Here is a 241,743-nt window from a genome sequence, read left to right on the forward strand (position 1 = left end):
CAAACTCAAATTCAAACTCGTTAGGTGAGCGTTTCTTTTATTTTTTTGCCATTTTATATATTGTGACCTTTTTTGCCACTTTTGTGATATTTCTAGTCAAGATCGCGAGCCCTTTTCATCCTTATAGGAGAAAAAATGTGTCCTAAGATTTCCATACATTTTTCAAACTTTCCTTTTTGTTACCGCCATACAAAGTGTATGGGGAAATGGTAACACAATAGGAAAAAACCTGGGACATTTTTTTATCCCATTAGGATCGAAAGAACTCGTGATTCTAAGTAGAAATAACACAAAAGTGGCAAAAAAGGTCACAATATATAAAAATGGCAAAAAATAAAAGAAACCTTCAGGTAATATATAGTTGGTTTTTGTGATCAAATTTACCTACTGCTTCAAAACGGACAATGATAACCATTGCAATGTGCTATAGTCCGTTTTTTTTAGCATTAGAAAGAACTTCGCAGAAGTAAGCTTGTGGTTCCAAATCCGGCACTTTTAGCGGTAATAATTTGAAGTAAATTATATATATTGACCATGCTACATTAGATAATTCAATAATTATTAACAATTAAAGAGCCTGATAAAAACTGCACGCTTGCTTCTGTGGAGTTCTTTCTAATGCTAAAAAAAACGAACTATAATGCTAATTTTGTGTGATTCAGTGTCATTAGCGAGATGGACGGTGTTGGTTGCCTGTGCAACTATGACGTTAAATAAATGGTGCTAAATTATTTTTCTGTTTTTTTGTTGCCTTACTTCATAATAACTTTCTGTGGTCATTTAAATTGCTACGACAACCATCTCGACAGAGTGGTTGTGTTTTAATGACGGCTGCCCCAAATTCGTTTGGAGCGACGACGTGTCTAATCTAAATTGCTAGTGCAAGTCTGATAATAAATTTTAAAAATATAATCTAATCTTGTGTCCTTTTTATTTTGAATTCTCTTACTTATAAGTAATTGATACCTATAATATATTAATATCTCTGGTCTACTACTCGTACATACGTAGGTACAGACTTAGACTGTAAGGTACAGTACCTACAGTACTGTACCAATGGGTAAGTCACTATATCTTGTAGGTAAAAAAAAACCAATATTAACCTACTATTTACAGTTTGATCATATTTCTGCGAATAGGCTAGTTCGTCCACAACACTTGATAAACTTATTACATGGTCTTAAAAGATGACTAGACTGAGTATTGGTTTATTTGTAAGTCTATCTCGAGTTTATCACCACGTATAACATAAATTAATAATAAACCGTCGCATAATAAAGTGAATTCTGCTTATAGAAAATTATGAAGTTTTTCATTCAAGTGGCACTGGTGGTGGTGTTAGCTGGCGTTCAGTTTGGTAAGTTTATATCAAGTCTTGTAAGTTTTACAACAGTCTGTTTGATACTATAATTAATGAGATAATTAATGAGCCAAGCAATTACAAAACCAAGCTTAAACATCATACCTAACTTGAGCTCAGATAAGAGTTATAAATAAATTAAATATTGGTGGACATCTTACACAGATCAACCAAGCCTCAAACTAAGCAAAGCTTGTACTATGGGTGCTAGGCGACGATATACATACTTAATAGATACATATACATACTTATATACATAGAAAACAACCATGACTCAGGAACAAGTATTAATAGTTTTAAACCTTTCTCTTAAAAACCAATGTACGAGTATATATTGATAGGATGTCGAGTGTGTTATCTCTATTCGTGTTTTGAAACGTGTTGCCAATGCTCGTCTGATAATTCTGCGGACCTGCCGCGAACCACGTTCGACGTGTTGCCTCTCTGTTGCACTTGTAAATTCGTACGTAAGTGTGACAGGAAAGCATCACGTCGAACGTGGTTTGCGGTAGGCCCTCTGACCCGACCTTCATTAACCCGGCTTTATGATACAGTCGTTTTCAAAGACATTGTAGACTATGCAGCATAGTCTACGTCAAAGATATGTTTACGTTTTTCGCCTTATTACAAACCAGTAAGGAGCAAAAGTGTTAACATAATTATGTTTGACGTTGACTGCACAGTCAGCATTAGAGATAGTTTTATCAAGACAACCCCAGAAACCAGATGTTTTTGAGTTAAGTATATAAACTGGTTCTTAAATTTCGAAAAATGATATGTCGATATGGTGTAGCTGATTGTTTTCACGATTTTGGGGGTTAGCCAGATGGCTAATATATGGATAATTGGACCTTGAAACTGAGTATTTAATGAGGACAAGGGTTTAATCGTAAAATTACATTTAGTTAGACTAGGCTATAGCTATAGCCTTTAATTAACATTGGGTAAATATACAAACACCATCACTCTTAACTGTCCATAGATGGGCCTTATGCCCTTTGTAATAAGGTTTACAAAATGTCAGTTAATAGTGTGGGCTGGTACAGTCAGCCAAGAAAGTGGTCAACCACTTTTCGATTTTATCATGATTGATAGAGTCGAAAAGTGGTAGACGACTTTCTAGGCTGACCGTACATCAGCATAGCCTCCAAAGTCCTGAGTTCCTTTAAAAAGAACAAAATTAAAATCAAATTCTGAACTATAATGGAATAAAAGAGGGTTTCAAATTCAAAACTGCAAATATGACTGGGTCTTAGTGTAAGGCCTGAGTGGACGCTCGAAGCGGAGCGTTCAGTGAGGCGTGCAGCGTGGCGTCGGGCTCACAAGTGATTTGAGCAGCGTGCACTAAGGCCGCTCCTATACGTTTGCATTTGTTTAACATGCACGCCGCACGCCCCGCCCCGCTGCACGCTCCATCGAGCGTCCACTCAGGCCTCACACTTAGGGTCTCCCCTGATATATTGACGCGCATTCGGCAAAAGCCGATAGGAAAAAGCTTTATGTCCACGCAATAAGAGCGAAAAAGTCGTCGTTCGGCTCGGCTCGCATCGGCCGGCGCCTGCCGACGCGTCGACGGCTTTTTCGCTCTTATTGCGTGGACATAAAGCTTTTTATTTCTTCGCGCGTCGATATATCAGGGGAGACCCTTAGAAGGATAATTGCTGTTTATGTCTGTTAGCCACAGCCATCCGCTGCTACGACTGCACCAGCGTGAACAACACCATGTGCCTGGACCCGAGCAGCTACGACCAGGAGACTCTCCGCCGGTTCCTGGTCTTCGCGGAGTGTGGGCAGGGCGTCATAGTGCCGCAGAACTACTTTTGCAGGAAGATTGTACAGACTAGTAAGTGATAACTGCCATAGGCGTACGCACGGTGGGGCAAGTGGGGCAACTTGCCCCACCCTGGTCTGTGGTCTGACGAGAAGCTAAAATATTTAGGAACAATTAAGTCACGTAACCATACTTCTGCCCCACCCTTTAAAAAATGCTGGGTACGCCTATCAATCAATCAATCAATCAATCAATCAATTTATTTAATTCAGACCATGTCCATAGTGTTAGTATATACATTCCCTTAATATTATGTTAGTACTTAAACCTATACAAAATTATAACAAAATTAATAAATTATAACAACTTATATACTAACCCCCTTATTCATAAACGTTTACTAAAGTTAACAAGCCGATAATAATCGTTTGTCCCTTTCCGACGTATTGGTATGATGGAAAGGGACAAACGATTATTTTCGGCTTGTCAACTTTAGTAAACGTTTATGAATAAGGGGGTAAGCCTATGATAACTGCAGATACCTAGCAGTTTAACTCTAAAGGACGACTCATCACGTTAGACCGAGCTGTGTCCGGGCCGGAGCTTCCGGCGCTTACTTTTCTATGACATGACAGGTGATCCTGGATGTGATGCATTCCATAGAAAACGATGCGCTTGAAGTTTTGGCCCGGACAAGGTCCGGTCTAACGTGGGTCATCCTTTAATCTCAATATAATCACCATTTACGGTCATCACCGACGAACAAAAACTGTTTCGTCAGTAGCCTTTAATTCTCTTCACTTTGTGATGTTGTCTACAGGAAAAACGCAAACGAGTTAAGTAAAGCATCCAATAAAATGTGTATGACCTTATGTGTCTGCCGGAGATTTGTCCGTAGACACGTAATCGTATAGCTATGCGTATGATGCGAATCCTCCACCATACATTATTTATTTATTGACAGGTTGGTCAGCCAGACTCTAAAATTTAGAGTCATTTTGTTATAACAGTTAGGCGATCGCCTAGATCTAGATAAGATCATTCATAATTCAAATTATCTTTTTAATGTACGTAACCTGAAGTACTATACCCAACTGTACCTATATCAGAAAGAGTTTAATTATCTGAAGGTAAATAGGTAAATGGCACTTGGAACCAAACAAGATTCGGTATCTAGTTAATGTTTCATTGTTTGTGCATTCTAAAGACATCTTTTTTTAAACAATTCCAGGGTAACCTCAGTCACCTCAGTGCTTTAAGTTTTGCGCGTTTATCCACAACAAAATACCTATTTGTAAATGTTTTCAGTCTACCACACAAACCGCGAGTCTGAGTTCCGCATAACGCGCGGCTGCGGCTGGGTGCGCGCTCCGCAAAACCTCGACTGCTATAAGGCCGACAACCACGATCATCTGGAGACGGTCTGTCAGTGCTTTGAAGATGGGTGCAATGGGGCAACGCCTATGGTGCCAGGGTGGGCAATGTTCGTTGCTAGCGTTGTTCTCATGTTAATTAAATTGTGTTAAATTTATTTTGTGTTTTCTTTTTCATTCGGTGTATGTTTGGTATCGTCTTGGGTCGTCCCATTATAGTTCGTTTTTTTTAGCATTAGAAAGAACTCCACAGAAGCAAGCGTGCAGTTATTAACAGGCTCTTTAATTATTAATAATTACCTATTGAATTATCTAATGTAACATGGTCAATACATATAATTTACTTCAAATTATTACCGCTAAAAACGCGGATTTGGAACCACACGCTTACTTCTGCGAAGTTCTTTCTAATGCTTAAAAACGGACTATAGTTTTCCGTCAAGTTCTTAAATTAGTCCTATTCTGCTTTCGTCACTCATTCTATATATTATTCGTCACAATCGTTGGTCGCTTTCAATGTAGAATGAGTGACGAAAACAGAATAGGACTAATTTAAGAACTTGACGAAAAACGAATGGGACGACCCAAGATACCGTATGTTTTGACGTAAAATGTACAGCAAACTGCTAAAGTGCCGTAACCTTACGAATGAATTCTATTCATACAGTGGGTGGGCACTTTTGCAGCCGTGTGTACAAGTGATAACCACGATAATCTAGAAACGGTTTGCCAATGTTTCGAAGATGCATGTAATGGGGCAACCTCTGTTGTGTCCAGGTGGACGCTTGTGGTTGCCTAATGTGTCTACTACTTCTAGCGTCGGTATCATGCTAAATAAATTGAGCTAATAGTATCACTTTTATCAGCGATATTATTTATTATATGCTCCATTCTAGTACACACAGCAGTCACAGCACACACAAACATAAATATTCGGTTCGGATGTACCTAGAGTATTGGCAAGGCTAAGTCGGTGGAGGAAGAACTGGTGCTGATTGTCACAAACTCACGTAAGTAATCTTATGGAATGCCCCACGTCACTGCTAGCGGCAGCCGTTGCAACTAATTGTGGCTTTCCACAAGAGAAGGTTCTGATGCGCATGAAGCTTATGGACCCTTCAATGTTATGAAGACGGGTAAAATGTTACTTACTAATAGGTAAGCAGTTGTTCAGAATATGAGCATTTTCCTTCAGATATATCAAAGCGACCAAGGTGCTCAAAAATACCTGAACATGAACTTCAATGTCTTCATAATAGAGGCTTTGTTTATGAGCACCCGCCGCCCCGACGTATCTGATGGAGACTGTAGGTAACCTGCTAAATAAACTCTAAACGAAGCTATTATATTCATAGGCAATTATTCAAAACCCTAAAAAATATTACATGTTATTTTTTGGCAAGTTATGGTGTTATAATGATTTCGTCAGATTTTGATTTCATTTTGCCACTGGAGCAAGATAGGCAGATGGCGCCACCGTCTTCAGAAAAATTATACCGCGCATTGGAACTATAGGGTATTCAACACATTTACTATTGAGTCACGAATGGCAGCCAATACACATCTAAATCATTACAATCATTCGACAATACGACATGTTGTGTCCATTCCATACAAAAAGACGGAAACGCGGCCGGCATTGTAAATTATGTGCGTAGGGCAATGTACCCCGCGCAAAGTTACACGGTCACTAGCTCAGTGGAAAATCAGTCTTAGGTCGTTGAGATAAAGATGTTGCGAAGTGAATGTGAGTGGGTGTGTTGGGTGTGAATTTTGCGAATTTGTGCCATGGACGAAGTTGCTACTAAAGGGGTATCCAGACGGGACTGATGAAATGTTGATATGTTCAGGAAAATAATTGGTCAATCTCATCTAGCGTCCACATTGTACACAAATTAAATTACCAATTTGCATTCTACTATGAAAGTTGGCATTTTTGTGTCCGCACCTGCTGATGTGATCGGGGAATCAAATTGGTATTTGCCTCCGGACGGCCCTGTTCGATCGGAGAAGTTCATCAGATTGGCGAAAAATTATTTTGTCTGGATACTGGATGGCTTAATAGTGTCTGTGCCAGGAAAAAACAAGTAAATAATTACAATTATTGTACAATGTACAAGACTGATCAATATGTATACATTTTATACTATAAATAGTATACATTATAATAGTTGTGTTTGCTCAGAGCAAAAAAAGGTCAACCACGGCGTTGCATGAACAAGCCGGCTGGAGGACTCCCGCGCTGCAAGCTGTCACTGTCATTACACTGTATATATAAAGTTAGCGTTGTGCATTAAAATGTTAATACATTACAATAAAGCAATACTTAGTTATTCAATTAGCATTATTATTTAATGTTACAACCTCAAACGTCGCAGACGCTTAAACCCCCCCACCCCCCACCCCCCACCTGCATCAAAAATCTCGGTGGCTCCACTTCTTGAATCCATCCCTGGGTCCTAAGGACCAATCCTGCCAAAGGAAATCTCTTGTTCATGGAACGCCGTATATTAGCTCCAGCGCCATCCACTATAACTGATTATAACCATATTAACCATTTTTCGTCTTTATTGTAGATGGCGCCACAACGTAAGTCTGCTACCTAATTTGGTTGGATCACTAAAATTATATTTACTACCTGTTACATTTTATAAAAAAAATATTTTGTGGTATTCATTTATGTAATAAAACATAGTTAAACTGAATTTATCTGTAGGTACAGCTCCTATCTCGGTACTATAAATATATTAAGTAATTTAAAATTAATTTAGCACATTAATTGTTGTTTAGATACTAGATTCACATTAACATTACTAATGAATTAATATAAAATTAATTGTTAGCACCAAGAAAGCGAATAAGAAAATTAACAATTTTAAGCACAAATACAGGTTTTGATTTTGACGCCATCTACCCAAGCGCCACTGAACCACCGCAGGTTACCACCATACGCCGAGGAACAAGTCACCCGCTTGTACACGAATATCATAGATGGCGTCATAATCGTCAAGTTAACAAAAAAAATCTGTTCTAATAATTATATATTAGTTTTTATTTGAATGGACCTATAGAATCAGCCGTATTTTAATTATAAATTGTCATATGAAGACTTAAAAACTATGAACAACGTTAAATGATCATGTTGTTTTAATAGTTTATCGCTAATCATGAGCTAACAGCCGTAAAGTTTAAAAAATAAATCAAAATTCGATACAGCACTAGTAATAAAATTAAAAAGTTAGTTATCGTGTAAACTCGTCAAAGGCGTTCGTATTTTTGGCCGCTCCCAACAAGTCAGGTTGGCCGAGTGGTCTAAGGCGCCAGATTTAAGCTCTGGTTCCCGAGAGGGAGCGTGGGTTCGAACCCCACACCTGACAAATCTTATTGCCACGTTTTGGTTTTTTTATTTTTTATTGATTTTATATATTTTTAATTTATTTTATGATTTCAACACAAAATGTTCTTAAAGCGATTGATATTTTTCAAATATATTTTATGTTTGTTAATGGTCTCGCGAATAGAACTCCTAATTCTTTTTGTAGTAATATTTAGAAAATAATATTTTTTATTTAGAAAGATAAAGTTTCAGATGACGTGTTGCCTCTCTGTCGTACTTGTAGAATCGTGCGCAAGTGTGACAGAGAGGCAACACGTTGAACATGGTTCGCGTCGCAGTAGGCTCTCTGTATCGGTAGGTATGTCTGTATGTTCGCGATAAACTGAAAAACTACTGAACGGATTTCATGATTCCTGAGAAAGGTTTAGGTTTATAATTGGGGCATTATCTATGAAAAGGGACCTTATTGTCGATGGCGCTTACGCCATTATTAACGATGCTTCGATATAATTTCAATGCCGCGCGAAGCTGTGCGGCGTAAGCGCCATCGACAATAAGGTCCCTTTTCATAGATAATGCCCCAATTTGTTTCTAGGTACCCGTGCGAAGCGGGGGCGGGTCGCTAGTAATATAGGTATCTTACAGGCATAGACATTCTACCGATTCATTCAATTCAGTAGTTTAGCAATCTAAATTATTAACTATAAATAAATAAATAAAAATGCTTTATAATAGGTATCGCGCTCGAGAGGAGGCCTGTGCCCAGCAGTGGGACGTATATAGGCTGAGATGATGATGATGATAATAGGTATACCGTCTTTACAATAAGGCACACGGGGCCAGTGCTCAAGGCCCCTAGGCCTCAGGGGGCCCCCGAAGGTCAGACAGTAGCAGTACATTTGATTACCCATAACCCGCGCCTCACAGTTTGGTGATTTGCGTCGCGAAGAAAATGGCCAATATTAGGTTTCTATAGGCGGTTTTCTGTGCCCATAATAAATAGAAGATCATAGTAGAAAATTGTTAATTTAGCAGAAGGTCTAAGGTCCTGTTTTCTAAGGGGACCTTGCATTTTGGAGACAAAGCAAACCGCTTGGAACAGGTGTTTCTGGGGGTGATCTGAGCCGATTAAGCCCGGTTGCCAAGAGGTTCCACCCAGCAGGTGGGCAGGGGAGGGGGGGCAAAAGTGGCTCCGGCGCGCCTCACTCTAAGCTATATATCTGCATACATCTAGCAACTATATCAAGTTTGGTGTCTTTTTCGTGTAATTCGAGGATGAAGAATTCATTTCTGTGACTAAATTTTCACTCTTCCATACAAAAAAATCGAGAAATTAAAAATTCCAAAAAAATCTTTTCACTTCTTTTTTCGAAAATCTTCTACAAAATTAAAACTATGAGGATTTGCTCTAGAAAAAAAATACCTGTGAATAGCCCAGTTATCCTACTATATAGAATAGTAAACTTGTTAAACATTTTTTTTTCATAACTCTGATAAAAAAAATGTTTTGTGTCGCGCGGCGTACCTGCATTGTAAGAGCGGTATGCAGCGTTTAGGATTTTTAAGTATGTTTCGATGGTTTCTGATAAGTTGTTATTCTTCTGGTTGTAGAAAATTACTTCTGGACGTGATATATATACAAATATAAATTAAACGTATAAATATAGATGTTGGGAAAACTTTCGCCAATAGAGTTATTATAAATGTGATAAAATTAACAAAGCAGATGTTTGATTAAAATGCGGGTTAAAATACGAGTAAGATATATATTGTTCGCAATTGCCACTACATGCCCATGGGTCCGTGCATTTTAGTTTTTTCTTAACGCAGTTGCACCTCCCTGCGCATTTTGTTTTGCAGCGGCAACGAATAAGCTCTAAACAAGCAGCAGCCGCCGCAGGTAGGCTTGTACATATGGGCTCCCAATAACCATTTTGTTTGGACCAGCTCCAGTCAGCAGGACATGGAAGCTGTTGCTGAGGGGCTATAATCTGTCCCCAAACATAGCCTCCTTGGTAAACTGCACGGAGAAATATGTTTACGTGGGTAGGGCATCTTTCATTGGATGCAGATTCTCTAACTGAAGATTTTTTTTTATAAAAAGTACTTTTCGGCACTCTTTTGCACTCGTACTTGTACCTGATGTACTCGTAAAATCAGTAACAAAATACTATGCATTTTGTTAAAATAACGTCTAGGGGCCAATTCACACCTCGTAATTCAAATCTGTCCATACTTACTATTGTAAGACTCTTACTTGCCATACAAGACAATAACAATTTTTATCAATATTGGCAATGCCTGCTCAATATTGCCTTGTTTGCCGTATTTAAACCCCTCCGTTACGGCAGGATATGCGCTCCAAGCTTGAAATACGCTTTTTTCCCTGTCCATACAAAAAAGAAACAGTGTCGCAACCTGAAAAGGTGTGGAAGAATGACAAGACTTCTGACCTTTCTGGTCCTGTAAAATAAATTATATATCTATGCGTTACAAATAAAATCATATATTTAAAGAAAGTTTGCAGCACTTGACCAATTGCCCTGGTGAGCTGTCTCGTATACTGCGGTGACATATTTATTTTATTTACAATTAATGGAGGATTGGCACAGGAAAGAATCACCTGTTCCTCTCGTGCCATGCTATTGCATTTTCTTAAGCTAACGTTTGTAGTTCTTCCATTAATTGTAAATAAAATAAATAAATATGTCACCGCAATAAGAGACAGGTCAACTGGGCTAATGGTCACGTGCTGCAAACTTTCTTTAAATATATGATTTTATTTGTAACTCATAGATATATGATTTATTTTACAGGACCAGAAAGGATAGTAGTCTTGCCATTCTTCCACGCCTTTTCAGGTTACAACACAGTTTCTTTTGTGTGTGGAAAGGGAAAAAAAGCGTATTTCAGCTTAAAGCGCATATCCTGCTGTAACGGAGGGCCTTCTTCTTCGTTACACTCTTGATAGAGTGGTCGTGGCCATTATGAAAACTTTTGAGCGACTCATTTAACGACACGTCGCCATTCCTCCCGTAGAGCTGCTTTCCGTAAGCATTCGCTTACTGTGACCGACACACTGATTTGGTTTGGTCAGTACATCTCATTAGAGATCTTCCCCTAGCCCTGTCACCTCCTACTCTTTCTTGCACAACTAGACGTTCTGTAGATGTTCCGTCTCGACGAGACACGTGTCGAAAGAAGTTGAGTACCGAGTTTTGCCCGTAGAAAGCAACCGCTCTTTAATGCCAAGCTCCTCAATAATTGATGCTCAGTCCATGATATGCCCAGCATTCGTCTCCAGCACCACATCTCTAGTGCATTCACTTTCTGTTTTTCGGATGCCCTTAGTGTCCATGTGAGACATACAGCATACAGAAAAGTGGGAAATATGAGGGATCTGACAATCCTGGTTTTAGTGGTCCTTGTAATGTTCCGGAGGGATTTAAATACGGTAAACAAAACAACATTGAGCAGCCAATTTTGGAAAAAAATGTTATTGTCTTGTATGACAAGTAAGAGTCTTACAATATTAAATCTGAACAGATTTGAATTACGAGATGTGAATTGGTCCTTAGACATTATTTTGATACTATGCATTGTGTTACAGTGTTCGGATCAGGTACAAGTACAAGTGTAAAAGAGTGCCGAAAAGTACTTTTTACAAAAAATAATCTTCAGTTAGAGAATCTGCCTCCAATGGAAGATGCGCTACCTACGTAAACATATTCTCCGTGCAGTTTACCAAGGAGGCTATGTTTGGGGACAGATTATAGCCCCTCAGCAACAGCTTCCATGTCCTGCTGACTGGAGCTGGTCCAAACAAAATGGTTATTGGGAGCCCATATGTACAAGCCTACCTGTTGTTTAGAGCTTATTCGTTGCCACTGCAAAACAAAATGCGCAGGGAGGTGCAACTGCGTTAAGAAAAAACTAAAATGCACGGACCCATGGGCATATAGTGGCAATTGCGAACAATATATATCTTACTCGTATTTTAACCCGCATTTTAATCAAACATCTGCTTTGTTAATTTTATCACATTTATAATAACTCTATTGGCGAAAGTTTTCCCAACATTTATATTTATACATTTAATTTATATTTGTATATATATCACGTCCAGAAGTAATTTTCTACAACCAGAAGAATAACAACTTATCAGAAACCATCGAAACATACTTAAAAATCCTAAACGCTGCATACCGCTCTTACAATGCAGGTACGCCGCGCGACACAAAACATTTTTTTTATCAGAGTTATGAAAAAAAAAATGTTTAACAAGTTTACTATTCTATATAGTAGGATAACTGGGCTATTCACAGGTATTTTTTTTCTAGAGCAAATCCTCATAGTTTTAATTTTGTAGAGGATTTTCGAAAAAAAAAGTGAAAAGATTTTTTTGGAATTTTTAATTTCTCGATTTTTTTGTATGGAAGAGTGAAAATTTAGTCACAGAAATGAATTTTTCATCCTCGAATTACACGAAAAAGACACCAAACTTGATATACTTGCTAGATGTATGCAGATATATAGCTTAGAGTGAGGCGCGCCGGAGCCACTTTTGCCCCCCCTCCCCTGCCCACCTGCTGGGTGGAACCTCTTGGCAACCGGGCTTAATCGGCTCAGATCATCCCCAGGAACACCTGTTCCAAGCGGTTTGCTTTGTCTCCAAAATGCAAGGTGGTGGACCTTAGAACCCCAGCTAATTCTAATTCTCTTTTATTCCTTTCCAAAAGGGCCCCAAATTTTTGTGTGCCCCAGGGCCCCAGCATAATTCAGACGGCCTTGGGTAGATGGATAGTATAGGCAAGGACGATACAGTAGGATTATTATTGGTATTACCCTGACGCATTGATGACGTATTTCCCCAAGGACTTGGAGTAATGTGCAAATTGTGTAACGGTATATGTGACGTCATAAACATCATGTTACGCAATCTGCATTAACTTAACACGCATGCACAGGCCACAGACTAACCCGTTTGAATTTGGAACTTATTACAAGTGGATACGATACGTAATTGAATGAGATTTCTAATGGCTGTTACGACTTTTAGGCAGAGGGCTGGTGGGGCATAACATGTTTCAATGAAATGACTCAGAGTTCTTGGGATTTGGATTTGGAGTACGGTTTGTTTGCAACGAATCTGAGGCATTATCGTCCCGTCCTAAGTAAGTATGTTACATTTTTAGAATATTACAGCGAAAGTAATTCAAATGATTTATAGATATATATGTAGTGTAGGTACCTACTTCTCTTTCTGCACCAATATGCTAGTTAACCAATTTTTATTAGGTTTCTTATCGCTGTGACACATCTTATTATAAGTACCTACTTATTGTTCGAATTGGGCCGAAAAGAATGGAACTGGAAGGTATGACGAAGTTTTAACTTTTCTTCGTACCTATAGACATATTTAAGAGCGTGTCACATATTTTTGCAGCCTTCGGAGAGTAACATATTATTGCAGGTGACTGTACCTACCAAATTAATTCAATTACGTGAAAATAATCAATGAAGGGTAAGTACCTATATAATATTGCATATCTATATCAATGTAAAGCCTATAGATAACTAAAATGGATTATACCTACACATTTAAATAAAATTTCTAATAAATAATAGGTAGGTACTTAAGATACTTACAGAAATAAGATACGAACAAATAAAAAAGTCTATTTTTGCGATTATCAGATAACTTTGACAGCAAACCAATGTCCAAATCATCATAATCGATCAGAAAATGTCAATAAAATCGGTAACATTATCGAGGAATCACTTCATCAGAATCAACTGCGCAATTTCTGTATACAAACATAAATAATACTTATTGGAAAAGTACCAGATCGCGTGCCTAGTTATCTTCTTAACTCGACCAAATTTTATTTACTATCAAAACAACCCTATTTTCTAAATCATAAAGTCGAAATCACCGTGTACATTAGCTAAATCGTAATAATAACTGTATCAGTCGTACACGCACACATGTATAATAAATGTTGAATGAAGTGCGTGTACGCATACGTTACGCACACACGCGCACTTTCAAATATAGAATTTAATTCATAATGTTTAGAACGATAAATCAACAGACAAACATGTTTGTTGTGACGCAGTATTTTTTTCAGATCTGGATTTTTCGGTTACGAGATTTTTTCAGGTTGATTCTTCTTCTTCTTTTTATCGTGTGAAGGGATCATAACTAGATAATATTTTGCCAATATCTTGCCACCTCTAACCCCCGAGGGGTAGCTCTAAAGAGGTCTTCTGTAGTGCACATAACTAGTTGGACACAGGGAACACTGCATCATATGTTGTGTTGTTTGTAGATCGCCACATTCGCATAGTGCATCACTCTGTCCCGGGTTGATTCCCCATTTCAAGAGGTTGTCTTTGGATCGGCCAACTCCCGATCTTAATCTATTCAGAGACTTCCAGGTCACCCATTTTTCTCTTGCGCTAGGTGGTAAGCGCTCGTTAGGTGTTATGTTTAGCGAGTCTTCATTGAGCTGAGATTCAGGTTGATTGAAATTGAATTGATTTTTTTGTTCGGCAAGAAGGGCTCGTAGATAGGTACTGTATCTAGACATAAATATACATGTAGTAATACAATACCTACCTAGTAGTATGTAGTATGTAGGTATAATAAGTATATACCTACCTAAATAAGAACTATTATATAATCTGTGCCTAAATACTAATACACGGACACTACGGACAGACAGACATGACGAATCCATAAGGGATCCGTTTTTCGCCATTTGACTATGGAACCCTAAAAATGGGTGTAGAATTATAACTTACTCGAAAATATGTCCCATAGCTCTTAATTCGCTGACATAAGAGCTATGGGACATATTTTTGAGTATGATGAGTACACATCGGTAACTCGTGGCATTTAGGTAGCACTTAAGGCACTTGTCCCACCGCCGGCGGTGAGCGATAAGCGAGTAGAACGATAAACTAGAAACGAGTGGGCGAGCGGCGAGAAGCGAGTGTTAGCTCCAATAGTTTTGTCGCTCGGCTATAGGCGAGTGTTCGAGTGCGACGGGCTATTACTCGCGTCACTCGCTCAGGCGGTGCAGCGTAGCCCAACACGCAGAGTGATTGGTCTCGCAGCTTGAGTTCTAACTTCTAACTACGAAGCGAGCATCGCCGAGCGAGTACCGCTGAGCTAGTTTTATCTTATCGCGGCGACAAACTAGTAGAGCGAGTGTTCTCGCCGGCAGTGTGAACAGCCAGCGATGAACTATTAATATATGTGTCTCTTTTACTAACACAGGATCCTAATCTTTTGTTCGTTTCTTGGGCGAGAATATCGCCGATAGTTAATCGCTTGTTAAACGCTCTTGGTGGGACAAGTGCCTAAAGATTTATTCTTAATTATTATTTGGGTTAATTAGTTAATATATAATATGAAACAAAGTTAAAAATTAATAAACAACACTAATTCCTATACGAGTCGAGAAAAAGAAACCACTAAAAAAAGGAATTAATTAAACTAATCTTTTAACTTTAAGTGCTACCTAAATTCCACGAGTTACCGATGTGTAATGATGAGTGTACCCATATGTTTACACTTGACTGTACGAACTATTAAATAAATCAACACAATGCAATCTAATCATCCCACAAAGTCATGACAACTCGGTACCAATGATAGATTGATAAGGGTATTCCACCTCTCCAACGTGTATTTTGTCTCACATTTTGCTTAATGAGAGAGTGAGACACAAAGACATTGGATCTAGAAAAAAAACCCGGCAACCTTCAAATCAAGAGTGAACAGGCACCTTCTGGGCGAGCTCGCTCCATCGTAGGCCACGTCTACGCCTCGGCTAGTCTGTGGCCATGAGTAAGCCCATTCATAATAAAAAATAAAATAAAAAGATTTTGGAAAGATGGAATACCACCCTTAAGTACGAGTATCATCTTCAAACAATACAATTCTAAGAAGACATATTGAACAAATGAATTGCACCACATTATAGCATGGCGTTACGTAACTACCTATGTGTACCTATGTGTACCTGCTAATTTCTTTCACATGAGCTTGCTATACATAGGTATATATAGCTACTTGCTAATTGTATACCGACATGACTCACTAATTCTCCGAATATGGTGTTCGCGAAAGAAACATAATATATCATTCATATACTTACATACTTCATTAGAGCTATATTACCGACATACACCGTACTGGTACATGGTACCTTCTACGTCTCTCTCGAAAAACGAAAGTGCTCTACATTTTAGCAGCTCTACCTATAGTACTATAGAGACCTATAGGTATCTTAGACAAAAGATAATGGTGCCACCAAGGCCGTGTGCCTGGGGGGGTTTCATTTGCTCTGGGTGCGACGAGCCCCACCCTGGTGACGTCAATTGGTTCTGGGTATGACCTTAAGTGACCCCTAGCCTGTCTTTTTATACCTGTATTGGAGAATTAATGAATAGAAGAAGGTTATTGTCGGTTTGAAGCTCCGTCTGATATTTTTTTATGCGAAACCATTAATTTCGTTTATATATATTATGTGTTTCTATCGCTTAACATAAAAATAGCTTGAAAATACTTCTATTATTTACCTGATCCGTATTCAGGCCCCAGTCGAACCAGTACAAAAGGCCATTTTTAATATTTCTCATGCTCAATGTGCAGAAATTGATACGTTTCTGCCCTAGAGCATTAAACTTTACAAATAAATATATACGATTTTTTAATTTTTTTTACGATAAGCAATTGAAATTTGGTTTTAAATGGATTTGTTATACAATTTTCATTCTATCGATACTTTACCTAAATGGTTAATTGAAAGTACCCTTAAAGTCATGCTCAAAAAAATAATTTTACTTTCGTCGTTTTTGAATGAAAAGTAGACTGTTCAGTGTTCAACTCGGGTGAAAGGCATCATTTCATTTCAAACAAGCGCGGCAGAAATGAGTGCCAAGTAAAATAGTTTCAGGGCCCACTCAATCAACATTCGCTCGCGATCCACCAATGAGTCGCGACCTATAGTTTAGGAAATGCTGTTTGTAGTATCAAAGGCTCGCTTGAAAACTCGTGCTCGGGCATTCGACATGAATTACATCCAGGAGCCTTACTATAATGTCCTTATTTCGATTCTGTTTAGGACCTACACTGAATTGGACGGAGCTATATTAACTTATTAAGTCGCATAACTCCATCCCTCATCATGGTAAGGCCCCTGAAACTGATATGATACTGATAAGACAACGTGTTATCGACGCACGTGTTATGTACGGATGTGTGTTATCACTACAGACACTGGAGCTGAAACCTATTGTCAATAGCTAATCTCCACGTAGGCCATATCTAATAACAGTAATAACAATTCACAAAGAGAATTAGGGAGATCGAATAATGAAAAACTTTAAACAAAAAACAATTTCACAAATCAGTATTGCAGTTAAGTATATTATATGACTTTCCAGTAGTTCAGCATGTGTCATTATGTCTTAACTTGTAGGTAGTGACACTGGAGAGGTTTAAATAGCGTCTCATAGAGGCTTCCGGTGACCAGAGGGCTGGCCAATATTTTGCCCAACGGATCAGCATGGCAATGCAGTAGGGCGCCGAGCACCCTACCGAGCGATTACGACTTAGGTCAAACTTTTTATTTATAAGTTATAAAAATGTTAATAAAGCTTATTCAATAGGTAACTAAATATCCAGCTATTTTAAAGTAAAATTATTAGTTATTCTGTGGTAAAATGACAGAAACCAAACTGAAATCGAATTGAACTACACTCGGCGTCAAAAAAATCGCACCTCGCCGAAAATTCGTTTCAAGCAAATATAGCTCTTATCTAATGCATTGTACCCTGTCAATATTGGTATCATTTGAAAGCGCAATTAATGAACTTTAAAAAAATAAATCGTAATTTTCCGTGAAAACAACCATTGCGAACATAGGCGTTTTGTTTAAAAAAGGGCTGAAATCCAATTTTAATCGGTCCATTGTTGTGCAATCCGGGACGGGTATAAAATGGAGGGTAAAGGTTAGTTATGGTTTATTCCCTCTTCAGAGGTCACTGAGGTTACTAATGAACCGTTACAACAAGAAAACACCCTTGGACATGGATACCAGGCCAGAAGGAGCAGCTCAAGAGGTAGCACTGCTGCAAACAAGACTATGGCAGTAAGAAGTTGCTGAAAGATTTAACATAAGCGGTTTCTGAGTGCGTCGAGTCTTGCTGGGGTTCCAGGTGACTGGTGGTTACATCAGGAGGCCTGGACCTGGAAGACAACGCTGCTCTTCTGCTAGAGACAACCGGTACATTGTATCGAACTCTTTGCAGAACCGTTATTCCGAGGCTGTTGAGCTGCAGCAGCAGCTTCAAACAGCTCAAAAAACAACAGTAAGCATCTCTACGGTCGGAAGAAAGCCGGAAGAGAAGAGGATGTTGCCCCGTAGAGCTGCTACAAGCCCCCAATTAAAGCAATAGCATCGAATAGCCAGGAGGAAATTTTGCCGACTGCACGAAGATTGGACGTTTGAACAATAGAGGAATATCATCTTTTCCGACGAGACGAGGGTGTGCCCTTACACCAACGACAGGTGCAGGGGGGAGTATAGGAGGCAGGGAGACCAATTTACGCAAGCCTGCACTGAAGAAACCGTCTGCTTAGGGGACGAATCTCGCATGTTCTGGGGCGGCATTTCGATCGACGAGTAAACTGATCTCCTGTGCATTTCCCGCACTGAAGGTGGTCACAGCCAGGGATCCCTGACTGCTCGGCGTTCCATAACGGTGTTCTTGGAGGAGCATGTGATCCCATATGATGGTTTTGTTGGACCCAACTTCCAGTTTATGCATGACAACGCCCGCTGTCACACTGCGTTGTTTGTGTGAGACTAACTGTGGGAGGTTGGGATCACCGTTATGGAGTGGCCAGCAAGGAGCCCTGACCTGAACCCAATCGAACATCACTAGGATCAGCTAAACCGGCGGGTTCGGTCGTCTGATCCTGCTCCTGCCACTCTCGACAGGCTTCAAAACGCCATTATTGAAGTGTGGAACAACTTTTCTCAAAAACGCATCGTGGCACTCATGACAGTCATGACTGATCACATGGAAGCTACTCGGAGGGCAAGAGGAGGCAGCACTAGGTTTTAAGTTTAGTTTTAGGTTTGTTTTTTCTGAAACTTTTGATTTTGTAGTGTTTATATTCTTTGCAAATTTTAACCTGAATACACGTCGATTCGTTTTTCCTGAAAATTTTCTTTTTGTATGGGGTAGATCGTCCATTTTACGACATTTTCCAATAGAGAGTTTCATAACCTTTTAAATAAGGCCCCATAGTCTTATCTTGTCTTATATAATATAAGGTTTAAAACCGCTTGAAAGAAAAATGTTAAGATGTGCGATTTTTTTGACGCTGAGTGTACTTAACGTTACTAGGGTATGAGTAAAGGTGAAAAGGAACATTATGATTTGACTCTTTTGTTCACTTTTATGAGGAACATCCAGTCAAAATGTTTCAAAACGACTATCATTATATTCATTATAGTCTTTTTAAGTGTTCAATAGTGTTTCTATACCTGAAATACGTATAGCTGAAATACACAGAAAGGTTCTACGAATAGAGTTCAATCACCTCGTCTAATGATTATTAGGTTCTTTTCAGGCGTTAATTTTAGCTACGACGTCATTTGGTAGTCACGCTTTTCAACCAAATTGCTTCAAAGTATAGTTTACGAAAAAAAATGTTGAAGATTTTTGTCTGAAATCGTTAACTTTTAAATTGTTTTTTGTAGTGATTAATTGATTATACTTATTTTAATTTCATGTAAAAATGAAAAGGTTATATTTAGAATATTTTAAACAATGCTAATTAAAAAACTTTTGGTAGTTTGGAAAAAAGGCCAAGACATTTGAAAATTTAGGAAACGGATGGATATTCCACGGGATATTCAAAGAAAATGGAAGCCAATATCTGATTATTCGGGCTTCTTTGCATGAAATGGAAATTTCCACATACACTACCGTAATAACTCCTGAATGAACATCGGAAATAAACAATACCAAACTCTATTCAACTGTACATAAACAAAAACATCACCCATGTGTGCGTGCACACATCCACCAAGCTAGTGTGCGGTGACGCACGCCAGTCCGCCATCTTTAAATACCCCGCGCACGCCCTCCGCCGCCAGTTTCACACAAGTGCGGAACGAGAACACAAACTCTTAGAGTACAAGCGAGGATCATCGTCGGCGTACGCCATGGGTACGTTGCACTTGTGTTTGTAAACAAGGATTTTATCCTTGACCTGTTTATGTAGCTGATAAGTGATAATTATTAATTTACTGTAGATAGAGTTTTTTTTATTTATTTGGTAATTTTCAGGATTTTTCGTGAAATTTCAGTATTTTACTTATATATTTTTTTGATTATTTATTAGTGCATACGTACTTAATATACATACTTAAAAAAACACATTAAATGACTAACCTACAAAACTTAAACTATATCTAAAAATAAATAAAACTAAACTTAAAATAAATTATTACAAAATATCCACCTGCGGCATGGTGCCTTTTTTGATAATATTTAAATTAACCTCCTAAGTCCCGGCGTAAAATTTTCTGTACATATTCCAAAATCTATTTTGAACTTTTATTGTGTAATTAAGGGTTAGAATTTCAAAAACAAAACAATTTCTTCTGGGTCTCAGGAGGTTAAACTCCGTGTATCCGGTAACCACGATTACTGAAAATGTATTTAAAAACGTTCGCATGAATATTTTTCGCGACATAGGTATGACGCAGTTATAACTATTTTTGTGTCGATCTTTATTAAATTTAGTTAGTATTAACAACACTTTTAACTGACCATTTCTGGATATTCTGTCTGCATAATAAGGTTCATTTTCAGTTAAACTGTTTCTCCTTTTAAACCCTTGAGGGTTGATCTTACCCTAGAGAAATTTTCAGATGCGTCATATTAATAAACTCCCCCTATAACGTTTGTGACCTTACCGTACATTTGAGTGATTAGTTGACCGGTAAGGTCACGTCATTGCGTCACGTTCTTTCACCTCCAGTCAATTCAATTACTGCGCAGTCAGATCCAATTTGCACTGATTTCTTGTAATTTTATAGAGTAACATGAGCCATAGTAACAAGGTGTTTCTAGAAACTAAATGGATACTTGGATAGGTTTCCCGACCGCGGTGACCTAAAGTCGCTTAAGATAATTTGCTAAGTGGTTACTCGGGGTCGAAGGTATGCGTGACACGAACATATGAGTAGGAACATATACATATACTAAAAATCCTTCATTATAAGTATTATTAGTTTAGTTTAGTTTTATTCATCTCTTTTACAAATTTCACATAGCTATAATAATTATATTACATAAGTGTGTACACCCTTAAAAAATTGTTTACTTTGTAAATATAAGCCAGTTCGAACCGAACTATTTGGCCGAATACGATTATTATACGAACATTGAAAAATATGCCGAATACCGAATAATTACGGAATATTCGGCTCATTTCTATAGTCTCGATAAAATACCTAAGGTACGTAAAAATCTAAATCGGGCTCTACTCCCAACCAAATTCTGAATGACGAATATCAAATATCAAATATCAACATTTATTCAGCAAATAGGCCACAAGGGCACTTTTACACGTCAACATTGAATTTACATAAAAGCAAAAATAATAACATCAACAATTTTATAAATTAAAACTAACAATTCAATCTAACGTATTACAATTACTAAGAGATGTATATGGTCTGCGTACGTGGACGTACGCGATATCCTAAATAAAACAAACTGTTTATTCGTGCGTGCGTCACGCGTGCCGCGTGCCATGTCTGGCGACGGGCAAACACGTGTGTGCATAAATTGATAACTTGTCACTAACCGCCATGGCTCACGTGTCGACTAATGTGACTAGTTGACTACATGTGACGTTATCAGACAAATAACAGTCGAAATATATAATGTGACGTTATCTATGAAAAGGGACCTTATTGTCGATGGCGTTTACGCCATTATTAACGATGTTCCGATATAAATACAATACCGCGCGACGCTGTGCGACATAAGCGCCATCGACAATAAGGTCCCTTTTCATAGAGAATGCCCCAAATGTATAGGGATATCAGATTTAACGAAAAATGATGGGTCTTAATAACAAACGGTTGTCACTTATTGGCCCCGAGATATATATCGAGAAGTCACGTGATAATTCCCACACATTATTAAAGTTTCGAATTTTCGATTGAAGACTTTATCACTCAGTATCTATTTCGTCACGAGTTAATTGATAAAGCTTATTAATTAGCCGTAATTTTCTTCCGTGCTAATAAACTGTTTTTCTTTCCAGAAACATTAAATTTAAAACCGTTAAGTAAGTGTCAAGAGTGGTCTCCGGATGCGCAGGGAGCGGAGACCACCGAGGCCCGCGAGGCGGGCCTCGTCGCGTCCACCTCGTCCGAGGAGCGCCTCCTGCGCCGCGTCGTGGGCCGCTGGGGCGCCGAGTGGTTGAGCTGACTCGGCACAGGGCCCAGGCACGCCGGCCTGCAGTGGCCGGCCGACCACCCCCTGCCGCCGCCGCGCTGGGGGGCCACGCGCCCGGCGCTCCACCTCACCCTCCATCAGTACGAGGACCTGGTGGCGAAGGCCGAGGCGCTGATAAGCCGAATCGTCGTCTCAGAAAACTATGACTCCGTTAATAATTTCCTGTCTCTTTACGACGCCTATATGGCCGCTCCGGATCAATATCTTGAAGAGTTCTTCCCGAAGTACAATCCTCCGATCAGGGCGCATAAGCATACTTGTGTCGGTCTCGGAATGGAAGTCATCAAGCGCTTGAAAGTTTTAGAGAAGGACTTCCCCGGTATCAGCAAGTCTATGATGCTGGTATCTTGCGATGAGAATATCCAGGACTTGGTAGACTATACCACCTCGTTCCCTGGACCTCAAGGGTTCCTGATCGAGACGGAGAAGGACCACGTGATGGCCGCTATCCACGTGAAGATCGACGGCAGACCGGGCATATTCCTGTCCGATCTGGGATACCACATCTCCCGTGTCGTCACTGCTATGGCTGATCGTTGCTATCCACATACTGGTAAGTGTATAATTACTGTTTTTCTTGTATTTTCGTCTATTAAAAATTTCTATAAGCTCGTAATAAAGTCTATAGTGAGCCACACTTCTTTAAAAACGTCATCATAAATGTTTCGTAAACTCTCTCCTGTATCTTCAATCTGCTAATGCTAAGTACCTAAACTACGTCATTGCCCGGTATCCTGTGTGAGACAACAGTTGCTTAAAGTAATATTACCTATACCTGAGTGTCTTTCTCACTCTTGCAGTGTATCATTAAGTATTAGGTACATGTTTTCAGGACTGAAAAAGGTTATTTCTACAATCATTCTGTTCTTCTTTCCAGGCTGGTTCACGCAGTCTGACGAGCCGCACTGCCGCAAGGACTACAACTACCAGTTCAACCTGCAGAACCCGAACTACGTGGAGTGGCACGAGCGGGAGACCAGGGGCGACAAGACCAAGGCCCAGGTGTCCCTCATGTACGTCGCCAAGCCGTATCTGACCGCTGTTGAGGTCACCGAGAAGAGGAACTTGGTGTGGGATCTTAGGTAAGAGGAAGTGATCAAGCTCATCATTTGATTTAAGGCATTTAATATCCCTATACTTATATACTTGGCCAATAGCCCTAAGGGATCAACAATTTTAATCGACTCAAAATTTATTCACTACGTTAATGAACCAAATTAAATAAAACTTACCTACACGAAAAAGCTAGAATTTCCCAAGAGCCTCGACGTTTTTAAAATTAATCCACTCTACGCGTTATATCGTTATCTCCTATCAAATAACCGTAAAAAACCAATTACGGTGTTTTTTCCTGATTATAAAACCTGAATTTTTACATTTCAGGAGTCTTCTAGCCAGGGACCCCAAGGGCCGCCTGACCGCCGGTATCTACTTCCCTCTGAAGCCGAAGACCCAGGAGTTTACCATGTTCTTCGACAGCAACAATGGCAAGCAGAGGAAGAAGCTCAAGTTCCAAACCTTCTTGGAGCTTCAGAAGGTAACCATCATTAATTACTCTCTCTCTCTCTCTCTCTCTGTGGTCGCTCCCTCATGACTGAGGATCGTGGTCATCGGTGGATATGGATGCTCCACACCTGGCCTTTATGATCTGCCTTAATTACAAGCTTATATTTAGTTTCACCTGTCCCGTTGTCTGTAATCAAGTCTTGCAAGTTTGAAATTTTCGCAAATAACTTATTTTTACTTAAATTTAAACATCGAGAGTTTCATCATTTTTACTAGTCATCTGGGTAAAAATATATTAGGTATCTGACACGCTCTAAAGGATCTACAAATAGAAATGTATCAAATGTCATTTCTAAATTTTCTAAACGCCTTGACAATGTAAGTAACATTCAATAACATGATATGTGATCTTTGCAATCAAATGTATCATAGACACAGCCAGAAAGATTATACGCGTATTGAAGACAAGCTACAGATATGAGATAAAAAATAATTTAGATAAAAAGCCACAATTTCTAAGTTAAGGTTTGACAGCCTTACTCCAATAGTTGACAGCTTTGCAAGGCGTAAGGTTGGACATAGGTACAATTAGTGCAATGGGCTGAAAATTTTACGTTACCTATAGTTCGTTTTTTTTAGCATTAGAAAGAACTTCGCAGAAGTAAGCTTGTGGTTCCAAATCCGGCACTTTTAGCGGTAATCATTTGAAGTAAATTATATGTATTGACCGTGCTACATTAGATAATTCAATAATTATTAACAATTAAATAGCCTGATAAAAACTGTACGCTTACTTCTGTGGAGTTCTTTCTAATGCTAAAAAAAACGAACTATAGCGGATAGCAGCAGGATTAGAACTGTAAATCATGAAAAACATCAACATCTGGAATGGGATTATTATAAATTACGATAAATCTTTGGCGCACATCCAAAACGGATGGAATCCCAATTCGGGTGGTATGACGTCAATACCTTCTGGACTATCTTTGTATAATCTGGTATTAATCGGTTTGATACACGGTCTCACAAAAATAATATCATGTCACGAGCTTATTATAAAAATAACCATACAACTACATATCTCTCAACATTTGGAAATTTAATACTAAGTAGGTACCCTTATATGTATTATTTATGATGTCAACACCTTTTCTTACCTGCACTTCGGATTTACATAAAAAAAAGAATGCATCCGAAAGGCCTCAAAAAACACAATGCTGCGCCCGAATCCCTTCCACGATACCGGTATCACAATTGGATCGAAATCACACAAAGCTTTTTTCGGGTATATAATTATATCTATATGACATGACATGACAAACATGTTTATAGTATTATCACTTATCGCACAGACGATAGGGTCACAAGTCACGTTTTTGTCTTATGAACACAATACATGTGTTTTATTTATGTAGAGTCTAAAGTACCCGCCGGATACGTTTATCAAACTCAGCATAGTACGAGTATTCAGGACAAAGCTTTCGTTATTATTCCATTGTCCAATCATATATTTTAAATATTTATCCAAAAATACAAGCAAATTGCTTAGTTAAAGCAAGTAAACTCAAGATTTCATAAAAAAAAATGTTTATTTCAACATAATTTAATACTTATTCGATACAATCCATTGCGCCAAGATATATCCGGTCCTAATTGCTTACATTTGTAACATTTGAACCCCGCTCAAGCCCCTTTATAAACAAACCACTAACATCTCCATTCCTCCCCAGATCCCTGACGAAGTGGTAGAAGAAGTAGACCAGTGCAACGAGCAGCTCCGTCTCAAGGACGGCGAGCTCCTCTCCATCCTCAAACGACTTGCCACCGTCGTCACCGACGAGGAGTACATGGCTGAAGTCCTGGCTGTTAACAACAAGATCGTGCAGCTATCCGCTGGACAGTAAACACACTGGCCGTTTAGAAAAAAAACATCTGGTCACAAGTCTCAACACGCTGGCCATCAAGAAAAAAGAACATCTTGTCACAAGTCTCAACACTCTGGCCGTCAAGAAAAAAAAAACAACCGACTACAAGTAGGAAAAGATCAGTAAACAAAACGTACTGGCCGTCAAGCAAAAAATAATTACAAGTCGGAAAATTAAGTACGCGCTGTATTACCAACATGACGCCGTAAGGCTGCGTTTTGTTTTTCTTCGATCGTTGTTTGCAATATTCAGAACAACAAGTCAGCCCCATCAAGAAGATTGAAATCTGCACCGTCCGGAAATGGCTTCCATTTTACTATTAAAATTGTCGAATATTCTTCTAAACTGCTAACGTTTGAAAAAAAAGTATTTTGTCAATTAATTGTGGCCTTTATAGCAATACCAATATTGTAAAGAGATTCCCTAAATTCATTATTTTTATTAGATATGTACTAATGTTCATTAGTTTCATTATAGTTTCTTATTATTTCATGTAGAGACCATTTTAGGGGTTATGTAGTTGCTAGTGTTTAGTACTGAGACGTGTAAAACGATAAGGCTTATCGGGAAATAAAATGATTATAAAAAAGTAATATCTGTTTTGTTTTATTTTACATATTTATTTTTTTATTACAGAAACAATTAAGTAGTAAAATTTAAAGGTGTGCTTTATAATCTTTTGTATCACAAATAAATAATTCAGCTTTTGTACAACTGCTGTAAAAGATCAGTTAATGGCTCCTCTACACGATGGGCCAACGCCGGCCACTCCAAGAGACGCAGCCATGCGGTAGAATGAGATAGCAATATCACTTGCTCCCTCTAACGCATAAATGCGTCCCTTGGAGTGGCCGGCGTTGGCCCATCGTGTAGAGGAGCCATAATAAATTGAGGCAATTGAACTGCCGTTTTATTATCTGAGATATAAATCTTTAAAAAATATACAACCGTATGGATAATATATTTCAATTAGAATTCATTCCTCAGAGCCCTATTCTTGGGTCTAATTTGATTGCCATAACAAGTATTTGAGAGTGTAGGCCCCAAAATACAGCGTTGGTTGAACAAAAGATTACCTTTGGTAGGATGGGTCCTTAGGACCCAAGGATGGATTTAAGAAGTGGAGCCACCAATATTTTTGATGTAAAGGCCCTGCCAGGATAAGCTAAGTGAGTCTGCCCCCAGCGAGTTTTGGCTTGTAATTTTTTTTAAGTATGCCTAATTTCAGCTCCCCAAACTTTATAGTTAAATTTTCAATATTTTATTTTCTAGTCAACCTATTTTAACGAGCTTGGCATATATTGTACATTTAATAAAGATGATTAAATGACCATAATTATATTTTCATTATGTCATAGAAAAAAAAATAAAAAAATCCAATTAAACTTTTCAGATTTTTTTTTCTTTTACTTTCACGTTAGAGACCGCTCCAATTTTTTCACTGGTAATACTCCCATCGACGTCCTATAATATGTATTTTTTTCAAAATTTTGGCTGAGGGAGAACATGGAGATATCTTTACATGAAATGCTTTGTGGGGTGAAGGGTGTGAAGAGGGAGATAAATTTGTATGGGAATTCTATAACCGCTGAACCGATTTAGATAAAACATTTTAAGAACACAATTTGCCAAAGGAAATATTTTATTCAAAGAACCCCATAGTTTACCTTTTATGGCCCGAGCACACTCGACTAAAGAAATACAGTCGAATTATATTTTTCCACGATGAAACTCTATGCCGGGTACGCATAGGGTTGCCAGATGGTCGGGAATTGGCGGGATTTTCCCGATTTTTAGTATGTGTTCCCGATTCCCGACAAAGTGTAAACTGTCCCGAAAAACAGCTTTACGTTTTAAAACAATAATTTCAACATCTGAACTGTCGTCGAGAGAGCGAGCTGACGTAGTGCCAATAATGTAAAATAGTATTTAATACAATTACTTTAATTTGAATGGTTTTTTTCCCGACTTAAGTCCCAAAATCCCGAAAAATTTCTATTGTTTCCCGATAATAGCGCCTTTCGATCTGGCAACCCTAGGTACGCAAGACACCCGAAGAACGAAGAAAAGAAGATATTTAAACTGTTGAATAACTATTTTATTATCGGTTCCATGTTATGCGTGACTATTCACGGTTTCAGGCTAATTAATAACAAACTTTATCGATACACGTGTCACGTCATACCTAAACACTATACTAACAATGGTCTTTGTTTACCTTATCATACAATACCTCGATACCTACTAGAGTCTATTCGGAAAGAGAAGAGTCGCAAAGAGTATTAAATCACTATGAAGAGTCGTGGAAATCGTGGAATGTATGGGGACCAAAAACGTCACTTTTGACACTGACACTCTAATCCATATCGTTTCTAGATCCAATAATTGACGGATCTTAAAGTTCGAATCGGGCAGATGTCTATTGTTAAGTAAAACCGCACGTGCTGAATTTATTATATTTTTAGTGTTCCGTACAAAACTTTGTTTACGGAACACTTATGGGATCACTTCGGTCTTGCAAATCAGTTAAATGTGTTTTTCTCAGAGACCGTTTGAGGTAGATACCTAAAATTTGGAACAGTTATAGCAATTACCACCACTCATATTGTAAAGAAGTCAAAACTGCTTATTTCTTATTTAAGGGTGAAAATTAGGGGGTTGAGAGGGGTAGGCTGAATTTTTTTTTATGTTCATTTTAGTTTAGACCTATGCTCGTGTTTCCGACCTACCTTCTGTAGGTAGGTACCTGAAGTTCATTAGAGGTAGTTATGGTGTTTCTTTTTGGCGTGTTTTTTGTTAACAGTGTTCTTATTAAATACAAAACTACGTCATTCAACAAGCGCTGAGCAAGCAACCACTCGGGAAAACACATAATCATGTATTGTGTCGTGATATAAGTGATTGACGTCATTCCAATTCCATAACCACAAATTACATTTTCCGGCTAAAATAATAAAATGATACATAATCAACTTACAATCAACGATCAATTATTCTTTTAGTTTATGCTTCGAGTCTGCATTTCTTACCGAACAATACTATGTATGTTAAATACATAGTATTCTAGGTGTGATTTATACCAAACCTACCTATTGGCTGAAGTTATGCTTAACAAATAAATTCTAATTATTTTTATTTTAAATGTCCACTTATGTACACTTATTTCTGAAGATATAAGAAGCGGCTTTATAGGGCCGATATGTACAAATGTAACATAAAGGTGATATGAAATAATAAATTAAAAAAAAAACCTACCGACTACTTTGTTGCTGGTAACAAAGTAGTCGGTAGGTTTGGTATGAATAATCACACCTAGAATTATAATTCTATTCTCATATCATATTATTTTCTATAGAGCAAGATAAGTCTGCAACGATTTTGATGGCACACGTGGTGCAAGTGTTATTTATACGTCATAATGTTCATAGAAGTTTGACATTTAAAATAACACTTGCACTGCGTGTGATCAAAATCGTTTCAGACTTTCCTTGGTCTAAGCACCTTGCTCTAGCATACCTACGCACTTCAGTGCATGAGACTTAGAATAACATTCTAGTCGGTTATTATGAGGAAAATTTAATTGGACTGGTACCCCCTAGGGCAGAGGCTATTTCGCGGTACATTTAATACGACAGCTATTACATCATGTTTTTCCCAGTATCACCCACGCACACATATACAGGGTGCTAAAAAATAAGTGAGCAAATTTTACTATTATGGGACCAACCCCGAAATCGCCAAAAAAAATTGGCTGTCTCATACATTTTGGCTGGTCCATTTTCTATGGGAGAGTAATTTTTTTTCTGGTGCCATAGTAAAAGTTGCTCAGTATAATCCCAAAACCTCCCTGGCAGCAACGGGAATGCACTTATTTTTTTAGCAATCCTGTATAAGTGAAGCCTCTAAATAGCACTTTATACAGGGTGAAATTTAAATCACTGGCCATATTAATTCCCGGCACTAGGTTACACTTAAGGAATCTATTTAGCGAAAAAAAAAGAGTACACTTTTTTTTAATTTTCATTTTTCAATTTTTAAATATTTTCCACGAGTCATGGTCACCCTATTACCACAAATGTAAACAAACCTAATAGTAGGTTTTAACAACAACATCAGCAAAACCCTTATCTGACCTTCACTAAACCTTATAATCGTTGCAATAGGGTCCACCCAGTTACTGTTGGCGATGGTAAGCAGGTTTATCAATTTCGAGGGTAGTCTAAACTAAACCATTCCGCGCTAGCGGTAAACATAACGGTAAGCATAAATGATTAGTCACTCGTCACTCGCCAACCTTAAAATAATAATCGCGCGCGTACTAAGGTTAAAAAAAATATTTTCGAACCGGGAATATTACGAAGTGGTACGGTGTTATTTATTAAGTGGTGAGTGTTTACGTGGTGCACAAAGATTATACGAAATGGAATCCGTTCCACGCCTTCGCAGACAAGGATTGAATCCAAGAGTACCATCTCGTGACACTTTCGTTAATTGCGTCGATTTTTAATCAAATGTACGTAAGTTGATTCAATTTCTTAAATACGCCTGAATGCAAAGATTCCTGACCTAGTTTTTACTCATTGTTTTTAAGCCACGGACGTTTTGTTAATAATCATTGGTCAGAAATAACATTTTAGATTAAAAATGGGTTGCCTTTGCATTTTGACGGTTCTAAGCCCGTTAATATGAAAGGAAAAATTAGCAACTTATGTAGGTCATCTCGCTGCAATAGGGTTCATAATTGGTGACGCGATTGCAAACAGCGGGAGGGGCGGGGTGTCAATGACCTTAACTGATAAGAGAGAAGCGGGTGTAGTGGGTAGTTGTCGGTTCACCATAACGTACGAGGTTTTTAGGACAACTTGATGATGAGTTATTTCGAAAAAAATGTACTGAGCGGTATTAAAAGAAAAAACACGTGTTTAATATTTTTTCGAGTTCTTTCGGTTGTTTCAATTTGGCCAGTGAATTAAATTTCACCCTGTATACAATTGTGGGGTGACATTGACAAGTTTGCAGCACTTATTCGCGTAGGTGGACACAGTGGATGTGTGGCTGTATCGGCTATTCTCAACGGAAATAGTTTCAGGAATAGGGTCATCATCAGAGCTCGGATAGGGTGAGCTATTTGCCTTATATATGACATAAGACATGTCAAATTATAAGGCAAATAGCTCACCCTATCCGAGCTCTGGTCATCATCATCATCATCTCAGCCATAAGACGTCCACTGCTGAACATAGGCCTCCCCCTTGGACCTCCATTCGTACCGGTTGGAAGCGACCCGCAACTAGCGTCTTCCGGCGGCCTTAACAAGGAATAGGGTAGGGTAGGGTTGGATAGGGTAGGGGGGTAGGGTAGGAATAGGGGTAAGGTTAGGAATCATAATCATCATCATCATTTCAGCCTATATACGTCCCACTGCTGAGCACAGGCCTCCTCTCATGGGCGAGAGGGCTTGGGCTATAGTCCCCACGCTAGCCCAATGCGGATTGGGGACTTCACATACACCTTTGAATTTCTTCGCAGATGTATGCAGGTTTCCTCACGATGTTTTCCTTCACCGAAAAGCTAGTGGTAAATATCAAATGATATTTCGTACATAAGTTCCGAAAAACTCATTGGTAAGGTTAGGAATAGGGTGGATTAATTGTATTTATATTAAAGCAATTGCTGGGTTAAATGCGTCGAGATAGAGGATCCCTCTATCTGCTGCACTACTGCATTGTTGTACAGCATTGGTTTGTCAGAATGACCCAGCATATCTCTGACCTACTTATTACATATAGTTACTTTGACAGGTACGTATCTTGTTGTCTATGAGAGTGTATGTAATTCTTAATTGTTGGCTAGGCCCCCTGATCTAGCCCCTAGCCGACCACAAAATGCAATTTTGATTTGTCAAAACAAAGATTAAAATTAGAATGGAACAGGATACCTTTTTATAGGTCTCTGGGCGGCTAGGGCTACAAGCATCATACAAACATCAGACAGAAAGCCAATAAAGTAAAATTTGGTAAAAAGCTGTGTAGTTCCCTCGTAAATCGCGTATAGTAATTGTTGAGCATAATTAGTAATGATATATGTAAACTTTTGTAGAGAGTAGAGACTGCACGATCCCACAGTCAAACCGTGTAAACTGTTTTGTGGGACACTGTAATTGTATAAGATGTATATTTTTATGTTAATAAATAAAAAAAGCTAGCGAAAGCGTAGGTACCTCTACGAAGTCTACGAAATGAAGCGCGCGTGTAGTGCGCGAAAAGTTCGCGAATGTTGTTCTAGCGGCCAGCGGCACAACATTCGTCAGATTGGGGGGGAGGGGCTACTGCGAACATCGAAAATGGAACCGTCTATTTTGCCACTTTGTCGCTCTTGCTATAGCTATAGAGAGGGAGGAAGACAGAAATTCGCAAATTGCGGGGATCTTTCTCTTTTACTCCAACGAAGGCGTAATTAGAGTGATAGAGAAAAATCCCCGCAATTTGCGAACTTCGATTTTCGCGGTTATAGTCCTGTTCTAGCGTCCAGCGGCATATTCGCTAGAAGGGGGCTACTGCGAACATCGAAAATGGGACCGTCTAATTGCCACTTTGTCGCTCTTGCTATAGAGTATATTCGAGCTATAGAGAGGGAGGATTGGAGACAAAACGTCGGTTATCGACGAGCCCTGAATACCTAGTTTTTCCGCTACATTGTACTCTGTACTGTAGGGTAAACGTGAACTCGTGAATACCCTATGCGGATATATGTGTCGTGCCACTGACCTAATCAGTATCACCATCGACAACACTTATTGAACATTCTTAAACTTTATTGCAACGAGATAAGACTTATTATGGATCATATATGCGCGCTGCTTGTACTTTAGTAGTGCGTGATTCACTGCCACAGATAAAAAAAAATCTAGTGTCACATTATTCAGTTATTCCGAACGTTTGAAGACCACAAGCGAGCTAAAACCAGTCTAAGCAAGATACCACAAGAAGCTTTAGGAACAATCGCAATATGATAGTTAGCTTTACTGGTTTTTTTAGTGCGGCAAACGCTCGCCACGCTATTTCAACATGGCGTACGCGTCAGCTGATTGTACAGTTCAAATAAGATCGACGTAAGTGCTAAGAAGTTGTGTACGCGGTTAATCCGTTTTGTTTTAGCACTAAAATGGCGGTGGTGGAGAGGGGACGACGCGGGCTTCTGTCATGCGCACAAGGTATGACGCCATGTCGATAACGAAACGATAACGGGACGGTAACGTTATTGGTAGTGCGAAATAGTACATTTCGATGCTAGTGCGGAAGGTATGTCATTGAAGAATGACATTTCCGCACGTGTATCGAACGACGTTTTTTAATACAGTTGCGAAAAAATAAGAAAAACATTGTTAATCGTACACTAAACAAAAGTGGTAACAGTGACAGCTCGGTTAGACGTCGTCTTTAAGTATATTATATCTATGGGCGTTTGGCAGCTATTCCGTTCCATTCAGTCAACTTATTAAGAACGGAATTTTTATTATTGAATATTAAAAAATAAACGTGTTATAATGATGAAGAGGTAAGTAATTAAATATGAAATATGTAATATTTTTCGTATTCTTACATTAACGGTAGGTTTTTATGCTGATTACGACGTTTAAAGGAAACTAATATTAACACTCATCAATAAGTAGTCGTGAATTGGAACAAGTATAATTTTAAAAAAATTGGAAAAGTAAAAAGCACTAGTTCGAGATAACCAACTTTCCGCACGCTAAACAGCTACGTAAAGTAGCACTTTTTGAGCAACTGTATTAAAAATAACGTTTCATGGTAACTATTCACGCATTTCAGACTCGTTTAATTCGAATTGGAGTATCAATATTAAAACGTGACTGTATGTTTTACTTATGGATAATTTAATAAATCTGCCCGTACGGCGATATCATTGATTAATATTTAAAAACATCCATAATTTGTACGTTAGCGGGTCATGGATAAAAACATTGTTTTTATTAACAGAGATATACCTTACATACAACTACCATAGTATTTTTCAAATAGCTTGAGTACGGTGACAAATGTCATCTACTTACATACAATTTATAATTAAGTATAAACGCAAAATTGCATAGATATGGCATATGGTAAATTATATTAGAGACAATAATATTATAACGTTATAATAAATATTTAAGATATTACTTGTCTTATAGTTTTATAATTTAAATCTCCTACGTAAATCTGGTTAAACGCAATTTAATATAATTTTGCCAATTGTACATCTCAATCTTGCGTAAGAATAATGGTCAATATTTTAAATTGATTTAACGGTTACAATTAACGACGTTATCAAATAATTAGTAACGACCTCGTTATCGGCAGCCCTAGCGCGCCGCAAATATAAACGCACGTGCACAACGCCGAACAACGATCAGTTTGTATCTGAGTCGGGCTAGAGCACAGACGCTTCGGATAGCGAACGACAGCGCAGTCGATCTATTTTTCTTTTTTATTTGGCTTCTAGCCGTTGTATGGGTAAGTCTTACTCATTTATACTCAGTATTACACGTGTAAATTAATATTAACCCATGTTTTTGTTAATAAATGAAGTGTACGTGCGTAATGATCAGTAAAACGAAATGTTTGGCTCGACTTGACACGTAAACAAAGCCATGTTCTTTGTGAAAATGTTAGTCATATGTTGCGGATTCCTCCCTTAACGATGCAAATACATTTGCAATAAGCACATTAACCTTTACTCAGTGCATTCTTGGATTGTTCGAGTATCGTTCGCGATAATTTTGAGCACGGTACGATGCGGCTGTGCGTGTTTTTCGTGCGTATATTATCTTGATGGTGGTGGTTAGGGGACGATTTCCAAATTTCCATTGCCAGATTAGGAAAAGTAAAACCTAAAGTAGATACATATTGATTAATTTTACTACGTTCATCGGCGAATTATTTACTATTTATTTATTTTAGTGCTAATTAATTCGTTTTCCTAATAGTTAAGATGTATTACCACTATTCAATATTACATATGTATAAGTCATTTTAACGAATCATAATGATACTCAATAACGTAATAATTAACAAATGTGTTATGTTATGAATAAATTGTTCAATACGCGTTATCATTTCTAATTACAACTACGCATAAATTTAATTTATCTCATTTACTCTCCTTTGGAACTCGTTAACGTTAAAAAACGTTTTTCATATTTAAACCGATAAGGATAAATATATTAACAATAAATAGAATAGACATTTTTACATAATTAGGTATGAAATGGGTATGAATACCTTCATCTCTTGTATTATTCAATAAAAAAAAAATTAGAGCGTAATTTAATTACACAAGGGTTACCTAAATTATTTCGCTTGGCAAACATATTATAAATAATATTAATATGCTCTAATTTTTAAGTATGTAGTAGGAAACGTAACTATGTAACTTAAGTTATTATAGGTATACCTAAATTATTTTTTAAATATAACATATTGCCCAATATATTATCCCACCTGGCCACCTCCTTGAGAGCTCTACTCTTTCAAAATGTTCCCCTCTCAAAATATGTATAGGTATACAAAAAAAATCCTTTAGTTTTCTCAAAGCGCCCCACACAGCTTTGACATCAAAAAGCCAACTAAGGCCATTGTGACGTGTAGTGACGTTGCCAGCTTAGATGTGGGTGCAAAGGTCATACGCCCACTTGCCCACTGGGAAAAGTGGGTGAGTGTGACGCGTGGGCGACTCCATTTATTGGGGATGATCCGGGACCGTATTGGGAAAGAAAAATGTTATGCATACCTATTGTTTCAATATAATTTTAATATGTCAGTGAACATTTTGAGAATTAAGTTATTCTTTAGTAGGAATCCCCGCTAGATTGTTTATATTCTTCCTCGCCCTTATCTCATTAACCTATTGTCCATGCATGCTTTGCCACCGAAGTGCCTTTTCAGTATGAGATTTGCCTTGAGCTGGTATCCAGGGCATAAAATTCAATTTAAAAAAAAAAATTTCGTCATAATTCTAGGAATTCACAGGGCAAGCTATGCTGGCGCCATCCGTTAAATATTTCGACCAGCCAACCCCATTCTGTGTTTTGTCAGGCGTGGCTCACTCCGGGATTTCGTCGCTTTGCTACAGGTAGCTAAAAGTACATCCGTTCGGCCCCAATTTTGGGGTTTGCAATAAGCCGCGCGTGGCGCTGTCGCCACCTAGCGGCCATATCTGTGCTGATCGTGACAGACGCGTTTTGTTAGAGAGTGAGTCTTCTGTATCTAGTACTATTGTTTATTCTGTGGTTTTGTTCTTACATAAACAGAACGTTAAGATCAAATTAACATCTAAAATCACACCCGTTGCCAATTATCGTCATGGAAATCGATCCGCCGCGAAACAATGGTCTCATACCGGCACGAGCCGACGTATTCTGAAACTAAAAGATAGTTTTTTGTAAGAAATTCGACTGGAGTTATGACCTTTTGGTTCAGGTGATGTTTCACATACCTACGCAAATAGAACAGCTACAGTGCGAACCCTTCCACGGCATATTACTTTCTATCTATAGGTAGCTTTCAATTTTAATTGTGGTACTATTATTTAACTATACGGGTCACTCACGAGTTTCGCTTCTTGAACGTGAGTGACTCGTTTTAAATTGTTTTAAAATACCTATTAAATATGTTATAGTCTCACGAAAGATGTAAATTGTTATTTATGTAATTTAATTTTAGTTTTGTGTTATTAGTTAGTTATTATTTGTGCTAATAAACATTTCTTATTCTTATTCTAATTCTTGTAATATATTTTTAAAATATTTCTGCTAGCAATCTTTTTGTGAGCACGATTTTTTCAGAGACTAAACAGTTTTTCCTCCTAAATCCCAAGTTCCTTTTAAAAGGACAAAATGTAATCGAATTTTGACCTATAATCCAAGACATTAAAAATGACCCTGGGTCTTAGGAGGAACGGTTACACTATCAATGGATGTTATGTTGGTTGTTATTCTGAGTCTGATTAAACTGGTTTTAGTAGGACAACAGCTGTTCACAAAAACGCGTGTCGCGTATGCGTATGACCCACAGCAGTCACGTGCGTGGCCTTAAAGTCACGTTCCATGGTTTCGTCCGGAAACGAGAGCTATGTACTTACCTACATTAGAACGGTCATTGAAGGGCAGTTGGTTTGGTTAGGCAAACGGCTTTTTAATCGTTATACTGGAATCAGTTATGTAACGCTGCCATACATGACCCAAAAATTTTTTATTAAGCTATGAGCTTCATCACATCTGATATTTGAGTAATTCTAAGCATTTCTAGCCTGGGAGGCCAAAAGAAGCGTGCGTCTAGTCGGGGAGGGTGGGGGATCTTTAAGAAAAATCTATTCTGATCCTGGTAGCTACAAGGGCAAGTTTGGTATCATTTTCGTATAAACCAAAGACGTATAATTCATTGCTGATATTTGGTTTTTTCAGTTTCATAGTAATTTTACAAGAAAAACGTAAAAAGGTGAAAAATTTGGTTGGAGATTTTTGCTACGCGGAGCCGAAACTACAAAAGATAGAAAGTTGAAATTTGCACACTAGATTACATTTATAAAGTGTACAAGAGATAAGAAGCGATTTTGAGAAATTCAACCCCTAAGGGGGTTAAAAAGGGGATGAAAGTTTGTATGGGGTTCAAGTTTTATTTTAAGCTAGGAATTTGAAACTTCGTAAAGCGATATATTATTAAAATACAAGTAAACTAATTTCAGCGTTTTTGAAAATTCATCCCCTAAGGTGGTGAAAAAGGGGTTGAAAGTTTGTATGGATATCAAAAAAAAATTCGAACGCGGGACTTGAATCTTTGTATTTGGGGATATTATTAAAAGACAGGAAAAGTAATTTCAGCGTTTTGTAAAATTCATCCCCTAACAGGGTTAAAAAGGGGTTGAAAGTTTGAATCCATTACAAATCCGAGTAGACGCACATTTCTTAATGCCTCCCAGGCTTGAAATGCTTAGAATTACTCAAGGAACATATGTGATGAAGCTCATAGCTTAATAAATTTTTTTTGGGTCAACTTCATAACTGCCTCCGCTATTACGTGACTAATGACGTAAGTAATTGACAGATATATTGTTAACAGAGTTCTAAAATTTCCCAATAGTTTATTTTAGACGAAAAGTATTTTGGAATTTCTAATCGTTTTAAAATCACATCTGCACTGTCTCAACTCTCAAGTTCCATATCAACAAGTTTTGCAAAACAATGTTGTAAAAAATAATAGTCGGTTAAAGTACTTTTTGATACATAAAAGTATTAGGTAGAAATAGGGACCGATAATAATGATAAATACTAGTTAAATGAAAGTCAGACTCAGAAAGGGGCGAGGCACAGCGACTGCCCTGCTGGATGTCACTGACAATATCTTGTGTTCCCAGGATAAAGGGATGTGCACATTGATAGTACTGCTAGATTTTTCCCGGGCTTTTGACTGTTTAAATATTAATCTGCTCTTATCTAAGCTTACTTACTATGGATTCGAAAATAATGCTGTAAAGTGGTTTGACAGCTATCTTAATAATCGCTCTCAATGTGTTAAACTAACTCAGAGCAACGGCACTATAAAGACCTCGGTTCAGGCTAGCCTTAAGAGAGGTGTTCCGCAGGGATCGGTTATCGGTCCAATCCTATTTATTCTATACTCTGCTGATATAGGGACGCAGATCACGCACTGTAAGTACCACATTTATGCGGATGATATTCAAGTGTACATTTCTTGTAAGCCAGATGAAGCAGATAGTGCAATTGAAAAACTTTACCATGATCTTAGCAAAATTGCATGCTGGGCCAAAAATAACTGCCTAATGCTCAACCCCAGCAAGACCAAATATTTAGTCTTTGGCAGCAAACAACAACTAGCGAGGTTTAACCCCACGGCCAATGTGTTATTGATGGGGCAATCCATTGAGCGGGTTCAGGAGGCTCGTAATCTCGGGCTCCTCATGGATAGTTGCCTTCGGTTTGAGCGCCACACTGTTAATGTTATCAGAAGCTGTTTTTATAAACTTAAAATTCTTTATAAGATAAGGCCATATATAAATGAAAATGTGCGTATAAGATTAGTCGAGTCTCTTGTTCTTTCTAAATTAAATTATGTTGACAGTGTATATGGTCCCCGACTTCTTGCCAAGACAAAGAAGCTTATTCAACGCGTCCAAAATGCCTGCGCACGTTTTTGTTTCAGCATTCCCTCAAGGTCACATGTCACTCCATTCCTCAACAAACACAATATGCTAAAAATGCAGCATCGACGCAAACTCCATTTAGCTTGTCTTCTTTTTGGTGTCTTGATGTTCAGTGCTCCGCGATATCTTTACGATAAGCTGACGATCAATAGGACGCGTGAACGCCGGCAGTGTGCGATACACCTACTTCCACCTCGACATGCTACATCAGCGTTCCGTGGTAGTTTCCGATATGCAGCAGCAAAAATTTGGAATAATATTCCTCCGCCAATAAGGAACCTGCAAAATGTTAACACTTTTAGATGCAAACTCAAACAGTTTATGTATTTACACCAAAAATCACAGGAAACTTTGAGACATGACACTAGTTGCATATAACTTGTTTTGTCTCTCGTATTTATATAGACTTACCGTTCGTTTTTGTCCCTTTTGCTTTGCCATATTGCTTCTTTTTTAACTTCTTTATAATTTTAAGTTACGCTTACTTAATATTGTCCATCTTCTTTATGGAAGGTAGAGATGAGGAAAACAATCTTCATGTATTAAAAAGTGTCCCTCAAAAACATTAAATAGGCCGCGCCGCGGCGCCACTGTGCATCGCGAACCAATTTTTGACGGTCTTTTAGCCTTGTCGGTAGTGACCCCGCTTATGAAGCAGGAGGTCCCGGGTTCGAATCCCGATAAGAGTATTTATTAGCTTTTTATTATTTGTATTTGTAGGTATTTAATACTAATATATAAATTAATATTGATATACATATGTAAGTTGAAAAAGATAGAGAACAGAAATTGTGATGACCAGCATCACTGGAGGAGGCCTTCACCCTCACAGGAGGGGTTGTTGCAGAATAAATTACAAGAAAAAAATATAATTACTTACTACTTATTACATAACCAAGCATAATAGAACATTGATTTGAGGAATATTAAATATTATTGTAATACTAAACCTAATGTAAATTTAAGTTTATAATATTGTGTTTGTTTTACCGGCGAGAAATAAAAGGCTCTTTTTTGTTTTTCGTTTTTAATATTAATATAAAAGTAAAATATAAAAACACTTACAAAACAAACAAAAAAACACCCGAACACATTTTTATATATGTATAATGTAGTGGCGGATTTGCAGTCTTTGCCGCCCTAGGCCCCAGGCCCTGTAGCCGCCCCTTTCTCAGCACCCATCATATTGACTACATTTTGAGTTATTTCTTGTTAACATCAGCGAATGTTTTGTCACAATTTGCCTGCATCTGACCCTTGATCCAGTCTCTAGGTGTTGGTCGAGACTCTTCGCTATGAGACCGTCCGCTGAGACGACTATCGCAACAATGATCGTCGAGTCAACATCCCACATGGCGGTAATCTCGTAATTGAGTTGGAAATCAAAACCTGAGTGTGCGCGCTGCGCGGTAGTTTTCAGCGAATGCGAGTTCTTAGTTCGGGGCGAACTATTAGTAATTAAGACAATAACTTGGCATTTTTCCTATTCATTTTAGTTTTGGTTTTGGCTGCGGCGTAACGTTTATTTTTATATTTTGCCAGAAAGTGGGCTCGCATAACTACGTACATATCGATAACATTTTTTAATATATGTTTGAAATGGTCGACACATCCAACTTTTATCAATGCTCCTTTTAGTCATTCTTGCGTAATTTCACTGATCGTCTCCATATTGGTTAAAGCTTTGCTTATTACTCTTAACATACATTTCTCTATCATTTTGGTCAGATTGAATAGATCGTCACTAGCATAAATTAACCCGCCGTATAAATCCATTTTATCGATTACGTCGTTTCTCACTAACAGTTTTCCCTCATTAGGACTGATTTGTATGAGTTTTAAACAATTATTGCATTTTACGATTTTTCGCAATTTGCGGACGATGTACCCAGCAATGTAAGACTGAACCGCGTCACTGGTTTATAGCCTCGTTGTAATCATGGTCTTCATAACCATGAATCAATGGTTACCAGATCCTTCGCTCCTAGTAAGTTCTTCAGCAAATCCTTGCCGGAAACATTACAACCGGGCGTATTAGGGAAAAACGAGACGCGAATCGGTAAACTTGTGCAAACATTTTGGGATCAGGGTGATCGTTTCCTCCACACGAATATCTCATGACGGAAAAAAATCCGAGACGACTATCGCAACAATGATCGTCGAGTCAACATCCCACGTGGCGGTAATCTCGTATATAAAGTATTAGTAGGTATCACTAGTGAGATTGAGTTGGAAATCAAAACCTGAGTGTGCGCAGTAGTTTTCAGCGAATACGAGTTCTTAGTTCGGGGCGAACTACTAGTAATTAAGACAATAACTTGGCATTTTTCCTGTTCATTTTAGTTTTGGTTTTGGCTGCGTCGTAACGTTTATTTTCATATTTTGCCAGAAAGTGGGCTCGCATAACTACGTACATATCGATAATTTTTTTTGATACTTGTTTGGAATGGTCGGCACATCCAACTTTTATCAATGTTTCTTTTTGTAATTCTTGCGTAATTTCACTGATCGTCTCCATATTGGTTAAAGCTTTGCTTATTGCTCTTAACACACATTTCTCTATCATTTTGGTCAGATTGAATAGATCGTCACTAGCATAAATTAACCCGCCGTATAAATCCATTTTATCGATTACGTCGTTTCTCATTAACATTTTTCCCTCATTGGGACTCATTTGTATGAGTTTCAAACAATTATTGCATTTTACGATTTTTCGCAATTTGCGGACGATGTACCCAGCAATGTAAGACTGCACCGCGTCACTGGTGACAGCCTCGTTGTAGTCATGGTCTTCATAACCATCAATCAATGGTTCACCATTATCTAGTATATGGTCGAGGCTTTCCAGCCATGCTTGCTTAGCCTCGTTTGAACCAGTTACCATATCCTTTGCTCCTAGTAAGTTCTTCAGCAAATCTTTGCCGGAAACGTTACAACCTTTCGGAGGGCGTATTAGGGAAAAACAAGACGCCAATCGGTAAACTTGTGCAAACATTTTGGGATCAGGGTGATCGTTTCCTCCACACGAATATCTCATGACGGAGAAAAATCTCTGAAAACAAGTCAAAATTATTATTCAATAAAAAATATAGGACCTCGGGTCTCAAACTATCTCCATAATTTTATCTAAATTGGTTCAGCGGTTTAAGCGTGAAGAGGTAACAGACACACTTTTGCATTTATAATAGTACTAATATTTGTATGGCTATGTTCGTTTTTTTAGCATTAGAAAGAAGGTAAGCGATAAAAAACGTCCACAGCCCAAAGTTACGCCTCATTTCAAAAGAATTAAACCCAAAAACACCAGGCAGAAATATATTGATGGGTACATTAAGTATATGGACTAGGTAGGAACTGTATCCTAAAAAAATATGTGCCACCTGTCATGCTTAACGGAGCTCTCTTAGACAGAATACAGAGTTTCAAGTACCTAGGGCATATTGTTACTGCGGACCTCAAGGATGATGTGGATATGGAGCGGGAGCGGAGGGCGTTGTGCGTAAGGGCGAACATGTTGGCTCGCAGGTTTGCTCGTTGTAGTAGTGACGTGAAGATAACGCTTTTCAAAGCGTACTGCACGTCGCTGTACACGTGTGGCCTGTGGGCGGACTACACGCAAAGAGCGTACAACGCGCTCCGCGTCCAGTACAATAACGCATTCAGGGCGGTGTTGGGGCTGCCCCGCTACTGTAGCGCTTCGGGCATGTTCGCGGGGGCCCACACGGCCTGTTTCCACGCCACCATGCGCGTGCGCGCAGCTGCGCTGGTGCGGCGCGTGCGGGCCAGCGCCAACACTGTCCTGGCGATGATCGCAGATCGGCTTGACTGTCCTTATTAGGGATGTAACGATACCGATACCGATACGATATATCGGCCGATATAATCGGCAGACCGATATATCGGCATCGCCGATTTAAATTCAGCCAATGTTACAGTTTGAAAAGCGCGCAAAACGAATGACGCTGCTAATAATTTGAATACACTTTGTTTTCATAACAAATAACCCTCCTTTTGCGTTGACGTAGTCGGGTAAAAACTACCTAAAGTGAACTATAATTACTGATTTGGATTTACTTTTGCATTAATTGCTTGGTGGTTACCCCTAAATAAATGTTTTCTTTGATTTTGATTTGGCATTTTTCTTTATTAGTTTTACAGTTTTTCACACTTCACAAATTCGAGTGTCTATTAATACATATGTATGTTTTATGCATAATAAGTATATAATTCCTTATTTGTTATATCTATTAGCTAACTACTATGCCATTGATATCGGTATCTGTATCGGTATCGCCGATTATTTACTTGAAAAATCGGTATCGGTATCGTATCGGCAAAATCATGTATCGTTACATCCCTAGTCCTTATATTGTGCACTGTTGCAACAGGCATGTAAGGACAGGTGTAGGTTAGTTTTGTATGTATTGTTGTGTTTTTGTGTATATATTGTATATCATTATTCTTTAATGTGATTTGTAAATTTTTTAATTTTATTGTTAATTTTAGTAGATTATATTTAAATGTAATGTTATTAATGTTGTGTAATCAAAATGTAAATAATGTAAAAATATGAGTATAATTAGCTTGAATTAATGAATTTTAATTTATTTTTTATTTTTAAAAAGGCTTTCTGGACTTTCTCCAAAAGTAAGGCAGCATACATGATGCAGATTCCATACAAGCAGATTCATATTCATTGGATTACATAATTAGTAATTATTAATTACCTCCAACGGATCTTGAGATAGGGTTGCTGTCATCAAATACTTGTAATCACATGCAACATTCAGCATATCCAAAATTTCAAGTGTTGCCCGTAAAGTTACTTTTAATCCAGTTAACGTGCTCCTTGACACAGGTATTTTTTTTTCGAGCTTTTCCCAGTCTGCAAGGAATTCTAAAAATTCCTGGATCGCCTGAAAAAAGTATTTCTTCATTAAGTAAACAAGATTCAAAGCTATACAATGAAATATTAAGAGGAAAGGGGACGGCCGCTTCTCTACACAAAAGTATAGTCAGTAGTAGACATTTACAGATATTAGTAAGGAGCAAAAAATATATTCCATACAAATTTTTAAATGTTCCTAATTTTTATATTAAACTAAAAATTACAGTATAGGCTGTATAGGTGCCAAGGGATATATTCAGGTTGCGAGGCGGCGGCGGTTCCGGCATATTAACATTAACACATAATATTCACTACCAGCAACGCATAATTATATTAATTCTAATTATAATCGGCATAAAATATTCTTCACTATAAGAGGTATCTACTAACAAAAATACATTAAAAGGTTGGCTACTTCTGGTTTAAGGCACCGTCCGGCCGGTCTTTCTTTATGACGGTCTTCCCTTAAATGTTATAGTGAGTAGACGGACTTAGCTGATAGACGGTCTTCTCCGCATTGACCTTAATTTTAATCGCCAACTATTTCTTACCTTTCTTCGTCTGCAATTTTCATTCACGTACAGAGCATCTCTTGGTATACGCGAAGACATAGCTTGTATCAAATTGAATACGAGATCAATAAATTTTTGTGTTGCAGTTGAATCCTTCAATTCCTCGCAATAGGGTTGATAGTGAGCCATGGCGACCGAAATTTCGTGACCAAACACCTGTTTTTATAAGATTAATAATATTAGTTTTGATGAGCCGAAAGTCCTACGAAATAAATCCGGACAATCAATGAAAATTATTGATTATATTTATAGGTACATACTTCAGTTGCAAGAGGAACATTCATTACTTGAAAACCTTTCGGTTTCAAATGCGCTGGTGTTAACTTGTAAGCGATTTTTAAGTTAGGCTGACGATAATTCTCTTCCTCTAATACCGCTTCCCAATGTCTTTTTTTCACAGTTCCGTAAGGGGTCTGAAAAAAGAATATTACATTAGTTTGACTTCGTATTATCATTTTATACAAGGCGAAATTGTTATCTCTGACCAAACTCTGAGGGGTGAATATATATAGGTCATACTTAACAACTTATACTATGGGACCAGCCCCGAAATCGTGAAAAAAAATCTGCTGTCTCATACATATTGCGGTGAATCAGTAGAGTCAATGTTTTCTATTAAACAGGCGATTTCTTTTTCGTGATTTCAGGGTTGGCTATACACCTTGTATATTTTTAAAATTATCATTACTCATGCATTACTCTTAATTAACCTTGAACTCTTGTAGCTTATCATCCAAAGTAGATGTTCGAAAACATTTCACTAAATGATTAAAATCTGAAATCATCCATAACCGTCGTGAGCAGTCACAAGGGTGTTCACAGCTAACAGTGTCTTCATTTACACCGAATATTTTCCATACTCCTCGGTTCCAAGGTGCACCGTCCATCACGACAGCATCAACACAAATTCCGCTGTTTTCCATTAAAACAATACACTCTAAAACTAGTTTATGTAGCGGTTCGCTTTTGCATGAATTTTTCGATAAAAAGCAACCTAAGGCTTGAACCCATCTACCTCGAAAAGGCACAAACTTGAACACCAAAGCATGGTCCGCTGTTGTATTTTTTAAATTATCTGGAGTGTGTTGCCCCAGGTCAACAAAACCATTAAATTTCATGGTTTGAGAATCAAAATAAACGCCTTCACTTAATTTCATTTCATCCACTAAAATAACTCCTCGTTTCTCCTCCTTCTTCATCGCCTCACATCTTTCTTTTAAACTAAAGAAAGTAGAGGATTGGAATCCATATGCAGAACAGCTGATTTTGCTGAGATACTTATTTAAAGTTTGTACAGAAGGAAGGGGTAAAATATTTCTTTTACGTATAAATTCATACGTATTCCTGCTTTTTATACGTATCAACATGCACTCATAAATCCATTCTAACGTATATCGACGACCTTTTGTATTATTTTTTTTCGCGGCTTCAAAACATGATCTCACGGCATTTTGAAATTCTTCAGGTAGTTTTGAAATAGATGCTTGTACTACGGTATCCGATTTCTTTGCACACTGCGCCTTAGCCAAGGAAATTTTCTCTCTTAATTGGATATTCTGCAATTATATGAACGGTCGATATGAAATTCGTTACTCAAGTAGGTACAATGTATAAAGTTATAAGCCGACAAGATATTGTAGTAATTAAAATGTGGCAACATCGTAGTGTCGTCCCGTTTTCTTAGATTGATTTGAAAGGGACGACACTACGATGTTGCCACTTTTTAATTTCTACAATTTCTTGTTGGTCTATAAGCGGGTGTGCGAATAAAAAACAACAGCTAAGTAAAGTGGTATCCAGACGGGACTGATCAAATCGGTTGATTTTATCAGAAATGAAATTGGCGTCAATCTCTAATTTTAGATTTATGGTGATATTAGAGCCCTCTACATTGAAAAAATCCAGAAATGGTATCCAGACTGGCCTCACAAATTGGTATTCTTGCATCTGCACTTCATTTTATCGGTAATATCGGTCATTATCGGCGGTTGAATTCGGCGAGCCAAATTGGTATTTGCATCCGCACTTCGATCCTGATTCGATCGGGCAATTGAATCAGATTGGCGAAAAATTTACTAATCTGGATACGCCTTAAGGGACTTCGAAATGATTTCGAAAAATATGTATGAAAACTTCTTGCTCAAGTTTCTTTTTGTATTATTTTACGTCTTCAATTATACAAATACAGTATATTATAGCGTCGCCTAGTACCCATAGTACAACTTTTGCTTAGTTTGGGGCTAGGTTGACCTGTGTAAAGGCCAGTACACAATGGGCCAGCGTGGGCCAGTCTGGGGGACGCATTTATGCGTTAGAGGGAGCAAGTGATATTGCTACCTCATTCTACCGCATGGCAGCGTCCCTTGGCCTGGCCGGCGCTGGCCCATTATGTACAGGGGCCTTTAGATGTTCCCTATTATTTATTTATTTAATATGTTTTTGATAAAAAGCCGTAACAGACTACCGCACCATACCGCGACTTTAGTGCGGTGCGGCGCACGTATCGATAGTCGTAAGGTGGTCGCCGTACGTGCGTTAAGAGCCCCCTCCAGACTATGCGCGTGAATCGCGGGCGAAGCCGCGAACGCGAGTGTGGAGTCCAGAACGCAGACCTGCGAAATCGACTCCACACTCGCGTTCGCGGCTTCGCCCGCGATTCACGCGCATAGTCTGGAGGGGGCTAAGGATGTAGCTATAATTTGGAGTGTGAAAGAGATATTTTAACCGAACCATCAAGGTCGTGGCACGGTGCGGTAGTCTGTTACGGCTTTAATGCCGGCTACATACGTAACGATAAATCGTTGCGATAAAACTGTGCAGTCCGATTGTCCGATTGTCGATTATCGTAACGATTTGTCATACACACGGTTCGATTTATCTGCACACTCGGACTGCACAGTCTTATCGCAACGATTTATCGTACGTATGTAGCCGGCATAAGACTTACCGTCCTCTTCAGGCGCTTGCATTTATGTACAAGATTTGAAGCGCGCCGTTTTGCTTCTGCCATTTTTTGTAATAGAGTTGAAGTGGAATTACGGTTCTGCAAACGATTTCGTAATATTCGACAAGATTTACATCTTGGGTACTGTTGATTTCTTTCGTAAGTATCATCACCAATAATCACACCTTTACAAAATCTGAAAATTGATGTAATTATATATTAGATAAATTCGTTTTTATCTTTTATTATTCTCCTGTACCATTGTTTATGTATAAATAGTGCTTTAATCTACAGGTACCTACATAATAAGGGTTCTTAAAATACACATAAAAGTCGAGTTTTAATAGGATAGGTTCAAGAATTAAGACCTATTTAATGTACCGTTACATACAATATTTTGAATGACAAAAATGTTAAATAAAATCAAAGTTAGGCTTACGAGTTATCCTTTTATTTTAAATACAACTGTTACATTATGGTATATATATTCATAAGACAACTGCAAACAGTTGTATTATCGCCTACACCCATAGTACAAGCTTTGGGGCTAGGTTCCTCGTATTCGAAATGAAAAGTAGAGTGTTTAACTCGGGTGAATGGCATCATTTTAGCCTCGGACTATACTCTCACTGCGTTCATCCCTTGGTTAACAATCTACCAAAACTTACTTATTGTCGTCAATCTGAGTACCAACGCACAAAGGCCATCTTTCAACCGATTTTAAGTAATCGTAGGTGTTGTCATATGAATTAATTTTCTCCTTTAGTGGCAATTGTTCATTATTGGGAAAAATTACCTGCAATTAAATAGCAATTATGTTTCGTTACAAATTCAAATCATGCCAACCGAATTTTATTGTTACATTAATAAACACTTACAGTGACAGTTAGATCATCGTTTAAACGTATATGATGTTTAATCTTCTGAGTTTTTGGATCCATTCGCATAAATACCAGCCCATTAGGATTTTCTGCATGTAGCCAAAAAGGCAGCAACAACGAAAATGCCCGAAACTTACTTTTAAAATTCTCTATTGGATTTATTGTTACATTAGTATCCTGATATTGACTAAACAATGGTTCCGCAAAGTCCTGTTGTATCATTTCATAATCCATTAAATTATTAGAATCATTTTGATCTTCTGATAATTCCTGTTGCTCGGCATTGATTTGTTGTTGCTGCTCGTCCTTAGGTTGATTGGGGTATGGTTCGAAAGATTCCTCTATGTGAATAGTATTGGCTTGGAGTTCATGTTCGGGAATGGGAATAAACTGATGCTCAATCGTGGGCACAGCTTCTTCCTTAAGCGTTTTTCTTTGTGTAGGAATATATTTGAGCTCTCCTTTAATAGTTAACTTTTCGTACATATTTATATTTTCTTCTTTAAAATGAAGATGGCAAATATAATAATTTGCTTTTAATGCAATTCCTAACGACTTTTTCCAACTTTCTAACCGTGCCGGAGTCTGAGAATTAATAGAAAAATGAAGAATTGTTGAAGTGAAATTGTGAATTTTATAAGAAAAATATAAAAATCACAATATAATATTTTATTAAATAACTAGCGACCGGCTTCGCACTATAGTTCGTTTTTTTTAGCATTAGAAATTAGGTAAACAATCATGATGTGTCTTTTAATTGAAAAACACATTTTAAAAATAAGTTACGGCAAATATGTAACAATTATGAATCTAATACGATCATTTATATTCTTCTGCTTTCATCAGTAATAGTTTTTGAATTTTAAAATGCGTTTTTCAATTAAGACATGTCAAAATCGCTTACCTTCTTGCAAGTTCTTTCTAATGCTAAAAAAAACGAACTATAGTCAACAAATTATATACGTAAACCTTCCTCAAGAATCACTCTATTGATAGGTGAAAACCGCATGAAAATCGAACTGAAACCGTCCAGTAGTTTGTTTATCGCAAAGATACATTCAAACCCACGAACAGACAGTCGCGGCGGAGGACTTTGTTTTATAAGGTGTAGTGAAAATTACATACTTACCGTTGGTTGGAAAAAAGATACGGATTTCGTAACATTTTTCTGTTTTTTCCTCTTACGCCCACTTTGGCAACTGTTTACGATGCAAACTTTTCCCATTTTTACTATAGAAAATATATCCTATAGCGGTGGATTTGCCCTAAAGCCCCACATTCACACTCCTACCTTGTAGGCCGCCTCGTAGTCGATAATACGATAATACGAGCCGTCCTACCGTTTAGCCGTTTGTAGGACGGCTCGTAGTCCGCAACCCCCATACACAATCCTACCCAACGAGGCGGACTACGAGGCGGCCTACAAGGTAGGAGTGTGAATGTGGGGCTTAAGGCCTGGTAAGCCCAGGCCCGAGGTGGCTAGATAACAGAGGTGGCAGTCTATATGATGCGTACTGAGACAGGGGCGGCTAGTTTTACTGCACAAGGAAATCCTAAATTAAATAAATCACTTTATGAAAATTTTTAATAAAATTTCAAAAAACTGACAGCGCACTTCACTCAGTCAATAAGGTCTAAATTCATGTTAGTTCCCGGTACTACCTACTAGCGCCACCGGAGAGATTTCGAACTATTCTTTAAGCTGACAGCTGGACACTTTTACAACCGTCTTATCATAAAAGATAGCTCTCCTTTACTTCTACACTCCATAATCTTCTTATAGTTTTAATTTTTTCCATGGTGCGACCATGCCATGCCATGCTTGTAGATAGTTTTAGTTACGCAGGTTTGAGGTTATGCAAGTCGCCGCTGGCGCTAGCAGCTGCAGGCAAGCGTTGACGCATGGTATGGTCGCGTTCATAATTTTACGTCTACCATAAATTTTTGTCTATGTTTATGCTTTTCTTTTCATTTTGTTTTGTTTCTTTTCTTAATTATTTTTCTTGTATTTTGTAATTTCTGTTTTCTTAATTATTTTTTCTGTGTATCTTTTGCAATGTTTTAAATATGTATCTTTTTGTGTTATCTGTCGTGGCATCACCGAATGGGCCCTACGGAAGACCAGCGCTGGCTTTATAGCTAGCATTATGCTGATTTGGGTCCATTTCGTGATGCACACTTATTGTTCTTTTCTGTTCTTGCTGTTGTTGTCTGTACATGTTCGTACATGTTTTGTGATCGTCACGAATAAAAATCTTTTATCTTTATCTAAATGGATAAGTTAATTCGAAAAATGCCAAAAAAATTAATTCCTATATAAATTTGTCGAAGAATTCTATGTAGTTTCGTAATATCATATTATATGTTTACCTCTTTGTCATTCGGTACATCGAGTTAAAATTACTGGGAATGCCCGACAAAAGAACTGTAGCAAAAATATCTGAAATTTGAGGAAGTCATAAAATGTGACGGATCTCGACTTGTCACTTGGCAGATTGACAAGAATTTCCGGATCAAAAAAGCGTTTTATCGTTATCGCTATTGCTAATCTTAACTGCCGCGCTTACACGCTTGACGGGTGATTTATAATTTTATCGACGGATATAATAAAGATCACGATAAGATGCAATCATAAAACAAGGCAAGATGATTGATGACATTTGAAAATGATTCTTCGAAAAGTTATTATAAATCACTATCACTGCATCTATTTTAGGATAATTATGTAGTATTTTGGCAATCGCACATTATACCTAATCATATTTTTATTAGACTCGGCCGTCAAAAGGAATATGCAATCAGATGCAATCAATGTTTTGAGTTCATTGCACTATAAAAATAATGCTACAATTGTCACAACTTTGGACATGTTACTATATAATCCTAACTACAAAACGCAAGAAGTGGTTATCACTAATAACGTGACACTAATGTGTGTAATATAGGCAAAAGAATGTTAGGGATGAATGTTGATGGACGGAGAGCGTATGGTAGACCCAAAAAACGATGGATGGATTGTGTGAAAGAGGATATGAGAAAGAAAGGAGTGAGTGCTGAGGACATGCACGAAAGACAGAGGAGAATGGAAGAGAAAAACATGTTGTGCCGACCCCACAGGACGTGGGATAAGGGCAGGGGAAAGAAGACTAATGTGTGTAATGATATTATAATAATGTATAATGTTATATAATTTACGTAGTGGTCCTAATAATCGTATTTTTAGAAAATGGGTTATCATTTTTTCTTCATGTATGGTTTATTTACTCCTTCCAATTTTAGCAAGGCTCAATATCGCCTGCCTCGGTTGCCTCATAATTCTCATAAATGTAATATAAATCATCAGGTAACCTAGTATAGAGACAAGGCCCTCACTTGATTGAAACAGTTCCAATGACTCCATGAGTCAGTTTAGAGGAAACGGCTCGTACGCATGACGACAGCCGCTGTACTTGTAGAGTGAATCATGGAATGAACGTACAGGTTATAATTCACTAGATCTGATTACAGCTCTGTTTATCGCTATGTTCCGGCTTCTGTTATTCCGCATTTTATATTGTGCCGCTACAAAACACGTCATCTAATTAGTTAAGGTCTCACATTCCCTTGTCAGGGGCCAAGTTGACAGTCGCAGAAGGACAAACGTAAAACGAAAAGAAAACCTACATCGCGATATATGACAGATGCTACGAATTCTTTGCTTTCTTTAAGTTTAGATTGTCATTTTTTTATCAACCTAGGTTTCTATCATTTATTTTTTAGTGCGTAGTACAGTCAGCATCAAAATAGTAGTGGAAGAAACAATGCACCAAAAGTATCTGCCACCCGGGAATACTTTTCCAAGTAGAGACATATCTACAGCTCGCGTCCGTATTTGTCACAGTCTAATTGTTCTACATATAGAAACATATCTCTTTTTGTTCAGTTATTAGAGAGAGCAATGGGCTATACTACGCAATAACTATTTCCTTTGTTTTGTTCTCAATAAACTATAAACTTATGCGTAAACTGCCAGACGTCACTTGCACGTATCAATACATATGTATGTGTCATAAACTCATACATATGTTCCTATTATAAATTCCTTGTTGTTTATTATTCTTGAGATCTCTAGGTAGGTATTCTACAACGTATGATTCTACACTGTACTAACGGACAATAGGTATGTTATAAGTATTGTGTAGATTTTCATTCAAATTCCTCTTATAGGCCAAGCAATAAGAAGTTATAGAGGGAAATGCTAGGAACACAATTTTTGACTCCGTAGCTTTGTTTGGACTAGTTAGGAGGTGAACATATCAAAAGTCCCCGGCCGTAGCCCCGGTGCTGGGGGGTAGAGGGGGGAAAGAAGGTCTCATTTTTCGGTTTTTCACTTATATCTTGGAAACTTTGCGTCTTAACGACATGACTACTAAGACAAACCAAAAGCTGATAAAATTTGTTACAAGTTTTATTCAGTCAAGTTTTTCGATATCTTGAATAGTTCCTAGCATTTCCCTCTACAACGTTTTTTGAGCATTCATTTCCTGACCTATTAGTCTAATATCTACTGTGTTTCTTCGCATGTGATTCGGGTTCGGATTTAACCCCAGTGAAGGCATTATTAAAAAAATTCATTCTATTATGTATTTATAAATATGTTATTCGAAAACTCCATATAGAATACTGCAATCGCTATTGTGGGAGTGGACATAGGCCTAATCTATATATGTAGATACATATTTACTTAATTATGATAGCATTGTAAAAGGGCGTTATTTTAAAAAACATCTATTAATGAAAGGTATTAAAAATATGACTTGTATGACCGATAAGATAAAAATACTAAATGAAACTCGATTCAATTGACGACAACCAAGGTCTTTCATCGAAAGGTTATTAAAAAGATAAGATAGGTTTAATATTGAAAGTGAATTGACAGCGAATAGCACTTGAAGTAATTACAAGGTCACCTACCTTACTAGTTATTAGGTATATGATACGATATTCAAGGCGTTCATAAAAATAAATGAACCATATTAAACAAGAAAATAAAATGACAAAAAAATCTTGGTTGATAAATATATTAATACGGGTCACTCACTGGTTCCACTTGACAACTTTTTTTTTTATTATGAATGGGCTTACTCATGGCCACAGACTAGCCGAGGCGTAGACGTGGCCTACGATGGAGCGAGCTCGCCCAGAAGGTGCCTGTTCACTCTTGATTTGAAGGTTGCCGGGTTATAAGAACACGGAAATATAGACGCCGGCAAGGAATTCCATTCCTTGGCAGTGCGCATAAGGAAAGTAGAAGCAAAGCGCTTCGTGCGAATTGGTGGAATATCTACCAAGTAAGGATGGAAACCGGCCGTGCGTCTAAAAGTCCGATGGTAGAATGGGGACGGTGGAATAAGCTCGTGTAGCTCTTGGGCACACTCCCCGAAGTGCAACCTGTAGAATACCGACAGGCTGGCGACTTTCCGCCGATGGGCCAAAGGCTGAAGCTTAGCCGTTAGCTTCTTGTCGCCAATCATCATACAACGTGAGTGACCCGTTATATATTTGGCCGTATGTATCCAAAAAGGAAAATTTGTCATTGAAATAAATTATTGTTTGATAGGGGTGTATACTGACAGCTTTTTTGTGGAATGGATCCTTTCCCCTAATTTACGTTAGTTTGATAATTTTTGACTCGCACTATTTGTAATGTGAGAAACTTGAACACGGTTTCGTTTTTTTTTTCTTGTTCAGTATTGCCTTACCTCCCTTTTTAGGAGCCGGTTAAAAGGGCGTTTTCTAAAATAAATATCGAAAACCTGATTCTTTCAAATCTGGACATTCGTGGGCTCATTCTACTCAGAATCGACAGCATTCTCCATCCTTCCATTAAACTACGAAACCCTAAAACAGATGTCCCAAAATGTCCATTCCATTACGTCACGTTTTATTATGAGAAAATTTTTCACTTGTATGGATGTGACGTAGTGGAATGTACAATTTTCATAAAAAAATTTGGGACAAGGTTTTTTTATCGTCAGGATTGAATATGCTAGTGATTCTGAGTTGAAAGAACCCAAAAACACCAGGATCTGTGAGAATTGGATTTTCAATATTTATTTTAGAAAACGCCCAAAAATGAGCAAAAATGTATAACCAAGTCTACATAATTTTAGCTGTGAGTGGGCAGTACAGTAATTGGGACAGTAACATTTGGTCTCAATTATTTTAGACACGGATAGATACAGTCAGCAGCAAAAGTTGCTAAGCGGGCCAGGTGTTCAAATTGAACTTGACGCGACTTTATTGTTAAGAGAATAAGAGCGTGTGAAGGTAATTTTGAACACCACGCCCGCTTAGCAACTTCTGCTGCTGGCTGTACCTAAGGAGGGTCCAGTCGGAGGGTGAGGGATGCTGGGGCTGATCCCTACTCGTTAAACATGGCGGCGATGCGACAAACGCCGCACTGCAGTTGATTTTGGTAATGTAGTAAACGTTTAATATTTTGTAAGATAAACTAGGTACCTATTAAAATAACTCGCCATTTAACCATTCTACAGTTGTAGTGCATAATTATTTTCGATCGTACTTGCACAGAAACCTACGAACGTGTCTTGCTTTGCTAATTTCAGTCAGTTTCGGTACAGAAAGTACTGAGGCATACGAACGTTTCCGAGAAATTACAATAAAAAAAAACAATTATGCAATTATGCACGGTTAAAAGAGTTCGTCGGATCCTGTAAAATGTTATTGAATAGATACCCATCTATAGATAGATAGGTACCTACAGGTTTACGAAATGGTTCTCGTGATTTACCTATTTACTTAGGTTTATCAAAAAATTTATGTGTACAAAGACTACAAAGGTAATAATTCGTTCATTTAATTTTTTGAGAATATCGTTCGAAACAAATCCCGTGATTTTATACAGTAATAAACGTCTAAAATAAAACAAGTAATTTATGTGCAAAGCTTGGTCCCCAGACATTATCGTTACGACTCAAACTATGGTTCTGAACAACTCTTGCTACTTGTTCTTTTTTCCAGCTTCACAAAAGTACAGAATAATTATCAACTTAAGGTATAACAATGAAAGCTGACTGTACAAGCTAAAGATCTCAAGGCACGGGTCGTCGGGTCGAGTATCCCTTGAAACAATGCTTTGAAAGCTTAGGCTTTGTTCCAAGTTTTATCTAGACTACTCGCGAGTCGCATTATATTCCTCGATTATTGCAAGAGCAATAGAGGTGATCATAGTTGTGTTGTGTTTAGGGTTTATAACAAGAAAAAAAAATCACTTTTTGTGTAATATCTACATATTTGAAACAATTTTACCTAGGTATTCTTATTAAAAAACCGGGCAAGTGCGAGTCGGACTCGCGCACGAAGGGTTCCGTACCATAATGCAAAAAAAAAAGCAAAAAACAAAAACGGTCACCCATCCAAGTACTGACCACTCCCGACGTTGCTTAACTTTGGTCAAAAATGACGTTTGTTGTATGGGAGCCCCATTTAAATCTTTATTTTATTCTGTTTTTAGTATTTGTTGTTATAGCGGCAACAGAAATACATCATCTGTGAAAATTTCAACTGTCTAGCTATCACGGTTCGTGAGATACAGCCTGGTGACAGACGGACGGACGGACGGACGGATGGACGGACAGCAAAGTCTTAGTAATAGGGTCCCGTTTTACCCTTTGGGTACGGAACCCTAATTATAAACCATTTGTAGAGAATCTCTAATTATTCAGTTTCTTAAATATTATTTAATATGTCTGTGTCTCACGGAAGCTTTGTTATTAAAACTTCATCAATCTTAGTCGGTTCAACCGATAGATTAGTAATCTTATACAATACAATCGTTTTTCCACTTAAACAATGTTCGATTCAACCGCTCGTGCGTGCCATTTGATTAGCATAAACGTGTCGGATGCATACATTAATCAATCTACGTAACTGCGATAAAATACAATATTAATTATAATAACATTGTGTGTCGATACTTCAGATACTTGTCCGCTATTGAATAAAGAACGTAGGGCATGTGGATTTACAATTAGACTAAAGTCTAAACCATATGCACGGTAATGATTTGAATTCAATGTCGGTTCTGCGCACTTCCCAGAAGCAAAACAAAAGATCGTTTCCATAATAGGTCACGTAATACTACCAACCTCAAGGGATTCTAATTAATTTAAAAGAGTTGAGAAGGTCTGACGGAGTTTAAAGAAAGGTTCGCATCTCTGTGCTTATATGAAATCCACCAAACTGTAGGATTCACCAGACCCAAAATTTTCGATATGATAGAAAGATAGTTCGAACTAGTATTAGATAACCAACTATCGTTTTAACCGATTTCAAAGATAATTCCGATCCGCCGTCCCACGCCAGCACGTGTTGAACTCACGTGGCATTATCATTTCTCTGGGGTTTAAACGTATAATTCCGCAGCCTTGCCTTTCTAACCGCGCCCTGTAATGATAGTTATGGTAGCCTTGCTGCGTTGCCAACATAATTTTAATTAGGTCTACGAATGTAGACGGTTCGCTTTACCTTGCATATTCGCAACGCAACATAATTACTGTGCAGTTTACCTTAATGTAAAAAATTGTGCTACAGTTAGACGCGTAAATTTTAACTTGTGGTACAGGGAATGGGAAAAATTTGAATTAAATTTATACTATACAATTATACATGATTAAGAAAGAAGAAATGCTCTCTCACGTGAGGTAAGTTCTAAATATTAATATAACTTTAAAAATTGAAACTTGAATCTAAATAACTATGTCGGTTTTCCGAACCCGAAGCGAAGCAGCCAAACCTCAACGTAACTGGCTCGCATCAGTGCGAGGCACCTCGAGTTAACATTGGCCCAGTCTCGCATGAAATCACTCTGATAAATAGACTATTTGTCTGAGTATATTATTGGGTGTATAATAACGCGATTCGTATGACTGGCACATCTGCTTATCCAAATCGAATGGAAAACGATATCTCCTAAATCAGTCTGCTATTCAGGAACTCGGCCAATTTTAACACCTTTTTCAATAATTCGGCTTTAGTTACGTATGTTTTATTTATTACTCTTTATCTTAATATGTAAACATATATTTCTTCGAAAACATAGCGCATAAGGTTACTTTGTTCACCCATGAAAACCTATTTTATTGAATAGATAAATTCTTAAAAAATACATTATAGTGATATTACCTAATCTGTTTTTGTGTAAGCGTTTAGTGGCGTTTTTAAGAATTTATTATTTCATTAAATGGGTTTTCATGGGTGGACAAAGTAACCTTGTAAGGGTTAAAGTACCCCGACCTCACGGTAACACAAGAGTTTAATGCTCTCCGCCTGCAAGGGCATTAGTATCTGAAAACCTTAGAAATTAAGTATAATACCTAGAAAACTTGGCAGGCGATTACACAGCGCCTACGTGATACGGCAATTTTTCAGCCGTAAAACCTGTCCAGGGTTAAGCCATCACACCACCCACAAACCCAGTGACCTGACCCACTTACTGCTTATCGGTAAATTACTGCGTTAGAATGGCTGCATTTCCGTTAAGACTATTCGAAGTATTATATTTATTAACGTGCTAAAGGACTATATAGCTTAGGAAGTCGATTCCGAACAATTTGTTATGGTTTTGAGTTTGTTTTGATACGACCTTGATTGTATGGCGATTGTAGCGCACCTCACGTACGACTTTCACTTCATTTTGCATGCACCATCACCGGGCGCGATATCCAAGGTCGTATCAAAATAAGATCAAAATTGTAACATTTTTTTTTGTCACGAATAAATGCTTTCTATTCTATTTTGTTAAATCTGTAATGGAGATAAAGATAATTTATTTGTCAAACATGAGTAAAGTAATATAGAGATGTTACTGTACAAAGTTGTCCTTCATGCTTTGCCTCGCGGCGTCTCCATTACTTGTTTTACTGGGGATAATCCCTGTAGCACATAATATTCCCGATCAACTGTGTTCTAGGGAAACAGTGCTATTTCGGAATTTATTCAAGTAGGTACCTATTTTAAACAATTCCAATAAATTCTTACATAACATATAATTTATGTTGTCTATTTAAAGATCATGCCAGACAATAAAACAATTGCAAAACTAAACTACCTGTAGGTATGTGGTAAAAATTACCTAAAATCCACCGTCTCGGAAATAAAAACATATTTATTGGCCAACAATAACCTAACCTTTTCCTTCGCTCTCTTGACTCAATTGCATTGACCTAGAATCCATAAAAATAGTTCGTCTGTCCGTCCGGCCGCATGCCAAACTCAAACCAATTCGTCTACTCATCATTATTTTAAACGTCAGCTTCGAATCCAGCGAGATGAGACTTCGACACGCCTTAGTTATTTTGATGGTGTGGGATCAAAGAAACGATTTACATACATAGCTGAGTGCTTTCTGCTGATGCCAAATGGATAATTGGAATGCACAAGTTACTTGTTGATTATTTTAACGCAACGACATGATATATTTTGGATTTACGTGTTCATTTCAATGAAAATTGCAATTTATGAGTTCTTGAAACTCTTAATAATGGTTACAGCTATAGTCTTATCTATCTGCAGAACTCTCGTACACTCAAACATATCAAGATAATTTTACGATCATAATCGATTCAAATTACGTGAGTGACTCGTGTTGAAATAATTTTCTAATTCTTTTTATCAGATGATCTACTTGACTTAATAGAACGACAGGTAATTTACCTACTCTAGACAAAGTACCTATCCTTTAGAGTACCTACCTAGATCAAAGCCGTAGAGGCCAAAGAGTATAATATGTAATATATCAAATACATATATATATGTATAGTAAGTAGAGCCCTACGAGTATGTAATGTACACGTCACTGCCACTAACAAATCGAATAGATCTCCCAGTCCCAGGTAACCTAGTATTACCCTCTCCATAAAAAACCTTTCCAAGTGCAATCCATCCTCGAGGTAGTACGGCTATAAATTCTATTTGCCATTCGTGTCGAAGATGTAGGTACTTTACGGTACCGGTGTTCCTGAAGTGAATATAAAATGTTTGAAAGTAGAACACGGTTTAACGTACCTACGAGAAGCTTTACAAGCTAATGGCTAATTTGATGAAATGCGTTAGTTAATATTGGTTTTCCATTATCCTAGAAAAATTACGCATTAACTAAGAGGCTTCACAGAAAAACATTCAAATTGAACTGTAACTTTAATTTAAAAGAACTTCTGTGAGACACAAGGCATATTAGAGAATTAAAACGGGTCACTCACGTATTTTAAGTCGACTTAAAACGTGAGTGACCTGTTTTAATGTACGTACATACATAATTCGCTAGCCCAATTTGGTCTACGTGTGAAAGTGTTGCAAAAATGTTAAATTATAATCATGGAAACTTACTTCCACGTTTTTAATTCGTCCCAAATCCTAATATCAGGCCTAATTTTTCTAAAGTAGATAAAGTAATCGGGGCTAAACACGTTTTACTCTAAAATACGGTTGTGTAAACATGAGTAAGTAAAGAAAAGCCTTGAAACGTCTTCCTGAAGATACGAGCTGATAGCGTCGGCTGAAATTCTGCGCAAATATCTTTGAAGTGAGATCATTAGAGTATTTTAGCAGTAAAACGACGTATCGTCTTTAAAATCGGCCTTTTACTTTTATGCACTTACTACCTTTTTAGTTATTAGTTAAATAGATAGGTACAGCGAAGCGTTGTAAAATGTAAATATTGCCTAATTTACTTTGAACGCATTGAACGTAACTTCTTAGAACAAACCTAGTTTGAAGCGGTTTAGTTTAGAATTAGTTAATTAGCGAGTTAAGTAATGTTTGTTATCGACTTAACTTCTCATTAATACGCGTGTACACTGATTGTTACTGCACTTTACACTAAGTTCATCTATTATTAAACTAATTAAGTAGATAACGTAGATACCTACGTACCTATATAACATAATATCTCCCTTTGGTGAACTCCATCTAACCATTGTTATATTATAACATTTAAAATATCCTCATATACTTAAAGAGTCACCTACAATAATATGTTACTCTTCGAAGGCCGCAAAAATATGTGACACGCTCTTATGGCTCTACAAATACACACACACACACACACACACATCGATCGTGTCACATATTTTTGCGGCCTTTGTTGTGTAACATTTTTGCAGGTGACTGTACCTAGGTTGACTAGGTATTCAACTATGTCCCTTCTTAGGTATCTATTAGGTGTATGATGACCATACCTAAATACAATACGTAGGTATTTCGTAAGAGCATCATTATTGTTTCTTGTACTTACCGCGTTTTAAATCGTAGAAGAACGAGACAAGTGGTGCTAACAAGACATTCTTTTTTCCAGAGCTTGAACAATTATCATCATTCGTGCTAGAGAGGCAGCGTGAGGCGCTCGCGCACGCACAGAGCGTCGATGGCTTCTCTGTGCGGCGCGATGAGGAGCACGGCGCGGAGGCCGAGCCCGCCGAGCCGGCCGTGGGCCGCTGGGGCGCCGAGTGGCCGAGTTGACTCGCTTCGGAGCCGCGGACCCCGGACCGCGATGTGACCCGCCTGCCCCTGCCGCCCGCGCGGTGGGGCCTCCAGCGGAGCCCGCTGGAGCTAACCTCCTCGACTCATGAGGAGCTAGTCACGCTCGCCGAAGCCGAGCTCCGCCGGCTGCTCGTCACGGACAACTACGACTCCGTCAACAACTTCATCTCGCTGTTCGACGCGTTTGAGAAGCGGAAGGAACCGCTGTACGCAGTCTATGAGAGCTACAAGCCGCCGATAAGAGCGAAGAAACACACATGCGTCGGCTTAGGCTTCGAGTTGATCAGGCGTTGGCGCGCTATGGACCCTGAATTCCCTGGCTTGGCTAAAGCGACCGCTCTACTTTCCTGCGAAGAGGCAGTAGTGGACGTCCGGGGTTATGTCACCAGTGGAGACTGCCCGACGGCGGTGGCGGAGGCCGAGAAGGAACACGTGATGGTGGGAGTCCAGATCAGGGTGGATGGAAGACCGGGGCTGCTGCTGGCGGATCCGGGGTACCACGTGCCGAGGGTCGTCACTGTCATGCAGGATGGGCTTTATCCTCACACCGGTAAGTCTACTCACTACTCACCAGCTACTCGCAGGTAGCCACTGACCAATAACTACTGAAACATATTTATCGGTAGTTCTTTTACCTACTATATAAATCACAAAAGAAAGTCTTGTCTTATGGAACAAAAAAAGTGGCAGTACTCACCTTCTAGGTATTCTTGATCGCTTCCATAGTAGCTTGCTCTTTCTCTGAAGCCGAAATGCCGCAACATTTCGTCTTCTGTAATAATATTGGTTATTATTGTATTTGGGATTTAATTAGAATTAAAACACTCGGATAGCAACGTAACGGTCATGTATTTCACGGCAAACTGACATATGACATATTTTTACGAGCTACCTACATTACCAAAATACTACAATCCCTCCACCAATATTTATCCAAACAATGTAGTTATTTAGATTTTAAAATAAAATAATAAGCAATAATAAATCATTGCCAAAGAAGCTAACAAATAATAAGAACATATCGCCTTCTACACCCTCCCCCATCAATTATGACACTAGTCTTAAGTTTTCAATTTTATGCAATTTTCAACCCAATTGAAAGACATAATGGTACAGTTTCGGTTGGCAGGATTCAAGCGAAAAGTTACAAAAAAAAATCCAAAACAAAAACAGTTAGTACTTAATCACTAGAGAATACATTAATAACCTACTTAGTACAATCGTTTTATAATTTTAAGGTCCATTAAATTTTATAATTAACGTCCTTGTTCCTAGTACTCCTTATTGGCCGTTGTCGCCTGTTGTCAAGGTCGATTAGGCCATGACTTTCAGCCGGAGCGTCAGGCTCAACACCGTTGTCGTCCGCCTCCATAACCTCCAACGGACAATCTGACGACATTATTGTATCTGTGTTCTCTTGCACTGATTGTCTCTGCGGAGAGCTGACAGATGAAACGACACTCTCGAAAGACGTGTCCGGAGACGTGTCGTGGGGATTCGCCACTCCGCCCTCCGCCAGCTCGACAGCTTCTTGCTCTTCAGGCAGAGGTGCGTCGGTTTGCGCGTCTTCGGCGTTGTCGTCCTGGGCGTCGTCGTCGTTTTGTAATGTCGGAACATCGCCTTCGGAATCGGACTCGTTGGTGTCGTCACAGCCTTTGTAATGTAACAATTGGTCGACGTGTTTCTTTACTTTTATTTTCAAGTCCGTTATATTTACGATATACATTCTGGATCCCACTTTATTCTCAATAGTACCTCTTTTCCATGTATACTTAGTACCATTCTTAAAAAATGATTTTACTAAAACATTATCACCCCGTTTAAAATTACATTTTCTCTGCCCGCCGTATTGTTTACATTGTGAGATCTGTTTGGAGATAACATTTTGATTAGCCGAGGAAGCCAATGACAACGGAAGGCGAGGAGCTTGGGTGTCGGCGTCGGCGCCGGCGCCGGCGTGAGTACTAGCGTCGGCGTCGGTACCGCGCGGCGCACGCAGCAAGTCGTGTCGAGAGCGTAACGATCGGCCTAGCAACAGCTGAGCCGGTGAGAATCCAGTAGTACAATGAGCCGAGTTCCTATAGTCGAACAATAATTTACTTAATTTAATATTAAAACTAGACTGGGACGGATTTTGCGCAAGTATTGCCTTTATGCCTTTTTTTACGAATTTTACACTATTTTCGGCTTGGCCGTTCGAATTCGGGTGATAAGGTGCAATAGTTAAATGTTTAATTTCATTTAACGTACAAAACTCTGTAAACAACGTAGAACAAAAATTTGAGGCATTATCTGTAACCAGGGTGCGAACAAGTCCAAATCTACTAAACATGTCTGCTAATTTCATAATTACACTAGCGGTGTCTGTTTGTGTCATTACATAACACTCGACCCACTTGGAATGCGCATCTACGGCGATAAGGAACTGCCGACTCTGCACCGCGCACATGTCCAGGTGCACGCGCTCCCAGCGTGCCGGGTACGGCCACGAAACTAGCGGAGACCGCGCCGGGGCGTTTCTTAGTGTAATGCACACGCTACATGACCCAATTTTTTGTTCAATGTGCTGGTCTATATTAGGCCACCACATTCGTTTCCTTGCTTCCGATTTAGTTTTTACCACACCAAGATGAGAATCATGCAACTCATTCAAAAGTTGCTCCCGGAAAATGGAAGGTATGACAACTTTATGGCCGCGCAAAATACAGCCTTCTTCTAAAGTCAACTCTGTACGACAGTTAAAAAACATTTTTAAGTCATTATCCTTCAATATTCGTGGCCACCCATTTTCTATATAAGACTTAACGCGCAACAATACCGCATCTTTTTTTGTTGCTAAACAAATATCTTTCGCCGTAACTGGTTTCAATGAATCAGATATAAAATTTATATATGTTGCCCTATCAACTATATCTCCTTCGGGACACCATTGCGTTTCATCCAGTGTGGCCCTAGACAAGTAATCTGCAACGTTATGCTCGCTTTTTACATATTCGATCTCATAGTTATAAGCCGACAGAAATATAGCATAACGCTGCAACCGATTTGCTGCTAATTCGGGGACACCTTTTTTGGATCCGAAAATTGATACTAAGGGTTTGTGGTCCGTTCTTAAAACAAAAGGCACCGATCTGCCGTACAAATAATAATGGAATTTCTTTATTCCAAAAATTAATGATGCCGCTTCTTTTTGTATCTGAGCATAGTTTTTTTCGCTGGGCGTGAGCGAGCGGGAGGCATAAGCGACAACGCGCTCGGAGCCGTCCGGCTGTTTTTGAGCTAAAATAGCCCCTAAAGCCGCCGGTCCGGCATCCGTGGTCAAAATCGTGACGTAATCCGGGTTGTAGTGTGCTAACATTCGCTCACTCGCTAACTCCTTTTTTATTTGCACAAATGACTCCTCTTGCTCGACGCCCCAATACCATTTACAATCTTTTTTTAGTAACGCATACAACGGGTTTAAAATACCCGAAGCATTAGGTACGAATGCCCGATAGTAATTTAACAAACCTAGAAATGATTGAAGCTCAGATACATTTTTCGGACTTTTAGCATTAAGAATGGCTTGAACTTTATTTTTGGATTTATGTAATCCATGTTTATCGATAACTATCCATTACCGCGTATCGAAGACCTATTTTCTAGGTTGCACGGGGGGGAAGAATTCTCGAAATTGGATTTATCTAGGGCATATAACCAGTGTGAGCTCGATGAGGCATCAAAGAAATTGACGTGTATAAACACACACAAAGGACTTTATTGTTACACACGCCTCGTTTTTGGCTTATCCTCTGCGCCGTGTATTTTTCAGCAAATTATCGAAAAATTACTTTCGGGAATCGACGGAATTTGCATTTTTCTCGACGATGTACTTATAACTGGACCGACCCGAAAAATACACGTCGAGAGGCTCGAGCAAGTCCTTAGTCGACTTAATGACGCCGGTTTGTGCTTAAAACAGGATAAATGCGAGTTATTTAGGAGTTCTGTAGAATACTAATTCTACAGAACTCCTAAATAACTCGCATTTATCCTGTTTTAAGCACAAACCGGCGTCATTAAGTCGACTAAGGACTTGCTCGAGCCTCTCGACGTGTATTTTTCGGGTCGGTCCAGTTATAAGTACATCGTCGAGAAAAATGCAAATTCCGTCGATTCCCGAAAGTAATTTTTCGATAATTTGCTGAAAAATACACGGCGCAGAGGATAAGCCAAAAACGAGGCGTGTGTAACAATAAAGTCCTTTGTGTGTGTTTATACACGTCAATTTCTTTGATGCCTCATCGAGCTCACACTGGTTATATGCCCTAGATAAATCCAATTTCGAGAATTCTTCCCCCCCGTGCAACCTAGAAAATAGGTCTTCGATACGCGGTAATGGATAGTTATCGATAAACAATGATTTATTCAAGGTCACGGAATAGTCGCCGCAAATTCGTATATTACCGTCGGGGCGTAAAACAGGGACAATGGGTGTGGCCATATCGGAATGACTAACCTTTTCCAAAATACCTAAATCAACCAATCTGTTCAGTTCCTCCTCGACTTTAGGTTTCAAAGCCAAGGGCACGGTTCGAGGTTTAAAAAATTTAAATTGCGCATCCTCTTTTAGTTTTAGATTTATTTTATATTTATTAAACCTGCCCAACTCGTTAGAAAAAACTTTCGAATACTTATTCTTTAATGACCGGATGACGTCATCCTCGCTATTCAAATGATTACAATTCTTACTGCACAGATGTAAATCAAACTTGCTAATGAAATCTCTTCCTAACAAAATTGGCTGATCCTCTGTATCCTCGATAATAAACATGTCAATTTCCTCCGTTCTAGTTTCAAAGGTAATCGGTAATAAAACTCGGCCTAAAGGAAATATTTTGCTACCATTATAACAGTTTAATCGTACGTTGGATCTCTTTAAGGCATATTTTCCTTTAAATAATGAGTCATAAACACTAACAGGTAGCACTGAGACAGCGCTTCCGCTGTCTACCTCGCATACTACGTTCTCGCTAGCCATCGACACCACCTGCTGCATAGGCTCCCCGTTATCACATCTGATACTATATAAATAAACATCTACGATACCTTCATGTATGTCATCGGTTTCCTCGGCAATGAAGTTAAACTTTTTATCACTCATTTTACACATCCTACTTAGGTGTCCTTTAGTGTTGCACTTTTTACACGAGTAATTAATGTAACGGCACTTGTCCTTGGTATGGTTTTTGTATCCGCATACTGCACAGGCTCGTCTTGTATTATTCGAGTTGTTTGGTTGGGAGGGCGCGGCGGCCGCGCGCACCGCGAACACCTCGCCGCCGCTGGCTCCCGCCGCCTGCCTGGCCGAGCCGGTCGCTTGCAGGCCCTGCCGGGCGCTGCGAGTAGCCTGCGCCAGATGTAACGCCTTGCTAAAAGTCAGCTTGTCCACGCTCTCCGCAAACAACTTCTCTCGTTCTTTAGCGTTCTCGAGCCCGAGAACGAAACGATCCCGCAGCGCTGTGTCTAGCTCCGTCGTAAACCCGCAGAACTGTGCCAAACTTCGCACTCGCGCTGCCCACTCCCCCAGATCTTCGCCGGTCCGTTGCTCCGCTTTATAAAATTTATATCGTTCAGCAAACGAACACCTAGGTGACTCAAAATGAGCATCCAGCTTTTCAAGGAGGGTAGAATATTCAATGGTGTTCAACGTTTTTGGATACACCAAATCTTTGGCAACGCGGTAAGTTTCTTCCACAAACGTCGTAAGGAGTATGGAACGCCGCTTTGTGCCCGCTTTGTCGGTGGTGTCCGTCAAATCATTTGCAAAACACATCGCTTCAAACCGCTCCTTAAAAATCCTCCATTCTTGCGCGTTGTGGTCGAACGTGAGATTGCCGCCATAAATCACGTTAGCGCTCGCCGCCATCGTTTTTAACTATTATTCCACTAGTTTATCACTTATTATAACGCGTTAGGTACTTCTCGTCGCCAATTATTGTATTTGGGATTTAATTAGAATTAAAACACTCGGATAGCAACGTAACGGTCATGTATTTCACGGCAAACTGACATATGACATATTTTTACGAGCTACCTACATTACCAAAATACTACAATCATGTATGTATTCGCCAAAATCAACAGCCCTCCTGAAATAGACGAAAGAAAATTGTTGTCCGTCCTCTCGCAAGCCCTTTGAGCATCAAAGCCTTTACCTAACTGACGCGTGCTGCTACAGCCCAATATCATCACCTTCGTGCATTACTGCAAGGTTTACGCGTGGGTTACGCTCGACAGACATGGCGATCAAAGATGTGCCATCTCTACTGCCGTTTATATAACTCAAAATTTCATTTTAACCCACAGGCTGGTTCACCCAAACCGACGATCAGTTCCTCAAGGAGTACAGCTACGCCTTCAGCCCCCACAACTCCAACTACGTCGAATGGCGGGAGCGGACCACCCGAGACGGCACTGTGAAACGGCAGACCTCGCTCGTTTACACCGCGAGGCCGTATCTGGATGGTGTCAATGTTACCGAGAGGAGGAACCTTGTCTACAACTTTAGGTAAGTTCAGTTAACTACAACTACGTCGAATGGCGGGAGCGGACCACCCGGGACGGCACTGAAGCGCCAGACCTCGCTCGTTTACACCGCGAGGCCGTATCTGGACGGCGTCAACGTTACCGAGAGGAGGAACCTTGTCTACAACTTTAGTAAGTTCAGTTAACTACAACTACGTAGAATGGCGGGAGCGGACCACCCGGGACGGCACTGTGAAACGGCAGACCTCGCTCGTTTACACCGCGAGGCCGTATCTGGATGGTGTCAATGTTACCGAGAGGAGGAACCTTGTCTACAACTTTAGGTAAGTTCAGTTAACTACAACTACGTCGAATGGCGGGAGCGGACCACCCGGGACGGCACTGTGAAACGCCAGACCTCGCTCGTTTACACCGCGAGGCCGTATCTGGACGGCGTCAACGTTACCGAGAGGAGGAACCTGGTCTACAACTTTAGGTAAGTTCAGTTAACTACAACTACGTCGAATGGCGGGAGCGGACCACCCGGGACGGCACTGTGAAACGCCAGACCTCGCTCGTTTACACCGCGAGGCCGTATCTGGACGGCGTCAATGTTACCGAGAGGAGGAACCTTGTCTACAACTTTAGGTAAGTTCAGTTAACTACAACTACGTCACTGTGAAGCGCCGGACCTCGCTCGTTTACACCGCTAGACCGTATCTGGATGGCGTCGATGTTACTGAGAGGAGGAACCTGGTCTACAACTTCAGGACTAACAAACAAATAAAATGGTATTAGTAACAACGCTTCATGTGGTTTAATCACAATTATTTTTAAATCTATCCAGTCTTCTAGCTAAACCTATGGGTTTCTATGAGATAGGTTCTAAGTTTATGAACCACAAGTTCTCTCTTAGTATATTATTCTAAGCTTGTAATCTTAACATCTTAGGAAAATATTCGTCAGTTGCTGGACATAAATTTTCCTGTTTCTAAAGATCATCAGTTCTCGCAACCATTACGACGCACCAGCATTCATAATCAAATCGCAATATAAAATAATCCTTCAGACCTACTATAACTGAGTTAAGTTACCTCTGTACATTCCAAGTAAATCGTCATTTACCTAGATGTCTAGTTAGCCCTAAAATGGCCCTTAAGGGATTTGCAGAATTCAGTCAGTGACATCAGTAGCTACCTGGGATATTCAATATCAAGCAAGACATGTGTTTGACATTCTCGTAATCTATTCTTTCTAGGAGCCTCCTAGCCCGCGACCAGAAAGGCCAGCTCGTAGCCGGCCTGTACTTTCCCGTGGGCGCGCGCGGCAAAGACGCTTCCTTCACTCTGTTCTTCGACACCGGGGCCGAGAAGCGAAAGACTAAACACAAGTTCAGCGTGTTCACGGACGATATTGAGGTGAGACAGAGACAGCTAGTTAGGTATAGTCTTTATCAACGTGAAAGAGAATGTAAGTCTGCTGAGTTGGATGCGTTCATAATCCAAACGGCATCACCTCAAAACAAGCCTCTGGGCGGAACGGCGAATGCTAGTGGGAACCTCATAGCAGATGTAAGCTCTCGGAAAGGACCCCTCACAAACAAGCCCTTAAAACCCACCGTTTGAGGCTTATAAGACATTACTCAAAATGTTTCCCCCATGAGGTACTTAAAACTATCCACATTCCACCCCAAACTTTTGTTTAACACCAAAGGTTTATACCTACCTACTATGACTGTACCATGACTTAGCAAGAAATCGTAAACGTTAGCACGATTCGCCACAATTACTATCTAGTCAAAATTATTAGTAATTTCCGCTAACAAACCTAGTAGCAAGCATACCTTATAACTAACTCATTTCAAAATTAACGGACAATGGGCGCAAATAATATAGCGGCAAACGAAATATCCATTTGAAACCGTTAATTTATTCATTAGTATTTAAAGTCAACCTGTATTTCGTGAATATTTGAATAAACGATCCCCTACATTTTACCGTCCATTACTATCAATTTACCTAAACATGGTTATTTAATTTGACATAGCCATGAGTGGCCATGACGGGTTCAAAGCAGTTCAAAGTGAACAGAATAATTGATAATCTGAATTTTAAATTGTACTGTCTATTCAGTACATAATTTGTCCTTCGTGCCTAAATTACACAAATAACGTACGCAGAGTTGAATAAATAATCGTTAAGAGCGCTCTTACAAGAAAAGTCGAAATAATGCAAAATTGATGATACTAGTCGACGAAATTCAGGACTTGGTGCTCATTATTAGAAACAATGAGTACTTGTTCCAGTAAAAGCGTCTTCTTATCTTTTTAAATATCGTTGTAAATATTAGAAAAAGGCCTTATTAAATTAGTAATGAATTTTTTTCTGATGGTCGTTTCCGAAAAACCCCGTAAAGCACTGAACGGCAAGCTCTTATTTGGAAATGTTGAGAAGTTTACTCTGCTAAACCTGGCTATTTTGTATTACTAATACCCTGTACTTTAGGCATATCAAACGATATTTTTCCTACATACCTTTGAGAAAGAGAAAATCAAAGTAAAACGAACTCAATTTTCTCTCCGAAACAAGTGTCAATTTCTACGAAAATCTACTTAATATCGAAGTCATTTTCATACTCAAGCAATCTGCAACGTTTGCTTATACTGTTGGTATACATTAGTGTTTATGAAATTCTACTATAATTTTTTGGCAATTTTTTGAAAACTACTCTATATTACCGATGACGCGCGCTCGCCAGCTCAGTGCCGCGGCAGAGCTTGTACAGGCAGGACGTGTGTCGGTCGGCTCCGCACATTTTCAACGGCGACGACGAGGTTTTTTATCATTGTGTGCGGCGGGCGCCGTGTAAAACGCTATAACTGTGTGCGTGTAAACCGCAACGAGAGACTTTGATCCTAGCACTGTTTTTATAGTATTATAATTTATAATGGTACAGTTTAATAAACTACCGGACAGGATTAAAAATATTTGAAACGACCTGACATTCTATATGTATTTATTTGACTCAAGACTCAAGACTCAGGGTCTGATGATGGAGCCGGAAGGTGGTCACCGGTACCAATCAACCATGCAACTAAACCACTTTGTATTTAGGCTCGTTTTATTCATCTCAACAAGATCTTTGACACAAGATAGTACTCAGGGTCTGATGATGGAGCCGGAAGGTGGTCACTGGTACCAATCAACCATGCAACTAAACCACTTCGTGTTTGGGCACGTTTGATTCGGCTCAACAAGATCTTTGACTTAAGATAGTACTCAGGGTCTGATGATGGAGCCGGAAGTTGGTCACCAGTACCAGTCAACCATGCAACTAAACCACTTCGTGTTTAGGCTCGTTTTATTCGTCTCAACAAGATCTTTGACACAAGATAGTACTCAGGGTCTGATGATGGAGCCGGAAGGTGGTCACCGGTTCCAATCAACCATGCAACTAAACCACTTCGTGTTTGGGCTCGTTTGATTCGTCTCAACAAGATCTTTGACACAAGATAGTACTCAGGGTCTGATGATGGAGCCGGAAGGTGGTCACCGGTACCAATCAACCATGCAACTAAACCACTTCGTGTTTGGGCTCGTTTGATTCGTCTCAACAAGATCTTTGACACAAGATAGTACTCAGGGTCTGATGATGGAGCCGGAAGGTGGTCACCGGTACCAATCAACCATGCAACTAAACCACTTCGTGTTTAGGCTCGTTTTATTCGTCTTAACAAGATCTTTGACACTAGGTGATACTCAGGGTCTGATGATGGAGCCGGAAGGTGGTCACCGGTACCAATCAACCATGCAACTAAACCACTTCGTGTTTGGGCTCGTTTGATTCGGCTCAACAAGATCTTTGACACAAGATAGTACTCAGGGTCTGATGATGGAGCCGGAAGGTGGTCACCGGTACCAATCAACCATGCAACTAAACCACTTCGTGTTTGGGCTCGTTTGATTCGTCTCAACAAGATCTTTGACACAAGATAGTACTCAGGGTCTGATGATGGAGCCGGAAGGTGGTCACCGGTACCAATCAATCATGCAACTAAACCACTTCGTGTTTGGGCTCGTTTGATTCGTCTCAACAAGATCTTTGACACAAGATAGTACTCAGGGTCTGATGATGGAGCCGGAAGGTGGTCACCGGTACCAATCAACCATGAAACTAAACCACTTCGTGTTTGGGCTCGTTTGATTCGTCTCAACAAGATCTTTGACACAAGATAGTACTCAGGGTCTGATGATGGAGCCGGAAGGTGGTCACCGGTACCAATCAACCATGCAACTAAACCACTTCGTGTTTAGGCTCGTTTTATTCGTCTTAACAAGATCTTTGACACAAAATAGTACTCAGGGTCTGATGATGGAGCCGGAAGGTGGTCACCGGTACCAATAAACCATGCAACTAAACCACTTCGTGTTTGGGCTTGTTTGATTCGGCTCAACAAGATCTTTGACTTAAGATAGTACTCAGGGTCTGATGATGGAGCCGGAAGGTGGTCACCAGTACCAATCAACCATGCAACTAAACCACTTCGTGTTTAGGCTCGTTTTATTCGTCTCAACAAGATCTTTGACACAAGATAGTACTCAGGGTCTGATGATGGAGCCGGAAGGTGGTCACCGGTACCAATCAACCATGCAACTAAACCACTTCGTGTTTGGGCTCGTTTGATTAGTCTCAACAAGATCTTTGACACTGAAGATACACAAGGTTTGATTATGGAGCTGAAAAGTGGCCACGGGTACCAGTCTATCATGTAACTGAACCACTTCGTGTTTAGGCACGTTTTATTCATCTCGACAAGATCTTTGACACAAGATAGTACTCAGGATCTGATGATGGAGCTCGAAGGTGGCGACGGGTACCTGTCTATCATGCAGTGTTGGCATCAATCTGAACTAAATCAATCCGGATTGATCAATCGAATTGACGCGTCAATCCGAATTGATAAATCCGAATTGATCAATTCGAATTGATTTAATTCTGATTGACGCGTCAATCCGATTGAATCAATTGGAATTAACGCATCAATCCTCAATTCGGATTAAATCAATTCTCAATCTAGATTAACCTAGGGTCCCTTTCCCTTCCCTAAGATTAGTTTTCAAAGGTGTCCTTTTTAAGCACTTACTTACTGGACTTAAAGTCGATATCTGAGGTTCCCAGAGGTTCGAAAACATGTTCCTGATGTCAGTATTGACTGATGTCCCTTTTAGGGACATTTTTCGAAATTAGCCAATTACGTTCATATTCGTAATCGATGTCGACCATAGGTCCCGAAAAATGTTTCGCGCGTCAGTATTGAAGGATGTCCCTTCCATTTCGGGACATTTTTTTAAATTGATCGTTGGCACTTTAAAACGATATCTGAGATTTCCAAAGGTTCCGTAACATGTTTCCGACGGCAATACAGACGGAGTTTCCTTTTTTTTCTGGACATTTATGGGACATTTCTTCCAATTAACCGATTGCGTTCAAAATCGATATCTGAGGTGCCCAAAGGTTTCGAGACATGTTTCTGACGGCAATACCGAGAAATGACCTTTTTTCAGCAGGGTGGTGTAATGCAGGTAGTAAAGTAAGTACGCGGCTAAAGTGTAGAATCTAAATATTGCCGTTGAAATCATATTTTGCACCTCAGATATCGATTTTGAATGCAATCAGTCACTTTCAAAGAATGTCACTAAAATGTCCCAAAACAGGACATCTTTCAATATTGCAGTTGAAAAAATGTTTAGAAACGTCTGTTTACCTCAAATATCGATTTTAAACGCAATCGGGTAATTTCTAGAAATGTCTCAAAAAAGGACATCTCTCAATATTTCCCTCGGAAACAAGTTTCGAAACCTTTGGGCACCTCAGATATCGATTTTGAACGCTATCGGTTAATTTTAAGGAAAGTCCCGAAAATGTTCCAAAAAGGACATCCTTCATATAGCCGTCGGAAACATGTTTCGGAACCTTTGGTAAACTCAGACACCGCTTTTGAACGCATTTGGTCAGTTTCACAAAAATGGCCTAAATAAAAAGGACATTAGGTAGGTACATACAAAGTAATCGTCAATCCGAATTGACGATTGAGGATTGACCGATCAATTTGAATTAACGATTAGTAATCGTCAATCTTCAATCAGTAGATTTAGAATTAGTTTCGTCAATCGTCAATTCGAATTGATCGGTCAATTCTCAATCGTCAATTCGAATGGATTTTTTGCCAACACTGCTATCATGTAACTGAACCACTTCATATTTGCGCTCGTTTGATTCGTCTCAACAAGACCTTGGACACAAGTTAGTACTCAGGGTCTGATGATGGAGCTGGACTGTGGCCACGGGTACCAGTCTACCATGTAACTGAACCACTTCGTGTTTGGGCTCGTTTGATTCGTCGCAACAAGATCTTTGACACAAGATACTACTCAGGGTCTGATGATGGAGCTCGAAGGTGGCGACGGGTATCAGTCTATCACATAACTGAACCACTTCGTGTTTGGGCTTCGTGTTTGGTTTATCACCTAGTGTCAAACATCTTGTTGAGACGAATCAAACGAGCCTAAACACGAAGTGGTTTAGTTGCATGGTTGATTGGTACCGGTGACCACCTTCCAGCTCCATCATCAGACTCTGAGTATCACCTAGTGTCAAAGAACTTGTTGAGACTAATCAAACGAGCCTAAACATGAAGTGGTTTAGTTACATGGTTGATTGGTACCGGTGACCACCTTCCGGCTCCATCATCAGACTCTGCTGAGTATCACCTAGTGTCAAAGATCTTGTTGAGACTAGTCAAACGAGCTTAAACATGAAGTGGTTTAGTTGCATGGTTGATTGGTACCGGTAACCAACTTCCAGCTCCATCATCAGACTCTGAGTATCACCTAGTGTCAAAGATCTTGTTGAGATAAATAAAACGAGCCTAAACACGATGTGGTTTAGTTGTATGGTTGATTGGTAATGGTGACCACCTTCCAGCTCCATCATCAGACCCTGAGTACTGTCTTGTGTCAAAGATCTTGTTGAGACGAATTAAACGAGCCCAAACACGAAATTGTTTAGTTACATGATAGACTGGTACCCGTGGCCACCTTCCAGCTCCATCATCAGACCCTGTGTATCTTCAGTGTCAAAGATCTTGTTGAGACGAATCAAACGAGCCCAAACACGAAGTGGTTTAGTTACATGATAGACTGGTACCCGTGGCCACCTTCCAGCTCCATCATCAGACCCTGTGTATCTTCAGTTTCTTGTAACTTGTTTCTTGTAAATAAGCGAGTACCTATAATTTCTTTCGAGTAATATACGTTCATAAGTACGAGTATGGGGCTATTCATAAATTACGTCGTTTCAAATGGGAGGAGGGGGGGGGGCTCTGGACATCGGATGATGGTAGCATGACGTAGGAGGAAACAGAGTCATCCGAAGCATGATTTTTAGATGATTTGAGGGATGGGGGGGGGGGGGTCAAAAATAGATGACGTAATTTATGAACAGCCCCTATGTACATTTGCACTGCATTTAGTATTTTCGTACTTACCAAATAACAGTTTTAGGACTTTATAAGTTAAGTACAGTTAGTGTTGTTATGGTTGATTTCAATATGCTTCGCGATGGATCAAGAATGTTTAATCCATAATTGTAGTGCGAGTGTGGTAGAAGGGATCGGAATACTGAGCTCGCACGGCCTGCCGCAGCGCGTAAAATACCTAAACTCGCTCAACCCCGAAATGTAATAGCACTCTTAAGGCATTGTAAGTTTTACTTAAATTCCCCACTGACAAGACAAAATCATATATAATTACAGTCATTAGTTATTTTAATTAGTTTCAAGGTATAGCCTTCTTACCTCTCTTTGCTCATTATAGGAATTCCATATATTTATTAAGGCGACAAACTTACTTACGTTTGAAGAAAGCTAGTCTGTGTTTTATAACCGAATACTAAACGTTCCATTCTATTGTAGATGGACAAGATCCATAGGCCAGTTTCTAAATATACGAATACAATCAAATACAGAAACAAATCAACAGAAGTTTAACTCTAATACCCATTATTACAGATCCCGAAATCCCTGTCTGACGAGATCGAGCTCTGCAACAGCCAGATGAACTACCCGCAAGGCGAACTCCGTCGCATCCTCACCAAGCTCGCCAAGGTCGTCTCCCACCAGCCCTTCATAGAACAGATGCTCGAAATCAACGAGGACATCTGCCGCATCAGTCTCTGACGGCAACATGGCGTCCGCAAAATGGCCGACGCCACAGACTAAATATCCAGCCAACATGGCGTCCGCAAGATGGCTGACGCCACAGACTAATATATCCCCCGCTTCTTTTTAGATTAGTTCCTCTATAATTATAGGTATATTTTATTATTGTATTTTAAAGATTCATTTAAATTAAATGTAGAATTTTGGTGATGGGGTTATTTTACAATTTTAAATTTTTACTTATACTTTGTAGATTAAAATTTATATCATTTATTGGGATTGGTGAATATTTTACTTGCTTTAGCAATACAGTTTATTTGACGGGAATATTTTTGTTTCATTTGACGCTTACCTATATAATCGCATAAATAAAAGACACTATTTATGGTATATAATTTACTATTTAATCCTAATGATCACACAAAGATGAAAATTAAACCTAACATCAATAATACATCTAAAAATATTTTTACCATTCCTGTATTACACTAAATGGAATTTTTATAATAAGAGCTGAATAAACAACTATTAAATAAATTAAAGTACTTTATTGAACAAGTCAATACGATCGGTTTTGTGCGAAAATAACGTTTTAAAATCAGAAGATAAAGAAAAAACGAAATCAATCAATATACTTAAATAATCTAGTCTTAAGTATTTCTAATTACTTAACTTATACTTATTTGTGAACTTACACATGAGATTGGGTTAGTTTACCCGTTTTAGGTCAGTTGGGATAAAACAAACTTGGGGCAAAACCGTCTAAAGTAACATTCCTGACAAGGGGCAAAATGAACCGTGTTTTCACGCCCAACCAACTTTACCTAATATATCAATATTAATCGTGATCTATAGGAGAAAATAACATCTACCTTGTAACTGCCGTTAAAATAAGCAGTCAGTTTTTGTTTCTCATTAGAAACCGTCTTTTTTTAGATTATAAGCTCATTTAGACGGTGCGAGAACTCGCATGCGAGTTTCATTACATTGCGGTATTTGATTGGTCGGCTCAATTGGACGTAACCAATAGTTCTCGATGTAACCAAAATCGCATACGAGTTCGCGGCCGTCTAAATCAGCCCTTAAGAAAATAAATGCCAAGAACATGAACTGGGGCGTAAAAAGATTAGTGGTCTAAGGGTGCAATTATAGGTAATCGTTCACCTAATGCGATCGCCGAAAGTATGGGGTTGCCAGGCAACAGACAATAATACGTTAAACGACACGACCCCGACGCAGTATAATTTAGTCATAGGTCTGCTGTGAAATAAACTTAGTAATACAACCTGTACATCTCATCCTATACCGGGTGTGGCCTGTAATACGAGCAAAAAATTTAATTGTACGCAGTACTCCTCATACTGATCAACATTTGTTCAGCAACTTTTAAAAATAACTTTTGGTTTGATTTTTAACCTTTTAACCGCCGGCAATTTATGATCGAGCGTGCTCGTGTCGCCACCGACAGTAATTGTACCACGCAGAGTAAGGTTGGCATAGTTACGGGAGTTATAAATGTGCTGTAAAAACCAAATCAGATCTTTGTCTTATTTATCAGACTGTGGCGAAATGAGCTGGATATGTAATGTCTTATATATCAGACTCTGGCGGTTAAAGGGTTAATACACTTTAAAGTCTATTCTAAGACGCAATGTATTGCGAATTTTATTATGATTAAGGCGTGACAAGCAACGTCAATCACAAATGATATGGCATGGCGATGGCGTCCATTGAAGATAATATTTATTTTGTATGAAAAATAGGGAGTCTAAATACTTCATAATTTTTTAAAGTTGCTGAACTGAAATGTCACAGTTTGAGGAGTACAATCTATGTTTTAATTATTTGCGCGTGTTACAGGCCACACGCGGTATAGTCAGTAGTCACCTCTCTACTTCCCCAAAATACGTCACCATATACGTTACTCGAAATGAAGTAGCCGTAATTCTGATGTCAACATCAAATAAAATTGAGATTTATGGTGGTCTTCAAATATATTTCACCGAGACTTGTGTGTAGTTAGCAATTGTCCCATTTTTGAGGATCCACATTGCCCCAGATCACATTTTGGTCATTAATTACTCTCATAAGTCAAACTAAAGTCGCAGATGGCAATAATTTATTCATATCACACCACAGCATCAGAATACGCCATTTCCCGTGGTATACAGTTAAGGAAATTAAATTAGGTGACCTCTTAGGTTTTCTAAGCTCAAACCAACTTTTTCGAGCAATAAAGAAAAAGTTACAGGAAAATAACATTATGAAATTAGAGACATACAATTCTACCCAAGACCAGCGTGGGTAAAATGGCGCTCATACAGTTCAAATGATGTCTCACAGTCATACACTTTTGGAAATTAGAACGTGAATGTGTCGTTGTGTTTTCCCGAATATAAAAAGATATACCCCTTAACTAACAAAGACAGTTGGAAATATTTTTTTTTAAAAGACGTTAAGAAGTTACTTTGCATTTTTTTAAGCGCCACCTAACTAAGAGGGTCGCAAACATTTATAACTTCACATGAGATGTAAAAATACATGTCAAGTGTCAACAACACACTTATGGTCATGTCATGAAATCTAATCGTCCATCATACTCATATTCTATAAATTACACCGAATCCATACAAAAATAACGATTCATGACATGGAATAACTAACCTAACTGTATTATGGATAACACTTCTAATGGTCAGATATGTACAGTCGACGTCAAAGATATGTTTACACTTTTGCACCTTATGCCTTTGTAATAAGGCGAAAAATGTAAACATATCTTTGACGTCGACTGTAACACAGCATAAGTAGCTAAGCGGGTGAAGTATCCAAAATTATCTGAACAAAACATAATCGTTAAGAGAGCAAGAATGTGCTTAGAATTTTTTGTGCAACTTACCCGTTTAGCTACATATACTGCTAACAGTCGATACGAGTATTGGACACTAGAATACTAAATATACTCAATAGCAATAAAAAGGGTCACTCTGAGTGGAATATATAATACAAAATGACCCATTTTATTACTCTCCGATTGTACAACAGAAGCGCGACTTGAGCAGCTACGATAAAGTTGGTCTTATCGTTTAGAAGTAATCTATTACCGGATGAAAAAGATGACATAAAATTTTTGAACAGAGAAGTAATTGTCCTCAAATATGTATTTATATTATGCATGTCGCTTCGCTTCTATTATACATAAATAATCGACAAAATAAGAACATATTGAAATTCTAGACAAGCAACTATTTAATTCTAGGGAAATATCATTAATTGGGAATTTTTGTCTTATTTTGAATTGAACACAGATTATAACTATATCCAATTTTTACATGGTCTCTTATATTTTGGCTTATTATTTTTACGCCAAAGAACACAAAAGTGACCACTATGAATGTCATTGTCGTAAATATTTTTTTTTGTGATAATTATAACGGCGCGCATTGCATACATTTATTGGTGGTTTTGTTAGATTGCCAAATAAAGAGGGAGATAATAGCCAGATAAATCGTCTTTATCTAATACTTCATTAGTATCTCGTAATCTATCGGTCTTCAGACGTATCTATCTTTCCCCAAAAGATAGAGCCATATACGTTATTCAAAGTGACGTTAGCATAATATTGATGTTACCGCCTATTGTTCCCGGCATTATATCGCTGTGGGAGCTATTATTATCAAGTAACGTATAAGATCTAACCAAAACTTTTCCCAAAATACTGCGCCATATATATTATTCTCATAAGAATGATTTTGCGGTCGCTTGTTGGTTCCGGCATACTACTTTAACTGTTGTTATGCATATGCCTCACTAAAGGAAGATTAGAAGAAATTATGTGTCGAAGTCTAGTCAAAGGTCCCGCTATGTCGCTTACCATAAGGACGAGATTTGCTTGTCTTTATATATTTGATCTTTATACTAATAACCTGTCAAAGCGTCCTCATGGCAGACAAAGTGGGACTTTTTGCTTAGAAACGGCACACGAACTTTTCCCCATAAACCCGCGCCATATGCGTTATTCAAAGTGACGTTAGCATAATACCAGATGTTACCGCCTGTCAGTTCCTGTGGTTAGCGGTGGCGGCTAGTGCTCGGCGGGGGAGTGTCGCTTGTTGCGGGGGCGGTCGTGCCGGTGCCGTTGCGGGTGCGAGCCGCCGTACACGGAGCGCACGGACGAACTGGAATAGAAAACAAGTTTGTCATAATAAGCTTAATATCGTCGGGTGACAAGTAAAAGTCACTAAGTACCACCACAAGTTCATAGCTATAGTGAACCATATTAGTACTAAAAGAAGGTCAATTTTTGTTTAATTTTTTTTTAGTAATTAGTGACTTTTGCTTGTCACCTGACGATATATTGCTATGCCAGGGATACAGATTGAGGAAACCCCTGAATTTGGGAAAACATAATCAAGGCGATAAGCCTTCCTAAGATTACATACGAGTTTGTTATGGTGTCATCAAAATCTGAAGACGCTATTTCAAATTAAAAAAAAAACATATGGAGTTGTGGTTTTCAAGAAACAGCCATGGATACAAAATAAATATGTAGTTAATCCTCATGCCATGAAGCTTAAACTAACTACAAATATAAAGCGTAACTACATATATATAACTATAAAATCGTCGGGTGACAAGCAAAAGTCACTAACTAACACCATTGAAATTATTGGACAATAAACCGTGTTATAAGTGTAATAAAGTGCATTGTTTCTTTAATTTTTTGATAGTACTTAGTGACTTTTGCTTGTCACCCGACGAAATAGTAATATGAAATTGCGTGCAAATATTATTTTAGCATTATGATAACATGGACACATGCTAGTACAAATAATTATAATTTCGGTTGCTATTTTTTTAAATTACTTCGGTTGATGTTTTTTCTGATTTTTGTAAGTCGTTTCAACTCTATGTACAAAAAATATAAAACTAACATAGCAAACGTATGTACAACGTAATAAAATAAAATAATATTTATTACGATACATCTAATAGTGACGTCTCATTTGGTATCTGAAAGTGAAAGAGAAATGATATAAAGGTTTCAATAAAAACTGTTTCTGGGGTATCGTTTCTGCTAAAATTAAAATAGTATTAGTAAAATTAAAATTAAATATGTAAAGTCATTTATAATTTTATTATATATTTTAATAAATTGTTAAGGATGGTTTGAACTTGGTTAGTAACTTTAGTGAATAATTTTTAATTCAACAAAAATCTTATGCCTTCGTTTGATTGTTTTAAGTATTTTTTTGCATCTGTGGTAGCAATTAATTAACTAAATAATTGCATAAAAAGGATTCAAACGGTGATTATATTATTTTAGGAAGTTAGGATTTTTAGTAGACGATGTTTTAGATTTTTTAGATGATGCCAATTAGTGTCGAAGGTGTGTTATTATCACAGAACACTAGAGTTTTATTAAAGTTGTGAATCAAGGAAAATTTCGAGGATGTCACTTTGTCAGGTCAACTAAAGATGGCCGCCGTACGGCGTCAGGAAATGGGGTTGGCAACTGTCAAAGGTTTGCATAGATGGCGCCGTCATAGCTTGCCCCTTTTTCTATGAGATTTGTCTTAAAAGGCTGGTATCCATGGGATAAAATTTAATTAAAAAACAAAAATTGTAGTAGTTTTTGCAATGACATTGAAAAAAGTTGCCACGGTATATAGTGCTGGGTTCTTAATTTCAACCTGCGCCTTACTCTATCTATTATAATATAAATTTTATAATACGCTGCTTAAACACCAAACGTGTCGCGCGATACAGCGCCATCTAACGTCAACCTGTCAAAGTTATCTCATTGAATTGTCCTTGAATCTTCTAAACAACCCAGGGTCCAAGTCGCTATCATGTCGTCTCGCTCTGGCTCACCTGTTGGCGCCCTGTGCGAGCGGGCTGGCAGTAGTTCTCAGCGGGCGGCGCGGCGCGGGCCGAATGGCTCGTCTTTCTCGTTCGCTATTCGAACTGAAATACATGCGCTAGCTACAGATAGGGCCGCCATCTTGGATTTTAAGAATTTACTAAGACGTGAAATATGTTTTTTTTTAATTCCATGCAAAGTAATCAATCTTAATCGCTTCTTAAAGTAATTAAATTAAGTTTTCTAAGTATGTATTTGATATGTTCTAACGATGGTTTTGAATGAAACGGAATATTTACAGGACAGTTAGTCTTATAACATCTGTTTTGTCCATTTGTCCTACTTTATTTTACAAGATGGCGACTCTAACAGCTTAGAACAAGCTTGCATCCATTAAGATTGAAAAATCAACCTTAAATTCAAGGGGTTAAGGTTGTGTTTAAATTGATACAAACTTGTTTAATAGCTGATGTGTTTATAACATAAAGCATTTGGGACGTGAAAGGCACCTCAAACTCTGTTGTCAATAAGGTCGGTATTATCAACAAATAATACAAAAGGTCACAAATTTGGACTTATTACAACCCTTAAGAGTGCTATTACATTTCGGGGTTGAGCGAGTTTAGGTATTTTACGCGCTGCGGCAGGCCGTGCGAGCTCAGTATTCCGATCCCTTCTACCACACTCGCACTACAATGATGGATTAAACATTCTTGATCCTTCGCGAAGCATATTGAAATCAACCATAACAACACTAACTGTACTTAACTTATAAAGTCCTAAAACTGTTATTTGGTAAGTACGAAAATACTAAATGCAGTGCAAATGTACATAGGGGCTGTTCATAAATTACGTCGTCTATTTTTGACCCCCCCATCCCTCAAATCATCCAAAAATCATGCTTCGGATGACTCTGTTTCCTCCTACGTCATGCTACCATCATCCGATGTCCATGACCCCCTCCCCCCCTCCTCCCATTTGAAACGACGTAATTTATGAATAGCCCCATACTCGTACTTATGAACGTATATTACTCGAAAGAAATTATAGGTACTCGCTTATTTACAAGAAACAAGTTACAAGAAACTGAAGATACACAGGGTCTGATGATGGAGCTGGAAGGTGGCCACGGGTACCAGTCTATCATGTAACTAAACCACTTCGTGTTTGGGCTCGTTTGATTCGTCTAAACAAGATCTTTGACACTGAAGATACACAGGGTCTGATGATGGAGCTGGAAGGTGGTCACGGGTACCAGTCTCTCATGTAACTAAACAATTTCGTGTTTGGGCTCGTTTGATTCGTCTCAACAAGATCTTTGACACAAGACAGTACTCAGGGTCTGATGATGGAGCTGGAAGGTGGTCACCATTACCAATCAACCATACAACTAAACCACATCGTGTTTAGGCTCGTTTTATTCATCTCAACAAGATCTTTGACACTATATAGGTGATACTCAGAGTCTGATGATGGAGCTGGAAGTTGGTTACCGGTACCAATCAACCATGCAACTAAACCACTTCATGTTTAGGCTCGTTTGACTAGTCTCAACAAGATCTTTGACACTAGGTGATACTCAGAGTCTGATGATGGAGCCGGAAGGTGGTCACCGGTACCAATCAACCCTGCAACTAAACCACTTCATGTTTAGGCTCGTTTGATTAGTCTCAACAAGATCTTTGACACAAGATAGTACTATCTTGTGTCAAAGATCTTGTTGAGACGAATCAAACGAGCCCAAACACGAAGTGGTTTTGTTGCATGGTTGATTGGTACCGGTGACCACCTTCCGGCTCCATCATCAGACCCTGAGTACTATCTTGTGTCAAAGATCTTGTTGAGACGAATCAAACGAGCCCAAACACGAAATGGTTTAGTTGCATGGTTGATTAGTACCAGTGACCAAATTCCGGCTCCATCATCAGACCCTGAGTACTATCTTGTGTCAAAGATCTTGTTAAGACGAATAAAACGAGCCTAAACACGAAGTGGTTTAGTTGCATGGTTGATTGGTACCGGTGACCACCTTCCGGCTCCATCATCAGACCCTGAGTACTATCTTGTGTCAAAGATCTTGTTGAGACGAATAAAACGAGCCTAAACACGAAGTGGTTTAGTTGCATGGTTGATTGGTACCGGTGACCACCTTCCAGCTCCATCATCAGACCCTGAGTACTATCTTGTGTCAAAGATCTTGTTGAGACGAATCAAACGAGCCCAAACACGAATTGGTTTAGTTGCATGGTTGATTAGTACCGGTGACCACATTCCGGCTCCATCATCAGACCCTGAGTACTATCTTGTGTCAAAGATCTTGTTGAGACGAATAAAACGAGCCTAAACACGAAGTGGTTTAGTTGCATGGTTGATTGGTACTGGTGACCACCTTCCGGCTCCATCATCAGACCCTGAGTACTATCTTAAGTCAAAGATCTTGTTGAGCCGAATAAAACGAGCCTAAACACGAAGTGGTTTAGTTGCATGGTTGATTGGTACCGGTGACCACCTTCCAGCTCCATCATCAGACCCTGAGTACTATCTTGTGTCAAAGATCTTATTGAGACGAATCAAACGAGCCCAAACACGAATTGGTTTAGTTGCATGGTTGATTAGTACCGGTGACCACATTCCGGCTCCATCATCAGACCCTGAGTACTATCTTGTGTCAAAGATCTTGTTGAGACGAATCAAACGAGCCCAAACACGAAGTGGTTTTGTTGCATGGTTGATTGGTACCGGTGACCACCTTCCGGCTCCATCATCAGACCCTGAGTACCATCTTGTGTCAAAGATCTTGTTGAGACGAATCAAACGAGCCCAAACACGAAATGGTTTAGTTGCATGGTTGATTAGTACCGGTGACCAAATTCCGGCTCCATCATCAGACCCTGAGTACTATCTTGTGTCAAAGATCTTGTTAAGACGAATAAAACGAGCCTAAACACGAAGTGGTTTAGTTGCATGGTTGATTGGTACCGGTGACCACCTTCCGGCTCCATCATCAGACCCTGAGTACTATCTTGTGTCAAAGATCTTGTTGAGACGAATAAAACGAGCCTAAACACGAAGTGGTTTAGTTGCATGGTTGATTGGTACCGGTGACCACCTTCCAGCTCCATCATCAGACCCTGAGTACTATCTTGTGTCAAAGATCTTGTTGAGATGAATCAAACGAGCCCAAACACGAATTGGTTTAGTTGCATGGTTGATTAGTACCGGTGACCACATTCCGGCTCCATCATCAGACCCTGAGTACTATCTTGTGTCAAAGATCTTGTTGAGACGAATAAAACGAGCCTAAACACGAAGTGGTTTAGTTGCATGGTTGATTGGTACTGGTGACCACCTTCCGGCTCCATCATCAGACCCTGAGTACTATCTTAAGTCAAAGATCTTGTTGAGCCGAATCAAACGAGCCCAAACACGAAGTGGTTTAGTTGCATGGTTGATTGGCACCGGTGACCACCTTTCGGCTCCATCATCAGACCCTGAGTACTATCTTGTGTCAAAGATCTTGTTGTGACGAATCAAACGAGCCCAAACACGAAGTGGTTTAGTTGCATGGTTGACTGGTACTGGTGACCACCTTCCGGCTCCATCATCAGACCCTGAGTCAAAGATCTTGTTGAGCCGAATCAAACGTGCCCAAACACGAAGTGGTTTAGTTGCATGGTTGATTGGTACCGGTGACCACCTTCCGGCTCCATCATCAGACCCTGAGTACTATCTTGAGTCAAATAAATACATATAGAATGTCAGGTCGTTTCAAATATTTTTAATCCTGTCCGGTAGTTTATTAAACTGTACCATTATAAATTATAATACTATAAAAACAGTGCTAGGATCAAAGTCTCTCGTTGCGGTTTACACGCACACAGTATAGCGTTTTACACGGCGCCCGCCGCACACAATGATAAAAAACCTCGTCGTCGCCGTTGAAAATGTGCGGAGCCGACCGACACACGTCCTGCCTGTACAAGCTCTGCCGCGGCACTGAGCTGGTGAGCGCGCGTCATTGGTAATATAGAGTAGTTTTCAAAAAATTGCCAAAAAATTATAGTAGAATTTCATAAACACTAATGTATACCAACAGTATAAGCAAACGTTGCAGATTGCTTGAGTATGAAAATGACTTCGATATTAAGTAGATTTTCGTAGAAATTGACACTTGTTTCGGAGAGAAAATTGAGTTCGTTTTACTTTGATTTTCTCTTTCTCAAAGGTATGTAGGAAAAATATCGTTTGATATGCTTAAAGTACAGGGTATTAGTAATACAAAATAGCCAGGTTTAGCAGAGAAAACTTCTCAACATTTCCAAATAAAAGCTTGCCGTTCAGTGCTTCACGCGGTTTTTCGGAAACGACCATCAGAAAAAAATTCATTACTTATTTAATAAGTCCTTTTTCTAATATTTACAACGATATTTAAAAAGATAAGAAGACGCTTTTACTGGAACAAGTACTCATTGTTTCTAATAAGGAGCACAAAGTCCTGAATTTCGTCGACTAGTATCATAAATTTTGCATTATTTCGACTTTTCTTGTAAGAGCGCTCTTAATAAAGAATATATCTATCCACATAAAAATATATTTCGCAAGAAGCAAACTAAAAATAAAATATATTATTTGCTATAAGTAGTTCGTTTTTTTTATCATTAGAACAAAGGTAAACAATCTTGATGTGTCTTTTAATTGAAAAACAAGTTTTATTAAAATTGTATAGTTTTATGTAACAATTATGAATCTAATACGATAGTTTATATTCTTCTGCTTTCATAAGTAATAGTTACTGATTTTTAAAAAGCGCTTTTCAATTAAAAAATATGTCAATATCGCTTATCTTCTTTCTAATGACGAAATCAAGTGGACGAAAACTAGCCCAATTACCATACTCGTTTTGTTAAAAACGACACCTTTGGTTCGTTGTAAAATGCCTTAAGCCCGATTTAGACGATACGAGAACTCGCATGCGAGTTTCATACCATTGCGGATTATGATTGGTCGGTTGAATTGGACGTAATCCACAGTCCGCAATGTAACTAAAATCGCAAGCGAGTTCGCGCGCCGTCTAATTCAGCCCTTATGTTAAAAACATACTGCTAAACATAGGTATATAAACAGAAAATATAAAATCAGTGTAGATTGTGCTAAAATAAATATACAGTAATAAGTGCAAAAGAAAAGAATCAACATGCCAGCTACTTTCTATAACTTGATTAGAAACTCATACAATAGCTAAAAAAATATAATATTTGTTAATATATATTAATTTTGGAATTGATTTTATTTCGACTTTTATAATGAAGTACTTACAACTTGATACGTTTAAAATTTGCTTTGGCTTATTAAGCTTTGGTTTCCTAGGATAGCGGTGCTGCCATATAGCGGCCGTCTCCATACAAAATACGATTCCATTCATATTTAGCCGTATTATTTTGTATGGAGACGGCCGCTATATGGCACACCACTATCCTAGGAAACCAGAGGTTTGAATTTTTAATCAAGATAGACCCTTTTGTAAACAAGATGGGTGCATATTTACATGAATATATTTTTTCTAAAGAATTATTTGGTCAATTGATTACTTATATTTAATTAATTTAATAATGATTTGCCTGCAAAAGGTCATAGAGATCCAAAATCTACAAAGCTTTATAACAATTATAAAATAGCAATTACATAATTGTACATGATATAGAGAGAGGGAAAATAGAGCAAAATTCCATACTCGTAGGATTCTTTAAAGGGTTTATTTTTAATAAAATTGATATTCGACTACCGGTTGTTTTCTTACACCATTTTTGAGGATAGCACTACAGTATATGACTCTGCCGCAAGGCTAACTGCTGGCTTTGGCTTCAATTAAATTAATTGTTAGCCTGCATAAGTAGCAACCTCCGGGGCTCAACAATAATGTAGTAAAGTACTAACTTGGGTGGTGGCACGGCGGCGGCGCCGGCGCCGGCGTGCTCGTGCGCATGCGCGGCGTGCGCGGGCGCAGCCTCGATGGCGAGGCGCGGCGCGCGCGCGGGCGGGGCGGCGAGCGCGGCGCGGCCGTTGTGCGTGTAGGCGCCGGCTTTCACCTGGAACTCTCTGCCCAAATATGAACAAATACTTCAGTTGACCGTATCTTTCTATTGGAAAACGATATTTAGTATGTATAAACGGCGACACCGTCCATCGGTGGACCTTCTGCCTTTTGTAATAAGGTCCGACACTTAACGGGCGATGATACATAGTCTAATCTAAATAGTGATCCGCGGAAATCTAATTAGAAAACTCTTCAACACCGAGAAATTATTACGTATAAAATCTAAGAAAAAAACGTGGCTACTTTAATAAAAAAACCGGATGGCACTATAACTAAAAACAATATTCTAAATAGAAACAAAAACAATTGGCATAAAAAATCTCAAATCTCATCTCAAAATGTCAATGAAATCTATATAAACCATTTAAGCCTGGCAGCATAAGATCTAATAATATGTGCCCTCAATGTCAATCCACACTGTATAACAAAACTCCGTTACCACCCCTGACGCAAAACCCTAAAAAATAAGTCACCTGTCAAAGTCCTCAGCCTCGTCCTCATCCAGATTGATAAATTCCTGTCTCTCCTCCTGGTCGCCTGAATACACGTTCTGCTCTTTTTCCACCACGTGAGCTCGCTCGCCAATGTGGTGGCCTGTAAAGACAAACGACATATTCTATTACTAAATAGTATTTTAGAACGAGTGAGGAATGTTGAGAACCGACGCCGCACCATACATAAACGGAGCTGGGCGGGACTGTTGGAATTCAACGTACGCTAACCTCCTTACACTATTCTGGTTAGTTACCATGGTTGTTTTTATAAACAAATATGTCAGCATAAAAATAAACATACAACTGACGTTACGTGTTTTTATCTAACAGGAACATGATGCCTTCCGTCAACAAAAAAAAATTATGATGGCAGGTGGGTCAAAATGTCGACGGTGGCCGCTTTCAAACGAAAGGAGTATCTGGCGTCCGTCGGCTCGTTAGGTGGACGATTGCGAATCACTGCTGGATGAGATAGGCTCAGGTTTGGGATAAGTGGAGTACTCGAGTACCGGCTGATACGATGATGATATTTTAACTTGATGTGATAGTCAAGTTTTATAAGTGAGAACCTGTAATTGGCTCTTTAATTTTATTGTAGTTTATATAAATGTATGATTTCAAAATAAAATAAAACTTACCGATTGACATTTTCTTTGTCCCGGTGCGCGAGTCCTGGAGGGTCTTCCGGGTCTCCTTAATGCCATTGGGGCCGATCTTTGTGCTGCTGGTCGAGCTGAATACCTGAAGGCAAACGTTGTATATTTTATTTCATTAAATCTACTACTACTTAATCGCGCAGCGACCCAAAATGAGTCTTGGCCTCCGACACGAGCAAACGCCAGTTGTCTCGATCCAGCGCAATCTCCCGCCGGTTATCGGCTTGAAGAGGCAAGTCCGCTTCAACCTCATCGCCCCAGCGATACATACACAACATACTTACATTAAATCTACGACTGCTATTATTTTTTTATTGACCGAGAGAAAACGAAGTTCAGCTTCGGAAAAATTATTTCGCATGGCCGGATGTACTCGTCTACAGGTCGCATTTTTCAACCGATTCTCGTGAAATTTGGCGAGTAGGTATATAATTATTTTGCGGAGTTGTAAATTTTTCAAAATGGCGGAACCATAAGGGTTCGTGAGGTCTACAACACACAGAGCCATTAGTTTATTATTTACAATGACAAAAAGAATATGTGAACAAATTTTATTCTAGCCTCCTATTAAGACTCTGCGTATATTTTTTTGTACATATTCTACAATCTATTTTGAACTTTTATTGTGTAACTAAGGATTTAAAATTCAAGGATAAAATAATTGCTTCTGGGTTTCAGGAGGCTAGACCAACATAATTAGGTTAATTTAGTTTGAGTAGTTTTTTTAAAAACGGGGCACAGTTTGCACTACGATAATAATTGTTCGCGCGGTGAACCGCATCCAATTGATTAGATTGAGTTGGCCTTTTAGAGATTGTTTGACTTGTTAATTATATAAAATAATCAATGTACAGCTAACTAAGCCTTTTTCGCTTAATATAGGGTAAACCGAAATCTTTCGGTAGTGTGCGGTTTTTTGCGACTTATTGCAATCATATTATATGATAGTTGCAACACTATTGGTCCTTATATATGTTATACTTTTGAATAAACATCGTAGCAAACTGTGTACCATAGCAACTTGAATGAAAGAACCCATCGTTCTTAAACTTTAAATCAACAAAACGTCATTTATCATTAGAATCAGATTCAAACACAAGTCATTGGCAAACTGCCTACGCGGCTGACCGGCCGTGACCCTGGTTCAAGTCCATACGTATGACACCACCCATTAACACAACTACATAATTCATATTAGACATGCCTAATGCTTGGTTTTTGCGGATCTCAAATCGCTATTTTGTACCCGGGCATTTTCGCAAGAAGAGATACAATAAACTTTTTTTCTAAAATAGGTAAATTTAATGTTTTTTTTCAACTCATAATCACGAGCTCTCTCGATCCTATTAGAAGAAAAAAAAAGCGTCCCAAATTGTGTCCCAATCCGTAACCATTTTTAGGGTTCCGTACCCAAAGGGTAAAACGGGACTCTATTACTAAGACTTCGCTGTCCGTCCGTCCGTCCGTCCGTCTGTCACCAGGCTGTATCTCACGAACAGTTGAAATTTTCACAGATTATGTATTTCTGTTGCCGCTATAACAACAAATACTAAAAACAGAATAAAATAAAGATTTAAATGGGGCTCCCATACAACAAACGTGATTTTTGACCAAAGTTAAGCAACGTCGGGAGTGGTCAGTACTTGGATGGGTGACCGTTTTTTTTTTTTTGCTTTTTTTTGTTTTTTTTTTGCATTGTGGTACGGAACCCTTCGTGCGCGAGTCCGACTCGCACTTGCCCGGTTTTTCAAACTAGGTACTGAAAATCTTGGGCAATTTTTTTCTCCTACCTTCTTTCCCCTAGATCTAAAAAGCTTATTCTGAGTAGGAAAAATGTTAAATTACCTACCTTAGAAAAAAAAGTTGATTGGATCTCTTTTCGCTAAAATGCCCACCCGCGACTAAGGTACGAAACAGCCAAAAACCTTATTTTTTTACAAGCTTTTATTTAACTTGCCCTGTTAGTTTCACCCTGGTAGTTTAAATTTTGCATACAAATGTAAATCGGATGCAACATTATGATGACATGGAGCTGATCTGATGATAGAGACCTGATGTATGCAAATTTTCAGCTTCATTGGAAGACGGGAAAGTGGGTAAAATTTAACTTGCAAGATTTGACCCGTACATAGATACAATACATACGTACTTAGATACATAGGTACATTGCAAGTTAATAAAAAGCTTGTAAAAACCGGGGAACCAAATAAGCGTTTCCAAGGTCACAAATTATATTTAAAAGATTCGTAAGTCAGTAAGAAACCAAACAATTTCAGAAGAAATAATTGACGCCCCATTTCGAAACTTTGCGCGGCGCGTGGTGGGGCTGCCAAGCCATAAAATATAAAAAAAAATTGCTCCAAGTTATACCTATTGTCTAAATTGTATTGTAAGCAAGGCAGGTTTTCCGCAACTCTACGACTGGCGTCTATTTTGCGTTTCAAGTTAAAGCTAAATGTTGTAAATGTTGGATATTTTTCCAACCATATTAGACGAGAATCAATATAAAAATAAGTACCTACGTATGTTACTAAAACAACTGTACATATTGATAATTTTATTATATTCGGGATATATACAGAAATAACTATTAAATAAAAAAAACCGTTTTAAGCCAACAAAATCCATTTTATGCCAAAAATGCCTTACAATTTACATCATTTTGGAAAACTCTTCTCGGCTGATACCCTATAAACTGCTAGATCGATTTCTATGAAATGCTAAGAACCAGCGCAACCGCAAGAAAACTCGCTTTCAATTAAAAGTAAACCGCATCGAAACCGGCGCATCCGTTCGAGAGCTACGATGCATCAGACAGACAGATATTGGGGTCAAACATTAAACACCCCTCTTTTTTCGTCGGAAGTTCAAAAGAATCACGAAATCTTTGCAGATACAACTCTTTGTCTATTCTCATGTCTCAAGTGTTTTGATTTTCCTAAGAATACTAATAACTAGCGACCCGCCCCGGCTTCGCACGGGTTACACAAAGCCTTAACAGATTATACACCTAAACCTTCCTCAGGAATCACTCTATGAAAACCGCATGGAAATCCGTTCAGTAGTTTTTGAGTTTATCGCGAACATACATACACACAGACAAACTTGACGGGGGACTTTGTTACCAGTAACCAGTACCAATACTGTACTTACCTGAGGTTTTCCGTTGGGTCCACCAGAAGACATGACGACTGTGCTGCTACTGAAGGAGCTGCCGGCAGTCATCGGCCCGTCCAGATCTGCTGTGATATACAAAAACATAATATAAGAAATATTGACTATTGCACTCAAAACACCTATACAGGGTGTCCAAGAACTACCACGTCACAGTGACTCCGGAGGTAGGTCAACTCAAGAGGAACCTAACCAGCCTAATATGACCCCAGTAAAAGAAACACGGTTTTCGAAAAATAAATGAATTTTCCCCTTTGCACTAACAATGTTAAAATGAAGGGGAAAATTCTCTAATAACTCAACCCCCCCTCCCATGCAATTTTTACTAGGGTCATGTTAGCCTGGTTAAGGCTCCGTCACACAGGCGCCGGAAAACGCGCCTGTGTGACGGAACGTTTAGGTTCCTCTTGAGTAGACCTACTACCGGTGTCACTGTGACGTGGTAGTTCTGGGACATCATGTATAATATCCTCCTGAGTCCGAAAAGCAACATTTTTGTATCTGATATACATATATCCCATTGCTGGGCACAGGCCTCCTCTCATGCGTGAGTGTTCGGCCTATATTAAGTCCTAAGGCACAGAATAAATAATAGTACTAGGTACAGAAGACTCACTCTCTAACAAAACGCGTCTGTTACGATCAGGACAGATATGGCCGCTAGGTGGCGACAGCGCCACGCGCGGCTTATGGCAAACCCCAAAATTGGGGTCGAGCGGATGTACTTTTAGCTACCTGTAGCAAAGCGACGAAATCGCGGAGTGAGACACGCCTGCCTAAGGTTTCTTAGGCCCACTTGCACCATTCCACTAACTCGGGGTTAACTGGTGGTTAACCCCGAGTTAGTGGAATGGTGCAAGTGGGCCTTAGTGACTCAGTAATAAATAATAATTTTGCAATAGATACTAAAATAATGTATGCGCACGGTCTCAAGATGATTGTAGTCTCTTTATACAAAGTCCTTTGTAGTGGCTCTTAAACTATATTCCGTTAACTTTAACGACGCATAATAAAGACTGAAAGACGCATAATAGCTGCTTGGCTATTATGCGTCTTTCAAGAATAGAAATAACTCTTATAATAAGTGCCTGACGTCATAGTCATAAATTGCGTGTTAGTAAAATAAAACATTGTTAGGCACTGATCCCACCGCGAGCTAGTAAGCTAAGAGCTATCGGCTATAAACACGAACAAAAGATAAGCACTCCCGTGTAAATAAAAGAGACACGGCGATGTTTATAGTTACTCGCCCAGCGGTGAGCTCATAGCTTACTAGCTCGCGGTGGGACCAGTGCCTTAGGATATCTGCATTCACCAGTCCATAATTTGCATGCCTCTGTAGTATGATTAACATTTTTTTTATCTGATTTTTATCGAGGCTTTGTAGTAGTAGTAGTAGTAAACTCTTTATTGTACAAAAAGACATATTAAAAATAACATACAATTAGCAAGAAGTACAAAGGCGAACTTATCGCTTTGGACACTAGGACCTACGTAAACATGTCAGCCTCATGATTAGGGTTGCCATACGTCCCGTATATACGGGACTGTCACCGTATTTAAGTATCACGTCCCGTATTTTTACTGGTCCCGTTTTTGTCCCGTATTTTGTCGACCGGTCTGGCCAAGTGGTTCGAATCCTGGTAAGGGCATTTATTTGTATGGTGATGCAGACATTTGTTACTGCGTTGTTTTCTATGTACCTATTTAAGTGTTTATTTATACAGTGCCAGCCACTTGAATAGCCTCACTCACCAAAATTAATATATCTCATAGTAATATAAAAAGGAGATATACATTAAACATTAAATATGAAATAAAACAAGAAGCCTTGTAATAGTAAATAAAATATTTATTGTTATCTAATCAAAGTTTTAAGAAATAACGTCAAACAAATAATTGGCCCTTCCACTTGAATAGCCTCACATGCTAAAGGATACTTTTTAGTTATTAAAACTCTTTCGTTTAATATTTTGTATACCTTCCATTACACCTTATTAATTCGAAAATATGATTAGGTAGTGATTCATATAAAGAATCTGTGTAATTAACGTCCACAGAATCCCAAAAAGTGTAAATAGCTTGAATCAGTTCTTCTTTATTACTAAACTGTCTTCCGTTGTAATAAACTTGCCGAGATAGCCAACCCCAGGCATTCTCCATGATGTTCAGATCAGGAGACAAGGTTGGCCAATCTAGAACTTCAATCTGGTTTTCATCAAACGACTTTGTAATTATGGCTGACGTGTGTATGGGAGCATTATCATGCTGAAAAAACATTTTTTTTTCTACTTATTACTTTTCTGATCTTACTTTTTATTTCTTTTAATAAATTTAAATACTTTTCAGCATTTAGTATGGGATCCCTTTGTTTCCCATAAACTTATTGTGTCGAATTTCGATAGTCAGAAATTGATATCCATATAATTTATGGACATAAACATCAATAGTCATAATTTTTGTTAAGTATAACGTTTCATAGTTCTAATGTTAAACATCTATAATATTGAACACTATAATCACAAAAGTTATAAAATTGATGAGTATAACATTCAAAGGTATATCAATAATTATTCAGAAATATTTTAAGGCATATATTTTATCGGACTAATGGTCGTTATTCATATAGTTTTAATATCATCCCTTTGTTTCCCATAAACTTACTGTTCCGAATTTCGATAGTCAGAAAATGATATCCATTATGATTAATGGACATAAACATCAATAACATAATTTTTGGCAAATAAAACGTTTAATGTTTCTAATATTTAGGAGCTATTACTATGAAACATTATTGTTTATATTTAAACATTATGACTTTCAATAATTATGTCAAACAAAGGGACCCCCATTTTTTATGATTAAAGTGAATTACGTCTAAGAAACCAAACCAATAACATCCTCCTTCATATAAAGAAAAAAAGAAACCTGTTTCCTCAGGTAGGTTTGTTAGTTACCTTGTGTCCCTCAGAGCGGAAATAGGAGCCCCGCGAAGCGGGGCTCCGTCGACTCGTTGGTGGGACAAAATGGCTTAATAAGCTACATGAAAAATAAGAAATAGCGGGGAAATCAGTAAGTCAAACAAAAGAAATCTGTTTCATCAGGTAGGTTCGTTAGTTACCTTGTGTCCCTGAGAGAGGAAATAGGAGCCCCGCTAAGCGGGGCTCCGTCGACTCATTGGCGGGACGAAATGGCTTAATAAGCTACATGAAAAATAAGAAATGGCGGGGAAATCAGTAAGGCAAACAATAAAAAATCTATTTCCTCAGGTAGGTTCGTTAGTTACCTTGTGTCCCTCAGAGCGGAAATAGGAGCCCCGCAAAGCGGGGCTCCGTCGACTCGTTGGCGGGACGAAATGGCTTAAAATGAAAAATAAGAAATGGAGGGGAAATCAGTAAGCCAAATAAAAAATAATCCCCAGGTAGGTAGGCAAGCATGCAATTTGTATTGTTTAATTTTATAACTATTGACAATATGACTAATAAAAATTATGATCGGAAACGTAATGGTCTAAAAAAATCGGAACTTAAAATTTAGGGAATGCAATAGAGACCCCGACTTATCATTATAACCTGCGATAAAAGACCTTACAACGATTATTATAAGCGAGTTTATTGCCTTCAACATTATGTAGTGGTGTACCTTCTGGACTATGAATATTATGAGTAACAAATTTTATACCTAACAATAATAATGACCTGCAAAAATCGGAATTACAATTTATGTTGTTAAATTTTATGACTATTGACAATATGACTAGTAAAAATTATGATGGAAAACGTTATGAACTGAAAAAATCGGAACAAAAAATTTATGGGAACCAATAGAGACCCATTTAGTATTCCATCTACCATATTTAAATCAACAGTACCATAGTAAGAAATTGCTCCCCAAACCATCACCGATCCGAGAGTTGAGTGATCACGTGATAGTTCTTTCAGATCTTTCCTTAGGTCATGAAAATAATATTTAAATCCATCTGGACCATCTAGATTAAACTTTTTCTCATCACTAAAAATCACATTTCGCCACTCGGTTTTCCAGCACATGTACTTTTTGGCAAAAGACAGTCGATCCGCCACATGTTGTTCGCGCAAAGGAGGTTTACTCATGATATTTCTCGTTTGAGGTGGAATGATGTTCTAATAATTCGTCGAACTGTAGAGAGAGATACTCTAGTATTTATTTCACTAGCTATCTGCCTGGCGGTCTTGGTGGAATTTGAAGCAGAGCGTAAAATTAGTCGACGTTCACGATCCATAGTGGCAAATTTTGTGCGTCCTTTATACTGGTGGCCGTAATTTTCCTTATTTTTAACATAATTATTAATAACTTTAGGGCTGCGACCAATTTTTTTTAGCTATCTCACGATGGGATAATTTATGAGTTAAATAAAAATTAACCTTTTCAATTTCTAAACTTGTACGTTTTTGCCACGTCCTATAGTCACAAAAACATTGTGTTTATCGCGTTACTGCAGGTACTTAATAGAATGCCTTCTGTATTATCTAATCATAATAAAATAAATTTGAAAGCGAAACATAAATGCACGGTTTGGACAATTATGTTACACTGAGGCTATTCATGTGGACGACCCGTATTAGCTCTTGCGTCCACGACGTTTCGCGCGCAGACAAGTTCGGACTTGTGAATGTGTCGTTCGATAAACGTCAGGCCGTACAATTCAAATTTAAGATATATTGATAAAAATTATCACGTATAATTATAATACTCACAATATATAGGTGAGGCTATTTAAGTGGTTGGCACTGTATATCGTTGTCCACCCCACCCATCGGTGGCCCGCGCGAAAGTTTCTGAGGCGCACTATGGCCCTCAGGTAAAAAAAGTCCCTTATCAGTTCAGACTAATTATGGCAACCCTACTCATGGGTGCTTTCATTTTCATAGTTCTCTTCTCTACTCGAGGGAGATATCAAAAATGTGGTAGCTTTGTCCGATAAAGGCTCTGCCAACCAACAATTGATGAACCATTGTGCTCCATTGCCATTGCCCAAACTACCAAAAATTCTTTTTCTCAAATCCGAATTCCGGACGCAGTCCAACAACACGTGAGACAAGTCATCAGTCTTCTGACAAGTCTATGCCAGGGATATTGCGGATGCAGAATTTTTGACATCCACGGGATTCGGATATTTAAAGGCTCACATCCGCGGATGCGGATTTCAAGATTAGGTACTTAAAAAACGTCATATACCTATTACATTTTAGTTGTTTTTATTTTAAAGAAACCAAACGGTTAGTATTTGAGCAATAAATATAGGTGCGTTATATTTAACAAACAGTAACTTGGCCGACTTTTCTGGATCTAGACGATTTCGTTATAGGTAATGACGAAATTACGTAGCACTAACGTCGTCGCTAATACGTTCCTGCACAGACTTGTTCGATATCCAGATCCGCATTAAGCTCCTCGATTTTATGCGGATTTTGAAAATAATGCGGAAGTTCCGCAGTTGCGGATGCGGATATTGGCAACGTCCCTGGACCCCTGGACTCCTGGTCTAGACACAGTGGAGACGGAGGGTTATTGGTATCGTCTTGGGTCGTCCCATTCGTTTTTTGTCAAGTTCTTAAATTAGTCCTATTCTGCTTTCGTCACTCATTCTACATTGAAAGCCACCGACGATTGTGACGTATGTAGAATGGGTGACGAAAGCAGAATAGGACTAATTTAAGAACTTGACGAAAAACGAATGGGACGACTCAAGACGATACCGGATTATTAACTTACCAGAGAACAATCTCTTCATCTGAGGCATCTGCGGCATGAACGGCATCAAGCTCATGCCGCCCATGCCCATGCCCATGTTGGACCGCGGCATGAGGGACAGCGGGCCGCCCAGCATGCCGAATGGGTCAGAGAAGAGAGAAATACAATGGCAAACAATTATGCACATCTGTAGTAGGATTATTAACTTACCAGAGAACAATCTGTTCATCTGAGGCATCTGCGGCATGAACGGCATCAAGCTCATGCCGCCCATGCCCATGCCCATGTTGGACCGCGGCATGAGGGACAGCGGGCCGCCCAGCATGCCGAATGGGTCAGAAAAGAGTGAAATACAATGGCAAACAATTATGCACATCTGTAGTAGGATTATTAACTTACCAGAGAACAATCTGTTCATCTGAGGCATCTGCGGCATGAACGGCATCATGCTCATGCCGCCCATGCCCATGCCCATGTTGGACCGCGGCATGAGGGACAGCGGGCCGCCCAGCATGCCGAACGGGTCCGAGAAGAGAGAGTTCATCATGTTGTTCATTTGACGCATGTGACGCATGTGCGAGCTGTAGAAACAAAACACAATATTTCCAAAACATTATTTGATATTTATACAGGGATAATTTTACAGCATTGTAACAGCAAGGGTGCCAATGCGCTGTAAAATTAAGTAATGTTATATAGTACTTATAGGAAAGCCATAGTATTATAAATCCATACATGAATGCGAATGTGTGTCAGTCTGTTACCACTTCATGCTTAAACTACTGCCTTGATTTAGTGGAAATTTGGCAGAAATTGTCCTATTGACAGTAAAAATTTTCCTACAATACAATATAAAATAATTAATCGTAGAATATATTTTTTAATTGGATCACTGAAATTTCTAACAAAAGCCTGTTTATAGAAATAAGCTTAAATCCTGGCAATTTGCTGACTAAGGCCCATTGCACACCATGTTTTTCATTCCACAAAGCAATTTACATTTTGCAGCAACTGGCAGAAGCATGTACCAAACTGTGATGAGTGGTGGAAGAACGGGAAGGCCTTTGCCCAGCATTGGATACTGCTATTTAAAAAAATCAACCATTCATTGTCAGTATAGTGTCTATATGGCCAGTAACCAATTCTCTAATAAAGTACAGAAAAATTCCCCACCCTAATACTATTTCATAGTAGGTTGCTATAACAGTAACAAATTATATGCTGCAAACAGTGTAGGGGTAGAATCATAAAATAAGATAAAAAATAACACAATTATTTGAGACCAATATAAGAATTAGAAGAAAAATGATTGGAATCAGAACTGGAAAACTACAATTATTTCAATATCCTCTTACTCTCTATTTATTCACGAGTTATGTTTTGATAACATGCTTTCGAAAAGATTGCTTCATCCCTGACACAAAAAAACGTATGTCACGTCAGCCTATATGCAAAAAAGCGCAAAAAACAGCACATTCAGTTAGTGACGATTACGTGGTTCCAATCCTCGACTTAATAAATTTAATAGAGGATTAAATGAATAGCTATTTAGATAGCCAAATTGTGGAAAATTCCATTAACAAAATTATCAACTTACCCGAAAAACGGATCATCTTCAACATCCCCCATCAAAGACCCAAAGAGAGACATGTTTCTAATTCTTCAAGACAGTAATAATCTTAATTTCTTAAAACACTTCCAACGTGGTATTTACCAGGTGATCACGCCAAATTCACGTCTCAATTTGCTTTCAGAAAATCGAAATCTCTGGTAATTCGCGAGTCTACAAACACGCACGAATAAATGTCAAACTCGAATAGTGTTGGGATTTGGGATCTTTGGTATTGCCAGGTATTGCTATGCTTCGATTGTGCACGATTACAAAATCGATTCTAACTTGTATCGATATGGAAAATTCCAAACTTGATCCAAACATTGGTACATATATGGAGTTAGAAAACTCTGCAAAGCACAGAGTCCGAAGCGTGTTGCTCGAAGCACGAATTAATCTAGTTATCTTCTTCCTCGCGTTATCTCGCCATTTTTGCCACGGCTCATGGGAGCCTGGGGTCCGTTTTACAACTAATCCCAAGAATTGACGTATGCAGTAGGCACTAGTATCTAAACTAGTTATTGTATTATAAATAAATGTTTAATTCAGATTATTATGCTTAAGTACTACTTAATGCGATCACATTTAATTTTAGAAGGATAAACTATAGGGATGTTTCCTGTACTTAAAATAAATTATTTCAAACCGTGCACGAAATAAAGCACCAGATAATTATTAGAAAAACATAGATAGCAGCTATTTTTAAACACAATTTGTATTTAATAAATCGAATTGAATATAAAAAGTAGGTGAGTTTACCGTGACGTCACTATATTAGTTTTCATATAAATTCCATATTAGCAAATCGTTTTGACAGTTCTAAAAAAGAAGCTGATTTCACTAGTAGGAATGTAGCCTATTGTAGTATTTAGATTGCTGCGCCCTTGCAGGGTCCATAAATTATAATAGAGTGGGATCAAGAAAAGTCTGCAGCGTTTTTGATAGCCCACGCAGTGCAAGTGTTATGTATACGTCATAATTGCATAGAAGTTGACGTTTAAAATAACCCTTGCACTGCGTGGACTATCAAAATCGCTGCAGACTTTTCTTGCTGTAACTCTAACACCATGTACCTATGTTACACATCTCATGTATTCAATAAATAACACACACATACGACGACGATTACTTTATTTATGAGATTTTAAATTATTATTTAGACAATGCGTTTTTTTTGATATTTTCAGTCCACAAAATTCACAAAATAAATATACCAGAATTGGCCACCAGTTCACCATTTAACATCAACAATAACTTTCACAATCGACGCGCACTAGCACATTAAGTCTGAGCGCCTGCCGCAAAAATCGGAACTTCGCTAATTTTGCCTCTCTATTACTCTTACATATCGAGTGAGAAAGGCAAATAGACGATAGAACAAACTAAGTGGTTAGCGGTCGGTAGGCCCTCTAGGATGGGGACCTAAGCTCTCAGAGGTTATCTCTGCGCAGGAAGCTGGTCGCTGCGTCCGTGGAACGACCAAGCAGTAGAATGAGGGTATGAAGTGAACACCATGTCTTGGAGCCCGTTCCTCAATTTGCCGCTCTTCGTCGGTACCTGTAAATTATCAACAGTTCATTTGACCGCTATTGATCTTATATACAAAAATGTCACGTACACGCCAACATGAAGTTACTAAAGGTAAATCTTTGTAAGCGTATAAAAGTTACTGTGACAGAGTATGCCATAATATTTATTCTTGACACTGATCTAATTTAAAAATTATATATACAATTTTTATTTTAAATGTTCACCCAGCTACATGTGATCTAAAAGCTTAAGGCCCATTTCATAAATCCACCCTGTTTAGACTATGAAACAAGTAGGTGCAAGCGAATTTAGTACAAAAAACATACATACACACTTAACACACTAATCAATTTGACTGTTAATAGTAGAATTTATATTTACCAAGTCAACATTGCTTGAACCTGGAGCAGGCTTATTAGAAACGTCTCCAACTTGACCAACGACATGACCTTTTACAGTCTCGTTGTAAGCTTGATTGTTCGCAATCGTGTCTCCTCCGACTCTCTCTACGGGGATCTGACTCCTCTCCACTGGCGGCGCGCCTGTGACGCCTGTCAACCGGCCATCCGAGGTCGTCTGTCCTCTAGGATCCCTGTTCGGAATGTTCTGATTAGTGTAAGACTGGGATCCCTTATACTGGTTGTATACTTGCTGCAACTGAGCCCTGCTTGGAGTTCTTTGTCCTGCTTGCCTTGCATAGAGTGAAGTTTTACTAATGGTCGATTTCACGTTATTATTCATTCTTAATTTTGAAGAAACTTTTTGAGGAGACAAGGTTTGCGGTAAATTAGTTTCAGGCATGCGGTAGTTCTTCGTCGGTAACAGTTGTACTGGCTGCCCTAATGTGTTATATCTCGAATTATCTGCAGGAAGTATCGGTTCCCTTTCATATACTCTGCCTCCAGGTGCCTGGTTAGGATATCCTTGAGACATTGGTTCTGGCGTTTCTATTCCTTGGTAATTCTGAGTATCTTGCTGTGGCACTTGCTGGTAACCTTGATTGTCTGTATGGGCGGTGTATACCTGTTGCGGCGGTTGCAGCTGGTTTGGTTGATTGATAGAGGCTGGATTATCAGCATACTGTTGGTTCGGTGGTACTTGATTAGTAGAGTATTGCTGTTGATTAGGTGGTACTTGATCTGTAGTATACTGTTGCTGGGTTACGTGTTGTCCACTGTACTGTTGTTGTTCTGGTGGTACTTGACCTGTTGCTTGGTCTGGTTGGAGCTGCGCCGGAGTGCCTGGCGCTGCCTGGTTTGGAGCTAAGTTAGCATTAACTGCATTCATACCAGCCATGACTGGCTTCATAACAGCCGAATTAGGCTCAAGAGGCTTGGCAGACATAAGTTTTTGCATGGAACTCATAGCAGCCGCTTGTTTATTAGCTGGATTCATTTGAATAGCAATCTCCATGGGGTCAAAGTTGACATCGCCATCCATAACGCCGGGAAACATTTCTTTAAACTTGGTGATGCCTTGTGTATGCTGACCGTAGCTACCTCGTTGGCCTCCTTGATTTGCATTCATTCTTCCCATGTGTGCGTTTTGATTCATACCCTGGGGTGGGAAGTTTGGAGGTAGCTGATTCTGTGCGGCGTAAACTTGCTGTGGCTGTTGAGCGCCGGCTGCTAAATTCGGATATTGTTGGTTTGACATTGCTTGATTGGGAAGATTTGATTGAGCTTGATAGCCTTGCGCTGCCTGGCCCTGAGCAAAGTTTGTAGCGTTCATTCCAGGTTGCATCACACTCGCTGACTGATTCATTTCACCACCTGTGCCTGGCATAGGACTCTGCGCGTTCATACCGGGCTGTTGCTTGGCTAGTGCCGGATTCATCTGCATGGCTATTTCCATTGGATTAAAGCCCAGACCGCCTCCTTCACCTTGCGTTATTCCAGGGAACATTTTATTGAAATTTGCCAAGCCCTGGGCATTTCCGGGCATTGGCTGGCCACCGGACATTTGCTGGTCACTGACCATTTGTTGGCCTCCTGCCATTTGATGGCCCCCTGCCATTTGATGAGCACCTGCCATTTGATGACCACCTGCCATTTGATGACCACCAGACATTTGGTAATCTTGCATATGCTGCATCATCGGGTGACCATGGGCCATATTTTGACCTCCGGAATTTGCGTTCATATTTGCCATCTGTGGGCTTGCCATATTACCTGCAATAAAAAGCAGAATACTAAAATAATTACAACAGAAATTTTCAGACTCTTATATGGCAAAGAAATATTCGTGAATAATTTATCCTGGCTAGGATTTTAAACTAAAGTAGGTAAATATTACACAAAAAAAGCGACTCAGTGAGAAGCAAGTGAATAAATGTTAAGTTGTTGAAGTGCGTAGAGGAAAACGTCTTATTGTTTAATGAGTTCTGAAATAACTTATTATTTAACTAACCATCGGCAGGAAGCGATGGGACACCCGGCGGCAGGCCCATCTGAGTTCCTAGGGGATTATTTGTGACGGTATTGCCCGAATTCAGACTTTTAAGGTCATCATACACCTCCTTGATGACGGGCTGCATTACACTTTGATTCAAAAAATTATAGCCATCGGCGTAAAGTTTCGGGGCGTTGCAATAGCTCATGCACGGCCTGCCATGAGCCGGCATACCTTCGCCCATGGTGTAGGGTTCCCCGCAGCATGGATGCCCGTAGCCACGGCGGCAGCAGCAGCCTCCGTAGCCTTGAGATGGCATGCATTGTCTATGCCCTTGCCCTTGACCTTGGTTGAATAATTTGCCCATGCAACCACTGAAATAGAATAACAAATACATATTCATCAAAATGCTCTGGGCTATAACCGCGAAAATCGAAGTTCGCAAATTGCGGGCATCTTTCTCTGTCACCCTTATTACGCCTTCATTGGAGTAAAAGAGAAAGATCCCCGCAATTTGCGAATTTCGGTTTTCGCGGTAGCCCCTCTGGTAAGATGGACGTCTAGATGGATATTATAGGATAAGTCTGACCTTCCGACGAGATAATAATGTCACAATTGATATTGAACTCACCAATCTGCACTTTGCAGTTGATTCACAACATTCCCTAAATCACTCAATATCTTCTGCTTATCCAAAGCCATTGCTAACGTTTATGGTAAACCGGCGGTGAAAATTTAAAAACAAGATAAATTTTTGTTACAACCAAAATTTAGAGTTTGATCTGAAGTCTGAAGCGTCAAGGATAGTATTTTGTTATTATTCAAAAATATTTTTTTATATCCTTCATAATGTGTTCATCATATTAACATTTGCCAGTATTCAAGCAATCCTCAATTTTCTCAAATCTCTTTTGTAGCAGGTACATAAACATATGAGTTATTTATAGGTAAATGCATTATTATAACATCATCTCTTCCTCAAAATAATATGATATCAAAAGTTACTAAAATTGCAGAATGATTGTAAAAAAATATTTTTAACGATAAAAAAAGTTTTTATATAAACTCGACCTACTTCATGATTTTTATGTCGTTGTACATCACTAGTGTACGTTCAAATACTATATGTTGTTATATGAGAAAGTGCAATAATGTAATGTATTTCTAATTTCTAAGTTTCACAATAATCTACATTACTGAATATCAATTAGGTGCCAGTCAAGCTTATCAGCCCTAAAAATTGTCGTTTCACACTGTGTTAGTTTTGTAGGTAACTAACCGCAATTATTTTTTGCTATCCGAACACTCTTTGGTAGCTACGTCATGTCAGTGACACGACATGGCAAATTTTTGATCTGCGATGCGTTTGTATATTAGAAGTTCTTAAGCTTAGGAGTCTGGGTTTAATTTTGCGTGATTGTCATTTTGCCACATGAAAAAGCTTTATGGAAATTGTGTCAAAGACGTCATGCAAAGTGAACTTCGACTTAATTTATCGTATAAATTCAATTCACTACAGTCTTTCTCTTTTGTAGAGACACACGTACGGCTTTTTAGTTGCTAATAGAAATACTAAATCGTTTGTGTCGCCGCAAACCGCACATTGACCTAGCGATAATAGATTAGGACTGTTGGTGGTACCCTGCATTAGATAAGTATTATCTTCGCCGAGTTATCAGTGAACGAAGGAATTAAAGAGATTTTGTGAGCTCGTACTCGTTCTTTGTGCGCGGCCCAGCAAACTCCGCAGTTCGCAGTCATCGCTTGAGGTAAATATAAGCTTTTAAAATGGGTAGAAAAGTTTTTGTTGTCGGCGTAGGCATGACGAAGTTCGTCAAGCCGAGCCCAGACCGCGATTATCCCGAGATGGGGAAGGAAGCGGTGGAGGCTGCGCTGGCGGACGCTGGGATCAAGTACGAGAAGATTCAGCAAGCCGTGTGCGGGTACGTTTTCGGAGACTCGACTTGCGGGCAGCGTGTGTTGTATCAGGTCGGAATGACGGGTATCCCGATCTACAATGTGAATAACAACTGCTCGACCGGCTCGAACGCGCTATTTCTCGCTAAACAGCTTATTGAGGGTGGTATTTCCGACATAATCCTGGCTGTAGGTTTTGAGAAGATGGCCGCTGGCGCACTTGGCGCTGGCGCATACACTGATCGCACGAACCCCATGGATCGCCACACGCTCAAAATGGCCGAGATAGCCGACTTAGCCGCTGCCCCCATGACACCGCAGTACTTCGGTAATGCTGCTATGGAACACATGAAAAAGTATGGCACAACAGAAGTTCATTTAGCCAAAATAGCAGCTAAGAACCACAGACACGGTGTCAAAAATCCACGAGCACAGAGCGCAAGGGAGTATACTGTAGAAGAGGTTTTGAATTCTAGAAAGATCTATGGTCCATTGACCAAATTGGAGTGCTGTCCGACTAGTGACGGAGCGGGCGCTGCTGTACTCATGTCAGAAGAAGCTGTCATCCGCCACGGTCTGCAAAACAAGGCTGTTGAGATCATAGGTATGGAAATGGCTACTGACACAGAAGCTGTGTTCACCGAGAACAGTCTAATGAAAATAGCCGGCTACGACATGACAGGGCTCGCTGCTAAGCGCCTTTATGAAAAGACTGGTATTTCACCAAAGCAAGTAGATGTTGTTGAGCTTCATGATTGCTTTGCTGCGAATGAACTGATCACATATGAAGGTCTGCAGCTATGTGGGGAAGGTGAAGCTGGCAAGTTTGTAGATGCCGGGGACAACACATATGGAGGACAAGTAGTTGTGAACCCGAGTGGAGGACTGATAGCCAAGGGACACCCGCTGGGAGCCACGGGACTGGCGCAGTGCGCAGAGCTGGTCTGGCAGCTGAGAGGCGAGGCTGGAGACAGACAGGTTGGTTACATTCTAAGGTGATTTTTCACCGGCAAGTAAGAGAAACATTTCACAATACTAGATAAAACCAGCTTTTTCGTTTTTACTTGCTGGGGAAAAATCACCATTACCCCTGTCTGTCTTAATACTCCCTGGTTACTGGTTATACACTTTTAACTATTAGTGATTGATTACTATACATACTATACATCCTTTAGATTTTAAGATACCAATACATATAATTTATAAATCAAATTATTTTATGACTTAAATGTGATACGAGTAATAACGTCAGTAATTTATTCTCTTGTCGAACAAATAAGAAAAGTTTTAGCACCTTACAGCAAAGGTTTAAAGTCATTGCAAAAACATTGTTGCCAATGCACTTATGGACTTTGGTCCTCAGATATAACATCCGATTAGATTACAATATTGCATATACTGTATGGTAATAAAAAAAACACTACTTTTCACTACATAATTCTTAAAGGACAGGTCTTTAAAAGAAAGATTGATGCCTTAGAAAGCATATTATTGTTGTATTGTTGTCTTTGGTGCTCTTACACAAAAATACTATTAATCACACTTAACTAAAGGGATAGATAAATCTTATTGCATTGAAATAAGGTTTACATTTCCTCACTTCTTCTTCTCGTGTCGATGGTTTCGTATTTCATATTAAGCGGCGCCAGAAGGTAGCGACGCTTAAGGCCCTGTCTGTTGCGTCCCGTAGATCTTCCACGGACGTGTGCGCGGGTTCGCTGGGCAGGACAGCATGTGTAGCATCGTTTCGGGAGCCGTTCCACATACGCATAGACAGTGGCGTAGCTAGCATGGGTGGCACCCGGTGCGGAAATTATGGGTGTCACCCCAAAATAGGTTTTTATTGTTACATAGTGTAAAAGGCCTTTTTGATGGTGATGTTGCTGCTATGGGACGTAGTCTAAATATCCTTATTGATAGATGTCAAAAAGTGACAAGTAACACTTTGCAAAAAGTAGGTTCTACGAAAAAAAATGTAAAAAATCAATTTTAAGTGACAAATTTACCAATAAAATTTATTTTTTATGTACAAATTCAAAAAGTTGAAAAAAGAAAACAAAAAAAATTTTTTTTTGGCGAAATTGACCTAAACTCATATTACATTTTTTACTTCTTTTGACCTCAGATATGCGTGGTTAAAATTATTCGGTTTCCTCATGTTACACCGTGTATTTGACCAGGAACTAAAGTGTCTTTTTCAATCATTATTATTTATCCAAAGTTCAAGAGTCTAAGTAGATAATTTGGGTTGTTATCAAAGATATCTGAATATGGCGTGATTAATCACTTTGATTGAGTTAGAAAAAGAATATGTTTATAAAATCACTATACCAATTATCTTATCAATTATCATAGTTAAGCCTATTAGCTTACACGCAATTCTTATTATTTAATAATTATTCCTAGAATTGGACAATGAAACAATATTTAAGTTAAGACAATAATATCTACAAACTGAAGACAATGGTTAAAAATATGCATTATGCATTTTTTTACATTACATTACATATTATTATTCAATTTTTTATTATCATACGAGAAAATTTTGCATAAGCAAAAGCATAGTTCATATAAGTTACAAGTCCTTTACAGTTTGTGCTAGTGCTGCCTCTGGCGGCAGAACGTTGCAGTATTACTCCCTATTGGAAACATCAGTGACATCAATGTGTTTTATTTTAATACAGAATTCAGACAAGTTCTGAAAGTCTTACAATCTAGGTTTCCAAGTGAAAGTAAACAGTACAAGTTTGATCGTAACTTGACCGACTTCAGAGGGCTTACGATCCACGTTCGACATGTTGCCTCTCTGTCGCACTTGTAAATTCGTACGTAAGTGTGACAGGGCGGCAACACATCAACGTGGTTCGCGGTAGGCCCTCTGATAAGGTTATCAAGTTCGCCATTTATTTCTGTTGTTATTTTGCAATATGTCTGCCGTCGTGAATGGATGTTTTTAGGGTTCCGTACCCAAAGGGTAAAACGGGACCCTATTACTAAGACTTCTAAGGCTGTATCTCACGAACCGTTGACAGACCTAGACAGTTGAAATTTTCACAGATGATGTATTTCCGTTGCCGCTATAACAACAAATACTAAAAACAGAATAAAATAAAGATTTAAATGGGGCTCCCATACAACAAACGTGATTTTTGATCAAAGTTAAGCAACGTCGGGAGTGGTCAGTACTTGGATGGGTGACCGTTCTTTTTTTTGCTTTTTTTTCGTTTTTTTTTTCATTATGGTACGGAACCCTTCGTGCGCGAGTCCGACTCGCACTTGCCCGGTTTTTTCTTATCGTTTAATATTATATATTTCATATCAACAACGTTTATAAAGACAAATAAATAAAATCTTGTAGAGCCTCCTTTGCCCGTTTTATCCGGGATCTATAGCTCGGTCGGGAGCAAAATGGCTCAGTTTTTTTTATGCTACCGTTAAATTCGTAAACTGCTAAAATATATAACTCATAACTTTTTCGTATCTTTCCAACTAGCCTCTGCAACTTCCAAGTAGTATTACCAAACCGCTGCCATAGTAATTTCCACTATTCCACCCCTCCCTACCCAACCAACCTTAAGGGATGATATAGGATAAAAATTAACCTATTTAATATAATAACTCGATACTAAAAACTCAACCTATCTACTACCCTATAAGGGGGAGGCCTATGTTCAGCAGTGGACGTCTTATGGCTGAGATGATGATGATGATGATGAAAAACTCAACCTAACTATATATAGAAACTTCATTAATATTCTAAACATTCAAATAAATTAATAAACTATAATCAACTAATTATGATTTAGCTTGGAATGAAATTATCTGCCATTTACAAGTTTTTACGTAGAAAATTTGGGTCATGGTTGACCGCGACGACGTCAAATCCAGCTTTATATATTCATCATCATCTCAGCCATAAGACGTCCACTGCTGAACCTAGGCCTCCCCCTTACTGAACATAGGCCTCCCCTTTATTATATATTACTATTATGAATATAATAGCGACCCGCCCGGCTTCGCACGGATAGTTCAACCGATTTACACAAAACCTTTACAAATATTCCTAAACCTAAACCTTGCTCATGAATCACGCTATTGATAGGTGAAAACTGCATGAAAATCCGTTCAGTAGTTTTTGAGTTTATCGCGAACATACATGTACACACAAACAGAGAGACGACGGCAGGGGACTTTGTATTATTAATATGTATTGCAGTTAGGGTTGCCAGATCGAAAGGCGCTATTATCGGGAAAAAATATCAATTTTTCGGGATTTTGGGACTTGAGTCGGGAAAAAAATACTTTCAAATTAAAGTAATTTTATTAAAAACAACGATATTTTACATTATTGGCACTACGTTAGCTACGCGCTCGACGCCGGTCGCTCGCTCGCTCGACGACAGTTCGGAACATGAAATTATTATTTTATAACGTGAAGCTGTTTTTCGGGACAATTTTCACTTCGTCGGGAATCGGGAACACGTGCTAAAAATCGGGAGAATCCCGCCAAATCCCGACCATCTGGCAACCCTAATTGCAGTGGTATTGAAGTATGCATTCGGGTAAAAATTGTAGTCACACCCAAGCACGCAGCGCATCGTTTTTGCCAGCGAATGTAGTGACAGGTAATTTGTGTGGAAACCGGTATTTACGTAATCCGTGGCTACACGTAGTTTTATACCTCCGACGGTTGGAGGTGGTTGTGCGCTGTCATTCATTCGCAGGTAGAGTTATGTGTCTACCTAATTACTAAGGTGTACAGATTTATGCAGTGTTACTTAGTACCGTCGAGTACATACATCTTTACAAGCTAACGCACCAAAAATACTTATATTAATACGACCTTATTACCAGTGTTTTAGAGGCGTGTATATATTGTGGAACATTGGCTTGTAAAAGTGTTTTGAGAACTCGACTATACGTACGGTGTGCGGATAAAATATAACTTTCTCATACAATTCCTTGCTTAAACTTAAGTGTCACTTACTTTCTTGGTGGAAAATTTATTTAGTGCGTTGTGTATTGATTTCTAACTTGTGATTGTGTTGTGAAAAATGATAGACTTTAAAACTTAATACAAACATAATATAATACATTTCTTTGAAAGTTTTGCATTGTAGACAAAGGCAATATTACTTTTTAGTTGCCGGTTAGCTTCCGTTTAAAAGTTACCAAAAATCATAAAACAATACATCATATAACATAGAACTCGGTTCCCACCGCCTTGTCTTTTGCTTGACTTGATAGCACGCCAAATAAGCTCAAACTTTGAAACAAACACGTAGCTAAGTATTCATTCAACTTTATAACTAACTGTCTCATTAATAATTATTATAGATATTAGCAGCCACAAAAATCTGAAATTTATTGCCACAAAAGCACCCGTAAAATCGACTTTGTATATTACAAGATAGAGTTCAAAATCTAATATCACATGCTGTCTTTAAAGTTTCAGTTAGCTTCTATTAAAGGAAGGCTATGCAAATTAACGACTGTTAATCGAAATTGAACCTTAATTTGAGAGCAATATGAGCTATTTGGATCCTGAGTGAAAGACTCATACCGTAAGAGTATTTTATGTTGTTATTGCTAATAGCTGGTAACAGGTTTCGACGGAGCTAAATGAAGTCTAGAATGTTTATCACCAAAAGTGCAATGTTACTGAACTCAAATGGGTTAGAATGTAAAGCCACGGACCTGTTTAGGGACAAACAAATACATACAAGACTTGTTTTAGGTAGGTACCTACCTATTTCTCTAGATTACAGTAGGAATTTTATACTGATTGAAAACAAAGGATAACGCTATATGGATTACCGCCAACATCTAAAATTGGGGTGTCAACAATTTGCCTCTGTCGTTCTGGCATATATGTTATGTGTATTCAAGTGAGAAATAAAGGAAACTAATATTTTCAACGTTATAGCTCAAAGTAGCAATACATTATAAATAAAGTATAATTCTTTCTATTATCATTTCTTATAGGTGACATTGACATTGTAAATTAGGTATCTTCTGTACTTATGTATGTATATGGAAGCTTGGGCTACAGGAAAAGGTTAAAGGACCCAAGTGTCTTTTGAATCGCTCGAAAGTCCCTTTTTTCTGAGAACTCCACTATATATCTCGTATAAACGTCTTAATTAAAAGAAACAAGTAATTGAAGGTATTTTTTATTCTTCCAGGTCCCTCGCGCCCGCATCGCTCTTCAGCACAACTTGGGACTCGGAGGAGCTGTGGTCATCACCATGTACCGCAAGGGATTCACCAATGCCGCTCCCAACGCGGTTGCCGCCTCCTCAAACCCCGAGGAGTTCGAGGTTTGTCCTTATTTCTTTACTACTTGGGGTCTGGGGTTCGTCACTATGTAGCGCAAGATCACTAACGCCGCCCCCAACGCGGTTGCCGCCTCCTCAAACCCTGAGGAGTTCGAGGTTGGTCCTTATTTACAATTTGGGTCTAGAGGAAGCAGAAGTCATCACCATAGCAAGGGTTTCACCAATACCGCTCCCAACGCGGTTGCCGCCGCATCAAACCCTGACTGACGAGTTTGAGGTTTGTTTTTATAATAAAAATATATATTCATTCATTCTATTCATTCCTAGCAATATCGCATGTTCCCTCTAACAACTACATTAGAGACTCTAAAATTGGCGCAATTTGGCCTAATGGCTATTTTGGGCTGTGGTTAATCTGCCTATAATATAGGTACCTGATTTGAATTAACTTTAAATTGATTTGAGTTAGACCTGAGGCTCGTGTCTCAAAAGCTTGTAACTTGTAATACAAACGGATTTCACTTTTTGACAGCTTTTGTTAGAAAGGGACTTCCACTTTTATTACAAGATACAAGCTTTTGAGGGAGTGGCCCCAGTAATCAAAGTAGGTATCTTCTTATTTGTACTTAACAACTTTATAAGTTACATTAATCATCATGGATGCAGGATTGAATTATTGAAAAGTGGAATTTATCGAAGAATCATTGAAAAAATCGTTGGATGTTGCATTGGTAGAAGTAATAAATGGTGGAGATCATTTAGTATTGTATAATAATTACATATGACATATGAATTCATGTGTTTACGTAGGTACTGATCTAACAAAATCTTTTAAAATTTCCAGGTCTACAAATACATGAAGATCCTCGAGGATGCCATGGAGACTGACACAGAAAACCTCATCGAGAAGGTCCGAGGCATCTACGGCTTCAAGGTCAAGGGCGCCAACGGCGAAGGCTACTGGGTCATCAACGCCAAGGAGGGCAAGGGCAAGGTCACGTACAACGGCAAGGACAAACCTGATGTGACCTTCACAGTTAATGACAAAGATGTCGTGGACCTAATTTCAGGAAAGTTGAATCCTCAAAAAGCTTTCTTCCAAGGGAAAATTAAGATCCAAGGAAATATGGGACTCGCGATGAAGCTTACAGACCTTCAGAGGCAGGCGGCAGGCAGAATAGAGCAAATCCGCTCGAAACTGTAAATTAAAAAAAACTGACTTTTTTTTACATATTTCTTGGTTATGGATCTTGGTCTAGGGCATTTATTTTTTAAATAGCTGGTTCCATGACAATTAAGTCACATGAAATTAAACGGTTAGAATGATAGATTTAATCTACTATTTATAACCTTAATATCTACCGTTCTTGTTTAGAGAAATCGAAAGATGTTAGGTGCAATGTATTTTTATAGTTAGCAATAATGTTCAATGTTATCTTATCATTCCTTGGATATTTTATAAATGGTACTATTTTGTTAATAAAAGTTTTATATTTAACGTTGTTTGTGAATTTATCTGTGTGTTGTTTTGTAAGCGGTAAAACTGCAATAATACAATGCAGAAAATATCGATATTCAAAGATAGGTACTTATACAAAAACATTAGGTCCAAATAAAAAAAAGGCTTAATCTTTTGACAGATAATGGCATACTTTATTACCGATAAGTATTATATCGACACAATACCTAACTATGATATAATACCTATATGTACCTACATAATATCAAATAATAAGCAGTATTTATACAATTTATATTTTTATTTTTACTTGTCATTCCTAACTTTGAAGGTCAACTAAAAAAGGTCAAGAACAAAGAATTCTTTATTTAAATGCTTACTAATTTATTAAATATTCATGAAACGACCTAAAATACTCTTGGTGACAGAGCGAATGGAGGTATTGAGAAATTAAATACAATACATACTTAAACTGGAAACATGCAGTCCTTATAAATACATCATGTGAAAATTTCAACTGTCTAGCTATTACGGTTCGTGAGTTACAGCTAAGGAATGCAAATCGGTTATTTTTTGTATGGAAATAACCGCGGTTTCGGTTAAAAACCGATTATTTCCATACAAAAAATAAACGATTTGCATTCCCTAGTTACAGCCTGGTGACAGACCGATGGACAGTGGAGTCTTAGTAATAGGGTTCCGTTTTTACCCTTTGGATACGGAGCCCTAAAAATGTAGGAAATGAACGAAAGTAGATTTGATTGCCATCTTACGAAAAAACATGCATGAAGCCAATGCTCCGGTCTGTAACCAATTCGCCTTACCAAGGCTACGAATATACCTATTGGCGGTCAATCTACATCTACATATTATTAAAATAATGTGAATGAACCCATTAGCATGAAACCACAAGCAAAGGTTATCAGTATTGCTTCGAGACATTGTTATTGTTCACGAGGCACAATACTGCGCCTGGTTTTCTTGCTAATTTTATCAATCGAGTACCTCATATCATCCTAACATAGGTAAGTGCAAAGCGAAATAAAAGAAGCGTTTAAGAAGTGTAACGCTCTTACTGTATAGATGTCGCTAGGGTCCCCTAGACCCAAATGGTGGAAAAATTTGCTGAGGATGAGGTCTTGGTGGCTCAGATGGCAGAGCGCTGTAGTATCGATCCAGAAGCCGGGAGTTCCAAGTCTCACCCAAGAAAGTATTTTTTCCATTTCCACTTTTAAATTTTATGTTTATAAAAAAATTACTCTTTAAAATAAATGACATCTAGAAACTTTTACGTCTCTCTCTCTCTTCAATCGGTCCCTCGTTGCTGATCTCAAGGGTCGTGACTCCGTTTGATTCCGTCAACTAGTTGTCTCCATCGGTCCCGTTCTGTAGCTTGGTGGAGTGCGTCGCTGACAGGTATTTTTAGTTCGTCCGCTATTTTGGTCCGACCATCATTTGGGACTTCTAATCCTAGGCCTTTTTCCCTCTATTTTACCAGTCACCATAAGACGTTTCAAATTGCTGGTAGGTACCTATATGTACACTTTATAATTTTCTAAGTATTAAATAAATCTATCGTTTTTTTCAATAATTTTTACTTTTCTTTCAAAACTTTTGAAAAAAGGGCATCGCTTCGAAACCATCAAGTTAAAGACCGACCAAAAATTCTTAGTAAGCAGTAGTAAAGTACGTAATGATCGAATGGAGGTTGATGATTTATTTATGGTTAACATATTATTTAATATAGGTAGGTAATTATATGCAAAAACATCCTTATTTCCAAACCACGCCCTTTTCATTGTCTAAGTTAAAAGCAACAATATACCTTGATACCTACCGCCTAGAATCTCGAATTATTTATGAGTCAATAAAAGTAGACTTCGCACCACCCGTCGAGCGGGTTATTTACTAAGTCATTACGCGATAACGCTGCTGTAGATACCAGTTATATCACTCGTAAACAACTATGTTTATACGTAGCTTGCGATCAGTATTGTTCAAGTGTTCAAACGTTTTCGTACGCGAATTACATTTAAAAATGCCGCAAAAAGTTTACATTGTCGGAGTTGGGATGACGAAGTTCACAAAACCGAGTCCAGACCGTGATTATCCAGAGATGGGAAAAGAGGCCGTAGAAGCGGCACTGACTGATGCCGGTATAAAATATGATAAAATACAGCAGGCGGTTTGTGGATATGCTAAAGGAGACTCTACATGCGGACAGCGAGTGTTATATCAAGTCGGAATGACAGGCATACCCATCTACAACGTCAATAACAACTGCTCCACAGGCTCAACTGCTTTGTTCCTCGCTAAACAGCTTATAGAAGGAGGCGACAATGTTATTCTAGCTCTTGGTTTTGAAAAAATGGCGCCAGGAGCTTTAGGTGCTAGCGCCTATGAAGACCGCACGTCACCTCTTGACAAACACATCGCAAAGATGGCCGATCTAGCAGGCTTGACTAAGGCACCAAGAACAGCGCAATTCTTCGGAAATGCTGGACTAGAGTACATGAAGAAATACGGAGCAACGGAAGAGCATGTTGCGAAAATAGCTGCAAAGAATCATAGACATGGAGCGAAGAATCCACGCGCTCAGGTCGCTAGAGAATATACTGTAGAAGAAGTTCTGAACTCTAGAAAGATTTTTGGTCCTTTGACCAAACTATCTTGTTGTCCTACTAGCGACGGCGCTGGAGCCGCCGTCCTAATGTCGGAAAAAGCTGTTATCCAAAACGGACTTCAAAAGAAGGCCGTAGAAATTCTTGGCATGGAAATGGCTACAGATACTAATGAAACCTTGACTGGGAAAAGTTTCTTGAGTCTCGTTGGTTATGATATGACTACTTTAGCTGCTAAGCGTCTATATCAAAAGACTGGAATATCTCCTAAAGATGTGAATGTGGTCGAGCTTCATGACTGCTTCGCTACGAATGAGATGATCACGTACGAAGGGCTGCAGCTGTGTGAAGTGGGGAAAGCTGGGAAGTTCGTAGACGACGGGGACAACACGTACGGAGGGCGAGTGGTGGTGAACCCGAGCGGTGGACTGATAGCGAAGGGACATCCTCTCGGAGCCACTGGACTGGCGCAGTGCGCGGAGCTGATCTGGCAGCTACGGGGAGAGGCTGGGGATAGACAGGTTGGTATTTTTTCTCTTAAGACAAACATAAGAAACGAAGATGTTGTAGGTAATATCAGAGATATATATAACTCCGTATAAGATAAATAAAGTCTAAGAAAAAAACGTGCCTCGGACGGCCAAAGAAAAGTCATTCTCGAATAGATGGCGCCATTACCTTTGGCCTATTCTCGGCTAGATGGCGTTAACGACACCGTTTGGTATTTAACAATTTTAACACATATCAGTGAAAGAACATGGGTCTGTATGGAACAATAAAAATTAAGAATCATTTATCCGTAAACATATTTTGATTATTTTATACATTTTCAATTTTATTTTAAGTTTTAATCGTGTGTCGATAGATGTCAGTAAATGTACAGTGACTACAAAATTTACTATGACAGGACGTTACCCCTCTATATTATCTATTCTCTTTGGTAATATATTAGGGATGTGTCCCTTACATCTCGATTTGGATATTTTCGATTATTGAATCTCGTGAGTGATAATACTTATTTCGATATAGGTATCTATTAGGTAGTCTACTTTCGGAATAAAATCATCATTGCCAAAAAATGTGTCCTCCCCCTATAAGTTTTGAACCATGGGTTCAAAAATATGAGAAAATTCACAAAAACTACTATATAAACAATGAAAAAAAAATCATCGCTCCGATATTCCAAAAAATATATGTCCTCTATAAGTTTTGAACCTTTTGTATGCAAATGTGTGCTTGACGCCAGAAAACCTAATTAAAATATTAATGTAAGTATTATATAGGTATTGAAGCAGTAAGTTTCATCTTAGTCTTAGTTTTGTAGCTTATTTTCCAACAGATATGACTAGGGTCAATCGCTAATAATTACTTAAAACAGACTATTTCAAAAATTGCCATTAATCGGATTGCCATAAAATTAACCGGTTCGCAAAATTTTCGGATATTATCCAGTTGGGAATCCCTAATTACTCAATAGATAACCGGTTCGCAGCGCTCAAGGGATAAACAGTTTTAAGAATGCCGCAAAAAGTATACGTTGTTGGCGTCGGAATGACGAAGCTTACAAAACCAAGCCCAGAGCGAGATTACCCCGAGATGGGAAAGGAGGCTGTGGATGCAGCTTTAGCTGATTCCGGTATCCAATATGACACAATACAGCAGGCGGTGTGTGGATACGTAATCGGAGATTCTACCTGTGGACAGCGGGTGTTATACCAAGTCGGCATGACAGGTATACCCATCTTCAACGTCAATAACAACGGTGCCACGGGCGGCACTGCTCTCTTCCTGGCTAAGCAGCTTGTAGAAGCTGGTTCTGATGTGGTGCTAGCTCTTGGCTTCGAGAAAATGGCCCCAGGGCCTTTAAGCATAAGCGCTTATGAAGATCGTACGCATCCTGCTGACAAGCTTGTGGCAAAGTTAGCTGAATTAGCAGAACTAAAAACGGCGCCAGGCGCAGCACAATTCTTTGGAAACGCTGGATTAGAGTATATGAAGAAATACGGAGCTACTGAAGAGCATGTAGCGAAGATAGCTGCTAAAAACCACAGGCATGGTGCTAAGAATCCATGAGCACAGATTGCCAAGGCATATACTGTGGAGGAAGTCCTGAATTCAAGAAATATTTTCGGTCCTTTGACCAAACTGTCCTGCTGTTTTAATAGCGACGGGGCTGGAGCGGTCGTTCTAATGTCTGAAAAAGCTGTTATTCAGAATGGACTTCAGAAGAAAGCCGTTGAGATTATTGGTATGGAAATGGCTACAGATACTCCAGAAGTTTTCACTGGGAATAGTCTTTTGAGCGTTGCGGGTTATGATATGACTACGCTAGCCGCTACGCGCCTATATAAAAAGACTGGAATATCTCCTAAATATGTGAATGTGGTCGAGCTTCACGACTGCTTCGCTACGAATGAAATGATCACGTACGAAGGGCTGCAGCTGTGTGAAGTGGGGAAAGCTGGGAAGTTCGTAGACGATGGAGACAATACATACGGAGGAAGAGTTGTGGTGAATCCGAGCGGTGGTTTGATCGGAAAGGGGAGTCCTTTAGGAGCCACGGGACTAGCGCAGTGTACCGAGTTGGTGTGGCAGCTACGAGGCGAAGCTGGGGATACGCAGGTTGGTATTTTATCGTAAGTTATGTATTAGCATATACATATACAACATACAAAATTTTCAAAGTGGTTGAGCACCCCCTTGTAGTTGAGATAAAATTACGAAACTTGGTGTATTTTATCAGCATAATAAGTGTAACAAATTAAGGGGGTGGGCCCGTCGGAAAATAAAAAAAAAATGTTTTTTGAACTACCCTAATGGATATGGAATTTGGAGGACTCCTGATGGTGAATCCGAGCGGAGCGGAGACTGACTTCGTCTAGGAGCCACAGGACTGGCACAGTGCTCAGTTAATAATATGCCCGCTGAGAAGAGAAGCTAACCTAAAGCGCGACATAAAATAGTAGAAATTAATTAAAATGGAACTAAAAAAAAATACCCTACTATTATAAATTGTTGCCATGTTTAAACATTTTTCGTCAAAAATGGGACAGTTACGCAGGAAGGGGTACCCTCAATTATTTTCTACTACGTATACCTATTTCTTGTCGGACAGTTCAGAATCATAAATCATGAAATGTTTGTAGGGTCATTGAATTTTCTCTCCTCGATTGTCAAAGCTATAAAACCTGTAACAATTTGACTATTGTATTTGTGGAATCTGCATCTATATTATGTATACGTTATATATCTGCGTTATTTTATGTTTGGATCCGTTATGATTATAGCCAATAAATAGTGCTGGCGCATCAGATTTATTATTTGCTCTTGTTTGAAAGACTTAAATGTACTTACTTTTTTTCCAGGTCCCCAACGCTCGCATAGCCCTGCAACACAACCTGGGTCTAGGTGGCGCTGTGGTCGTCACTCTGTACAGGAAAGGTTTCCAGAACGTCAGCTCCAAGCTTTAACTTATAATGTATAAGTATTATATTTAACTTTTATACATATATTATATCAGATAAAATTATTTTGTACAGATTTAATCATTTAAAAAATTAAGTTTTGAAATAGGGAATATTACTGCAATGCTGCCGCCAGAGTGCAGCACTCAGACTCTAGTAAATTAATAGACTAACTTATTGACTAGTAAACTGATTATTGACTAGTTTTCACAGACAATAATATATGACATTGATGCATCAAGGCGGTTTGTTAACAAGGCCCTACCGGTAAACGCGAAAATCGAAATTTAGTTATTTGCCTCTTTATCGCTCAAATATGCAAGAGTGATAGAGAGATTAGAAAACGAAATTTCGATTTTCTTGTTTCGGGGTAGGCCATGTGATTGAGGTGATGTGTCAATGTAGTTTATTTGGTGTATATGCCACCAAGGTGCCATCTACGCAGAGCTTTGCCTAATATTCCCTATTGAAACATACCTAATCTACTCTGTACACAAAACCTATACATATATATGCTAGGAACAATCTATGTTATCTGGTATTTGAATACTCATTGCGCCATCTAGGATTATGAAATCACAACTAAGCTTTGAGGCATAATGTAAAGATGGCGCTAATTGTTTCAACATTAAGAAATAATAAGTAAGTTCATAATCGGAATGTCAAATAAAACAAATAGAAATGACAAAAAAATTTATCAAGCTGATTTAACTTTATTACCTACTCCCCGACCACACACTTTTAATAATAAGTATTTTATTACAGACTGGAACCTTGTATTTACATTAATATTCCAGTAAAAATATACGGTAACAATCGAACACTATCAAGTCAATTTACTTTGTGCCTTTTTTTTAACTACATTTTACCTTTACTCAGTGTGGCAAACAAGTGCTCAAATCTTGCAAGTTACATTTGATCCACTTCCCGACTTCCAATGAAGCCGAAAATTTGGATAGGTCACAGAATGAATAATAGTACTAGGTACAGAAGACTCACTCTCTAACAAAATATGTCTGTTACGATCAGCACAGATATGGCCGCTAGGTGGCGACAGCGCCACGCGCGGTTTATGGCTTTCCCCAAAATTGGGGTGGAACGGATATACCTACTTTTAGATACCTGTAGCAAAGCGACGAAATCGCGGAGTTAGCCACGCCTGGATAGGTGGCGGGTAAGTAGGTACCTACATATATATTTATGTAAGTCGGGTGACAAAGCAATTATGGCACCATCGAACTGATGGAACTCTGTGATAAAACAAGGCAACCCAATTGTGTTTTGGTTCTGGGGGCCCGGGAGTGCCCCCGAAAAGTGGAGCTGTTAGAATTGCCCGTTTATGTGTTAAACGTCATAATTTCATAGAACTTTGACATTTACAATAACACTTGCACAGTCTGGGCTATCAAAATAGCTGCCAACTTAGCTTGGTCTAACTCTAATTAGTTTTTTATTGTATTTCTATGAATTTAAATGAAACAAGTTTTGGAAATCATTTCATTTTATTGCTCCACAAGGTATTTATAAGCATTTTTTCTGGTAAAAACACACTTCAAAACCACATGTTACGGACATGTGTGTGCATAACAGAGTCTTCACCTTAACTTCTAAGCTATCAGGTACTTTACATATACGATATTTTGTCACCGCTACATAGTTTTTATTTTAGATTTACGATACGGGGAGAAACTATTTTAGAATTAGAAATCATTTGCATCAGTGAAATAGATGGTCAAATATTGCTTAAGTTCTAACTTAAAACTTAAGTCTAAGTAATAAGATTGCTTTTATAATGGCAAGTTTACTGTCCATTGATGAAAATGATTTCTAAGTGAGTTCAAAACAATTTTCTGATTAACACACACAGTTCATAACCAGACTGGCGTAAAGTCGATTTTAAAATAATTTACCGATACAGTCTCTAAATATAAAAACTAACGAGGGTTAACACTTAGAACCGTCACTAGATGTCGCTAGTATTTTTTTACAATAAACCTTTAAATCTTTTTTTACCAATTTTACTTTGACACTAGCGCCATCTAGCAATCGTTCACTACAAACCCCAAGTTACAAAACAATACTTCATAAAAACCTAACTTAATTACAAGTGACAGTTAGTGTTGCTAGCACAAAAGAAAAAATAAAAGTGCCACCAATAACTGCCCAAACAGCCAGTAAAGCAACAACCTTTACAATTTGGACTAATTTGAATCTGGGCAAGATTTTCCGCATTAGGTATTAAAAACTGGAGAAATGACGTGAAAGTGTGATGAGTTTCCTGCGGAAGTGTAGACTTATGTCAATACAAGCTAAGGCATAGCGCACGGATGGTGTAATGTAAATTCATCTGTGTTAGTAGGAAAAAATGCAGCTACAACTATAGGTACAGTCATAACCAATTATGGTTAATTTGATATTGAAGTATGCCAAAAATCACTTTGTGGTGTGATGTGGTGACGTCATAATAATTTTGCCACGTAAAGAAAAGAAATGCATAAACTATAATTGCCAGACAAAGATGAATTTACAATATCGAAACAATATCAAATTTCTGTCACTCGCTTTTGATAACTTCCGTCAAAACGATTTTTACGTATTAAGAATTACATCACTGAAAGGAACGGGTTTCAAAACTTTTACACATAATAACAACAAATTTAACAAGGCAGTGACAAATCTTAAAACGTTTCAAACGCGGTACCCTTAGTTTTACTTTTAATTATGACCTAACAATAAAGCTTAGGCAAAAGCATACTGTTATACTACTGTAACTGGCAAAACGCCCTGGTTCCAGAGCGTGGGTGCCATTAAAAAATTCTACTGTCATTTTAATGCTGAATCGAAAAATAATGTTCACAAGGACGAAAGCAGTATAGATTATTCAAGATGCAAATGCCACTTTACAATAAAGTATAAAAAATGTTACTCAATGTGGTGCATAGACTGTCACTGGGTGACAAATTATGGTTTGTGGTATTTTTTTAATATAACTACACAATGTTGCCAGCTAAATAATATTGGCACGGAACAAGACTTCATTCTTAAGCCATTTAGAAAACACAATATGTAATATAACATAACAATATTGCACACAACAACATAAGAAAATAAAATAAATCACAAATTAAAAGCAGTAACAGGGTCTTATCGCTAAAGGGCGATTTCTTCCGGACAACCATTGGGTTGCGGATTAATTGGGACAAATATGTAAAGGAAAGTTAAAAAATAATATTGAAAATTAAAAGAAATTTCAAAGATAGGTAAAGTAATTTTTGATGACGTTCATGATGTGTTTTCTAATCTAGCTGGTCATTTTGCGGCATTTCCAATCAACCCAAAGGCAACCTATTAAAAATGACAGCAGTTCATATCTACTTTTGTTTACTTTTATATTGCGACTTTCACATTTTTTTTAACAAATGGATGTATTTCGTTAACGCACGTTCATTGAGATCACAGGAGTACTTTATACCCTGGCAAATCACCAATCACAATAAAAACTTTGTCTTTTCCTTTCGTCTTATTTAAATTTTGCTTTAAATGTTACCAGTAATAAAACTAGAGTAAATTCATTCAAGAAGCCATTTCTTTTTTTCTGCGCACAGATAATTTTCAATACAATTTCAATGATACTACTGCCATCTATCAACTGTGCGAGTATTTAGGCGCCAAATTGACATCAAGATTAATAGGAATGGCAATAACGAAAGAACCATAGACAATCGTTTTTATCGCGCCTTACCCTAGAGTTTAGATTTAACAGCCTGGCATACGTACCAAATCGTACTTAATTAATACCTTATTTACATGTACCGTAGGTTTCTCACTGTCCTAGCTCAGGTTTAACACAGGTTAAGAAATTAAAAAACAACCTTCAGAGTTATCCCAGAAAAGAATACATTTGTTATTTAGCACCATTAAAATATTTCTCAATAGCAAGACAGTGAGAGACCGTTTGTGAAACTTTTCCATCGATACAATGGATAAATTACAACCTACGCTACGAATTAAAGCGACACTTTAGGTTAAGTCACAGACGATGGCTAAGCCATGTTTAATTTTAAATTTGCAAAACCCAGATAGAAATTTCATAATACATTAAAAACTTCAATAACTAATTAGTAGAAAAGAAATAGTTGCCAATAAATACTAAAAATATATTTACAATTAAAAACTATTTAGTTTGCCAAGCCAAAATATCATAGCACCAAAACGTTAACAACGGTACTGACAGAAAAGTTTCAGTACAACAGCTTACTTTAGTTAATTTATATATACCGACATACAGTCCGCATCTAAATTAACCCTAATTTTATGTTTTAAACAATAAGTTATTCTCATTACACTCGCTTGTGGTAATAATATATTATTAATAAGTAAAATGGTAATTATTTTCTCAAAATGTCTCTGACTAGAGATATAGCCTAACCTACAACTGAAACTTAGCTTACTCTACTGTTTAACATAGCACTCTTTAATAAGAAGAGATAATCAGAAGTTTTCACAATTTGTGGCATTTGAGCTTTGCCAAAGATAAAAAATTATATTCACTTTTAAAAAAAGTGAAATTTTATTCCACTTTCCAAATGTATAACAAATACAATGACACACAATTTTCATCGCGCTTCGCGCCATCTCTCGGCCGAGACGTTAGTTCGTACCTTTTTAAATTTGAGACGTCCTTAAAGTCATAGACAAAACAAGAGTCACTAATATAAATGTTGCCATTACATAAAAAATGGGATTCACACGTATTGCGTACTGTATGTACATGAATATTTAAAATACAAATATTTACAAGTAACAAAATTTTACCCGCAGGTAAAATTATTTATGGTCTAAAAGAAAAATGCACTGTTACTGGCAAAGGCCATAAAATGGCTGTAGAAAAACATTTACTTAAGACAGTTCCCTTCACAAATCCATAAATGTTATCAAGGAACGATTGACCATAATACCTACGCCAGGGGGCATCGTGATAATTTCAATCCAAAGTGTATTGATGACAATGGTGATGAAAAATTGTGTCAAAGACTAAGATATGCTACAGAATAAGTAACCAATTTCTAAAAGTCCTATGACATACACTTCGGTTTAAATGATGACCCCGCTAGATTTTTTAAACAAATATGTTTCGTTACGTAGATAGGTAGGTTTCGTTTCTTAAAATATGTGGTTTTGTTACAACGTCACTTTTTTGTTAAGATAAAACAGCAATCAGTTAACAAATTGGAAAAATTACCAATAATTTTAAAAGGCGCTCCAAGTTACCGCGTTTTACAAAACAGTAACTTACGAGGGCTTAAAAATCTTTATATAAATGAATGTACATTTTGTCTCGGGCAGTGACTTATTATTGCTCCAAATCAAAACAATTTTAAATCTAAAAAGAATTAACCAACGCTCTCCCTTATTTTTAGCCAAATATAATTTTATTTACAATGAGGTAGAATGCGGGATCGTTCCCTTATTAAAGGTTTAAAATTTTGTTGGCCTCTTATACCGTACGGCGTAAGGCTTAGTCCCTCACGGGGCGAATGATGTTAAATAAAAAACAAATAAGCCGTAGGCCAATTTGACCTCAAATAAAAAAAAATGGGAAAGCACTGATTGTAATGTTACCAGCACTTTAAAAATAAGATAACGCAACGTTCAGTTTAAATCAGAAAGAATCAGTGTGCAAAAAATAAACTAATGGTATGGATAAAATAACATCATTCGCACAGTAAAGACATCTTATCCTACTTAAGTATAAAATAGCTGACATCAGGCATCAGGCACAACATTATTTCACAAAACTTTACGATTCTGAAGAAACATTTTTGTCGAGTCCTTTTTATCTCCATTATATCCATACAACCTTCATTTAAGTTTTTATCGTGAGGGTACTATAGTATGAGTGCGATTACTATTTTATTATTATTTGGTATGGTTTGAGGTTTTATACAGAGTTATTTAGCGTAGAAAAATATAAAGACGTTAATCTCAGCAGTAGTTTCAGCAGTAGTGTACTTTAAAACCTGAATGCTCCGCCATTTTGTCACGGGTGCGACAGAGAGTGGGCAACACTGAAAATATTTAAATATTAACGTACGAACCTATTGCAAATAAATTTAAAAATAACCCTGTATAAATTATGCTTATGGTTGTAAATGTTAAATCTATTTCACTATATTTATGTGAGTATTCTGATAATTATTGAAAAAAGCACAGATTGAGGTCCAGGTAGCAGAGGTACCTTGCAGATGGCACGACGAAGAAACTACAAGTGTACAATATAGTGTACAAAAATAACTTAAATAACTTCAGAAAACTGTACTTGATATGAATATGTACATCAGAAAGTGTCCAGTGGTAAACCGCCTCAACTACTGTACCTACAAAAAATGTAAGAGTATAAAGTATAAAGAGCGGGTCAGTCCCAGAAGGATATTTACAAGCGCTTATTTAAGCGAATCTTTTGTACTTTGGAGACGCGTCGCGTCAGTAGGAGTAGAGCCTGGTTATGACAGTCTTCGGTCAACAGGGCGGGTCCTCCTTGGTCGGGGAAGCGCTAGGCCTGGGCTTGGCCAAGCTCTCACGTCTGGCGAGCTCGGCTTCTCTGGCATCCAGGCGCGCTTCCCTGCGTATCAGCTCCGTTTCTCTCTCATCTAGCTGGCGGGCCAGTTCGGCCAGCCTAGCTTCAGCGTCCAGCAGCCTGGCGGCGAGTTCGGGATCGGAGTGGGGGGGCGGGGAGGTGGAAGACGTGACGTCGTCGGCCGGCGGGGTGTGAGGTTTGAGGGCCACGTTGGGTTGGAAGTCGCGTTCGAATCTGGTGCAGTCTGCGACGCGGACGACGCGCTCCGGGTGCTGTAGGACGGGTTCCCGCTTGCCCCAGGGTCGGAAGGCGGAGAGGGCTCTGTAGTGGAGGTAGGGGTCCACGTAGAGGGCGTAGCCGTAGTCGTCGCCTCGTGCCTTCTTCGGCGGTGACTCTGGAGGCTCAGGCTTGCAGACCACCGTCTCCACGACCTGGAACGGAGAAACAACAAGGTTAAGTAACGTGTTTTTTGCTCCCAACATAGTTTTACTTATATATCATTACGATTTTGGATACGTTATACGTTTTTTTCTTTTCATCTGGCGTTAATCGATGTACTTATCATCTTGGCTAGGCCACTAGATATGCTTAAGTCGCAAGTTCGAGAGTCCCAGCGGTATACATTTTTTCGTATTTCGTTTATTTCAGAAACCTTACATAACATGAAACTTAACGCACGCCCTTTCTCCGCCGCAGGCGGTAAATTCTCCTTCCCGCCTGTACATGAAAATAACGCAGAACCCCCACCCCCGCGTCTGCAGACGTCACACCCCACCTCCCCCGGTCGGATGTAGGTCGAGGCTCAGACGACCCCCAGACGCGCTGACAGATTATTGACAGACGTGGTGAGAATGTCGGAATCCGGGGGTATGATTGATTCTATAAGGGTGGAAGATAGCATTATGAAGAGAAAGTAGCAGAAACATGTTGTGTTGCCAAACCCTTTAGGGCGGTTTCAGACTAGCGTATTTATACGCGCGTACGGTCGTGTTGGCAAACGAAGACTTTTAAAAATCTAAGTTAGCAATACCTATTCAATTCAATTATTTGGTCAAGCATCACAGGATCTCTAAACCGCCACTATTAATAATCCCCGATCATATTAACGTCTCAAAGATTAATACAGCTACTGTACATACGGACGTAATCAATCAAGTTTCGATACAACCTCGATTATAACACATTCTGGTTGCATGTTGTTTATTAATGTAGTGGCCATTCAAATCGTATGTTAAGGCGTGTATGAATGATAGGCGTATTTGCATGCAATACTGTATAAATCAGTATCCAGGATGCATAGTTTGATGCATGTTTTTGCGGTGTAATGTGTGATTTCTACTCAAGTCGGAAGAACACACTATAGAGTGAAAATAATTCGAAATAGGGCCTGATTTTAATCAGTTACCGTTCCATTTGGACGCCTACAACATCAGAGTCTTAGACAATGAAAATTCACAATCACTCTTTATGTAATTTAATCAGAATTATAACAGTCTTAGCATCAATTTTTATCTTATTTCATAGGAAAAAGACAGTAGAAAAAGAAATAAATAACTTATGAACTAAATTCACAATTAATTTCATATTTTACGATCAGCCGCCGCCGACATACAGAGATATAGAACAATAAAATTAAACTGTTTCAGATACTTTTGAAGGCGAATTGTAGAGATCCTATTTGGAAAATATTGCAGGATGGCAGATACTTCTTCTGAATGTTGGTTCATCGGGTAGGTAGGTACTATTGATGCCAACTGTCCAAGCTAACCCAGGCTCTCCCATTTACCTTATCCGGTTAAAACGAAAGGGCACAGAGGAAGGTAAATAATTAGTTTACTTAGGTTTAATTAGGTGACAGTCCATTTCCAACGATAGCAGCATTACTGTTCATTTTACTATGGAAATTGACAATAACAGTGACGCTTTCAGTACTAGTAGTGCAGCTGCGGTCAGAAATGGAATGTTACCATTATGGATTTTTTTAATGCAGTTTTTGGAATTTGTTTATGTATGTAGTTGAATAACGGAGCCATGGAAAGGCTTGTCCAACCTAATCTAGGCTTTCCCATTTACCTGATCCGGTTTGTACGAAAGTGCTCGAGGAAGGTTAATAGCCCGTCGGGGGTGAAAGTAAAATGGCCGCCATATTGCCTAGTTTTAGCATGGCTGCCTACGCAGTATACGGGAGTTTGCGGGGGCATATACTCTGTATAAGTGAGATACATGTACACTGTACATAGTAATACTCTGTCAAGCAATTTCCGTTAGCAGAAAGAAGCGACAAATTTAAAAAAAGTATGCACGAAGGTTTATCGTCCCATAGTAAATTTTAATTTCGCTCCTTTTTCTACTGAGCTACTGACAAACTTGTTTGACCGGCTATAATAATTGTTTTTCGGATTTATAAAAACACTCTTTTCTACTAACATATGACATAAAATTGCGGAAATTTGTATGTACATTTCCAAAATTAAAAATTCCTTTAATTCCTGTGAAGTTTTCTTGAAATTACCGAGAACCTTTCCATCTTTTTGTCAAATATTTTATTTCAATGCAACGTAAGAAACGTGTCTACATGTAAAATCAAGCCATGAGAGCTGCCAGGAGTCTTCAAATTCTTCTAGTCTTCCGATCCCTGCCACAGACAATCAAATTCATACTTGTCTAATTCCATTAAACTAGTGTTATCTCTAACTGTTCTGAGATATAGGGCGCCACGGCGCCGTTAATTAGGGATAGCCACAGATCTTAACCATACTCGTACAGATGTATGCACTACATCTGAGCGGCTACCGCGAAAACCGATTTTCGCAAATTGCGGGGATCTTTCTCTTTTACTCCAATGAAGGCGTAATTAGTGACAGAGAAAAATCCCCGCAATTTGCGAACTTCGATTTTCGCGATTATAGCCCTGTACCTACTCGTAGCTTGAGGCGGGCATAGACACAACAACTTGTGCGTGCGTTAATGCGGTGCGGAACTCTGTTGAATAAATAAACAACAGGGTTGCCACATTCGAGTCGCTTAACTTCAAACTCCGGTAAATCCATCTGTCATATTATTATTATTTTGGTACCTACATACTAAGAAAAAGTAATAGGGTAGATGTTTGCTGAGAGGGTCGAATGGATTTACCACAGTTCGAAGTTAAGCGACACATTTAAGTTTCAAGTCGAACGTTTGTTAGACCAAGAAAAGAACACACCTCAGTGCGAAGCCAATTTCCTTAAAACTTAAACTAATTTAGCTACTTTTTAGCGAGTTAAGTACTAGCTGCGATAAGAATCAGAATCAGAATCAAGAATTTTATTCATGATAAACTTAAAATTAAGTTACATACGATACTAGATCGTTTGTCTTAATCTGTCATTCTGACTTATGTATTTGTAAGAAAGGGATAAATAGTTATTTGTTTTACAAGGGGGCAAAGTTGTTGTTTAACCGCTCGTACTAATATTGATACCCGAGCAAGCGAAAGATTCCAAAATTGAATCACGAGCGTAGCGAGTGGTTCGAAAAATGGAATCTTGAGCGTTGCGAGGGTTTCAAAGCACGAGGGTTAAACAAAATTTGCCCCCGAGTGAAACACAAAATTTTTCACCACACCAACCCGAAGCAAATATTAAATGTAAAATATCAAACAAAATCAAACCAAATCAAATTCAAATGAATGTTATAAAATATTTATTATCCAAAATCATCATTTAAAAGTCAATTCTACCAGCAAATATACGAAAACAACTCAAAATTTGCATTTGATTACTTTGCCTCACATGTGCACTCTAAAAAAAATTTGGTTGGCCCTATCAATATTTTGATAGTCGTAATCAAGCATCTTGATTCCATACGAGCCTAACAAGGACTTCGACATTTCAAATAAGGTAATTCTGATTCATCTTACTATTGCTATGTAACTGAGCCAACTAAGATCTTGTTCAATATATACATGAAAAAGAATTATGGTAACTAATTGACCCTAGTAAGATCAACTAAGCTTGATATTTATTGAATCAACCTACGTTACATAATTATGTCAACAAGTTAATAATAGATGCAAGGTATACAATTGTTAGGATTAATCAATACCTACTTTATTAGTTCAATCACAGATACACTTATTGTTTTAAGTAATCAGCTTTCATTGATTTATATAAGATCGTAATTGTTGTAATTAACTTAACGTCAACTAAGAAGAAACTGCTCTTAGTTGGTCTTCATTTTTTAGAGTGTGGATAAAATGCAACTTTGCTATTCGTTTTCGAAGTGCAAAGTAAGCCTTTCCGAGCTGGTGTGGTGAAAACACAATTATTTAATTGAAGCTTGTAAAGTTTTATGAATACGGTGTAAGTGAGAGCTAAAAGGGGGCGTTATACATCGTCAACCCTACAACAGTGATCATGGCAGTCGTCAATGGCCGTTTGTTTTGACATAAAAGCAAAATGGCGCGAATTCCACGCGCGCCATCGCCGCGTCGATTTCATTAAAAGTTGTGTGTTGACTTAGCATTCTCTATTACACGATTACGTACTGCGTACGTAAAAGAATGTTGTTAATGGTCAATGGAAACTTACGATGAGAGAGAGAGAGAGAGAGAGCCGGACCAAGCTAACTCTGCAGGACATTTTTGTAATGGCAAAGTATGGTCATACATATCATCATTAATGTCAAATTTATATGAAAGTATGATGATTATAATGACATTCCATCACTTTGTTCTGATCAACTCGGTGCAAAGTTAACTTTATCGGACTATACAGAGCCTTTATAAACAAATCTGAGTTCAGTGGGGCTATCGCGAAAACAGAAATTCGGAAATTGCGGGGATCTTTTTTTTACTCTCATTGGAGGCGTAATTAGAGTAACAGAGAAAAATGCCCGCAATTTGCGAACTTCGATTTTCGCGGTTACAGCCCAGAGCCTGAATGTCTGTCTGTGGTTTCTGAAAGAGGTAGATCGGGGTAAATCAAATCAAGATAAAAATAATCTGTTGGCATTTGAAATATTGTTTTTATGCACTGATATCAATGCACTAACATAGCTTATGTCTACAGTCAGTCTCACATAGTTACAAGACAGAATATATTATTATTATCCTTTTGCGTGAAAAACATAGTTATCGCGAATTATTACGATATGAATGATAGCAAAATCTTGTTTTTGCTTTCAGCGACTTATGATAAAAAGGGCGAAGCAAGGTTATCAAATAATGACACTGCGGGTTTTTGTCAGTCAAAATTCCTCATCACTACACCTTTTAAAAAAAAGTCCCCCGCCGCGTCTGTCTGTTTGTGTATATGTATCTCAAAAACTCCTTAACGGATTTTCACGCGGTTTTGACCTATCAATAGAGTGATTCTTGAGGAAGGTTTAGGTGTATAATTTGTTAAGGTTTTGTGTAACCCGTGCGAAGCCGGGGCGGGTCGCTAGTATATTATAAAGAGAAAAAATTTATAAAGTGTATGTAACACATCTTTCGCATGCCTAACGAGCTGAGAGCTCTAGCCGTAGATATGAAATGGTCTAAAACGCAAAATGACTAGTGTGTTGTTTTGCCTAAATCGCAATTAGTCTACATCGCAAACGGTCTAATAGAACGCAAAATGCCCGAATTATTTTTTCTGTTTTATCTTAACTTTACAGCTATTCTTTGCTGTTTGGTCTTCGGCCATTTGAAGATACCTAACGAACCTAACCTACCTATGTAAAATGTGGTGATATAAAAATTGGCCATTTTGCGTTCTAGACCGTTTGCGATGTAGACTAATTGCGATTTAGGCAAAACAACACACTAGTCATTTTGCGTTCTAGACCATCTGCGGATAACCCAAAGCTGGCTAACCCAAAACTAGGTATTATAACAAAGAAATAGTTGTTTTTGTGGGGTTTTTAGCACTTAAGAACATCAATTTTTCTTTATAATTTTACCTAGGGGCGCATAGGCGTGTCATTTATCATTAATGCGCCAACTATAGCACACACGGTATTAGTTATTACACGTTTTTTATTTAACTTGTATCGGAAGAAAAAAAAATCAAAACCCTGTGGAGTTACCGAATTTGACTGCAAATAATATTGCTACTTCACGGCCCTCTCAGTCAGGTAACATTCCTTTCTTCCATTCCCTCTCCAACATATCTAATCAATTCATCTCCCTACACTCCGTAAAATTCACAACACACATCATACCAACAATATATCATTCCACATACTTACCCAACTCCACTTAGCTACAGTACGTTAAAAATATCTATTACGTAACCCACCCCCTTTAGCCACCCCTAGAGGGCAGACGCCACCCCCCAAGGTCAGACTTCAGACAGATAGAACTGCTTTACAAATATAGACTGTCGACCAACTGCGTAGAGTTAAATTTCCTTTGGAGCATGTTAGGTCTTATCATGTTGGTATAAGACTGAAATTCCTTTGTTTACTTAGCCTGTTGAGCAATCAATGAATGTTGTGTTTGACGTACTAGTGTTTATGTAGTAAATAGGCGGGGTTAGGCTTCAATCTATCTCTCTTATAAATATTGATGCCGGTGATTTCACTCCCCTAGATGTAAATGAGACTTAATCCTAGTAATACAAAAGGCCTGGGGTAAATTCAACATTTTGCTCTACCTAAAGAGTAGTACTCCGAGAAAAAACATTTTTTTTAGTATATTGTGCATAGTAAAATTTCGAGGCTCTCAGGTGCAAAAAGGTGTTTTAACACATCCATGTTTCTCAGGTTCTTGAGTGATACGAATATCCAACTTTTTCGATAACAGGGCTTGATAATACAAAAACATAAAGTAAAAATTGCTCCAGTAGATAAAAAATACATTCTCATTTACCAAAAGAAAAGAATGATAAAATTTATATCAACGATCCTCAACAACACAATATTACGAGGGCATTGTATAACTTTTTAAGAACGAAACACAAAAGACCAAAGGGAATCCATACAGCCAAGTTTTCTTTTACATTTCTTTTACGCTACGGGTAAATTATTCTCAGTGGAGCGGGAGTCGATTAGGCTGGTATCACAGTTTTTAGTCTGTGGGATTTCTGTTACTCTCGAGATTAGGCAAATATCGTGCTGCCAATATTTGCCTAACTTTTTGATTAAATTTCGGACGGGTTTTGGGGGAGAAATGACGTGGTTTTCGTATGAATTTTTAAAGGAGTTACTGTAGTTTTCACCGAAATTTAGGGTATATTTGTGTGTGAATGAATGATAACTTCTAAATTAACTTTTACCCGGTTTTTTTTGTAAATGTTGTATGTTTTAACACTTCGGATGCTGCTGTTACAATATTATTATCGTCAGTACGGTACAAAGTATGTTTTATCCAGGTTCGTGATGAGTTCCAATAATTCTTCAAATGTTTATTTGGATTCCGATCGTAGTTCCCGGAAGTCGGCATGATTCCCGTGTAGGGCGGAGCCTTAATCAAACCGCTGACAGATACCCATAGCCATTAAAATTACTTTGTTGATTGCTGATTCGAAGAACCCTATTAGGTACCGTCTAATCTAGTAGACATTGTCGTCCTCTTAGGAGGAAAGGAAGAAATGGGTCAAACAGAAAACTGTCTTACGTCTTTTCCTGTATACATATACAAGAGTTAAGGGCTATAAAGGTTAATTTTCTTATTTAACCCTTATCCACGTGAAAAGGTCCTCCTTTTATTTGGAGAACTATGATAAAATCATTACTTACATATTGCCAATTACAAGCTGTTAAATATTGCCCACAGGAGAGAAAAATGTACAGTTTGCGCGAACACACTAGTTTTCTCTAGCTACAGAACCCTAAAAAGCAAACCCCAAAACAAGTTGACATCTGTTTCCTTGGCATCCGGGTTCAAAATTATTCATGCATGACGTGCAAATATTTTTTAACTGGCTCGAAAACAAAAGTCTAATTATTATTCATTCATTTAATTTGCCATGATTTCATGTTTGTCGTTTTTTGCGACATAAACGGTTTTTTATTGTCTCTATTTCTGAGAACAATATTATAATCGGTTATTCGTGGTTGGACGAGATGGTAACTTTCATAGCGGAAATAACAGAAATTATTTTAGTATTATAAACGCGACCATTTTCTATGAATATTTGTAACATTAATGAATAGAATATCCATAAAATTGAACTATTTTTGATGCCATCTAATGCCGGCTACATACGTAACGATAAATCGTTGCGATAAAACTGTGCAGTCCGACTGTGCAGATTAATCGAACCGTGTGTATGACAAATCATTACGATAATCGACAACGATTTGTCATACACACGGTTCGATTTATCTGCACAGTCGGACTGCACAGTTTTATCGCAACGATTTATCGTTACGTATGTAGCCGGCATAATACTTCATTTTTATAGGACACCCTATGGCCGAGTCACACCGGACACAAACAGGAATACAAGTAACCTTACACGAGGAATTTTAACAGTTTTGTTTTGACGGTGTCAAAGAACATCGGTATGTTAACAACAAAATTACATCTAGTTCGAATTGCGATCACATTGCATGCAGGTAGAGTCTGTGCGGAAAAAGAGTCGTGGAATGTATTGGGCCCAATACATTTCGCGACTCTTCTCTTTCCGAACAGAATCTAGGACGTGTCATATATTTGATCTAAACCTGTTTATTTGTGCTCTATTTCCGATCTGTACGGATATGATGGTCGTTCTTGTCACGTGACAGCGTGATAAAATGGTGTCCGTCACTTTCTACCCCACGGTGTTAAGAAGTGACACTTCTTTTATCACGTGGATAAAACCATCCATAATACGCCTGCTGAGTCGTATAAAATCGATAAGAGTCGAGGCGTCAGTTTGGTAGCGATCTTATTTTATTACTGATCTGTTTACTCGTATAATAGATTATTTTCGATAAACATTCTATTCGGGCTAAAGATAAAACAATAATAATTCTTGTTCAACTTGTTAAGAATTCTGCTAAGTATTTACAAATTAGAAGCAAATAGTTCATAAAAATGCGTCATACTCATCCACATAAAACGAATACGAATTCCTCCATTTTCCAAATTTCCTCGCGGTGACGAATCTTGATTTACTGCCATCTAGCGGCCAGCTGTCAGTTTTAACGCATTCCTTACGTGCCTATGGGATGAGACTAAAAGCAACCAATTAGACAATATGTCGTTCAGTTGATAAAAGGGAGTTTAAGTGTTAAAATCTTGGAGTGATAAGCCTTTTCTTCTAGATTTCCTGGGAAGTGCGTTGTTGGCTCTGGATCTTATGTGTGTAAACTGTGTAAGGTAATTGCGATGTTTGTAAATGTTTTAGTAATAATTGGCTGTAGTGAATGTCTTGCCAAAGCGCGTGTGTATATGTAACAATGTCTATAATATAGATGGATAAAGAATGAATCTTATGGAACAATTTTACTCAAATCGACCTAGTCCAACGTTGTGGGTAGGTCCTAACGACGATCGCTATATTATACAATATATAGATGTTTTTATACTTGTACCTACATAGAAACCGGGATGAAACATTCGTAGTAACGTTTTATACTTAAGGAAAAACGATACTGCATGGCGCCCTAAGCTAAAATGGAACTTGCCTCGATAAGCAGAGGTTATCTTCGGTATCCTGGGTTACTAACGTCATAGCAAGTTTTCCTTGAGTATGAATCTGTAAATATGAAGCTTTTACTTCTTTGTGTAACTTCTGTTGTCATGGATGCTCTATGAACTATACTTCGTTTTAGATTAGATTTTTTCTAACCTCAAAAGTATGATAATTCACTTTTTCTTCCGAAATGAAATTTAAATATTTATTTTCAGGAAACTATTGGCCTATAGATAAATACCTTAAAACTAGCATACATATTACTATAAAATATATCTTAAAACTAAATACACACAATTATGGCTGCGATTCAATAAGGGTTCGTGTGATATCTAATAGTGCGGTACATTTTGGAGCAAATAATTTTTAAGAAAAAAAACCGACTTCTATGGGGCCCGGTGAAAGATTATGGTAGATGGTGCACTATGTAGAAAAGGAGGTAAAACCAGTACCTACTTTCTAGTAGCATTTCGTTTCCGTAAGGGTCGTAGTTATCTAGCCTAACCTAACCCACTTCTCTGATAGCAGTTCGGTTCTGTGAGGATCGCAGTTCGAACCTAATCAAACCCACTTTTCTAGTAGCATTTCGTTTCTGTAAGACTCGCAGTTCTAACCAAACCTAACCCACTTTTGTTCGGTTCTGTGAGGATCGCAGTTCAAACCTAACCTAACCCACTTAACGGCGCATGCGGTGCGGTGTACGGGAGTTTGAGCGGGAGGGGTTTGGCATCATCATACCCACATTTTATGGTAGGTAATCATAGTGGTTTATTTAGTTTAGGTATCATAGTGGTTTTCCGGGTCAAGCTCCGGGTCTCTGAGTCAGAGTCCGGGTCCGAGTCCCGGTCCAAGTCCGGGTCCGGGTCCGAGTCCGGGTCCGAGTCCGGGTCCAAGTCCGAGTCCGGGTCCGAACCGGATCCGGGTATGAGTCCGGGTCCCAGTCCAAGTCAAAATCGAAATTCGAAATCACCAAACATGTACTATGCGTCGTTGAAGAGTTCTGTTCTGATCATCATCAGCAGTTCCACTTCATCAAATGCGACAGTTTTTAATGTAAATGCTTGATTTTATGATGAAAATACAAAAAATTCTATACGTATGCCTTTAAGATTTGAGGAGTTCCCTCGATTCCTTATGGATCCCATCATCAGAACTCGAGCTTGACAGAAATGTGGCTTAAAAACTAAACTTGCTTAACAAACATAACGAAGAGGACAAATCGCCAAAGGTGAACTATGCGTCGTTGAAGAGTTCCGTTCTGATCATCATCAGCAGTTCCACTTCATCAAATGCGACAGTTTTTAATGAAAATGCTTGATTTTCTGATGAAAATACAAAAATTTCTATACGCATGCCTTTCAAATTTGAGGAGTTCCGTCGATTCCTCATGGATCCCATCATCAGAACTGGATTTTGACAAAAACGGGACCAATCTGTATGCATATACATACAATCAAAAAAATAATTTTCAAAATCGGTCCAGTAATGACGGAGATATGGAGTAACAAACATAAAAAATAAAAATAAAAATAAAAAAAATAAAAATAAAAAACATACAACCGAATTGATAACCTCCTCCTTTGGGATTTGGAAGTCGGTTAAAAACTTACCATTACTTTTGAGGTTATAAAATTTCTAACCTGTCCGGATATGATGGTCGTTCTTGTCTACGATGACAGCGTGATAAAACGGTGTCCGTCACTTTCTATCCCACAGTGTTAAAAAGTGACAGTTTTTTATCACGTGGATAAAGATGGATAAAGCCATCCATAATACGCCGGCTGAAAAAAAGGGACTAATAAATACTTGAGCAATAGAGAGGAGAACGAATGAAAGAAGTGTTTCGCGGTTATGTCGCCTTGAGCATGATGGGAAAGAGCCACATAAAATACATTCTTCGGGCATTAGCAATATCTATCGTCCCAATATTTATCGGTGACATCTGAATCAGACCGGATGTTGACACCGGACCGGAAGCTGTGGGGAATAATTAGCTTGGAGAGGTTGGCACTGCAATGACAGGTGGTGGAAATATTGGGAAATGTGAAATGATGGGCATTAGTCAGTGTTATAAATAGATTGAGTTGAATTATGAAATTATTTTTGAGATTAAAATGTTTGTTCAGAAGCTTGTGATGGTAGAGCAAAAAAGAGCTTTGTCGATTGGCTTTATAAGAACCTAAAATTGGAATATCAAACTAATGTTCGACTATATTATACTGTTTGACTAGATAGCCTAAGTAATCCCTATCCCTACTAATATTATAAATACGAAAGCAACTCTATCTGGCTGTCTGTCGCCTCTTCACGCTTAAACCGCTGAACCGATTTAGATGAAATTTTGTATGGATGCATTTTGAGGCCCGAGAATCCCGAGATATGATTGTTGTTACCAATCATCATCATCCCACGCGCACACTAACTAACTAATACTTTTATATTTAGACCTCTACGTACAGGGGACCGATTTTTGAATTTCGACCACTTGCTTTCGTGTATTTCGTTAAACAATATCTCCAATACTAGGCACTTAAATTCTACTAATAGAATTGAAATCGAGAGGTTAATACCACTAGATTTCAAATTTCGATCGCTCTTATTTCTAAAATTAGCATTTCGGCGTTTTCAACAGACTTTCGAGTTACGAAATCGCGCGAGCGATCGAAATTGGGTCCCGGGTATGTCCTTAAACTACGTCCAAACCAGCGGTGGTAGGTCCCGCAAGGGGCCGCCTGGTTTGCTACCACCCTCCCGCCGGAGTCAGGCGCCAAGCAGCCTTGCTGCGTTTCGTCTATGAGCGGGAGTACCAGTGCCTTTGGGGGATGATTTGCTGTCAGTTGTGTTGCATAATGCCGGTTTTTGGATCCTTGAGTGACGTCGGGCCGAGCAGCTCTCGCTGGAGGGTAGCGGGATCCGAGGCACGTACGGTCTTGCCGGTGGCCGACCGCAGGAAGTTGGGGGCCCAATTGTGCGACAGCCACGTGCGAGAGGCTGCCCCGCCACCTAGCGAAAAATCCTGGAATAGCTCCACCGTGCCAGTTGGCGACTGGACGGGAGGACCCGGTGGGTTATTTCAGGGGGGCTCGGGCGTCCCCGCAGTCTCCAAGTGAGCTCCTCATTGTCCGGATTAGCTCAAGTGATCCAATTGGTAAACGCAACACCTCGACAGGCATTTTTTCACCCATCCCACACTCCACAAATATGAAAACAAAAAGAAAAAAGAATAGGGTTAAACACCGGCTGCACTTCCTCCCATTGAAAGTGCACCTCACCAACATCAGGGGGTTGCACTCAAATATCGATCCGGTCCACCACCATCTTGAAACCGAAAAACCGCACCTATTCTTTTTGACGGAGACGCAAATCAAAACCCCAGCGGACGCGTCGTACCTCAACTACCCAGGCTACTCACTGGAACATAAGTTCAGAGCACGTGCTGGGGTCTGTGTGTACGTCCGCGACGACATTTGCTGCAAGCGTCTCCGTTGCTTTGAGGCTGCCGGGTTTTCCACTTTGTGGATTATGGTCGACTCGGGCTCAGAGAAAACTCTGTATGCCTGTGTCTACCGATCGCACAGCGGAAACCAGGAGACAACTAGGCTCTTTGACCACCTTACTGAGATGGCAGATAAAGCCCAACAGCGGTACCCCGCGGCTCAACTCGTATTCCTTGGGGACTTTAACGCCCACCACGAGGAGTGGCTGTTCCCGTACAAGAATACTTGCCACGCTGGGAGGGAAGCGCGCAAATTTGCTGTATCCCTAAACCTTACCCAGCTGGTAAATGTTGCGACGCGGATACCGGATGTTACTGACCATACACCCAATTGCCTTGACCTTCTGCTGACAACTGATCCAGACAGGCACTCGGTTTCGGTCTCAGCTCCGCTAGGATCGTCCGATCACTGTCTGGTGAAATCCGTGTCGATCCACTCTCCTCCTGATCTCTGCCCTAGGGGCACGAGGAGAGTATGGCGATACGAGTCAGCGGACTGGGATGAGATGCGGCATTTCTTTGCGTCTTTCCCCTGGCAGCAGGTCTGTTTTTCTTCGGGTGACCCCTCGTGTTCTGCTGAGGCTGTTGCGGATGTGATTCGGCAGGGAATGGAATATTTCATTCCGTTCTCCGACCTATCGCTCGATCACAAAACCCGAGCATGGTACAATTCGGACTGTGCTCGAGCCGAGGCTCTTAAGCAGTCTGCATACCAGGCTTGGGTACTAGCCCGCGATACCAAAGCTGGAGCACAGAGGGTTCGCGCGAAGAAAAAAGCCTTTAACTCAGCTGCCAAGTCCTGCAAACGGGTGCTTCGAAAGGCTCGATTCGACCACGTCAGTCGAATAGGGGCCAAACTCGCCTCCTACCCTCCTGGTAGCAAGCGGTTCTGGTCCCTGTCGAAAGCGGTCGAATCCAACTTCTGCAGACCCACATTGCCACCTCTGCAGAAACCTGATGGGACACTGGCCCACTCCGCGACAGAGAAAGCTAACTTGTTTGCTTCTCTGTTTGCGAGCAATTCACGTCTAGATGCAGGCTCAAAACGTCCACCTACGCTACCTCATTGCAGTTCCTCTATGCAGAGAATTGCTATACATCAAAAAGAGGTACGCCGAGCTCTGCTGAATCTTGACGTGAATAAGGCCAATGGACCAGACGGTATACCTGCACGTGTACTAAAGCAGTGTGCGCCTGAGTTGTCTCCTGTACTGACACGCCTGTACCGCCTCTCTCTCCAAACAAGAACGGTGCCGAAATCCTGGAAGCTTGCAAACGTGCAGCCAGTACCCAAGAAGGGTAGTCGTGCTGTTCCCTGCAATTACCGACCAATCGCCATTACCTCCATGCTCTGTAAAGTCATGGAAAGGGTACTTAACGGCAAACTGCTGGCATACCTCGAAGCAAATGATCTGCTCAGTGACCGGCTTTCGCCGAGGTCGGTCTACTGGGGATCTTTTAGCGTATGTCACGCACTGCTGCGGCGAGGCCATCGAGAGGAACGGTGAAGCGCTTGCTGTTTCACTGGACATCTCGAAGGCCTTTGACAGGGTTTGGCACGCAAGTCTCCTTAGCAAGCTTCCTGCTTACGGCATCCCTGCTGATTTTTGTAGCTGGCTATCTGATTTCTTGAGTGAACGGTCGATCAGAGTAGTTATTGATGGCTGCTCTTCGGACCTCATGGCCATTGACGCCGGTGTTCCTCAGGGGTCTGTTCTCTCCGCAACCCTTTTCCTGCTCCACATTAACGACATGCTGCAACCCAGCATTGTAGGTTATGCAGATGACAGTACGGTTGTTGAGAGATATTTGGCTAGTGCAAGGGACAGCAGGGAGGATATATGTTCACAGAGAGAGGCCATGGTTGAGCGAATGAACTTGACCCTTAGTCTCGTTTCCCAGTGGGGTGATGACAATCTGGTCACGTTCAATGCCTCCAAAACGCAGGCGTGTCTATTTTCCGCTAAACGGAGTCCATTCGACCTGACTCCTTCTTTCCGGGGTGCATCTGTACCTATTACCGACAGCCTGGGACTCCTCGGCATGGAGCTGAGTTCAGTCCTCGGCTTCGGCAGCTTCATTGAGTCTAAAGCACAAACTGCGGCCAGAAAGCTGGGCGTCCTAAATAAGGTGAGGCGATACTTCACACCTGGACAGCTTCTAACACTTTACAAAGCTCAAGTCCGGTCGTGTATGGAGTATTGCAGCCACCTGTGGGATGGCTCAGCTAAATACCAACTCGCCGCTTTGGACTCAGTGGAGCGCAGAGCCAGGAGGATGATTGGCGACAAGAAGCTAACGGCTAAGCTTCAGACTTTGGCCCATCGGCGGAAAGTCGCCAGCCTGTCGGTATTCTACAGGTAGCACTTCGGGGAGTGTGCCCAAGAGCTACACGAGCTCATTCCACCGTCCCCATTCTACCATCGGACTTTTAGACGCACGGCCGGTTTCCATCCTTACTTGGTAGATATTCCGCCAATTCGCACTAAGCGCTTTGCTTCTACTTTCCTTATGCGCACTGCCAAGGAATGGAATTCCTTGCCGGCGTCTATATTTCCGTGCTCTTATAACCCGGCAACCTTCAAATCAAGAGTGAACAGGCACCTTCTGGGCGAGCTCGCTCCATCGTAGGCCACGTCTACGCCTCGGCTAGTCTGTGGCCATGAGTAAACCCATGCATAATAAAAAAATAAAAAAAAAATTCAAAAATCGGCCACTTGCTTTAATTTTAGAAATAATAAAAAAACCTTTTTTTACCCTATATACAAACAGTGCTAACACGACTTGCCAGTTGCCCATCAGCACTAAATATTTCTACCATATCCTTCATATGTAGTTAAGTACTCTACTTCTTAATATCCATAATATGGTAACGAGGTCTCACGGCGACCCTGCCAGTTGGCACGGTCGGAGTAAGAATTTGGCGGAAATATCAGTTCATTAGCCCTACGAATAGTTGAAACACTTATGACTCAGTGTTTTTCACTCATTCGTTATAGGATTCCTGAGAAGTAACTCATATATTTCGCCAAATCTGTGTTTCGTGTGTTCAGTCCGTCCGCAACTTAGGTTATTAGGTAATGTGAATTTCGCATGGGTACTACACGCATATCCAAAGCACGCCGAAGAAATGGTAAAATAAAATACCTAGTATAATTTTTGGCTAGTTACCTTCCTTTCCTACACGTAAAAAGAGGTGATATTCGTTTTTCAATTTTTTCTCATGATATCCCTTATCGTTGTTGTCATGTTGCCGGAAAAGTTTTTTTTTAATCTAATAGATTCGATCCAGGGATCTGTTTACGAAATATAATAGGTACTTTAAAGAGCAGATTCTCGTTAGAATCATATTTATAATAGTCCTCAAGTCCTCATAAAAAACAAGATGCTTATTTTCTCATTTTTCTCTCAACATTCCCTCCATTCCTCTATTAATCATAACTAGTATTTCGTAAAAATAAAAAAAAAATATTCAAATAATTTTATTCCTCGGTGCTGTCACATAAACTTTATTCCGATCAAAGGGGTTGTCAAATGGGAGCGCTGCCAACATTCCGGCGTTGCCTCGGATTCCACGTCCAATTCCAACAATCGACATCCCGCCATTTCTTAAACGCTTACTCATGCGGCAAAAAAAAAAATACTTGTCTATGATAGGAAAATGGCGGGAAAAAATAAAGGTCAGTTGAGAAGCCTGTTGTACATAAAGAAATATCTATTAATTAAAATTAATGTTTATAGCCATAATCATAATAATAAATTAAAATCGCTGGATGTTTGTGTTCATTTGATATATTTGTGCATTCTATTTGTTAGACTTAGTTTCAAGATCCTGTTTTCGGTTGATGCTTATGGCTTTTGTAGGCAAATCTCCAATAAATGAAAATTCCACTCCTCTTTTATCAATAAGAGTGACATTCCATTTCCAACTGCAGCTGCAATACTGTTCATTTTACTATGGAAACGCGTCGCTGTCATTGTCAATTTACATAGAAAATGAACAGTATTGCAGCTGCAGTTGGAAATGGAATGTCACTTTAACACGAACCGTCAGCGTAGAAATTAACATCACAAGGAAAAGACAGAAAAAAAGGCGGGAAAAAAATTAACCTTAACGTTAGTTTAATTATTAATACCAACCTTTAGCGTAAAAACACTTTCAAACACTTAACCATAGACCAACTGACACCTGTCATTGTCAACAACCACGTGAGTCATTAATAATGCCTGCAAATGTTATTATAATGCGCTCACATTTCGTAACATCCGTTGCGTAACATTGACACGTGTTGTTTCGATTCGCCAGACGTGTAGGCAGGGCAGATAGACTAGATCTAGACGTTGTATGAAAAACGCGTAGGTACTCGTTGTGCTAAGATGGTCCGATAAAAAAGCTAACTTGTTTTGCTTATCCCACGCGGATTGCTTACAGCATTACAGCATTGACGTAATGCTGTGTGAGTGACATAATCCTTGACTAGATAAATTCTCAGCTATTTTAGCGAGGAAAAACAATCAATCATGCGCTTGAAATTGCGAATTTTTAAGACTGTTTCGTATTTTAAAAGACTACGCCGATAAATTAATACATAATTTGTATATTTTATCAGCTGCTGGTACAGTCAAGGAATTTAAATTCCGACCCATTTCGTACTTTGTCACAGTGACAATCAATATGAAAGCCGCTAGAGACCTCATACGGTTGTCACTGTGACAAAGTACGAAATGGGTCGGAATTTAAATTCCTTGACTGTACTTAACATCTGTGAGTAATAACTTTATATAGAGTCGTATCAAGCTAACATCGCATTTACAATGACAAAGTGTGGCGATATCATCATTAATGTCTAATTGTATGCAAATATGTTTTAATGTTTTAATGTTTTAATGTTTATTTGGGCACAAACGGTACAATAATGCTTACAGATATTAATATTATGCAACATATGAACCAGTGAAGTTGCCACTAACTACTAACACGTATACAAAAATAAACTACGGTATATTTACAGAGCAAACAAACATTTGTCGGCATTGTTAATGAATTTAAAAACAAAATAGAATAATGAGAAAAAAAAAAATCAGTTAAAAGTTAATACATTCTAAACATTAGTATTCAAAGTACTAAAAACCTCATGCTTAAACTTAACTAACGGAATGTTAAACATATCAATGTGTGAGAAAAGATTATTATTACACTTGCACGCTTTATCAATGAAATATGATGTTGTAATGACATTTTTCACTTTGTTACATCCAAGTCAGTGCAAAGTTAGCTTAGACGAACTTCTTACCTAATATTATAAAATGTATAAATGTGAATGTGACTCTGTCATTCTGTTACCCCTTCACGTTTAAACCACAGAACCGATTTAGATGAAATTTAGTATAGAGATCAGTTTTAAGAAAGATTATATATACCTAGGATATTTTTTATTATGAAAATTATCATTTTACGCAGACGAAGGCACGAGCAGAAACTAGTATAGCTAAGTGCTGAAAATGCACGTTTCATTTTACCAAAAAGCTTCAGGTTAATTAGCCGTCGCAATCAACGCTCGTAAAATAGGAACGCGACCATTAAAAATAAAGATAAAACCAGGTGGCTGAATGATTCACTGCCGCTGCCAATGCCAATGGAAATAGATAAAAAAAAGGCGCGCTAAATTTTATGAGTCAAAATGAAAAGAAAACTGGATGGTTGGTCAATGACTTTTGTTTTAAAAAATAACAACTAGCTGATGGCACAAATAAGAAAAGCTTTTGTCTATGCTTTGAATTTTCTTTTAGTGAAATTCTTTTTTCATTGTTTTTCGTGGAGATCAACAATTCAACAGTCATGTTTTTTAACAAAGGATCCGGATTTCGGTCTGACTTATGCCGGCTACATACGTAACGATAAATCGTTGCGATAAAACTGTGCAGTCCGACTGTGCAGATAAATCGAACCGTGTGTATGACAAATCGTTACGATAATCGACAACGATTTGTCATACACACGGTTCGATTTATCTGCACAGTCGGACTGCACAGTTTTATCGCAACGATTTATCGTTACGTATGTAGCCGGCATTAGATACTGCCTTATACACAATAGAAAAGTATTTTTTTTTTGTAAAAATACTCTTAACTTAAACTAAAACAATAAAAACAAATTATTGACGGCCTGTTTACACTTTGATTAGTTAAATAGTTCGAGTTCACATCGTCTACTACACGCATGTAAAAGCTCCTATCTACAGAACTAGATGGCGTGTAATTTTAGATAATTGCCGGCTAATAAGAATCGATTGATCATATCATATGCGTCGTTGTATAGCAAATTGCTTGCGATTATCGGTGACGTTTCGAGAAAAAGAAATGTATAGTCTAGCAAACACAACATGTCAGTCAGTAAAAACCAGGAAAATTATACTCGTGCCTTTCTTTTGTAGTAATAGCGTAAGACAAATAGAGTATGATTCTCTCTATGTTTAAAATGAGACAGTCCTGTACGGAGTGTACGGATATGATGGTCGTATTTGTCTACGTGTCAGCGTGATAAAACGGTGTCCGTCTCTTTCTATCCCGCAGAGTTAAAAAGTGTCAGTTGTTTTATCACGTGGATAAATGTGGATAAAGCGATCCATAATAGGCTTGCTGGGCCAAACTAGATGAACTAGCACTAAACACTAACTAAAATGTAAATATGGCTGAATAGCTGTTACGATACGACTTTAGGAAGCTCATGCTATTAATGACGTGACGTGATAGCGCCATTTCCATTTCTGGTAAGAGCGTGAATACATGAATACGAGTATTAATACCGGGAACAGTACATGACCACCACACAAATCATTTTATTTCCAATCACCTGCCGCGGTCATCTATTACAATTGCCAACAAACTTATATTTACACCCACTTTCCACTTCAAGCAACCTTGTGCAGTTTCAAATAAGGGTTAAAATAGATTTGCGCGTATGCAGTTATAATAATAGTCGCACGTTGCGGCAAATGTGTAATTACAGTTGTAATGACCTTTCTTGCTTTGAGATAAGGTTGTTAATGGATTAAGGGGGGTGTAGAGAGGGTTGCTGGAGGGTTGCCAGCTTGTGCGTTGGCCAGTGTTGGTACTTAAAAGTGAAATGCACCCTTTTGAGAGCGGTCAGGTTCGCTTTGTAGCTAATGGTGGGTGTGAACTGGGCAATAATTTAAGACTTGAAGAAAATATGCACTAAGTACTTTTACCGTAAACAAATCTAGGGAATCAGGGATTAAAAGGGAGTAAAAAGTGTAACTAAGCTTCTTCAAGGGTTAGCAGCTCCAATAGTGTATCATCATAGGGGCATTCCACGAGACTGTCGCTTACATAACGCTTTTGCCTTGTATGGCAGCTACCTCAATAAAATACGTGAATCTCGAGAATATACTGCCAATTTGTTAGCCAAGTCATGAAATATTACCTGACCCAATATCGCTTACTCAGCATAGTCCAGAAGTATTAGAAGAATTGCGTTATGTAAGCGACAGTCTCGTGGAATGCCCCCATAGGAGTTGTACGCTGTACGTACGCTCTATGTTTATTTGCCACTTAAATGTTGCCGTGATAAAAAAAATACATGAGATGACTCAAGATAATCAAGAAGCGAAAGTATGTTTACATATGTACCTATTATATTATGGTCCTCAAATGGTTGGCGATGGCCTATTGCTTATATTCATATGTTCTCATTTAAGTACTTTCTAATTCATAAAAAACAATTTTAAACATTTTTAGTTCCAAGAAGCGAAAATGGACAAGAAATTAAGTATCCAAACTGCCTAAAAACTGCTTTTTTTACAAGTTCGACATTAATATTGGCGCTTAAGAAAAACTTTGACTAAATCCGCATTAAGCTTGCATTAGTAAATTAATAAGTTAACTGACCCTGCCGGATGACTTGTGGGCTAAAACAACAACCAATTGGGTCCCACATCAAACCCGGGGTCGCGGCAAACCTCCACGGCGTTGGCGAGATGACCTTGACGCCTTTGATAGGAACTGGTGGGAGACGGGTCAAAACCGGGATACATGAAAAGGGAGGAGGGAGGCCTTTGCCCAGCAGTGGGACACTCTAATAGGCTCATATAAAATTAAATGTGTGTTTCGCCCTATGGTTGACTGGTAGAGAATGCCTATACCGGCATTAAGTCAGCCTGTTGTACTTTTTGTATGTGCAATAAAGTTTAAAATAAATAAAACTAACCCTAATGTCCAGCACTACTGTCCCCTCAGTTATTTTTGAACAATCGCAACAAAACGAGCGCACGCGCACGACAGCAACAAGAACAGTGTGTTCACGATTTACTTAGCCCTGTATTCATAAATCACGGAGACAAACTACTTAAAGCAGAATTAGTTGTCACCTGCAATAATATCTTGCAGGACATGTGCGCAAAAATATCTGATAATGTTATTTGCATTAGTCATAGGCCCCACACGATGGCCGGTAAGATCAAAATAATTTTTAGCCGCTGTTACCCCCTAAATTGAATACCTCTTAGTGTCTGTGAGGAAAGAGAAGATTCGTCGAATGTAAAGGAACCCGTACATTCTACGACTCTTCTCTTTCCGTACAGACTCTAAATGGCCGACTCTTTATCATTTGTCACCATGCCTGCACCTGCTAGCCTATTATGGATCGCTTTATCCACATTTATCCACGTGATAAAACAACTGTCACTTTTTAACTCTGCGGGATAGAAAGGGACGGTCACCGTCTTATCAAGCTGTCACGTAGACAAATACGACCATCATATCCGTACTGTAAAATTTTAACAAGTATGTAAGTAAAGAGTGACGCATGGCACCAAAGGTGATAAAAACGCGACCATGGTTTGATGCCGCTGCAGGAACCAAGTTTGGTATCTATAACTAAAAATAGCACGCAAAATACGAATTCAAGTCTATCGATCAAATGCCGCAATGTATTATTTTATTACAAATCGCATGCGTAAATGCGTATTGTAGGAATTGTAGCGGCCGCTGCTTGTCAAATCCGAAATCGGTCGATTTGATCAGAAAAGAAATTGGCGTCAATCTCCAATTTATTCATCAATTGATTTTGGGTCCACACCATGCACCTGATTTGATCGGACAATTTAATCAGATTGGAGAAAAATTGTTCCCGTCTGGCCTGGCCTTCACAAATGTTACAATCAAACTACAAATGTATAGCAATTAGAATTTCTGCCTAACTCCTAATTCATCCTAATCTCTCGTGTCGCGTAAAAAGCACGAGTGTGCAAATTGTAGCACATTCCGCAGTTTACAATCGCAGTCATAAAATTATTTTACGACAGACATTACCATACGAATTACGAATTCTCCCAGATCACTTGGCTACCGAATAGATGTCGCATATGCTCATGAAAATACTATTCTAGACCTATGAGTGCCACCGCTCCTAGTGCATTGGAGATTGTTTAAATTCGACAATTTCTTTAGGTACCTAAGTTAACTAGACATTACTCATATGAGTGCGTAACGATATCGTTACGAACAACATGATTGCGAGCAATACGAGATTTTAAAAAAGTTTGAATCTAATGCCGCTCCTGAATTAATGTAAATTAAAAAATGGAAAGTGCTTGTTTTGCACCGACTTGAACATAACAAATTGAGAAAGTGTCATTAAACGTCATATTTTAACATTTCCATAATTATTTATTGCAAATGCCATGCAGCGTGGTCCAACTTTCGTTCTAATTCTAAGAGTGAACGATGTCAAACTTAGGGTGTGGTCTGTATTAGAGTGTAAAGGCTGACGGCGTAACGAAGTAGCAGCTCATTCAGCGTAGTCTATTGGAAGATCGTCTATGCGAATTCTCTTAATAACGGTGACTGTCAATTTTATATTTTATGATGCTCATGATTTATGTTATGCGATACGCTTTTTAAAAACAAAATGTTCTAAGTCTCTGCTTTGTCTAACTTTCGGTTGACATTTGAAATGTATACATAAAATGACACAGAAGCAAAAGGTTATGTTCAAATGTTTTATGATTATATTGTTTATTATATGCTCATGGACAAATTTAGAGGAACGCAATAAAAAAAGTTTAATTACTAATTTTAAAATTACTCTAGGTGATGTAATCGAGTAATTAAACCTTTTTTTGCGTTCCTCTAATATAATATTTAATTATGCTAACTCTAGGTATAAAAACACTTCTTGTGAGTTGTGATGCGTTCAAAAGAAAATTATTTCGAAATAGTTTCCATGCTATGTGATATTTTTATTGAATTAGCTGCACTATGACGTTTAACTGATTACTTAATAGAACTAATAGCCAATATGGTGGTATGGAGATCTTTAGTCCCGATAAAGGATATATGTAGGATCAATTTTCATCACGAAAATCACCCCTTAAGGTGAAAAAGGGGTAATAAAAGGCAGTTTGAGGCCCTTGGAAGAAGATACATAAGCTAGTTTTTATTAATCATCATCATTATACGCAGGCGAAGTCGCGGGCACGCTAGTAGCCAATTAATGCATGTTGCACTAATTGCACTCATTCCTGCATGCATCAGTTCATTGACCCCGCCCCGCGACCCCTGATAACGCGCCCTAATAACAACTGATAAGGAATGACGCACGCTCTGTCTTCATATTTGCTAATTTGAATTTGATAATGTTTGATAACGCTCTTTGTTGGGAGCGCAATTTATTGTTAATTGTTTCTTTGTTTCAATGTTATAATTTTATTAGTAGTACGGTCATTATAGATTTTGACCCGTGAATAATTAGTTCTTGGATTTTTTTTTCGTAGGTCCCTCGGGGGGGTCACTGGGAGTGTAAATTCCAAAAGTAGGCTTAATCAGGCTCCTGCGTATTTTCAAAAAATGGTTTTTTTTCCAAAAAAAAAACGGTTTTTCTTCAATAACTCGGCCATTTTTGATTTTACAGTAAAACCGTAAGGACAAAAATTGTAGGAAATTTGATTCTCTACAAGTTAGTCCAGTCATTATATCCAAAAAACCGACCCTTCCCGTGAATAATCAGTTCTTGGATTTTTTTTTCGTACGTCCCTCGGGGGAATCACTGGGAGTGTACATTCAAAAAGTAGACTGAATCAGGGTCCTGTGTATATTCCAAAAACGGTTTTTCTTGAATAACTCGGTCATTTTTGATTTTACAGTAAAACCGTGAGGACAAAAATTTTAGAAAATTTGATTCTCTATAAGTTTGGTCCTCACAATTTTTCTTCTAGGATCGATAGTTTGGAAATAAAATTTGAAAAAAGCGACAAATTCAAAATATTTTCAACATCTCGTTTATTTTCAACTTTACGACATAAATGAAGAGGACTAAACTTGTAGAAAATCAAATTCTGAACAATCTTGGTTCCCACCTTCTTTCCCCCAAAATCGATATTTTAGAAATTAAACCTGAAAAACGCGACAAATTCAAAATATTATCATTATCTCCTATGTTCCACGCTTTACGGCATAAATGAAGGGAAACAAAGTTGTAGAGAATCAAATTCTGAACAATTTTTGTCCTCACGGTTTTACTGTAAAATCAAAAATGACCGAGTTATTCAAGAAAAACCGTTTTTCGAATATACACAGGACCCTGATTCAGTCTACTTTTTGAATTTACACTCCCAGTGATTCCCCCGAGGGACGTACGAAAAAAAATCCAAGAACTGATTATTCACGGGAAGGGTCGGTTTTTTGGATATAATGACTGGACTAACTTGTAGAGAATCAAATTTCCTACAATTTTTGTCCTTACGGTTTTACTGTAAAATCAAAAATGGCCGAGTTATTGAAGAAAAACCGTTTTCTTGGAAAAAAACCATTTTTCGAATATACGCAGGAGCCTGATTAAGCCTACTTTTTGAATTTACACTCCCAGTGACCCCCCCGAGGGACCTACGAAAAAAAAATCCAAGAACTAATTATTCACGGGTAGGGTCGGTTTTTTGGATATAATGACTGTACTATAGTTACTAGCGACTCGCCCCGGCTTCATATGGGTTAACAAGTTACCTATACACCTAGTTTCCTCAAGAATCACTCTATTGATAGATGAAAACCGCATGAAATCTTTGGAGTTTATCGCGAACGTACCTACAAACTAACAGGAGAGACAGACGCGGCGGAGGACTTTGTTTTATAAGGTGTAGTGATTATCTTTCGGTTTCTAACCTTTGCTTTTGGCTCTGCTGTATTAGGAACCGAATTTGAAAACGCAGAATTTAACCGTCTTTAATATTGATACCGATGACATTTTCCATCAGAGGTACCGTTTTCAAGCTACAAGCAAAAAAACTGAAATAAGAACGAAAATTTCGAAAGTCACTTGACTCCCAAAATTTATGCACACTTCCTGGTATTGCGCAAACTCGGATTACACGCGTTTAGGACCAAATGAAGGTATTAAAACGATTTCCAGCTCGCTGGGAATTAATTCCTCAAAACGCTTTGTATGGATCTAATCTGACTGGCCTAATTATCCATGAGGTGAAAAATTATTCGCAAAAGAAAATCCGTGTGGCAAGAAAGTTACGTTATTTATAATGAAAACCAAGGAAAAACTAATAAAATGAATATCGACATAAATATAACGTAACATTTGATAAGCAAGTTGTTTGTCTATACTAAATACTAATATCAAAACGTAGGTATTTACAACAGACATTAGTTGTCGATAAGAATGAATAACAACTCTTAAGGACTTATATCTTATTGCGCAGGATTTTAATTAATTACGAGTAGGTACGCATTTCAATATTTATCACTAAATTTTAAGGAAACAATTATCAATGTAAGGCAGTTATCACACTGTCGCCGCGCCCGGAATGGCCGGAATTCCGAAAACCACATCAATGTGATAACTATCCTAAACGCTTCACACACCTTACTTATTTCAGTAATTGGCAATAGGGACGCAGCTATACGTTTATAGACATGGAAGTAACCCTGTACCTCATGCATATAGTTGGTCAAAACAATTTGTCAGTCAGTAAGAACCAGCAGGAAAACTATATGCTCATCCTTTTTTTTTGGGTCCTAGTACTATTTATTTAGTCAAAGATAGTATGATTCTCTCTATCTAAGATTGAAATGAGACAGTTCTTTGACAAACTATAGTTTGGCAAACCATTTCCGTCAATAGAAAATAGCGGCATATTTGAAAAAATATTGGCGCGGTAGGTTATTGCCCTTTTATAAAATATTTTTCACATTTTTTTCTATTGAAAACGTACCTATTTTTCGTAAGTAGAAAAAACTCTATGGTCACTGTGACTAATATCTGAATTTATTACGTGACCATAGAGATTCAGACTTAGTTCGGTATTTTTGGTTGCGTAATAAGTATATTTTACACCTAACAAATGTAAAGGTGATTTGGGCTAAGTGTGCCTTTTCTAGGGTAAGTGTTATTATTAAATGTGCATTTATACACAGAACTCACTCATGCGTTCTTGTTCTAGACAAGATGGATGTTTGTGGTCATGATGGATGGTCACTTAGTTTATGGTTTGCTCATGCTATTTGAAACCGTCATGTGAATGTAGGGTAGGGTTGCCATAAGAGTGGGGGCTCAGACCGGGACATTTAAAGAAAACCAGCCAAGTGCGAGTCAGACTCGCGTTCCAAGGGTTCCGTACATTACCCAATTTTTAACAATGTAATTTTTATATGTGAAAAGCGAGTAAAAGCCTTTAAAAAACCCGGGGGGGGGGGGGGGTGTCGGATCAAAAACTAAGTAATTAGTCTTGAATTAGCCCGACTCACGCTTGACTGCATATTTTCAATAGGTTTTCCTGTCATCTATAAGTAAAGCACTATTTTGTACCTATATTTTATTCAAAATTTTAGGGTTTAGTTATTTTAGTTTCAGAGATAAATGGGGGGGAAAGGTAATTTGTTGACTATTTTCTTAAATAACTTCTAAACTATTTATTATAAAAAATACTGAAATTTTTTTTTGCAATTCTCAAAATGAGCTCTTTCATTTGATATGTGACACGATATAGTTTAAAAAGCACTATTTTTTAATTTTCTCATTTACCGGGGACAAGTGGCCTTCATGTTTAAAACTCCTTTGTTTGCGTAAGATGTCCATCTTTGGGTCACGTTGCAAAACAATTGAATGAAAATGGCTACAGTATAAACAAAGTGTGTGCTGGGCAGTGTGCGACAGTGTTCCTATAGTGTGCTTGGCACTCGTAGTGTGCCAGTGCGCTCTCGCTCTGCCAAGGCCGAGAGTTCGCGATCCCGAAATGTGTAAAAGTGAACGGACAAGTGTCAGCGCTTACGTCTTTCTATCGACGTACGATAAGACTAGCTAGTTAGTTGTGTTTATTGTAGGTAGGTATATTTATTATTTACAAAGTCAGTTTTTTAAACCGGGACAATTTGCTTATCGGACGGGACACCGGGACACCATGCTTCAAACCCGGACATGTCCCGGCGTACCGGGACGTATGGCAACCCTAATGTAGGGTTGCCATACGTCAGGATTTTCCCTGATATGACAGGATTTTTGGTCCTTTGTCAGGATTGCGGGGGGACGTAGAGTGTCAGAGTTTTTTAGACACATCTAATCACTAGAAGCTAGCAAAAAAACTTGGACAGAGAAGAGGGAAAGTTATGCTTTAGCTACAGCATATGGTGGTGTTAAGGGACTAGAGTTGGACCAAGATAAGTCTGCAACGACTTTGATATCATGCGCAGTACAAGTGTTATTTATACGCCATAATTTCATAGAAGTTTGACGTTTAAGAAAAAACTTGCACTACATTTGCTATCAAAATCGTTGCAGACTTTTCTTGGTCTAACTTCTTACCCCTATGCTTACGGCGCACCGATAATAAAATATCATAGATAATTTTTATCAAAACAAGGCAATTATAATAGGTCATGAGCGCAGTTAATTTACAATAAATAAAGAATATAAATATGGCGCCGTCGCACTTCTCCGATTGGCCATAGATTATAATTTGCTTTTCATTCGTTTAATTTGACAGGATGGATGGCAGCCATTGTTACTGTTATGTTAGTCGAAAGATAAAAGTGATAAATTCATGTTTATTTTCATTTTTATCGATTGTCAGCGAATGAGTGTAAGAATAATATGATATAGGTAGAAATAAGAGTAATATACTTTACAAGCTTTTAGCACTAAGATTTAGGATGAATGTTTATATTGTTTATAATATGTACAGTAAGCTACAGAGATAACTGACCCCCTGCAAACACGTTTCTGTGAAGGAGAGGGGGAGTCAGTTATCTCTACTTCATTATGTTATGTTATGATAATGTTTAGCTAGCCTGCAAACTATAAACGCAACAATAGACAGGGTCAACAGACTTCATATAAATAGGAAGAATTACAACAGTGTATCATAGAAAACGCGTGCATATCGGCATGCACAATGCGAATGCAATCAATATTCCCCGCGCACACGGACACGGCTCCACACTTCAATAGCAACGCTATCTAGCCGCCGGGCGAATATAAATTACACAAAATTATAGTTCACCGCCATCTTGGTTTGAACGCTCGTTGCGTTCCGAAACCTGGAGCGGCGACCCCGTGACCGCCGCACATGTCAATGCGTTGACCGCCCACGGTCAACTGATACTTTACCAAGTTTGAAAATGGAACGTTCGAGCGTTGCGCGCGGCGGTATTAACTTTTTAATTTGGTCGCGATGTTGCCAGTGTCTCAGACGGTTTATTGCTTTCGATTTACACTTTTTAGGTGTTTGCGTGAGGTCGGCCCGTATCCGCTTCGTTTTGGCCATGGCTCGTTTGGTTGTCTGGCTAACGAGGCCTACGGCTACATATATTTACATAAGATATTTGACGATAGTATTTTTGCTAAAAGATGAACTGTGATGAACTGTGTTAAAATGTCGATGTCTTACGATAGAGACGAAATGTAAATAGCTCTACCAATAGGACCTATATTAAAATGTCTTTGACACTTTTTCGTCATGAATTATATAGGTAAACACAAATATTTGTGAATTTTTATATTTATAAGAATTTTAATCACTTTTTCAAGTCGGTGACACTTCGGAAAACTGAAGTTTATATAAAAAAATGAAAACTAAGTAGCTTATACACCTAGTTCCAAGATTTCAATTTTCTAAAATAACCTAATAGGGTAAATCGCCTATCGGCCACCTTCCAATAACTGGATGCCTTATACAAAGTTAAGATAAGAATTCTATTTATTTGTTCGTACAATCCAAGTACCTAAACCAAATAACATTAGTTCTGAAATTTTATTTGGATTGTGTAAATATTACACAATCTTTTATGATTTTTATGAAGATTTACTTACCCATCTTTTCTAAATCAAAATAAAATTACAACGCCGATTTAAATCATAGCCATGACAACGCCATGGCCTATTTGAGCCATTAAAACTTCAACCATAAAACATCTCTGATAGCCGAATCGTGAATGTCGCAAACATTCGTGATATAGGTACCTACTTTTATTTTACGAGAAACTTCATGTAGGCTATAGACAGCCGTCAACACAATGGAGTAGGTAAAATAATTCAAATATGGAACGAAAACAGAACCGCATTCTAATAACTGTTCAACGCTGTTTCTAGTTCGTAGAAATAAATACATATATTTCGGCATGTAATATATCGACAAAACCACATTTGTTAATAATTATTATTAAAAGACATAAACAGGAAATAGAAAATAAAATAACTAAAATTAAAAATACATCTCAAAATTTGGTGCCCTCGGGAATGCCCAACAAAAACACTGTGCTTTGAAGTTACCATAGGTACATCAGTACGGATATGATAGTCGTATTTGTCTACGTGACAGCGTGATAAAACGGTGTCGGTCCCTTTCTATCCCGCAGAGTTAAAAAGTGACAGTTGTTTTATCACGTGGATAAATGTGGATAAAGCGATCCCATAATAGGCTTGCAGGATTTCCTCTGATATGTCAGGATTTTTGGTCCCTCATCGGGATTGCGGGTGCATGGACTTGGGGAGTGTCAGGATATCATGTGGCAACCCTTAAATAGTTTATGTATTTGTAATTTTGTATTGTCTTGTAATAGAAGTAGCTAGACGAACTTGATGCTCAAAATTATGTACAAAATCCCTTGAAAATACATAGACCTAGTGTGAAATCTCGATGCGGATCCTCAATGCACTTTTATTTGTCACAAATGTGGGCGACTGTGCCGTTCAAGGATCGGGTTATATAGCCACGAGCGACTCTGTCGCTAGATAATAAGTAAGTCATAGATGCTGCTTAAATCATCTGTAAAGATGCACAAGGCCTAATGATGATGATGAATGTGAAAAGTGTTTTGTATTTAATTTTACATTCGAAACGAGTTTTAGCAGCGAAAACATTTCCCGTTTACGCGTCTCCATAAAAAGAGCAAATATACCTAATAGATTATTATTTACCTAACAGACTAAAAACTAGAATTAAACAAGTCATGTAAATGTGTACCAGCTACTAATACCTAATCCGATTCGCAGTAGGCAGTAGGTACCTATAGTTGCCATGTTGACATTGAATGAGTCTACAAATTAGTTGACATTGACAAAATGACTTATGTTCGCAAAGCACGCAACCTACCGGTGAAAATCAATTGCGGTACACATTACACAAATGTACCTAAGTACACGCAATAGCAATGAAAATGGGTAAGTTGTTATGAACATTTCCTTTTAGCTATTTGTTAAACTGTTCTCTTGGCTCTATTTCTAATGAAATTTTAAATAGGTGGCTAAGTGAAGTAAAAATAGCTTTAGCCTATTTTTCCTCGGAAACACATTTTCCTGTGTATTTTCGGCCAACTAGACAGATATTGAATGTTGATATTACTAGAGTTGTCCACATATTTGAAATTCTGATCAGTTGATCACTGCTTAGTTCACACCTACATCCTAACCTTTGCCGCTCAGATTCTAAAGATAAATGTGATATATAAGTAGGAATAGCATTATAAAGGCTGCATTAATTCCTATTATAAGACTTTTGTTCTAACTCGTTATTGTCACTGAAAAGCAGAAACACAGAACCTATCTATATCTAGCTAGACTATTGTAAATATGTTGATCGCTGAGTATAGTACTGTAACTAGGAACAACATTCTATTCTGTATAGGCAGGCAATCGTGTTGATCTTGTTGCTTCGCCTTCCGTCAAGCGTATGCTTTTGCGTAGACAGATTTCTGCTATTTTATTACATGGACACGTTCAGATACTGCAGAAGTATCATAAAATCCATTGTTTCACTCATATAGTCTGTCCATGTTTACCGCCTTTTCTGCTGACGGAAATGGCTTGAAGTTGACAGACTATATACTTATATTGAGTGTGGCGTATCTACTAAAAAAACATGATAAAATCAATTCGTACTGGCCGCTTTCGAAGCTAAAAAACAAAACGCAGCCCAAAGAGTATCGTTCCAATTTCAAATGTTCCGAACGGCGTCTAGCTAGCGGGCCTTCGCTTCGCGCAGCGGGAGCCGGCACCAAGGTCAAATTTACAACTCGCGCCATCATTGATTTCACTGCGTGAGCGTGACGCAATGCCTCGGACTCTGAACATGCATTATACAAGTTTTTGCCCTATTATTATACCGCATCGCTTAAGATTTCTCTCGGCGCAGGTCACAATTGTTTGACGTGTGATGGAGTTGATTTTCTACCTCTAGGGCGCACATACTTTTGGTTAGTACCTAATGGTATGTTTCTCCTATAATTTTAATGTTTCTTTAAAATCCATTATATAGTCTACATTTCTCATCTTTTGTCAACAGTGCACAATTTGTATCTTTGACTAATTCCCATCTCAATCTAGATGTTTTATGTTACCTGATACTTAAATATCTCTCATCATCAATCACATTAGTCATGAAATCTATTGGATGGAAAAGAAACATTTTCTAAAAAAACGTGTAGCCATCTTAAAGTATGTATCAGTCACTACTCCTTCTTATTTTATGTACCTAAACTCTACGGACTCTACCTGAACTGAACCATCTAACATCAAACATTTTCTAAAATTTCCTCGCAAAAGCAATCATGGGACGTCGAAAGCGACGCCGCCTACCATCAATCGATCATGCAATCTATTTCAATAATCACATTGACAGTTCAACGACGTTTTTCCCTCGCAATTTGCCTCAAGGAATCTCCGAGGCTGAGCAACGCTGCCGCAATCGTTCATCGCCATATGTAACACGCAACACCAAAATTACCTCAATAAAGCATTTCACAACCGCTAAACACCTCACCTGCAACAAAAGAAAATAAAAATAAGTGTCTTGTTCTACTTCAGCCTAAAAAACGACTCAGTTCGAGTAGGTTAATCGGTAGAAAAGCAATTTGGCGAGTGATAAAACGTCTCGATATCAAAACAAAATACGTTAACGTTGCCAAACTTGTAAAACCCATCTCAATCAATTCTCGCTCAGATTTGTAGTCAATTCGTAAACAAATTAGCTAAATTAAACGTGTTAAAAACGTTGCCAACTCGTCGAATTACGCGGTCGAGAACTGTCAAAAGACTTGTGAAATTGCGGCTTATTTTTGAAGAACGCGCAAATAGCCGCGGCGGTGAGGAAATAACGGGCTCGGCCTCACACGCCGGTCGCCGGCGCCACTGGTACCGTACACTTCAAGTGTAAATTGATTGTATTTTAACCTCGAATTGGATGGGAACACTCGCACAGTCACCATGGTTTTGTAATTCGATTTGGAAGCCTATGAAATATTCAAAAGATGATGCATTTGTGATTGTAAATATTGTAATCCTTTTGAAACAGATAAAGATTCAGCTCCTTCAGTTAGAAAACTCACAAAGCACAACGTGTTCACTCACATCGCAGCGAAAATTGCGTACAAAAGGAAATCACTAAACGGAAGCCACTTTTCACGGACTTCCACGCTAGAATCTATTCAGAGCGTCATAAGGCGCATATTCTTCACAACTTTTCTTTATCCGAGACCCTTAACGCCAAAGTCATTGAGGAGTTGATAAAAAACTTCCCCCGGAACATCAAACACGAGGCTAGCGCGAATGTGAAGGAACTATTTCTTGGAGAGAGTGAGCTATCCCTTGCGCGTTAGGTATATGCTAGCTCAGTAAAACTTACTAACTTAGAGAGTATTATATGCCGTCCAACTTGATAGTATCCAGGGTGTGAGCGGGGCGCGTTGTAATTAAAAATGCAGCGGATTAGTGTCAAGAGCTCTCGTGTGAGGGGAGGCACGCACTTCAAAATAATGAGGATTGGATAATGGGGGAAGGTGTATAATGCGTATGTGCTTTGACGTCAGCCCTGGAGAGCTCCGAACAGTTCGCAGGGTAAAATTATTGCGTTTGGAGAATATGAAATCCCAGCTTTCCGTGACACGAAAATCTTTATCGCACTCTCTTATGTGTGGGATATTAAAGGATGCTTAATAAAAAGATTCCTGGTGAAAATTATCAACATATATGTACATTTAGATGTATTGCGAATAATAATATGAAAACGCTTAATTGAATAATATCCATTATATCCATTAGTCGTATTGGTGAGAACGGTACCTTGTAAAAAGTGTAACAGTCGTGTAAACATATTTTTTCGGAGATACCGTCGGCGCTTGTTACCAACTTTCGTGACTTGTCAGTAATTGAATTACTGCCAAGGTTAAACAGGGTTTTCCCTAGCCTGAAAACATGTTTACTATGACGTCAAATCCAGGTGTAAAAGAACAATACCTGTTAAACTATATTGATGAGGAAAATGTTTACAACGCAGATATCAGATAAGATAACTCCATAGAAACAGGGAAGCAACATTTTATACATCACAAAAACGTAGCAGTGACCACGCATCTTAACTCAGCAGGGGAGCCTATTACTATAACATTAAAATCAAAATAACACAACGCTTAGTTTCCACCGCTTGCTCGCTGAAGTGATTTTAAAGTTGACGCATAAGAAGTGGTCGATGTAAATCGAATCAGAGAAGCAGTAGTGCGTGAAGACGTCAGAGCGAGACGCGTGGTAGAGGCTGGAATTAGACGGTTCGGTAGACGAGGCAAACATTACCTGTTTGAGATTTAACGCCCTTTTAGACGCACACGTGAGTTCGTTTACCTATCTTACAACAAGGATACGTTCAATTTATTGTGCGTTTAAATTAAAATAACCTGTTAGGATTAATTAGAAAACGGCGGTGAGAATATAAAGCTAATCTAGGCTTGTTAAATTATTTGAAGACGTATCGTGTCATAAATCGCTTTTATGTTCATCTTCAATTGACCTTCCGAAATATAAATTCTTTTGCAAGCTAATATCAGCATAATAGATTTTGCACATTATCTCTTCGGCCGTCAGACATGGCGTCGTCAAGGATCATTTCCATAGATAAGAAATATTATTTCCTTTATCCACATAAATAGCTTCTAGCCCACTAGCAGCTAAATCTCATTGCTATATTTTTTGCCAAAGTAGCCAATAGGAAAAAGTGTTGTCTGCACTGCACAGCCATCCTGCTTTACTTATTTTGATCGAAAGATATCAGCCACCAAAGGTTTAAGCAGTCCGTAAATTACAATGCAAGTTCGTTCACTTCAGCTTGTGACCAACAATAAAAGCTTGTCATTTATACCGGTATTTGTAAAAAAAGGTCGCTGGCAAGGTCACAGAGGACAAATTTATCGCTTTAATTCTTGCGGTGCAACGCCCTAATGCAATTTGAGTCGTGCAAAACATTTTAAAACTCGACAAATGACTGGATGTAAACATTTAAGATAAAGGTAATTTAAAATTATAAGCATAGTTGGTAATAAGCAGTTATGCTAGGCAACCACATGGTTGTAAAATGTACAATATAATTTTATAATGCTTTGTGGAGGTATAATATTATAGTGCCGTATTATTACAGATGACTCAGACAGTTGTTAGTAAGTAATTGATAAATAATAAGTTAGCTGTTTTCCAGGAATAAGGTAATTGTATTATCAGTTTGTAAGTTTTAAATACGTTATTAATCCACGGTGGCACTACGCCACGGGCAAGGACTCTGCAGTGCAAGGAGGTAGTGCTAAAAGATATGATTGAGTGCAAAGTATCCGAAAACGACGTCAAGGATAGGGCGAAGAGGAAGCGACAGATTAGATAGGGAAAACTGACCCCATCATCATGTGTGCTTGAAAGAGAGAGAGGTGTCCGTAGTGTGTAAATGACGCTTATAAAAATATCTCATATGACAATCTTGCGCGAGCAGTCATTACTGAAACTCGTAACTTTTTCCTGTTGCTGAAATCTAGCTGTAAAATTATGAAAATTCCAAATTTAACGTTTGCCTGAAGCACTGAATTTAACGGTCTACATCTCTCGCAAATTTTGCAGATCACTCAGACTCGAGCACAAAATGGGTCGTTAAATTTAAAACGCGAATTCCAAATTCAAATGTGGGAACTGTTTTGGCGACGAGGATTGCTAAAAACAAAGTTTATGTGGATGTTTTTGGAGCTGATTTAAAGTCATCATTAAGATTTAAAGATCCAGGGAAAATTGTGCGGGCAATGAGCAAAGTGTATCTGTTCTGATTTGGCATGATAATCATTTCAACTGTCTGTTATAAACGCAATTGTATAGATAGGTAAATGAGAAAACTGTTGATGACATAATCAACAAAGAAAGGCACACAGAAGAAAGTATTGCACTACAAGGTTTCTACCATTAAATTCGTATTTAGCATTTTAATATTTTTGGTAAACAAAATTTGCTATCCTTTATAATAACAAACAATTGCTACGTTATATAATGAGGCAGCTGAGCATTCACAATTTACCCAGTCAAATTTACGACTTAATAAAGTATCCGTCAAATCAGCAATTTCTGAAGAGTGTCATAAAACTCGCAACAAATTTATTTTCAGTTGAACGCCCTTAGCGCCCTGTGACATTACCATCGCTTTGAGTCTAAGGCGCTGTCTGAACCAATGTATCTCCCCAATTAAGACAGATTTGAAATTGCATGGATCAATTATTGATGAATTCATCGATAACGTCGCGATTTTTGCGGCTACCTAATGGTATCGTTCGTTTGGTAATGTTGTCAGTAAAGAATATTTACTATAGGAAACCCGAAACTAAAACACAAGTATCAAGTAATGGGGCAGTAAAACCACGTAAAACGATTGGGCAGAATCCAGAAGTTCCTTAATAAAGGCTTGGTCAGATCAGGACGATCATGTTTTAAAATACATAATGCTAAATACAGTTACAATTCAATAAGTATGTACATTTTATTACATAAAGAGGTAAGCAAATTTTACTATACCTAGCTTTTCTGCAGATGACGAGGTCAAGATATATTGGGTGAGCCAAAACTACAACTCGGCCGTCCTGACAGGAACGCAGCCCCTAAGAGGATCCCTGGGCCCTAGGTCGTCGCCCGACCAGCTGACTCCCCTCAGGGCAAGGACCCCCTTGTAAATACCTTTTGCGGAAGGTAAAAAATGGCGATATAAGGAAGTGTGTTGACTTAATCCTTGTTGCCAGGTCTTATGAGCAGAAATTCTAAATGAGATTTGAACTCGGAATTAGAGAAAGATCGAAATTTACATTTATCTTCTAAATTTAAGAGGATGACTAAAATTTTATTGATGGAGTTAATCTTATTGATAGAGTCAATGGAAGAACGTCATTAATTGGAATATAAAGAAGGTCTTATGGGATTCTTAATAGATAATCAAAAAATTTTGTTACATTAAATAATATCTAATAGTACCTAATAGTCTTAATATGTGACGTTCCACGGGAAAAGGTACCTTATGAGGGTTTCTAGTTTCGGAGTTATGAAATGTTTTGTAAAGAGGTGAAAAAATGCTCAATTTTTTTTTATTGTGTGATTTCAAACCTTAATGCGTAACGTTTGTTTACCTGCTTTTATTTTTGTTATAAGTTAGTTATAAGCCTAGTAATGTCGTCTCAGAGTTTAGTAAAAAGGTACCTTATGGAAAAAAGGTTGAAAATTTCCAAAAAAATTAGTCAATACGGGAAAAGAAGTTTGGTAGAGAACTGTATTAGCATTCTGCAAAACTAATTTGATAATTTCAGTTCTGGTTGGGGCGCCTAGCAAATATTATAACCGTACATCGACCGACATTACAAATCCAAGTAGCCTGCTATTTATACCAAAGTTACTCTCGTCAAGTCTTTCTTAACTAGAATAATCTTCATTTGGTATGGTCGCATGCAATAAATCAGCCATTGGTTTGCTGAAAAATGCCAATACCCGACGCATTACCTTATGGAATATCTAAGGTCATTGAACCTCAATGCCGCTTGTCTTCAATGGCAACCAAAATATATTATTGATAAGAAATATACGATTTATACCATCTTTACCCCAAAATATTATTAGTTTATCATAACTTTCCATCATCATCATGCCTCATCATGTAACTTAACCACAAGGTACCTTTTCATTACATACAAATTATTGGTCTTTATTAAGATTATTATGACGAAGAACTAATTAAATTTGTGGCAGTTTAATGTAAATTAATATTTTCTATTCATAAAAGATAAACTTCAATGTGATTGATGTTTTGTAGTGATGTATTATTAGATTTATTTCCATAAGGTACCTTTTCGTAAATGTATGGAGCAAGTACTGTTATTGTTATGTAAGTTTAAAGTGGCATAATGGGTTAAATATAGTATTTAGTTGGGGTTTTAGGATTTATTTCATTTGAATGACAGAATTTCTTTCATATGTGCTCAGAAAAATTGATTGTGTGTCACATTAAAAGTAATAATATTCAATTTTCTGATTTTATATGAAAAAGTCAGAAAATACATTTTTACCTCTAAATCGGTATTGTTTTTTGCTTAAACTGTCTCTCAGTGTCGTTTTCTAATAGATAAAATTTAAATATTGAGAGCTCATTGCAATCAATCGTGAAAATGAAATAAAACTTTATTTTCAAGAGACTGGTTAGTATACACATAAATCAGTCGATATCAAAGGTTTCTATTTACATTACAGAACAAGTCGCAACATTTTTTAAATCTCAGATATATACGGTATTATTATTTGTAGTCAACTATGTAACTTACATCAGGAACATAGTTTTTTAGGCGGCTAAACTTAAAACCTCTCTATCGTAAAGTTGCTCATTTCACAACATTATTTTCAAAAAATCATATCTCTGTAACTACGCAACTTAGGAGGTTGATCTTTTGTGTTATCGATAGCTTATTTATTGTAGATTACTGGGGTATGCATAACTCCATACCCGCCATAAGGTACCTTTGACCGTGGGACGTCACATATATGTACATAAGTTACATAACAGACAGTCAATCAAGTAGGTAATGGACGAAATGTACGCCTTGGTACAACACGAGTAGAGAATATTTGTAAGAGGCAAAGAGGGCCTAATGTTTTGGACAACAACCAAGCAATGAAGGTACTTACTTACATCTCTAGATCTACTTGTGGTGTCTGCTTAGTGAAAGTCGACCACAGCTCCTAATAACCATACAACCAACCATACACAGATACAGACCCTAGAAACGTAGTTGAAGTATAAGATTAAGTATAACTAGAGAATATTAAAGCAAACTTTAGTTTCTAACATAGCAACGTGGTCGTTAAACATAATTAACATAGTAACTCACCGTCGAAACTCGAATGAGTAAACAATAGCGCAAAAACTTAACTCCACAAGGTCATTACCACAGAATCAAAATGCGAAAAACAATTTTAAAGTGTAAAGAGAAAAGACCTTTCCCGCGACTTGTTTGTTTCATACCGGTTCTCGTCTCGCTCTAGCGTGGCGGGTGGGAGCAGGACGAGCGACAAGGTCAGCCGCTCACGGCAGACGGGCGCGGGGGGGCGGCGCCGGCGCACCAGACAGCGCAACGACATGGCGGACGGGTGACGTCACGGCAGGTCATGAGCGTTGCATGAAACCTCTCATGCGTACCGCACGCACCATACTTGTATAAAAATGTAATTGCCATTAGGAATGTGAGTAATGTGACGGTGAAAGACGGCATTTTTTCCTGATTGGTGATAATAATAGCTAAGCGCAGAAACCGATCAATTACAATGTAAATAAGTTTTATCAGCTTCCCGATTTTACATTGATATCGATTACAGTGAATAACAAAATAAGTTGCTACGTGCTAATTGTTACAACATGGCCTCTATAATATGCAGAATAGATTCTAAAAGATATAACAGATAACTATATGGATTTACTATTCCACACGCAATAGCTGATGGCCATTATGCGTTGAGGAGAACTACCTAACCCACAAGGTCTGAAATAAAGAGTCTGAAACTAAATCAAATCAATATATGTAAGTAATACCTATGTGGTCCTCTAGGAGTAAGCTCTATTGAATACTAAATTACCTACTAAGGAAGTTTTGAAAATCGACTAGGCAAATGATCATATAACATCGCAAAGTAAATTCATAAATCGACTTTTATGAACACATAAAACGTATCATCTAGAAAATCCAAGTCTAACAACTCTACAATACTCTACTCTCTACATTAAACAATATATGTAATCTAAATATATCAATCTCTGTTGAGACTGCTGCAAAAACCTCTTAAACAACCATGTACGACTGTCAACAATGTCAACCAATGTCAACCCTCGTATTGTAGAATATTCTGGTCTGAAACCTAACCTTCGTAGAGGTCAATGACCCCTTGGTACAAAACAATAAAAAACCAAACATACATCGTGAATAATTGCATGGCAAATGTTTATCAATATTTGTTTTTACAGTGTTGGAAGTAAGTAGGTTTTGCTTGGAGCTTACATAAAATATAATGCTTACATAATTCATTGCTGTCCGGTGTGATCTTTGTATTGGTTTTGTTCCTAAAGCAGGATTAAGATCATCACCAAATAATGAAAAGATAAGTTAGATAACCACCAAGAAAATACTGAACATCTTCAAGAAAGGACTTGGCTATAGTCCCCATGCTGGCCTAACCTCACTCCTCACTCTACAGCTACACTCCTGTACTAAAAACAATTGACAAAAATTGGAGACCGGAAAAAATTCCGGGATATCGTTGTCCACGGACACATACAACATCACAAGAGCTACTTGGAAAGACCTCACACAAGCATCTTCAGAGCGTCTGCTTAAAAAAACATTTATAAGCAGTTCTTTCCTATCGTTACTCATTCCTAACAATATTATATTGATTTTCTTGCGTTGACGTCAGTTGCTGACATTCTGACGCGTTGGTGTTTACGTTTTGTAAAATGTTATGATTAGTTTATTTATATCTTATTACTGAGACTTATTTTGATCTTTGACAGGTTATGACTCTAGGTAAATTCTAATATCGGGTATCGTTAAGCCAAAGCCAGGAAATGAGACAAAAACAAAAGATATGACGCGCGGCGAGACTTGCGACAGAAGAAAAAGCCATCGCGTGATGTGTAATTTTTATCTCAATTACTTATGTACTCTCTCTATAAATATACTTCAGTGTGTAAATATTCAATATAAAAACTACTATTTTGCGTTAGCTTCTGAACTAAACATAAAATATTTAAGTAATTATTATAAGCCAGTTTGGTCCTTGGAGCCGGATAACGCCATTAAATTCGCGATTTCTTTTGGCTTCCTAATGAAACAAATTGGATTATCAGTTTATCGCCTAACGCGTTGTCGCGTAGATTTATAGAAACGAATATGATATTCTTACGCAACAACGGTTGACAACGGTCTAATAATAACGTTGGCGAGGTGACAAGCCGCGGCCGCAAATACACCGGGCAAGTGGGCAGAGTGACCAATACAGTATACTTGGTAAATAGAGAGCGTAGGCTACCTGTTTGTTTGTTTATAAGCGGAACTAAACTTTACGATGAAGACATGAAATAAATAGAGAACGCTGATAGAAATCCTGGTAATGTCATTGGAAAAATGTTTTGAAAATACTTCTTTGAAACGTGTTTTATAGAAATTTAGAAGGCTGGATGGACCAAAAACGTATCATGAGTATCATGACATGACTCACATGACCAATACTTAGTAAGTAGGCTAGGTAAATATCTTTTTTGATATATATTTTTTTCATTTTCAATTTTAAGTTTGAATCCTTTGTCGAAAAAAGGCATTAAATATGTGACTACAAAATGTACTACAACAATACACTCAATTATCTTTGGTTTAGAGAGAATTGTCTAAATCTTCGAGATATTTTACGCTCTATGGCGCTACACGTGGAGTGGTAAACAGTAAAACAGATCGTGTTTTTGAACTTTAGCACAACTCGTGCGTGCCTTGATCATATTTGCTTTGTTTACTTGAATCTATTGCTAATAGATCTACAGGGGTCTTTAATAACTTCTCTTTATTTTCTTTCATCCAGATATAAAAAAAGGATCATACGGGTCTAGACTTCATGAGGTCTTCACAAATCCTTAACCATAAAATAAAAATAGCATACATTTGCGGAACCCCCTTTGGCCCCACATAGGGATAGAATATATATTTATACAGGGCCCAATCCCTTTTGCCAATGAAATGTGTCCATCAGTGGGACGTACAAAAGCTAACGAAGACGGAACTCGAACAAAATCTGTCATAACAGTCCCATTGTTCTAATTTTTCCAACAAAATCAAGAACAAAATTGATACGTAAGCAAAGAGATAAATTCAGAGATACAGCTTAAATCAAACTAAGTGGACCTAAAAGTAAAAACTATGACCTAACAGGTCGTATACCGCTAACGTTCGGGAGTGCGGGGTAAAAACCTCCACTCGCCGGCTGACCTAAATACCGATTCATCCCGCCGCCATTTCGCGAACTTATAACACGGGAATGTATGTTACAGATGTAGTGCATAATTGTTTTCCATTGTATTTTCACGGAGACGTTCGTATTTGTCATGCTAGTTTAGTCAACATCTGTACTGATACTGAGTCAGTATTACTGACTGAAATAGCAAGACACATTCGTAAGTTTCCGTGAAAATACGATGGAAAATAATTAATATGGAAATTCTGTCTGAATTTCTGAAGTATACAGCCCTAATTCAAATGAAGGTTAAAAGGATATGAATTACAAATAAATATTATTATTCAGAAATGTCCAAGGCATACCCACGCTGTCTTGGATAACAAGATGAATGCAAGCGATGATTAGAGCAAATGGAATGAAGAGGAAATGAATAAATCTATTGAAGAATTGTGGGAAATGGGAATGCATAAACAAATCACTGCCTACTCCTTTGACAAAACAGGCACAAAACATGCGTATAATGAGATTCTTTCTCGAGCGACTCGTCTAAAGAGGATTTAGAAGCAATTTAAATAGAAAACGTAGCTTTTTTCTTCAGCCATGATTAACCATTGCAGATCAAAACGAAAAAAAAAATCTTTAGGCTCTAATTTTTGAAGATTTGTAAGAACTGTCCAAAATTATAGTTATATTATAGGTATACTTTTCCACGATTACGATGTTTCAGATATGACGTAAAATAGAATATTAATTATGCTGATAATTGTTAACCGTCTACGAGTGCGAGATAAGAATTTAATCATTTTCAGGCAAACAGTACCACATTGCCGATTGTCGATAAAGGCGATTTCTATTCACATCTTTATGGCAGAACCGCCTTATTTACAAGCGTTAATTAACTAGCTTTTGCTCGAAAATGGTTAGATAATGGCTTAATAGACATAACTATCTTGTAGCAATGAGGATGTTATTGTTTTTGCTATGGAGTATCTTATCTAGTTCTTGATAATTAAAACGTTATTTAACGGTGTTAATGGTGTAATGAAGCCAGTTTTGCAAACGAATAATTAACCAGATCTAGAAGGTAAATGTACCTACTATTGTATACGGATCAAATTTAAACACTCCTCATAAATCGACGTTTGTTCTACCTTGCCAAGGTTATAACCATCGCCTACAACTCATCACATACCATTTCTGATCTTCCACCACACACATAACACATATTTGACACGGCTACGAGGCCACAGGCAGGTAGCGTAGTCGCCCTCATACTCGTATATATCGGAGCGGCCAAAGTGTTAACAAATGTCTGAACAAAGCCTCTATTGTCAAGACGCTAAAGTGCTCGTTCAGATATTTCTGAACACATTATCCGCATCAATATATGTCGACTGAATGTGTAACCTCCACCCTCGGGATAATCATTTCAGCGCATGGAAATGAAAAATGCCCGGGCAACTTATCACGGCACACCATACCAGCTGAACTTTATGCGAGTTAGGCGGGACATAAGCCTTTTATTATGTTGGTGTAGGGACAGGTAAATCCGCCGCGGGGCTTTGGAGATGAAAATGTGATATGAAAAAATCGACGGCTTTTAGCCTTTAGCGATGACGGTTACAGCTATTTTGTGATGCGGCCCAATATTAAGGTTTAAAAATTGTCAGCAGTTATTACGAAGACATAGTCATAGTCAATTGAAACTGTAGTAGGTACGACGAGTTTTACATCCCGCAGGCCTTCCAAAGATGATCAAGTACTTAATGTGCAAGCTTACTCGACAGTTTGAAATGATCAAATCCAGGTACAAGCTTGCAAAATAGTTTGCTTGAATTAATCATATTGCTTTGAGGAATCTTACTGATTACAACGTAGACATGCTCGTATTGCTCGTTGAAACAAAAAATATTTTTACTCAGCAGAGTAACTTCACTCAGCAGAGTAATTCAATAGTTACATCGGAGTGATCATGTAAACCACGTTAGAATCTGGAGATTTCTTTGTCTAACATTTTCCTTTTAGGCTAGTGAATAGTGATACTGCTATCATTAATTTACTTGATATTTCTTTTATTATAACCATTGGGAAACTGGGAAATAAGACGAGAAACAAAGGTATTCGTAATGCATGCATTAAGAAAAGTCAAAGAAGATATTTACGAAATGGCGTCATCATCTATTAGGTACATAATTAATTATCCCAGAAACTAGAGCAAAGGGACAAAGCTTTTTGCTTATTTTCCTTGTTCCATGTAATAATAGGAAATACAAAAATGGTGACGTAAATCTTGGTGGAGGACAAATGTAACTGGGAGTTGGTCGCTATAGTCAACGATAAGTTAGATTAGTTGGTTCATAAATTTTATGATAGCGATTTATATATAAATACTGGATTATTGTGAAAGACCATAGTGTGTAGAATATTTGTTATCATAGAAAGATTTATTACATCTTGACTTATACCAAAATATAGCAAAGAATTTATCCTGCAGGCCCCAAGCTCCCATGAGGAGGCGGGGCAAAAAAGCCGGGACAACGCTCATAGGAAGATGATGGCATGATTCAAAAAGCTTTCAATTTACCAAAGCTGAATTGTAGATATTATGTATGTATGTATGTATGTATGTATGTCACTTTATTGCACATAAACAGGTTTACATAAAATGGACAAAAACAAAACAAAAATAAAAATGTTATGTACAAAGGCGAACTTATCCCTAAAAGGGATCTCTTCCAGCTAACCTTTGAGAAAATGCGAAAGGATCAGATACTAACAGGTGAAAGACAATTTAATATGGACAAATAGCACTATGAGAATTTTGGATACACATAAAGGACGACGAGAGCGAATAAGTACTTAAAGAAAAAGAAAAAAAAAACCAGTACTATAGTCCGTTTTTTTTAGCATTAGAAAGAACTTCGCAGAAGTAAGCTTGTGGTTCCAAATCCGGCACTTTTAGCGGTAATCATTTGAAGTAAATTAGATGTATTGACCATGCTACATTAGATAATTCAATAATTATTAACAATTAAAGAGCCTGATAAAAACTGCACGCTTGCTTCTGTGGAGTTCTTTCTAATGCTAAAAAAAACGAACTATAGGTACATATTAATAAATAGTATAAATACGCATAAACTATAACATACCTATACATATATATACTTACATAAAATACACATATACATATATGTATACATAAACATATAAACTATATATAAATATATATATATATATACATATAAAGTATTCAGTTCTAACTACATCAGGAGTCTAATAACCACAACTTTTTCAACTTCTCCTTGAGTGAGGCAACAGATTGCGATTTCCTTACGTCCACTGGTAGATCGTTCCACAGCTTAACTGAGTAGGCAGTGAAAGACCTACAGTACGCACGCGACTTTTTCGGTGGAATGGCTAGAGTCAGATTGGCACTAGATCGCAGACGGTGATCGCTAACAGTAGCCAAAAAACTAAATCTTTCTGATAGATACGTAGGGGATGCGGGATTAAATAACACGTTAAAGAGTAATGACAGAACATGCACATCCCTACGACGTCGTATCGGAAGCCAGCCAAGCTGCGAGCGGAAGGCAGACACGCGATCGTACTTACGCAACCCAAATATATATCTAATACAGACATTTTGCAAGCGCTCTAGCTTGTCAAGCAGGTCCTCCCTTAGGTCCACAAAAGCAATGTCCCCATAATCAAGGAGTGGCAGTAAGAGAGAGCGAGCAAGACAGATTTTAGTAGTAAGAGGAAGAAAGTTTTGCAGTCGCCTTAGAGAGTGCAGCGAAGCAAATAGCTTCCTACTGACCTCCGATATATGCGGCGTCCATGAGAGTGTCTGGTCTAGGATGACACCCAAGTTCTTGACAGTAGAGGAAAGTGGAATCAAAGTCCCGTCATAGATAACATCGGGTAACACCATATCCGCTAGTTTGGAGATAAAATGAGGACTGCCAATTACAATTGCTTGTGATTTTTTAGCGTTCACTTGTAACCCGAAATTCAAAGCCCAGTTGCAAATAGCTCTTAGGTCGCAATTAATCTTATTGAAAAGAGAAGGAAGTTCGTCAATGTTAGCCGCCGCGTAAATCTGCAGATCGTCTGCGTACAGATGGTAATTAGACCTTAAAGATTTAGTAATGCCGTCAATAAAGATGGAAAAAAGCAAAGGAGAGAGCACACCACCCTGGGGGACACCAGCGGTAAGGTCACACCACCCGGAGACCTTGTCGTCGACCCTTACTCGCTGGCGCCTACCAAAGAGGTATTAATGATTGAACAAAAGATAATTGTGTAAGAGTCGCAGCATTTGGCTAATTGTCTTGCCCCAATATATTACGCCTTATAGACATAAAGAATATACATATTTATGATACTGCGAAAGTCCTAAACAAACCTACTTACGTCTCTTAATAGTTAACACGGAGTATAAAAGCTTGTTAAAAGTCAGAGTGGCGGCAGTAACTTTGCTTACTCGGGTGTGGGTCCACAGGGTATGGGTAGGGTCCCTAGTTTAATTTTCCACCCGTGTACCTTCTGCGTACGTGTACTTTGTGTTTGTTGCGGTCTCGTTTTCAGTATAATTTGGCCGCAAAATCCCTTTCCGAAATCTTGTGTAAGTCTAGTATCTATTATAATAAGGTAGATGAGACAAATATTTACCTATTAGTCTCTACCTTAAGTTGTCGTTATATATTTTGTAAATGTTTTTCTGCTCTTTCCTCTTTTACCTGTGGGTTGGCCATTTGCTGCTTTACAAAGGTTTGTAAGAGATCGCTTTTAAGCGATAAAACCGCCCACTTCCTAACTTGAGCTAGTATTAATCTTGGCATTCAATTCAAGTAATAGAGATATCGTTGTCATAATATCCGTAAGTTTCGCTTTGAGATATTACACTATTATTGGTAAATCCGGGCGATGAGACTGAGGCTTGTGAATGGTTAGGTTAAGGGTCTAGAATAAAAGCTAGATCAATGAACTCTACACGTGTCTGTGGGTAGAAGGGGGGTCCCGAATTTATTGTATGACGAGAAATCTTGAATAAATTAGTGGGGATATAAATAATGAGATTATTTACAACGGTTAGCCGTGGAGTGATGTCTTTAATGTTTTGAAAAATATATTTAAATAGGTAGGTACCTATCTCATTGTACATAATTTAGGAAATAATAAATATGCTCCGAACAAAAAAAAACAATGAATATAATTTGAGCTTTCTGTCAATAAGAACAGTTATTAACTTAAATGGCAAAATTTTGAGGACGCTATTCACATCGTTTTCTGAGAATTACGGTCAAATTCGTCTACACGCTTCTCTATTCATTTCATCTCTAGGAAATGAAACAAGTTTCTTATTGATATTTGAAACCACAGGGTCTAGAAAAAGCTAGATCAATGAACTCTACACGTGCCTGCTGGGGTCAGGGGGGTTCCGAATTTATGAGGTATTTTCGCATTTAAAATGAGGACTGTTTAGTTCGACGTCAAATGATTATATTAAGTTTGACGAATAAACGAAAAGACAAAGCCAATAAACTTTTTTTCTCGTGGATTATTTATTATTAAGGTTCTTAATCTATAAGATAATACTTTGATCCTGATTTAGAATGAGGACTCGGAACACGTGAGGTCGGAAAGTAGAAAAATATGGACTGAAATCGTAGTCTAGGTGGTCTTCTTTCGACCTACCGAAGATTCGAATGGATTGGATATGTCAGTGTCAAACAAGTGTCAAAAGTGAGGTTTTTGTTTGAAGAAACGTAATATCTATAGTATTTGACGTATCTCATTGTTCGAATACAGCTGTAAATCTCGATCGAAAAAAGAGCAACTTAATCCACGACAATAAACGGAATTCAGCATGTAACAAGTATGTTATTCTAAGACGTTAAATATACCTATATAATGGACTTAGCTATTATTTCTTCAGCAAAATAATGGTTCAATCTGTTACAGTCACCATCAATAGTGGCGGATAAACAACGCGGCAAAGTATCTGCTATCCATTCATACTCCTACTTATACAGTTCGCATTCAAAAGTATCTGTCACAGCCTAATTGCATGTTCTGCTTTGGAGAGTAGTACCCGCCATAATTACGTTCTACATATAGGTACTTTTAGAGACATATTTATTTTTATGTTATTGGATACTTTTGACGCGTAGTCTGATCCGTTACTTCAATGCCGATTGTTCCATAATATATTACAAATTCCTTATTAGATGTTTTTTAATTAGAATCAAAGTAATTAGGTAATTATTAAGATAAACGGCCCATAAACAACAGACCACTTTAATTACTAAGCCCATCAAAACTTTTTTCACATTTGCGCAAAAGAAAACCGGTTTCTAAGGACCACCCCACACTGGCGTCTCTCGAGCGTCGGCGTCTAACGCCATTTTCCATAGCGCTGACTAGACGCCGACGCTCGAAAGACGCTTGTGTGGAGTGGCTCTAAAATATGTACATTTTACAGTAGCCACTTGTGTTGCTAAGATAAAGTACTTGCGAGAGTGATTTTAATATTTTTTTGGCATGTTTCATGATGGATTTGGTACGTTAATTTTAATTGCTGTAATAAATTGCAGTAAAAAATGTACATCAGGTTTTTCCATTATTTTATCCGTGTAGAAAGCCTGCCTACAAGAGATGGGCCAAGCTAACTCTGCACAGGGGGCCGATTTTTGAATTTCAAGCGCTCTATGTTGTCACTCAAAAAAAAGTGGAAAACGGCTAAATGTTAATTTTTGGAATTTTAGCGATGGTATTGGCCAATCCCTTCCAATTCTATTAGTAGAATACGAAATCGAGCGCTAAATTCAAAAACGGCCCCCAGGTCTTACACTTACAGTGGCACTATTAACGTCACTACAAACACTACGCAAAAAAAGGAAACTATTATTTCATTTCATTGGAGTGGGTCCCTCTGGGAGCACCCTAATTCAGCGAACCGTATTTGCCAAATGTCCACCGTTCAAATGAAGTGTTTTGTCAGTTCTACCACCGGGTAAATGGGTATTTTGTACTTGACAATAAAACACATTCCATTTGAATTACAATGTATAATTATATACAAAATCGCCATTAAAGTAATAATGAGATCAAATTAATATCAAGTTAGAATGCAGCTTTTTTAGGGTTCCGTACCTAAAAACGGAAGTCGCAATAGCGCGCGTTTGTTAGTTCAAGTTATGAGCTAACAAACGCACACTGTTGCGACCTAGTTTCTAGTTAATAGATTCCAAAAAATCGACGATGTTCCAACTCTCCTCTGTCACAACTCACCTCGGTCTCCCCTGCCCATGCTGTTTGAAAAACACTATAGGTACAAAGTGACTTATACGACTTTTTTTCAATATGTTGTCTATGTGTATGTATACTTATATACGACAAGTTGAATCTGGAGTTTCATATCAGTTATGTAATTATGTTGAACTTCAATAGCATAGGTAATCGTTTTTATCTCTCTCGGCGGATAACATTACAGTCAAGGCCACAATCAGAATATAATCGCACTAATTACACGAATCAAAATAACTACAATTACAGAGAATACAGAGGGTAGGTATATTTCAGTTCAGTGCGGTTTATTTAATTATTTATGAAGGAATGAAGCAAAAGAGGTGTGTCTGCATTGGAAGTGGAAATCCGTGATTACTGCCTGATAACAAGTAAAAAATTGGATATGATTCCAATTTTTTTTTGTGAAGAGTAAAAAAACCGCATATTGGCGAAATTAATGCGTCAAAGCATTCTCTCCCTACCAACCTAACGCAGAAACTTACGAAGTGATTTTGCAATTTGCAGTATTTCATTTGCACGTCCCGAAACTAAAGTAAGTTTTCAAATACGAAGTACGGTTCGCACGTGAATCGTAATGATTGAACCCCACATAAACGTGCCATAGCGTCGAGTATGTTTCAAGTAAGCGTTGTAACATAAACTTGAAGAACCTAACTTTAGGGAATCAGGGGCTGTTGACCTTTCTAAAACATAATGAACAGTTTTAAACGGACTGTTATTTTCTTGAAAATGTATGGTTGCGCCATTATACTTGAGGTAGCGTTTGGCACGCAGCCTTAGCGTAGAATTATGTGTAGGAACCTGTATTTAAAAAACCAGTGCTGCCTTATAAATTAATGTTATTGATATTGCTGGAAAAAACACACAATTTAAAATAATTACTTTTTTGCGTTCAATTATAAATCCTGCTGAAGTATCTATTTTTATTTTTAGTCTGAAATACGAGTAGCATCATTAATTAGTCGACAATTCACTTTTAACTCGTAACAGTTGGAAAAAAGACTGAAAATCTAAAAAAACATCCTCATAATGAGAAAACTAGATAAGCCCGGATAAGCCTGCCAAATTAGGCCGCGAAGGCACTGCGCACCTTAAAGTCCGTGAAGCCTACACAGTGACCTTTCGCTGCCAGACCTTACATACCCTTGACAACCCACGGGCGACAGCTACGTCATAAAATAAAACATAAAGTAAACGTGGTGCTCGACGCCACTCGGCGCGGTCCCAGTACATGTCATCTTGAAACTTAAGTCACTGTCAATAGAAAGGTGTCATCTATTGGGCATTAGCATGTCGAGCACTAGTACGTTTACCTTAGTCTTAAGAAAAATTTAAGCGGACTATTTTAGAACTCCATACCTCCAAGAATATCCTAAGATCCTAAGACTAGGACTCGGCAAACCGGCTGCATGCGGCTTTTCAAAACCCAAAAATAATTAACATAGATTCAAGCCCTATTTTAAAGTAAATAGGAGGTATTTACTATTAATATGCTATTGTTAATTAACTGCAGACTTAGCAAATACTTAGGACTTAGCGAAGTTACATGCTGAGGTAGCATGTATTTATTAATAGCCACATACTTAACTGCCGTTATAGCAATATTTTCGTTGATCGCTTCTCTAATTATCATTAGGAGAGGAAATAAACAATAAATAAGTAGGTATAGTATGTAGTTTTCCTCATTATTGACTATAGGTAGGTATAGTCACCACACGGGATTGTTTAGGGTTCTTGCTAAATTGGAAATTCTATAGCGTAAGTATTGAACAACCAATTTAGCTTGGACCTTAAATGGCGCAACAATCGCGGAGCGTGCTGATGGTACATTGTTTTTGTATGTAGACTGCTAAAATCCCGAATAAAGGCCTACCCAAGGATTTCAAGTTTCTTCAATTGACCTCATAGCAAAGGTCTGATGGTAAGAGACCTTAATTCGTTCTGTGCATGACTGTGGCGCCACTCTAGTCGGTATGGCCTATGGGACATTAGTTATCTGACAATTTGACAACTGTCAAATTGTCAAAAAATTTCTCCACTTCGCACATAGCCAATAACACAGCCACAAATACAGAACTAAGCAAAAGTAACCGGTTTCCACGCTTCAACGAAATTAAGATTACCGCAGAGTACTCTCTAATGAGTAACGTCCATAAATAACGTCTATGGTCATTAATTAACTTTTTTGACAAGCCTTAATGGCACATTACTTCACAACGCCGCATTGGACACGAATTTACCATTTGCTTTAATTTTTAAATGCTTTATTCAGAGCATGTTTGGCCAACATAACGCGTGTGAATTCAAATTAAAAATAAACGTAACTTTTTCTAAACGCATCAACCACAGATACAGAATTCGGAGCCAGATTCTTTATCGGTTAGTTTACACAAGGCAGAAATTATCCTATATCTGAAATTACTTTAGATAGACAATCGATCGATTTCATACATGTCTGCTAATTCTCCGATTCTAAATTTGACTTGAAACCGTTTTCAAATCAAATCAAACTAAAAAAAAGCTGCATTCGAGCTGTAAAATTTGATATTACCTAATTTGATCTCATTATGCTGCACTAATATGAGCGAGATAACTACATACGTTGAAATGAGATCAACTTGCGTTCGAACGTATCATCAGGTCCACAACCGCCTGGAATGCGATATTTTCAGTGCGCGCTGACAATTTGCGATGTTCATTTTGCCCGATGTTTTGTTTCGGAATTTCGATATTTTGTATTCTAAAAGCAGTACCAACTGACTAGTTATATGTATACAGATGTAGTGCATAATTATTCAGAGCACCATCGCAATTTCACGGAAACGTGCGAATGTGTCTTGCTATTTCATTCAGTCTCGGTACAAAAAGTACTGAGGTTGACTGAAATAGCATGACAAATACGAACGTTTCCGAGATAATACGATGGAAAACAATCATGCACTACATCTGCACCTTATGTGTTAATACTTAAGGTTTACGAATTCTCAGTTAAACGTGTAATCAGTATGTGATGAATTGATGATTTTAGTAATACCTAATTGCTGGCATGGACGTCGTTAATCGAATAAGTTTGTATTTAAATTTATATCTTGTGTCAGTGTGGTAGGTCAACACAAGAATAATTGTTATTGTTAGGCATTTTATTTTACTTATCTTAATTTAAAAATAAGACTGGCCTTTTGTCCATGACAGGGGTCGGCAATGTCGGCATACTTTTTTAAAGTAACCAACCACAGTTGATATTACTTTTTTTAAAGAGCCGAGATAAGAGCCGATTATGTCGCGCTCAGTGTTCATTTTATGGAAATAGAAGAGCTACAAAGAAAATCGAAAGAGCCGTTTGCTAGTGTAAGAAAATCAGAGGGCCTACCGTGAAAAACGAAACGTCTCTATCAGACGAATTTGGAAGAGCAATAGAGAGGAAAATCACAGACGATTTTTTATTTTTCGATGTCAACAATGATGTGACTTTCCATGAAAGGGTTCAAGTGAAATAAGGACCTTACCATCTGAAATTCCAACAGAAATTCTGATAAAAGGGTCGTTATTCCACAGGAAGCATAAGGACCCTTCTCATGATGGAAAGCCGAAAGGAAAGATGAGCTGGGGGACATGGTCACGTCACGATCTTTGGCAGTCTTATGGCTCCTCCACACAATGGGCCAGCGCCGGCCACTCCAAGGGACGCATTTATGCGTTAGAGGGAACAAGTGATATTGCTATCTCATTCTACCGCATGGATGCGTCCCTTGGAGTGGCCGACGCTGGCCCATCGTGTAGAGCAGCGGTCGGCAACCTTTTAGCAGCCAAGGACCATATAGTAGTTAACGGAGGCGACGCGGGCCGTACTTTGTTGATATTTATGACTTTATGAGACATTGTCGTTTGTCACTATTACATACAAAATAGCCAAGGCGGCACTCGGGCCGCAAGTGACAGTTTCACGAGCCGCATGCGGCTCGCGGGCCGCCGGTTGCCGACCGCTGGTGTAGAGGGGCCATTACGTCGGTTTTGTTACACAGTGAGAAATCTATACCTACGTAGTATTATTTCCATCTTGTAGTAGGTACTTATAGTAGCACATAAACCCTTTTTCGTAGTACGTGGGCTTCCAACGTCCCACGACACGACAGCTAATGAAAACAACGTAGGCTCGCTGAGGCTAAAGTTCATTGCTTTAGGCCTTTAGGGAAATACTACACGAGTCAATATTATTGCCTAAAGTACAGATCGTTTTTTTAGGCTCGGTTGGTTAAATGAAGTTTGTTTTACTGATTGAATTTTTGGAGATGAAAGTGTAACAGAGGGGCTACTAGGAAATTCGCAAATTGAGGGGATCTTTCTCTTTTACTCCAATGAAGGCGTAATTAGAGTGACAGAGAAAGATGCCCGCAATTTGCGAACTTCGATTTTCGCGGTTATAGCCCAGAAGCCAATATAATTCATTCAAAAATTCATCAGGCATCAGGCTGTCACCAGGGGTCGGCAAACTTTGGCTCGTGGGCGTGCGGCTCTTTTGAGGCTAATGCGGCTCTTATATTTTTTATAACGACTAACCAAACTAAACATTGACATTTCAGAGGCTAGTGATTTACACTGCGTCTTGTTAATTTTCATAAAAATATCCTGTACAGTTTAAACTAAAATATTCATAAAGGGGCCCACTGATTAACAGTCCGCCGGACGGTATCGCCCTGTCAGTTAGAACAAAATTTTGACAGTTCCGAACAACTGACAGGCCAATACCTTCCCGCGGACTGTTAATCAGTGGGCCCCTCTTAACATATTAAATTTGTATACTTGAATAGGTGTCTATTTTTTGCCAAGTAGGTACCTAGTTAGAAAATGACACAAACTTTTATATCAGTGTATTTTTTAAACATTTCTTTTAACTTAACACGCTTCGGCTTTATGTTATGTCTCGTACCTACTCGTAGTACCTAACTAATCTAGCTTGGACCAAACAATGTCCGAAGAATGTTTTCAAACATTTTAACTTCGCGTTCTTTTAAAAATAACACTAAGTATTTTGCAGCAGTTTCACGCTATTTACGCTCTATAGTACTAGGGGGGCTTTTGTTTTAAAGGGAGGGAGTGTAATGGACTCGAACAATACCTTTTAGGGGAGGGGTGTAATAGACTCCGGACTTTTAAACTGCCTGGTACGTTGGCATTAGATTAGCTTCGAGAAAATTTAGTTAAAAATACGGAGAGGACCCGAATTTCGTTAAAAGTCAAAGTGGTGTGTTTCGTGCTAAAACATTAACGCTTTTGAAGTTTTTCAACCGGATCCCGAAAAGGAGATTTTAATTTTGTTTTAAATAAATACCTAAGTAAGGAGATCTAGTATTTATACCTATGCCTACCTACCTATTACATCGTTATTAATTACTTGATTAAATTTTTTGACGTCGTTGAATTGAAAATATTATAAGTTGAAACAAAAACAACTAGAGGTTATATAAAACCCAGGGAAGAGGGAGGCTAGACACCTACTACCTACCTACAAACACCTACCTACCTCTACTTGCTTTAATCCTGCTCTGAAAAGACTCAATACCTACTCAACTTCAAAAGAGACTCATTAAGGAGATTATCATTTCCCCCCTTGTCTTAAGAGCTTAGAATAAAACACATAGTTGTATTCAATACAAAAGGTCAAAGCCCCATTTGCCTTTAAAAGCACTCATTTACATGTAGGTACATGTACAGGCGTAAGAGTTCTTTCGTGACATGAGAATTTGTGCTCGTCTAACAGAAAAAATACGCACTATGCGAATGACACTGTTATTCCTATTTATATATTGCCGAGCGCATCGCTTCACTAACCATATAATGGACCTCAAGATATATTACAACTATATGTAATAGAAGACCGTAATACAACGTAACGTAACGATATACGCTTATAGCGATAACAGCCAGGCAACAATCAGCTGTACACCTACATCCTGTTACTAAGCAGCCTAACCTGTCAAATACAAACAACACTAAAAAAAGACTTCAACGTCCACATAATTTTTTTATGCGCTTAGCTTTGGCGATATCTGAATCCGTGTTTTTAACCGTACTCGGTAACTGCGAGAAAACTAAAATGTACTAGAAGACACTAACAAAAGGTTACTTTAAGATTTTACCAGCAGCATTTCTAAGTTGGTAGTACGAAGCTTCGTAATTTAGTAGCGTTAGCTCGTAGGAGAGCAAATAGCAAGCCTACGCCAAACTACCATGTTGAAACGACTCCCTTTTAAAGCGGATTACAAAGGAGGGTGGACTTTTAAAAATGGCCGGCTAACGTACGCATACAATTTGCATGTTGTACAGTCGGAATACTAAAAAGGTCTATTTTTAATTCTGTTTTCGAATGCAGTTGACGACGGGAAAGATAACGTAACAATGAAATTAAGTGAAAATGTTAAGGCTAAGATGATTAAATGCTAATTTATGTGTTTTTAAATTCGCAACAGACATGTACTGAACTTGTGACAGGTAAAAGTAGTAGAATAAGTATGTATATGTACTATTTAGCCAAGTCGACTAGATGTTTAGTTTCAGTTTTTAGCAATACAGTAAATAACTGAGTAGATTTAATGATTAATTTTATATTTAATCATATTTAATCTCATTGGTTATTTTTTCATTCTTTTTTACTTACGTATTTATAGAGACTATTATTTCCAACAGCCATGTAAAGTAGAGTAAGTACTTTCGTAAAAGTTTTCTGCTATGAACTGTACCTTTTATGCAGCACCCTGCTACAAATAGTACCCCAGGCACTTGAGCCGCCCATTAAAAGTGTGTATGTATGTACGTGACGAGTAATCCCGCAACTTTGCAGTGTTATATATGTACATATATGTACAATATCGTGTTCACGACTATATGTTTAGGCTAGGGACCGCTAAACCGCATGCGACTCTCCCGAGGTGTTTGCACGTAGAAGATTTATCAAATTTCCCAAATATTCATTAAAATAAAATACATCAGTTATTTTAAACTATTTTAGACAGAAAAAAATGACAAATTAATATTCGCGGCTCTTTTAAAACTCTTTTTCTAAAAAGTTTGCCGATCCCTGGAACCTAGGTTTCTTTTTTTTTTGTAATTCAAACCAATCCTTGTAGGAGGGAGGGAACATGACACAGATCGAAAAAAAAAGCTACACGGCTAGTAATCTAATAAGGCACTTTACACACAAATACTTTTATGTACTGTACATTCCTGCATGTAAAATAATGTAAACAAAAAATTATGTTTTCACCTCAGCACTCGAACAAGGGTACTTTGCTTCTTAAAAACAGTGAGCAAAATGCGATTTTGCTCACTGAGTCTTTTTGTCTCACTCAGTGAGCAAAATCGCATTTTGCTCACTTAGTGAGACAGTATGAGTGAGCAAAATCGTACTTTGCTCACTGAGTGAGACAAAATTTCATTCAAGTGACTTTTATAGTCAAATGTCATTTCAACATGCGGGGTCTAATACAAGTTCGATATACTTGGGTTCTATTATCTCTGTCCTTCTAGGTATGTTCTCACTGCTTAGGGTGAAAAATTTTGTGTACTACACGAGATCAAAGTTATTTACATCTCGTGCGCTTTTGAATCCCTTACTACGCTCAAGATTCTATTATAGAATCTTTCGCTTGCACGGGACTCAAAATAAGCACTCGAAGAAATATCAAACTTTGATCTCTTGTTGTACAAATAACTATAGTCGTTCCTCTAATTACATAATAATGTTGTACCTCATTGGCTGAATGACAGACTCACGTAATTTTATTCTAGTTCTATAAAATACACTCTCTAGGCCATGAGAAACAATTTACACAAATTTTCTCTCTACTCCCAAATTTCTCGATACTAAGTACCCAGTTACATCAAAGGCTTTTAGAAGGAGCCTTAACGATCTATACAGTGGGTCAAGGGCTGAACCCCTGGTTTCCAGGGCACACTAAGTGCAAGGACGCTTAGCCCAAGGACTGAGTTAGGCTTGCTCTAAGTAACAGCGTATCATTCCTAAAAACATTAAACGTGATACCATATGGAAATACCTATTAAGAAAAGCTATAGGTACACCTGACGTGACGTACGCGTTAAGTGTCATTTTGTATGGGATTTTGAGTTTCCAAAACGTCCCGCTTGGCGCGCTGTTCAAAATCTCATACGAAAGACATAACGCAAACGCAAACTTTCGTCACACTATCGAATGAAATAGAGGGATTCTGCGGCGAATTTATTGATTAATTAAGAATTATGCCGAGTATGTATCCAATTGTTTTTGCTTCGGCCGAAATTCGGCCCACAGATTCGACCAGCACGATTGATTGAAATCCGAAAAATAAAGAATAAATTAAGTGGGAGCGCCGAATGGAATTTTGGTCCCCACCAAATAATCAAGTTGCAATAAGACCCCTGGGTCTAAAAATTTGGACACTCCTGCTGTAAGGCGAAAATTCATTTTTTTCCGTGTTGTTTCGACTTGAGTTAATTTGTCGTTTTGTTTTATACTAAAATAGCTTTTGTTTTTGTAGACAACAACGGAAAATTAGTGCAGCCACCAGCTGCGGCACCATGCTGTGTGATATCCGTTTTAAGAGCTCTACTTGCTTTTCTACAAATCCATGTTTCCGTTTCTAATTGGATAATTTTTTTTAGTGTTCCGAACAAAACTTTGTTCACGGAACACTTATGGGATCACTTCGGTCTTTTTTTGGCTAATTTTACACGAAAAAAAGGCACAATTGTTGTCGATATGCGGAAAATGCCCAGAGTATAAATTAGTCTTTTGATTTTGAGAGAAATCTAAATCTAGATTTCCTTTATAATGATCTCAAAATAAGTAGTTTGTTTCACTGCCACCAGCCAGACTTTTCGACACCAAAAACAGAAACAGGAAAATGTATTGTTTGCCGCATATCAAATTGTAGTGCAAAAGCGCGCAAGGCCACAGCTGTCTCGTTGAAAACACCTGTTCAGTGTTTCTGGCTATGATTATTATTGATAGCATTGGTTCTCAAAATCTCGTATTCTCTGGTACTATATTTATTATACAAGTACTCTTCAATTACAAGTGTAATTACACAAAAATGCTTACCTATAGATCGAAGTGTATCCGTCCGTAGGCCCTTTTCCTTGTACATATGTCCCCGTGATACAGGCGTAGCCTAGTGCGGAGACCTCTGACATATTCTGTTATGTGTTCTTTTGATAGGTAATGAACTTATTCTTATATCTTCAAAGGCCACTTTAAAATACTACACGTAGGTAATTACTTCATCGTTTCTTTTCTTCTGTGGCAAATTGATTTTTCTTCTTGCTTTCTCTACCACTTGTATCAGTTCATCCTCGTGTTACAAACAGCAACCTAACTGTACATCGGTGGACCTTTTTACAAGGGAATAATGTCCAATGATGTACAGGTAACAGTGTGGGTGATGGTACCATTTAATAATAAATGCGATTTAAAAAGAGAAGTAAAAAAAAATATTGCTATAAATGTTTTTGACTCTAGTATCTTTAGTGAAGGTCTACCTATATAGGTACTTAACTCAAGAGTCTCAAGACCCCCAATTGTGCTTATTATACTTAATTACTCAGAGGATTAAGTAATTAAAAATGCGTGAACATGTTAATTTCATTCAAACAACATCTTAATCAGAGTTGTGAGCAGTAATCGTGACATTATAATTGGCATTTTGGAAATACCCATCCGAGGACGCTGCGCTGTGCTTTATAATTTTCGTGTCAGAGACAAGATATCAGGAGCCTCACAAATTATATGTTAGAGATATTTAACTAGCACTTAATACACAAACTAATAGTCTGTCAAGCCATTTCCGTCAGAAGAAAACAGCGGCAATTTTAAAAAATATAGGCGCCGAAGGGTTATCGTCCTATATAAATTTTCTACTGACAAAGTTGTTTGACCGGCTATCCACTAACACAGGATAATCGAAAAAATCCCATCTATGAAGTAGATGTTTTTTCTATAATTACAAGAAAAAGGATAAGTTTTGATTTTGGCATTGTGTAATTGTAATTCTGAAGGACGCATTTTCGCAGTGGAAACCACCAGTACAGGTCTTAATCCATACCGTACCTAACTACCTATACATCGGGACAGATTGACTCATGAAAGCATTAATTAGGAACTTAATTACAGTTGTCAGACTCAAATTTATGATTATTGTCTCAAAACGAAACTCCTCAAGAAACCTACGTCGTTAGGCAGGCATCTGGACAGACTGCAGTCATGCAGTGTGTCCAGTGTAGTCGGATCAAATTCTGTATGGAGTCGGACCAATGACAAACTGTGGCAATGGCTTAACGTCGAATTTTTAATGACACTACCTCACTTTGTTCTGTTCAAGTTGCAAAGTTCTATCTTTATTGACTCAAGATGAAATCCCACTAGAAACTAGTATATCCTTAGTAGCCCAGCATTCGCTTAACGTTCTCGCGTCCCATTGGCCACGACAGCGGGCGCGGCCGCTCACTTCTCACGACTGAATAAAGTACCCGATAAACAAATGTCAATCTATACCTATAGCCCTATCTGTACTATTGAGGACACTGAGATATGCGCAGTCTTAGTTTGGTACCATTTATAAACAAGACCCGTTAAATGTTGAAGGAAAATAACAATGTTTTTTTTGGATTTCGGTTTCTTTCCATTTCCATAGACGAACCATCATACATAAGATACGTAAAAGTATTATGTTTTAGCAGGTTTTGGCTATATTAGCTCTTATACGTTCGTTATTAGTATCAAAAAACTGATGCTGCCGTGGTAAAAAATCAGTTGGAACGTGTGTCGAAAGTCGAAACTAATTTCAAAGTACACGATCGAAGATCTCATAAAGATGCTGAGATGCGGTCGTCTTCAAAGTCGGTGTTATGGGCTATTACCGCGAATACAAAGTTCGCAAATTGCGGGCATTTTTCTCTGTTACTCTAATTTGCCCTTCATTGGACTAAAAGAGAAAGATCCCCGCAATTTGCGAATTTTTGCTTTCGCGGTAGCCCGTTATGTTTTGGAACTGATAAATTCTCCAATAAGCCCTTTATGTTTAACGGCTCAGTAATTTCATTCCTATTCCGACAATTTCACAAATACTAAGTAAGGTACTACGAACAGTGTGCGTTATGAGTTAACCCAGGAAGTTCGAGCGAGTGTGTCAGTGCTGTCTCAACTAGGTGAAGGTCGGAACAAACTGAATTTGACGAATTTTCGGGTTTTTAGCCCTAAACCATCTAATTAGCTTGGTAATAGGTACGTAACGAAATTTCAAATCTGTCTGGTAGGAATCTGTCAATGTAAATTTATCTATAATGGGAATTAAGCACACAGTTGTGTCTGTGGACAAATCTCCGGCAGATAGCTTTTAACCTTCTATATTTGATAGACTGGCTAGTGGCTACATTGTGTAGATATCTACACAATACCTATTATTTCACTCACATTTTGATAGTGGCAAGAATTCTGCCCGGGTAGCGGGCGTGTGTCGCCGCAACTGGGTGAAGGTCGGAGCTCGAAGACGGATTTTAGGGCTTTTCGGCCCTACGCTACGAGAAACTAAATCAGACGGAAGGCCAATTAGATTTGCATGGCCTTCTGGAGTTCTGTGTGGTGAGATTATGCGAATTGCTGAGCAGGCCTCTTAATCCTTAAAGAAAAGGTTTTTGAACAGATTTTAGCTTAGAGGGTTTTCTTTTTGCGCACACATTGTAGGATTTTATTTTGTTAAGTATTGTCTCAGATTGATTAATAAATAAACAGTTTTTTAGCTGACGCTTTTAAGTCACCCAATGAGAGTAATGAGACCAACACTCATTCAGTAAAATATTCATATTCATAAGTGTATTATGTTTTTAAAACTCCCAAAAATCACGGATCTTTCCAATTCAAAAAAAAAATTATCTTTTAACGGGCATCTCATCAATTACGCCTAGCACTAAAAACTTATACGTGATACAAGTTCCTAAGTTTCCCGAAACCTCAGGCAACATACAGGGCCGAAAGCAGGAAAACCAACGCAGGCACTTTCCGAGAAACGCCGATTACAGTGGATAAGTAAGCCGCATCTTGAGTTGAGACGTGCAATGACATATAATAACACGGCGGGGGCAGCGGGCGACAGGATTTTCATTCGCAGAAGCGGTCGAAATGGAAGTTCAAGATCTGTTGCCAATTTATGATGTCTCGGATCAACTGTTGAGTTGTCTTTTGCAGTACAAACTTTTTTGGTGATTAATGAGCAAATTTCCCTTCAGTTCTTTCTGGAAGACGACGAAGAAGGTACATTCTTTGACAAATCTTACAATAGTTACAGCCAAACGACTCGCCAGATTTTATGTGCGGTTTAAGTTTTACATTTATCGACGTTCTCAGCATTGTTAATTATGTAGTCTGTCATTATTCTCCTTTGGTCCCGAAGCTGACGCACTGATTCGTTTTTAAAATTCCTTGTAACCTAACTTGTAATACATGCGGATTTACGGAAGTCTCTTTTCAAGTAAATTCATTACAAAAAGGCTCCGCTTCTGTTACTAGCTTGTAAATCGTTCTATACCTAATCCAAAAAAGGACGTTTTGTACACAGGGTCTTAGAAAGATATGGATTGATTGAGGGCCAACCGCCAATATCGAAAAACATCTGTTTCTCTATTGCTCTTGCATATTCGAGAGATACAGGCATATATAGAAATTTTAATTTTTCGCGGTAGGGCACTGAAGTGCGTAGGGTATGTTTTAATGCACTACTTTGTTCATGTAGATCATTGTCTTCCAACTACTGTGACTGAACTGTAATGTTGTGCGCGCACGCCTCGTTGACGGCTGTCAGCGCACGCTGCGTCCGCGCAGCGCAACCAACCGTCCGCAGAACAATCGAGGAACGGGATTCTGTGGGTTCCATATTTTACTTAGCATGCATAAACAGCTGTTTTACGGATACTTTCCATTATCTGTGGATCTATCGAACAGTTTCCCAAAACGGTTAAATTTTCATTAAAAAGAAAAACAAACTGCCAAAGCGATGTTTTCGGGAACAATATTCAAAAATTTATTCTGTTCAAAGGTTCTTTCACAAGTCAATATAACATTTACAGTGACATCATACAGTGTCATGAAAAATACATAACAACATTCATAAATACAACAGAGCCAATGCCTGGGTAAACATTGGCTGTTGTATTTATGAATCATTATTGTATTAGGTGCAATGCTATGATATAATGCGACACAGAGGTCACACAGGCTAAAGACGTGTCAAGTTAAAGATCGGCATCGAGTAGGCAATGGCGTTGGCAACTGTCAAAAGTTTTTAAACGACTTAAAAAAAGGATCTCCTTTTTTAACTGATAACCTTATCAGTTAGTTTTTTTTCATTTTAGTATCCAAATCGAAGAATGCTGTTAGGTTTAAGATATCGGGTAGATGATATTTTCACGTCAGCCGGTTGCACCCAGCAACAGTCTTGTCAGTCGGAATATAGCTAAGTATATGATAAACGGCCATGTCTCATTTCTCGGCACCCTTTTCCCTCTAACTAAAATAACAGTATAATAAGTTAATATGGTGCATTTTCCATGCATACGTTTCTAGGCAGGAGAATACACTGGGAAGAGCCAAAATTCAAACGATTCGTACACACGACCTTCTCATTTAGAACACAGGCTTGTATCACCCCACATTTGATATTCAAATACGAGTAGTAAACACATTTCTTTTTATATGTATGCTTCCCAACATTATGACCATACCGTCCAAAGGGACATCTTTACGAATGTAAATTATACTAACAAATGAGAAGATGAGTTTATCCCAGTATTTACGATGTTTAAAGCATGTCAGTGCCTTTGTTTTGCTGGTGTTACTGTGTAATGCCATTTTAAAAGGCGATGTGAGTCAGCCGGTGCTTAATAGGCTGGATATAAGTATAATTATAAATACTGCTGAAGCGTTTACAACCTCCATAATTATCGTTGCTTACAGGGAGTAAAGTCCTCTTGCAAACCAGTGAGTATAAACTACAGGTATGCAAATTATACAAAATTTTTGGTCTTACGGTCGGTATGCAGTCAGTATTTATCCGGTTTTTTCATTGTTCTGAATAAAACTATCTACGAATGCTGAAGAACTTACTTCTAGCCTGAGGCATCGGATGCCTTGGTCAGTTTTTTTTTTCACTACTGAGCAAAGACTTCCCTTCGTTTCCTCCACTCCACCCTGTCGTTTGTAGTTTCCCGCCAATCCGGATAAAATGCGTCCAAGTCGTCTCGCCATCTCCTTTTAGGCCTGCCTGCACCCCGGCCAGCACCATCTATGGTGTTCTGTGGGTCCCACTTGGTAACCATTTTGGCCCACCTTTCAGGGTGCATGTGGCAGACATGTCCAGCCCAGTCTCACTTAAGCTGAGCGGTATTTTATTTTTACTCTACTGTTATTACAAAATAAAACGAACTTACCTGTAAGCGTAGTTCTACTTGCATTATTCGATCTTAAGCATGCCTAGATCGAGACATTCCTTATTTAATCTGAATCTATCTTTATTTCAGTTTATTGTAAGGATATTTTTCTCATGTGCTTGCTAAGCCATTGGAATATTATCGTTGGTGCTTTGCGTCCCTAATGGCCGAGATTCTTATGTTTTAACAATTATTACACGAGTTTATATGCTCTTTAACGGTTATGTGGCTTAGTGCAGCAGTTAACTGCATTAAGTACATTTGCAGTCCTCAGACCAGGCATATAGGATTGTATTAAAATAATTGTGATAAATTTATTTATTTATATCTTTTCTCGACTCACTTGATCTTTTCCGAAAAATGATTCGGTTATTTCCTCGAAGTCCCAGGGTTCAACATTCGATATTTAAGCCTACATAATCGACGCTTTTAATCTCCCAAACCTTTTTAGACGGACCAACAGGCGAATTATAGTCGGCTTTATCCACGTGAAAATAACCGTCACTTTTTGACACCGCGGGATAGAAAATCGCGGCCACCGTTATCACGCTGTCACGTAGACAAGGAACGACCATCATATCGGTACAAATCAATATTGGTGGCTGGCTCTTAACTTCAGCGAGTGGCAATTATACAAATTTATGCAGTGGTTAGCTCTTTTTCTTAAAATTTTACCAAGCCATAGACTCTGCTAATCAAAAGCGACTCTTCTAATCTCCCTATTTAGACGGATCGGATCAACATTGTTGGCTGGCTCTTAATTTCGGCGAGTGGCAATTATACTCATTTTTGCAGTGGTTAGCTCTTTTTCATAAAATTTTACCAAGCCCTATAGAGTCCAAACTAACTCTGCATTGCAATGGCAGAATAGCCATGTCATCAACTCATCATTAATGACAAATTTCTGTGAAAATTTGACGTATATAAAAAAAAGTTGTTTATTTCAGACCATCATACGATCTATATTTTGACACTCCCCAAAAATCCTCCTCCTTCTCCCCCTCATTCCTTAGTTTGTTCTTTTATAATGAGACACCCTCTTATTGGTCTACGTATTGAAGTCGGTGCAAAGCTACCACACGGACTCTAGCATCAATTACCTTATAAAACCTCCTTTAACGTTGCACCTTTTCCAACGCAGAGTGCAGTAACCGGCGATTTAGAAACAACAGTTAGACGTACAGGTTTAGCCATGAGCAATTTGCTACCGTGGCGTTTACGTATCTCGCTCGATCTAATAAATTACACGTTATGAGCCCTTTGAGAGATGCATTATACATTAGATGAGATTTAGCGATGTAATGTAAAGGGTTCCGGATAAAGCCTAGTTAGCTTGTGGGTTAAATACACCCTAGGGATCTCTAATGTCCTTAATACGTGCCAGAAATAGGGCTTTTGTTCACTTCATCCGCTTACTTGCTAATAATCAATATGAACTTCACCTCCTCAAGGGGTTTCTGGGATGAAAGGATCCTGTCCATCGGGACTGAAACCAAAATTCTAAATACGTTGGTACTTCTATCCCCATTGTTCTCGGCTCTTGTGATTAGTCACTAAAGATTATTGATTTTACCTTTTGTAAACTCTAATATTGGCTGATCATTATCAAGCCCAACCTACTGCGCGACTTCATTAATTCTTTTGTCTATTTGTCTCATCTCAAATGATGGCTGAATTTGAGACAAATGTCTCTGAAATTTCTTCTTCGATTGTCGCGTTTATAAATTCCTCAAGTGTAGATCAGTCTCAAATCCTACAAGAATTTAAAAGAATGTATTTTCTCATTTGTTTGAAATTTGTCTCAAGAGTTTGTCGAAGTCAAGTCAAAGAATTTAAAGGAATGTATTTTCTCATTTGTTTGAAATTTGTCTTGAGTTTGTCGAAGTAAAGTCAAAGGAAATCTGATAAAATTCCTCTTTCAAGATATTTTACAAAACGAAGGCAAAGCGATTGAAATAAGAATCTTATACCCTAAAAGAGATTCCTATAAGTTAGTATAAAACCAGATTTTCAACTCGCCATTCCACAGACTTGTTTTGAAACATTACTTATATCTACGGCGCGGAATCATACGCCATTTAACATTCCGCTGAAGGACGAAGCACACTGACTGAACAGCGATTTATACTCGCAATTTACTTTGTAACATTACACGAAGTTCGGCTTTACTGTATGGTGGTTTTGAAAACGGTCATTCCGGTTTTGGACCTGTTTTTCGGGCCAGGTTAGCAAGTTATGTTCAATTGTTTGGGAGTGACAGTGTGGACTGTGGAGTTGTGGATAGAATGTTTTAATGACGAGGGTCAACATTACGTAAATGGAGCTGGTATTTTGCTTGCGAAATTGCGAATAGTACACGATTCTTTATCAAAGACCTTAGAAAGTAACCTTTACAGAGATATTTTCCACAATTCTTTGTTCGGGGATTGAAATGCATCTCTATAACAGGTGATAAAAAGTCCTATAATGTATACCTATGTACTCCTTCGTAGATATAATAAAAGTTCCGTTCTAGATTGGGATTTCGGTAAAGGTAAGTACTTATTTATGTTTTTCCATTCATATCTTCTCCTCTTTAAGCCTGTTAATTTGGTTTTCTTCTTAGATAGTTTGATACTTTCCCTACCTTTCCAAATCAAATCTCTCATTTAATTAGTGGTTCAATTGTGCGTCTCGGGTGACTCTCGGTTGTTTTTCTAGAGCTCACTATACTCGTAAACGTGAATTTAGGCAATGTACCCATCAATTGTCTCAATAAAAAAATTGTTTAGGTATCCAGGCACATTCGAGATACCCAGTCGATTCTTCAACGCATGTAGTAGGTGACTGAACTTATTCGACCGACTCAAGTTATCACCACCAATTAACCCTAGATGGCTCGACTTTGACCTCAAGTCAAGTTATTAGTATTCAACCAATAACATCGTTCTTTTTGCAATAAACTTCATTATCTTCTGCTAAACACTCATGTGGTCTATCGCTACTGATAAGCTTGTTTTTCGCACGAAGATAATAAATTACGCAGACATAATAATCAGAGGCACCGCTAAAATTGTAGATTGTGGAAAACGTGACGGCTGGTGAGAGACGAATCAGACGAAACGTGACAAAGGGTCTAATATTGTCGATGGCTTTTCAAGCGCCTCTTCCCATAGACCCGGATGCTGCGAATACCGGGCTTTTGAGCCCCGTTATAAAAACAGCCCACTCCAAGCCCAAGTGCCAATTGGTGCGAATCTTTTGGGGGCGAGGTGATTTTTCTTAAGACTGCGAGTTTAGTTTGTGAGGTTCCGTAGTCAAACGTAGTTTTGTCATGTCTGTCTATCTGTCCATGTGTTCAACCCATTATTCCAATAAGCCCCGAAGTGATATGAGAATTATTCCAACCTTATTCAAATAAGATTCTTCTAAGATACGGCCGAATATCTTTGTTTCGCGTTGACGACCCGTTCGCTCGTTGCTCGCCCTTATTTATTCAGAATTCGTCGCAAGATGTCATAACAGGGAATGAGGAGATAAAAGGAAAAGGGTGACAAAGATTCGAGGGGGAATGATAAGACAGGCTTTGTTTCTCAAGATTCTTACCTGTTTTCGCTTCAAAGCGTGCTTAAGAGGAACGACGATCTGCGGCTCGTCGACATCCAAAGCGTCCAGCAACGCCGCACACTTCTCCTTATCCTGCTCCTCATCTGCCACTAGCAAGAAACGCCGCCACCGCGCAGAGTCAAAACCCCAGTGGCACGTTCGGTTCTCCGTGGCGTGCGAATGGCAGACGAACCGGCGCGGACTGTACATAGCACGGCACTCCAAACATTGCACTAGGTTTAACTCGGCCGAAAACACCCCGCGGCTGCCTCCGAAGCACTCATGGTAGACGCGATACCCAGATAGTTTATGCGGCCGGGAGCCTTGCGGGGTATGAAGCAAAGCCGCACAAAGCCGCTCCGCGTCAGTCTGCGTGATCAGACCGCAGGAAGGCGCCGAGCGAGGCAACACACTAGTAGATTTTAACTCGTGAAGCTGCTCCGGGGTGCAGCGCGAGCAGTAGATCTGCAGCTCATCACACACTCTATTAATCTGTTCCAAAGTGAAGTCCGTGAGCACGGAGGTGAGGATCTGCGGCAGGCAGAGGCGGCGCTCGCCGCCCACGCTGAAGCAGGAGATGGGCTCGCCCTCGAGGAGGGTCTCGCCGCGCTCGCCGCGCACCCGGTCGGGCGCCAGCAGGATGGGCGGCGCGGCGGGCTGCGGCGGCGGCGGCGGCGGGCTGCGCGCCGGCCGGCCCGCCTGCCCGCCCGGGCCCTGCAGGCTCCGCGGCGCGTGCGCCTGGTACGTCTTCAGCACTGACGTTATGTGAGGAGTCACCACATCCATGGTACGAGGGCTGTGCGCATGTTACACTACCGCGCGAGTCGCGCCGGCCGCGCCGCGCTCCGTCCGCGGCCGAGACATGTCTGCGAGTGAGCCGTCGCGACCGGGCGAGCGCGCCCCGCGCCGGCGTCTCCGCCCCGTCGCCGAACGCACACCCGTGCAAAAATACGCAAATAAACTCTTCACATTTCGTATTTATGAGCCGTTCGAACTCTATATTCGTGTGGCACACGTCGCTCGTCCGCTTCGCGATCTCGTATTCTCTAATCGCGTCGTTAATGCGCTCGAAAAGCTAAACGAAATGGTACGTAATAGATGCGGGCGGCTGAGACGGGGGCGTGGATTCCGGCGACCGGCCGCAGTCAAAGCAGCAGACGGATGGCTCGGCTACTGGAGAGTCTAGCCGGCCCGCGGCCCCCGCGCCGCTGCCCCCGCGCGGCGCGTCACGTGACCGACCTTCCCGTCAAAATATCCAGAATGGCGGCGCGAGCTGCGCCCGCTTACGACACAGATTACCGAACGTGCAGACAGTACAGCTCTACAAAACTCGCCAGTCGCACAGAGGTCTTCAATATGACTGTATTAAATTTGTTTGTGATTTTTTCCACCGTGCTGTCAGTGCTAGGCTGTTAAGTTAATAATAATATGAGCCTATATAAACTATCAATGACCTGATTTTCTTTCTGAAGAAAAAAATCGTCATTTGTCGAATCTTATTTGTTTTTCCATTTATTTTTATATACTCACGATAAAAGTACTGTTAACTTAGGTTAACCAACGTAACCTGAATTTTTTTAATGTAAAAGTACTGTTAAGTTAACCTAACTTAATGAAATTCCTACCGAAAAAAACTTCGAAAGGGAAAATAGGTCACGTCACGGTCACAAAACAAAAAAAGGGTAAGGGTTGAAAATTTAAAATTGTTAAGTGGCTACTAACCTACTAGTCCCGCTACATAGGGCCCTAAAGGGAACTCATTAGTTTGATAAGTTAATCCGTAGTACCGCTACCGCCGTCGTCTATCATTCAGAAAATTGTGCTCTACTCAACGTTTACTCTGTAATTTGGGCTCGTTACCGTTACTTTGACATCTTATATATTCCCAATTATGCCATCGGCGTTGTATTTCAAATATTTCACGTACTTTTTTTACATGTGCATTTTTTTAGTGTTCCGTACAAAACTTTGTTCACGGAACACTTATGGGATCACTTCGGTCTTGTTACTCTTTAATTTGTCTTTTGATCCGAGTTCTAATAGATATCTATTCTATGAAATAATGATAAGTAACACATTCTTCAACCCAGACCAAACTGAATCATCAAAAATGGAAATGAGCGTCGTAAGCTTTAGGTATAAAACATTGTTTGTGTGACTACATTATAATATTGTTATCAGTTTAAAATAGGTCGTTGTCATCGTGACCCGGCCTCTGCTAACGTCACTTCCTGATTTAAATGTAGGTATTAAAATAAAATTCATATATTTATATACGTTCGATGACTGTTTTTATTCAACAGTCATCGAACGCTGCTTGAATTCTAAATGGTAATATGTAATGTTCAGTCTGGTCTAAGCATTTATTTTGAATAAAATACATCAATTATTGTTTGCATTCAAATATATTCTCGTGCTTTTTCCTTCTAGTGCCATGATACACAGAACTTACAGGTTTTTTGTAAATTTATGACTATGTAATACAATTGGCTGAAAAATATTGTAAAGGCTGGAATATCACAATATGATAAATTATTCAACACCATTTTACTATATCTATACAGCAACACCAGTCATATTTTATGCTCACTTCGATTTCTTGTTTACGTGACAGGCGGCCGGCAAAGCTCTAATTCCCGGCTTTACAACTCTTGAACCCACTCTACCATTATTGTACTCTTTGCTCTCGCGACACGCGCGGGGTATCCGCGGGGCGCGGGGCAGGTGGTGCGGGGCGCGCGGGACGGCAGCTGCGTCTACTGCGACCGGTCGCCCGCTTCAAAACTGCCGCCATCATTAGTGCTCTACACAAATCAAATCTAACCTTGTTTCGTTCAGCATAGGATCGAGATTAGCTTTTCTAAAATATTTAAAATTGCGGAACAATTTGCTACATAACAAATTAAGTTTTATGAAAACGAGTTAAAGTTTATATTTGCTTACCATATAATAAAAAAGTGCGTTCTAAACTTGAACGTGTAATCTTGGTAGAATTCGCACCTGCCTGGCTGAATTTCGCTCTATGACCGGTGGTCACGTAATCCGGTTTACACAATGTATTTTCAACTCTATGGCTTGGTGCATACGTCTCATTTCGATCTGTCTTTAAACGCCCTGTTTTAGTCTGGGTCAAGTCTGGTCTGAATGTTATTGTCTTATATTTGGGTGCTTGGATCATTGTTATATCCCGTTAATTTATTTTTCACCACACCAGCTAGTAAACGCTTTCTTGTTCGTTCAAAAACTGATAAGAAAGTTGCATTTTATTCACATGTGAGGCAAAGTAATCAAATGCAAATTTTGAGTTGTTTTCTTTTGTTTGGTAGAATTGACTTTTAAAAATGATGATTTTGGATGATAAATATTTAATAACATTCATTTGGATTTGATTTGGTTTGATTTTGTTTGATATTTTACATTTAATATTTGCTTCAGGTTGGTGTGGTGAAAAATTTTGTGTTTCACTCGGGGGCAAATTTTGTTTAACCCTCGTGCTTTGAAACCCTCGCAACGCTCAAGATTCCATTTTTCGAACCACTCGCTACGCTCGTGGTTCAATTTTGGAATCTTTCGCTTGCTCGGGTATCAATATTAGCACGAGCGGTTAAACAACAACTTTGCCCCCTTGTAAAACAAATAACTATTGTGTTTCACTAGGTGGCAAGATATGTTTAACCCTCGTGCCTTGAAAGTTGAAACAATATTACCACGAGAGGTTAAACAACAATTTTGCCCCCTTGTAAAACAATAGTACATTAGCAGCCAAGCTTGAAAGATACGGTACTTTGCTAGAGTCTGGCTACTGAAATTTTACCTAAATGTTCGGCGGGAAATTCAAAAAATCTTCGGCTGGTCACACTTTGTGTAGTAGGAATTATAGTTTGGATACTAGAAAATATTTTTGATTTTCTGTGCACACGTAAGGTATCTAAGGATATAAGTTAAATATACGTTGACGTGCACTCAAAGTCAGCTCACATAATTTCTACCACTATGTAAAGAACAGTCAACGATAAACACATATGTTAACACTTTCTCACCATATACCATTGTAACAATGGCGATAAATGAAATGTAGTGTAAATAAGACCTAGCTCGATAATACCGTAATCTTAAGCCATCACCAAAAAAAATATACACGGTGTAACATGAGTAAACCGAATAAATTTAACAGCGTATTCCTGATCATATTTAGAGACAAAAATGTCCTATAAACTTTTTTGATATTCGCCTAGTTTCAGAGATATTATTAATTAAAAAAAAAACAAGTTCTTATTGTTACATAGTGTAAAAGGCCTTTTTGATGGTGATGTTGCTGCTATGGGACATAGTCTAAAATATCTTTATTGATAGATGTCAAAAAGTGACAAGTCACACTTTGCAAAAAGTAGGTTCTACGAAAAAAAAATGTAAAAGACAATTTTAAGTGACAAGTTTGCCAATAACATTTATTTTTTATGTACAAATACATTCAAAAAATTGAAAAAAGAAAACAAAAAAAATATATTTTTTTGCGAAATTGACCTAAACTCTTATTACATTTTTTACTTATTTTGACCTCTTAAATGTGTGGTTAAAATTATTCGGTTTCCTCATGTTACACCGTGTATAAGTACTATGCCAAATATGTTAAATGCTAAGTATCAAAATATTTATAGAGCACCAACCTCCTGATTTGTTTACATTTGTTTAGGAGTTGTAAACATTGCAGTTTTTCGTTATACAACGCTACACGTCGACTTCGCACATTGTCGTTATTATTTACGAGCTTCAATAATAGTTTGCGAACCTCACTCAGGATAGACATTACTAATATTATTTAAAATAAACCCATTATAAACCGCAACTATCCGCAAACAATTTGAATGAATGACATAAATTGACAACTGACTTTTAGCTTTTTTTTAAATCATAGACAATTGGTGATACAACAACGAAATATCTGTCAACAATTTTTGGCTAGCCAGACTCTATTGCTAGGTACTTTAATTTTTGGTTTGCTCCGTCGATGCACCGAATTATCTAATGTAAACCTAGGTTACCCTATTATAAACCTAATTTGGTTGTTTTGATTCAGTCAAAATAATAATAGAATAATACATAGGTACTTACTGGATTCTAATAGGAATAAGACCGCAGGAATTTCTATTTCAGTATTCTTTGGTTGAGATGGTGATAGAATTGCTACCATTACAATTGAAAATGATTGTTTTAAGATTCATTCATTATCGCAATAATTTATTGGTAATTCAAGTGAAAATTAACGTCGTCACTTTATATCGTATGAATTCGTAAATTGTATCCCCCGCGCTATTTTAATGCTAGTTACGAAATAATTAGTAATTTCATATGTATTCTATGCTTCTTGAAAAATATACTTTGTTTGGTCAACTTAAAGTACAATTTGAATATCTATTTGTTCAACAATCATTAGCGAAATTATCTTCAAACCGAATGTACAATGTTGCCAGATGATATAAATTTATTGTTCAATTTTATTTTGTTATGTTGGCTGTTCCAGAATTGTACGTATTTTTGTCTGGTTTGCAACATGGTACGCACGTTCTGATTATTAATCTATCTCATCTATTATCAAATAAAAAAAAATGTCAATGTCAAGTTAAAGCTTCCATTCGTTTTCTTTTACATTCCAATTTTTCTATATAATAAATGTAATCAGATCCCATATCTTTATTAAATGTTAAACATTCGGCTTTAGGCCCACGTTCAAGTAAGTTATATATACCGTCACGTCATGTTGTTTATTTCTTAGTGAATGTGGGTGTCTCAATCGGCCTTGAATCATATTTCCACTATCACATGCAACAAAAAACTTTTGCTTATCGCTGAAGCGGATCTAGAAACATCATATTACTTTGTTGCAGAGATTGATGGATCCTTGGGGCACCGAAATTGCCGAAGAAACTGTAGTTTCGCCTAAATTTGAAGACGATTTCACGCCCGCGCAGGACTTGGGAAAATTGTCGGATTCGGCCGAATACTTGGCTATCTTAGGTATTTGTTAGTAATTAATTATTGTAATTAGTTTTTAATAGTTTTGGAACTGGTTCTGATTACACCACAGAATTGTAACAATATGCACATTAAATTGCGACAGGGTTTCGGATTACATTCCGTCATTGGACACCGTTGCCTACGGCTGCGATTTTAGTGGCTTTGCCGCTCCATACTTCACGTTGCCTGCAGCGCTGCTCCAGATTGTTATAACGAGAGAATTTTACGTTTTCAGAGCGTAAATTGAAGTCGATTCGAGCTAAGAACAAGGTTGTGGAGGATTTGGCGGCGTATCGAGCGGATTGCATCGACCGGTTGATGCGAGAGGGCTGCGACTTGGACCCCGTCATCGGCGACACCGAGGAAGACCAGCTCATTGAAGAAGAAGAACCTCAGTAAACCAAAACTGTAAGTAATCATGGCTTCATCATCAAACAACATTGACCTTTCCGGGCCCACCTACTGCGTGCTGAGTGGAGCTTCCCAGGGCATCGGTCGAGCCATTGCTGTAGAGATATCTAAACTCCTCGGTCCAAACTCTCTGATGCTGCTGCTGGCACGTAACAAGGCGGAACTGGCCGTAACAGCAAGCCTGTGCGAATCTGACAAGGTAAAGGTTATATTTAACTCCATAGACTTGTCAAAAGCGTCCAATGATGAAATGAAAGCTGTTCTGAACAATTCGCTAGCAGGACGGAAAGTCACTGACTTCAACACCAGTCTGATTTTCCACAATGTTGGGTCACTTGGAAACCTAGCTGTGGAGACTTTCCGTATGGAGAATATGGAAGAACTGAGAGACTACTATGACCTTAATGTTTTTAAGGTGATCGGTATGAACACCCAATTTCTGAAGATTTTTGAAGAAGTTGAGGACAGGGTGGTTATTGTAAACATTACATCTCTGTGTGCTATTAAGCCAATGAGCGGCATGGCATATTACTGCAGTGGAAAAGCAGCTCGAGAGATGTATTTCAAAGTGCTTGCAGAAGAAAAGAAGCTTATTAGAGTTTTGAACTACTCCCCCGGCCCGGTAGAAACCGCTATGATTGATTATGTGTTAGCAGAAACGGTGAATGAGAATCTCAGAGATGTGTTCACCACGTTTAAGAATCAGGGTACACTTCTGAAGCCCGAGATGACGGCTAAGAAGTGCGTGCGTGTGCTCCAAGCGGGCAGGTTCGCTCCGGGCGAACATGTTGATTACTTTGATGATGAGTAATCTCAATTTTAAATTACAGGATATTTAGCTGGAGTTCTTTGTAACAATCAAAATCAGTGCCATTTTTATCAAAAGTACTCTGTTCATGATCATCATTGTTACCTAAATGTGTACCTAAGAGTTTAGAGTTATTTATTCACTCTCTGTAACAACTTTTTCTATTTCAATGTACCTTCATCAAAAACATTAGCCAAATATTGCCAAGTAAATTGCCTAAACTAAGGCCTAAAGAAACAACCATGTGTTTCAAATATTGTAACTCCTTAGAACTCCTTCTTGATATCCGAAATTTTCTACAAAAGTTGCCACTTTGTCCATTGTACAGTCAGCAGCAGAAGTTGCTAAGCGGGCTAAGTGTTCAACATGATCTTGACGCGACTTTATTGTTAAGACAATAAGAGCGTGTCAAGGTAATTTTGAACACCTCGCCCGCCTAGCAACTTCTGCTGCTAACTGTACACACGTCAAAAGTATGTTTACATTTTTCGCTTTTTAGAAAGGAGTAAGATGCAAAAGTGTATACATATCTTTGACGTTCATTGTTAAAGGGTCATTTCACATTTAAAAGTGGCGTTTTTGTGGAATACAAGAGATTTTCTTCAGCTCTCTAGTGATATGTAGCTTTCTTACTATTCACCCGCTAACATTTAGATTGTACTATCGACTACATATCTTATTAGATCTGACTTAGTATGATGTAAGTGATATTTCTAGTTCCTAGTTTGAGAGTTTATTATATATATTATGTATTATGTAGCTGCCAAATAACAATATTTAATAATATTTTTAACTTCTCAATCTTTACTTTCATGTAATTCCTAATATTTGATCACACCTAGTTACCTATACGGTCAATAAAACATTTTGTACTGCAAATCATTATTACTCGAAAACTTTTCTTATTATCTAAAATGCACTTGTGAGGTGAATATTGTATTTTAAGTAAATTCAATGTTCATTGGAAAACATTTTTAATAGGTAGTAAAATAACGCATATTTACGTTAATAGGTATAGTTAAGTTTTCAAAATAGTTATGGCAGCTACACTTAATAAGAATGTTTTTTTTTTTGTTTTTATTCAAGGTTTCTTAGAATTTTATTAGTTAAGTTCTGGTTCTATAACACCTACGTAAATAGGGTATCTATGACAATATTGCGTATCTTTGTATAATACTATAGGCTAGCCGACTTGAAAAATGTTCTACCTATATTTTTTGACTTGTTAAATCAAATGTCAAATCAATTTACATTTACATACAAATCGCTAAAACGCAACGAAAAAACAAGGCTATTTTGGTCATTAATAAAATGAATTAGTTTATAAAGCCTGCTACATTTTAATTGCATTATTATATATTTGTAATTTGAAAAGCTAGCATTTTTTAAATCGGTTAGTATATAATGATAAGCCTATTCAGATATTTTGGTGTAATACTTAGTATGACACATTCCATATCATAGCTATATTATAATGCTCCAGGCAATTATTTAAGAAAGGTCTCAACTGAATTCAAGTACAAGAGTGACCAGTGATTTTGATAGCCCAGACGGTGCAAGTGTTATTTAAACTCATAGAAGTTTGACGTTTAAAATAACACTTACACCATCTGGGCTATCAAAATCGTTACCAACATAGCTTGGTCTAACTAGCCAATTTGAGTCTTAAGCTAGTTGGAAAATAGTTGAAATCCCTTGGGACCTTTTAATATTTTCTCGAAACATTCCAAGGTTATACAAAATTTAAATGAAATTGTCGTTTTCATGTAACCTAAAGTGTATCTTATGAATGCAATTCATATAATAAATGCTTGAATCGAACTGTGTTTTTGTACCCTAACTTCCATTTTGTTTTATATGAGTTACATTCATATACTTTGACCTCTGACTCTCTCTATCTGTATTTGTTTTTATACTCTGTCAAGCAATTTCCGTCAGTAGAAAAGAGCGGCAATTTTAAAAATGTAGGCGTGAAGTGTTACTGTCCCATAGAAAATTTGAATTTTCCGCCTTTTTCTACTGACAAACTTGTTTGACCGACTATATGTATATCTCTTATTTCCTTATTATTTTGAACCTTATGTATTGGCATTAAGGTTCAAAATGGTATGTGTAAGACTTCAGATATCCTAATAGTTAAAAAATATAGGTACCTATATTATCAGGCAAATAAATAAGTGTGAAAAATCAAAGAGCTTAAAATCTACTATAGTGTTACCACACCACTGCAGATAATAAGAAAAAATGGTCAAGGGTTCGACTCCCAGTCCAAAAATACGATTTTACAAAAAGATTACACTAGCGTGTATTGGAAACAGATTACTTTCTAGGCAAATCCTCAAGAGGCAAAAAGGTATGGAGATTATTGAAGACGAATCTAAATTTAAATTGACACGCAAATCGTATTTATGTGTTTACTGGACAAGGGATAAAGAAAACGATTTGAATTTGAGATATCCAGGAGGAGAAACGTAGAACGCCGCGTGGTAAGGAAATACAAGCGACGAGAACGCACGTGTGAAAAAAAATACACTTTCTTAAATAAATAAATATACGTAATAATAATCAGATGAATTGGGCAAAGAGAATTTGATATACAGGATGGTCAAAAAATAAGTGTACCTATTCGCGTTGCCAGTAAGGTTTTGGAATAATACTGAGCAACTTTGACTATGGGACCAAACTAGGGAATGCAAATCGGTTATTTTTTGTATGGAAATAACCGCGGTTTCGGTTAATAACCGATTATTTCTATACAAAAAATAACCGATTTGCATTCCCCAGACCAAACCCGATATCGCGAAAAAATTTTTACTTGTCCATTTTCTATGGGGGGGGTAAATTTTTTTTCGCGATTTCGGGGTTGGTGTCATAGTAAAAGTTACTCAGTATAATCCCAAAACCTCCCTGGCAACGGGGACGCACATATTTTTTGGCCACCGTGTAGAGGCGGCTTGTCAAAGCAATTGAAAGGCCTACTAAAAGTGTTAATCATGTGTCGAAAGATGGCAGTAAATATCATATCATATCCATCCATCCATTGTAATCAACTAATCATGTTCGTACACCATAAATAAATACTCCTCTATACTAAATTCTCTTTGAATTGAGCATACGAACTGTAGTTTTAGTATTTAGGATTCTACTTTTAAAACAAGGATTAATTATTATTATCAGAATGACGCAAACCTGATTTGCTTAACACCATCTCAAGGAAACTATGTGTCATATAGTCAACATTATCTAACAAATCCACATACATATATAACAAAAACGTCTTAACTGCAATAGTCATATAGAACCTTATAACTAAATTCTTAAGGTTCAAAATGTATTGATAATTTTACTATAACGCTGATGCATAGAATGGCGTTATACACTGCAGTTGCCGTTTGGATCGATTCTGATTCTTAAGACTGGTAAATAAGGTTGAATATTGTATAATATTTAAATACAAACAGTACAAAAATATCATTACAGTGAACTCCTATCTGAACCATAGGTAATCTAACCAGTAGGTATTTGAATTTGGACGTTCAAAGACGAATTTAGTGAGGCGTGCAGTGCAGGTGCAAATTATATTATGTAGATGTGTATAATGTAATGTATTCAATGATGAATGTGAATGTGTTTACATTCTAGTGGATTTAAAGGTGCAAATTATATTATGTAGATGTGTATAATGTAATGTATTCAATGATGAATGTGAATGTGTTTACATTCTAGTGGATTTAAATAGTGACCTTAGTCGTACTGTTGCCCGCATTAGATACGAAGTAAGTATTACCTACCTACATTTTTGTTTAGGTAAGTGTTGCAAGGTAAAGTGTATGGCACAAAATGTATTGTCATGATTATGACAGTAAAAATGGTTTGTGGCCAACAAGAGATGTATTATAAGATTTATAAGTGTAATTATAATGGCTTTTTTTTTTTAAGAAAATATTAAGTAAATATCTTCCAACATTGCCAGAAAACAGACTACCCGATTCGAACTTTAAGATACGTCAATTAATAGATCTAGAAACGATACGGATTAGAAGTGTCAGTGTCAAAAGTGACGTTTTTATTTGAAGAAACGTCACATTTGACACTGACGTATCTAATCCATATCGTTTCTACATCTATTAATTGGCGTATCTTAAAGTTCAAATCGGGCCGAGCGCTTAGTAGACTACCTATTGAATGAAAAGTACAGTCGATGATGAAAACTTGCATATAATCGTGACATAATAGAGAGCTTTTCAGTCGAGTACCGTGTTTAGGCAACGAAGCTTGCTGAGTTGCCTAAGTCAGGTACGAAATTGAAAAGCTTGATTATATCACTGCCACTGCCAAGGAATGGAATTCTTGCCGGCGTCTATATTTCCGTGCTCTTATAACCCGGCAACCTTCAAATCAAGAGTGAACAGGCACCTTCTGGGCGAGCTCGCTCCATCGTAGGCCACGTCTACGCCTCGGCTAGTCTGTGGCCATGAGTAAACCCATGCATAAAAAAAAAAAAATATCACTATTGTATACAATATTTTTTCTACGAGTCAACAAAAATAATACTTTAAAGTACTTTAAACTAATAGAATCATACAAACAAACCAAACCAAAAGTATGCAGCTAAGATGGTACGCGAGCAGCCGCGATAACTTATTCATACTACGCGCCCCGGCCGGCGCGCCCGGCGCGTGGTCAACGACACCTTCTCGTAACTCATGATTTTTTTTAAATTTCAGATAATGCGAGAATGACTACAAACCGGAAGTCGTTGTTCATGTTCCTGATGGGGCTGGCGTGGAAGTGCCGGTTCAGCATGCCGCTGCTGCTGAGCGGCTCGGCGGCGGTGCTGGGCCGCGCCTGGATGTTCCAGGTTCGAGTCCGGACCGTGCACAGTCTGCGAGACCACGAGGTAAGCTGAGAACGAACACCGGTAGCATACACGAAAAAGTGTCACGTTCTGGACGGATCTCCATGGTAACGTTGTGGAAAGATCTCCATGGTAACGTTACGTAATGTAATGATAATGTTTTCTTATGACGTTATCACGCAAAATTATCGAATTTACAGACAACCATATTTTTTTTTCACAATATGGCAACTCTAGAATCGTCCCTTTCCAACGTATTGGTATGATGGAAAGGGACAAACGATTATTATCGGCTTGTCAACTTTAGCAAAGACATATGTAACTTCGTATAAGATGAATAAAGTCTAAGAAAAAAACGTGCCTCGGAAATCAAGAAAAAGTCATTCTCGGATACATGGCGCACACACCTTTGGCCTATGCTCGGCTAGATGGCGTGACGACACCGTTTCATATTTAACAATTTTAACTCATAGATATCAGTGAATGAACATGGGTCAAAATAATATAAAAATAATAAAATTATTTTTCCATTTATATACACTATTTTGATAATTTTACACGTGTTTATTTTGAGTTTTAGTCGTGTGTCGATAGATGGCAGTAAATTTACAGTGACTACAAAATTTACTATGACAGGACCCCTCTATACTAGCTATTCTCTTTGACTTTAGTAAACGTTTATAAATAAGGGGGTTCGTCTATTCCACCGAAACGGCTGTACTTTTGGATCCATTGTTCCAGCTGGCGTACTACGAGGAGGACGAGGAGGAGGAGGACTCCTGGGAGACGGACACCAACGACTCCTGGGAGACCATCATGGAGGAGGAGGTGGCTTACGGGTAGACCGGACCCTACGTACACGGTGTATGTTGCTACTGTTACTAATATCCTCTAGAGACCCACCATAGAACATTAAGCGCCACTTTCATCATCCCACTAACCTGGGGCTAACCGGTTAATCCTGGAGTTACCATGGTTACCAGTACAATTTGACACTGGATTAACGGTTTAACGGATTACCCCGGGCTAGTGAAGTGATGCAAGTGGTCGCTTAACTTCAAATTCGGGTAAATCCATTCGACCCTTACAGCAAATATCTACCCAATTACCTTCTTTTTTCTTAATACCAAAATCGCATAATCTGACAGATGGATTTACACGAGTTTGAAGTCGAGCGACTCAATTTAAATATGTATGTAAACCTATAAGTAACCTGGTTTAGGCCGCCTTGTTTTTGGTGTGGTAAGCACGTAGATATAGAAAGTTTTAAGGGAGTGGGGGGGCACTCGAAGACGAGTCGAAGGTCGAAGAAGAATCTTCAAGGTCGAATCAAAACCATAACAAATTAAACACTAGTATTAGAACTCTTCGGTTGCTCATCGACACGGGTTCATTATCCTTAGGTCCAGCCATACATAATTATGAAAAATCAAAAATTTGTCACTGAAATATGAAAAAAATTGAATTTGAAATCCATAGAATAAGAATAGTTGATTTTGTGTTGTTTGAAAACTGAAAGAAACAAGGCAAAAGCAACTCTGTTCCAATCGAATATGATTTCAATTTCACCGAACTGAATAAGTACTATAGGGCTTTGGTCCGTTTTCATAACTATGGTTTTCGTAACTGGCTGCCAAAGAAGATTATTTTTTCCTATTTCATAATTAATTATCAAACAAGAATTTACTTTCTGGTTTCGTAATCGAGTTTCGTAACTGGTTATGAAATAAGATTTTTTTTCTGTTTTCGTCTGGATTGGCTACGAAATATGAATTATTTTTCGCTGCTTCGTAATTAGTTATCAAACAAGAATTTATTACTCTTTTAGTAATCGAGTTTCGTTATTAAATTCGATATAAAGGATTTTTTTTCTATCCTACTAGGAGAAAGAAAGCGTCCTAAGTTTTATTTTTAGGTTCCGTTACAATTTTTCAAACGCGTTGTACGGCGGTTACGGAATGGATTATGGAAAACAAATTGAAATTTATGAAAATTTTCAGAAATATATGCCTACTTTTTCGAAGAAGGATGGAATCAGCTCATGATTCTGAGTATATAAATAACATTAAATTTGTCTTTCTTAAAAAAAGGTGTGTATCGTTTTACACGAGAAAGGTACTAAGTGTATCCCACGAAAATGTCCAATTATGAAAAAAGAAAAAGTAATAAGTTTTTATAATTAATTACGAACGAAGAAAAAATACTCGATTACGAAAGCAGAAAGTGAATTCTTGTTTGATAATTAATTATGAAACAGGAAAAATAAATCTTCTTTGGCAGCCAGTTACGAAAACCATAGTTATGAAAACGGACCAAAGGACTATAGGTAGGACCTATGGGCCTTAGGAGGATAATTCGTTTTGACGAGTTCTGGAGTTCAGGTTGTATTGAAAACCGTAACCAAACGGACTAAAAATTTTGGGGACACGTTTTTTTTTCTCAGAAAAAATGGAAAAAACTCGTGATTCTGAATAGAAATAATATAAAAATTCCCAAAATTTTGGTACAACTTTAAATACAAATGCCCAGAAATCTAATTTAACACTTGTTACTTGCCAAATTAATACTGTTGGGGCTCTGGAGGAGTTATTTAGCTTAAAAAACTATCATTTCTTGAGATGCCAAAGTTAAAATGTACCTAATTATGATTCTACACTAATTATAATCACAAGAGTTGGTGCGAATGTAAGAAACGTAACATTGTTGATCTGTCATGTCAATTTGTACAGGTCTAAACTTAGAGGATATAACCAAACGGAGACGCCTTGTCTGTAATTTTCGGTACAAAACAGTCTGCCGATTTTTGCGGAGAAGGGGCATGTCAAATGTATACGTAACGTAAAAATAGGCATGTCAGATATAAATTAAATTAAATTAAATAATTCTTTATTTGAGGCCTGTGATATACGTCAGTCCATACAATGTGCGTGATTATTGGCCGCCTATTTCCAACACAAGGCCTGTTAATAGCTACTCCGTTTGGTTATATCCTCTAAGGGTCTAAAACCTAAAACCTTGCAGACCTTATTTTAACACACTCACTGCCAGCGACTCCCTAGGGGAGTTCACGGTTCGTAGGCGCTTTTCGCTACATACGGTGTTTCCCGTGTTATCGGCTACGCTCGTAGCGCGTAGCTCGGGCTGGCACTGAATGTGTGAAATTAAGGGCAGGTATTTAAATCTTAGAACGCTTTTTGTCATTAACCCCTCGGATGCTTAGACACGGATCCGTGCGTGTGAATTAAAATCATTTTTTTTTAATGGCAAGGTCACTTTTTCAATGATTATATTAATTGACAGGCCGCATACGAGGCGTTAACACAAACGCCAAGGTCCGGGCGCAAGCGAGCTAATGTAAACCTTACTCGAGAGTATTGAACTATTATTACTAACGTATAGAAGCGGCACACGGAACCAGTGTTTTGCGCCAAGAGTTGATGTTGTTTTGACAACAAATTATACCTCGCGACCTACAGGCGTAAACGTCAACGTCATGAATTTTGTGGTGCTTTAGACGTTTTGTTAGTATGCTTCTCTATAGCTTCTCACTAAAGGCCTGGGGCCAAATTCGACACGTACAACTGTCAGATTTCGCATCCACGTCAAATCAACAGTTGATTTTATTGCATACTGAGTGTTGATTCCATCAACGGTGGATAATATCATTTGGTACAACCAAAACTCAACTCTAAACTAAGGGTGGTTCGGTTTGGTTTGCTTGTCACCCTAACTGTGGATTGTTAATGTCAAATTTTGACATTGTACGTATTCGAGAACTTATGATTTTTCCCACATCAACGGGAGATCAACACGATACGTCAAACGTCGCTTGTCGAATAGGGGTCCTGTGCACACCAGCTTGCGTGTGCGTGACGTGCGCGTGTGCGTGCGCTAAAATCTAAAGCCGCACACGCAACGTCACGCAAGCGGCGTGCCGTCTCTCATAAGGATCTGTATACTACAACGCCGCACGCACACGTGCACGTCACGCACACGCAGCCGGTGTGCACAGGCCTTAAAGCCTATTTTTTTATTCCATAGACTAAAATGACATTTTCTATATGAACATAGTATGAAATGTCATTTTAGTCTACGGAATAAAAAAATAGGTTTTACGAGCATGTGAGGTGTGCAATAAAGAGTATTGTATTGTATAGTAGAGCGTTTCTTTTATCTTTTGCCATTTTTATTTATTGTGACCTTTTTTGCCACTTTTGTGTTATTTCTACTCAGAATCAAGAGCTCTTTCGATCCTAATTAATGGGATAAAAGATTTTTTTCCTATTGCGTTACCATTTCCCCATACACTTTGTATGGCGGAAACAAAAAGGAAAGTTTGAAAAATGTATGGAAATTTTAGGACACTTTTTCGCGATCCTGACTAGAAATAACTCAAAAGTGGCAAAAAAGGTCACAATATATAACATGGCAAAAAATAAAAGAAACGCTCAGTAATGATATTTATTATCTCAATGCTCTAAAGTGTGACGGTTACTGTCCGCCATAACACCTATAGTTATTGTTCTTGGCGCTGTAGGCACGAGTAGTAACGACGACTTTACGTGTTCTTGGCGTTCAAAAGGTTAGTTATGGTGGTATCTCACTGGCTGTTATAAATAACGTTGTAAAGATAAAATATGATAATCATAGTGTTTTATTACGCTGTCCAGGATTTGACAGGGCTCTCAAACTATGTATTATAATTATAATTTACAACGTTACGTATCAGCCAGTGTGGGACCACCACATCATTAATCCATTACTCTTCCACAGCACAGTTATTGTTTTGATGTTCTTGAGACAAATGACTGCTCTTTATGCAAAACGCAAATACATCATGATATTATTTGATTTAGTTATGTTATGGAATAAAGAAATCATAAGATGTTATCTTTGGGTAAGGTAAAAAATTTCTTTGTTTTTTTTTCATTATTTGAAAATATTTGTCATGTCATAAAAATACTTAATAAATTGCTTGCGCAGACCATTTTACACCATGAATTTAATAATTTTCGATTGTTTTATTTTTTTGTGATATATTCATATTAAGATATTATTATATGCTACGTTTAGTGGTGAAGGTTACTTGAATAAGATAAACTATTGTCACCCATTAACTATTGTATATGTATCAAATATATATAATAGCGGAATATTATGAGTATGTATTGGGCAGTGATATATATATAAAATGTCAGTCATATGGACCGTTTTTTGAAGTAAAAAATTTACTAAAAGCTTCGTCTATATAAGTATATGTATATTTATCTTTTGGCGCCACAAACCTAGTCAAAAGATTGAAAGATTTTCCTGGGTTTATTGCATAATAAAATACAAGCTAATACTATTAGTGATTTTGTAATTTGTATGTAAAATTACGAATACTATTAGTAGTATTAGGTTGTATATCCGGCCCTGAATTACCTACTGTTACTTCCATAAAAAAACATCATTTTCTTTCAAACATGGTTAAAAATAACGATTATAAGTGATATATTGGCGCCCAAAAGGTAAAATGTGTAATGGAGCATTGTAAATTAAATAAAGTTTGGTGTGGAAACAAGATTTTTATTGATTTCGTAGAGTTATCTCTATATTTTGTCTAAAAACCATAAAGTTATTTACAAATAATTTTAAATTTCTAAAAAAGAAATTATTATAAAATAATATAATCTTATAATTAAACTTAATATAAAAAAGTTAACTGTAGGTATCCTGTAGCCGCCCAAAGATCTATAAAAAGGTCTCCTGTTCCATTGGATTGTGAATTTTAATTTTGACGTGTGGGCGGCTAAAGGACACGAGTATATCCTAAATATGGTGCTATAATTACCATTGTCCACTGTGACTGTTAGAAGTTAACTGTGAATTCGTAAACCTTATTATGACACAAGGCCTTGTAGATTGGTGCGGCCTGGAATAGGATTAAGGTGACCATCGTTAACGCCAACCAAAATGTTATGGAATTAATTATATTTGTACATTCCCTTATATTATTTAATTTTTCCATTGGCGTCCACAGATTAACACATTCAGGGCCAATAACCCGACTGTCGGGTACACTCACAGGTACACTGTTCGTAGCGACTACGCGCTACATACGGCGAAACCGTGGCTACGAGCGTAACCCGTAGCACTTAGTGGCAATGAATGTGCGTTAAGGTGACCATCTTTAACGCCAACCAAAATGTTCTGGGATTTTCTTTATATTTGTACATTCTCTTATATTATTTAATTTTTCCGTTGGCGGTCAACAATCACCTTAAGCCCCCAGAGCGCCGGCTGATCACGACCTATTAACCCTTTATCGCATACGAAGGCATACTTATATGGCTGATATGATATTCAACTCTATTGGCAGCTATTAAAGTTCAAATTTAAACTAATAGTTTTTACATGCAGTAAGGAGTTGAAACGCTATGCGTCACAAAAACGTCTCTCAGACGCCAACAACATGCACAGGTGTACTAATAAGTATTAAACTAACCTTAAAATTATGGTTTGAAGGTTACATTAAAGCGTACGCCGTACTGTGTTCTTGGAGCTGTGGAATTACTAACAACTACTTTAAAGGATGATTCCCGCTAGAACGGTCCAGGTTGGAGCCGAGACGCCCGATACTTGGTTTTCTATGACGGGCGATCGGTGATCGCGTGATGCTTTCTATAGAAAAACGTGTCTGACGCCTCGGACCGGACCGCGTGAGTCATCCTTAACGGTCTCTACATATGTCGACGCGGATTCGGAAAAAGCCGTTAGAACAAACTTTTATGTCTGCGCAATAAAATGTTGTTGGCGTCCAAAAGTTACGCATTGACGGCCCTGAAGTAGGCAGCGTTTATCTGCTCCAGGAATATGAACGTGAAGACCGTGTGGGGTCCTATCTTAAGGTAGGTGGGCAGGAACCCGCTCCAGAACCCTAGGATGCCCTCCTTCTTTAGCACCTCAAATATTACGCCGACCATGCCTTTTTGTTCGCCCCCTTTTGCCGCGCTTTGCACTCTGAAATAACACATTCTTCTTTGAAAATCTGTTTGATTTGTCATCACTTACCTACATCTCGTCCCAAATTCGAATTTTTATGTTCTATTTTCAATGAGCAAGACTGACATTCGATTGTCATTTTTGAAATTTTAGCCAGGTAAAGGGTTAAAAAAAAGAAAAAAGACTTAGGCCGAGTAAAGCCGAGACATGCATTAATGGATCAAGCTAAAGTGATGACTGAATTGACTCACTTCGATTTAAACATGTCGAGTGGCAACGAAGCGACAGACAAGCGCCAGTAAAGAGAAGGAATATAGTGTCCCTGTCCCCCATCATAGGTAGAACCATTTCTCTGGCGCGAGCGTAGGAGCTGGAGCCTATATGATTTCACGCGGGAACTGCGCGGGAGTTTTACAAGATTAGGTAAAATGTAGCTACTTACTTCGTTTTAACCTTGTCCAGCGGTAGTGATGCAGCAGAGGTGATAAGGCCGGCTATCATAGACGCAGTGAAGTGAAGGAACATAGAGTCCCCCATCATGGGTAGGAGCATCTCTCTGGCTTGAGCGTAGGAGCCTAGTTGTGCGCCGTTGACGACCGCTGCGCGGGAGACGGTGGCCGAAGCACCTCGGAGCAACGAACCTGCGCCTTCCTCGCTGACCATTCTGTTGACAACGTTGTTTTTTACCTGATTATTAGATCGAGTTAGCCCCCATTCGCAAGACAGCTTTTTCAACGCGCATTAAAAAAGCGGTTGAATCTGTCCGCACTCTAAATTCGATTTAACGACCAAGGCTTAAAGTAGAAAATCCAATAACGCTTGATAGAAAGCGCCACCGCCATCGTGTGAACAACGCTTTTTTAACGCACGTTGAAAAAGCTCTCGTCTCGTGGGAATGGGGGCTTAGTGTTTAACAGACCTACATAGACTTTAGGATTTCTTAGTCATGCTCCTTGCGATGTTTTCCTTCACACAACAAAGCGCCCTTCTGTGCCAATAGTTAAACAAGCTAGAAAAATATTCAGACCATGACACAGTAATACTGCATTGGTATATATATATATATATGAAGGCCACAGGGATGATACCGTCTTATTATAGGTCCACAATTCAGATTCCCAACAGCGCAACGCCTAAGCCTATGACAGTCGATAAAATAGCTAGTTGGAACACGAGGTCTGAATAAGCGAAACGTCACCCAGTCCCAGTACTTTCTTTAAAACTATAATAGAAGGTAAGACCGAAGCGAGGAGAGCCACGAGCAAGCTATACAATACACAGCAATAAAAGCAAAAGCAAGTGACATAGGGACCTAAAGGACCTGGCCGAGGACCGCGAAAACTGGCGCATACTCCACCGACAAGAGCCATGCTCTTAAATTATGATGATGATGGTATAATTACCTGCCAAGCGCATTAAACACATGCGAATAGTTCCTTCGCTTCTCGGGGGGCAGGCGGCCATCAGCGGTCATCCTTACAAGCGCGACTTCGGCTGGGTTGCCCACGAGCGCCCCGATGCCGCCCGCGGTCATCCCAATCAGCATCTTCATGCCGAAGTTTGGCGTCCCGTATGATCTGGGGATAAGAAAACCAATTATCAACTGAACATGTATGAAAGTTGTATGTAGGTGGTTAAGGTCGAACCACAACTAGAGTCTGTTCGACCTTACATTTCACGACTCTTCTCTTTCCGCACAGACTAACACAATTTTTGTCGCAGGATCACTCTTTTCCTATGCTGTTTTGACACTTGGAGGATAGACTCAATTGATTTACTACGCTTATTTTAGAGTATTCATAATGACGTTCCTGGTAGGTTAATCGTCATACCAAGCCTAGCCAAGATGCCAATGGTTTGCACTGTACACCAATGTCTCTCTGTCGCACTAATATGGAAGAGTTATGAGAGATATGACCACTTCGTTCGCTACGGCGCAAACGATTGGCATCTTGGCCAGGCCCTCGGAACTTAAAAACTGGAACCACGAGCTTTATGGCTGAGGTTCTCTCTTTCCTCAGCGGCTAGGAGATCGGAGGGGGGTACCGCGAAAACTGCGGCGATCTGTGTCTTTTACTCCAATGAAGGCGTAATAAGAGTGACATCAGAGAAAGGTGCCCGTAATTTGCGAACTTCGATTTTCGCGGTTATAGCCCAGACTTGAAAAAAACACGTGATATTAGTAGATTTAGTAGCACTAACTTGGTGTATACATCGGTGAGAGCGTTAAAGCTGCCGAGGCGTCCGGTGGTGTACGTGGCCTGTCGGAACAGCGCGGCGGATATCCCGTTGTAAAGTCCAAAAATACCCTCTTTAGCGATTACCTTTGAAGGAAGATAAGATCCGAGTAAGTATCATCGTATAAAATAAACATGTTGGGACAAATCTTATTTACATAAATCCACCCAGACCCATATTACCCAATTAATTTCACTGATCCCTATTGGGTAAAAGCCTCCTCGAGTCCCTTCCATTGTTCTCTGTCTGTAGCTAGTAATTTCATCCAATTTTTTCCTGTTATTTCAACTATTTGAACTATGTCGTCTAACCAGCGCTTTTGTGGTCTCCCTTGATATCTTTTTCCTGGTGGTCCAGTCCATTCTGTCACAATTTTAGTCCACCTTTTGTCCGTATATCTTGACATACATATTAAGCTTAATATCTAAGACTTGTGTTGTAGATGCTAGATTACGCTAGATTATAGCTTAGCAAGCCATTTCCGTCAGTAGAGAAAAGCGGCAAATTTTAAAAATGTAGGCACGAAACTTGTACCTACTTCCAAGGAAAATTTGAGTTTCGCGCCTTTTTCTACTGACAAACTGAGTTTGCCAAAGTATATTACTAAATAAATTAGTAATAATATAATTTATTCGAGAGTTCGAGAGGCAAATAATCAATTGCCATTTTATCAGTTTTGAGCCTCACCTCTTTGGCCATCTTAACCATGGTGTAGTCCTTGCCGGCGGGCCCCAGCAGCTGCATTCTCGTCTTCAGCAGGTCCATGGGCTGGACGATGCAAATTGCCAGCATGCTGTAACATCGCGGCTGGTATAAGATCGTATCATTTAAAGGTAAAGTCAGTACATTCGTAATACATAAGTGTGACAGCGAGGCAACACAAACGTGGTTCGCGGTAGGCCTACTGTTGTGTAACCGCGAAAATCGAAGTTCGCAAATTGCGGGGATTTTTCTCTGTCACTCTAATTACGTCTTCGTTGGAGTAAAAGAGAAAAATCCCCGCAATTTGCGAATTTCGGTTTTCGCGGTAGCCGCTCTGTTCTCTGTGCCGGTTCTATACGTAGTAATAATATTGTTCAATGATTTTACTGCGAAATTTTCCTGAAATGTCCTATAACTTTTCAAACTTCCACGTCTGCAGGTAAACAAGCAACTTGGTACTCACCCGGCTGATCCTCCGAAAAGGAATTGGTAGAACGGAGGTATTTTCGTGATCTTCGGTTTCGGTTTGTCGCCCATGGCTCACAAAGATCGATGCACATTTATTTATTCGTTTTATTTAGTATTAAAGGGGAATAGGCGTGATTTTATGTATGTATGGCATGGATGGTTGGATGTGTAAGATTATGTTTTAAAGTGTGGTGTCATGGTGGCTTCTGTGTGACATTTTATGTCAATAATTGAAGTTAGGTACTTTTTTTTTATGCTCATCGTTTTCATTGAGGTTGATTAATTTAATTTATCTTATGAAAAGATGTGCAATGGGGGTGCAGGATTTTGCTTTGGGAGGGGCTTAACCTTTTGGACGGCAATGACCGATATATCCGCACCGCAGGTTCAACGCCAAAGATCAAGTAATCGGTCACAGACCACAGAGCAACATAGACCTACACCTACGTGCATATGCATAAAGTTCAATTTCAGTTTTGACACTTCGGTGACGTGGCGTCCGAGCAACTATAGAGCAACTTTTATGTTTGACACGGCGTCGAAAAGGTTAAATCAGGATATAATTTAAATTTTAGACTCTAGGGTATGGAAATTAGAGGTAGGGAGTCTAGAGGTCAAGGGGGTTTGAGAGCTTTGTGGGACTTCCTATGTGGGAAAAGGTTAATAAAAAAAAAATGTAGGTATTAAAATCACAATTTAATAAATAATTTGTTCTACAACATTTAAATAATTACCAGTGTAAAGATATTAATCCTACAATACATATATTACTTGGAACATGGTTTTCGATTTTTTTTATGACGCAGGTATAAAACGTTGTAAGTTACTGGTTTATTCTTTCATCTGGGGAAATAAATAATTTATTTATAAAGTAATCTATTTTCGACACATACTTTTTAAATACCTATATACCAGAAAACTTGCATAAAACATACCATAAACATTGCACTTGGAGCAAAGCGAAGGACTCAGAATCCGTAGCGTATTATTCACTATTATCTATCTTATTAAAATAAATTAACTTCAATACACAACATACATTATTTAACAAGTGTAGCGCCAGCTAGCTCGGGGTTCGGATGAGGAGGCTATTTAAAAGTGAAAACGACACCGATACTGAATAAAAAGTGTATTCTGTTGAATAATTACACTCGTAATGTTCTTATGGGAAACTTATTAGAAATTAAGCACTAAATACTGTAGTGATTTACAACTTATCATTAAACATATATTAATATTTAATCGTATCGCGTCGGTTGCCGGACTGCGCGGGAGCGGCGAGAACGTATCTGTATACGGTCGGTCACGCGCAGTGCGTCATGAATCGGAGCTGTGATTGGCTCATGCGGTGCAGCAGGTAAGTCGTCCAATCCGCGAGTTTCGTTCGGCCGGGCCGACGTTTGAGGTTGGTGCGTTATACACTCCCCCTCCAAGTTCCCAGAACGACCCGTTGGGGACTTGGTAACACTATCATCTCGCGCTAAGTTACGAGGGCGACCACGTAGTCGCCGTGGTTGGACAGGCACCGAAGGAATACCTTGACCTGGTGTGAATGGTGTCAAATCAGAACTATGGTATTTACCCAGGTCGGTATTGGTTTGTACGTCAGCTATAACATAAGAAGTTGGACTAATTATTTTACTAATGCGATAGGGACCATCCCGTTTGGGCATGAATTTCTTTGTTAAACCTTTAGAAGCGTTACTAAGCAAATGAGTGTCTACCAGAACTAGGTCATTAACGCAAAACAAAGGTGACTGCCGTCGGTGCTGGTCAGCGTCGCTTTTCTTCTGGTCCTGCTGGCGTACAGCTTTCTCCTTTATAACCTCCCAGTTTTCGAGAAACTTATTCAAGTAAGGAGTTATTTGCGGCAGAAAGTTTTCTTTTGACAGAATAACCTTTAAATCACGTTGAGCATCAAAAGGAGTCCTCATCTCTCGAGCGAACATCATGTGAGCTGGACTGCATCCAGTGGTGGCACAAAGAGCACTATTCATCGAGAACCTGATCGCTGGCAGGAACTTGGGCCACGCACGATGATTGTTCTTCACTAAAATAGAGAGTTGAATCTTGAGGTCTCTATTCTTGCGTTCTGCAGGGTTGGCCTCAGGATGATAGAGTGGTATTAAATTCTGCTTGATTCCCAGCAAGAACATGGTCTGCTGCATCACAGCTGAGACAAACTGAACTCCGTTGTCAGAAATGACTCTTCTTGGGAATCCATACCGTAGGAAGTACTGCTCGATAAGGGCTGGAGCGCAGACTTCTGCTGTGGCGTCCTTGAGGACTATCAGCTCCACCCAGCGTGTAGCCGTGTCTAGGGCTTGCAATTCGAATATTCGAATATTCGAATTTGTCGAATATTCGACCTGTTTCGATATTCGAATATTCGGCCGCTCAGTTTTCGAATATTCGAATATTTTTTACTACTATAAAAAATCTATTTCATCCGCTGTAGTTACAGTTTCTGTGTGTTTTCCGGATATTTACAGTGAATGAGGAACGGTAGGTACCCAAATACGAAGGAAATAATATTTTTACTGTATTCCTCTCGATTGACTTCCTGAATACACTGAAACTTAACTCAATTTGAAAGAAAATGAAATCAAAAAGTATGTTATTTTTACGGTGCGTAAGTTTTAAGTTAAAGGATCATTCTGTTTATTCAGTGCAAGCGTACGTTAAGCGATTTTTTGAAGACAAAACCTTGCCCGCACTTATCGCAATTCTCAAATTTGATCATACCAAACCTGCCCAACTAGATAATCTAACTCATCTAAGTAACTATGCACCTTTAGCTGACGAATAATCTACCCAGTAGTCAACTTTTTCCCTTAAATATTCCAATATTATATAATTAAGTCGAGCATTAGAAATAAAAACTTGCCAAAATAAATAAAGTCAATAAAGATTCCAAATACAATGGAATTAAAGGCCTTTTTACATGCCTCTGAGTGACTACAAGTTAATTTAAATCAGAAAATAATTAACTATTTACTAAAAAATATATCTTAAATACCTAGGTGTTTGGATGGTTAAAGTTATATTATTTCACGCAACGCATTTATAATAAAAGTTTTATCTAGAAATATTGAATACATCTTATTTAGGCGTTTTACTTGTTTTTATAAATGTGGGCATCTCATAGTAGGATGATAAAATCTAGTTAATTAAGTGGATTTCTGCAAAATATCATAATGTTTAGCAATATGTGAAAAAAGCTTTTGAATAAAAGGATAATAATCCGATTTCTCGGTTTTTTTCTTATTTTTTATAATATTCGAATAATTATTCGAATATTCGAATATGTCGTCAGAAAAAGTCGAATATTCGAATACCTGAAAGTTTCGAATATTTGCAATCCCTAGCCGTGTCCTCGATGAGCAGCACCCATTTCTCTCCATTATCTCCTTCAGGTAGAGGGCCAAAGAGGTCTATAGCTAACACCTCTCCTCTTTGATTAAGCACTGGGGTCTGTAGTAGTCCCATAGGCTTCTGGTTACTTATCTTGTAACGTTGGCATTCTTCACATAGTTTTAAATATTCCGTGATGTACTTGCGCATTCCTGTAAAGTAATACTTTTGACAGATGCGTGCGAGAGTCCTTTCCACGCCCTGATGACCAGCTGTTGGGGCGTCGTGGTACTCTTTTAGGACGGCCTCCTTCATAGAGTTAGGTACTACCAGCTGAGCTTCCTCCGACTCAGAGTTGGGATTGTAATAGTAGAGAATCCCTTGGGCCATTACATATCCTCTCTCTAGCCATCTGGTCGAGTTAATAGGATCAGAGTCTTCCAGGTCTTGAATAATCTTGGCGACTTCTGGATCTTCGAGCTGTGCAGTACGTAGTTCCGTCGGGTTAACTTGTGGAATATCAATAATAATAGAGCAGACTCCACATTCTTCTTTGGAGTTTTCATCGCAGACAGGTCGACTCAATGTGTCTGCTATGACATTGGCCTTTCCAGGTGTGTATTCATATTTGATGTCAAAACCTTGCAGTTTAAGTGCCCACCGGATAAGGCGACCACTTGGTGACTTGTGAGTCAACAGCCATTTCAACGGCTGATGATCCGTCTTCACTAAAACTGTATGACCATCAATATAGGGCCGGTACTTCTCAACCGCCCAGATCACAGCTAAACACTCCCTCTCAGTTGTGCTGTAACGGCGTTCTGCTGGAGTGAGCAGCCTGCTGGCATACTCAATGGGACGCTCATCATGTCCTTCGCCTTGCATAAGACAAGCTCCAAGAGCATAATTACTCGAGTCAGTCCGTAGAACAAATTGTTTGCTGTAATCCGCTTGCACCAGGATTGGAGCAGAAGTTAATCTGGTCTTGAGCTCCGTAAAAGCCTGTTGTTGCTCGTCTTGCCATTTCCATGGTTCATTTTTCTTTGTAAGCTTGGTAAGCGGCTGAGCTACCGCTGAGAAATTTGGAACAAATTTTCTGAACCAAGCGCAGGTTTGGAGAAATGTCCGGAGATGCTTGAGATTAGTTGGCTCCTTCATGGCTAATATTGCTTCAATTTTCCCATTATCTGGCTTAATACCGTCAGGGGTGATGAGGTGTCCAAGGTACTTGACCTCTTTGCAAGCAAAAACACATTTCTCTCGGTTTGCTCTTAAGCCAAACTGACGTAGTCGGTCGAACACAAGTTGCAGGTCTTGCAGGTGTTTCTCGAAACTGTCAGATATAACCAGGAGATCGTCCAGGTAAGCTAGAACTGTAGTATTTTGCAAGCTGGCACCGGATTTGAACTTATCCATCAACAGCTGGAAGGTTGCAGGTGCATTCTTCAAACCGAATGGCATTCGTACAAAACGGTAGGTACCGAATGGTGTGATCACTGAAGTCTTATCCCGATCAGCTGGATTCACACTTACTTGCCAGTATCCGGATCTCAGATCTATGGTACTTATGTAGCAATGTCTTCCGGTCGACTGCAGCAGCTCATCAATTAAGGGTAAGGGATAGTTATCTGTCTTTGTGACGCTATTCAGCTTTCTATAATCAGCACAGAATCTGACAGTATTATTCTTCTTAGGGACCAGAACTGCCGGTGAGGTCCATGCAGATTCACATTCCTCTATTATCCCTTCCCGGAGCATCTTCTCAATCTCCGCTTTCATTATTTCTTTCTTTGCAGGTGTGAGCCGGTATGGAGGTACAGATATAGGTGCATGGTCTCCTGTGTCTATATGATGTTCAACAATTGGAGTGGGCGCTCCCCCTAGACTGAAGACTGCACTATTCCTCTCTAACACTTCGGCTAATTTCATCTTTTCACCTTCGCTGAGCATTGATCCTTCTTCAGCATGAAGTATATTGCTTGCAGCAATTGACAATTGCGTTGGCATGTCAGATTCATACTGTATGGGATATTTCTCACCACCTGGGAAACACCAAGTATGGTTATCAAAGTCCAGGTCGAGCCTAGATGCTTTTAGAAAATCGATTCCCAGTAAAGTTTCATTTTCTTCAGCTTCAGGTAAGATCAGGAACTCTTGAGCTATCACTCTATCCTTCACTTTGACATCTAAGGTAATTTTGAGCACATTTCTAAGTTGAGTTACACCATCGGCTAATGTCACTCTCATTTGCTTCTCGCAGAACTGTTGCTGTCTCTCAAGTAACAGTGAGTAGAGCTTTCGACTTGCCAAGCTTCTCTTTGCGCCTGTATCCACTAAGGCAATACCTTGCATGTCCAGGATTCCAATCCCTAAAATTGGCCGCTGATGCCTTTTTGTGTATTCCTCATATGTGTCAAATAAATCCAACACGGGGTCCTCAGAGTCATTCTGGTCCATTAGGGCTCCAGGTGTAGGCTCCTTGGAGTCCTCAACCTTCTGGTTTGTCCCTGAAAAGTCCACAGCTGAAAATAAAATTCCCTCACAAGGCGTGGTTGAGTTACTGGAATTATCTATACTGTGACCCGAAGATGACTTACTGTATTTAGTTACATTGTGACCATTCTTATTACTGTTATCAGCTGATCCTAAAACAGCTGTAGTCAACCTAGATTTGGCGTCATTGACCTGATCTGGCAGCACAGGGATGTTACTAATATTATTTGACACGGTGCAAAATGACATTTCCTTACTACGGGGACAATTTACTTGCTTATCACTGTTATCAATAATGGACTTTGCAAAAAGTGTGCACGATTGTTCAACGACTACAGGGTCATCCTGGGAGCTGTCGGCGGCGCGGGGCAACACCGGCTTTGCTACTAAACCGTCACCAAAGAAATTTGCAGGAAGTGCATGTCGAAAATCAGTGGGAGACAAAAAGATCTCGTCAAGCTTATCATTTTGAACCTTAGGTATAGAGTTAAGAGTACTACTCACCGGGGAGAGCTTCTTAGTCTGCTTACCAGTGTCCTTTAACCCTGGATTGGACGAATCCATGCTGCAGTTGACAGTACAGAAAGTAGCATTACATTTTTCGCAATTTGCGCGTATAACACCTACTTGACCACAACCATAACAACGTAAGACATTAACATCTGATGTGTTATTATTATTATCGTTAGACGTACCACTAGAGTCTTTATTTAGTTTTCTACATTCTTCTTTTACGTGGCCGTAACGTTTACAATACCCGCACTTCTTAGTATACGACTTAGATTTCGCGGCGGACGCGGACGCTGTATTGTTATCACTGTTATCATCTAAACGACGCGGCGGAGGCACGCGGGGCTCGCGGGACGGCGGCGCGGCGCTCGCGCTCGCGGCAGCGCGCGGCGGCTTTGACACGGCGACGGGACGACTCGGCGAGGCGTAGCTCACGTTCTTGGAAGCGGCGGCGGCCTTTGTATCGTTCGTACTCTCGTTCAACGATTCTTCGACAGCGCGCGCCTTTTGTAACAATATCTTAAACGTTGCGCACTCTTCCCTCTTAACACGTTTGCGTATACGTTTGTTTAACAGTCCGTACACCATATCCAATTGTACCTTCTCGGCCAACTCGCTACGCGGCAATTTTGCCAACAGGGCTCTACACTTTGCGACGAAAACATGAGTATTTTCTTCGCCTTGTGGCGCAGCAAATAAGTCACGGTAAATGCGTGGTGGAGCTCGATTGTCGCCGTAGGTATGGCGCAAACTATCAATGACTTCGGCCCATGAAGTTATCTCCGGTTTTATGCCCTGCCACCAATCTGCGGCTGAATGCGTTAGTAGCATTGATAACCCACGAATGGCGTTATCGTCCGAGATGTTGGCACAATCTTTGTAGGCCTCAATGGCGTCAATAAAACCTTCGATGGACTCTTCCGCATTTCCAGCGAATCGAGCTTTGCAGCGAGAGAAATTTCCTCCTTCTACAGGAAACGGTGTCGATGTAGTAGACGACGACGGGTGCCTAGAGGTTGTGATGACGCTTTCCAGCAGTTCCCTGAAGGCGTTGGTTTGCGACCGTTGCAACGAATCCACAAGCGTCGCGACGTCATCTCTCGTGAAAGAACCTTCTCGAGCGGGCTCGAGGTCATCTCGCGTCGGCGTCGACACACGTCGATTTCTCCTTGATTTAGGCGGCATTTTATTACACTATATTGTTTATTTTAATGAATCACGGCACAAAAGTCCACTTTTTCACTATAGCCTCACACTTGGGCAGCCATTTTGTAGCGCCAGCTAGCTCGGGGTTCGGATGAGGAGGCTATTTAAAAGTGAAAACGACACCGATACTGAATAAAAAGTGTATTCTGTTGAATAATTACACTCGTAATGTTCTTATGGGAAACTTATTAGAAATTAAGCACTAAATACTGTAGTGATTTACAACTTATCATTAAACATATATTAATATTTAATCGTATCGCGTCGGTTGCCGGACTGCGCGGGAGCGGCGAGAACGTATCTGTATACGGTCGGTCACGCGCAGTGCGTCATGAATCGGAGCTGTGATTGGCTCATGCGGTGCAGCAGGTAAGTCGTCCAATCCGCGAGTTTCGTTCGGCCGGGCCGACGTTTGAGGTTGGTGCGTTATACAAGATATTTTCTACTTGAAGAAAATTCCTAATAGTGTTATCGTTTATCCTAGATAACGTTACGTAACGCATTAAAATAAATAAAGATCAAATCCAGTCATCGCACCATACAAAACGTCATCTGGGAGACTTTTGCTCGGAAAACATATAAAAACTGAAAAATGTGCGTTTTTCCAGAGATAAAACCTACCTAGATCGATTTTTCGCCTCCGAAAACTCCCATATAGCAAATTTCATCGAAATCGTTGGGCCGATTCCGAGATTTCCGAAATATATAAATATATATACAACAATTGCTCGTTTCTCTCTCTCTCGCTCTACAGGAGTGTATTTAATTTAGGCTAAACTTAGGTAGAAAGCGTTGATCTGCTCCAATACGATCAGTGTGAGCACAGTGTGGGGTCCGATCTTGAAGTATGTGGGTAAGAATCCGCTCCAGAGGCCTAAGGGACCTTCCTTCTTTATGACGCTTAGAATAACGCCGACCATGCTGGCTCTTGAACCCCCTTGTGCTGCGTTCTGGACTCTGTAAGACAGATAATGATTGTTTAATCTTTTACATGATTAATTGATAATTTAGTGATTCTAGTCTCTACTAACGTTAGACGTGCCAATCACCAAGAGGACTGTGAAGGTCGTATCAAAACCATCCTCCTCCTCCTTGCGTCGTATCCCTCATTGCCTTAGCAATTGACCCTCAGGTCGTGATTCCCCGGATGGGTGACCAATTTCTCGTTGATGATGCTCTTCCATCTGTGTTTGTCTTTAGCGTCATGGAGAGCATCATGTAGCTTGGTGTTGATAGAGTTGAGCGGATTTGGTCGGAACACCTTAGGAGCATGAAATTGTCTACCGTTGTCGTTGGTGTTGTACCGTTGTTGTGTTGTCGTTGTTGTGTGTTGTTGTGTTGTTGTTGTTGTGGTGTTGTGAACGCATACTTCGCGTTTGTACGGGACAGCCCGTGGAATGCTCCCTTATCGGACTGCGATGTGATAAGATCTCTTTCCATCGACCTTCCCGGTAACTTGTAACTGTTCGAAATGATGACGGTTATAAGTTCAAAACCAGAACAGCTCGTTAAATCTGAATAGGGTCCAGATTATCTCGAGTTACCGTCACCCTTTGTAGTGCCTTTGCAATAATTTAGAATTTAGGTTATCAAGATAAATATGCAGACTTACTTCGTCTTGACCTTGTCGAAGGGCAGAGACGCGCTCGTTGCAAGGAAGCCGGCTATCATGGATGCGCAGAAGTGGAGGGGGATGCCGTCCCCCATTTTAGGCAGCAGCGCTTCACGAGCCTACAAACATCAACGTCATATAAAGTAAAGGAACAACGCACTGCTTTTGACAGATAAACGCACGGGCTAAATTGTTGAAGGTAGGATTTAAAACACATATGTGATCTTTAAATCTTGTAGAACTCCACTAAAACATCTTTTCGAAATTCAACCTCTTGTAGAGAGTCAGATGAAGGTGGGTTCTCAAAATGCGTATACACGACGTGCTACAAGTGTAGTGCCACTAAGAGCTACTTGCACCATCTCACTAACCCGGTGTTAACCGGTTATACCTGGAGTTACTATGGTTACCAGTACAATTTGACACTGGGTTAACGGTTTAACCGGTTAACCCTGGGTTTGTGCGATGGTGAAAGTGGCGCTAAAAGCTTTAACAATTCCGAGGTTTGAATTGAACTCAGGAGCGTTATTAGGCAAGCGGTTACTTGCCAAAAAAACGTAGTAAGGGGCCTAAGGAGGCAAAGTGATAAACATAAAGATGAGAAACAGAGAAAGATCCTTACCTGGGCATAAGTACCAAGCTGGGCCGCGTTGAGCACGGCGGCGCGCGCGGCGGTGGCCGACGTTCCGCGCATCAGAGTTAATGCGCCCTCCTCCTTAATCATTCTGTGGACATTGTCGATTCACGTTAGCTTAAGTAATCAATCCTGTAGACAATATCTCAATCGCTAACGCTCCGTAGCGAACGAAATGCAACTGTCACTGTTACACTAATATGGAAAAGTGAGAGTGAGAAAGCGATCGATGGCGAAGCGCGCAAGCGATCATGGCTATAGGCCGCCTGGAATTGAGATTGAATAACTTGTTACTGTTTTGATACATCTTGAAGTTCGCTTACGCAATTTAAATACGAATTAAATAAAGTGAAAGTTGTGCCAAGTCGCGCCAATCACCAAGACGATCGTGAAGGTCGTGTCGAAACCACTTCAAAACCATAACAAATTATTAAATTAGAATCGATATCTTGGTTATTAATTCAGCTATTATCTACAGCTTCTAAGGCTATCAGTCGGACGAGGAATACGACTTCTCAGGGTAATATAAACGCGGAGTCTTTTTCAGAATTCATCTATTGGGATAAACAGGATCACATTTAAACTTTGTAGCCTAAGAAGACTTGCGGAGGACTCTAGATCATTCTGAGAAATATGTCGGCATTGTAATTGAATCGTATATATATATGTCGGCGGCCGATCGTAAGATCAGGCAGATCGTTATGTTCCTGTATGTATTGTTTTGAGGATAGTCACATTAAACCGATATATAGGTAAGATAGGTTCGTTAGGTTGCTTCAGATGCCCGAAGGGCAAACTGCCCAGAAATAGAAGCCCCGCTACGCGGGGCTCCGTCGACTCAGGGAACGAGTCAAAGATTTTCACGTTTCACGATATGCCTAGGCATTTCACGATATGCCTGATCATACGATCGGCCGCCGACATTTATAAGCTACATTTGATGTAGCACTTGGCATGAAAATGTAGCGTGGTCCAATTTTAGTGCTTTACAATACATGTATTTGGAGTCGCTAGTAGAGTGCCAAAAGTCTAGGACCTATGCAAGAAGTTGTTGTACAGTCAGTTCAGTACAGTAATGCCATTTAGGGTTCTTGCTAAATTGGAAATTCTATAGCGTAAGTATGAACCACCAATTTAGCTAGGACCCTAAATGGCGCACCAACCTGCTGCGCGAGGCACCGATGACGCGCGCCGTGCGTACCCTGAGCCTCATAGCCGCGCATAATCGCATATAGACCTATTCTCATGTACAGTCACCTGCAATAATATGTCACTCTTCGAAGGCCGCAAAAATATGTGACACAATCTTATTTATAGAGAAATAAGAGCGTGTCAGATATTTTTGCGGCCTTCTTTGTGTAACATATTATTGCAGGTGACTGTACGATGAGTGAATTCACAAAAGATGCATTATTAACTCTTTGTTATAATAGTGAATAGATTAGTATGTTATGTAAATAAAAATTTTTTGTTAGATATAGATATATGTATATGTACTTGTTTGAGTTTTTTGCAACAATATCGCATTGGGTTCTGCATGTAATGATATTTGTATGCGTGGAAAAAGAAACAATCGCGGAGCGTGGTGGTACTCACCTAGCAAGAGCATTGAACACATTAGTGTAATTCCGTCGCTGTTCGAGCGGCAAGCGGCCGTCGGCAGTCATCCTCACGAGCGCCACCTCCGCGGGGTTGCCGACCAGTGCGCCGGCGCAGCCGGCCACCACGCCGATTGCCAGTTTCACGCCGAAATTTGGGACGCCGTAGTTACTGCATAGCAATACTCGGTTAAGCACACACACACAAAAACATGAATGTTATTTTTTCTCAAACCAAACCAGTACAAATTATTTTCAGACATGTAAAAATTAAAGGGATTGATTAAGCAGACTCTGACCGCTATAACTTTGTACAAAGTTGGTAACTTGCTATGTATGTATGATCGGGTCAAGTCTTGCAAGCTAATTTAGAAACACTCCATTATTTTACATAAATGTGTAAGTTGGGGGACAATGTAATATTATGGGACCATCGAGCTGATCTAATGATAAACACAGGTGGTGGCCATGGAAACTCTGTGCTAGGATTGTCGCCATGAGTTGTTTAATATGTTGCCTATTGAAAGAAAAGTACAACAAGCGACAAATAACTTATTTTTACTTACAAGACAGTTTTGTTCTGCAAGATACTGTTTTGTGATTGCCAATTGAGGAGAATATTTTCAAAAGGACTTATTTCTTTATGAAATGATTTACGCTTAGTTAATGCGGAAGGCAGGCGTACGGCGCCCGCACCTTCCCCGCCGCCCTTAGTCGTCCTACCCCGTCGCCCCCGTACCGCGCAGGCGAGGACTCATTTAAGCGGTCGGTCTATTAAATAAACCCTATTGAAAAGACACTCCTCAATTATTGCTGCTTAGGTTACTAGTCTGACGAAGTCTGCTTAGTAATTTTGTTGATTGTCACACTCACGCAGTATAGACGTCAGTTATGTAGGTAAAGCAGCCGAGCCGGCCCGTGGTGTAGGTGGCCTGTCGGAACAGCGCGGCTGACAGACCTACATACAGGCCTCCGGCACCCTGGCTGCTGACCACCTGAAAACGTTATAATTCAGACATGAAAGTCAGAACGGCTAATATGACACATGAAACGTGTTTGTGAAGCCAAAATCACCTTGGTTCGAACAAAAACCGTTGGTAAGAAAATTAAAGCGCAGATTTACTGCTCGAGAAGATCCAATGTAAATTTGAACGGAGAGTTATAAGTGCGTTTTCGTCGTACCTCTCTGGTCATGGAGATCATGGTAACATTCTTGCCAGCCGTGCCTAGGAGTTGCATTCGGGTTTTCACTAGATCCATGGGTTGGACCACACTCGTAGCACACATGCTGAAGAATTAAAAACATGCCATATTACGAAAATGCGATATTATATGCTAAATCTAAAATATTCGTATTTTCCTCAAGATTTTTTTAGTCATTTTAGTAAGTTTGGGACCATTCAGTCATTAACACATATTTATGTTATATATATACCTAGGAACTATGTTTCTTTCGCGTGTCATAGCTCACTGCTCGAGCGATGGGCTAGCATCCCGTAGTCGCGACTTCGAGTTTGCCCGAGATACTAAATTGTATTTTGTACTTATTTTTTATAAGCATTGTATTATTAATTTAATAAAATTAATACTAACCCACTAAGGCCTCCGAACACGAATCGGAGACCTCCTGGTATGGTCTTCGTGTCCCCTATAGTTTCGGCAGGCATGGTGGAAACTGTGAGATTAGACAGTAATATTCCTCAGTAAGTAACTCATTCCCTTCCTCTAAACAAGAGGATTCTTGAGTTTTTACGCACCTGAAATAAAGAATACACGGAATAAGCAAATAGTTCCTGAGTTCTTATGAAGCAAACTAGCGACCCGCCCCGGATTCGCACGGGTTGCAAAAAATCTAAACAAATTATACACCGTTAAACCTTCATCAAGAATCAATCTATTGGTAGGTGAAAACCGCATGTAAATCCGTTTCAGTAGTTTTTGGGTTTATCGTGATGCGCAAATTGGTGCTTGCGAAACTAAGCGAAATATCGTATCAAAACCAGATCGAAAGCATAACAAATTCTTCCTTTCTTTGTTTTAATCAAGTCACCCAGTACATTTGCAGCAAAGTTAAAGGAAACAATTCAAACAACTGGCTAATCAGAACAGATTTTAATTCCATCATGATTAATGCATTTAATGAACGGCATTGATAGAGTTCCAACAAATACTAATTAACTAGTTAAGGTGGTTCGCCTAGGTTACTCAAAACTTAACTCTCGCTAGATGGCACCACTTTTGCAAAATTTCAGATTTTATTTTTTTGTGTAATGGTCTTGGTATTTGTATACTTAAAAGTATGTTTCGCGCACTCTTTAAGTAAATATTGAACTATTAAAATAAACATTGAGTACTTCATTGTGCAAAAACCACCTTTTTAATTCGACGGAGTGTTGCTGTCACGCTGTTTCCTACTATTACTCACACATGCAAACAGTGTTTCCGTGATCCTTGTAGTAGACAATTTCACACAACGTAAGTATGTTGCAATAGCGTAACGGTATGTTCGTGGAAATACGTGCAAGAGGATTGGGGTTCAAGACTGGTGCGAGTAGGTAATTTCTTTTTGTTTCTCCTTTGTATTATCTTACCTTTAAACGAGCAATTATTAGATATATAATTATTTATTTATATATTTGGATGGTATCAGAAACGGCTCTAACGATTTCGATGAAATTTGCTATAAGGGGTTTGATCTCTTAGCTAGGTCTATGAGAAAACGCGCATTTTTGAGTTTTTATGTTTTGTAAGCTTTGGTCGGTCTCCCAGATATTCAATCTCCGCTTGGCAACTAATCCCAGAATTGGCATGCGCACTAGTTTTTACGAAAGCGACTGCCCTGACCTTCCAACCCAGAGAGTAAACTTATTTGGATTAGTCCGGTTTCCTCACATTGTTTTCTTTCACCGAAAAATAGGTATCGGTGTATAAATAGGTAGGTATCAAATGCTATTTCGTACAAAAGTTCGAAAAATCATTGGTACGAGCCGGGGTCCCTAATAGCATTTTCTTGTAGGGATTTTGTTGGGCCTTTGTTTACGTATTAGTTGGGCAACCGTTATATTTGGCCGTACGATTTGCTGGAGGGCCCTCGACAAAGGCCCTCCCGAAGATTCCCAACAGAGGGCCATTAGAATATTTTTTTCGTTGGGCCTATTTAAATAAATCATACAATTATTCAACGGTGGTGGTTTTGGTTGGGCCGTGGTTGGGCCTATACACATTTGTTTGATGGTTGGTTAATTGTTACATTTGGCCGTACGATTTGCTGGAGGGCCCTCGACAAAGGCCCTCCCGAAGATTCCCAACAGAGGGCCATTAGAGTAATTTTTTCGTTGGGCCTATTTAAATAAATCATACAATTATTCAACGGTGGTGGTTTTGGTTGGGCCGTGGTTGGACCTATACTCATTTGTTTGATGGTTGGTTAATTGTTACATTTGGCCGTATGGCTTGCTGTAGGGCCAACTGCAAAAAAATAAAAAAGGGCAATTTTTTCGTTGTGCTTCTGTTTGCAAATTCAACAATTACCCAACGGCAAGTCAGGTAGGTCGGTAGGTAGTCGTGCACCAGATTGAAGGCCCAACACAGCTTGTCCCACAAAGGGCCAACATTGTAACTTTAACGTTGGGCCTTGTGTAGGATTCTTACAATATTACCGTAGGTAAATAGTTGTGTAATTTATAGTGTGCCTACCTACAGTCTAATTATGTAATGGGTTTTTGTTTACGAGTCCTACAGTTACCCTACGTTAAGTAAGTGGTTGTGTAATACGACGTTGGGCCTTTGCTGATAAATATGTATTACAATTACACTACGGTAGGCATTGGTTGTATCCACATGAAGGCCCTAGGCAGCAGTTGTTGTTAATCTTCTCTGTATCGTTCCAATTTTAGTATATGTACTGCCGAAGCAAGTACACTTACTATACACTCTAATTTGTATATATACTAACCGCACTTCGAAACTTCGTAAGCGAGATTTATGTTTTTTGAGATTTAAATTGAGAAAACGTTGGTAAAATACAATTTTTTAAATTTATGTATAAATTTTATAGTTACAGCTATTAGATTTATAAGTTACTTTTAAAAAATATTATGATTATATCCGGAATAATCGAGGAAATAACTATAACTTCGATGTTTGGAGACAGTAACGCCATCTAGTGACGCCACAAGCATACTCAACTGGTATTGTTGGGCATCAGTACCACAGCCAATGTTGGTAAATGCGATATTTGTGCTCACTGGGCCAACGAATGTTATCGTTGTTTAGCCACCGGTACCAAAATACACAAAGGCCCATTGTTAGGCGTCAGTGCCACAGCCAATGTTGGTAAATACGATATTTGTCATCATTGGGCCATCGGATGACATCTTTGACTAGCCAACGTTACCAAAATACACAAAGGCCCATTGTTGGGCATCCGTGCCACAGCCAATGTTGGTAAATGCGGTATTCGTCACCATTGGGCCAACGAATGTTATCCTTGTTTAGCGAACGGTAGCAAAATACACAAAGGCCCATTTTTGGGCCTCAATGCTACAGCCAATGTTGGTAAATGCGATATTTGTCATCATTCGGCCATCGTATGATATCGTTGATTAGCCAACGTTACTAAAATAAACAAAGGCCCATTGTTGGGCATCAGTGCCACAGCCAATGTTGGTAAATGCGATATTTGTCATCATTGGGCCATCGGATGATATCGTTGACTAGCCAACGTTACCAAAATACACAAAGGCCCATTGTTGGGCATCAATGCTACAGTCAATGTTGGTAAATGCGATATTTGTCGTCATTGGGCCATCGGATGATATCGTTGATTAGCCAACGTTACCAAATAAACAAAGGCCCATTGTTGGGCATCTGTGCCACAGCGAATGTTGGTAAATGCGATGGTGGGCCAATACAAAATTAACGTTGGCTACGGAACGAACCTCATCCCAACGTTTTCCCTACCGTTGGCACCGTGGGCCCCAACGAAAATGCTACTAGGGTTAGAACCCGCGACCTCCGAATTGCTTTCCGCTAGGCCAGCAGCGCTTCCCCCACATACTCAGTGTTATCAGGTTTTTTAAAAATCAAAAACGATTACTTATGAAAGCAGAAGAATATAAATGATCGTATTAGATTTATAATAGTTACATATTTGCCGTAACTTATTTTTAAAATGTGTTTTTCAATTAAAAGACACGTCAAGATTGTTTACCTTATTTCTAATGCTAAAAAAAACAAACTATAGTAATAATTGTGTTTTTCATTCATAGACAAAATCCATTATTTTTAACCACAGGAAATTTTATACACTTCTTTTTAGGGTTCCGTACCCAAAGGGTAAAACGGGACCCTATTACTAAGACTTCGCTGTCCGTCCGTCCGTCCGTCCGTCTGTCACCAGGCTGTATCTCACGAACCGTAATAGCTAGACAGTTGAAATTTTCACAGATGATGTATTTCTGTTGCCGCTATAACAACAAATACTAAAAACAGAATAACATAAAGATTTGAATGGGGCTCCCATACAACAAGCGTGATTTTTGACCAAAGTTAAGCAACGTCGGGAGTGGTCAGTACTTGGATGGGTGACCGTCTTTTTTTGCTTTTTTTTTTTTTTTTTTTGCATTATGGCACGGAACCCTTCGTGCGCGAGTCCGACTCGCACTTGCCCGGTTTTTATTGCAGTGAGGATGTCCTGATTGTAAAAATCAGAGAGATTAGGAAGAGTATAATTTCTAATTATCTTTGTAAAAATAAAAGAATACGTGTAGCCCATACTTAATAATCGATTTATGATAATAAGAAAAATTAAATAAAAATAAAAAAACTATACGAAATTTAGGTGTAACAAAAATACAAAAAGTTATGTTCCAGAATACAATGACTGGGGATCGAACCGGGAATCTTCCGTTTGCAAGCAAAAAAGCGACTGTTTGCATAACACGCCATGATAGTTCTTAGCTAAGCTGACGAACTTCTCGCTTAGGTCAATTAACTACCTGTCAAATATCAGTGTCAACAAAATTGCACTAAACATGACGGCACTCCAAATTCGAGCCGTGGTCAGCCCGGCAACGTCGGAAATGGTATGGCAACGTCGCAAATGTATCTGTACACGACATTTGTGACACACACATACGTAAAATTGATGAAAAGTTAACTATGATTTTTGCATGATTTCTGTATGAAACATTGTTTTCCTGTTAATTTCGCGCAAACGAATATTCGAAAGAAGATAAATGCGGAAATATTTGTGTACTAATAGTGTGTAGTTACGTAATGAGCTTTGATTGAATTTTGTATGAAAAGCGAACCACCTTAAGGTCTTTTAATAAGAACCACATTTTATGTCGGTAAATAAGAGCAGATTTATTAATAGTAGGTATAAAAGGAAAAAAGTACAGCGCGACCAAATTAAACCTCTCAAACTTCTTAGGGCCCATACAACCATTTCCAGTCGCCGTTACGACACGGTGTAGACACATCTTGTGTCGACACCGTCTGTTTCGGTCACAATTCCAGTCGCAGAGTCGTCGCCGTGTCGACACAGTTACCAGAAATGGGGAAGGGTCGACACATGACACAAAGTGACATAAAGTGTGGTCGCCGTGTGCACACATTGTTTCGGGTTTGCGACTACTTTATGCCAAAATCATTCGTTCATTCGTTCATTTTGTTCCTGTCAAATGGAAACTGTCAGATGGAAAAATAGTTAAATAAAAATAAGTGACATTAATACGCCATCTCTAAAACGGATTACAAGACGTAATTATATATTGTTTGCATTTATATTACAATAGGACTTAAATTATTATGGGGAATTAAACTGCTCGAGTGATTTGATAAACTAAGTGTAATATAATCAACGCGCCACCACATTGTTTTAGTTTAGCCGGAAAGGAAATTGTTTACTTCTCAGTGCTTGTGTTCATAAATATATTATTTGATGCATTTTTAGTACTTCGATGCGTATACTATACTTAAATAACAGAAATAACGCTTTACATATTACGAAACTTGTTAATTATGATGTATAAATATGGTTTAAGGCTGAGAAATATTGCAGTCACAAAGTAGTCGCAAATGTTTCGACTTTGTGTCGACTCTGTGTAGACACATGACACGCGCTGTCAAAAGTAATAACAAAGTTACTGGATTTGCAAAATGGCTCCTTGTGTTCATTTGTTTTCAGATATTCTCAAAGTGTAAAAATGACGTGGTCAGAGATGGGACTTAATAGATTAACTGTTTATTCGACTAATTAATGGAATAAAAAAAGTTAATCCTCAAATTTTAATCACGATTAGTTTAGTCGACCTAACATAGATTGAAATTGAATTAATCTGAACATTAATCGAATAAATTATCGATTAAATCTCGGTTGGAAGTTGACAGGGGGCCATTTTTGTACGTAAAAATAATAGAAATGTCTTGCATGCAGATGGTAGCCAAACACTTTGTCATAAAAGTCGAGATGGGTGTCTATTTATAGGTTTTAGGGAGTGCCGATTTCGAAAATGATGACCATTTTGGAATCCAAAATGGCGGCCATGCACTGTGTCATAAAAGTCGTCATGGATGTCGTTTTATACGTTTTAGGGGGCCCCAATTTTGAAAATGATGACCATTTTGGAATCCAAAATGGCGGCCATGCACTATGCCATAAAAGTCGTCAGGGGTGTCGTTTTATAGGTTTTAGGAGGCGCAGATTTCAAAAATGATGACCATTTTGGATTCCAAGATGGCGGCCATGCACTATGTCATAAAAGTCGTCATGGATGTCGTTTTATTGGTTTTAGGGGGCCCCGCTTTCGATAATGATGACCATTTTGGAATCCAGAATGGCGGCCATGCACTATGTCATAAAAGTCGTCATGGGTGTCGTTTTATAGGTTTTGGGGGGCGCAGATTTCGAAAACGATAACCATTTTCGATTCCAAAATGGCGGCCATGCACTATGTCATAAAAGTCGTCATGGATGTCGTTTTATGGGTTTTAGGGGGCCCCGATTTAGAAAATGATGACCATTTTGAAATCCAAAATGGCGGCCATGCACTATGTCATAAAAGTCGTCATGGATGTCGTTTTATAGGTTTTGGGGGGCGCAGATTTAAAAAATGATGACCATTTTCGATTCCAAAATGGTGGCCATGCACTATGTCATAAAAGTCGTCATGGGTGTCGTTTTATAGGTTTTAGGGGGCGCAGATTACGAAAACGATGACCATTTTGGATTCCAAAATGGCGGCCATGCACTATGTTATAAAAGTCGTCATGGATGTCGTTTTATAGGTTTTAGGGGGCCCCGCTTTCGAAAATGATGACATTTTGGAATCCAGAATGGCGGCCATGCACTATGTCATGAAAGTTAACATGAGTGTCGTTTTATAGGTTTTGGGGGGCGCAGATTTCGAAAACGATAACCATTTTCGATTCCAAAATGGCGGCCATGCACTATGTCATAAAAGTCGTTTTATAGGTTTTAGGGGGCCCCGATTTAGAAAATGATGACCATTTTGAAATCCAAAATGGCAGCCATGCACTGTCATAAAAGTTGTCATGGGTGTCGTTTTATAGGTTTTGGGGGGCGCAGATTTAGAAAATGATGACCATTTTGGATTCCAAAATGGTGGCCATGCACTATGTCATAAAAGTCGTCATGGGTGTCGTTTTATAGGTATTAGGGGGAGCAGATTTCGAAAACGAAGACCATTTTGGATTCCAAGATGGCGGCCATGCACTATGTCATAAAAGTCGTCATGGATGTCGTTTTGTAGGTTTTAGGGGACGCAGATTTCGAAAATGATGGCCATTTTGGAATCCAAAATGGCGGCCACTCACTATGTCATAAAAGTTGTCATGGGTGTCGTTTTATAGGTTTTGGGGGGCGCAGATTTAGAAAATGATGACCATTTTGGATTCCAAAATGGTGGCCATGCACTATGTCATAAAAGTCATCATGGGTGTCGTTTTATAGGTATTAGGGGGCGCAGATTTCGAAAACGATGACCATTTTGGATTCCAAGATGGCGGCCATGCACTATGTCATAAAAGTCGTCATGGGTGTCGTTTTATAGGTTTTGGGGGACGCAGATTTCGAAAATGATGGCCATTTTGGAATCCAAAATGGCGGCCACGCACTATGTCATAAAAGTTGTCATGGGTGTCGTTTTATAGGTTTTAGGGAGTGCAGAATTCGAAAATGATGACCATTTTGGATTCCAAGATGTCTGCCGTGCACTTTGTCATATAAGCCGTCATAGATGTTGATTTATAGGTGTTAGGAAGAGCAGATTTCGAAAATGATGACCATGACCAACAAAACTTGTCGTTGGTGTCGTTTTATAGGTTTTGGGGGGCGCAGATTTAGAAAATGATGACCATTTTGGATTCCAAAATGGTGGCCATGCACTATGTCATAAAAGTCGTCATGGGTGTCGTTTTATAGGTATTAGGGGGCGCAGATTTCGAAAACGATGACCATTTTGGATTCCAAGATGGCGGCCATGCACTATGTCATAAAAGTCGTCATGGATGTCGTTTTGTAGGTTTTAGGGGACGCAGATTTCGAAAATGATGGCCATTTTGGAATCCAAAATTGCGGCCACGCACTATGTCATAAAAGTTGTCATGGGTGTCGTTTTATAGGTTTTAGGGGGCCCTGATTTCGAAAATGATGACCATTTTGGAATCCAAAATGGCGGCCATGCAGTATGTCATTAAAGTCGTCATGGCTGTCGTTTTATAGGTTTTAGGGAGCGCAGATTTCGAAAATAATAACTATTTGGGAATCGAAGATGGCGGCCATGCACTATGTTAAAAGTCGACATGGATGTCGTTTTGTTGGTCATGGTCATCATTATCGAAATCTGCTCTTCCTAACACCTATAAATCAACATCTATGACGGCTTATATGACAAAGTGCACGGCAGACATCTTGGAATCCAAAATGGTCATCATTTTCGAATTCTGCACTCCCTAAAACCTATAAAACGATATCCATGACGACTTTTATGACAAAGTGCACGGCACACATCTTGGATTCCAAACTGGTCATCATTTTCGAAATCGGCACTTCCTAAAACCTATAAAACGATATTCATGACGACTTTTCTGACAAAATACGTAGCGGCCATCTTGGATTATAAAATGATCATCGTTTTCGAATTCTGCACTCCCTAAAACCTATAAATCGACATCCGTGACGACGCAAGTTATCTTTATTTTCAGATCTAACAAATTGCTACAGAATACAAAGGACAAAAAAAGAAGCGAGGAGGTAATGAAACAAGCAAACATACAGATGATTCCTCGACGCAATTGGATGCTTCTTAAATTGTGTCCAGATTTATTTGTCATAAAAGTTTTTATTTTTCACGTATTACTCTCACAAGTTCCGTGACATTTCGACCTTGTAATTTTTTAAGTAAATGGTTTTGTTTATCTGTGAGGATCTCACTAGAATAATACAATCAAGGTATGTTTATATTTGATAATTGAAATATGTAGTAACGCAAAAAAAAATTATATTTGTGTCTTATAATCCTACCGAAGACTTTTATTTTTCCTTTTCCTTCTACACAAGTTTGGTCAAGTAATAAGAATTTAGGGCTCTCAATTTTATTTTGACTTCTACAACAGTAAAGCTACGAGGCCATGTTTGGTATCGTTTTCGTATAAATTCGCAGTACCAAATTTAGTTATGGTATCACATTGACACCATTCCAAAGTAAAAACATATAAACTTACTTTCTCTTAAACTCCTCTTCACGCTTAAACTGCTGAACAGTTTTAATTTAAATTTAGTACACATATATTTTGAGTCCCGAGACAGGACATAATAAGTTATCTCAAAAATCATCCTTCAAAGGTGTGAAATGAGGTGTAGGGGGGAATTCAGAATTGACTTCTTGAAGTTAATACTGTTTAAGTTTAGGTTTGAAGTCATGTTTTTTTTTATCATTTTTAACTAAATCAAAGATGTAGACCTTCCCAAATTTAATATAAATCGGTTCAGCGGTTATTGATTTCCCGTACAAATTTCCACGCCACTTTTCACACCTTCAAAAGATGATTTTGGTTATAAGATCTATCCTATGTCCTGTTCCGGGATGCAAACTATTTCTATACCAAATTTCAACGAAATCGGTTCAGCGGTTAAGCGTCAAGAGGAGTTTAAAAAAACCGACCAAGTGCGAATCGGACTCGCGTATTAAGGGTTCCGTACATTAAGTCCGACTCGCGCTTGACTGCACATTTCTAATAGGTTTTCCTGTCATCTATAGGTAAAGAACTATTTTGTGTATTCAGACAGACAGACATACAGACGCACGAGTGATCCTATAAGGATTCCGTTTTATGCTTTTGAGGTACGGAACCCTAAAAAGATTTTTTTTATTTTGTGGAATGGTTTCCATGTTAAATGGATTCAGCAACCCAGATTTATACGAAAACGATACCATACACGGCCTAGCACCTTCACTGATGTAGATATATCAAGATAAAATTGAGAGCCCTAACTAAACTTTCAAGAGCGGATATCTCAAAAACTATTCAACATATCGAAAAAATTGACTGAATAAACTTGTAACAAATTAAATTAACTTTCATTTTGTATAAGTGGCCATGTCGCTAAGATGCATAGTTTCCGAGATATAATCGAAAAACCGGAAAATGGGACATTCAAAGCCCCCTCTCTTCCCCCCGCTCAAGGGCTACGGCCGGGGACTTTTGATATGTTCACCTCCTAACTTGTCCAAACCAAGTTACAGAGTCAAAAATTGTGTTCCGAGCATTTCCCTCTACAACTTTTTTGAGCATTCGTTGGCTGACCTAAGTAGCTTATTGCATTTCTTTAAAAACTTTTCTGTAAAAGGTTGACGGGTGTTGGGTGTTTATATGGTTTTGGTCGATTATTATCATTTGCATCGCCCATGATGACTTACTAGAATTACTTACGAGCACACGAGACACTAATAGTAGTTTGACAAACCTTGGTTTTCAAGAGGTATTTTATATTGACATTTGCTGTCACAAATTTGCTGTCAGATTTAGTCGCAAACCGCACGCAAAGTGCACACAAATGTGTCGACACCTTGTTACGGAAAAGTGTACACACGGCGACGACACTTTGTTTCGAAACAATTCTAGACACATTGTGTGGACTCTGTTACGACACATCTGACATTTAGTTACCACTTTGATGATTCTGCGACTGGAATGGTTATATGGGGGGTGCAAGGGCGATAGCTTTTATGAATCGTCAGTTAAATATGAAGTATTTAATTAAAATGTACAACACTACGTTGCGTTCCAAAACAGGCATTGTCGACGTTGGGGTCAAAACCGACAGGCTAAAGTGGGACTGGGCATGGACAGGCCATGTATGACGTATGACTGACACTTTGGCTATTTAAAAAATTGGAAGAGACGATGTAAAATATTCAAATAGGTATTGCTGGGTAGGTATCGCATATTAACGTAAATGTTCTAGTCTAGGTATTGACACTGGTGACACCTGTGGGCCCGATTCGGATTATGAAATAGACATCTATTAGACATCACCAAGTATACGATAACGATATGTTTAAGATCTATCCTGTCAAATTTGACAATTGCGCGATTCTGGAGATACTCTTGAACGATTTCCACAGGATATGACTTAGAGATCTAATTCACATCTATATCTTCCTCTATCTAACGTAAAAGTGACATTGGTTGCCCGAATTGCGCTGCAAAAGAGAACTAGTTGATATCTAAACTATCGTATCTAGAATGGATCTACTACGTGTCGTCTCTTGTGAATATCTTGAAGTTCGAATACGGCAGTGTGTCCTGTCTGTCCCAATATAGTCATCTACTATTAGCATTGTGTTGTCAAATGAACTGTTGTGTTGTTTTTATAAATTAAAAAGCTACATAATGCATCGCACCAAAACATAACTTAAATTTATACTTAATCAAAAACGTAAATTTTACACAACTTTTCACTTTTTGCAATTAATTTTAACAAAACGAAATTCACTGTCGATTGGATATAATTCGATCAGTTTCATTTTACCTCGACGTTTTGTACACAACGTATACGCATAGATATGCGTCGTAAGAGTTCTAACTACAAGTCTATAGGTGTAAAGTTTACACTATAGGTACCTACCTACTTTAATACATGATTTGCTCTCGTTTCGTTAAAATATATTGAAAGTATTAAATCTACCAAAAATTTACGATATTTTATGTTCACCCATTTATTTATTTATTTTCATTTTCATTTTCATTCTTAAGCCCGATTTGAACACACAAAAATCACCGATCGAAAGTCAAAATAGATGCTAACCGTAATTTCACCACACTTCACACCTTAACACCACACTTTAAGGTTTAAATTGCACTAACTCACCTGCAGCACCGCGGAGGTGCGTCTCAACCAATGTCATTATAAAGACAAGCCCACAGACTGATAAACTGAGCGAAGTGAGCCCTACTTGACTTGCAGATAGCAATTATATTCTGTTCGGATTGATAACTTTGGACTTTGATCTTGCATTTGCATCGCACACTACAATTACAGCAACAACTTAAGGTTCATAAATTTATTAATATAATATATTGATGGGGTTTTACTATCGTATCTTATGTGACTGTATGCCGATTGAGCCAATTTATAACAGCCAGACAGATAGGAATCTTTATTGCATCCAGACGCCCTCTACCGCGTTAATGAAAATCGAAATTTCCTTATCTAAGTATTGTACATCTCTATCGCTCGAACATCATTGCCTTATATTAATCCGTAAAGGCGGGCCCGCACTTAAGTACAACAACACCTGTGCTAATTAATATAGGTAGTTTTTTAGGTGTACTTAGCAGCGGTCGTATTAGGTACCTAATGACTATTAGACTATTCGTTCTTGTTCAACATTAACTTATAATAATTAACTGGTTTTAGAGGTTTCCAATTATTCACCGACTCATTTGTAAAACAAATGAGCTGCCTTAAACATGCACGACGCACGACCCTTTCCCTTTTTCTGATAAGTAGTAGAACCAGTGACCTCCAGTATAAGGAATTATGATTATTAATTACATAATCGGCTTGTAGAGGCCGTTTAGTAACGCGAGGCTAGCGAGTCTAATATTTTCGGCCGAAATAAGTATTTTTTTTATAATATAGAAGGAAAACAGGCACACATATCACCTGATGGTAAGCAACGTCGCCCAGGGACACCTGCAACACTCCTCTAGTGTTGCAAATTTTAACCTCTCGGTTACAATTACAAATTCGTTCGGGGTTTACGATAGGAGTACGCTCTTTTATTAAGTATCGCTGTCTCTTTCCCTCTTAATCAAATTCACCCAAACACTTCATCAATCCATTTAAATAAACACTGACCTACAACGCGCTGTGTACCAGACTTGAACTTTGTAAATTGAACTCAACGTATGATTAAAAACTTACCTTATCACAACCACGTAGAGTCTATACTCCTTCGTCGATTTCTTCAATCATGTCTTTAACACGCTTGTCAATCAATACAAGACCTTAAAATGTAGGAGATAAGGGTGGTTAATTCTGTTGAGAACTTAAGTTCGTCACACTACATCACAGTTACATCAAAATTAGTTTTAAATGATAACGTCATGAACAAATTTATATAGTAGTGTACCCTATAATGGACGTGGAACTGATAATGGGACAAAAAACCACAAATCCTCTAAAATAAGTAGTAAATAAGTAAGTAGTTTATAAACACGGCTGTATATTATCACAAATAAGAGTCCTAGAGATGTTTCTGCAGTTTGAATTTTTATTAAATTTGGTTGTTTTTTAAGAAATTGGCGTCAACCCAAAAGTTGTCGTGTCACTGAAAAAAAATACCACTACGAATTCTTAACAACTTCGCTAAAAGAGGTGAGTTAATTTATAAAATTTTAATTAATTAATATTTGATGAAAACTAGAATGTGTTTTGTTAATTGCATTTACCATGAGATAAAGTATACAACACACTATGTTGTGACTGCACAGATGTAAAAAAATAGTGGTATTTGGCCCAATCCCATTATAGGATTTATAATAGGAGCTGTAAAACTGCATACCTCCTATGATGGGACAATTTACATAATGATGCTTGCCATGCCATAATTTCAT

General features: G+C 38.7%; 15 protein-coding genes, 1 long non-coding RNA gene and 1 other non-coding gene across 20 annotated transcripts in view; 9 read left to right on the plus strand and 8 right to left on the minus strand.

Moving 5' to 3' along the window:
• The window catches only part of LOC134672629 (uncharacterized), a 7,323-nt gene extending 2,661 nt beyond the window's left edge, over window positions 1–4,662 (plus strand). Inside the window, exons 1-3 of one of the 2 annotated variants that reach the window (XM_063530583.1) lie at window positions 1,206–1,357; window positions 3,039–3,203; window positions 4,440–4,662. In XM_063530583.1, the coding sequence (XP_063386653.1) occupies window positions 1,303–1,357; window positions 3,039–3,203; window positions 4,440–4,657 (438 nt within the window). In that variant the 5' untranslated portion in view covers window positions 1,206–1,302 and the 3' untranslated portion in view covers window positions 4,658–4,662. Of the gene's footprint in view, window positions 1–1,205; window positions 1,358–3,038; window positions 3,204–4,439 lie in introns of those variants that run through there. The other variant, XM_063530584.1, reaches the window with a different exon arrangement.
• Window positions 4,663–7,797: 3,135 nt separating this feature from the next.
• On the plus strand, window positions 7,798–7,881 carry Trnal-uaa (transfer RNA leucine (anticodon UAA)). Its single transcript has one exon. It is a non-coding gene; the product is annotated as a tRNA-Leu (tRNA).
• A 12,135-nt stretch (window positions 7,882–20,016) lies between these two features.
• Window positions 20,017–25,841, plus strand: LOC134672654 (uncharacterized). The gene is made up of 5 exons (XM_063530612.1): window positions 20,017–20,099; window positions 22,213–22,959; window positions 23,284–23,488; window positions 23,790–23,943; window positions 25,643–25,841. The coding sequence occupies exons 2-5, from the start codon at window positions 22,590–22,592 to the stop codon at window positions 25,814–25,816; spliced, it is 903 nt and encodes a 300-aa protein (XP_063386682.1). The 5' UTR covers window positions 20,017–20,099; window positions 22,213–22,589; the 3' UTR covers window positions 25,817–25,841.
• On the minus strand, window positions 25,668–26,421 carry LOC134672662 (uncharacterized). The gene is made up of 2 exons (XR_010099363.1): window positions 25,937–26,421; window positions 25,668–25,889 (listed from the first exon to the last, which is right to left on the minus strand). It is a non-coding gene; the product is annotated as an uncharacterized LOC134672662 (long non-coding RNA).
• A 21,079-nt stretch (window positions 26,422–47,500) lies between these two features.
• On the minus strand, window positions 47,501–48,838 carry LOC134672821 (uncharacterized). Its single transcript, XM_063530776.1, has 2 exons — window positions 48,341–48,838; window positions 47,501–48,258 (listed from the first exon to the last, which is right to left on the minus strand). Exons 1-2 carry the CDS (start codon window positions 48,827–48,829, stop codon window positions 48,127–48,129), a joined length of 621 nt encoding a protein of 206 aa, XP_063386846.1. The 5' UTR covers window positions 48,830–48,838; the 3' UTR covers window positions 47,501–48,126.
• Window positions 48,839–60,862: 12,024 nt separating this feature from the next.
• LOC134672841 (uncharacterized) lies at window positions 60,863–75,932 on the plus strand (the record flags this gene model as incomplete). Its single annotated transcript, XM_063530795.1, has 4 exons — window positions 60,863–61,433; window positions 67,232–67,433; window positions 68,649–68,808; window positions 75,459–75,932. Coding segments are annotated over 4 exons (1,101 nt in total), but the record flags the coding sequence as incomplete, so codon positions are not given.
• LOC134672630 (uncharacterized) lies at window positions 62,616–66,851 on the minus strand. The gene is made up of 2 exons (XM_063530586.1): window positions 65,972–66,851; window positions 62,616–62,750 (listed from the first exon to the last, which is right to left on the minus strand). Exons 1-2 carry the CDS (start codon window positions 66,789–66,791, stop codon window positions 62,737–62,739), a joined length of 834 nt encoding a protein of 277 aa, XP_063386656.1. The 5' UTR covers window positions 66,792–66,851; the 3' UTR covers window positions 62,616–62,736.
• A 57-nt stretch (window positions 75,933–75,989) lies between the features above and the next one.
• LOC134672631 (myeloid leukemia factor) lies at window positions 75,990–99,422 on the minus strand. The gene is made up of 9 exons (XM_063530587.1): window positions 99,220–99,422; window positions 98,022–98,203; window positions 91,869–91,957; window positions 88,698–88,800; window positions 88,039–88,159; window positions 87,500–87,567; window positions 82,807–82,825; window positions 81,483–81,566; window positions 75,990–79,786 (listed from the first exon to the last, which is right to left on the minus strand). Exons 1-9 carry the CDS (start codon window positions 99,270–99,272, stop codon window positions 79,693–79,695), a joined length of 813 nt encoding a protein of 270 aa, XP_063386657.1. The 5' UTR covers window positions 99,273–99,422; the 3' UTR covers window positions 75,990–79,692.
• A 926-nt stretch (window positions 99,423–100,348) lies between these two features.
• LOC134672632 (transcription factor SPT20 homolog) lies at window positions 100,349–103,945 on the minus strand. 3 transcript variants are annotated; one of them, XM_063530589.1, is made up of 5 exons: window positions 103,787–103,945; window positions 103,174–103,529; window positions 102,810–102,935; window positions 101,146–102,773; window positions 100,349–100,791 (listed from the first exon to the last, which is right to left on the minus strand). In XM_063530589.1, exons 1-5 carry the CDS (start codon window positions 103,855–103,857, stop codon window positions 100,672–100,674), a joined length of 2,301 nt encoding a protein of 766 aa, XP_063386659.1. In that variant the 5' UTR covers window positions 103,858–103,945; the 3' UTR covers window positions 100,349–100,671. The 3 variants fall into 3 exon arrangements, with proteins under 3 accessions (XP_063386659.1, XP_063386660.1, XP_063386658.1); XM_063530590.1 differs by having other exon boundaries at window positions 101,146–102,935; window positions 103,390–103,529; XM_063530588.1 differs by having other exon boundaries at window positions 101,146–102,935.
• Window positions 103,946–104,627: 682 nt separating this feature from the next.
• LOC134672633 (sterol carrier protein 2-like) lies at window positions 104,628–112,848 on the plus strand. The gene is made up of 3 exons (XM_063530591.1): window positions 104,628–106,050; window positions 111,258–111,392; window positions 112,195–112,848. Exons 1-3 carry the CDS (start codon window positions 104,944–104,946, stop codon window positions 112,552–112,554), a joined length of 1,602 nt encoding a protein of 533 aa, XP_063386661.1. The 5' UTR covers window positions 104,628–104,943; the 3' UTR covers window positions 112,555–112,848.
• A 1,875-nt stretch (window positions 112,849–114,723) lies between these two features.
• LOC134672634 (sterol carrier protein 2-like) lies at window positions 114,724–119,659 on the plus strand. The gene is made up of 2 exons (XM_063530592.1): window positions 114,724–115,951; window positions 118,796–119,659. Exons 1-2 carry the CDS (start codon window positions 114,776–114,778, stop codon window positions 118,898–118,900), a joined length of 1,281 nt encoding a protein of 426 aa, XP_063386662.1. The 5' UTR covers window positions 114,724–114,775; the 3' UTR covers window positions 118,901–119,659.
• A 718-nt stretch (window positions 119,660–120,377) lies between these two features.
• Window positions 120,378–193,955, minus strand: LOC134672651 (ski oncogene). Its single transcript, XM_063530608.1, has 2 exons — window positions 192,703–193,955; window positions 120,378–125,902 (listed from the first exon to the last, which is right to left on the minus strand). The coding sequence occupies exons 1-2, from the start codon at window positions 193,486–193,488 to the stop codon at window positions 125,414–125,416; spliced, it is 1,275 nt and encodes a 424-aa protein (XP_063386678.1). The 5' UTR covers window positions 193,489–193,955; the 3' UTR covers window positions 120,378–125,413.
• Window positions 193,956–198,283: 4,328 nt separating this feature from the next.
• Window positions 198,284–199,116, plus strand: LOC134672636 (uncharacterized). The gene is made up of 3 exons (XM_063530594.1): window positions 198,284–198,433; window positions 198,588–198,717; window positions 198,953–199,116. Exons 2-3 carry the CDS (start codon window positions 198,594–198,596, stop codon window positions 199,114–199,116), a joined length of 288 nt encoding a protein of 95 aa, XP_063386664.1. The 5' UTR covers window positions 198,284–198,433; window positions 198,588–198,593.
• On the plus strand, window positions 198,984–208,651 carry LOC134672637 (uncharacterized). The gene is made up of 3 exons (XM_063530595.1): window positions 198,984–199,125; window positions 204,664–204,836; window positions 205,536–208,651. The coding sequence occupies exons 2-3, from the start codon at window positions 204,675–204,677 to the stop codon at window positions 205,635–205,637; spliced, it is 264 nt and encodes an 87-aa protein (XP_063386665.1). The 5' UTR covers window positions 198,984–199,125; window positions 204,664–204,674; the 3' UTR covers window positions 205,638–208,651.
• On the plus strand, window positions 199,136–201,757 carry LOC134672635 (sepiapterin reductase). Its single transcript, XM_063530593.1, has one exon. It carries the CDS (start codon window positions 199,136–199,138, stop codon window positions 199,937–199,939), a length of 804 nt encoding a protein of 267 aa, XP_063386663.1. The 3' UTR covers window positions 199,940–201,757.
• Window positions 208,652–211,519: 2,868 nt separating the features above from the next.
• LOC134672655 (mitochondrial 2-oxoglutarate/malate carrier protein-like) lies at window positions 211,520–215,395 on the minus strand. Its single transcript, XM_063530613.1, has 6 exons — window positions 215,182–215,395; window positions 214,704–214,809; window positions 213,981–214,102; window positions 213,182–213,355; window positions 212,221–212,442; window positions 211,520–211,796 (listed from the first exon to the last, which is right to left on the minus strand). Exons 1-6 carry the CDS (start codon window positions 215,253–215,255, stop codon window positions 211,601–211,603), a joined length of 894 nt encoding a protein of 297 aa, XP_063386683.1. The 5' UTR covers window positions 215,256–215,395; the 3' UTR covers window positions 211,520–211,600.
• A 7,834-nt stretch (window positions 215,396–223,229) lies between these two features.
• On the minus strand, window positions 223,230–228,350 carry LOC134672656 (mitochondrial 2-oxoglutarate/malate carrier protein-like). Its single transcript, XM_063530614.1, has 7 exons — window positions 228,187–228,350; window positions 227,776–227,881; window positions 227,467–227,588; window positions 226,592–226,765; window positions 224,984–225,086; window positions 224,362–224,480; window positions 223,230–223,706 (listed from the first exon to the last, which is right to left on the minus strand). The coding sequence occupies exons 1-7, from the start codon at window positions 228,258–228,260 to the stop codon at window positions 223,517–223,519; spliced, it is 888 nt and encodes a 295-aa protein (XP_063386684.1). The 5' UTR covers window positions 228,261–228,350; the 3' UTR covers window positions 223,230–223,516.
• Between the last annotated feature and the right edge of the window lie 13,393 nt (window positions 228,351–241,743).

Source organism: Cydia fagiglandana, chromosome 17 (genome assembly GCF_963556715.1).
Source record: "Cydia fagiglandana chromosome 17, ilCydFagi1.1, whole genome shotgun sequence".
Lineage (NCBI taxonomy): Eukaryota > Metazoa > Arthropoda > Insecta > Lepidoptera > Tortricidae > Cydia > Cydia fagiglandana.

What these genes read in the sequence shown, in the direction of transcription:
- LOC134672654 (XM_063530612.1), top strand. Translation starts at nt 22,590, where the DNA reads ATGGCCGCTCCGGATCAATATCTTGAAGAGTTCTTCCCGAAGTACAAT. An exon ending in TCGTTGCTATCCACATACTG is followed by an intron (nt 22,960 to 23,283) that starts GTAAGTGTATAA and finishes TCTTCTTTCCAG; the next exon opens with GCTGGTTCACGCAGTCTGAC. An exon ending in CCTTCTTGGAGCTTCAGAAG is followed by an intron (nt 23,944 to 25,642) that starts GTAACCATCATT and finishes ATTCCTCCCCAG; the next exon opens with ATCCCTGACGAAGTGGTAGA.
- LOC134672637 (XM_063530595.1), top strand. Translation starts at nt 204,675, where the DNA reads ATGACTACAAACCGGAAGTCGTTGTTCATGTTCCTGATGGGGCTGGCG. An exon ending in ACAGTCTGCGAGACCACGAG is followed by an intron (nt 204,837 to 205,535) that starts GTAAGCTGAGAA and finishes CCATTGTTCCAG; the next exon opens with CTGGCGTACTACGAGGAGGA.
- LOC134672821 (XM_063530776.1), bottom strand. Translation starts at nt 48,829, where the DNA reads ATGTACGAAAAGTTAACTATTAAAGGAGAGCTCAAATATATTCCTACA. An exon ending in ACGATGATCTAACTGTCACT is followed by an intron (nt 48,259 to 48,340) that starts GTAAGTGTTTAT and finishes ATTTAATTGCAG; the next exon opens with GTAATTTTTCCCAATAATGA.
- LOC134672635 (XM_063530593.1), top strand. Translation starts at nt 199,136, where the DNA reads ATGGCTTCATCATCAAACAACATTGACCTTTCCGGGCCCACCTACTGC.
- LOC134672656 (XM_063530614.1), bottom strand. Translation starts at nt 228,260, where the DNA reads ATGCCTGCCGAAACTATAGGGGACACGAAGACCATACCAGGAGGTCTC. An exon ending in GTGTTCGGAGGCCTTAGTGG is followed by an intron (nt 227,882 to 228,186) that starts GTTAGTATTAAT and finishes TTAATTCTTCAG; the next exon opens with CATGTGTGCTACGAGTGTGG. An exon ending in ATAACTGACGTCTATACTGC is followed by an intron (nt 226,766 to 227,466) that starts GTGAGTGTGACA and finishes ATTGCTATGCAG; the next exon opens with TAACTACGGCGTCCCAAATT.
- LOC134672651 (XM_063530608.1), bottom strand. Translation starts at nt 193,488, where the DNA reads ATGGATGTGGTGACTCCTCACATAACGTCAGTGCTGAAGACGTACCAG. An exon ending in ACGCTTTGAAGCGAAAACAG is followed by an intron (nt 125,903 to 192,702) that starts GTAAGAATCTTG and finishes TCTCCGTTCCAG; the next exon opens with GTCGTGGAGACGGTGGTCTG.
- LOC134672633 (XM_063530591.1), top strand. Translation starts at nt 104,944, where the DNA reads ATGGGTAGAAAAGTTTTTGTTGTCGGCGTAGGCATGACGAAGTTCGTC. An exon ending in GCGAGGCTGGAGACAGACAG is followed by an intron (nt 106,051 to 111,257) that starts GTTGGTTACATT and finishes TTATTCTTCCAG; the next exon opens with GTCCCTCGCGCCCGCATCGC. An exon ending in CAAACCCCGAGGAGTTCGAG is followed by an intron (nt 111,393 to 112,194) that starts GTTTGTCCTTAT and finishes TAAAATTTCCAG; the next exon opens with GTCTACAAATACATGAAGAT.
- LOC134672630 (XM_063530586.1), bottom strand. Translation starts at nt 66,791, where the DNA reads ATGGCGGCGAGCGCTAACGTGATTTATGGCGGCAATCTCACGTTCGAC.
- LOC134672631 (XM_063530587.1), bottom strand. Translation starts at nt 99,272, where the DNA reads ATGTCTCTCTTTGGGTCTTTGATGGGGGATGTTGAAGATGATCCGTTT. An exon ending in GAAGATGATCCGTTTTTCGG is followed by an intron (nt 98,204 to 99,219) that starts GTAAGTTGATAA and finishes TTGTTTCTACAG; the next exon opens with CTCGCACATGCGTCACATGC. An exon ending in GAGGCTGAGGACTTTGACAG is followed by an intron (nt 87,568 to 88,038) that starts GTGACTTATTTT and finishes ATATTTGGGCAG; the next exon opens with AGAGTTCCAGGTGAAAGCCG.
- LOC134672636 (XM_063530594.1), top strand. Translation starts at nt 198,594, where the DNA reads ATGGATCCTTGGGGCACCGAAATTGCCGAAGAAACTGTAGTTTCGCCT. An exon ending in CGAATACTTGGCTATCTTAG is followed by an intron (nt 198,718 to 198,952) that starts GTATTTGTTAGT and finishes TTACGTTTTCAG; the next exon opens with AGCGTAAATTGAAGTCGATT.
- LOC134672632 (XM_063530588.1), bottom strand. Translation starts at nt 103,857, where the DNA reads ATGGCTTTGGATAAGCAGAAGATATTGAGTGATTTAGGGAATGTTGTG. An exon ending in CCCATCGCTTCCTGCCGATG is followed by an intron (nt 102,936 to 103,173) that starts GTTAGTTAAATA and finishes TTTTTATTGCAG; the next exon opens with GTAATATGGCAAGCCCACAG. An exon ending in GTTCAAGCAATGTTGACTTG is followed by an intron (nt 100,792 to 101,145) that starts GTAAATATAAAT and finishes GATAATTTACAG; the next exon opens with GTACCGACGAAGAGCGGCAA.
- LOC134672634 (XM_063530592.1), top strand. Translation starts at nt 114,776, where the DNA reads ATGTTTATACGTAGCTTGCGATCAGTATTGTTCAAGTGTTCAAACGTT. An exon ending in GAGAGGCTGGGGATAGACAG is followed by an intron (nt 115,952 to 118,795) that starts GTTGGTATTTTT and finishes CTTTTTTTCCAG; the next exon opens with GTCCCCAACGCTCGCATAGC.
- LOC134672655 (XM_063530613.1), bottom strand. Translation starts at nt 215,255, where the DNA reads ATGGGCGACAAACCGAAACCGAAGATCACGAAAATACCTCCGTTCTAC. An exon ending in CTTTTCGGAGGATCAGCCGG is followed by an intron (nt 214,810 to 215,181) that starts GTGAGTACCAAG and finishes GCGATGTTACAG; the next exon opens with CATGCTGGCAATTTGCATCG. An exon ending in CTGGACAAGGTTAAAACGAA is followed by an intron (nt 211,797 to 212,220) that starts GTAAGTAGCTAC and finishes GTGTTATTTCAG; the next exon opens with AGTGCAAAGCGCGGCAAAAG.